Source organism: Ornithorhynchus anatinus, chromosome 8, assembly GCF_004115215.2.
Source record: "Ornithorhynchus anatinus isolate Pmale09 chromosome 8, mOrnAna1.pri.v4, whole genome shotgun sequence".
In the NCBI taxonomy this organism is placed as follows: domain Eukaryota; kingdom Metazoa; phylum Chordata; class Mammalia; order Monotremata; family Ornithorhynchidae; genus Ornithorhynchus; species Ornithorhynchus anatinus.
The window spans coordinates 52,793,235-53,037,027 of record NC_041735.1 but is presented as its reverse complement, the minus strand read 5'-3'; the positions used below and the strand labels follow the sequence as shown (position 1 = coordinate 53,037,027).

Genomic DNA, 243,793 nt, shown 5'->3' with positions numbered 1-243,793 from the left:
GTCTAAAGTTTCAGCCCCAAGATGATCTCCACTTTACAATATGCCAATTAGCCTCCTATTGTCTTTTTTTGTTTTGTTTTATGGTATTTGTTAACCACTTACTATGTGTCTAACTGTGTTCTAAGCCCTGGGTAGGTATAGTTAATTGTCAGGCACAGTCCTTGTCCCACATGGGGCTCACAGTCTTAAGTAGGAGGGAAAACAGGTATTTAATCCCCATTTCACAGTTGAGGAAACTGAAGCACAGAGAAGTTGTGATTTGCCCAAGGTCGAAGAATAAATAGGAAATACAAGGATTCTTGCTACAACACTCTTCATTTAGTACACTTTTGAGATACTGGCATTAAAATTATTAAATGTGCTCACTTTGGATAGCACTATGGTTTTGCAGTACAGGAAAAGTTTACCCTGTCTCAAATACCTCCTTCCTCTCACATTCCTATCGCTCCTCCACCTCTCAATCTTTGAAGAACTTTTAACTGACTTGAATAGAGATTAAAAGTCCTTTCAAATAGTATTTGTGCACGGTCATTAGACTAATGATAGATCTTTAAGATGTTAAAACAAGATAGAAACTACATAAACGAGGGATGAAGAGAAAGAGAGTGAGCAAGCAAGAGCACACTTCCACTAGACTGTAAGCTTGATGTGGGCAGGGAACATGTCTACCAACTCTATTGTGCTGTATTAAGAGAAGCAGCATGGTGCAGTGGATAGAGCAGGAACCTGGGAGTTAGAAGGCCATGGGTTCTAATCCCGGATCTGCCACTTGTCTGCTCTGTGACCTTGGGCAAGTCATTTCACTTTTCTGGGCCTTAGTTATCTGTAAAATGGGGATTGAGACTGTGAGCCCCCTGTGAAACAGGGACTGTGTCCAACCCGATCTGCTTGTATCCACCCCAGCGCTTAATACAGTGCCTTGAACATAGTTAAGCACTTAACAAATGCCATAACTATTATTATTATTACTCTTCCAAGTCCTTAGTACAGTGCTCTGCATATAGTAAGCCCTCAATAAATATGACTGATTTGGGCAAAGAAGACTTTAGACTTCAGAGGACAATAAAGACAGGGCTGTGAGCTAAGAACCTGGAACTCCCCCCAGACTCTGGTTACACCTGAGGAAATTGAGATGGGAAGCCTGAGAGTCTTGGGAAGAGTGCCTGGAACTATAAGAAGCACGATCCAGCCCTTGGGGCTATCAGGAAATCAATGCCCAGCTATTTTCTGAAGGTGTTATAAAACCCTAGGGTTCCTCCCATTTGGATGCGGCAGCCTTCAGATGCAGCAGTCATCTAAGACTGGACTGCATCTGTCAACTATGTTGTATTGTACTCACCCAAGCATTTAGTTCAGTGCTCTGCACACAGTAAACCCTCAATAAATGCCATTGATTGATTCAGGAAAGAAAGGCCCTGGACCATCTCCCTGGTCGAATAAATAGGAGTGGAATTCTGAGATGCTTGTGGGGTGCTGGGAGGCTCTCTTTGACAGGAGCCCCAGATGGGTCACTTAACCTGGTAAGGGGCAGACTGGGTTGTGAGAGCCCCATATTTTGTCATGTTGCCATTTTGGTGAGGGGCGGGAGGGGCGGCGGGGTGCGGGCTCACCGTCTCTGAGGCCTACAATTTCTGGGAACACGAGATCCTGCTGAGTAACAAACCTTGCTGAACCCTATCTATTAGAAGTTAAAGCTCCAAACTTATAGAATAGGATGATACTTAGCTTTTTGGGGGGTTTCTGTTTTAAAGCATTCATAATATCAAATTACCCCACTGCTCTAATCAAACAATAACCTGTATTTTATTGAGTAGACGCTGGTGGACGGAGCAAAGGTCTAGACACTTTCACCCTGGGGAAAGGGTGACCAACAGAGTCCATACATACGTATGTATGTAAAGGGACGACTACCTGCCCCTCTGGTTTTAGCTGCTGATGTTCAACTGGTGACTGTCGGGTGCAAGTACCTTTCCCCTTTGAGCATGGGAACTAAAGGGCAAAGGGGGAGAGTTGTGCTGCAGGGACAAAAATGTCCAAGCCCAGCTTGCCCTCCACCATGTCAACCAATTGGGATTCTTGATTGTTTTGCTGTTAACCCATCGCTTCTGACTCTAGCCCTGATATTTGGAAATTTATTGCATTTATTTTTGTAATCCTTTTCTTTCCTCCCTGCATGCATGGGGACTGCTGCAATTTAGGTGCTATGATTTACTGAAGGCAGGAAACCTCTTCATAATAAAGTCTTGTGAAAACCAAGAATACTCCCCAGTTTTTGATTAGACATATGGGTCCTTGGCTTTTTGTTCAGAGTTGAGAACTCTTTGGGTTTGATTTCTATTTTTTCCCATATTTGGTAGCCAAAGATTTGAGGGACACAGTGTGATACCATCACAGTATGAAAGGGTTATGAACACATGGGGAGCTTTATTTCCTGATTCACTTTAAAATCTGTTTTCAGGAGACTGACAAAATGGAGTTCACTTAATGATACCATAATAATCCAATTCAGATAAATTTGCAAAGAACATTGTTTTTTTGTGTGTGTGGCTTTTTTAAGCCCCTCTAATCTGATGAATGCCTGTACTTTCAGGCCAGAGCAATTAGCACCACAAAATTGCTAGTGGGATTTATCTATCTAAAATATTTTTAAGGTGAAATTCAGGCAAAATAAAATATCCTTTTATTGCAAAACTGGTCATGTTTACTACTGTGCTTTTCAGAGCCTCACCAAAAAGTATGGCGTGGGCCAGAGAGAAGGGCCCTTCTCCTTCACTGAATGGAGCAGGGGTAGCCGTAAACTTGAGGTGGGGAAGAGATTGTTCCAGAAGGAGCTGGAATGCAAGGGCCTGCGTTCCCCATCAGCAGGGACTATGCCACTGCCCATCTGGGCACCAGCTGGTGCTCTAACAGACCTCTGGAAGGGAGCATGTGCAGAGCCAGGCGGTGCTCCGATGCTGGGAAGAGAGAGGCACTTGCGGGGCAGTCAGCACCCATTATGAAGTGTTTTTTTGCCACAGTTAATCAGTCATTTGTATTTGAGAGCTTACTATGTGTAGAGCACTGCACTAAGCTCTAGGGAGAGTTACACTATAACAGTGTTGGTAAATATGTTCCCTGCCCGCAACTAGCTTACAGTCTAGTTAATGGGTGGCATATCTCTCCACCCCACTTAGAGAACCTAGTGGTGGCTAGTTTTCATTCAATAGTATTTATTGAGCGCTTACTATGTGCAGAGCACTGTACTAAGCACTTGGGATGAACAAGTCGGCAACAGATAGAGACAGTCCCTGCCGTTTGACGGGCTTACAGTCTAATCGGGGGAGACGGACAGACAAGAACACTGGCAATAAATAGAGTCAAGGGGAAGAACATCTCGTAAAAACAATGGCAACTAAATAGAATCGAGGCGATGTACAATTCATTAACAAAATAAATAGGGTAACGAAAATATATACAGTTGAGCGGATGAGTACAGTGCTGTGGGGATGGGAAGGGAGAGGTGGAGGAGCAGAGGGAAAAGGGGAAAAAGAGGGTTAAGCTGCGGAGAGGTAAAGGGGGGATGGCAGAGGGAGTAGAGGGAGAAGAGGAGCTCAGTCTGGGAATGCCTCTTGGAGGAGGTGATTTTTAAGTAGGGTTTTGAAGAGGGAAAGAGAATCAGTTTGGCGGAGGTGAGGAGGGAGGGCGTTCCAGGACCGCGGGAGGACGTGACCCAGGGGTCGACGGCGGGATGGGCGAGACCGAGGGACGGTGAGGAGGTGGGCGGCAGAGGAGCGGAGCGTGCGGGGTGGGCGGTAGAAAGAGAGAAGGGAGGAGAGGTAGGAAGGGGCAAGGTGATGGAGAGCCTTGAAGCCTAGAGTGAGGAGTTTTTGTTTGGAGCGGAGGTTGATAGGCAACCACTGGAGTTGTTTAAGAAGGGGAGTGACATGCCCAGATCGTTTCTGCAGGAAGATGAGCCGGGCAGCGGAGTGAAGAATAGACTGGAGCAGGGAGAGAGAGGAGGAAGGGAGGTCAGAGAGAAGGCTGACACAGTAGTCTAGCCGGGATATAACGAGAGCCTGTAACAGTAAGGTAGCCGTCTGGGTGGAGAGGAAAGGGCGGATCTTGGCGATATTGTAGAGGTGAAACCGGCAGGTCTTGGTAACGGATAGGATGTGTGGGGTGAACGAGAGAGACGAGTCAAGGATGACACCGAGATTGTGGGCCCGAGAGACGGGAAGGATGGTCGTGCCATCCACGGTGATAGAGAAGTCTGGGAGAGGACCGGGTTTGGGAGGGAAGATGAGGAGCTCAGTCTTGCTCATGTTGAGTTTTAGGTGGAAGGCCGACATCCAGGTGGAGACGTCCCGGAGGCAGGAGGAGATGCGAGCCTGAAGGGAGGGGGAGAGGACAGGGGCGGAGATGTAGATCTGCGTGTCATCTGTGTAGAGATGGTAGTCAAAGCCGTGAGAGCGAATTAGTTCACCGAGGGAGTGAGTGTAAATGGAGAACAGAAGAGGGCCAAGAACTGACCCTTGAGGAACTCCAACAGTTAAAGGATGGGAGGGGGTGGAGGCTCCAGCGAAGGAGACCGAGAATGACCGGCCAGAGAGGTAAGAGGAGAACCAGGAGAGGACAGAGTCCGTGAAGCCAAGGTGAGATAAGGTATGGAGGAGGAGGGGATGGTCGACAATGTCAAAGGCAGCAGAGAGGTCAAGGAGGATCAGAATGGAGTAGGAGCCATTGGATTTGGCAAGAAGGAGGTCATGGGTGACCTTAGAGAGAGCAGTCTCGGTAGAGTGGAGGGGACGGAAGCCAGATTGGAGGGGGTCTAGGAGAGAATGGGAGTTAAGGAATTCTAAGCATCGATCGTAGACGACTCGTTCTAGGATTTTGGAAAGGAAGGGTAGTAGGGAGATAGGGCGATAACTGGAGGGGGAAGTGGGGTCAAGAGCGGGTTTTTTTAGGATGGGGGAGACGTGGGCATGTTTGAAGGCAGAGGGGAAGGAGCCCTTGGAGATTGAGTGGTTAAAAATAGAAGTTAAGGAAGGTAGGAGGGCAGGGGCAATGGTTTTAATAAGGTGAGAGGGAATGGGGTCCGAGGCGCAGGTGGAGGGGGTGGCACTTGCGAGGAGGGAGGAGATCTCCTCTGAGGATACTGCAGGGATTGCCTGAGGAAGGCAATCTCTAGTGTTGTAAAGTAGTATCAGCCTTGGAGAAGATGGGGAGGGGCTCTTCAGAGCTGTAAGGGTTATTGTCTGGAAGGCCACCCTCATTCATCCTTCCCCCGTCATCACCCACAATTAGTCATCTATTTCCTGCCTGGGGTTGTTGGAGACCTAGCTGCTGGAGAAATAAGTAGCCAAAGGACAAGGAGAGAGCAGCTTCTCTGGTGTCCTGACTGAGGTCTGCTCCTTACAACCACTGCCAATCAATCAGTATTTATGGTACTACTAATAATAATAGTGGTATTTAAGAGCCTACTATGTGCCAGACACTGTACTAAGTGCTGGCATGGATACAAGCAAATTGGGATGGTCACAGTTCCTGTCCCATATGGGGCTCACAGTCTTAAACCCCATTTTACAGATGAGTTAACTGAGGCACATTCATTCATTCATGAAGTTAATGAGAAGTCATGAAGCACAGAGAAGTTAAGTGACTTGCCCACGGTCACATAGCTGACAAGTGGCAAAGCTGGATCCCAAGCCCACGCTCTATCCACTTCGCCGTGCTGCTTCTCTGCACTCTGTCTAGAGCATTATGCTACATGCTTGGGAGAGTACAATAGTTAACAGACCCGATCCCTGCCTTCAGGGAGTTTGTAATCTAGCAGAGAAAGCAGGCATTATGAAATATTACAGGTATGGGGAAGTAACAGAGTTTCAAGATTGTAAATTCCTCCACTAAATTTTAAGTTTCTTGAGGACAAGGAAGCAGCAAGGCTCAGTGGAAAGAGCCTGGGCTTGGGAGTCAGAGGTCATGGGTTTGAATCCCAACTCTGCCACTTGTCAGCTGTGTGACTGTGGACAAGTCACTTAACTTCTCTGTGCCTCTGTTACCTCATCTGTAAAATGGGGATGAAGACTGAGCCTCACGTGGGACAATCTGATTACCCTGTATCTCCCCCACCGCTTCGAACAGTGCTCTACACATAGTAAGCGCTTAATAAATGCCAACATCATCATTATTATTATTATTATCTACCACCTCCTCCCAAGCACCTGTTAAGTATTCTGCACCCAGTAAGCACTCAGTAAATGTCATTGATTAAAGATATATACATAAGTGCTCTGGTGGGGAGAGAGTAGGGTGAGTACCAAAGTGCTTATGGGGTCAGGACTCAAGTGCATAGATGATGCTGAAGTAGCAGTTGGGGCAATATAGGGTGTGGAGTTGAGAAATTAGTCAGGGAAGACCTCCTGGAAGAGCTTTGATTTTGAAAGGGCTTGAAGGTGGGCTGTGCTGGATATGATGGGGAAGGGGGCTTCAGGTTGGAGGAACCAGGTGAGCGAGGGGACAATGAAAAAGAGAGAGGTGAGCACAAGGCACAGTGAATAGCCTGGCATTAGAGGAGTCAAGTGGGTGGGCTGCATTTCCATCCTCTCTGCCATCATTATCCAATGTTTAAGACTTTGGGAGCTAATTCTGGTCATTCATTGAGTCTTCCCTGCAAGTCCTGGAAATCTGAGCCCCCTGCCCCATTTTTCAATCTATCAATCTTATTTATTGAGCACTTCTTGTATGTGCAGCACTGTACTAAGCCCTTGGGAGAGTACAATATAACAAGAGTTGGTAGACCCGATCTCTGCCCACAAGAAGCTTAGAGTCTAGAGAGGGAGACAGACAATATAAATAAATTACAGACCTATATATAAGTACTGAGGGAGGGGTGAATAAAGGTGCAGATCCAAGTTTAATTGAGATGGGAAAATAGTAGGACCCACTCTAAATATTGGGCTTGTTTGTTAGACTCCACCATGGAAGGGAACATCCATAGTGTTGCATAGATGGAAATAACAAATGGGAGCAAAGGAGATAGGGAAGTGAAAGAAAAATATGGTTATTAACTATATTAGTGGGACTATTTTTCTCTCAAAATGCTTGACTATTTGGGGTAGGTATGGCTATTTTTTTATTTTATTTAATTTAGAGGAAATTTTCACGGTGGAAGGAGACAGACAATTTGAAGGGGTTTTGAAAATCTTCTATATCTTTGTATCATGACAGTCTTCTTGATAACGCTTCTGAGCACAATCACGTTTTAGAACTGTGGGGGAGAAGCATTACAGAGCTAATGGGTACAGCCTGTGTCTATCTGGAACGCTGCATTCTTCTCTGACAAATGTGAACAAATGCTTCTCCAGATAATTGCCTAATCACTACTTGTCAAAAAATCAGTATTCACATCCATCAGACATATAAAAAGATTCTTTATTCCTGAAGTATGAAAAATAGTTCTACATGATTTCATCTAGGCAAAATTCCTGAAGCAATATCAAGAAAAGAGAAGGAAGGAGGAAGGGGAGAGCAATGACACTTGTTAGGTGTCAAAGTTTTGTCACGTTAATTGTCTCCTATAACTAGGGGAGCCAGGATGGCCCCTGCCAATTCAGACCAGTGCTCTTCACTCAGTAGTAAATACGATTCAATGAATGACATCATCTGCATTACATTGGCACTCAGCTTGACATAATGACGCTTGTACTGGTTTTCAAAAGGTTGGTGTTGCTGCATTATGGTCAGTCTTTGGGCATCCAAAAGATCTCGTTGAAGATTGACAAGGAAATTGTAGGGAAAGAAAAGGAAAAACTACACTTCCCAGGAGGCAAAGAGGCTTGACTCGTGATGACATTCGTGGGGAGGTCCTGGCCAAGCCACACCCCTGAGCAGCCTCCATAAAGGTGGAAGGATTTTTGCTCTCCTTTTATTTTCCTCCTGACTCTGGGTGAGAGGGGATCCTCTTCAGAGCTGGCTGCACATAGGTAAGCCCTGTCCCATTAATTAAGCAGATGGGAAGATAGGCCAGGGGAGAGGGTGTTGATGATCCTTTTAGGAGTTTGTGTGGTGTAAATCTTAGTTTGTGCTTCAAAATCTTTATTTGAATTTACTTGCTTCCTTTTCAAGTGTATCGCAGATTAAAATATCATGTATTAGCTGACATGCTTAATTAGGGTCTTACTGTTCTTCAGAATACTCAGGCAGTGTCCTCTTTTGGATTCTGGCCAGATTCATCTCATGTATCCCATTTGAATGTCTCACCTAGAGAAAGGCTATTATTATTTTCAATTATTCATATTAATAATGCATCTCATTCTGGGTATTTTAAGCAAGATTCCTCTTATCTAACACAGAAGTCTGAGTTCACCCAGATCTAGAATGTTTCTCCAGGGAAGTCGAAGGGGGAACACCTGTTTCTCAACTTCTACCAATGTACTTGTGTCCTCCTCTCAGCTAGCTGTGAGAACGGGCACATCTTCAGAGCCACAGAACTCATCAGTAGGAGCTGAAATCCAGGAGCTGAAAATCAAACACCAGGCACAAAAGCATCCAGTGCTTTATCAACCGGGGCCAGATCAGCTGAAAAACCGCCTGCCTGGTATGAGATTGGGTGAATGGCCCCTACCTGTGATGGAGGGGTTTTGTTCTTGACAAACCCCACATTCAGAACAACTTACGTATTATTGCATGTGCTTTCAGCAGGTGCACGGCCTTTTCTTCCAGCATCACACTGTGTTTTGACCAAATAGGCTTGCATTGTTGGAAAAAAATTACCTACTACCATAATGGCATTCTATCCAAAACATGTAGGGAAAACATGTGTTGTAGAGTACCGAGTGAGTTAGGTTGCTTCTTTATAAAACTGAGTAGCAGTGTCACATAACTTGTCCAAAGTCTCACCAGATTAGTAGGACAACAGGCAATGAACCTTGAACTCAAAAAATGCCAAACTCTATTGCTATAAAACCCTCCTCCTCTTCCTCCTCCTTCTCCTCCTCCTCCTTCTCCTCCTCCTTCTTCTCCTCCTTATATTTGTGTATGTGTATACATAATTGTTTATATGTATATATGTATATACACACACATTGTCAGCCTTTGAGTTCCTGTTACAATTTAAGCAAATTTCCTTTAGAAGATTATGATCTGTTCTGATATTTTATTTTTGCGAAAAAAAGTTCTAAATTTCAGTGTAAGGTAACTCTTGTTCAATAGTCAAGACATTTTCTCCCTTTAATATCCACTATAGTTATTTTTCAACTCCATTTGATTCCCCCTGCAGAATTCTGCAGTTAATTGCATTTACTGAGTACCTATTATGAACAGAGCACTGTCCAAAGTGGTTGAGATTAGTCAATAAATGGTATTTATTGAGTACATACTGTGTGCAGTGCACTATGCGAGAGTACAAAACAACAGAATTGATAGACATGTTTCTTACCCACAAGAAGTGTACAGTATAAAGGAAGAGACATACTTTACAATAAATGAATTACATATATGGACTTAACTGTGAATAACAATGCTTAAAATGTATAGATTAAAGTGCATAGGTAGTGCAGAAGAGAGAGGGAAAAGGGGCTTAATCAGGGATGGCCTCTTGCAGGAGAGGAGATTTTAGTAAGGCTTTGAAGGTGGGGAGAATGGTGATCTGTGGTATATGAAAGGGGAGGGTGTTCCAGGCAGAGGGAGGACATGGGAAAGAGGTCAGCGGCAAAGTAGACAAGATTCATTGTCATATTTATTGAGTGCCTACTTTGTGTGCAGAGCACTGTACTTAGCATTTGGGAAAGTACAATATAGCAATAGTGACATTTTCTGCCCACAATGAGCTCATGGTATAGAGTGGGAGAAACAGATATCAATACAAATAAATAAATTTACAGATATGTACATAAGTGCTTTGGGGCTGGGAGCGGGGAAAAGCAAAGGGATAATCAGGTTGCAGTGAACAAGCTGGTGCTAGAGAAGCAAAATGTGTGGGCAGGACAGTAGTAGCAGATCAGTGAGATAAAGTAGGAGGGGGCAAATTGATTGAGGGACTTTGAATCTGATGTTAAGGATGATAACTTCAGCACTTAGCCATGCATCAATTTAAATACTATTTAAGTACTTACTCTCCACACATTCATCTTTCTATTCTCTTTTCCTTTGAGTGTAGGAATCAGGTGTCCTACATGTATTATACCTCTTTACTACACTTCCTCCTGCCCCGGCTAGACTTGCAGGGTGCTGCTGGTGGAAATCTGGGCACCTGGCTGATGGTCTTTGATTTCAAATTTACCTTCATCTGCTTTAATTCAACCCTCTACTCCACTCAGCAACAGTACTTCTCCATTCATACTGACTCCCATGCCCATTGCCCCCAGTTGTTTCAGATGTTTAACTTCTTCCTCAAACTTCCTATCTCCCCAACCCCCCATCTCTTTCTCCTAATGACCTGGCCACATACTTTATGAATGAAATTGAAACCATCAGGTGTGATCTCCTTAAAATCTCTCCTGCTTCTCCTCCAGTTCCTCCCTCCTTCATGTCCTCACTTTGACCCTCCCATTCTTCCCAGCAGTATGTCAAGGATTTATCCTGCTTCCTCTCAAAATCTACCCTCTCCACCTGTGCCCCAAACCCATCCCTTGGCACTTTATTAAAATTCTTGCCCACTTCCTTCTTTCCTCTCTGTCATCTTCAACCATTCAGTTTTCAGTGGCTTCTTCCTCACTGCTTTCAGACATGCTCATGTAATTCCTATTCTAAAAAAAGCATCCCTTGGCTCCATGGCTCTCTCCAGTTATCACCCCATCTCCCTTCTACCATTCCTCTCCAGATTCCTTGAGAGAGTTGTCTATACCTGTTGCCTCCACTCCCGCTCCTCCAATTCTCTCCTCAAACCATTCCAATCTGGTTTCAGCCCCCTTTACTCCATGAAACTGCCTTCTCTAAGGTCACCACTGACCTTCTTACCAAATCCAATGGCCTCTACTTCATCCTAATCCTCCTCAACTTTTGACAAAGCTTTCTTGTTGAAACAGCCCCTTCTTGTTGAAACATTATCCAACTTGGTCTCCACTGACACTCTCCTCTTCTGGTTCACCTCCTATGCCTCTGGTCACTCATTCTTAGTCTCGTCCACAGGTCTTCGTCTGCCTCCTATGTTCTAACAGTAAGAGTCCCTCAAGGGTCAGTTCTGGGTGCCCTACTATTCTTCATCTACACCCACTCCATTGGAGAACTCATTCACTCCTGTGGCTTCAATTATCATCTCTATGCGGATGATTCCCAAATCTACCTTTCCAGCCTTTACCTCTCTCCTTTTCTGGAGTCTCACATTACCTCCTGCCTTCAGGACAAGTCTCCTTGGGTCACATCTTCCTCAAGAGGCCTCTCCAGTCTGCCATCTTTTCCCTAACTCCCTTTCACTTTTGAATTGGCGATGCACTTAATTCTGTACACTTTGGATATTTGATATTCACCCCGCACTCAGACCTACAGCATGTATGTACATATCTGTAAGTTATTTATATTAATGTCTACCTCCTCCTCTAGACTATATGCTCATCTACCAGCTCTGTTAGTTATATTGTACTCTCCCAAGTGCTTAGTACAGTGCCCTGCATACAGTGAGTGTTCAATAAATGTTTTTGATTGGCTGAAGGCAGGGAACTTGTCTACCAACTCTGTTATGTCATACTCTCCCAAGCACTTAGTACAGTGCTCTGCACACACAGTAAATGCTCAATATGATTGAGTGAATGAATGAATACCAGTGATCAATTAGTTGGCACAAAAGTGCTGGGGTGTATTTGAGTGGGCATGATTTGGTGGAAAATAAAAGTTAACTGGGGAAGGCTTCCTGAATTAAGTAGGATTTTAGAAGGTCCTTGATAGTGGGGAGACACGTGGTCTGGCAGATTTGAAGGACAAGGGAATTCCAGGCAGAAGAAAGGAGGGGAGCAAGAGATTAGGGAGAGGAGAGAGTAGAGCCCTTGTGAAGCATTATAAAGGGTTTAGCTGAATTGATTTTGTCCCAGAGAGCTGAGGCTGGCCTTAGGGATGTGTTCAGTCCTCTCTATTAAGCATCTCTATGAAAATGGAAGGGTAGATAAATGGAAAGATAAATATTTGCAATGTCCTCTAAGATACTGCTTTGAATCTTCTAACATATAGGCTAGAATGCTGAGAGAGCTGAGAGTGTTATCTTGATCAATACTGGATTTCTGTCTTGGATTGGTGTAGCCAGGTTTAATGATCAAAGCAGAGCCAAGAACTGTAAGGATACTGTGCATTCGGTTCCAGCCAGGCAAGGTGTTGGTAAGGGGGGGCTCTCTCCTTGTTTTCTATAGGCTTACTCAGGGACCTCCATCAAGACATTCAAACTGTTTGGGTCTCGTCTCTTTCAGCTCTGAGAAAGGAATCCTGATAAAGTAGTTACCTGCTTCACAGGACTATTGTGAAGGTTTGCATCGATGCAGCAGTTCTCCGAAGTCCCTCCCAGCATCCTTTGTTGCCTCTTTGGAGGAAAAAACACCGAGATGTGTGATCCATTGGTCTGACCTTGTAGGGTATTGCTTATGTTCTTGTGTAAAAGTCTTCCGGAGAATTATATATTAGCTGTCCTTTGAGGCTCTGCAGTGGACAGATCCTACATCATTGACAGTCCTTGTTTAAATAATGCTCTTGTTCTGATTGCTTTAAAACTTTTCACATATACGATGCTCTAGCTCGCAGAACGGAAGCAGGGAATCCTTTGTCCCAGTCACATAATGTAGCCTAGGTGAAGGGACATGGAACGAGGAGTCATGAGGCCTGGGTTTGTTCTAACTCCATCATAATAGTAATAATGATAATAATAGTAGTCATACTTGTTAAACACTTACTATGCATCAAGCACTGGGGTAGATGCACGTTAATCAGATCGGACACAGGTCCTGTTCCTCATGGGACTGCTAATCTTAAATGGGAGAACAGTTATTTAATTCCCATTTTACAGATGACCTGACACAGAGAAGTTATGATTTGTCTGTGGTCACACAGCAGGCAAGTGAACTGTACCCTAGAGGCCCAGGATTAGAACCTAGTTCCTCTGACTCCCAGGACTATGCTCTTTCCACTCGATCATGCTGCTTCACTTTCCTGATGTTTGTGAGCAGATCACTTAACCTCTCTGAGCCTCAGTTTCTTCACCATGAAATGGGGATAAGATAGATTGCTAGCCCCACATGCAACAGAAATTTTGGCTGATGCCATTACCTTGTGTCTACCCCACTACTTAGCATGTAGTCACAGGATAGTCTAATGGATAGAGAACAGGCTTGGGAATCAGGTGACCTGGGTTCTAATCCCTGTTGTGTGACCATGGGCAAGTCAGTTAATTTTGTTGTGCTTTACTTTCTTCATCTGTAAAATGGGAACTAAATAAATACCAGTTCTCCCTCCCCCTTAGACTGAGCAGCGACTGTATCCGACATGATTATTTGACTGGACTCCAGCATTTAGTACAGTTCCCAGCATGTAGTAAGCCGATAAGTAAATTAGAGAAGCAGCATGGCCTAGTAGAAAGAACACAGGCCTGGGAGTCAGAGGTCCACGGTTCTAATCCTGGCTCTGCCTCTTGTCCATTGTGACCTTGGCCAAGTCACTTGTACCTTAGTTCCCTCATCTGCAAAATGGGGATTCTCTCACCTACTTAGCTTGTGAGTTCCATGTGGAACCTGATTATCTTGTATCTACCCCATCTACCCCAGTGTGTGCTACCGTGTTTGGTACACAGTAAGTGCTTAACAATACCACAATTATTATTATTATAGTAAGTGCTTAGCAAGTACAATTATTATTGCTATTATCATTAGATGTCATTATCATATCATATATTATTAATACAGTATCCTTCAACTGCCCTTCCCCAACCCAATCCTCTGTTGTCATTTCTCACTGCAGTTTTACCGAAAGGCAGCTTTGTGGTCTGCTACCTTTGCCATCACTTATCATGGACTCTTTCCTAGAGATGTTTAAATTTCACAGGTTTTTCTCATTTCTTTCAGAGGGGAACTCCTTCCCCTAGAGCATTCAAAACCAAGTGAAATTAGAACCGTGACATATGCCAGTGCCGCCGCCCCCCCCCTCCTCCTCCGCTGCCACCGCCGCCACCACCCACTGGAGCTCCGCCTCCTCCTCCTCCTCTCAGCGTTCCTCCGGTAAGACCTCACAGACCATGCTTTGCCACTATTCATGATCGAGAACGAGCCTCTGGGGCAGTTTGTATGTTTAGGTCTATGTTTCTCCCAACCTGAAAGAAAGTCCCAGCAGTTAGACAGCTGGCCCTGTTTTGGCTTCTAATGCTACATGATCTTGTTTGAGCCCATTTGAATCAGCAGCAGCATCTCTTCTGCCCCACTTGTAGCAGACATTACCTCCTCCAACTCCTGCTGGCTAAAAAAATATTTTCTGAAGGGATGCCTAACTGGGTCTCCATCTTGAAACACCTTAAATAAGGTGTTACTTGATCAAACCAATCATCTCTAGCCAAGACACAGGAGAAACTCTTTGGTGGTTGGCCTTCTTGTCATCTAGCCAAATTGCTAGGGTGTTCCAACTAACATCCTTAACATTTTATCTGAATCTAATATATAGCACGTGTACTTAAATTTATCCAAATCTCTCGAAATCATTGCTATTTTGAGCCTGCCCAATTCCTCTATATATTACCAACTTCATCAGCAACATCTGAGTGACTTCTGAGCATGATTCACTCTTCTGGTAATAGTAATGATAGTGATAATTTTGGAATTTGGAAAGCGCTTACCCTGTACCAAGCACTATACTAATTGTTGGAGTTAGGTACAAGACTATCAGATCTAGCACACTCTCTGTCCCATATGGGACTCACCGTGTAAGTAGAAGGGGGAACAGTTATTGAATCCCGATTTTACAGATGAGAAGACTGAGGCCCAAAGAAGCCAAGTGACTTCTTGTCACTTGGGCCATGTGTGGGCCATGGTCCCACAGCAGACAAGAGGCAGATCTGGGATTAGAACCCAGGTCTCCTGAGTGCTAACCTGTGCCCTTTCCTTTAGGCTATCCTGTTTCTTTAGGAGTTTTATGTTCTAATTCTAGAGAACCCAGATGACACAAAGATATGACCTGAACAAATACCAGGCATTTGTTTTAAAAGATGTGGGTTTTTGAGAAACCTGGCTTATGTTTCCGGGGAAGGCTAAAAAAGAAAAGTGAGGATTGAGCTAGGAGTAAGGAGGTACTGGCAGGCGTGACTAGCCAGGAAACAAAGAGGAAAGAGAGAGAAAATTTCAGGGGTATAGACGTAAATCTACATTGTAATTAGAGAGCATAAAAGATGCTGTACCAAGTAAAGTTGGTTTTCCTTGAGGGTGGCGTCTCAATTCCTCAAGCTAAAGGTTATTCCAGGCTTGGGCTTTTGTCTCATACTGTGGAGTTACAATAAGAGAACTGACTTAATTACTCTAAAGTCCCAAGGTACATCATATTCAGATTCAGAATCATTCTGTGAGAAGCAGTGTGGCCTAGCAAATAGAGCCTGGGCCTGGAAGTCAGAAAAACCCAGGTTCCAATCCTGGCTCCACCACTTGTCTGCTGTGTGACTTTGGGCAAGTCTTTTCACTTCCCTGGGTTTCACCTACTTCATCTGTAAAATAGGAATTAAGACTGAGAGCCCCATGTGGGATAGGGGCTGTGTCCAACTTGATTAGTTTGTATCTACCTCAGTGCTAAGTACAGTACCTGGCACATAGTAAGTACTTAACAAAAACCATAAAGAAAATCACTCCAAGTTGGTATCTGTCAGTTGTGAGTTTTTGTTTGAGAATAGCAATACTGAGTCCTGGGTGGATGGGAGAAGAGGGTGCAAAACTCTAGACTGGATCCTCTAAGGAGTTACACAAACATTAGCTCCTTGAGGGCAGGGATTATATCTTCTCACCTATTGTACTCTTCCAAGTGTTTGTTGCCATGCTCTGCCCAGAATATGCACAAATTGGGTGATTGGGAAAACAGGTACTCCTCTGGGCCCTCTTTCTCCCCATCTCCATCCCCAGGCATGTCCAAAATCTCTAAGAACTAACTGCTCTTGCTTGGGGCCCACTGTCATTTGCCCCCTCAATGGGCAGTTCTCTTTTAGAATAAAGAAGTTTCCAGAACAGTCAGAAGTCCTGCCAGAATGAAGTTTGACACCCCTTTTGGGATATGGCTTTCAGAAGTGCATTGGAAAAGGAACCTAGGATCTGGAATTCCTGAGCCCCAGGGCAGCTTGGACTCTCTGGGCCTGCCTGAGATCAGAGTTTTCCTAACCAGAGAACCAGCTTGTGCCAGTCTGGATCCTTCCCAGGACGCTGTAGGGCCCGGAAGCTGTTCTGACTTGTGGCCAAGCCTATCTAACAGTCTGTAAACTGTAAACTCATTATAGGCAGGGAATGTGTCTACTAATTTTGTTGTATTGTACTCTCCTGAACTCTTAGTACAGTGTTCTGATTGATATGTTTGATATGTGCCCAGAACCACCTGACCTGCCACAGAGCTGTTTAACTATTGGGAGGAAGGTGGCAGCTCAAACACCCATTAGAGAGGCCACTGCAAGCAACCTTCCATCTGGTATCTGTTCTGTTCTCCTTTCTTCCCCCACAGCTACCACTGGGTTAAAGAGGAGGAGGGCATATTTTGGATTAGGAGCTAGCAGGTGCCCCAGGAAGGAGAAGGAGACAGCCTTTGGCTTGGGTGGACATTCTTCCAGCTTCCAGGTCCCCAGGTGTAGCAGAGATCCACAGACATCATCTAATGCCATCTGGTACTGTGTATCTGCTTTGGGATAGAGATCCAAGGTGAATGGTTATTTCCTTTAGATAACTGGATGAAGGAAAAGTTAAAAGGTTGTCTATGGTTCAAAACCTAGGATGGCCACTAATAATATCAGTGACATCTTGACTCTATTTATTGCCATTGTTCTTGTCTGTCCGTCTCCCCCAATTAGACTGTAAGCCCGTCAAACGGCAGGGACTGTCTCTATCTGTTGCCGACTTGTTCATTCCAAGTGCTTAGTACAGTGCTCTGCACATAGTAAGCGCTCAATAAATACTATTGAATGAATGAATGAATCACGTGTGTTGTGCCAGGCACATTGGGTAATGTAATGATGTCTTAGCACCATTTTGTGGAAGTAGGCTGAATTCTCCCGAACCTTGAGCATTTCTCTAGATGACCCGTGGCTTCCTCCCCTCACTTGTTCGAAGTCTTTGAATTCCCCTCCCAGGCCCGTGGGAGCAGACACTACTTCCAAATCATGGAACTTGGCAGCAGGAGTCAAGGTGGAAGGAGGCTGGACTTTTAAAATAAAAATAATGATACCAGACAAAAGGTGTTCTGGTACTGTGTCACCAACAGGGTATCTGGTTCAAAATTAGGTGACTGTCCTCACCCTTTACTTTTCCCTTGGCTTTTCTGTAGCATTTGTTTGGTAACTTTTACTTTTGCCTTGCCTCATTGCTATCTCCCATTACGTCTTTGTGGTGAGAGGCAGTGGTAGTGGCTAATAGGTGTTAACTATAGATCTGGTGGGAGTTGTCGACCGTCAGGGATCTGCCAACTCTGGGTCGTCTTAAAAATGTTTTTCATGGTATCGTCCAGCCCGAGAGAGAGAGAGCAGCAACAGACTGGGTGGCAAAGTTAAGTTTTGCAGCAGAGTCCAAATCTATCTCACTGGTTCTTGTTTGCCTCATTTTAAATCCCTACCTGGGAAGCATGTGGTAAATGCGGAAAGGAGAGGGAAGGAGCCAAAATGGCAGGCCTGCTATTGCTCTTGGCATTCCCAGGCTGGAGGCTGAAAAGTCTCCCAGTGAAGGGACAACCTTTTGGGAAAGACCCATGTTGCTCCACTGATCCTCCTTAGGCCCACCAGCAATTACCTGCAATATGGGTGAGGCCCAGGGACTAGCTTTCTGCTCTCTAGAGGAAAGAAAAACTTTCTGTAGTGTACAGGAGCAGTGGACACAGATAAAATGGCCAATTCCTTCAGGAAGTGGGGTGAAAGGAAGGCTAAAAGACACATGCCTCTTCAAGACCCTGTGCCTACAGTTGTTAGTTGGGGAAGGGAGGTGGAGTGGGAGGAAGGGAGAAGAGGGGGAGTGATGAGAAGCAGCATGGCTTAGTGAAAAGACCATGAGCTTGGGAGTCAAAGGACATGTGTTCTAATTCCTGCTCCACCACTTGTCTGCTGTGTTACTTGGGTGTTACTTAACCACCTCATCTGTAAAATGCAAGCGTGGCTCAGTGGAAAGAGCATGGGCTTTGGAGTCAGGGCTCATGAGTTCGAATCCCAGCTCTGCCACTTGTCAGCTGTGTGACTGTGGGCAAGTCACTTAACTTCTCTGTGCCTCAGTTCCCTCGTCTGTAAAATGGGGATTAAGACTGTGAGCCCCACGTGGGACAACCTGATTCCCCTGTGTCTACCCTAGCGCTTAGAACAGTGCTCGGCACATAGTAAGCGCTTAACAAATACCAACATTATTATTATTATTATTATTAAAATGGGATTTAAGACTGTGAGCCCCCCGTGGGACAGCCTGATTACCTTGAATCTACACCAGGGCTTAGAACAGTGCTTGGCACACAGTAAGCTCTCAACAAATACCATAATAATGAAAGGGTGCTAGCTGCGAGCCTTTTCAGGACTGCCTGGACCTAATTTGAAAGGGCCTCAGGGAGCAGGGTTTGGCCAACAGGGACAACTGGCTATTCATTTCTGTCACCTGGCATGTGAATGGCACTGTTCTCCAGGAGTGAAGTTCAGTGGGGTCTGGTTGAGTTGACCCACACTCTCAAAGGTTGGGGTGGGCTAGGGTTTGAACAGAGCCCTAGGCACAACCTGGTCTCCGGAAGGTAAAATTGGCATGGCTGAGAGCTAGATTCTGAGCCTGTGCGAGGTGTCCCTTTGGGGCAAAAGAGGGAGGGGATTATTTTGAAAAACACATATGGACATATAGTATTAGGTTTTTTTTCTTTTTCTGGAGAGGAGGGGCCTTTTTAAGCAGAGTTTTGGCTTTCAAAGCTACAGCTTGTGATTGTAGACGTGGATTCCAGATAGTTTGTCGTTTGCAACAGCTCTGATACAGATCATTTCCTAGCAGTTGTCCGGCACACTCAAGGCTTGATGACAGTCTATTAGTCACAGCAGATATGTATTCAACAGATAGATTTGCCAGCCTCTGCACTTCGGTGGAAACCTTGATTTGCCTGGTGATGCTTTAAGGTAGTGGCACATACTGAAGATTCTAGGATGGAATGAACATCAAAATAGCAGCAGCTATAATGCCAAGGGATTCATCACGCTATTAAATGCTAATTGTGGCATTTGTTATGCACTTATTATGTGTTATGCGCAGGGGAGATACAAGTTAGTTCAGAGTTGGGACACAATTTAAGAGGCAAGGAGAGTAGGAACCTTTTCTCCATTTCACTTGAAGAAACTGAAGCCCAGAGAGGTTAAGTGACTTGCCCCCAGTCACACAGCAGATGCTGGGTAGATTTGGGACTAGAACCAGGTCTCTTGATTCCCAGACCTGTGGTCTCTTCCACTAGGCCATTGAAGCCAAAGGAAAGAAGGAGCTCTCGCCAAAAAGCATTATGTTACAGTGAAATATAAACCACTCGAAGTTCACAGAAGGTGCTCTAAGTGTTCTTGAAGTGATATTAAATGTACCAACACTGAGGAGACATTGCATTGAGGGGTGTACCCTGTTTTGTTTAGCATTACTGTATGCCCAAATCTTTGTTGTATTCAAAAACTCAGTGGCATTTGATAAATGAATAATTGATGGTGGGGACATTTTTCCATTGCAGGGAAATAGCAGTTGAAGTTTTTAACTGGGAGTTTTCCCACAATCTCTCACATGCAGGGCTACATTTGATAAATAAAAACTTGACAATCTGAGAAAGGAAATCTGGAAAATGGAGTGATATCTGAAGTCATGTGGGGACTTTGTTTAGGTCTTCTGACATGGCATCTCTGCAGTTTTAGAAGGGGAAAGACACATGTGAACTGGTTCGGTCGAATTGTATGTGTTCACCTTATGTCTTGGAAAAGCTTATTTGCACGTCTGCCTGTGCATTGACCATGTCTAGAAGCTTTAAAATCTAAAACACTCTCACTCACCTAAGTCCTTCTGACACTCTAAGTGCTCTGATTAGTGTTGCTAATGAGCAGTTTGCAAGGTGGAGATTGTGAAGTGGACACCAGCCACCAGAACTCAGATGCAAGTTTCTGGGTCAAGCCATCTTGTTTTGTATGGAATTAAGCCCACAGTGGTGTCTCAGGTCACCAGCTGTGTATCCTTGGTGCTTGGTAAATAAAAATAAAATTGCTTTCATTCTTTCCACCTTCCATCCCTTTCCCTCCTTTCTTCGCCAGTTTACAGATTAAAGTGCAGTGAGAATGATTTTTGAGGAACCTTTAGGGAAAAAAAACCCCTAAAACACTCTTGCCACTATCTTTCCCTTCTAATGGAAAGAGGTGTGGTCAGAGCTGTCAGTCATACTTAAAAAGGGACATTCAAAACAGTATTTAAATGTGCTGCTTTTATTACATGCTGAGGTGGGGGGGGGAATCCAGGACAATGGGGAGTATATTCCAAGTAGTTTGCAATGTGATTACCCTAGATTATGGGCTGGAGGCTTGGCAAGACAGTGTGGCAGTTACTTGCTAAAAGTGATTATGAAATTACAAGGATGGATTTAGGGCTCTTAGAGCAGGATTTTTTCCCCGGAGGAATGGGAAAGGAAGAGCACCTAACAATGTGCCTCTAGAAATACAATAGAATGCTAAAAGTAATAACAATAACTGTAGTACTTGTTAAGCACTTCCTAGGTGCCAAGCACTGAACTAAGCACTAGGGTAAATACAAGATAATCAGGGCATACACCATCCCTGTCCCACATGGGGGTCCCAGTGTTATGAGGAGGGAGAATGGATATTGAATCCCCACTTTACAGATGAAGAAAGGGGGTTGCAGAGAACTTGTGACTTCTCAGTGCCACATGCCATGCCAATGCACTAGATCACACTGCCTCTCTAGCGAAGGTTAGGAATCTCTGTTTTATGTCCAAGTTTTCAGGCATCATTTTCTTTCGGAAGCACTTAAATGATTTTTAGAAAGTCCTCAAAGAGCTTGCATTGACAATGCCATTTTTTTCATCATTTATAGCTGAGTTTTCAGAGACATTTAATAGTGATGGGCGCCTCCCCCCAAGCATTCTCTGCCCCCTTCCCCCATCTTTATGATGTTAAATCCAGATCAGTCACTGGAAGTATGTAAACCATTTAAAGAGGGTGCTTGTTTTCTTAGCTGTTCTTTAATCTTATCACTCTGAAAGCTGCAAAAGAAACAGCAGAGCAGCTGGCTGGTTGGGAGAACTGAGCTCCTCCAGTACTTTCAAGGGTAAGGCAGGCTCCCAGATTGTAAATCAAGTAGGAGAAGAAGGGGGTGTTAAGCTGACCTTGTGGCAACACTGTGCAATTCCAAGCAAGAGACTAAAGTTCAAATGCCAAGTTTGGTTTTCGACACCCTGAGCCAACCTTCATAGAAGACTGCCCTGGCAAGTTCCCACTTAAAGTGAAATTGGGAAAGAAATTAAATCAGTCTGTGGCCCATTAATGGGATTTATCGAGCGCTTCCTCTTTGCAGAGCACTGTACTAAGCACTTGAAAAAGTACCATATAACTCAATTTGTAGTCACATTCCCTGCCCAAAAGAAGCTTACGGTCTAGAGGAATGTTCTGTGACTGTCTCTTTGGATTCTCTTGTATTGTCCCCAGTGCTTGGCCTATAACAAGTTCTTAATAAAGTACTGTTATTATTATTACATCCAGATAGGTCATTAGAATAAAGTGATCACTGCATGCCGTTCACCGTTGAGTTTAAAATTAGAGTGCATCCTGAATGAAGTGTGTCCAGGGTAAGTGTCATTTTTGAAAGGATTTTAAACCCAAATCTGCTCTTGCAGGAGAGTTGTATGCAGGCAGAGAGATGTTTGAGGAGTCTGTACCAGTAATCCCACCTCCGAGACTGCTCAGAGTGCTCCGAGGTCATCAGCTGCATTTGATTGACTGATAGAACTTTGGGCTTTTTGAATTTAGAGTCCTGAGGAGTCCTGAATCTTGACCCACTGCTACTCTGGAAAACCTCATGACAGCCTGTAGCAGATAAGTGGCAGTTAGCCAGAATTAGAACGAAGGTCCTTCTAACTCCCAGGTCCTGGCTCTATCCACTACTACACACTGCTTGCTCTGTTTTTCCGGGGATTAGTGATGTAACAGTGCTGCAGTGTATAGCTCAAGTAATAATAATGATGGTATTTGTTAAGCACTTACTATGCATCAAGCACTGTTCTAAACTCTGGGGTAGATACAAGCTTATCAGTTGGATACAGTCTCTGTCCCATATGGGGTTTATAGTCTCAATCCCCATTTTTTACAGATGAAGTAACTGAAGCATAGAGAAATAATAATGTTGGTATTTGTTAAGTGCTTACTATGTGCAGAGCACTGTTCTAAGCGCTGGGATGGATACAGGGTCATCAGGTTGTCCCATGTGAGGCTCACAGTCTTAATCCCCATTTTACAGATGAGGTAACTGAGGCACAGAGAAGTTAAGTGACTTGCCCACAGTCACACAGCTGATAAGTGGTAGATCTGGGTTTCAAACCCATGACCTCTGACTCCCAAGCCCATGCTCTTCCCACTGAGCCATGCTGCTTCTCTAAAGTCCTTTTCCAAGGTCACACAGCAGACAAGTGGTGGAGCTGGGATTAGAACCAAGGTCATTCTGACTCCCAGGCCCGGGCTCTATCCACTAAGCCATACTGCTTCTCTAGTACCTTCTCTCGTGACATGTATCGGGAATCATTTTTCTGTAGCAGAAGCTGCCGACTCCCCATAATGGAAGCGTGTATTGCAGCCTCACTAAACAGTGGCAGCAGCAGAAAGTCATAATTTTCATGTGCCGGTTTTTGTTTAATGCTGCCAGGAGACCATAGGGTGTGCCAAGATAAAGCCCATGGGCATGGTAGTAGTGCCTCCATGATGGCCAGCCGTGTTATTGGACAAGGGCATCATGTGCTTGCAAAGGCAGGATGGGAATTCTCGACCACTATTGACTGCTGTTTCCTCCCCTAGCCAGAGTCACTCAGCTAGGGGAGAATTTTCATCCCGTCCTTTTCTCATCCCTCTAAATCCTTCTTCAAAGGGAAAGGAAGCAGTGTGGCCTAGCAGGGAAGCAGCATTGCCTAGTGGATAGAGCATGGGCCTGAGAGTCAGATGGACCTGCGTTTTAATCCTAGGTCCACCCCTTGTCTACTGTGGAACCTTGGGCAAATCACTTTACTTCATTGTGCCTCAATTACCTCATCTTTAAAATGGGGATTAAGACTCTGAGTCCACGTGGGACAGGGTCTATGTTTATTCATTCAATTTTATGTATTGAGTGCTTACTGTGTGCAGAGTACTGTACTAAGTACTTGGAAGAGTACAGAACAACAATAAACAGACACATTCCCTGCCCATATACAGCTTACAGTCTAGAGGCAGGGAGACAGATATTAATATAATGTGTCCAACCTGATTAGCTTGAAACAGTGCCTGACATAGTTAAGAGCTTAGTAAAAATCATTAAAAAAATATATATATATATACCAAAACATCCAGAGAAGAGTCCAAGTATTGTACTTCTCCAGCTGCAGGTTGCAGACAGGCTGTTTTGTTTCGTTTTAATGGTATTAAGTGCTTATTATGGGCCAGGCACTGTACTAAGTGCCAGGGGAGATACAAGATAATGGGATTGACGCAGTCCCTGTCTTACATTCTTAATTGTCATTTTACAGATGAGCTAACTGAGGCACAGAGAAATTAAGTGACGTGCCCAAGGTCACATACACAAGTGTTTTTTGTGTTTCCCACAGTTTATCCACTGTCGTTGGGTGGATAAGGTGGTTTATAGGCAATGTCTCCCTCCTCTCATTGTCTGCTGGAGCTGGGAGTGGTGGAAGTGATCATCGTCCCCACAGGGTGTGTCTGTACAGATAGGTTCTGGGGCTTTCTAGATCATTAAACTGGAGGCAACGGTTAGTGTTGATCTCACGTGATTCAGGGGAATCCTTCAGTTAGTCTTCTGGTTTTACTGTCCGTGTCTCCAGCAAAAGAAGATTGAATGGAGAATTGGATTTCACAGGTGGACATGGAGTTATTTGGCTTTCCTTCCCAACCTCGCTTTCCCTAAAGTTGTGCCATTGGTTCTGATTCTTTGGCTGGTGGTGGGGTGAGGCTTAGCCCTTCATCTCTTGGGGAGTAGGGTCTTCATTTTAAATCGGTGGTTGATTAGCATAATTGCCTGGTTGGTGGGCTGGGTTTTGTTGTGGTTTTTTTTTTTGTGACTTTCCATCCTTTTCTAAAGGGGAAAAAAAAAGACATGAAAAGGAAATCTCTCTAAGAGGGAAAGTATTACCTGGTTCTGAAATTACAAAATTACACAATTAAGGAGACGCCAGCCAGCAGTATGGCGGAAGGGTTGGGGGTGGGGAGGGGCAGAAGAAATTGAGGAATAAAATGGAAAGCGGCTGTACAAAATGTACTCCGGTGTACTGAATTTAAGGCCAATTGTGAGGAAAGGGCCGAAGGGTAGTGTACCAGAATTCAGAGGAGTTTCGGCCTAGAGGCGGGGTGGCTCCAGAAACGGCCATGTTACACTGGACGTGGATGGTACTGTATAGATGTCATGATGTTGGGTTGCATGCTACTGCAATGTAATTGGATAGGAAGTCTGTTAGATCCCCTCTGCACCTAGGAAATTTTCCCCGGGGGGACCCAGATACCCCCCCCCACTTGCTCCACAGTTACCACATTCCCCTCCCAGGTCTCTGTTCATTCATTCACTAGTATTTACTGAATGCTTACTGTGTGCAAAGCACTGTACTAATCACTTGGGAGAGTACAATATTACAATAAACAAACACATTCCCTGCCCACAAAGTCTAGAGAGGGGACAGACATTAATATAAATAACACCAGGCAGCGCTTCCAAATGAGTCAAGCTAGATGCTTTTAACTTTTAACCACAGCTGCTCCCAGCAGGGCCTCCTGAGATGGTGGTTCAGATGGCCGTTTTCCTCGTGTGCTATCTGATGCTGCCTTGCCTAATAATAATTATAATAATTGTGGTATTTGTTAAACACTGCCAGGCACTCTACTAAGTTCTGGGGTAGATACAAGCAAATTGGGTTGGACACTGGCCCTGTCCCAAGTAGGGCTCACAGTATCAATTGTCATTTTACAGATGAGGTAACTGAGGCACAGAGAACTGAAGTGACTCACCCAGCAAATAAGTGGTGGAACCAGGAATAGAATCCATGCCCTTCTGAGTCTCAGGCCTGTGCTCTATCCACTATGCCACGACCTCCTGCAGTCAGGCTTTTGAGTGTCAATCCGAATTTCATTGGCACCGGGACAGACCCCAGGCATACAGCTAGCTCTTCTATCCTGTGGAACTCTCACTTCTTAATCACAAGTGACTGAACAGTGCTCTATGGGACCAGAAAAGCAGTGTGGCTTAGTAGAAACAATGTGGACTTGGGAGTCAGAGATCATGGGTTCTAATACCAGCTCTGCCACTTGTCAGCTGTGTGATTTTGGGCAAGTTACTGAACTTCTCTGTGCCTCAGTTACCTCATCTGTAAAAAACAGGGATCAAGACTGAGCCCCTTGTGAGACAATGTGATTACCTTATTTCTACCCTAGCTCATAGAACAGTGCTTGGCACATAGTAAGCGCTTATCAAATGCCATCATTATTAGAAAGGGTGCACTGCTGTTCCTTTGTGTTCACAGCGGGCATCGGTGGGCACGAGATCCTCTCTTTGGCACTCACACTCATGGATAGTTGTACCATCAGCCATGTTGTCATACTTTAGAACAACTCCTCCCAAGCATGGCCTGATGTAAAGACCATGGGCCTGGGAGTCAGAAAGGCCTGGGTTCTAATCCAAGCTCCGCCACTTGCCTGCTCTGTGACCTTGAGCAAATTGCTTAATTTCTCTGTGCCTCAGTTATCTCATCTGTAAAATGGGGATTAAGACTGTGAGCCCCATGTGGGACAGGGACAATGTCCAACTGATTAGCTTGTATCTACCCCAGCGCTTAGAACAGTGCTTGACATATAGTAAGAGCTTAACAAATGCCATCATTACTGTTATTGTTACTATTATATGAGAATAGGTTTAGTTATGCATACTACTGCTATTCTCCAATAGTGTCAACTGCTTAAGGACAAAGAACTGCATTGTGTGGACGCTCAATATATGCTGCTGCTACTGCTATTATTTTTCAGGTCCTATGTTTCCAGTATTCATTCATTCAGTAATTTATTGAGCACTTACTGTGTGCAGAGTGCATTGTCAATTCTGTCATTAATTCTTCCCAGCCCTCTAACCATCCAGGACAATGACATTGGGGAAAATGTCAACTTCTACCCTCACCATTTTCTCCTAGATACGTTTGAAACAGGTGAAAATTAATATTTGTCTAGTGTCCATTTTTGAGGCATATTCTTGGGTCAAGGCTATTGTAATTACTGGGAAGAGAATCCTTAGAAGGGGCTAAGTTCAACTAGGTTCTGTTAAGAAAAGCCCAGTAAAGTAATAAAACAATTGTGTGGCTTGCAGAGCCATAAACATGGTATGCTTCTTCCTTCTGAACTTTGGTGTTTAGTGGGAGGTGGGAGGAAAAGGATCCTCCTCTACCAACGACTTGTAGTGTGGAACCTGAAAAATTCTGTTGCTGTTGAATCAGTCAGTAGTATATACTGAGTGCTATCTGTGTGCTGAACACTGTACCTAGTCCTTGGGAGAGTTCTGGTGGGGAAAGGTCCACTACTAACCAGGGGGGATTTGACACCTCCTATCCTGGAGTTCCTTATGGTAACCCTGGTGGTGATAGCCATAAGAATTCGGGAGGCTGACATGGCAGGAGGAACAGCAGCTCAGCCTCAACAGGGAAGCTGGGATTTTTAACATCTCCAGTTCCCTCTTCCAGGCTGGCCTGGTGGGCAGGGAGAGGCCTGACAATAGGGGAATTAGATGCAGATATAGGGGGCACTCTCTGGACTTTGATATCTTGCTGTTGATGGAGTTAACAGCTTGATTACAAACCTGAACTTGAGGACACTGCTGTGTGGTTTTGGTTTTTTGGGGTTTTTTTGGCGGGGGGAGCAGGTATTTGTTAAGTGCTTATTATATGCCAGGTACTGTACTAAGTGCTGGGGTAGATGCATCATTGTCAGGTTAGACACAGTCATGTACAACTTGGGGCTCACAATCTTAATCCCCATTTTACAGATGAGGTAACTGAGGTACAGAGAAGTTAAATGACTTGCTTAAGATTAAAGTTAAATGACTTGCCTAAGGTTACACAGTTGACAAGTGGCAGAGCTGGGATTAGAACCCAGTCCTTCTGATTTCCAGGCCCGGGCTCTATCTGCTAGGCCATACTGCTGCTTATTTTTTGTTTTTTGATTTATGATTTTATTTTTAATGGTATTTGTTAAGCACTTGCAATGTATCAAACATGGTTCTAAGCACTGGAGTAGATAGTTTATCAGAGTGGACATAACCCCTCTCCCACTTGGGGCTCTCAGTCTAGGAGGAAGTAGGATTTAATCACCAATGTACAGTTGAGAAAACTGAAGCATAGAGAAGTTAAGTGGCTTGTCCAAGGTCACAGAGTAAGCAGTTGGCAGATCTGGCATTAGAACCCAGATCTTCTGACTCCCAAGCCTGTGCTTCTTCCACTAGGCCAAGCTACTTCTCTGTTGTTGGCTTCTGCTTGCATCTTTTAGGTTCCCCTGCTTATCTTGGGTCGTGGGCATGTGGGTGTATGCCAATTTGGGTGACTGAGTCATTGCCTCTGAAACTCTCATCCAGATTATTCATGCCCTGAGGCTCCCAAAACCTGGCAGCTCTGTATGCAGTTGGTATTGTGAAAATCCATAGCGCAGCCACACGGTGGTGGGAATAGTGAGTCCGTGGCGGGGTTGGGGAGTATGATGGGCATTACCCCCACTCTCTTGATGGTCCTAACATACTTTATGAGATTAAGAAATCTCTTTGTTTATTTTTTGTTTTGTTTTTCCTGCTTTTCCATATATTTATGTTGATGAAGCCTTTAGAGTTATGATTATTTACTTGAGTCCTTAAACTAGAGGATTTGTGAAATTTAGAGTAATTGTTCACTTTAATCATTTTTCATTGTCAGAAGAACTAGCTCTACATTGAGCCCAGAGTGTATAGAAGAATCCCCAGGTCCTTCAGATGAATAGTTGAAACACCAAGGCAACAGTTGGTGCTCCTCTAGTAGTATTCTTTCTGAGGTGGGTGCACTCTGTTTAACTGGGTTCTGATCCCAGCTCTGCCACCTGTCTGCTATGTGACCTTGGGCAAGTCACTTAACTTCTTTGTGCCTCAGTTACTTCATCTGTAAAATGGGGATTAAGACTGTGAGCCCCATCTGGGACATGACTATGTTCAACCAGATTGGCTTCTATCTAATAATAATAATAGTAATAATTGTGGTATTTGTTAAACGCTATGTGCTAAGCGCTCGAATGGATACAAGAAAATCGGGTTGGTCACAGTCTCTGTCACACACAGGAGACATAGTCTCAATCCCCATTTTACAGATGAAGTAGCTGAGGCCCAGAGGCATAAAGTAACTTGTCCAAAGTCACACAGCAGACAAGTGGCAGAGCTGGTATTAGAACCTATGACCTTCTGACTCCCAGGCTTGAGCTCTATCCACTGTGCATGCTGCTTCCCAATGTGTCTTGTATCTACTAGTACGTACTCCAGCAGAGAAGCAGCGTGGCTCAGTGGAAAGAGCCTGGGCTTGTGAGTCAGAGGTCATGGGTTCGAATCCCGGCTCTGCCACTTATCAGCTGTGTGACTGTGGGCAAGTCACTTCACCTCTCTGTGCCTTAGTGACCTCATTTGTAAAATGGGGATTAATTGTGAGCCTCACGTGGGACAACCTGATGACCCTGTATCTCCCCCAATGCTTAGAACAGTGCTCTGCACATAGTAAGCGCTTAACAAATACCAACATTATTATTATTACTCTAGTGCTTAGTACAGTGTCTGATCCATAATAAGAGCTCAACAAATACCAATTAAAGGATGTATGATGTAAGTCGGGGCAAATTTAGCAATCCCATACTTCAGGTAGAACTGAAGAACAGAGAAGTTGAGTTCTTCCCGGGTTCCACAGCTGGCAGAAATGTTTTCAGAAATGCTGCCTCAAAGCACATTGCTCAAATGAAGAGCCTTGTATGCTTTGTTGATAGATTTAAATTAGCACTGACATTCAGAAATCCATTTTGGGAAGTGAATTATCCATTTGGGTTGTCTACACCTACCAAATGAAGCAGATGATTGTTCAATTTTGCTCATCTCTTAAGATTGAGATGCAGTGTGGTCTAGTGGATAGAGCACAGGTCTGGGAGTCAGAAGGATCTGGGTTTTAATTCCAACTCTTCCACTTGTCTACTTTGTGACCTGGGGCAAGTCAGTTAACTTCTCTGTGCATCAGGTACCTCATCTATAAAATGGGGAATAAGACTGTGTCCAACCTGATTAGCTTGTATCTATTCCAGTGCTTATTACAGTTCCTGGCACATAATACAGTGCTTAACAAATTAATTCATTCACTCAGTCATATTTATTGAGTGCTGTGTGCAAAGCAATGTACTAAGCGCTTGGAAGAGTATTACAACAAACAGACACAGTCCCTGCCCATAACAAGCTCTCCGTCCAGACAAATACCACTTTATATAGAGAGAGATATGCATATATGTCTCTCTCTATATATATATAAAATGATATTTAATATAAGTATATAATGGTATGTATGTATGTCTTCAGTAGATGTCCACTAAGAATTCTTGCATAGATGCATGCATGTGGCAGATATGGCCAAAAATAGTGGCCAAAGGGTAAGATTTCATAAGAAGGTGAGTCAGATCCAGGTAATTTGGCCTTGTACTGTAGATGTGTTGGACCTTTGCTGCTAGACACAAAGTCACCCTGGTTCTGGGAGTGTCCCTGACTGCAGGTAGGGGTACCTCTTAATAGAAATATAGATGTCCATATGGGAAAGGGATTCAGGTCTTCCTTGGGCACTATGACCATACAGAAGGAAGGTCTGGGTGGGAAAGTGTTTCTGGGTGCAAAAGTTTGTTTGCCACCAAAAATAGTTCTGCTACCTCATCAGGTGCCTTGTAAATTATTTCTTCTCCACTGCTCTACAGGATTTTGCCGTAATGCAGCTCCTTGACCTTTCCCTCCAAGAGGGTTTTGGGTTTTTTTGTTTGTTTTCTTTTTTTGCTTATGAGAATTGGATCCGTGATGATCTGGGGGCTCTGTTGCCAAGAGTACAAGGAGATATATTCCTTGATCAGAACTTTGCTCACGGAGAAAAGGATCGTAGATGCTGAGTGAGCTGCTGGAGTAATGCCTTTTTGAATCGATATGACATGATGCATGCTTTCTATTGCTGGCAGTGACCCCCGGGAGTTTATAGATTTGTCCTTTAGTTAGCTACATTTAACCCACTGTAAAACAGATTGCCTGTAATAGTCAAAAAGAAATTGGCCCAGGATCCTTCCTCAGCTAGATCTGATGGGCTTCTTTGTAGGCCTCATATAATAATAATAATGATCGTGGTATTTATTAAGCACTTACTGTATGTCCAGCACTGTTGTAAGCATAGGGGAAGATACAAAATAGTCATATCAAACACAGTCCCTATCCCACACAGGGCTTTCAGTATAAGTAGGAGGGAGAATGGGTATTGAATATTGAATCCCCATTTTATAGGTGAGGTAGCTGAAGCATAGAGATGTGAAGTGACATGTCCAAGATCACACAGCAGGCATGTGGTGGAGCTGGGATTAGACTCCCAGGCCCATGCTTTCTCTACTAAGCCACGTTGCTCTTCCACTGTCCTGTAAAAGTTCCTCCATTTTTAAATTTGGTGTGTTTTTTAAGGGGGCTGGGAAGGGAGAACAATGAGGACTTTCCATGTCAAAGAGTGCATGAAAGGGAGTGTTAAGGTGGCCATTTGTCCAGTTTTCTGCCAGACTGTCTGGTTTCAGTGGGTCTGTCCTCTTCTCCAATGCAGATGTGGTGCCAATAAAATGGTGTAGGTTCTGATGGCCTCAGGTAGACCTCCACAAAATAGTGCATCTGACATCATCGCGTGATGCTGCAGGGCCAGGGCAGCTCACGCAACCCTACGTCAATCTATGTCTGTTAGGCACGAGGCTCATCAGGACTGTTCTTTGGATTAGAAGATGAGGCTTCTAATGGTTCAGTGGAAAGCAGTGTGACCTAGTGGAAAGTCCACTGGCCTGGGAGTCAGAGGACCTGGGTTCTAATGCTGCCTCTGTCACTTGCCTGTTGTGGGACCATGGCAAGTCACTTAACTTCTCAATGCCTCAGTTTCTCACCTGTAAAATGGGGATTAAATACCTGTTTTCCCCTTTTAGTCTGTGAGCTCACTGAGGTCCAGGAACTCTGTCTAACCTGATTAACTTGTATCTACCCCAGTGATTACTTTCATTCAATAGTATTTATTGAGCGCTTACTATGTGCAGAGCACTGTACTAACTGGCACAGAGTAAGTGCTTAATCAATTTTTAAAAAAATCAGTGTGTATGAGTATGTCTTAGAAGCCTTTCCATGTCATCATTGCTATCATTGTCATAATGATGGTATTAAGTTCTTACTACAAGCCTAGCTCTGGGGTAATAAAAGATAAACAGCTTGGACACAGTCTCTGTTCTATACAGGGCACACAATCTTGAGCTACTTGTCCACTGGGTGACCTCGAGCAAGTCACAACTTCTCTGTGCCTCAGTTGCTTCATCTGCAAAATGGGTTTTAAAACTGTGAGTTGTGTGGGACAAAGATTGTGTCCAATCCAGTTATCTTGTATTTGCCTCAGTGCTTTGTATAGTTCCTGGCACATAGTAAGCACTTAACGAATACCGTAAAAATCAATAAAAAAGGGAGAACAGGTTTATGCCCATTTTCAGATGAGGGAACTGAGGCACAGTCCATGCCATTCCACTAAGTCTCATGTACATTGCATTTTCCTCTTTCAACACAGCTGCACTTATTACCACTGCTGCACGGACACAATCTGTGCCCCAATGGGACTCAGTCTAAGGTGAAGGGAGAAAAGGTATTTAATTCCCATTTTTCAGTTGAGGAAACTGAGGTACAGAGTAGCTAAGTGACCTGGCACTGATTATGCCTCTCCCTTGGTGTCATGACCTTAACAAGTCACACTGTTTCTGATTGCTGCACACCAGACCAATCTGTCTTCTGCATCTGCCTCCCACTCCATTGTCATATTTGATGTTTAGCTTAATAATAATTAGTAATGGGGTATTTGTTAAGCACTTTATGCCAACACTGTACTAAGCGCTGGCATAGATACAAGATAAGCAGATTCCAGATGGAGCTCATGGTCTAAGTAGGAGAGGAAAGAGGTATTGACTCTCCATTTTATAGATAAGGGAACTGAGGTTCAGAGAATTTAAGTGACTTGCCCATGGTCATGCAGCAGATAAGTGGCTTCGCTGGGATTAGAACCCAGGTTCTTTGATACCAGTTCCTTGCTGTTTCCACTAAGCCAAGCTACTTTTCAATGACTTCATTGTTTGGCTTCATTAACTCTTTAAAATATTTCTTCCTACCATCTTGCTTAGTCCCCCATATCTCTTCACATGCTCCACCCACCTAGCTGATGTGTTGTGTGAGGAGCTTGGCTCACAGTCCAGGCTGGGTGTAACATTGTTGGGAGCAGGGAATATGTCTGTTTATTGTTATATTATACTCTCCCAAGTGCTTAGTACAGTGCTTTGCACACAGTAAGCACTCAGTTAAAACAATTGAATGAATGGGTCTGCCTTCATTCTCAGACTTCATTGTTCATTATTCTGGCTTGCCCCTTGATATTAATATTGGCTCAGGTGGCACTTCTAGAATTTCTCTAGAAGTCGGATGTGATGTTTCTGGAAGACCCAGGTCTCACAGCTATAAGGCAGTTTGGACACTAAATACTTTCGGCTTGGTCAAAGGAAGGCAGCCAAGTTTCTGATGGAACTATGGATCTTGAGGAACTAAAGATTTTCTGGCACCCATATATTTTTATTTTCTAGAAATGTGCAAAGGAAGGAAGGACGCGGCCTGATTCAGAGGGTACTTGTACCAGAGGCTGATTTTGTATGAAACCAAGAGATGGTCTTAGCTCAAAGAGATCCAGAGATTACAGAGTCCTAATTAACCTTGCCTGAGTGGGAGCATGGGGGAGGGGGCAAACAAGATGAAGTAGGACTTTGCCAAACTCCCTCTTCCGTGAAGGTCAATAAGCAAGATGCCCTTCAGAGAAGGAGGTGAAGGAATTACAAGTATGGTATTTAAGTGCTTGCTGTGTGCCAAGCACTGTGCTCAGCTCCGGGGTAGATGCAAAGATGATCAGATCAGACACAATCTGTGCCCCAGTGGGGCTCAGAGTCTGAGGGGAAGGAAGAACAGGTATTTAATTCCCATTTTTCAGATGAGGAAACTGAGTTACAGAGTAGTTAAGTGACCTGCAGTGGGTCACACAGAAGGCAAATGGTGGAGCCAGGATTAGAACCCAGGTTAATAATGAATAGTAATAATTGTGGCAGCTGGTTGGGCAGGGGAGCCTCAGGCTAATAATAACAATGTGGTATTTAAGCACTTACTATATGCTAAGCACTGTATTAAGGGCAGAGAGAGATACAAAATAAGTTGGTTAGAACCCCTGTTTGGCATGAGGCTCACAGTCCAAGTGGGAGGGAGAACAAGTGAATCCCCATTATCCAGATAAGGAGACTGAGGCCCAGAGAAGCAAGTGACTTGCCCAAGGTCAGATTGCTGACTCCCAGACCCAGGCACTTTCCAGCGGGGCATGCTGTTTCTCTATCTTGGGTCCCCTTTGCCACTTTCTCCCTTCTTCCCACAGCAACTGATTTGAAAGATTCAAGAGAAGGAATCCCCAAAGTGTTTAGCTACCCTCATTGAACTGCTAAGAGCCAGCCACGAAGTATCTCAGGCTTGATTGAAGGGAATTTTTTTTTCCTTTCGGTGGAAGTATTGGAATGCAGATTAGAAAGTTTTCACCATCATCAGTATTTAATGAATCCTATAACATACAGAACACTGTACTAAACATTTGGGAATGTACAATAAATGTAGAACACAGGGTCCTTCAAATTGCTTGAAATTGGCTGGTGGCTAGAAATCCTCGGATCTTTTGAAGCTTTTCAGCATTGTCAACCATTCCCCGGGATCTCTTGAAGCTTTTCAGCATTGTCAACCATTCCCCCCCGGAGTAATTAACTTCAAAGATACTAAGATGATCACCTTTCAAGTTGACCATTGTATTCCCCCTGTGGGAGGAGAGTCATCCAGAGCATCATCATCAAGCTCATCTGTAAAATGGGGATTAAAACTGCAAGCCCATGTGGGACAAGGATTGCATCCAACCTCATATGCTTGTATCTACCCCAGTGCTTAGTACAATGCCTGGTATATAGTAAGCTCTTAAGAAATACTATTTGGGGAAAAAAAAAGTATTTCATTCTGCCACAGTAGTGTGTCTGGAAGTGAGTGGGGGTTATTAGACTTGAGATATTCCCAGAAGAGTCTGGTTACTGGATGAGAGGGTAGGAAGACTTTGTGTAGAGTTTGCCTATCCAAAGTAGGTTATAAGAAAGGTAGCTTTTTTTTTTTCTTTTATGGTATCTGTTAAGCACTTACTATGTGCTAGACACTGTATTAATTGCTGGGGTAAATACAGGTTAATCAGGTTGGACACAGTTCACGTCCCACATAGGGCTCACAGTTTTAAAATCCATTTTACCAATGAGATAAATGAAGCACAGAGAAGTGAAGTGACTTACCCAATGTCACACAGCAGACAAATGGCCAAGTCAGGATTAGAAACAAGGGCCTTCTGACTCCCAGGCCTGTGCTCTATTCCCTAGGCCACTCTGCTTTGTACCAAGAACAATTAAAACACATTCTGTAAAATCTCATGCTCAGAAACCCTTTTTCATCTTTCCTCCTGTCCCACATGCACTCAAAATAATGATCATTTTAAAAACATGTAAAGTTCAAGTCAATTTTTGTAGCAGGACCCACCTGTCCAGCTTGTTTTAATACTCACTCTTGTGAGTTTAACAAGAAGCAAAGGGCTGAATGTTTTTTATGGCTATGATTGAGTGCCATACTTATCATGGCTTCGAAGCAAGTGAGTTCACATTGTCTATTATTGCGACCACTGACCCACTTGCTCACATTATTGCGACCACTGACCCACTTGCTCACACTTGTCTGGAACTCCCATCCCCTTCAAATCCACCAGAACACAGTACTCCCCGTCTTCAAAGTCCTCTTAAGATCCCTCCAGTCAATCAATCTATGGTATTTATTGAACCTGTACTTTGTACAAAGCACTGTAGTAAGCACTTGGAAGAGAACAATACAGTAGGGTTAGTAGGTGTTATGTCCTTCTTTCATTCCAAAGAATTTCCCATACCCCAACTGGGGTCAACCCAATAGAGCAGCGTGGCTCAGTGGAAAGAGCCCGGGCTTTGGAGTCAGAGGTCATGAGTTCGAATCCCAGCTCTGCCACTTGTCATCTGTGTGACTGTGGGCAAGTCACTTAACTTCTCTGTGCCTCAGTTACCTCATCTGTAAAATGGGGATTAAGAGTGTGAGCCCCACGTGGGACATCCTGATTCCCCTGTGTCTACCCCAGTGCTTAGAACAGTGCTCGGCACATAGTAAGCACTTAACAAATACCAACATTATTATTATTAGTCACCCTTAGCACTTGGGTGAATTTCCACACGGCTTCAGCACGTTTGTGCATCTTTGTAGTCAACAGATATTTATTATTCAGTTAGTTATTCAGCAGTTCATCCTGACATTCTGGTGCTATCACTTGTTCTATCCTTATCCTTTCTCCAGTTCCTGAAAAAAACAAAACTGTGTCTCCCTGTCTTTTCCCATCAGATTGTAAGCCCCTGTAGGCAAGGACTTTTTCTTTGGTACTCATCCAAATGCTCTGTATTCTGTAGGACTAATTAATTACTGATGATGGGGGGATATTTCTAATCAGTATTCCAATGCTTCCACCGAAAAAAAAAATTCCTTCAGTCAGGCATGAAGTACTTTTATGGACTGTTCTTAGCAGTTCAAAGAGGGTGGCTAAGCACTTTGGAGAGCCTTATACTCCTTCCCTTGAATCCTTACTGTATGGTAGGTGCTCAAATGTGGTGAGAAATAGATAGCTCAGGGAAGCCTATCTCCACAACTAAAAAAACAGCTGTGGCCTGCTGTAAGGATCCCCCTGACCCTCTCTCCTTTTCTCTATTTCCCTCTCATCTTCTGCAACCCCCACACCAAAGTCTTCTGTAAGCACTCAGCTTTATTTGCCTCTCAAGCTTTAGCTGCCTCATTGGCAACCTGGTCAGCAATCAATGGTACTTATTGAGCGTTTTCTGTTTGCAGAGCACTGTACTGTGGTTTCTGAGTAAACCTATTTGGTAAGGCATTGCTCACCCCAACAGGGCCAGAGGCTAGAAAAGTGGGTTCCATGCAAAAGGTTTGTCTCTTTTCAGCCTACTCATACAGAGAGGAAGCTCCCTCTTTCCCTCTACCCTCCTTCCTCCTTCTGCCCGCTACCGCCTCTTTTCTATCTGAGGCTGAGCTACTGTTTCCCTTCGGCTGTGCAGAAAAATGATTACATCAAGCTAATCCACTCTAATGAAGTGCAGCATTAATCAGCCTGATTTTAGGAAGTTCAAGACAAAAATATAGTAAAGCAGAGAAAGGTGGAGGCATAATCCTTTGTTTCTGTGGCAAATTCAGGCCATCAGACAAGCAATGCTCCATTTCACTAAGACTGTTACATCAGATTAACAATCAACAGTACTGTATATCTTTTTTTATTAAGGACAATGAAAGCAAACATTTCATTTTGATTTAGTAAATCAGTTATGACATTTACATGTATTCTTCAGTCTCCCAGAAATGGAGGCTTTCAGTCAAACAAATGGTCTTTTGTTACTGTCTGTTCCCAGCAGCAACTTGAGGTCGTCTCCTTTTTATTTATAAATATAAGTGCCACTTTGGTGAAAGGAAGTGCTTTGTAAGAATGACACTTTTTGTGCTTCAGTTGGGCCCCTCCTGTTATTTCCATACCAAATGCACTTGGCTTTGTGCCCCAGACAAGTTGCATTTTTCACACTGTAGTGATAAAACAATTGTCATGGCATTTATCTTCGGGCTCCAACCTATAGTCATTTACGAACTGAACTATGTCTATACCTTATGCGTCAGCATGGTCTAAGAGTGCATTCTACTTTTTGTTTTCCTCCTGTTATCTGATTCTGAGGCATTCATCGAGAACTCAATCACCAGTTTGCCAGCTTACCAGCCACCTTGGAAGGTTACACATAGGTTGCCCAGCCCCCTGGGAGTCCATAACCTTCATTATTGTCATGTTCAATGGTATTTCTTGAGTGATTGCTATGTGCAGAGCACTGTACTAAGTGCTTGGGAGAGTACACTATAACAGAGTTGGTAGACGCTTGGGAGTCAGAGGTCATGGGTTCGAATCCCGATCTGCCACTTGTTAGCTGTGTGACTGTGGGCAAGTCACTTAACTTCTCTGTGCCTGTTACCTCATCTATAAAATGGGGACTAACTGTGAGCCTCACGTGGGACAACCCGATTACCCTGTTTCTACTCCAGCGCTTAGAACAGTGCTCTGCACATAGTAAGCACTTAACAAATACCAACATTATTATTGTTATTAGACATGTTCCCTGCCCACAACAAGCTTACGGTGTAGTTTGTTTCCTTCAAGCTGGGCTCTTTTGGGGACACAGTGCACATATTTTAGGAGAGTTGGGTGTATTGAAGTAACCCATGTATTCTTCAAACCTTAAAGAACAAGTAATTCATTTCAGTGATTGTTCCCCTTGCTAGATTGTTAGCTCCTTAAAGGCAGGGTTTGGTCTGCTCATTTTATTGGGCTCTCCCATGTGAGTAGTGCAATTCACTGGCCAGAATAAGCACTCAAATATTATTGGTTGATTCACTAACAAGTTGTGGTTTCCAAATCTATAAAGCAGCTATATCAGGGAAGATTATACCTCCTACTAAATGAGGGAGACAGGGTACTGAGGATCTAGTAAAAAATAGTCCCAGTTCTCTGTTGCTCTGTGTTGGGAGAGAGGTAAGACTTCAGAGTGGAAATGGGATGGGTAAATCAGGCTCTAGTTTCTCACTCTTAATGAAATTGTCCTTAACTTGAGTTGTAACTTTTGTGTTTCATAAATCAGCTCAAACACATCTACTCTGTCTACCCCAAAATGAACCATTCTTGAGCAGCTTGGTCTATTCACTTTTAGAACAAAGAAAACAATGACAATTCAGATGGAGACCAAAGTTAGCTTTTTCTGAACATGTTTGGTACCCACTTTTCAGACCTGGAACCCTCTGAATTCCATGAAATAAAGATTGTAGCAGAAGAAAAAAATCCAAGTAGGTCAGCTTATTTTTTTTTCTTGGTGGCTGCAGATGTTATGTTTTGCAGTGGAACTGTACTCTGGCCTTTTGCTTCTTGAAAAGGAGAGGGGCTTACAGGATAAATAATTTGAACAGTAAGAATCTGCACCAAAATTTGGAAACCTGGGAAATGTATTTTGGACAAGTGCACCTTGAGAGTTTAATTTTTGGCCTGTTGGCCACCTCGATCAAGTTCTTTCTGAAGCATCTGCAAAGCAACAGTTTTGTAAAAATGCCAGGTTCAGCTTAAACAAACTTTTACCTGCCCACCAAACTGTTAATCTTGCAATGAATCAGTGGTGTATGTTGAGCACTTACTGTGTGCAGAGCACCATATCTGGGTGCTTGGGAGAGTACAGTACAATGGTATTGATTGGACACATCCCCTGCCCACATAGAGCTCCTAGCCTAGAGAGGGAGAAAGACATTCAAATGCAGTACTAATAAGGAGAATGGGTGAGAATAACAATATGCACACAAGGAGTTGGAGTGGAATGGCTCACAAGTGCTTAAGAAGTATAGATACAGGTGAATAGGTAATATAGAAGGGAGGGTGAGTAGGAAAAATGAGCGTCTAGGTCAGGGAAGGCCTCTTTGAGGAGGTGAGATTTTACTAGGGCTTTGAAGGAGGGGAGACTGTTGATCTGTGTATATGAAGGGGGAGGAAGTTCCAGGCCAGAGGGAGGATATGGCAAGGGGTCAACAGCTGTGGCTGTTGATAGATAGACTGATAGATGAGACTGAATTACAGTGACTAGTTGGTGAAAGAGGAGCAAAGTGTGGGGGCTGGGCTGTAGTTGGGGACCAGGCAATAAAGTAAGAGGGGCCAGTTCCATTATTATCAAACTCAGGTATTAATGTTATGAGTTTGTTTGATTCAACAGGCAACCATTAGAGGTTCTTGAGGAGTGGGAAGATGTGGACTGAACTGTTTCTAGAAAAATGATCCAGGCAGCAGAGTGAAGTGTGGACTGGAATGGGGAGATATAGGAGGTAGGTAAGTCAGTGAGGAAGCTGATACACTAGTCAAGACAGAATGAAACAAGAGCTTGGATAAGCGTGGCAGCAGTTTGGATTGAGAGGAAGGTGCAGATTCTAGAAATGTTGTAAAGGTAGAACTGACAGGATTCAGTGACATTGTATATGTGGGTTGAACCAGAGAAGAAGTTGAATGGAGTGCTTTATTTGCATCCTGAATACAGACTAATGTGTGCATCCAAAGTTCCATTTTTATTTCCTGTAAACTGCCTTTAATATCTTTGGATTCTGAGCCCTTGGGCTGGTATTAATTTGCTTTAGCCACAATACATTTTTAATGATCCCAGGCCGTAGACTGTTGGCCTGCAGGAGAAAGGCTGAGTTTAAATATGTTCTGTATTGATCCTAGTTCATAGTTGGTGCTGAGAAAATAATGGTATTATAATGATAAAGGAGAATAGTCCTAAATTCTCAAGAAAGTACTATTTTATGCTTTCTCATTTACCAGTTTCAGTAAAGGAAAAAAGTTGCAAATGTAGTTTGGCTTATAAGGGGCTATTTCTGTAAAGTTATCAAACATCCAGAATTAACCTGGAATTTAGGAATCCAAGAATATTGAGAATTTTTGTTTAATATTGGCTAGGCACCTTGAAATCAGAATTGAAATTTAGTAGATTGGCCTTTAACTCAGTCACTTGTAGAGAGTTAGGAAAAGAAAACTGGAGTTGTGTTCTCTGTAAACTTTGTAGAAAAACATATGCTGGCCATTATCATTGCATAATATGATATAGAGAATGTGAATGTGAGTTTAGATCCTTAGGTGGCCTTTTGAGGTAGAAAAATTGATCTACATTATCAGTCACTAGGCTATTATTAAGTTTTTATTTCATGTATAGAGAGTGTGTAGTACTGTAGTCATACTATGTAAGGGAGCCATCTAGTGGGAAATGCTGATCAAGCGTTAATAGCTAAAAATAGAATAGTAATAACAATAGGTTTTTTTGTTTTTAATGATACTTTTTTAACAACTTACAATGTGCCAGGCGCTGTACCAAACGCTAGGGTTTGATTTAAGCTAATTAGGTTGGGCACAGTATATGTCTCTCATGGGGCTCACAGTAGTAATCCCCATTTTACAGATGAGGTAACTGAGGCAGAAAAGTGAAATGACTTACCCGAGGTCACACAGCAGACAAGTGATGGTGCCAGATTAGAACTCAGGTCCTTCTGACTCTCAGACCTGTGCCCTATCCATTAGGCCCATACTACTCCTGATTTCATGCACCAGTCTCCAGACTTCTCTCCCTTCCCAAACCCAAAGAGGTCTAGAGCACAAATGTGGGGCCTGGGCTAATACTAAATAAATAATGATGCTATTTGTTAAGCACTTACTGTGTACCAATCACTGGGGTAAAATAAGATAATCACGTAAGCAGTGTGGCCTAGTAGATAGAGCATGGGTCTGGAAGTCAGAAGGACCTGAGTTCTAATTCCAGTCCAAGGTGATGGAGTGTTGGAGAGCCAATGTTGAGGAGTTTTTGTTTGATACGGAGGTGAATGGACAACCACTGGAGATTTTTGAGGAGGGGGTTGACATGTCCTGAACATTTTTATAGAAGGGTGATCTGGGCAGCAGAGTGACGTATGGACTAGAGATAGGAGACACAGGAAGTTGGGAGGTCAGCAAGGAGGCAGGTGGAGTAACCTAGGCAGGATAGGATGAGTGATTGTATTAATGTGATAGCAGTTTGGATGGAGAGGAAAGGGTGGGTTTTAGCAATATTGTGAAGGTGGGACCAACAGGATTTGGTGACAGATTGAATATGTGGATTGAATTAGAGAGAGGAGTTAAGGATTAAACCAAGGTAGCAGGTTTTTGTGATGGGAGAGGTGGTGGTGCCAGCTACAGTGATGGGAAAGTGAGGGAAAGGACAGGATTTGGGTGGGAAGATAAGGAGCTCTGTTTTGGACATGTTTGAGTTGACGGGAGGACATCCAAGTAGAGATGTCTTGAAGGAAGGAGGAGATGCAAGCACTTAGAACAGTGCTCAGTACACAGTATGTGTTCAATAAATAACACTGATGATGATGATGCTTGAGGGTCAGACATAAGGAAGGGTTACCTATACACAAACTATAGTGCTATCCTTCTGGTTATTCTCTCCAACAGCTAAATGCCGAGCCTCCCAGACTGAGGCCGGAAGATCAGAAAGGTCGAAGTGCATTGTTGGCCCACATCCAACAAGGAACCCGCCTGAGGAAAGTAACCCAGATCAATGACCGGAGCGCCCCACAGATTGAAAGTAAGTGCGCCGTTACAGCCGGCAGGTGGGTGGTCTGCGAGGCAGCAGTGGAGCTGACTAGTCTGGGGCTTTCTCGGAGCCCCAGCCAGGACAGCCGGTAGGTCGCCCAGCAGTATGGTCCGTGTAATGGAAGAGCAGCTCTTGAAACTCACGTGGGTTCTCACTGACCAGTTAGGGATTTCCAACCTCTTTTAGCAGCTGTCCACTGTCAAAGTTCGCCAAAAATGTGTCTCCGCATACCTCTCCTTGTCATCATATTTATTGAGCGCTTACTCTGTGCAGAGCATTGTACTAAGCAGTTGGGAGAGTAATCAATCAATCATATTTATTGAGCGCTTACTGGTTACAGAGCACTGTACTTGGGGGAGAGTACAATACAACCGAGTCGTTAGACACATTCATTGCCCACAATGAGCGTACAGTCTAGAAGGCGAGACAGGCATAAATATGATTATGGATATGTGCCGTGTGTCTGAGGGAGGAGTGAATAACGGGTGCAAATCCAAGTGCAAGGGCAAGGCAGAAGGGAGTGGGAGACGAGAAAATGAGGGCCTGTAGGAGAAGGCCTCTTGGAGGAGATGTGGATTTAATTAAGGCTTTGAAGGTAGGGAGAGTGATCCTCAGTCAGATAAAAAGAGGGAGAGCATTCCAGGCAGGAGGCGGGATGTGAGTGAGAGGTCAGCAGCAAGATAGAGATCAAGTGATAGTGAATTGGTTGGCATTAGGGGAGTGAAATGTGCCAAGCACTGTGGCCGGTATAATGGAAGAGTGGGTCCTCACTGATCAGTTAGGGGTTTTTAAACTCTTTTAGCAGCTGCCCCCTGTCAGAGTTTCATCTGAAATGTACCTACAGCACATACCTCTCCTTATCTGGCAATCAGTAGTATTTATTGAGCACTTATTCAGTGCAGAGCTTGGGAGAGTACAGTGCAAAGAGAGTTGGTAGACTTGGCATAATGGACCTGGGAGTCAGAAGGACATGGGTTCTATTCCCAGCTCTACCACTTGTGTGCTGTGTGATCTTAGGCAAGTCACTTAACTTCTCTGTGCTTCAGTTACCTCATCTGTAAAATGGGGATTGAGACTGTGAACCCCACATGGGACAGGGATTATGTCTGACTTGATTTGCATGTGTCCACCCCAGTGCTTAGTACAGTGCCTAGCACATAGTAAGCACTTAACAAATACCACAGTTATTATTATTATTATTGGATAAGATCCCTGCTCTTAGGGATCTTACAGTCTAGTAGGGGTACTTGACCCTAAAATAAATTACAAATTCCTGTCACCTGCTCTTCTGTTTGCCATAATATTGGTACCTCCTCCTCTAGGCTGTAAGCTCCTTGAGGGTAGGGTTCATATCTACTGGGAAAAAGTGTGGCCTAGGTTCTAATCCCAGTTCCACCACCTGTCTGCTGGGTGACCAAAGGAAAATTACTTCTCTGTGCCTCAGTGTCCTCAACTGTAAAATGGGACTTCAATGCTTATTCTCCTTCCTACTAAGACAGTGAACCCAATCTGGGACAGGGACTGTGTCCAACATTATTGGATAAGATCCCTGCTCTTAGGGATCTTACAGTCTAGTAGGGGTACTTGACCCTAAAATAAATTACAAATTCCTGTCACCTGCTCTTCTGTTTGCCATAATATTGGTACCTCCTCCTCTAGGCTGTAAGCTCCTTGAGGGTAGGGTTCATATCTACTGGGAAAAAGTGTGGCCTAGGTTCTAATCCCAGTTCCACCACCTGTCTGCTGGGTGACCAAAGGAAAATTACTTCTCTGTGCCTCAGTGTCCTCAACTGTAAAATGGGACTTCAATGCTTATTCTCCTTCCTACTAAGACAGTGAACCCAATCTGGGACAGGGACTGTGTCCAACCTGATTGATTTGTCTCCACCTTAGTGCTTAGAGTACTTGACACATAGTAAATGCTTAACAAATACCATTAAAAAAGGGGAAAAAAACCCTAAAACTCTATTGTACTCTCCCAAGGACTTAGTATAGACTAAATGCTTACTAAATATCTTTGATAGATTTACTATGGCACTTTGAAGAACCCAGGACTTTAAGTAACGATGATGATGGTATTTGTTAAGCGCTTACTATTTGTCAAGCACTCTTCTAAGCGCTGGGGCAGATACAAGCTAGTCAGGTTGGACATGGTCTCTGTTCCCTAAGAGGCTCACAATCTTAATCTCCATTTTGCGGATGAGGTAATTGAAGCACAGAGAAGTTAAGTGACTAGCCCGGTGTCACAGCAGACAAGTCGCAGAGCTGGGATTCATCTGACTCCCAAACCCATGCTCTGTCTACTGGGCCATGCTGCTTCACTCCAAGTAACTTTCCAACTGAGGGAGCGAGATGTGAATCAGGATAATACTACTTCAAAAGGAGGCTGGAGACTTTTTGTCATGGTTCTGTGTTCATCATCATCATCAATGGTATTTATTGTGTAATTACTGTGTACAGAGCACTGTTTTAAGCCCTTGGGAGACTACAATACCACAGAGTTGGTGGAAACATTCCCTGCTCATTATCAAAAGATTCAATACTCAAAACTGGATTGGGTTTTTTGGAAGCTCAGGTGCTTCATTCTGTAAAGTTGTCCTTGGACTTAAAACACAGCTTTCAGGAGTCAGTTCTGTTCTAAGTCCCAAGCAATTCTCAGAAGGAAACATTTTGTTTTTGGAGACTTATTTCATGAACTGAAGTTGGATGCCCTTTTTTTAAATCAAAGTCACCCTCCTCTGCATCCAGCAGAAATTCCGTACCATTGGCTTGACAACAACAATCAGCTTGCTCCATCATCCTTCTCCTCACTACTCTACAGCCCAGCCGGCACACTCCACTCCCCTAGCTCCAGCTTACTCACTGTGCCCCATTCTCGTCAGTCTCACCGCAGACCACTTTCCCACATCCTCCCCCTAACCTGGAACTCCCTCCCACTCCATATGCCCTAGACCACCACTCTCTCCACCTTCAAAACATTGTTAAGGTCACATCTCATCCAAGAGGCCTTCTGTGATTAAGCCCTCTTTCCCCTGGCTTGGTCTCCCTTCTGTGTCATCTGTGTACTTGGATCTGTGACCTTTGAACATTTGATATTTGCCCCACCTCCAATCCCACAACATTTATGTACATATTTTTCAATTATATACTCTAAATTATTTCTTTGTATTAATGTCTCTCTCCTCCTCTAGACTGTAAACTCATTATGGGCAGGGAATGTGTCTGCTAATTCTGTTATATTGTACTCTCTCAAGCGCTTAGTACAGTGCTCTGCACTTAATAAGCACATAATAGTTGCTTAGTTGGTTGGTTGATTTTACTTCAATGGAAGTATGAATGTGTTGTCCTGCCCTGGTGACTCTCCCTGGAGGGTGGTGGAGTGGGAGAGGCCAGAGCAGGAAGGGAATAGGGTTATGTTATTGTTAGGTGGATTAAATTGTATCCTCCCAAGCACTTGGTGCACTCAGTAAGTGCTCAACAAATACTGTTGATTAATTAATTGGCCAGCAAGGCAATGTCAAGGTATTAATCTTATCTCCATTGAAGTATTGTATCATCGACAGTAAATATAGCAAGAGCCGTAGAGAACACTAATCTTAAACTGAAGCTGATGGGTTGTGATGCTTAAATAGGGTGAAAACTTAGAAAGCCATAAGAACCCATTTGTCATAACTCGAAGCTCATTGTGGGTAGGGAACGTGCCTAACCTGCTCTGTTATATTGTACTCCCCCCAAGTGCTTAGGACAGTGCTGTGCACACAGTAAATGCTCAATAAATGCAACTGATTGAAATGTCAAGGACTATATAAACCAGAAATTTAAATGCATTCTTTTTAATGATTACCTTTTTCATCCACCAGTAGGCACTGTGCCCTAATGTCTGGTGAATACCAAATTAGTAACTTGCTGTATACAACCAAAGTGTTTATGTTCAAACTAAATGTTCCACTTTTTACATAGGTTCCAAGTTCTGGATTACAGCTATATCCCAATTGTTCAGGGTTATATGGATTTTCTATGCCCTCCATATTGCTTTCTATCTGTCAATCTTTGGATTCTTTTAGTGCTGATTAACATTTTCACCAGGCTTTAGGCTGGGGATGTCAGGAAATGACACTTCAGGTCGTTCTTGCTCCTTGGGTGGGGCAAGAAGTGGTTGAAGCTGTTGTCTTAAGTGAGATTTGAAGATTATTGTGGATTTTATTTATCTGTGTAATCCCTATTTCCCAGACAATGGCTATTTAAGTGAATGAATGAATGAATGAATGAATATTTAAGTGTTGTCTAAGGAAAAGAAAGATATCCAATCCCCCCATCCTACCCCTTTCATCCCACCTCTCCCATTTTTTTTCCCACAGAATCTAAAGGAGCCAACAGGGAAGGAGGTGACGCTGGAAATACCAAAGTCAATTCCCCACAAGGTCTCGGGGGATTGTTTGCTGGGGGTTTTCCTCAGCTGAGACCAGCAGGCCAAAGGGATGTATCAGGTGAGAAGGCTAGGTGTTCTGAAGGCTTAAGAAAATTAGAATAGTTTGGTGGGGGTGGAGGCTGGAGGGGAAGGAGAGGTGTTCTGGTCAATGCAGAGTGTCCTGGGCTGGAGGTTAAGAGATCTGGGTTCTGGTCCCAGTTTTGCCCCAACCTGCAATGTGACTCTGGCCTCAGACTCCTCACCTTTAAAATGGGATATGTGACTCTCCTTGCCTCACAGAGATATATTGAAGATAACATAATAAAAGAAATAATAATGGTGGTATTTATTAAGCACTTACTGTGTTCCAATCACTGAACTAAACATTAGGTACAGTTAAGGTAATGAGATTGGTTACAGTTAAGGTAATGAGATTGGACACAGTTCCTGTCCCGCACAGGTCTCATGCTAAGAATTAGGGAGAGCAGGCGTCTTCCCCCCATTTTACATATGAGTAAATGGGATAATAATAATAGTAATAATTATGGTATTTGTTATGTGTAGGCACTGTACTAAGTGCTGGGGTTGGATACAAGCAAATCAGGATGGACACAGTCCCTGTCCCACATGGCACTCACAGTATTGATCCCCATTTTACAGTTAAGTCAACTGAGGTCCAGAGAAGTAAAGTGACTTGCCCAAGGTCACACAGCAGACAGGTGGCAGAGCTGGGATTAGAACCCATGACCTTCTGACTCCTAGGTCCGAGTTCCGTCCAATATGCCATGCTGCTTCTCCATGGAAGCCCAGAGAAGTTAACTAATTTGTCCAAAGCCATGTAGCCGGCTAATGGCAAAGCTGGGACTAAAACTGGGGTCTCCTGGCTCGCAGTCCCACGTGAAAAATTGATATGAAAGTAATGCAGTTTGGGTAACCTATGACTGAAGTCTTCCTCCTATAACCAACAACCTAAGAAAACTCAGCCTAAAAAAAGATAGAAGCCAACCTGCTTAGAGTCAAATGAGACTAAATTACTTGTTTAAATTCAGAGCTAAACTGATCAAGTTCTTTCCTTCCAAAAAAGCCAGTCTGTGGCTCTTTAGCTTCACAGAGAAATGTTTGATGTTGTCTGCTCAGGAAAGAGATGGGCTGTGAGCTTTGTGGGAGCTCCACCTTTGTTCTCTACACAGATCCTATCATCTTCTATTTCTTGGACTAGACCATTTGGCAGAAAGGGGAGCTGTGGGGTCAGCTGTGCCAAAGGAAGCTGATGCCTTTAAACTCCACTTCTTCATAATCTGTGTGCTTCGTCAAACTCAGGCCTAGCCTATAGTTTTCCACCGACTGTGATGAGGCACAGTTTTTCTCAGTTACATGTGAAAGTGCAGTTTGGACAGGGGGGTGGGTGGGGGCTAGGAGAGGTTAGAGCTAAAAGACATGAATCCCCAGAAAATCTCCAGAACTGAGACAGTTCACTGCAGAGTGACTGATAATGTTTCCATCCTGGGATTTCACCTGAGAAGCCAATGACCTCTCCGGGAAACCTGATGTCCAGAATTGAATGTGTGCAGGAAGATAAGGCAGGAGGAATACTGAGTAACAGCAAACCCAGGATGGTCTACAGTCCACTCAGATGGCATGTAAAATGCTTATACGTTGGATCCTCCTTTTGTGAGGCCAACACCATAATCCCATCAGCATACCCACTATTTCCAGCTTGATCAAAGATGGACACTGACCTTGCATCGGGGACAAGAAAAGTCATTACTGGGAATTTTAGATGAGATGGATGCAATTTGGAGTGTTTTGCTGAGGAACCTGAGCTCCTCATCACAATTGGGAACTTTGAATTTAAATTGAGTCGTGTGTGTGTAAGAGAGAGACAAAGACAGAGACAGACATATGTCCCGGTTGCTTTCTGCAAGCTCTGTGGATACCTTTATCACAGGGTGACATTGGGCAAGTCACTTCACTTCTCTGTGCCTCAGTTTCCTCAACTGTAAAATGGGGATATAGTGGCTAGTCTCCCTCCTACTTAGCCCTTATCCCACATGCAGCAAACAGTCTATGTCCAGAGTGATTATCTTATATCTACCCCAATGTTCAGAGTGATGCTTGACATATAGTAAGCACGTAGCAAATGCCATAATTGTTATTATTTAACAAATCTTTTTAAATGGCCTGTTCGCTATCTGGCGGGAACCTGGGTGAGCAGTGGGATTAGCAGTGCAGATTCAACCTCCAAATCACAATGATTTCTTCTGAAACCTTCCAGTTTAGATTTTGACAGCAAAGACGACCAGGGGCACAGTGAATAGTCCTGGTGTTCAGCAGCAGTGATAAAGGGCAGGAACCCGTCTATGGGAGGTTAAAATCCTAGAGCGTGATTCGTTCTGAAAGGCCCTGGTTCTCTCAACCTGAAGGAATAACACTCTTGCTGAATCAGCACCAGCTTTTCTTAAAACTGGGACGGGGTGGGAGTAGGAGGGAATGAGAATATAGATCTGGGAGTATGAGGAGGGCCTTAGTAAATTTGGGCAGTGCGGGGTCTCAGTTTCTCTGCCTGAGGGGGTTGGAGAAGCTGGATCCATGCTTGAAGGGCAAAACTTTGGATAAATTATGGGCTAGGGAGTCAGAAAGCCTGGGTTCTAATCCAGGCTCTCCCACTTGTCTGCTTTGTGACCTTGGAAAAGTCATTTCACTTTTGTGCCTTAGTTACCTCAACTGTAAAATGAGGATTAAGACTGGGAGCCCATGTGGGAGAAGGACTGTGTCCAACCTGATTAGTTTATACCTACCCCAGTGCTTAGTACAATGCCTGGAACATAGTAAACTCTTAACAAATACCATTAAAAAAAATTTAAAAAGCCAACTTTTCTTTGCTAGTAAGACTAGAAGTGTGTGACCACTCAGGAAAGCCTGGACCAGAAGTCACGTCTGCAGGGCCTCTTGTCTTCCCCTTGAGCCATCTAACCTGAGCTGCTTTGGCTTCCAGGTGGGAGGGCGGGGCCACCGCCTGTCGGAGCTCCGCGTGCAGCATCTCCCAGGCTTCCAACCAGAGCCATCGGCGGCCCGCTCAATGCACCTGCGTCGCCGAAGCCCGGAAATGCATCAGAATTGCTCAGTGCTTCTAGAGCAGCCCCTCCCCGCCCGAGCATGCCTGCCCCGCCGCCTCCCCCTCCCCTCCCGCCACCTCTTCCCCCGTCCGCCTCTATCAAGCCACCGCTCATATTTCCACCACCACCACCACCACCTCCTCCTCCTCCTCCTCCTCCTCCTCTGCCTTCCATGGAAAGGCCTTCCAGGATGATACCCCAGGTGGCCATCCCACCTCTGCCTTCTGTGCCACCCCCACCCCCACCCACACACAGTGATGAACCGGTTAAGCCTCAGATGGCCCCATTGCATCTGCCACCCCCTCCCCCTCCTCTCCCCATCACATCACATGGTGGGATTCCTGCTCCTGTCCCCCAGCAGGCAGGATGTAGGGATCATCCTCATCCTGGCCCTCCTCCTCCTCCTCCCCAGCCACCTCCCCCTCCTCCTCCACCCTCGCTTTATGCCTCTCCTGTTCCCAAATCCTCCTTGCCATCCACACCGGCTACAGCCTCATACAATGGTAATGATCCCCCACCTCCACTTCTCCCCAAATCCCCTAGCTTCCCACCCCAGCCTCAGAAACCCAGCATTCAGTCCATACCCCTTCCTCACACCCCTACAGTCTCCCAGTCAACTATCATAGTGCAAAAGAAGAGGCATGGAAGAGGTCCAGGTGAGAAGAATTTTTTAGCTTTTATATTCTGCCTGAAAATTTCAGTACCTAAGGAGAATTCTCTAATTTTTCCATTTGCTTGAAAACTCCCTGAAGGCAGGGATTACGTTTTATCTTCCTTCTGTGTGTCTCTGAAGTACCTGCCAAAGTGCTTTGCAAAAGTAATCTTTTTGTGATAATGATGATGATTCCTTTGTCAGGTCTTTACCTACAAATCATATGGGAAGTAGATCACCATTTTAGGAAGAATTTCCAGGGTAGAGTTAGGTTGTGGATTACTCTGGTGGACTGGAGCTTTATCCCTGGGGAATGGCTTTTTAGTATGATTTTGTACTTAGGGATCTTCATTTTCCCTGTATAAAGTAGCAATAACAAGAGTGAAATTTAACCACTTTTCTGCCATTTTGAATTCATTGGTTGGAAGGTGCTATATTAATACATTAATCGCTGTGGGCAGGGAATGTGTCTACCAACTCTGTTATACTGTACTCTCTCAAGCACTTAGCATAGTGCTTTGCACCCAATAAATGCTCAATAAATATGTTTGAGGCAGGAATCACAATATTCCTACTTCATTGTAGAGTAAATTGATTGGCAAAGAAGGAATGACTATCTGAGCTGGGATATCAGTCCATGGACCCTTCCCTACCCCCCAGGCCTATGCTCACATTACTAGACCCTCACCCTCTCTCCAGAGCTATACACACACAGCCAGTGGTATTAATTGAGCTTTATTTGCAGACCACTATACTAAGCAGTTGGGAGAATACAGCAGAGTCCGTAGACAGGTTTCCTGCCAGTAAGGAGCTTACCATCTAGAGGACCCCATTTTAGCTCTTTACCCATCCTTATTCATTCAATTGTATTTATTGAGTGCTTACTGTGTGCAAAGCATGTAATAAGCCCTTGGAAGAACATCCCTTAACTATGAGCCAGGAGACCTGGCCTCCTCTTCTAGCCCCACCACTGAACATTAGATGATTCCAGGCTAGCTCTCTGCCTGTTTGAAATTCCTGGGCCCATGTCGGTCTGAAGCCCTGGCTAGGCATAGTGAAGATAGGCCCCATTTCTCATTTGGGTGAAGTTGTCCCTGGGGACCTCTGAGACCTGGAGTTCCAGGGAGCCCTTAGGATTTTCCACAAAGACTCAGTGCTGTCATGCATGTGTGGAAGTACTCAGCCTGCACAGGTTGGGAGCCTTTTAGCCAGGAGCTGCCCAAAGTGAAGGTGTTTGGACTTGCTCAAGCCCAGCCTCCCATTGATCCCTGCAAGAGCCCTACCTGGAGCAGTCTCTAGACTGTAAACTCATTGTGAGCAGGGAATGGTTCTGTTATATTGTTATATTGTACTCTCCCAAGCAATCAGTACAGTGTTCTGCACACAGTAAGCGCCCAATAAATACAATTGACTGACTGGGGCAAGATGCTTAGCCTGCTGTGTGGCGGTTTCTCCGTTTGGTTACTGGAGATGAGATTACCAGTTTCCACCAACTCTCAGAGGTACCACAAATGTAAATGAGATACTAGGTATGTAAATCGTTTACAGAAGAGAGTTCTTGCCAAAATCAGTCAGTCAGTAGCATTTATTGTGCCCTACTGCATGCAGTTTACTGCATTAAGCACTTGGGAGGTGGCATTAGAGTTGGTAGACCTAATCCCTGCCTTCAGGAAGTTTACAGTTCAGTAGGGGAGACAGACACTAAAATAAATTACATGAAGTGTGGCCATTACTCAGATGGCCAGGCAGTAGGAGCCATTTGATTGGCTAAAACCTGAAGTTTAGCATTAGTTTATTTCACATTTTGGCCACTTATGTAGGTTATTAAGTGTTGACCATATTTTGGGTTTTGAGTCTAGCATATATGTGTGTCTATATCTGAATATATGGGATTGGATTCTATTTCACTCATTACAGAGAACCAGTGTACCCTTGCCCAAATAATTTCTTCCATGAAGCAAAGCGGACCCTTTAGGGTCTTGTTCTCCTCATATTAGTGGTCACTATGCTCCCAAAAGGTTGCTTTACTCTCTCTCACCCAAGGGCCAGGGCCAAAATGAAGTGCACTCCCTCTGGCTATGGAAACAAACAGTTATCCGTTCTGAAAAATAACAAAATTTAACAATCTCAAATTCTCTTTCTGTTCTCATCGCTAGCATTTCCCCTCTTGGAATTCCCCGCTATTGCTCTAACATTGAATTAGTCACGTGTGTGTCCCACCCTTAGAAACAAGCACTTAGTCCCCATTTTGGCATCTAATGCCCTTCTCTTCTTCTTCTTAAGGCACCAGTGGAGGGAAGCTAAATCCACCTCCGGTTCCCCCAGCGAGATCACCCACAACTGAACTCTCAAGCAAGAGTCAGCAAGCCTCAGCCTGGGTGACCCCCCAGCCACCGACCCCCCAGCTAAGAAATGGAAACCTCCCCATCAATGGTAAGTACCCCTTCCCTCCCTCCCTCCCCCTGGCCAAAATAGCATAGCAGTACCCCGCTGGCTACCCAAGGCCTCAGAGCACACAACATCCCCCAAGACAATTTTGGTGCACTTGTTCCCTGAGAGGGAAGAGACCTGTGTAGGCAAGATGACCCAATCTCTCTCAGAAAGAGATGATTCTGAATATGAATTGTCAAGGAGTTGTCACTGAAACTATTCAGTGCCCTCTCTTGAGTCTTCTCCATTGGTTGACCATATACTCAGCCTGTTGAGCAGAACCAGTTGCATTTAAACTGCAGAAAGAGCATTGTTTTAATTTGAAGAGCATAAGACTGGGGCAAGGATGGGAGAAAATGATTTAAACTGTGAAGGAATTTGCTTGAAGAGATGGACTTGAGGCTAAGGGCCATCACAGCTACAATGGTGGTGGTCCCTGGAAACTTGAGTGCTGACACACAGCTCCAGTCCCAGAGTGAGGAGGTGGCTGAGAGTTACTCTGTCCAGCCCCAGCAGCCCTGGTCTCCCTGCTCGCCTTCCACCCAGGGCCCCACCCCTGCCGCCTTATTCTTCTTCTTATCCTGGTTTTTTTAGTGGTATTTCTTAAGCGCATACCATGTGCCAGGCACTAGGGTAGGTACAAGCTAATCCCCAAGGCTCCGCCTCTGCTGCCTTATTCCTCTGCCTATCCTTTTCCGTCCTCTTCTTCACCTTTTCTTCCTGCTGCTTCTTTTTTCTTTTCTTCCTCTTGTTTTTTTCTTTTTTGTAAGGGTATTTGTTAAGTGAGTATTATGTGCCAGGAACTAGGGTAGATACAAGCTAATCAGGTTAGTCATAGGTCATGTTCCTCATGGGGCTCACAGTCTTAAACCCCATTTTACAGGTGAGGTAAGTGAGGCACAGAGAAGCTAAGTGACTTGCCCATGGTTAGACAGGAGACCAGTGGTGAAGCTGGGATTAGAACCCAGGTCCTTCTGACTCCCAGGCTATCCAATAGTCTACTCTGTTTCTTTGCCTCTCTGTTTTTTCTGCTCTCATGAACTCTTCCTCACTTAAAATCACACTCTGACTGAATTCCTTTTGACCGTTTCACTGCTCAACAGGATCTGCTTTTTGTATCCTGTCCTCCCCTTGCTCTTCCCTTCTCGGTGAGTCACAAGGCAGTGTGTGCAGGCTGGGAAAGCAAAGCTGAGCCCTTTCACACAGGGGCCACCACCCCTTCCCTACTTAGCTGTACAATCCTTGAGAAACAGGAGTCCCCATCCACTTCTCCATTTCTTCATTCTCCAGTCCATGAATTACCAATACAGAATGTGCTGATCCTTAGAGAACCCAAAGGCACATCCTCCTCCCAAGGTAGGAACAGAGAAAACAGCAAAGATTAAAGTTCCAGCTCATCAACTCTGGTGAAGAGGAGGGTGAAGCAACTGGCCTAAATGAAGTTTTCTCATGCTTTGAGCATTTCAGTTTCTACGCTTTCATTGTCAGTCCCCTGTTACGTGTGTCATCGAGGGTTAACTGCATAAGAGGAACACGATAGGCAGAAAAACCTAACTGACATTGCCAAATCCACTGCCTCATTTGGCTTAGAATTTACAATCACTGGGTTCATGAGGATCTTGATTAACTCTCATTTTTCCCTCCACTTTTTCAGATGACTTTGAGTCCAAGTTTACTTTCCATTCAGTTGAAGACTTCCCCCCTCCCGATGAGTACAAGCCATCTCAGAAAACATACCCCAGTAAAGCCCCCCGGAGTAAGTATGGCATAGCTTGATAAAAACTGCTGGGATTTGCCTTCAAACACTGCTTTGTACAAATGTCGGGATGATTGGCCATCTGTTGTGTGGGCATAATGTTGGGGCAGTGGGCCCCCTAGTCCCACGGGCCCATGGAGATGCCACCAGCCAGAATGGGAGGAGGACAGAACATTTATGTTTGGCCGTTAAGAAAACTGGATTCTCAGGGGAGCCTGGAGCAGGTCTCTTCTCAAACTCTGTCTACTTTCCTTGTAAACCTGCTTCTGGCCACACCTTGGAAGGACTGGGCCCAAACTGCCAGCCCACAGAGCTCCAGGGGAAATAAGGCCTGTTGTAGAGGCTTTTCCAATTTAAAAAAAGAAAGAAAACTGGGGGACAGAGCCAAAGGAAACTGAAGCCACCTGGAACTTGGCTAGGTCACAGGCTAAAAATACCAGGCCTCAGCATGGGTTGAGCAGGCTAAAAAAACAACAACAAAATAGATTGGGCTGGGGTAAGGTGCACCCCCAACACGCTCCTTATCCTGCTCAGTGTGGGTTGAGCAGGCTAAAAAACAACAACAAAAAACTAGATTTGGGCTGGGGTAAGGTGCACCCCCAATAAACTCCTTATCCTGCTCCCCAACAAAAGACTAGATGAATTTTGGGCCACCCCTGGATGGCTCCTCTGAGCATACAAAGGAAATTAAACTTGGGGTGACTGTGCTTTTTTGGCATGTATCATTCTGACAGTGAATGGAACAGGGAACTTTTGGCCCCAGATATGTTGCAGGGCACTACCACACTGTGAAGAAATCTCGCTTGCCCAGCTGAATAGATCGGATTCTTTTCACAGATGTGTTGGGAGGTGGTTATATTGGGGATACAGCACGGCTGTTAATCTCCTCTCCCTCTCGGCATGAGTACTTTTAAGGGGTGGGAGGTCACCTAGAACAGTAATAATATTAATAATAATGGTATTTATTAAATGCTTTCTATGTGCCAGGCACTCTACTAAGCACTGGGGTAGATCCAAGGAAATTGGGTTGGACATAATCCCTGTCCCACATGGAGCTCACAGTCTTCATCACCATTTTTCAGATAAGGTAACAGAGGCACAGAGAATTGAAGTGACTTACCCTAAGTCACACAGCAGACAAATGGCAGAGCTGCATTAGAACCCAGATCCTTCTGACTCCCAGGCCCATACTCTATCCACTAGGCCAAAGCCTGGGCTACCTCAGGTTTGGGGCCTGTGAAACTCTTTACAAAGGTTAAGGTCTGGGCAAATGGGACCTGGATTTCCCATGTGCTCCTAGTCAATCAATCAATGGTATTTACTGAGCATTTACTATGTGCAGAGCACTGTACTAAGCACTTAAACCCCTTGTGGGGTTTGGAGCAGTCCAGGCTCAGGGAGGTGAGGCCAGGCCCTGATGTCCAGGCCGTACAGGACTCTGACTCACACTGTTCTGTCACTTGGCCTCACGCTATGAGCTCCACTTCTCAATGGCTCTTAAAGGAAGGGCTTGAGGATGGTATCATTCCTGGGATTCTGAGTGAGGCTGTAGGAAAGGTGCCTTCTCGTGCTGCCACTGAAATGAAAGTAGAAGTGGGCCAAACAGGTTTCTGTCCTCTCATGTTGACCCGTCTCTCACCTGCCTTGCAGCTTCAGGCAGTGTAAATACCTGACCTCCCTTAAAAATATGAAATAGGGCAGGAAGAAGCCATCCCCCACCTTCCAGACAGGCCTGCAACAGCTCACTCAGCCCAGGAAACAATCATCTGCCCTTATTTTAGAAGTCCCAAGTCCCACAGACCTCTCTGCCTCCCCTAATTACAGGGCAGGGAGCAGCAAACCCCACATCAAGAATTTTGAGCCTAAGGGGTTGTTGCCTATTGTTATTTCCCAGGAAAATGGAGCACAGCTGCCCAATCCCTCCACCCCAAGTTTACCCCTTCCTGTCCCTGAGGGAGAAGAGGCACAGTTAAAACAGATGCTGCTGCTGCATTAGGGCTGCAGTGCCTCCGACCCTGTAGAGGCCAGTGCCGCTGTGGTATGAGCAGCAGGAGGATTCAAGGTAGGGCACCGACTTCCAGATTTGCACCATTCCAGGAAGTTAAGGGAAACAGTGTGGCCTGGTGAAAGGAGCACAGAGCTGGTGGGTGTCATGAGTCTGACTCTTGCCTACTGTGTGACTATGGGCAAGTCACTTAACAACTCTGTGCCTCTGTGTCCTCATCTGTAGAAGGAGATTATACCTGTGCTCCCTCTCTTTTGGAATGTGAGCCCTGGGTGGAACAAGGACTGTGTCTAACCTGATTATCTTCTATCACCCACAACTCTTAGAGTTTTTGGCACATAGTAAGCACTTAACAAATTCCACAATTTATTATAATAAGGTAAGATGAATGCTTTTCCCCACAGTCTTTTCTAGCTGCTGCCTTCACCTCTCCACCTCCCAGCCCAACCCTGTCCTAGGCAACCCCAGTGAATCAGAAAACCCTAAATTAGGTTCACAATCCCCTCTCCCCTCCACCATCTTTGGGAGAAGCATCCCAGCCTCCCCTGAATCTTGTCACTGTCATCAAGTGACCCTGTTGCTCCTGAGCTTATAATAATAATGATGGCATGTGCGCTTACTATACGCCGGGCGCTAGGGTAGGTACAAGAAAACTGAGTTGGACATAGTCCCTATCCTCATTTTACAGATGAGGTAACTGAGGCACAGAGAAGTGAAGTGACTTGCTCAAGGTCACACAGCAGACAAGAGGCAGAGCTGGGATTAAAACCCATGACCTTCTAACTTCCAGGCCCGTGCTCTATCCACTAGGCCATGCTGCTTCTCTAACATGGTAGCTCATGTTACCCAGTTGTCCTAGATTCAGGCTTCTTTCTTTTTTGTTAGAGGTATTTGTTAAAAGCTTGCTATGTGTCAAGCACTTAGAAAAGTTCCCCTGTTCCACAGGGGCTTACAGTATAAGTAGGAGAGAAAACAAGTATTGAATCCCCATTTTACAGTTGAGGGAACTGAGGCACAGAGAAGTGAAGTGACTTCTCCAAGGTTACAAAGGAAACAAGTGGCAGAGCTGGGATTAGAACCCAGGTTCTCTGACCCTTTCTACTAGGCCACACTGCTTCAGGATACTTTATTCTAACGTACAAATGGCAAGTCAATCAGTGCCTGCACCAAAAACATCTCTCTACTTACAGAAAACTGGGAGGACATAGAAATGAAGGAAGTGAAACGACACACCTTTTCATCTATAAACAGAATTTACCGTCTCAAAAATAAGGTCACCCCTGTGAGTGAGTTGAGACGGGGGAGATGAATTATTTTCACAACTACCCTCCAGCCCTACAAAATTAAATGAATATATATGTACCTGTCCTGGAGAACCTTACTGTTACAATCTTATTATTTGGATTAATAATTAGTCCAGTTGGTTATTCTGGTCTGTTTCCACGTTTATTCCCCATTGTCCCTCTTGCCACAGGCCAACAGTTGTCCTGACTCTTTCTGATAAAATTGTCATGGTCTAGGGAACAGTGTCTCATTGCTTTTCACTTGTGACTGAAGTAGTTTGGAAGGAGGTTTTCCAGTTTGATTTTCAGCCCCCCAGGCTCCTGACCCTCTGCAACTGGTTGGTATTTTCTATGTTCTTTGTCAAAATGGGTTTAACATGTTTAAAAAAAAGGCCTGCTCATACAAGAACCAGCATGGCCTAGTGGATAGAGCATGGGCCTGGGTTCTAATCCCAGCTTGCCAGTTGTCTGCTATGTGATCTTGGGCAAGTCACTTCATTTCTCTGCACCTCAGTTACTTCCTTTGTAAAATGGGAATTAAGACTGTGACCCCCATATGGGACATGGATTGGGTCCAATTTGACTAGCTTGTTTCTACTCCAGTGCTTAGTACAGTGCCTGACACATAATATGCACTTAACAGATACCATAAAAAAAGGTTTTGACCCAATCTTCCTCCTCCTTGGAGGTTAAATTAGGAGCAAAAAGAAAGAAATTAATCATTCTACTCTGTTGAGTAGGCATAATGTTACTCTCCAGAGTCCACATGCCTCCTGATTTCAGGATATTTTCTTTCAGATACTTTTCCATCTGCAGAAAAGTGGAATGAAATTGAAGGTTGATTGGCATTCTGGGGCAAAATGGAGTAGGATGGGATAGGGCTAACTGGCGTTAGACTATCGAGGGGCCTAGGAAGCCCGGATTGCCAAACATAGGAGATCAACAAACCTGTAGAAAGAGGTGGCAAATCACAATGGATCTGTACTTTGGTGGCTTTGTAGGCTATTCATTTTTCAGTAGTAGAGTGGCAGAGGTAAGCATGCAAATCATGACTATTAATTCTGTTGTACTCTCTCGAGCACTTAGTACAGTAATTTTATGCAGGTGATCAATAAATCCGATTGATCAATTGTGAAGTGATGAAACTAGCATTATGGCATAGCAGATAGAACACGGGCCTGGGGGTCAAAAAGGGCCTAGGTTTTAATACTGGCTTCACCACTTGTCTGCTTGGGTGACCTTGGGCAAGTCACTCCACTTATCTGTGTCTCAGTTCCTCATCTGTAAAATGAGGATTTAGATTGAGTCCCATGTGTGACATGGACTATAGCCAACCTCATTAGCTTGTATCTACTCCAGCACTTAGTATGTACTTGAGACGGAGTAAGTGCTTAACAAATTCTGGAAAAAAAATCAGGCCTTAGGACAGGAAGAGCAAAATGATGGTCACAGTGGGTTAAATAAAATACTTTGACACCTCCATGCGCATGACCAAGGGGGAGTGGAAAACTGGATTAAATCTGAATGCTGCTCATTTTGAAATTGGTGTGCTTCTTTCAGGCTCTCCCTCAGGTTCCTGGATTCAGGTAGAGGTTTCTGGGCGCAGTGCCGACGACCTCAAGAGCAGAAACTCTCAGGTAATGAATTCCTACAAAGCCAAGTTGTCCTACTGTGAGTAAAAAGGCAAACCTGTGTTTGGGGAAAATGTGTTCACCTGTTGGAGAAAATGCAGATTTGTCCTCTTCAGCACAAATCCTTCCAGAATTTTAAAGGTTCTGAGAGTGTGAAATGGTGCTCCCAAAACTTCCTAGCAGAGTAGGTTACTGGGCAATCTGCAGTGTGGCCTCTCTTTAAAGATTGGAACATTATGGATCAAGAAGATATGAATATCATATGAATATGGTTTGGATTGTCTTTTTTTGTGGCTGTTCACATACAAATCAGGAAAATACACTTCTCAGTCACTAGGGAAAATTAGCAAGTCTTTCAGAGAAATTAGATGGGTGCCTGGAAAATGATGTAATTGAGAGGTTCATTTATAGTCAACTGAGAAAACATGAAACAAATCGTCTCTCAACTAAACTGGTTCTGTTACCTCACTAAAGATGTTGTTTTCTTATTTTGTTTGATCTTTTCAAACCTTTATCTTGGCACCAATATTCCTCTTTTCCCATTTGAATTTTAGTGTGGTAGACCTGGGTGATGAGTTGTTGCCAGTTCCTCAGCACTTTGGGGTAAGGGTCTCCATGGCACCTCCAGCCTAACTTGGATTTGTCAAGGGGAGATGATGGTGGGGACACTGGTGAGGTCAGAGAGGCATGCCCAGTTCCCTTCGGGCACATTTGGGCCAGTCCAGGAACCATAGGTCAGAGAGGCATGCCCAGTTCCCTTCGGGCACATTTGGGCCAGTCCAGGAACCATAGCTAATGGCAGAATCCAGACCTGTACAAGATCTCAAGAAGTCATATAGCCCAGCCTGTAGCCTACAACTAAACCACTCAAGGCAGTAAGAAAGTGGCCTGTCTTCTTCAAGATCTTTGGGTTGGAGATTCTGAAATGTCCCTTAGAGGTTCCAGGGTAAATTCATGTCAGTCATCAGGAGGCTCTTCCTTTCATTTAACTTAATCTCATTATAATTGGCCACTGAGAAATCCCAAAGTTGAGGCAATAACCTGATCTCTAATCAAACGATCAAAGGTTTATGGAATCTTTACTGTATACAGACCACTGTACTAAGCATTTGGGGAAAGTACAATATAACAGAGTTGGGAGATATGATTGCTGCCCACAGGGTACTTAGTGTACAGTGGGGGAATAGACAGCTGAGGCTGCAACTATCTGGTGATTCTTGAGCTCCTACACCTACCCCTGGGGAAGGGGGTTCAGCGGCCAGAGCACTTGGATAGGGAATTGGGAGACAGAGGCCCTTCCCCACGTCCTCTTTCTTGTCCCGTCCTACCGCTTGCAGTCAGGGCATCTGAATCCTGACTTGCACCCTGATCAGAAATCTGAAAACATGGTGATAAAGTGTCATATGCCATCTAACTTCATGTCATGCTGTGCGAGCTCAGCATGGCTTTTGGATCATTGTAGCCCCGTCATGGCTTCTGACATGATGGCCAAGCCATGCAATAGAAATGCAACTTTAGTTTTATTTTTTCTCATTCTCTTTATAAGTCACGTGTTAAACTAGTCGAGGGCCTGGGGCAGATAGACTACCACTCATCTCGATCCACAGCAGAGAGAAGAAAATCCTGGCTCCCACTCCCTCAAGCACTGGACTACTCTGAAAATGGAGGAATGAAGGGGCCAGTGAGATGAAGGCTGGAGTCCCTTCCCCACCCAGGCTTCTAATTACAATGTTCTTAATGCATGACTTCCTTGAAATTATTTGTCTTTCTGTGCCTCTACATCCCAGAAAACTGGAGTCTCTTCCTGGCATGTGGTGTTCACACTACAAGGGAACTGCAATTATCATTGAGGGAAGAAGCATGGCCTAATAGAAAGAAAAGCTTTGGGAGTCAGAGGACTTGGGTTCTAATATCAGCTGTGTCAGTTGTTGGTTGTGTAACCTTGGGCAAGTCACTTAATTTCTCTGTGCCTCAGAGTCCTCATCTGTAAAATAGGGGTTCACTACCTGTTCTCCTACTATCAGCCTCATACAGGATAAGGATGCTATCCAATCTGATTAACTTGAATCTACCCCAGCATTTACCATAGTGTTTGACACCATAAATATTTTTATTATCATATGGCACTAGTTGACCCCAAATCTCTCAAATGGAAATCCTTTTCCTACCTGTTCAGGATCTACTTTTGCTGTGGCAACTGTAAAAACCTTCCAACCCCCACTAAGATAGTCTCTTGTCAGTAGCATTCAGTGATGATGCCATTAATCAAATTAACTTGTCCTTTTGCAGTTACCCCTGAAAACCCTCCGCTGAGAAGGCAGATGGGCGCAAGAGCCCACCCAGCACCATGGCTCCTCAGTGCCAGTGGGAGATGCTGCCCAGAACACACCTTGGACAGACCGGCTCTGAACCAAGCTCTTATTTATTGTAGATAGGTGGTTTCCACGCTTCTGATCAGTATTGCAGTTATCTTTTATTTTAGCAAGTTTTTTTAATGATCCCTGACTCTCTTTTTAACGTTTCCTGAAATTAGGGGGTCATAACGGTAAGTCATGTCAGTGCAGAGATGAGTTTGAGGCCTTGTGTGGATAAAGCCAGGGCTGACAGAGGACACACCTAAACTGTTGCTAAGCCATTTTGCTCTGGTACTGTAAACACAACCGCAGTCTTAAACCTTCTTAGAATATGAAGCTTTTTTAAGGTGACTTTCACAGGAGTTTGTGGTCCACCCAGCCATAGTCATATTCATCATAGCTTGTCAGTGGCATGATTTTTATTCTCGTCGGACACAATGAGCACTCAAACCAAATAATGCCTTACCAAATGAGCGCAAGAGGTCCTACAGTAACTATCAGGGCTAAGGAGCGGCACTGAATGAATAAGGGGACATGTCCCATTTTACAGTATGTGGATTTTAGCTGCCTGTTGTAAGTATAACCTGTAAGGAGGGTGTGGTTAGGATTGTTTTCTCCTAAGTGCCGGGATGCTACTTTCATATCAGGTAGTTCTGCAGATAGCCAGTCTTTGTGCCGTTGACTTTTTCTTTGTGAGCAAGGATACCTGGGGTGCCATTCTTCTGGGTTCCGCTCACTCCTGACTTCTCCTCTTTGCTGGGCAGCCCAGCTGAAAAACCCAACTTCAAAGCAGCATCTTGAGGCCAGGGGGTGTCTGTCAGGCCCCCCTTGGGGCTTGTGGGACACAGGGAAATTAGATTATAGACCAGAAGGTACTGATTATGCAAGTGCAAATCAGAGGGAAAAGAAGCAGTATAAGAGCAAAGGAAAATCATGTGCACTGAAAGATCTTGTTTTATCCATTGAACGCTTGCACTTACTACATTTGGGGTGGAAGAGTGCTCAATATTTGGCATGTGAAACTTACAGCAGAGGTTTGTCCTGGAGGGGTGCCTTTGGCCTCGAGGTTCTGTCAGACACCCAAACACACATACTAAAAGAGTGGAGGTGAACAGAAATTTAGCAGCTGTCCCAAATTTAGTTTATCCATTTCATCCGGGGCAGGAAATGTGTCTATTGTTGTATTGTGCACTCCCGAGTGCTTAGTTCAATGCTCTGCAGATAGTAAGCGCCTAATAAATACTATTGAATGAATCCGAGCCACCTTTTAGCACGGTGTGGATACCTTCTCATTGCTCATTCAATATTATGTGAATGCTTACTTTGTGCAGAACACTCTCCTGAGAGCTTTTAAAATTTTCCTTCCACACGGGGATGTGTTAGAAGAGAGACTGTTATGCCAGAAATGAGAAGGGAAGAGTGTTGGAGGGCTCCCCTCAGAACCTGGGGCTGAAAGATAGAACCAGCATGGTAGTAAAAATAGTATTTAGTAAGTGCTTGCTATGTGCAGAGCACTATACTAAGTGCTGGAAGACAACATACAGATGGGAATTAGGGTACAGTTTCCTAGATTGATATCAGTCTTTTGGGGCTAGTTTCTCCTGACCACTTGCAGAATCTAGCAGCCCTTTTTCTGTTGAAATGCCATGAATGGTGTGCTCAGACCTTTGACAGTGAGAAGATGGAAAACCTGAAAGGCCCCAGAAGCTGCTCAGGGAAAGTCACGAGCAGATGAGCAGAAGGGCTAGCACCTAGGCTATGGAAAAGAGGATCTTTTTTTGGTTTGTTTTTAGAAAGCTGCATTGCCCTTGCTATCACCAAATAGCTATTCAGCCCCCAGCACCCCCGCAAAGATGTGGACTCTGGACCCGATAATATTATCATATTCCCCATCTGCCTCTGGCATTTCACTTCCTCCCCTCTTCCAGCTCACAGCCATTCTGAAACCTTTTTATGTAGAGGGGAAGAAGAACCTTTGTCTTAATGCTATAACCACTGCCAAATAATAAACAGTAAAATCTCATTCAGTCAGAATAGACAGAGAAGAGTTGGAGGGAAAATCCTGTCAAAATTAGTGAAAAGTCCAAACTGTGGGGAAAGGGGACTGACTAGTATTTACTCACCTGTCAGTAAGAAAAACTATATTTTATGGTATCGGGCTGTTCTCTCACTTCAGAGACACATAAACTGAGACAAGATGCACAGAGTTACTGACACACATATTCACCCACATATTTTAAAAGATTGTTCTACAGGGGATGTGTGGTAGGTCTGTGCCAGAATAGTAACAGGAACAGTAGCACCCCTTGGGAATGAGCCCAGATTCACTCTTGTTCTAGCTGGGCCTCTCTTCTGGTTTGTTTCAGTGTACAGGCAACAAAGACCAGTGGTGAAAGTGGATTAGTTTGGGCCCTGATTTCCATCCTGTGCCAAGATGGAGGTCCCAGCCCAACTAGGAAAGGAAGCAGTAGAGGACAGTCCACCAAATGAATGTGAAAGTTTATTCTTGCTAGCTAGCCCAGAACTTTCCTTTGTTTGAGAATTAGAACCTTTCATTGACTTTAATCCCTCAGTTAGCTCAAGGGTGGGCTATAGTACCACTCATACCTCCCTCTTTGAGTAAAGCTATAACCAGATTATAATTGGGGTGTGGAATTTTAGGGTTTTCTCTAAGAAACTTTTAAGGTTTTCCCTAGAATCCCAATTTTTGCCACTGAATCATTTTCTAATTTTTTATAAACTTTCATTTTGAGGGTTTGTTTTTAACACTTTCACTAGCACAGTGGCTTTAAGATAATTTATGAATCCTAATTCTGCCATGGTTGATGTAAGCCAATTTAGAGCATATTCATGACAAATTATCACTATTGCCATGGTAGAAAGTCCAGAATCTGCATAGTTTGGAATGTGACAGGTGAAATGTGGTGACTTTTAAACTCAATGCTCACTTTTAAATTCAATGCTTTTTCTTAGTTTTCCCTTTTTATTTTAAATCTCTGGAATTTCCTCAGGAAGCTGATATCTGCAGTCAGTTTTGTCTTTCTTCCTTTGGAGTGCTTCTCCTTCCAACTCTGAGCCCTTAAATCAAAATTTGGACATTACCAAATTTTGAATTGTAGCTTGAGTTCCATTGAGTTCCAGTTCTAAATGAAGCAACGTTGCCTTAACATTGCAGTGTGTTGTTAGGTAGCAGTGGTATCCAGGGAATCTATTAAACATTTGCAAATGCCACAGAGGAGTGATATGATAGAAAATAATAGCTGCCATAAAGGTGTTGTTGAATGTTTGTCATAAAAGTGAAAGCTAAATAAATTCCCAAATGTAAACCCAATTTTAAACAAATGAAAAAACCTAATTATCCCCAAATTATGTAATTAACCAAAAAACCCAATTCCCTTGTTAGTGTATATTGTATGAGTTATGCTAAATTCTGAATTAATGGGCCCTGAATCAATGAGGTTTCACTTAATATTTTTATTGGTGTTACATGTGTGTATGAAGAGATGTATGTGCCTGTGCAGTACATTTAGAGGAGTAAGATGTCTCCTTTTTCATGTTTTGACCCTCATCTCTAGCCAGATATTATCAGAGCTAGTGAGGTCAACATTCCCCTCTGGTGACAAGGCTGTGTAGCTAAGCCCCTTAACTGCTGTTGAGATTCCTGTTCATATGGCCCAACACCTCTACATGTCACTGTGACTTATTTTAAATATGCTCACAGGAATCCCAAAATGGCAAACTGTGTTATAGCCTATTTTTCCAGTCTTGACAGGGTAATCACCATAAAGCTTTCTCCATTGTGATAAAAGGACCCTTGACAAAGGAAACCACACTTTCACAGCAGACTAATTTCATTAGTACAGGTTAGTCACACCGTGCTGCTCTAACATACTATTGATGGTGATTTTTAAAAGCTGAAAGGGTCTGTTCAAGGTTAAAGTGAAGGAAAGAGCAAAAACCCTAATGGAGTAGAAATTTTTGGAAATTGTCTCTTCAAATGGACTGAAATGTGAGTTTTCTGAGCTAGTTATAAGTGCAAAGCATTTACTTAGCTTTGGCCATTAAACGTTAAAGAGGCATATACAGAGGAGTCTCAGCAGCAGCAGCATCGATGAAGATTTTCCCTATGAATAGTCAAATAGCTTGAGCCTTGTACAGCTGTATTTAATATGGATTTTGTATTTATTGGTGTTTATCGGCGCACATCAATTTCCTTTGTACTTAAACTGTAAGCAATAAATGGAAATACCCCTCCTGTTTCTTTGTTAAAAGATAAGTGGATTTCACCTTTGAGCTAGCCCAAGGCTTTTAAAGGAGTAAATGACCCATTCATCTTATGGAATAGTCAGAGCAAAGCAGCAAAAAAGCACTTTAGGAGAACAAAAAGGCCTGCTGTAATTGCCTAACCAAGAAACAGTTTTCTTTAATAATCCATAAATCATCATCAATGGTATTTATTGAACACTTACTGCATATGGCGCACTGTACCAAGCACTTGGTAGAGTACAATACAGCAGCGTTGGTAGACACAATCCCTGCCCAAAAATAATATCCCTCCCCCAACCCCACAACATGCACACATCTTTAAATTATGTATTTTTAAATATATTAATGTCTGTCTATAATGCCTTTACACTATGTTTGTTATGGTCAGGGAATGTGTCCACTAATTCTGTTGTACTGTGCTTTCCCAAGTGCTTAGTACAGTCCTTGACTGTAAGCCCATTGTGGGCAGGGATTGTCTCTATTGCTGTACTGTACTTTCCAAGCACTTAGTACGATGCTCTGCACACAGTAAATATGAATGAATGAATGGTCTGCACATAGGAAGCACTCCATAAATACCACTGATTGATTCAATAGTTCCTGCTATCAAACAGTGATATTTACTGAATGCTTATAGTGTGCAGGGCACTATGAGGGAGAGTACAGTATAGTGGAGGGGGCAGATACAATCCCTGCCCCCAAAGAGCCTAACCATCTAGAGTGGGGAGAAGGGAAGGGAACAACTTTTTTACTCCCAGTTACCACCCTGTGATGTTTGCTAATCTCTCTGGCATCTCCTCTGTTTTTTACTCCTCTCTTCTGATCTCGTTCCCCTGAAACTGACTTCTGCCCCAGCTTCACAGTGCAGGGGTGTCCTTCCATAGCTACAACCACCACCCTCTTCTGTTTTTGATTCCCCCTTGTGTAGCACTGGACCTTAGGGCCACTTAGCTGTGCCACTGTTTATTTCCTTACAGGTGTGAAGGGGCAGAGGTGGGTAAACAATCTCTGGGTGCTTACCCAGAGCCTTAGAGATGGGTACACTGGCTTGGCACAGGGCATTCGGGCCTGCCACAAGGACGAGGCTGCCTTACTGGGGGAAGGGCACCCGGGATCATTCATACTACTGTTATTTTTACCCAGAACGGACAATTAGTTTCAGTCTGTCTTTACAGTTCAACTTCAGTAACCAAAGAGAACACACTTTCTTCATAGCTTTGTTTTTGAATAGAATCCACTGTGCAGAGGACAGCTTTCAGCCCTGGGTTGTCAGATTCCCTAATGACCTATTTGCATTTTTAAAAGAGATGATTTGCTTTCCTACCAACTTTTTCAAAATCTGTGCCCATCACTCCGTTATTTGGAATTGTAGACAATGCGCACTACGATTTAAATCCACACCATTTAAGACTAGTTTTTGCCAATACTTTCTGCCACCCTCAAAGCCTTTTGCTAACAACGATGATTAAAATTTGACCTGCAAACTTGGGTCAATTAACATTGTCCTTATAAACGGAAGCCCAGATGATCCAGGCCAATATAGGCCTTTTGGAATCAGAATCATCCATTTACAAATGGATGTTCACTGATCAAATTACTTAGGAAACTAACACCTTTCTTCTGGGCTCTGTGCTTGTGCAGATACACTAAGAGAAGGAAAATGGACTGATTTGAATTATATCTCCTTTTCTCTTCACTGCCTTCCTGGAGCAGTGAAATGTTAATGAGCAGTGAAATGATTAACAGACCAGCCTGAAAGAGGGAGAGCAGAGAAAGCTGCCCTGCCTTCCTCCTTCCCCCAGTCCCTAGCACCTCGGGAGGGTAGCAGAAATGCAGTCTCACCCGCACATCCCCTGCTGCCATGCTGAACTGCAGTAAGTAGATCCTGCTGGCTTGATGCTCACCTTAGTCATGGGAAATGCTTCTGTCCAAACACCTGGGTCCCACTTCGGTTTATAAGCAGACACACTACAGAACATATGATCGGTTATCCAGCATCTCTTTATTGTTTGCATGATGGATCTCGAGACAATTCCATGGGTAAGAGCATGTGAAAGGACGTATTCTCATTATAATGGGAACTAGTACAAAAGATTGTTAGAACATGATGATCTACTCCCCAAAATGGAATGTTTCCCTTTTTTTTCTTGGCAAACAGCATTTTCCTCATCAACAAAATTACATTTGAATCCTTTAACAAGATGATTACAAGCAAATACCTAGTAGCTCCCCCAATAAATTTCTAAACCAGATTCTCCTGAGGCATGGATTTGGTTAGAAAAAAGTATGTCCCTCCAACCCTCCCTGGGCTAGAAGCAGAGCTGGGAAAATTTGCCTGACATTCAGGGCAACAGCGGCTGCAGGGAACGGCTTGTAAAACTGACAATTGGTTCTCCCTCTGCTTCTCTGGCTGTGAAGCCAGATGTACATTACCACACCTCTGGGCCTTTGCAGAACTGACATATCAATTAGAAAACAAAACAAAGAACACCCTGCCTAGTAAGTCAGGGTTCTGTGTTTTAACATAGTTTTTAGTAAAGGAAATTATTTCATCATTAGGATATAGAATTAGTAATGGCAATCTGCTATAAGCTCATTAGTAAGTACCTCATAATGGCACTGCATCTTACCTATGAGTTAAAGAACCCACACCTTTTGGATTGGTTTCAATACGGCTGGACCAGGTCTAGATAACCTGCATGAATGAAAAATAACCATCTGAATTCCAACTCGTCTAGACAAGAGCAGATTCCTCTTAAAATAAAGCAGATCCTGTCTGGAACACAGCCTTCTCTATCACAGTAATTGCTGGGGATAGCTTGTGTCTTTTCCTTCACTGCCTTACCCCTTAAAGACCACTTCTTCCAAACACAGACTACTCTGGGAGTCCTGAAATCTAACCGGAATAAACAGTCATTAAGGCAATTACATGGCCCTTACTTCTCTGCCTTTAGCTTTGGATATGCAAATATAATCAATGAGAAATGCTTTAAGAAACCTGTAATATTTTGCAACAGGGTGAAATCCTATTTGACTCCCCCCGCCCCCGCCACCATTCAACCATCCCTATCCACTTCAGACAGCAAGGTAAGAAGTGAGACAGAGCTTGAGTTCAGAAGCATCCACCAGGTGCCTTCTTTCCCTGATTCTTCCCACCCTGGCAGAGTCATTCCATTGCTGGTGGAGCCAAATAGATGGTTGTTGTCTGCATGGTGATCACTCTTCAATCTCAAAGCTCTTTTTTATGCTTTTGTATTATTAAACCGGGACATTACAGCTAAATAGGAATATGTCAAATTCTGATTTACCAGTCATTTGGTATGTTAGAACATAGGAAGATGATTCTAAAATAACTAGCCATGTTAGGTTTGCTCTCTCCTTCACACACCACACAGTGAAGAGTTGACAGAGCAGGGTTTCTTCTACTTTTTGTCCTCAGTATCAGTTTAGTACGACCAAACTGCTTTGCCTTTTTCCTCTGCTATTTAACCATCCAAGGAAGTTTGGTAAAACTGAGGAAGTTCTAGATGGCTACTTTTTCTCAGGCTATTCTGAACGATAAAGAGCCCTCTGCAGGTTGCTGGAACCTCCTGTTACCAAGAGCGAGGGTGGTGGGGGAGGGACTCCGCCTTTTAGAATTGAAGCAAGAAGAACTGCTAGAGGTCTCATGTCAAGAGGCAAAGGAGAATTTTTTGGGCCTCATTCTATTGTCTTTGAGATTTAAAGGGCTCTAAAACTATACTAATTTTAAAAGAACATATTTGAATACAGCAACCTACTAAACCGATCAACACCACCAGCGAAGGAGCAGACAGCGTATTTATGCTACAGCAGCCTCTATGGCCAGTTATCTCGAAAAGAAAGGTGCCAGGGAAGAAAGGTGAACACGCCTGATGCATTATTAAAAGACACCTGAATACTCTTAAGTCACCCAAAGGTTGTAGTCCCCTTTGGAGAGTTTCAGAAGCTGAAAAGTGATCAGATCTGCATAGTCCTAGGTGAGGCTCCCTCTAAAGGCCTGCATTCGTCATCTCTTCAACCAAAATTACCTGGCCTTCTCCCCATGTCTACTTGTTTCCTAATGCATACTGAAACAAAAAGCTAGCCCCTCTGGTCTAACCCTAATAAAAACAACTTGGAAAACAGCATCTGGGATGGTAGTTATGTGAATGGGAGAACACTCACAGATCCACCTATAAGAAGGGTGGAATATGAAGTGGGGAACACATTTTAGAGTGCAGTATATAGACTGGCCCTTCCCAAATCAAACCCTATTGTCCTCCCCCTGAGAATCTCTCTATTTTCCATAAAATGCAAGGAAGCTGCATTTCTCCAGAACAGTGGATTACTCTGCCAGAAAAAACTGATTTCACTTACAATATGCCTTTGTCTGCCTTCCTCCAAGAAGGGATCTATGAAGTGCAGAGACTCTTGAGTTTAATAACTTGTGACCTTCACACGCAGCTGGTGAGGAAAAAAAACACCCAAAAACCCAACCACCACCCAAACAGGGCAGTAGCTTCTCCTCTTTCCTTTCCAGTCCTGTGAGTTGCCCAAGTTATTCTTTCTGCAAGTTTAGGATGATACTGTCAAGGCATGTAGTCCATTCTGGAGTGGTCTGAGCACTGTGAACCAGACTCTGAATCATTCCATGCCTGGGGTATCTTTTGTCTTGGAGAAGCAGCTGTTGTTCATGCCAAACTGCAGCTGGGTGTCCAAGAGCCACTACCCATTGTCCTGCACCTGCCCTGGCCCTCTCTATTTGAACAGTCAGAACTGCCCTTAGTCTGAACTCTCTATAGTATCTCCACTGTAGCTAAGGCCTCCTGGAACTTTTAAAACCTTTCAGGAGCCTTACCTCCAGCTGGGTGTCTTGAAGGAAAACATTCAGGTGATTCCCTAAGTTCAGAATCTTGTCACTAGACCAGATCAAAGAGGTTTTCCCCTTTATTCTTTATCATTTTGTTGCCAAGAACAGATTGAAACATTCCACACTACAGCAGGCATGCACATGAGGAACAACTGACCAGTCGGTGACTCTCTCCTTGAACTACGCACATAACAGCACATGACTGGACAAAGAAAAGCCATTTTGTTAACTTGAAACCGCTACCGAAGGAAAGAGAAGACTTTTAAAGTCTGCTTTTTTCCTGCAAATTCAGCAGCATGGAGAAGAATTCTAGTCCTCTGGTGAAAGGCTAACACGCTGTCCATCATCACTGAAAGAAGATAATAACATCTTAAAATTGAAATCAGATTTACAGCCAAAGAACAGGCAAATCCAAAAAACTAATCTGATTAAGTATTACCTGACAAAGTCCCCCAGGAAAGGGATGAAAGCTAACTTTAAGGACATCTTATTTTTTTTTTTATTTAATCAAACTAGTAAAAGTAGTTTTCATTTGGTCAGGTTGGTAGTTTTGGATTAAGAGGAAAAAAGAATATGCTTACTTCACTTAAAGAACTTAATCTCTGTGTCAACACAGTCATAGAAAAGGTCCACTACTTCAGCAGGGTCCAAGGGTTCGAAGCTGGTCAGAATATCTTCCATGGCTTCCAGTCCTTGCTTCTCAAGGTCCAGCATGGTGGCCATTAGCTTGTGGCCCTGGTCCTATGAAATCAAAGCCTCAATGTCTCATTTTGAAGAATTAGACCTCGGTAAATCCAAGAACCTCAATAAGGTGTTATGTCACTCTGGAATCATTTCCTCCATTTTCCTTAGGAAAAGGCCATTCACCAAGAAGGGAAAGCAGTTTAATCTCTCAAACCAAGACTAGGATTGAGGCAGGCACAAGACCATATCTCCTTCGGCTTCTAAGGCCTCCCTTGGTCTGGGTTGTTCTAACTCCACACCCTCCCGGGTGTAAAAAGCATGAGACTAAGCATTAGAGGAGCTGGGTTCTGCCCCTTGCCTGCTGTAAATTGCTAAACTTTGCTGTCTTGGTTTCCTCATCTGTAAAATGGAGATTAAATACCTATTCTACCTCCTGCTTAGACTATGACTCCCATGTGAGACAATCCATAACAAATACCATAGTTATGTTATTATTGTCCAACACACAGAAATACAGAATCCTTCTCTACAACCTACTCCTCCCAGTGATGCTTTCTGAATCCAACCAGAGAGACTTTTTGGACAAGCACCCCAATCACTTAACTTCTCTGTGCCTCAGTTCCCACAACAGCAAAATGGGGATTCAATAGCTGTTCTCCCTCCTACGTGGACTCCGAGCCCCATGTGGGACCTGATTGTCTTGTGCATAACAAATACCCCAATTATCATTATTTCAATGTCTCCTTGGGCAAATAAAACTTTCACATTTTATTTAAAATGGACAATAGGTAGCAGAACAGAAATGCAACCTAGAAAGGAGTCTTACTTTTAACATAATGATCTAAATGCTTTTGGTTTTTGTGTTAATGACAAATAACTGCAATATCAATTAACAGGAGCAGGTTTTTGCCTGGTTGCTTCAAGAGCACTTCTGTGGGGTGAAAGTTGTGCTCGAGATGTCCTTTCGGTAAGGCTACTGGGACAAATGAATTGGGGCCAATGCCTATGGGATACCTCCCACCCCACCCTCCAGAAGTCAGAACTCACACCCACTTCCATATCAAGTGGCAGGAATGAATAAGGAGCAGATGTGTCTGAGCCCAAGTCCCAGACACCCAAGTGCCCCATTTCCTTGCCCCGCCTCATGGAGCCTGCTCCCCAGGAGCCCACATCCTGAAAGGAATAGGGCACCTGAGGTCTCACTACTCTCTGCCTCTAGTGGTGTCAGTCAGACAGGCCTGGACCTGCACCGTAAGGAGTGCCACCCGTCCCAGGGAGCCACAGCCATGCTGGATAGCCAGGATCAGGGCAGAGAAGGGAGCAGAGGCAGCAGCAGCATCTGAGAAGAGTCCCCTGGATTCCCATTGTCATAGTGGGTCTGGGAGTCAGTGGATTCTAATCCCCGCTCTGCCACTTGCCTGCTGTATGACCTTGGACAAGTCACTTAGCTTCTCTGTGCCTCAGTTACCTCATCTGTAAAATGGGGATTAAGACCGAGTGCCATGTGGACATGGACTATGTCCAACTTGATTAGCTTGTATCTATCCCAGCGCTTAGTGCAGTGCCTAGCAAGTAGTAAGCACTTAAATAAATAAAATGATGGGTGGGGGAAGCAACCCCTAGGCAGAATGTCTGCCTAGTAACTGGTCCTGCACCTCTCAGCGGCCCCTCCTAGGGACGCCCTGGTGTTGTATTTTTTAAATCCTACTGGAACGGTAAACAATTCTCTTAGAAAGAAGATATCAAGTGCTTAGTATAGTGCTTTGTATACAGTAAGCGCTCAATTAATAGATTGAATTAATGAATCCATAGCCACTAGAAGGCCCCATCAACCACCCGGAGACATTTTGCTTTTATTCCATTTCAGATGTCAGGACAGTTTTTTGGGTTGTTTTTTTTTGAACATTACAAAGAACACTGGATACTAGCTACAGAAGAGATGGCCTGCTAGACAGCGTCTTTGGGAAAACAAGCTTCCTCGAATGGAAAAGAGGCCCGTCTCTTCCCCAATGCTCCCTGCTGAGTCCCAGCCCCCTGAAGCTGGTCGGGACCCCTGGACCAGCTGCTTTACCTGGTCACTCTCGATGATGGCTCGAGCCCACTCGTGAGCCTTATATAGCTCATGCCTGCGGTCAGGTTTCTCCAGGAAGCGAGGCTCCTTTCTCACGGGGTCATCCTCCCCAAAGGACGGTGACTGGGTTTTGGGGACAAGCTTCACGTCGTCAACAAAAATGAAAGGCTTGAATATAGACCTGGAAAGAGACAGATTCTTTATGTGAACCCTCTTGGCTGCTTCCTGGCTGGGGTCTGGTAGGGCCCATCTACAGAAGACAAGGTCCTAGTATGCATCTCACAAAATAGCCCAGCTGACATCATAATAGTGGCAAAAAATGTTCATTCCCACCCTTGGAGCCTATTTTCTTCCCCTACTCCTCACAAACACCCCCTCCACCCCTCACCCCACCCCCATTTGCTCATTGCTAACATTGTGTTCCTCCAGAATGAAGCTCACTGTGAGCAGGGACTATGTCTTACCAACCCTGTTTTATAGTGGTCTTCCAAGCTCCACAGGTTAAGTGCTCAATAAATACGATCAACTGATTCTTTCTGCCCAAGTAGCCCCAAATCCAGTTGAAATATGGAGGAATCCATTGTTCAGAATGTTAATACATGAATATCTGCTTAGAAGGTGACTAAAACACTTCTTGAAATGGGGTCTACGAAGGAGGGTGACCCACACAGAGGCTTCAAGAGGATCCATGCCCAGATCCTGGAGGATACGAGGTTCGGGGGGAGGGGTGTGACCTGTCTCGGGGTCTTGGGGGCTATGTTTGGGACAAGGACCTGGGTTCTAATCCTGACTCTGCCACATGTTTGCTGTATGACCTTGGGCAAGTTATTTAACTTCTTGGTGCCTTAATTACCTCATCTGTAAAATGGGGATTGTAACTGGATCCTGATGATCTTGTATCTCCCCCACTACTTAATACAATGCCTGGAACATAATAAGTGCTTACCAAATACTAGATGAGGAAAAAAAAAAGATGCTACACCAAATCCCTCTTCTCAGCTATTCCCCAAGCATCCATTTTGAGACCTGGGACCATGCAATTCCTTTTTCTAATAATAATTAATAATTACAGTATTTGTTAGCCACTTACTTTATGCCAAGCACTGTTCTAAGCATTGACCACCGAAGTGACTCTCAAATTTAAAGTCAGATTATCTCTGTCCAAAAACTGGGACTGCAGTGGTCTAAGATTCACAGGCAAGAGAGGGTGAGAGAATAAGAGGCAGGCAGAAATATAGTACAGGCCTGGATAAATACCGCTGAATCAACAATGCTCAACAGAGTAGCTGCACTGCAACACAATTCCACCTCACAGAGGTACCAGTCATTCATTCATATTTATTGAGTGCCTACTGTGTGCAAAGCACTGTACTAAGCACTTGGGAGAATACACTATAACGATACACAGACACATTCCCTGCCCACAATGAGCTTACAGTCTAGAGAGGGAGACAGACGTTTATATAAATCAATTACGGATTTGTACTGTAGGAGTGAGGGAGGGGTGAATAAAGGGTACAAATCCAAGTGCTAGGGTGACAGAGAAGAGAGTGGGTAAAGAGGAAATGAGGGCTTAAGGAATGCTTTTTAGAGAAGTGCTTTTAATAAATGATCCTTTTTGAGGGTGCACTCGTTTAACCAACGTTTCAAATATATTTAATGAAGGCTAAGTTGCGATTATGGGGTCATAAATTAATTATGGACAAAAATATGGGACCTATTCTGCATCAGGGGATGAAATGAAACAAGTAACAGGAAACCATTAAAAACATTTCTTGTGGAGCTAACATCCACGCACGAATCACGATCTGGGTAAAATGACTAAACAGAATTTTGATTTTTTTTTTCTGTCTGGGACAAAATGTACCATAATCAATCTTATCCATCCCACTCTTGCTTTTAAACATTACAAAAAGAACTTTCAGAACTATGTAATGGACTGATTCAATTCTGAAAACTGCAAAGCCATTGTTCCATTGACATTTTCTGAAGCACTCAGTAGTGAAGTCGACATTCCTAACTGCTACAATTGCAGTAGAGTGCATGTTTATCAGAATGTTTTTGAGGAAAAGTGGTTTGTCTTGATGAAATAAAATCCCTGAGGACTTCAAATCACAATCACACTAATGACGCTTTTTTAAAAAATCTCACAGGCAGAGGGATTGGGGTTTTATAATGCTTCACCTAAAGAAAGGCAAACCACCTACTAAAATTAAGTCGCTTTTCCCTGGCTGAAAGCCATTTTATAGAGTTCAGAAGAGATTTAAACCTTGAAAGTTTGCTGGTCCTGAATGCATAAGGAGGTTTACCATAAACAGTATGCAGGCCTGAGGAAAAATGGGTGGCAGGAGATGGCAGTGGTGAGCTACCATAGTTTGGCAGGGTGGATGGGGGAGCAGCAGAGTGACAGCGGGAGGAGAGAGGAAGAGCAGTCATCTCCAAGAGCGAGCAACCTGCACTCATTACCCACAAGCCTCAAGTTGGAGACCTGCATTCTAAGTGGACACATTGATGGATGCAGGAATGTCTTTAGTCTTAACCATTTAGCTGAGCATCGAATACAAGAAGGGAGAGAAGGGTGAGACTGGGCTGAGTGGGGGAATGACAGACAGCAAGAGAGAAAAATGAGAAAATGGGTCCCATTTGGAAGAGAGTGAAATGAATACATCCAGGAATTGTTTCAGATTTCCTAAACGCTGGAATGGGAATTGGGGAAAATTGAGGTATTGCTCCTCCCTCCAGTACTGACTTACTGAGGGATTCTGGGATGAATCAATCAAAGGTATTTGAGCATTTATTATAAGCAAAGCACTGCACTAAGCGCTTCAGAAAGTACATCAGAGTTGGCAGACAGGTTCCCTGCCCAAAACAAGCTTGCAGTCTTGAGGACAAGCTGCCAGTCTAGAGGACTGCGTATGAATCACTGGAGATGAATAAAGCTTTCATTTTCCTCTCCAATTCAATATGACTGAATGACTGCTACCTCTTTGAGGTGGAATTATGTTGCAGGGCAGCTACTGTGTTGAGCATTGTTGATAAGGAGAGGAAAAGGTATTCCTGCTTTCAAAGGAGTAAGAAGCAAGGAATTGAGCACTCCAGAGCTCACTTGAAAAAACGTTCAAGGAAGACAAGATGTTCTCAGGAAACTGGCAATATACTGGCAGGCTGTCTACCTCTGAAGAGATGCTACAAGAGAAATCAAAATGTTTAAGAAGCACTCAGAGCAACTGATAAGGGCTCTCTATGACTTCATGTTAGAGTCATTGAGGGGTATTGCAGTACTGAAGGCTGCTATGTTATTTTTCAGTATCTTGGTCTACCCAGTTCTAGTTTGTGTCTATTTAGCCCTGCGTCTGAAACTCAAACACCTCTCTACCCTGCTTGTTTTCCAACAAGGTTTTTAATCTGTAATCCAGGACTGATTTGCCTAAACCTTTCATTACATGACTGAAATCATCTTGAAGGCCCAATATCTAATTAAATTTGGTCCTTAGCCAAGATAAATAGTGCACCCAACCCACTCTCTGGCTACCCTTTTCAGAAACTTGTAACATCCTTGTAATTCCCAGCACTGAAACCAAAGCAGAAGATCCATTTTTTCCATGGTGCAACATCAATCAGTAGTATTCAGTGAGTGCCTGCTCTGTGCAGAGCACTGTACTAATCACTTGGGAGAGTACCACAGAGTTAGTAGACATGATTTCCATCCTCAAGGACCTTAATATCTAACAGGGGAAACTGACACTAAACTAAATTATAAGTGGGGGGAAACAATAGAGCATAAAGATATACATGTAAGTGCTGGGGAGTGATACGGAAGTGCTGATGCGATACTGGGTTGGGAAGACAGGTTGCAAAATTGGGATGCTAACCGGGGAAGTATTTGTGGCTAATGTTTTCCCAGTCTAATCCTTTTTATTTATGAAGATGACCCAAAGTCCTTGCCTCCAACCATCAATTCATTTCCAGTGATCAAAATCAGAGCACTAAACTAATGAAAAATGCCTTGAAAGATGGTTGAGTGTACACTGATAACATAGGCTATTAGTCAAACTATTGCTCTATTCAATAACATTAATAAAGTGCTTTACAAAATTAGGCTATAAATGGAGACATGTTCAATAGAAAAGTTTTGATAAGATTTAGACCACTTCCCAGAGCTTCTCCAGAGACCAAAGCAATGTAGTGCATTCAGTTGGTACACAGATAAAAGCTATAATGGTCATCTACAGCTTATTTCTAATAATCTACGTACAAGCAGAAGCATCCTCTTGTAATTGAAATCTTTTCTCTTGAGTTGAATCCTCAACATTGCCTAGCATGCTATCAGAGTTCAAATGTATTATTTTGATGCTATCATAAGCTCTAACTGTTCTAGGAGCCTAAAATGTACAACCAGATGCAAATAGCTTCCCACAGCGCTTATGTACATATTCATAATTTATTTTAACTGTCTTCCCCTTGAGACTATGAGCAAGGAACGGTGCTACCAAATCTGTTATAGTGTACTCTCCCAAGAGCTTAGTACAGTACTCTGCACACAGTAAGCACTCAATAAATGACTGATTGATAGTGACCCATAATACAGAAACATTTCTGCACAAACTACTGAACAAAACAGTGCTTCAACTTTAAGATGAAATATGACTCATATAGTTCAGATCAATGTTCTCATCGAGGCTCATATTTTACCAAGCTTTTTAAGAGCATTCATAAATTTAAAACGATTTTTGAAAATATAGAGCTCTTTTTACCATAATAAATTAAGCAAAGGCATTTCCATCTGATTTTTATAATTTTACTAGGGCTTCCTCTTCCACCCCAGTACAGTTAGGTGGCTAAACATTTTCTATCTGATTTCTCTCCTAAGTACCCTTAGGGAGAGCCTACACTGACATTTTGCCTTTATTATATTTGATGGACTTTTGAAATAGGGAATCTGCCACACTTAATTGGTGTGGCTCCTTGGAAGTGGTGAGTTCATACCTAGCAGAAAGAGCACAAGACTGGTGTCTCAGCTCTGCCACCAACCTGCTGTGTGACCTTGGTTAAGTCATTTAACCTCAACTTAATCCTCAGCAAATTCACATTGGTGACTGCAATGAATCCATCACTCATTTTTTTACAAAATGCTTGGGAGAGAGAGTAGAGGAGCTGGCGGTGGGGTTAGGGGGAGGGTGATGAATGCAAATTACCACAGGCATTTCATTTCGTTCAGAGAAGCAGATTGTTTCCAATTCTGCCAAGGAGATAGTGCTATATGATACTCTCAGAAAAATCCCACATGACCCTTCCTAGAGAATCAGCATGGCCTAGTGGATAGAGCTCAGGCCTGGAGTCAGAAGGATCTGGTCTGCTGTGTGACCTTGAGCAAGTCAATTCACCTCTCTGGGCTTCAGTTCCCTCATCTGAAAAATGGGGATTAAAACTGAGTCGAGTCCCATGTGGGATAGGGACTATGTCCAAACCAATTATCTTGAAGCTACCCCAGTGCTTAGAATAGTGCCTGGCACACAGTAAGCACTAAAATACCCCACAGTTGTTACTATTATTTGTACAGTTCAACTTGTTTCAGCCATAGAGAGCACTCTTCACCAAGCACCACATGGTTGTCAGAGGCTCCTTGGAAGTGGTGAGTTCATACCTAGCAGAAAGAGCACAAGACTGGTGTCTCAGATCTGCCATCAACCTGCTTTGTGACCTTGGGTAAGTCATTTAACCTCAACTTACTCCTCGGCAAAGTGGGGATAAGACAGACTGTAAGACGGACTATATCTGACCTCACAATCTTACATCTAACCCAGCATTTAGCACATAGAACTTAGTGATTGTCGTTATTACTATTATTATTATTACCTGGAGGGATCTGGTGTCCCAGTGAAGTAGTGAATACATGGAGAGGTACCATTCTGGGGCAACACTGACACAATACTGGCTGTAGTGAGGAAGGATTCAGAATCTACGCAGACCCCACTGGCTTTGTCCCTTAAGACATTGATCATTGTTTGCACAGTGATGGTCCCTGCAAAGACAAAGCACAACATGCAGTTACAGTGACACCTGCCAGGGCAAAAATCACAAAGATTGAGTTGACCCAAAAGACAAAAATCCTGTATGAGAATAGGAATACACACACTCACATCTGTTTGTGTGATCTCATGTGCATAGAGCCAGACACCACAAAAGACTGGCAAATCACTTCTTTCATCATCAATGGTATTTATTGAGTGCTTATTATGTGCACAGCACTGTACTAAGCACTTGGGAGAGTACAATACAGCACAGTTGGTAGACAGGCTCCCTACCCTAATGATCTTACAATCTAGAGGGACTAAAAAAACATCTATCTAATGCTTGGACCAAATCAGATTATTCTAAGGCACTATTATAAGCTAAAAGACCTTTTCAAGGTTGTACTTTATTATTAATAATAATAATAATGTCAGTATTTGTTAAGCACTTACTATGTGCAGAGCACTGTTATAAGTGCTAGGGTAGATCCAGGGTACTTTGGGTTGGGACCCTGAGTACTATCATTTAGCACTTAGAACACTGCCCAGCGCTTAGAACAGTGCTTGGCACATAGTAAGTGCTTAACAAATACCATCATTATTATTATTATAAACTTTTACTGCATCACAGACACCTAAAAAAAGGATCCATGGTGAAAAGGGCAGCTAAAGTCTCTGAGCTCTTTGCTTCTGCCACCTCTTAAAAACACACTTTAATGCTTGAAAATTTTCAGCCCCACACTCAGAACCAGGCCTTATTTTCTCTTCAACCAAAAGTAAACCACTGTAAAATTTTAAATGTATATGTGTCTGTCTCCAAAAAGAACCATTACTGTGAATGTGTTTGTGGTGTTGCTCAATTTGTTACCACTTTTCTCCTCTATGGAAGACCACAAACTGCATCCATCTTAAGCGATGAGTACATTTTGGGACGGGTGAATTACTTTGGCAAAAATATTTACATGGCTGGGTTCACTAGGTTGAAACACTCAACAGAGGCCCGACACCCCCTCACTGCTTGTTTTCTCAGCAATTTCCAGACAGACATTGGGATAAGGCAAGGAGTCTGGGTGGGAGGAAACTTCATCAAGCAATCATCATTTAGGTTGGTGCGTGGATTCAGGGTTCCCTTGGCAAAGTGGGAATAGGGTCATCAGCCTCCTAAAACATTCCCTTTTTATGGTATTTGTTAAACACTTATTATGTGTCAAACACTGTTCTAGGCACTGGGGTAGATACACTTTGATTAGATTGGACTCAGTCTATATCCCACAAGGGACTCAGTCTAAGTAGGAGGGAGAACAGAAGAACTGAGGCACAGAGAAGTGAAGTGACTTGCCCAAGGTCACACTTTAAGCAACAGGCAGAACTGGAATTAGAATCCAGGTCCTCTGACTTCCAGGCCTGGGCTCCTTCCACTAGACCACACTGCTTCTCCTTCTGCAACACAGACAATTCCCCACACATTGTGGGGCCCAGAGGTTTATTTTTCTCCATATGATTTGGGAACAAAAATGTCTCCTTCCTCTAAAAATAATTTATTTTTAAAAATAAGCCTTTTCCCTAGTCAGATTTGGCCTTGATTGATCTGTCCAGCCTCACTCCCAGAAGCCACCTGGAAAGAAAACCTGAATACTCTCTGAATGTGTTTTTCCTTCCACCTTGGGGGTTTAGGTGGGGTGCTAATTCTGTCTGTGGGTAATGCCCTGCCCATCATTCCTGGACTGTGTGGGCAATATCATTCACTTTGTCTCTGCAGCATTTTGAGCCATGGGTGCAGCCATAGTTAGGCTACCTTGCCCCTGCTGCTGGTTAGAAGGTGGGCTGCAAACTGAAGCACTTCAAAATGTCAACTCATGTCCCAGTGGGCCCCAATGTCCCCAGGGCCAGGGCATGCCCAGCTCAGCTTCTCTCTTCACCCCTCCTAGACTTGCCCTTTTTTCACCTGCCACGAGATCCAAGCATCTCTGCCCCTTTTCTTGTACCCCTCTGCCTGCCTGAGTTTATCTTTCTCTTCATCTCCCTCTCTTCCCCTTGTGTCAGTCTCTGGCTATGATCTCAGGGTATCCGGTTGCATTCTTGGCAGAGCTGAAGCATTCTAGCAGTGGTTTGAGGCTCTGGTGGCATCTCTAGGCTCCTGAGTCTCTCCTTCCTTTTAAAACAAACCTCTACCCAAACCCACCCCATCCTAACCTGGATCCTACCCCCTGTTCATTTCTGGGTTCAAAATAAAAATAATAGATCAATTTGACATAGTACTTTTATTCCCAAAGTGCTTTCACATCATCTAATTTTTCTCATAACGTCCTCACTGTGCTCATAATGTCCTCCTGAGGCAGGGTAAGTCAGGTATTACTGCCTCCAATTTACAGAAGAGGAAACAGAGGCACAGAAAAGTAAAATATTTGTCCAAGGTCATAAAGCAGATCAGTGGCAGAGCCAGAAACAGACCCCAGATCCTCCAAATCCCACACCCGAGTTCTTTCTACTCAACCACGCTGCCTCCCAAACCCATGGTTAGCACCTATGGCTTTAAGCAACGATAAAATAGCAAGGAAAAGTCAAAGGGAAATGTTTCACTTACCTTCCTGTTTTTCTAAGCTGTCTTTACCTGAACAGCATCCTATATGGTCGTCTTCTTGGGAGAACACTTCAGAAAAATTGAATTCTTTGTCTCCAGTCCACCAGCCTTGACTTTCTGCATAACTTCTAAGCTCAGGATGCTCTGCATCAATTTTTGTGGTTACAGAAAGCTGATTGCAAACGCATTTGATTCCCTCTATAGGAAGAACAAATCTTTGTTAGCTTATTCACATTAATAGCAGCATTTGTTAAGCACTTACTCGGAGCCAAGCACTGTACTAAACCCTCGCATATGCACCTACCATTCCTCTCCAAGCCTTGAGCAAGTTGTCTACTCTTGCTGCCACCACTCTCTCTCCTCAACCCCCTGCAAACTGGCTTCTGCCCCCTTCACTCTACAGAAAGTCACCAATGACCTCCTTCTTGCTATATCCAAAGACCTCTAATCATGATCCTCAACCTCTGAGCTGCCTTCGACACTGTGAACCACTCCCTTCTCCTGGAAACATTATGAAATCTTGTCTTCACTGGCACTGTCCTCTCCTGGATTTCCTCCTATCTCTCTGGCTGCTCCTCAACTTCCTACCTACACCCTGCCCTCCCTGTCTTTCCCATCACTGTAGAAAACACCACTAATCTCCCTGTCTCACAAGCCTGAAACCCTGAAATTAACCTCAACTAATCTCTATCATTAAACTCACATATTCCATTTTCTACCAAATCCTGTCAGTTCTACCTTCACAACAGCACTAAAATCCACTCTTTTCTCTCCATCCAAACAGGTACTATGCTGATCCAAGCATGTTTCCCTCTCTAATAATTATAATAATGATGGTATTTGTAAAGCACTCACTATGTGTCAAGCACCATTCTAAGCACTGGGGCAGATACAAGCTCATCAGGTTAGATAGAGTCCCTGTCCCACTTGGGGCTCACAGTCTTAATCTCCATTTTACAGATGTGGTAACTGAGGTCCAGAGAAGTAAAGTGACTTGCTCAAGGTCATACAGCAGGCAAATGGCAGAGCCAGGATTAGAACCCAGGTCCTTCTGACTCCCAAGCCCGTGCTCTATCCACTAAACTATGCTGTTTCCCTCTAGAAGGCAAGCTAGTGGTGGGCAGGGAATATGTCTACCAATTCTGTTACACTATACTCTCACAAGCACTTAGTGCAATGCTCTGCATACAGTAAGTGCTCAATAAACATGATTATCATATCCCCGCTTTGACTTCTGCATTAGCCTCCTCACTAACCTCCCTGAGCCCTGTCTCTCTCTACTCTAGTCCTTATTTCAGTCTGCTGCCCACCTCATTTTTCTAAAAGACCTTTTAGGCCACATCTTCCCACTCCTCAGGAACCTCCAGTGGTTGCCCTCCACATCAAACAGAAACTCCTAACCATCAGCTTGAAAGCACTTAGTCAGTTCACACCTTTTCTTTCCTCACTGATTTCTTACAACAACCTAGACTTTATGAGAAGCAGCATGGCTTAGTGGACAAAGCACGTGACTGGGAGTCAGAAGGATGAGGGTTCTAATTCCCGCTCCGCCATCTGCCTGCTGTGTGACCTTGGGCAAGTCACTTTACTTCTCTGGGCCTCAGTTACTTCATCCATAAAATGGGGATTAAGAATGCAAGCACCACGTGGGACAGGGACTGTATACAACTTGATTAACTTGAATCTATCCCAGCACTTAGAACAGTGCCTGTCCCATAGTAAGCACTTAACAAGTGCTATAATTATTATTATTATTAGGCTTCACTCCTCTAGCACCAATCTACTCACTGTACCTCTATCTCATCTCTCACCAGTGCCCTCCCTCTGGCCATCCTTATATCTGGCAGGCGATCACACTCCCTACCTTCAGAGCCTTATAACAATCACATCTCCTCCAAAAGGCCTCTGCAACTAAGCCCTCATTTCCCCTAGTCTCTCTCCCTTCTTCATCGCCTAAGCTCTTGGATCTGTACTCTTTAAGCACTTGATATTCACTCCACCCACAGCGCTATGAACATATCCATAATTTATTTTAATGTCTGTCTCCCTCTCTACACTGTAAACTCCTTATGGACAGGGAATGTGTCTACCAACTCTGTTCTATTCTCCCAGGCACTTAGTACAGTACTCTGCACACAGTAAATGCTCAGTAAATACCATTGTACAGTACAGTACATTCAGGTCGACACCCTTTTCCATAAAGGACTAAATACTGCAGAAACTGAAGTGAATCTCAGGGCTTTTCTTTCTAAAACATGGCCTCTGGCATCAAAACACACACACACAAAATGGATTTTGTGATAAATATTTAGATAATGACTTTAGCAAATACAGTCGTACCTGCTGTCCCACTCCAAACAGGCTGACCTTTCAAATTTACGGAGAATAAAATGGGGAGAGGCAAAACAAAAGCTATAAGGTGCCACAAAGCTAAACTGCCAGAGAAACAATTACTAGATTCATGGGTCAACCCTGGGTTGAATTCTTCCATTATGTTCTGCTTCACTGATTTGCTTGCCCAAATGCAGATTCCTGCCAAAGGGCATGTGACTTGATGTCTTTCATGCTTCTAAAGGACAACATAAAAGCGCCTTGAAAAAAAAACATTTGATCTGGGTAAGTGATTTTAGTCCTATTCATGCTAAGTAAGCTATTAAGTCAAAATCCATTAGTCGCTTTTCAAATATTATAAATGAGTTGATTCATATAAGTTTCTTTCACATTTTAAGCAGCCTAGTGACAGAGATACTTAAAGGCTGATGCAATCAGATGGTTTAAAGTTTACACTTAGTAACTGTTGTCGTGAATTTTTAAAATGTCTTGATAAAATAAAAATATTCCTTATTTGATCATTGAATTTTCAATTTTATCTTATGGGAAAACTCAGCTTTTTACATGCGACTATATAGGCCAAGCAGGTGTTCATATATTTAACTAGGACTCAATACTGAAGCACCAATGGTGGAATGGTACAACTGTCCAGAAACCATCCAGGATCAGACTTAGTATTTTATTCTTTCATGGAAGTTTTAGGAAGCATAGTCTACAGTCTGGGAAGTCTGTATACAGTTTTTTTAGGTAAGGTTCAGGAGACGTAGTCCGAAAGTCGTTCAATAAATTATCTTTGCTCTTACTTGATCAAAAATGAACAAGCCAATAAGGGTCTAAATTGTAACCCCCTTGAGGACAGGAATCAAGTCTACTAATTCTTTCGTACTCTCTCAAGCATGTAGGACGGTGCTCCACGCAAGGAAGGAACTCAGTAAATATTACTGCTTGATCATCTTGGAGAAGTGTTCCTATTGAAGTCAATTGGTTAAGTCATTTAGATTGACTACTGGAGAATGTCTTAATAATAATAATAATGGTATTTGTTAGGGACTTACAATGTGCCAGGCACTGTACTAAGCGCTGGGATGGATACAGGCAGAGCATAGTCCTCTGACTCCCACACCCATGCTTTGCCACTAACAACCTTGTTCGCCGACTCAACCAACCTGTCATTTTTTCTGCTGCCCAGTATTTCCCTATCGTCTCTAACACCCAGGCTTCTTCTCGGTCTACAATCAAATATGCACTTTGGAAAGTATGGCAGAAGTTCCCATCTTCATAATAATTTCCACCTTGTCCGTGCTCTTCCAACAAGGAGACTATAACATCTAAGGCCTCCTTAGCGGTTGCCCCTCTTTCTAGACCAAGCCTAGGGGAAGGAAACAAGAAACACAAATGTTTGATCAAGCCTTATTATTACTGCTGAAATGTTCACACCAACTCAGCAAAGCCATTAAACAAATCAACACGTAGAAGCCCCTGAACCCACAAGGCAGTATGCAAACAAATCAATCAATCGTATTTATTGAGTGCTTACTATGTGCAGAGCATTGTACTATGTACTTGGGAGAGGACTACAGAATTAACAATCATGTTTCCTGCCTATAACGAGCAAATAGCAGCTTACTGCAATGGGATATAAAAATTTTCAATCTAATTATCACTTTTCAAAACTTTTGTGGGATTCTTGACCTCCTGCCATGCATTCTACTTATCAATCACTCAATGGAATTTATAGAGTTTACTGGGTACAGAGCACTGTACTAAGGGCTAGGGAGGGTACAATATAACAGAGTGGGTAGATACATTCCCTTGTCCACAATGTGCTTACAGTCTAGATGGGGGCAGACATTAATATAAATTAGGGGTATTTACATAAGGGCTGTGGGGCTAAGGGTGGGGTGAATACCAAGTGCCCAAAAGGTACAGATCCAAGTGCATAAATGACACAGAAGGGAGAGGAAAGCAGGAAAGGAGGGTTTGATTGGGCAAGACCAATAGTTCATCCCTCAAGAGGAAGATCAATCTGTCCCCTCGGCCTCCCTTTTTACCCATAAACTGCAAAAGGTCCCTGTGAGAGGCAAAACTGAAATTCTGGCAATGGGACCTGCTGGTCACTGAGTCTGCAATGTGGGGAGGGTTGGGAGAGGGCAGCCTTGACTACAGCACGATGAACACTAGCCCCAAAAGGAAGACTTCAAACCTTTGACTCTAGCTACTAACATCCCCAACATTTTTGGAACCTGGGTTATTAAAGTAATGGAATATTTACGGTTGTTCAACCAGAGCAATCTGGTGTGTCAACTCAGAGAAAGATAAGGAGGATAAACTTGCATGGTGACACACTTCTCTGGACTTACATGAGGGGTGTCAGGAGAAGAAGATCACTCTTTTCCATCCATCCACACCATGCCCAGCACAGGGATGTTAAGTGTGCCCTTGGGTGCTACACCCCTCTGCCCCACTGAGGGAGGGCAGTATAATCGAAAAGTGCACCCAAGGATGAGTCAGGACGGGGTAGGCAAAAAACATGCCTTCAACCCAGCAGTTGTGGCTTGAGGCCTCTCAGCTTCTCCTCATTGTTGATAAAGGTAGAGGGGCATGGGGTAGAGTGGCATGGGCACTGCCACCCTGTGGGCAATCAGAAGCAAGGGAAGACCTAGTAGGTAGCGCACGGGCCTAGGAGTCAGCAGGTCACAGGTTCTAATCCTTGCTCTGTCACTTGTCTGCTGTGTGACCTTGGACAAGTCACTTCCCTTCCTCTGTGCCTCAGTTCCCGCATCTATAAATAATAATAATGTTGGTATTTGTTAAGCGCTTACTATGTGCCGAGCACTGTTCTAAGCGCTGGGGTAGACACAGGGGAATCAGGTTGTCCCACATGGGGCTTACAGTCTTAATCCCCATTTTACAGATGAGGTAACTGAGGCACCGAGAAGTTAAGTGACATGCCCAAAGTCACACATCTGACGAGTGGCCGAGCCGGGATTTGAACCCTTGACCTCTGATTCCAAAGCCCGTGCTCTTTCCACTGAGCCACGCTGCTTCTCTGAAATGTCTATAAAATGGGGATTAGACTGTGAGCCCTATATGGGAACAGGGACAGTGTCCAACTGATTACCTTGTATCTAACCCAGCACTTAGTAATAATAATTATATGTGCCAGGCACTGTTCTGTGTGCCAGGCACTGTTCTGTGTGCCAGGCTCTGTTCTAAGCGCTGGGGTAGATACAAGGTAATCAGGTTGTCCCACATGGGGCTCACAGTCTTAATCACCATTTTACAGATGAGGTTACTGAGGCACAGAGAAGTTAAGTGATTTGCCCAAGGTCATTCAGCAGCAAGTGGCAGAGCCAGGATTAGAACCCACGTCCTCTGACTTTCAAGCCCATGCTCTCACCACTAGTCAAAGCTGCTTCTCTAAGTACTTAAGCAGTAAGCGCTTAACAAATACCATAATTATAATTATTCAAGGGGGAACAAGGAAAGAATGGTGCACTCCACTGGAGTCTCCAAAGCTGCACATCTTTTCATAAGCAGGAAAACTGGTCTCAAAAGTATCATTGATGGGCAGGGTGGCATTGCACTGACTCCTCCTCCTCAGTGGGAGAGAGCAGAACAGTCAGGAGTGCAAACTGCAGCTTCCTTTCTATATGCCTCCTCAAAGAGAGTAAAGGGTTGGTGGGAGGTTGCTTTTCCTTCCACAACTCCCAAGAGGGTGTGTTGTCCCTCCAGGACCCCCAAGTGTTAGAATGGGTGGGGCTCAACACTGATCATGATATCCTGAATCCCACTAGATTGTAAGGTTCTTGAGGGCAGGGATCACACTGCACTGTTCTAAGTGCTTAGTACAATGATGCCCTATAAATATGGCAGACAGATTGAATTTACAGGACTTATATTTAAAGTTCATTTGCCCCGATGACCTCTTTTATCCTTATAATATCCCCGGGATCCATTACCCATCTAAAGCCTTGCCAATCATCCCAACCCTAATTATTCAGAAATATTCAAAATTATGTTTTGGATTCCATGGAGATTAGAAAAATGTTCTCACAAATTATTCAAAAAGTGGAATTTCCCACACCTGTAAAACCTACTAGGAAGTCTCACATCAGCAGCAAAATTAAAGGGTGGAAGAAAAAGGGCACAATTCTAATTCCGCAATTTCCTCAAGAGATTTTTCACAGAGAATCGCTGCTGGGGACTGAATGGACAGGTCCAGAGCTGCTGCTAGCATGCGAGTATATCAGTTTTCCTTTCTTTGACTGGAGGACATTGCCCAAAATACTAAATAATGGCTATTCAACCCTTTCCATGGCAAGAAAAATCGTTCTATCTGCTGCAAGCACATTCCCTCCATATGGCATGAAGATGATCAATGTTTTTAGCAAAGTGTCCAGCTGAAAGGGAAGGCAAGAGGAAGGGACGGAAGAAACAGAATGCCATTGTTGAGCTCTCACAAGTGATAGCATACACTGTAAAGAAACATCCCTTTAGAAGTAGGTTCTATCCTACAATGCCAATGGCACAGCCCTTGTTAGTAACGGGTTAGCCAAACTGTCCTTTCATCAAGCCAAACTTACTTTCAACAAGCCAATTCCTAGTGTGGCACTCTTGGAAGTAAATTTAAACCATCCTATTTAAACAAAAGCAGAGTCTTCCAGGAACTGCCTGGATCAGCTCCCAACATTTCTCAGTAACTACTGTGACAACTAAGAAAATCACACTGGCTGAAACTAGCAGTTAAACATCTCCTATCTTTTTGCTCTTGCTTTTAAAATAGCTTTTAGCGCTCTTAGCACACCACTTCAGAATGGAAAGCCAAGAGGTTGCTTCTAACGAAGGTTATAAAATGACATATTTGTTTTCCAAGAATCAAAAGGGCAGAGATTCCTGCTGGTGCAGCACTTCTAAAACTAGGGAAGAACAGGGGCACTTGCATGAGTCTATTAGGACGAAGAGCAGACAAGCTAGAATTAGCTGTCCACGGCCAGATTTTCCATTCTGCACTCATGCTTGCTGTGGGCAGGGAACATGTCTACCAACTGTGGCACTGAACTCTCCCGAGTGCTTAGTACAGTGCTCTACAAATAGTAAACACTCAACCAATATGACTGATAGGTCCCAGGTCAATCTGGGCTAAGGATTCCATATCATGTGGCTGATAAAACTATGAGCAAATGTTAACTAAAAGGAGGAATCTATAGGTGCCCAAGATGAGTTTCTTAGATTAAAAAAAGGTTCTCACAAAAACACACACACAAACACATTACTTACACAAATGTATTCCCCCACACATACATATGCTATTATAGATGGCAGGGGGGAGAGGGAGTTATTTTACTCACAGATAAGATCCATTTTCTATTAAACTTCCACATCAATCACAGGCCAATTCACCCTTGGTTGCATAGTCTACAACTCCTCACGTACCTGACCAGATCCATCCCCAGCAAGGCCTCCCTCTCAGCAGCTGGCTCTCTGGTAACGATGGCCTCGTTAGCAATGCAGACCCCATGTTCATTAGCTCCCATTTCTGCACCCCAAAGCCAGGCAGGTTTGCTTAACACAATGGCGTGTGTCTTCTGAACTTGGTCAATTGCAATGTATGTGCACTAGCGAGGGAAGGAGGAAACACAATGTTTAGTGAACCATCCACGTTTGTATTTGTTCAGAAAAATCAAGGTTGCTATAAGGTTATAGCAATTACACACCAACACAGTCACATAGCGGATCTGAACCATTCTCATTTTAATACTGCTTGGATAATAACAAAAGAAGCAAGGGTTTAATCATTTTTTGACTTTTTGGATACTGCATCACATGTAATATCACATCTGTGCTCCTAGTTAGACTGTGAGACTCAGGTGGTAGGACAGGGAATGTGTTCAACTGATTATTTTGTATCTCTCCCAGAATTTGGCATAGGATTTTGCACAAAGTAAGCACTTTATAAATACCATCATTATTACTGAGTGATTTCCTCGTGGTATTCCTGCCTTATTTCAACCTCTATCATCAAAACCTATTTACTGAATATCTTTTCTATTCAGGACAGCATTATTCTAGGATGGGTGTGAAGAACAGAAACTGTCTTTGTCAATCAACTGCATTTATTAAGCACTTACTTTATGCAGAGCACTGTACTAAGTGCTTACATCCTTACTCTCAAGGATGACTTGATTTCTCCATATTCTTCAGCTCTTAACAATAAACATACCATTATATTTCCCACACCATGAGCCAATAAGAACATGTGCCAATGTGAAGCTAAAAGAGTTATGAACATTTATTTTAGAACAGACCATTTCTAGAGCATTTAATCAGGACCTCTTGCTGTCACAAAACTTCAGCTATCCTGTGTTTGCTCTACTTTACACATTCATCACCATAAATTCCAACATTAGCAAAAAAAATCCTGAGACCTACACAGACAGGAAAAATCATGCTCTTCTTCAAGACAGTCATATTGGGGGAGTTTAAATGTGAATTAAGAGAATGGGTCAAGCAGTTATACGAGGCAGAGAAAAGCTTGATGTGCTCCCTGCTAACTAGATGGTTTGGGCATTATCAAAGTTCCTGGACAGGAATGCTGATTAATGAGAAGCAGCATGGCCTTGTGGATATAGCATGGGCCTGGGAGTCAGAAGGGTTCTAATCCTGACTCTGCTACCTGTCTGCTGTGTGACCTTGGGCAAGGCACTTAACTTCTCTGTGCTCTCCCAAGGGTGTAGTACAGCACTTTGCACACAGTAAGTGCTCAATTAATATAACTGAATGAATATACTCTAAACTCCAAAATGTGCTTCAAAATTTAAAACACCCAGAAGCCTAGAGGCCGGGGCCACATATCTATTAGTCATTAATAACTACCTAAGTACAGTTATTGCTTTCACCTGTCCAGAAAGGATGTTACAATATTCAAAAGGATTATTTATCCATCTCAAACTGGTCACCTCTAGGCTACTACGGCATTTGCTTCATGAGAAGCAGTGTTGCCTAGTGGATAGAGCGCATGAGTCTGGGAGTCAGAAGGACCTAGGTTCTAATCTCAGTTCCGCCACTTCTCTGATGTGACCTTGGGCAAGTCACTTCACTTCTCTGTGCTTCAGTTACCTCATCTGTAAAATGCGAATTAAGACTGTGAGCCCCATGTGGGAGACTGTAAGCTCTCGCAGGTAGGAAATGTATCTGTTGTTATATTGTATATTGCACTCTCCCAAGCGCTTAGTACAGTGCTCTGCACACAGTGTTCAATAAATACGACTGAATGAGTGACATGGACTGTGTCCAATGTGATTAGCTCCAGTGCCCAGAACACTGCCTGGCACACAATAAGTGCTTAACATTTCCATTTTTTTAAATTGTGGAAAAGAGGGGTTTCAAAATGTAGAAAATACATTATCTTGAAATTCTTTATACATTAAGATCTACCCCTAGCACCCGGTCAGCCTTTTCTAAATAGAACTTTTAAAATATTCTCATGATTTTACTATTACTTCCACAATGAATCACCTTTCGTACTTTTCATATTGGATGGTAAGTTCATCTTCGTAGACTTTAGCTCAACTGTGAAAAAAACAATTTACAAGTCTAATACCGATGTAGTGTATAATTTTATGGTTTGCTCTTATTACAGTTTTTTTGCTCGATTTTTTTTTTACCTCATTCAAATCTATCTTTAGTTTTCAAGCACTAGTACTGTACTCTGCACACAGTAAGTGCTCAATAAATACTATTGAATGAATAAACCCCTTGGTGTATTTTACTTATAAATGAAAATATTTGGGCATAATATAATTGTGCCATTTGTTAAGCTCTTGCTGTGTGCCACGGACTGTACTAAGCAACCTTAAACCTAAAACACAACCTTAATTACTCTTTGGTACTTCTGGGTTGAATAGTCAGCGAAGAAGGACTGCTTCTCCAGGCATTGCTAGGGTCTGGGTAAGGCTAGTCCCAGCACACTTTGGATCCCTTTCTTTCCTACCATAAAGTACTCTAAGCCCCCATTTTTTCTGGAGTCACCTTCTTTGGATAGGTCCTCACCTTCAGAGTCCCTAAAGTCCCCCCCCCCCGCCCAAATGGTAAGCTCACTGTGGGCTGGGAACACACCTGCCAATTCTGCTGTATTTTACCCTCATAAGTGCTTAGTACAGTGCTCTGCACCTAGTAAGTGCTCAATAAAAGCCATAGATAGATTGAGGTTAATAATAATAATAATGTTGGTATTTGTTAAGCGCTTACTATGTGCCGAGCACTGTTCTAAGCGCTGGGGTAGACATAGGGGAATCAGGTTGTCCCACATGGGGCTCACAGTCTTAATCCCCATTTTACAGATGAGGGAACTGAGGCACAGAGAAGTTAAGTGACTTGCCCACAGTCACACAGCCGACAAGTGGCAGAGCTGGGATTCGAACTCATGAGCCCTGACTCCAAAGCCCGTGCTCTTTCCACTTAGCCACGCTGGTTAAGTAACATGTCTACCAATTCTGTTGAACTGTACTCTACCAAGAGTTTAGTACAGTGATCTGCATAGAGAAAGCACTCAGGAAATACAACTGATATCCCAAAACTGACATGCAAATAAGTGAGCAGGTTTCCTAGTCCAACAAGTAATCCCAGTGAAGACTGAGGTTAGCCACTAGGTGGCAGCAAAACTCACCTGGTGCTTACCCACCTGGTCCATAATAATGGTATTTAATAATGTTGGTATTTGTTAAGCACTTACTATGTGCCGAGCACTGTTCTAAGCGCTGGGGTAGACATAGGGGAATCAGGTTGTCCCACGTGGGGCTCACAGTCTTAATCCCCATTTTACAGATGAGGGAACTGAGGCACAGAGAAGTTAAGTGACTTGCCCACAGTCACACAGCCGACAAGTGGCAGAGCTGGGATTCGAACTCATGAGCCCTGACTCCAAAGCCCGTGCTCTTTCCACTGAGCCACGCTGCTTCTCCATTTGTTAAGCGCTTACTATGTGCTAAGCACTGAGGTAGATACAAGGTAATCAGGTTGTCCCACCTGGGGCTCAGAGTCTTCATCCCCATTTTACAGATGAGGTAACTGGCACAGAGAAGTTGAGTGACTTGCCTAAAGTCACACAGCTGATAAGTGATGGAGCTGCGATTAGAATCCACAGCTTCTGACTCCCAAGCCCACGCTCTTTCCACTAAGCCATGCTGCTTCACAAGCCTACAGGCATAGGGGTCTGTAGCCTCAAGGGATTTCCTCTTCAAAATAATAACTCATCTGGCATGGGTAACTTGACCTGTTTCTACTACTGCTAATAATGCTTTAACAAAATGTTCTATTGTAAAACCTGCTACACTCATATTCATTCATATCCTGTGCCTTGGACACAGGACTGGTGTGATTTTGTTTGTATTTTTCAGGCCTTGGGTAAACCCATATCAACATCATCCTACCCATGATTGTGCAGTTTTTTTGGTTTTAAGTGATTTCTTTGTGCCACACACTTTGCTAAACCCTGAGGAAGATTCAGGATAAACACATCACACATGGATTTTGATCTACATGGGGCTCAAAGTCTAAGGCGAAGAGGGAACAGATATTTAATATCCTTTTTTAATACAGGAAGAAACAGAGGCTCGGGGAAAAAAGTAACTTGCCCAAGTTCATACAGCAGAAAAATGGCAGAGCCAGGATTAAAACCCAGGTCACCTGACTCCCAATCCTGTGCCCTTTCCACTAGACCATACTGCTTCTTGCTATTTTTTCTCCTTCTACCTGAACTCATTTAACACCATCTATTTCAATAAGGTGGACTATTTTCTGGGCTACAGCATTTGGTACTTGCAAAATGATTTTATTTTTTTGACTCTCCTATGCAATTCATTTCCAAGAATCCAAGTTTCATTTGACTTCTTATACGATTCTCGAGCTAAATTTTAAACCATCCCAGACAAATTAATATCTAACAGCCTTGAAAATCCTTAGGAAGGAGATTAAACAGCTTCCTTTTTAAATCCATTCTAAACGTGGCAGTAATAGTATGTGCCTAGTGTGTGCAAAGCACTGTACTAAAAATGCTAGCAAAAAATACCTGCATGAGAATTAGATATAAAGTTTCAATGGGCTCACAATCTAATAATGAGGAGTCTCAAAGTCCATCACAGAGGAGAGAGGCTGCACCACTCTCAGACCACTAGGACTTCCTTTAGTCCCTGCTCCAGCAGAGGAGAATTTAAACATGGGTAGCCCTTGGGACCACTTTTAAACCAATGAAAAAGCCACCACCTGCAGCTGTAGTCTGTGACTATAGATCTGAGCCATGAGGACTCTGAAATCCTACGGCTCTTGTATTTATCTCCATTCTTGTCTTTTACATTCTTGACCCCCGCTAGGCCATTAGCTTGTTGTAGGCAGGAAACATGTCTACCAACTCAGTTATACTGTACTCTCCCAAGCGCTAAGTACAATGCTCTGCACATGGTAAGCACTCAACAAATTCCACTGATGACATTTCATTTTTCCTTAAGTATTTGTCACCAAGCCGCTCCCCACCTCATTCTGATACTGTGAGCCCCTTGAGAGCCCTGTAACCAGGTCTGTAGCTCATCTGTATACTTCTTTCCCAGCATTTAGTACAGTGCTTTGCTCACAATAGGTACTTAAAAACTACTATTACTACTATGGGGAGAGGGCTGGTGACAGACATGGGAAAAAACCCCACAAAAAGATAAGGACAAGAATAAATACCAAAGAAGTTGTAGTTTCATGTCCCTCATGGCCAAGGCAGAGCTATTCAGAGCCCAACAGTCATGAAAGACACAACCTCTCCGATTGCTGTTTAAAAGTGGCTGCTTCACCCTCCTCCTGCTACGGAACAGGCTGGAGGCTGGAGCACAATGTCGGGTAATGGTGGGGCTACCTGAAGGAGAATATTTCAGGCAGGGGGGCTTTGCACAAGCATTCTTTTCTCAACATTCCAATTTCCTGCTTGAAATATCAAGCACTTAGTACAGTGCTCTGCACACAGTAAGTACAAGAAATATCACTGATTGATCAATGGGCAAAAATCCTGAGGGCCTTTTCTGCCTTCTATATTATTTCCATTTGATACATCCAAATTCTTCTAAAAGGTCTCGCTTTACTGACGCCCTTAACTACAGTAAGGCAATGTTTTTCAAAGGTCATAATTACTAGAATTTAATCTCAGCATATTATAATGACTATATTAACTTGGAATTTAGAAAAGAATATCACTGAATTCTGCTTTTTAAGTTCAAACTCTTGGTGGGGAGGGAGGGAGGGAAAAAAGACAAGAAATCATTTTCTTGATTTTCTACATCTTTCTTCATCCTATCTTTAAGCATCCCAAAAAAGTTTCTGCTAACTGTAGGTCAAACGCTGTATTACAATGCAATCAGCTTAGACACAATCCCTGTTACTTATGGTGAAAACTGCATGCAAAACTTCTGGTGTTTAAAATAGTTCCAAAATTTCATACAAACCTCTGCAAAACTGAAAGTGTGCAGCATGAATCCAAATGTCAAAGAATGGAATATGAAGATGCCATAAGATAAAAATGATTGTAGGACAGGTTATCTTTTTCCTCATGGTTTAGTCAAAAACTAAAAGCAAAGCTGCCCTTGTGCTCACGCTGCCCTGGTACACTCCAACACATGGGATCACTGGGCACCAGCCAGTGAGATGGGGAATGAAGACATCAGCACAATACACTTTTTAATTAATGAAAGACAACCATTGTGTCAATCCTACTGTACTGCCTGAATCCTGGCACTGCCAGTGAGTCCATTATGAAATACCAATTGAGTCAGTTAGACCTCTTGGTAGGAGAAATAACGGCTGGGCTAAATGGGACGTTTTAGAAAAAGGATAGCAACTCAAGAGAATGAAAAGAACATTTCTAATCACCACCGGGCTTTTACTCCCAGCCAAAGCTGACCGCGAATTACTCTGTTGCACAAACAGGTCATTAAGGTGCCATTGAGGGCACTGCACTATATACACTAGCAAAAAATGCCAGGTGCTCTAGGGAGAACAATTTGAGAGGACTAGAGGATAAGAGGAGATTGTACAGAGCTCAGAATTTTCCCCAGAAACCACTGCGCTCTAGCATTAGTGCCAATGTTTCACTGAGAGTACTGGAGCAAAAATGAGGTAGGGATTCTGGGGGGGGTTGGTTTGTGGTGTGAGAGGTGGGGGAGGGAGATTAGTGACCAGAAGACTGTAAATTCATTGTGGGCAGGGAATGTGTCTGTTTATTGTTTTATTGTACCCTCCAAAGTGCTCAGTACAGTGCTCTGCAAACAGTAAGCTCTCAATAAATATGACTGAAAGAATGAAGGGCATAGAGCATTCATTCACCCAATCATATTTATTAAGCACTTACTGTGTGCAGAGCACTGAACTAAGCACTTGGAAAGTACAATTCAGCAACAAATAGAGACAATCCCCACCCACACCAGGCTCACAGTCTAGAAGGGGGGAGGCAGACATCAAAACAAGTAAACAGGCATCAATAGCATCAATATAAACAAAATTGTAGATATACACACATCATTAATAAAGAGAATTATAATTATGCACATATATACACACAAGTGGTATGGGGCGGGGAGGGAGGTAGAGCAGAGGAAGCCAGTGGAGGCAACGGGGAGGGGAGGGGAGGGGGAGCAGAGGAAAAGGGGGGCTTAATCAATTTTGAGTCTTTTCAGCCCCCAAATGTAAGTACTCAGTTCTTGCCTCAGACCAAAAATGAGTGAGATTGGAAATTCAGCTAAAAAGCCATGGAGGCCATCACCCCAAAGGAATTGTACACTTACACTCTCTAAGAGTGCTTAAACTTCCTTTGGTAAAAATGAAACTCAAGGCAAGAATCACTTCCCCAAAAGCCATCCTCCACATCAGTCTTAACTGAAATTTAGTCATCAGCTAGCAGGAGCCTCTTCTTTTATCATCTTTACTAAAATTCCCACGAAGTGATGATGATTTGATTTTAACAAAACAGTTTTTTTAAGGAAAAACAGTTTTAAGGAAAACAATTTAACACATGCTAATTAAAGAAGTTGTGTGTCTGAAGTTTACACAAATGATGAATGCTATTAAGTACATCAAGATGTCTTAATTTGCAAGGCATTTCATGTCTGCCTGCTAGTTAATAAATTAAAACAGTGATTTTTTTTTCCCAGTCAAGAAACAAAAAATGTAAGTAATGACAAAGCTTCAGCCAATGCATAATGGAAAATTGCCCAATTAAGCTACTGAATGCTAAAACTGAGTCAACAATTAAGACTGTCTCTTGACTTTAAATTATGCTTTAATTAGCCCTCTGGGTGTAAAATACCTGCAGCTTTCCTAATACGACAAGGGTTTTCCAAATACTAAATCAATTCTATTTTTAATCTGGAATGAATGGGCAGGGAACGGTGTTTGCTAATTCTATCGTACTGTACTCTCCCAAGCACTTAGAACAGTGCTGTGCACATAGTAAGCGCTCAGTATATACTATTGATTAATCTGGATGTTCCCCACATATAAGGTAAGGATAATTTTCATTGTGGTTGAAATAAGGGGTAGCTTTGGAAACTCAACCTTTATGAAGGACTAAGTACTTCACTCATAAGTACAGAACACCCTAAAGCCTACCAAAAGACACTTTTCTTCCCTCTCACCACTCCTTTTCCCCTCTCCACTTCTCAGTGACTGTAGGTAGAACAGAGAGAATAAGCAGTTGTGCTCTGAAAGTCACATGGATTGCCACCCATCATGCTTTCATTCCCTCCTCCATCTCCCTGACAAATATAAAAATATGATTGATTGACTGACTGACAAATATACAAAAGGGCCAAGGATCTACAGGATAAAGGAAAGGGACACCCAGGGATCTCTGTTCCCCTAAAAAGCGAGAATGAGACATTGAATCCATCCAGATGAGCAGGAACATGCCAGGGAAGAATGGCAGGCAGGCAGGCACAGGGACCTTTCTTCACAAATATCAAATGCTGCCCTTGACCTCAGACAAGTGTTTGCCCAGCAGCTGCCCAGAAAACTAGAGCATCATGTCTAAAGAATTTAGAATGCCTGTGTGGAAAATACACATGCTGAGCTCTCAACATCCACTCCTGGTAAAATCGTATCTGTAATTTACGTATATATCTGTAATTTATATTAATGTCTGCCTCCTCCTCTAGGCTTTAAGCTCATTGTGGGCATGGGACATAGTGTGTTTCACTGTACTCTCCCAAGCACTTAGTACAGAGTAGGCACTCAATAAATACAACTGATTGATTGAATTTGCTTTGTAGATCTCATAACCTATATTAGCATTATACTATTTCAATTGTGCCTCATAGGCCAGACCAACTACACTGACTAAGAAGAACCATTCTTGCCCCTTCCTTCTGTACCTTGGGAAACCAATGCCAGCCTTCCCTTGAGACACTTAGAGGAATCAGAAGCCTGAATGGGGTAAACAGCCAGTATGACAAAAGGCAGAAGGCAGAGACCCAAGATTCCAAAGATTCCCATAGCACTAGACAAGCAAGGCCAGAGGGATCCCCCCCCAGCAGGGAGTCAGAATTTCCACGATCACATTCTCAGTTCTGGCAGTACTTTGCTTTCAGTTGCCTCACGATAATTCTGCTCACATTTCTTCTTTGTCCCAAGAACTTTTTTTCCAGTCTGTCTGCAGACAGAGGTTCAGGAAGGAGTTATCTCTGGCCAAAAAGAGTGCCGGTTTTCAGAATCGTAATTTCTGAGCCTTTTAGAAATAAATGGAGGGAGAATCTGGACAGGAACCCTTCCCCATCATCACTCCACCCCAAGTCTCAGTGTCCTGGGAAGGAATTTGGACTCTGTCCAACCTGATTATTTTGTATCTATTCCAGCACTTAAAACAGAGAAAAAAAAGTTACCTTCTTTGAGGTCTGACCACTGATATGAGTCTTCGGGCAGGGGGATGGAGAAATCAATCAATCACTGGTATTTATTGAGCACATATTTTGTGCAGCACACTGTACTAAGCACTTGGGAGAGAACAATAAAACAAAGCTGGTATACATGTTTCCTTCCCACAACGAATCTAAACAGGGACACAGACATTAATATAAATAAGTTATGGCTATGTACATAAGTGCTGTGTGGCTGAAGGGGGTGTGAACACCAAATACTTAGAAGATACAGGTTGATGTGCAAAGACGACTCAGAAGGGAGAGAGAGTGGGGAAACGGGGCTTAATCGGGGAAGGCCTCTTGGAGGAGATATGACCTTAAGAAGGCTTTGAAGGTGGAGAGAGAAGTGGTCTCATATATAATGTTGGTATTTGTTAAGCGCTTACTATGTGCAGACCACTGTTCTAAGCGCTGGGGTAGATAGAGGGTAATCAGGTTGTCCCACGTGAGGCTCACAGTTAATCCCCATTTTACAGATGAGGTAACTGAGGCACAGAGCAGTTAAGTGACTTGCCCACAGTCACACAGCTGACAAGTGGCAGAGCCAGGAGTCAAACCCATGACCTTTTACTCCGAAGCCCAGGCTCTTTCCACTGAGCCATGCTGCTTCCCAAATGTATATGGAGGGGGAGGGAGTTCCAGTCCTGAAGGAGGATCTGAAAAAGGAGTCAGCAGCAAGAAAGATGAGACTGAGGCACAGTGAGCAAGTTGATGCTAGAGGAGAGCAGAGAAGTAACTCCTGTTTGGGGAGAACTAAAGTTAGTGTCAAGGCAGCCATCTACCTCTTTCATTGGTGGTCAACCAAAACACTTTATCTCTCCCATATTAACTGGTCATAACATCTAGGATTGCAAAAGGGCAAGCATTCACCTATGTGAACCTACTTGGAGTAGCATATAAATGGGTGAATATATAACATCCTTAAAATAACATTCACAAACTCTTAGGCCCAAAAGAAAAACACCAACTCTCAGACTGGGATAGAGGGAATTCCCAACACAAACATCATGTTTTGAGAAATTAGGGTAAAAAAGACAACTTTCAAATATAAAAATGGCCACTGATTTAATGAATCGCCATAGGTATGCTGAGAGACTAAATTTGTTGTTGGAAGCTAGACGCCCCTCTTCAGAGAAAGGACAGATCACTGAGACTCTTCTACTGGGTCTTTGTAATTTGTTTTCTCACAGGTGCCTTCCCCATGGCCAGGTCTGACATGTAAATAGATGATGGACCAAATAGCAAACCAAAGGAGGCAGCATGGCTTAGTAGAAGGAGTATGGGCTTGGGAGTCAGAGGTCGTGGGTTCTAATCCCAGCTCCATCACTTGCCAACTGTGTGACTTTGAGCAAATCACTTAACTTCTCTGTGCCTCAGTTACCTCATCTGTAAAATTGGGATTAAGACTGTGAGCCCCACGTGGGATAACCTGATTACACTGTATCTACCCCAGTGCTTAGAACAGTGCTTGACACATAGTAAGTGCTTAACAAATAGCATCATCTGCATCAGAAGCTCCAAGCTCTAAGCCCTTTCCTTAGGAAAGCATACACAGTCTCATATGCATGAGAAATGTAACCTAGTTAAGTGAGAACCTGCACAGGGGAAAATAACACCTACACCAAGGGACCCATTTTCTTACATCTACCATGCCAATCTCTCATATGAATCAATACTTTATGGCAGGAGAGTTTGCATAAACTGATAAAGCTTAGAGCTATGCCATATAGGGTTATCCATAATGGAAAGGTCTAAGCTGAAATATCACACAGAGTCCATTCACCTGTGCTAGGCAGCAGCAGGATGGGAAAGAGTCAAAGACTGGTGGATCAAGTGATCAAAACATTGATCAAAAACAATGACAGAGACTCAAGTTTTTACCACACGGAAGGCAATGGTAAACCACTTCCATATCTGTAATAATGTTGGTATTTGTTAAGCGCTTACTATGTGCCAAGCACTGTTCTAAGCGCTGGGGTAGATACAGGGTAATCAGGTTGTCCCACATGAGGCTCACAGTCTTAATCCCCATTTTCAGATAAGGTAACTGAGGCACCAAGAAGTTAAGTGACTTGCCCAAAGTCACACAGCTTTGAAGCGGAGCTAGGATTAGAACCCATGACCCCTGACTCCTAAGCCCATGCTCTTTCCACTGAGCCACGCTGATACCAAGAAAACTCTATAGATGCACATAACAAAACGACTCTATGACAGAAGATGGGATGTTCTGAAGAGAGTGTGTCCATGGAATCGCTACTGGTCAGAAACGACCCATTTGAAGAAGGAAGTACCAATAGGTTAGATGGCCCATTTCCCTGGACTAGGGGAGGTCAAGAAAGTGTTAATCACAGCTGGGAAGTGAGCAGGGTCTCACCTACTATCACCTCAGCAGGAAGTTAGTTCAAAATAAAATAAATAAATGAAACATCCTTACTGGACCTAAAAAAATTGTGACCATCCCCGCCAATGTGGGACATCTACTTATATTATTTTATGGCCTGTCTTTAAAAAAAAATGAACCCTTTCAAGTGAATCCTCTAAATTAGCTTTAAGTCAGCTGGTAGGGGTGAGTGAATGCAAATTCCAGTATGCTTTGTGCCACCCACTGCCATTTTGAGAGTTACACTGACTGTAAGCTCGTTTTTGGTTGGGAATGTGAATGTTGATTGGTGTATTTTATTCTTCCAAGTGTTTAGTAAGGTGCTTTGCACATAGTGAGAGTTCCATAAATATGACTGTAAGAATACCTCACCCCTTCTAGCCCAAGGGAAACCCCAATTATATTTTTCGTGGTATGTGTTAAGCGCTCACTATGTGACAGGCCATACTAAACACTGGGGTAGATATGAGCTAATCAAGTTGGACACATTCCATGTCCCACATGGAGCTCACAGACTTAATTCCCATTTTACAAATGATGTAACTTGAGCAACAGAGAAGTTAAGTGACTTGCCCAAGGTCATGCAGCAGACAAGAACCCAGGTGCTTCTGACTCCCAGACTCATACTCTATCCAATAAGCCACGCTGCTTCACATGGGGAGCGTTTGGATTGCAGTCCAAATACAGCCTGATTTTAGTGTTTTGGCTCTGATTGTAGGCCAACCAAGGTTAGTGAAGGGCTCTCACAGGTAAACCTTTCTTAAGTCAATGACCAAACTTTTGCTACTCCATTAACCAATCTTGGACTTCTCCTGAGGACGTTTCCCCCAGCTTTTATTATTATTTTTATTGTTATTATGGCATTATTATGCTGAGATGCTGTCATCATGAAAAACTGAGTAGCATTATTTTCCAGAAACAGGTTGACTTTCATGATGAAGATCTGGACGTCAGTACATAGAAGCCTGAAGGTGCTGCTAAGCCATCCATGATCAGTGCCTGCTCAAACATTAGCCCCAAGAGCTTCTGAAAAATTCCTCTCTGGTGTTATTAATAGTCTCTTTTAAACAATTTTCTTCCTCTGCCCACCATCCTCAACAGTCAGGTTAGACAGGCAAAACAGGCTAAGATTTTCTGGGAAATCAGATCAAGTCTGAAAGAAATTTAGTACCGTTATCACTTTCCTATCACATTTCAGTTTGGACTTCATTAGTTTGCATTTGGGCAGTGCAGGGAGAGGGGAGTCTAATGTATTTGCTTCGTGCAAATGTTTGTGTTCTACCAAAAAAACAAGGGTGAAATCCAGGTGAGGAACCAAAAAAGAAAATTTGGGTACAGAATTCATAGGCCCCGCCAGCCATGCATATACCTACTTCAACTTTGCTCTCAGATTCATGAACAGCAGCAGGAATATACACAACTTCCTGAACTTCATCTCTGGGCCGAGCTGAATTTTTGCCAAACACTACCAGACCATCCTTAGCACATGGTGGAAAGGCAACGAAACAGTAGCTCGGAGGAGCGGCAGCCATCCTGAAAGAGAACATAGTACACATAATGAATGCAACTGGAACTAAACACAGAGCTCCTCCAAAACGTTTCCCCCACCTACTACATCACCTAAAAATAATTTCAGTATCGAACCAGGCCGGCCAGCTCATTATGCTATCCCAAGTGGGAAATGAAGATGAAATGTTTACAGTGAAATCGCATTGCAATCGAGACTGACCATGATAACAGAGTTAGGCCTGTTGGACCTACAAATTCCAAGATTTTCAGTAAGCTTTAAAAGGCAGCCATGGAGTACAGGACTGGAGAAATAGGTGTCATTACTAAAAGTTGCACGTTCCAGAGAAAGGAAAAGAAAAATTCTTTCCAATGGTGTACTGGATACTTCCCCTGAGTCTATGCCCCCAGTTTTGCCCATGCTAAATATAAATAGTGAAACTCAGGGAAGCGCTCAGTGAAAATGGGGGTGGAATTGCTATTACAATGCTACAAACATCTTACAACCACTGACATTGAGAGCTTACTATGTGCAGAGCACTGTACTAGGTACTTTGGAGAATACAGTACAATAGAGATAGTAGACATGGTGCCTGCCCACAAGGATCTTTCCATCTAGGTCAGACCATAGACGGGGTTTGGCCCTGACCACCATTTTCAGATCATTTCAAGCCCTTCTTCTGATTGGTCACAGTGTGACAAGATTTTTCCTCAGGTACACTGTAAGTTTGCTGTTGCCATTGTCTAGTTAAGGTTACCTGAATTTCACAAGCCCAAGGGTCTGAAGAGCACAGCCATAATAACTCTAGGTTGGGGGGGCTATAGATTTTTTGGAATAAATTCAGATTAATGAATAAGAGAAGGGTAGGCTAAATTTTTTAGAAGTCAGCTATGTTAGACTCAGATGGGCTTCTCGAGACTAGGAGGGCCACCTTGATGCTTTTCCCAGAGCAATGAATAAAATTAAGAATAGTATGGACCCTACTATACTCAGTACAACCCAGAGGAAAAGTCATAGAAGCTTCCTATCATACGATCTGGTTTAGGCCTGCAAAGCACATTCACTTCCACCTTAAAACTTTTGTTTGGGGGAAAAGGGTGGAATTGGCAACCCCAAAAGCAGCCCTTATGTCACTGGCCTATTTTATGACTGATATTGATTAAGCAGAGAGAATGTAACCAACAGGGAGCAGCAAACAGACAGCTAACAGACACTAACATAGTGCTACTGCCTGGATGGGCTGCCTAGGGGGTAGACGATAATGATGATCATCATCATAATAAAAATAATAGTATTTGTTAAGCACTGGGAAAGATACAATATAATCAGGTCAAACAAAGTAGATGAGAAAACACAGATGGAAAACCCACTATCCAGATGAGGTTACTGAGGCACAAAGAAGTGAAATGACTTGCCCAAGGTCTCACAGGAGGCATGTGGTGGAACTGGGATTAGAACCCAGATCCTCTGACTCCCAGGTCCACACTCTTTCCACTAGGTCATACTGCTCAATAGTAGAGCAGCCCAGGGCTGGCACACTGGCATTATGGTCTAGCGAGTCACCCTCTAACTGTTAAAGTAATAATAATAGTACAGTGTCCTGCACACAGTAAATGCTCAATAAATATGATTGAATGAATAATAATATTTAAGTACTTACTACATGCCAGACACTGTACTAAGCGCTGGAGTGGATACAAGCAAATAGAGTTGGACACAGTCCCTATCCCGCATAGGGCTCACAGTCTCAATCCCCATTTTACAAATGAGGGAACTGAGGCTCAAAGAAGTGAAGTGACTTACCCAAGGTCATACAGCAGACAAATGACGGAGCCGGGATTAGAACCCATGACCTTCTAACTTCCAGGCCCATGCTTTATCCACTATGCCATGTTGCTGTTTTGTTTTGTTGTCTGTCTCCCCCTTCTAGACTGTGGGTCTGTTGTTGGGTACGGATTGTCTCTATCTTTCCAAATTGTACTTTCCAAGCGCTTAGTACAGTGCTCCGCACAGAGTAAATGCTCAATAAATACGATTGAACGAATGAATACACTAAGTGCTTAGTAGAGTGCTTTGCACACAGTAGAGTCTAAATAAATATGATTGAATGAATGATTGATACACCAAGGGTAATTGAGCACTGATCTAACACATTCCAGGGATGACCCACCAGAAAATCCCAAGGAGTCACCACAGGATGATTCAGGTTGCTCAAGGGCCCTTGAGGCCAAAGGTATAGAACTGGCTCACCAGGAATATTCCATGACTGCTGTGAAACTGTCCTTTTGGGCATAAGTACTTCCTTACTGCAAACATCACCTGGACTTTGGTCAGTCAATCAACTGTATTTATTGAGCACTGACTGTTTTCAGAACATTGTACTAAGCACTTGAGAGAGTACAATTCAACAGAGTAGGAGACATGTTCCGTGCCCCAGAGGAGCTTATAGTCTAGAGGGAGAGACAAACATTAAAAGAAATTACGGAAATGTACGTAAATGCTGTGGGGCTGAGGGTGGGGTGATAAAAAGGTACAAATCCAAGTGCAAGAGGGACGCAGAAGGGAGTGGAGGTAGGGGAGATGAGGGCTAAGTTGAAGACGGTCTCTTGGAGGAGATGTGATTTTAATAAGGCTTTGGAGGTGGGAAAAACAGTGGTCTGTCACATATGAAGAGGGAGGGAGTTCCAGGCTAGAGGCAGGATGTGGGTGAGGAGTTGATGGAGAGTTAGATGAGATCGAGGTAGAGTGAATAGGTTGGCGTTAGAGGAGTGAAGTGAATGTGCTGAACTGTAGCAGGAAATCAGCATGGTTAAATGTGGGCGGTGGGGTGGAGGGGGGCAAGCTGATAAAATACTTTAATATTGAGGTGGATGGGCAACCACTGGTCAGGATCAATCATGGTCTCATCACTGACTTGACAGGCTGTTTCCTAAAAAGCTGTGTGAAAGTTTTTTTACATTATGGGACTTCAGCATGTTTACAGTTAGCTCGTTGTGGACAGGGAACATGTCTACCAACCCTTTTATACTGTACTCTCCCATGAGCTTAGTACAGTGCCTAGCATACAGTAAGCAATCAATAATTATGACTGATTGCATTATGGATGGCCTAGAACTACCCTCAGACAACCACTATTTTCAAAGACAATCAATCATGATGAGGAGGATCCGGAAGTGCTGATCTCACAGGAGGGTATGAAGAGTGGAAGCAATGGCAGGGCTATATCACAGGCCTCAGTTACAGCTGAGGAGAGGAGCTGGCTTTTCTCACCCCTCTGTAAACTCTGAACTATGCAGTCAGTTTGGGGGATGAATCATTCATTTCTCTACAAAATGCCACACCACCAACTCTGCTATATTTTCTCAACATCTCAAACATCTTGCCACTGAATTCCTATTTTTGTTCTTCTTGTAAGAATCTTATTAAGAGTCATTATTATTTATTGGAATATGAAATTTAATTAGCTACTTCCTGACTAGTGAATTTATGAATGTTTTCTTCTAACATTGGCCTTCCAAACTAGTGAAAGGACACTGAAATTTTAACTGTTTTGGGATTGAAATGCTGTATTCCAGTAACTAAGAAACAGCTTCCAGAATGCTAAGGCAAGGGCTGGCGTGGGAGAGTAGAGGGAAGGGGAAAGAGAAGAAATTTGCATCAGAAGAAGGTCTTTGTCTTTAATTTAACTAGTGTTTATTGAACTGGAGGAACATTCAGCCAGTGCAGTGTTTTTAATTGCCTGCTTGACAAAATGCCCTTCATATTCACTTCAGTGACGCTCAAGAGATATTTCTCATTAGCTGTCACGTAAGTTGCTTAGGTGATTGAAAATGTCTGTCGATGTGATTGGAGAGTTATAAAGCTAGCTTTTAAGAAGCTTACATTGGAAAATATTTCTTCAAGAGAAAAGAAAACAAATGCAAAGCCTGAGATTTCTTCTCGGCCCAAAAATGTAGTTATGGATGCACTATAAAAAGAGATTGATAATTTTCATTAATCATGTTAAGTGACAAGTTATTCCCATTAACAAATAGATTTTCTATTGTATTTTCCCTGCTGGAATTCTAATAAGGAAAATAAATATTTGATAAAAAAAGAATAATTCTCTACCAGAAGAAGAGAGGGCTGAAAGCATATTTTCAGCAGCCATGAACACAAGCAAGGGCCACTGGGCTGAGTATTTAAAAATAATAATTCAAACTAGGTATAAATAGCATTATATACTCTCCTAAGTGCTGAACACAGTGCTCTGCTCACAGTAAATGTTCAATAAAAACTATGGATTGATTTATTTTGAAACTCATTTTTGTCCTCTTTTGGCCTTGTAGCAGTGGCTTGACTATGTATCATTTTACAAACTGAGTGGGCTGACTGCTTTCATAATGAATTACATGACACCAATTATCGAAGCAGGGATTAAAATTGAATACGTGGGCACAGATATGCAGAGAAAAGGTGTTTGTTTTCCCTGTCTGGAGGGTAACAATAATTTTCCATCTGTAATACCAAAAGCTGAACAAGTGCCATGTCTGGTTTTGAATGTTATTGAACTCGGTCCCATTTCTATTCTCTCTAAATCAAGCAAGTTAATGTACTGGTAAATGACTGCTTGTGTCCTGAAAATGCATCTCTAACCTTGTATGTGGTCTAGCAATTTGAGATGGGTGTTCTCTTTCCCTTTCTTCTACTGGGGCCTAGACCATGAATCAGCCTTCATCTTCCTATAAGAACACTAGTGAAAGGAAGGGACCAAAATGCTGTCCTATATAATTGATTTACTAAAGTACAAGACATAGGCTTGGTAAGAAATACTGAAGAAATTCTGATGTAAGCAAGAAGAGAAATGGAAAGCCCCACAATGAAAATGGTAATTTCTCTGCTGAGAATTCACTCTATTTCTTTTAATGATGAGTCATGAGGGCCTTCAGGAGACTGCACGTTTGTACAGCGGGAGAGCAATGTACTAGGTACAGTCCTGAGGGGAATATTAAGAAAATATGTAGTCCTGAGGGGAATATTAAGAAAATACTGTACTGTACTGGATTGGATTCAAGGTGGCCCGGCCCAGAAGGAACTCACAATAAAGAGGGGGAGATGGGCCAAAATCAAATGAAGATACATAATAACAATAATGATGGTATTTGTTAAGCGCTTACTATGTGCCAAGCACTGTTCTAAGCACTGGGGTAGATACAAGGTAATCAGGTTGTGCCACAAGGGGTTCACAGTCTTAATCCCCATTTTAGAGATGAGGTAACTGAGGCACAGAGAAGTTAAGTGACTTGCCCAAAGTCACACAGCTGACAAGTGCCAGAGCTGGGATTAGAAAACCCACGACCTCTGACTCCCAAGTCCGTGCTCTTTCCACTAAGCCATGCTGCTTTTCTAAAATAGAAGAGTATGGCCTAGCGGAAAGAGAACGGGCCTTGGAGCAGAGGACCTGGACTCTAACCCCAGATCTGCCAATTACTTCCTGTGTGATCTTGGGCAAATCCCTTAACTTCTCTGTGCCTCAGTTTCCTCAACGGTAAAATGGAGGTTAAATTCTATTCCCTCATACTTGGACTGTGAGCCCCATGCAGGACAGGGATCATGTCAGACCGTCCTGAATAATTTGTATCTACTACAGTGCTTAGAACAGTGTTTGACACATATTAAGTGCTTAACAAATGCAATATAATAATAATATGAATATATCTACCCCAGCTTTTAGTACAGTGTTTGGCACATAGCAAGCACTTAAATACCACAAATACCAAAATCATACCTACCAGAAACATGGAATAAGTTTAAAAAGATGCACAAAATTACAAATGAAAAAATTAAAAAAGACTGTACAGAGACATACGTAAATTCTAAAGAGTTATTGGAGGGCCTTTAGAGTCAATGAAAGGTTTCATGAAGCCTTCACTCTAGAAGACTTTAATGAAAGAAGGGGCACAGTTTGGTGAAAAGGATAGAGAAGGACATTCTAATAGGGAAGCATTAGCTGGTCTGATGATCCTAAATAGCCTTCACTCTCCTGGCAGAGAGTATGGCAAGCATAATGTCCCATCTTACACATTTTGGGGGACGGGGAGAACAGGGACACAATACTCCTCCCCAATAACATGCATCTAGACTTTAAAGTAATATAGTTTCTCCTATAGACATACATTAGATTCTGAGAATGGAAGACAAACTATCGTTTAGTAATCTGTTCTTGAGAACATCACATTTTACAAGATTAAAAGGGAATTATTTTGTCCTGAAGAAGATTAATGTAGTTACGTTAAAATTCACTAGAACTTCCAATAATGTGAGAAGGAGGTGAGGTAGGTACCCAAAAATAAGCTTGACATATTTGTTTTGAGTTTTCCTGGAGGGATGTTAATTCACAAGATATTTTACTGACAAAAAGGATCGCATTTTGACATTAATATTATTAATGATGGTACTGATGTGTTACTATGTGCCAAGCACTGTGCTAGAGATAAGCTAATCACAACAGACACTATCCCTGTTCCTACAGGATTCACAGTCTAAAAGAGAGGTATTTGTTCCCTATTTTACAGATAAGGAAACTGAGGACAGAGGTTAAGTGACAAGTGGCAGAGTCAGAACCAGAATTTCCTACTCCTCAGCTCTTACTATTAGGCCACACCACCTACTGGTTGTTCTATCCAGTTCTTACATAACGTATGCTTTTATGACACACTCTTTGTAGAACAATGTCAGTGAATTAACAAACCAGTGGGACATGGATGGTGTCCAACCTGATTAACTTGTATCCCCCACCCCCCGCACTTAGTACAGCACTTGGCACATAGTATATGCTTAACAAATACCTAAAAAACAAAACTTTGTTCCACCTGCCCCAGTACAACTTGTTCCCCTTACCCCCAAACATCCCCCCAAAAGGTAAGCTCTCCAGACTCCCACTGCCAAGATGGATTGAGTCTTCCAAAGCTTAGGGCACCAGGCTGGGCAGATAAAAAGAGTTTTAAGGGAACTCCAACTCTTTAAACACTACCTCTGTGACTTAGAGTGCCAAATCAGGGAACAATAGCAACAACAACAAAAAATCCTCACATTCAGATGCATGTATTGACATTACAAGGTACCTGGTATACCAGCTGCAACTTGCACCCTACACCCAGTGTGCAACACAGGCAATTTGTAGGGTGCACTGCAGCGGGATCCCTTGTTTGACCATGACAGGACAGAAGTGAGTTTGTCCCAGGGTTTTTGGTTAGGTCAGGTGCCAGTGAGATAAACACATTGCTTGAGGTCAAATGTGCTTACAAAAGGATCCTTAAAAAGAGGGTACCACATACATTTGATGTCAAGTGCCAGGTTAATTTTTGCCAGAGAGGTAGGTGACAGACTCCAAGGCAGAAAAAGGACCTAAAACAGATTTCAGTAAATCCTGGCTCATGGACTGTAAGGGGTTACATGAAATAAAGCAGCTTTTGAGTTGTTTTTTGGCTGGTCTGTCTCCTGTCCGGTTTTGGTTCATCCAATCAAGTGTATTCATTAAGCACTTACTGTGTGCACAGCACTGCACTTAGCGCTTATGAAACGTGGATTGGCAGAGGGACATCTGTGTTCTTGAGAGCTTGCTGCTCCTGCTTTCCAAAAAACTGATGACAAGCCTCTGCGGCACTAACAAGACAGAAATGCTGACGCTCCTCCATTCCGTCAGGATGTTGTACTGGAATAAAAATGACTGGAATGCCAGTTCTGATTTATGACTTTCTTGTTGACTAAGTTGTTTAGCCTCTTCGGGTCACAATTTTCCTTAGCTATAAAATGGATGAAACACCACCACTACAAGGAATTTGTAGATTACTTATTTTTTAATTTTAATTAAATGTTAATATTTTAATAGTAAATATTAAATATTTAATAATAAAAGGATATTTTAATATTCATAACTAAATCCTGTCCTTAATCCCTCCAAAATCACTGTAATGCAACATCACCAGATTTAAAGAACTTTTCAGAATCTGGAAGAGGCAAGCAACCAATTAGAAGCTACTAAAAAGAGGATGAATATTAATTTACCTTGTGCACTTATAGTTAAAATCCAGATGCCAAAATACATTGTCTTGTGATACTATAACTAGGTTTTCTGGGAACACATATACACTATCAGATAGGGGATATATCACACACAGGGTATTGCCTGATTCATATTCCCCAAAACATTCTTTCAATGTTAGCCTTAAACTAAACTTTAATTCTGTAAAATGCTAAAGATGGGGGGGGGGGTGCACTTAATATCTGCAATGCTAAATCAGATTCAAGTCAACTGACTGACCCATCCTAATTCTGCCATGGCCAATTGAAATAGAGTTTGTGCACTTGTGTGATTCCAAGCGCTTAGTACAGTGCTCTGCACATAGTAAGTGCTCAATAAATACTATTGAATGAATGAACTGTCAATCTCTCCACTGCTGGTAAATCCATCAACAGATATTTTGGATGCCTGTTTTAAAAGGTTGTTCACTTTTTAAAATGTGTCAAATATCCTTTTCCTGGAGGATTTCCTGGTCCCCACTCACTCAGCAAATACTGTGGAATTCCCCTAAGCATTCATGTTCAGTTCTTGTTTATCTCTTGGGTGAATGTCAATCAACTGAATTTACTGAGCACTTACTGAGTGCAGGGGACTGCACTAAGTACTTGGTAAAGTACACAACTGAGTGTAGACATTCCATGCTCACAAGGAGCTTACAGTCTATGGTGGTGGGGGAGAGATTGATATTAAAATTGATTAGGGATAGGGGAAATACTAGAGTATAAGACTATTTACATAAATATTATGGGACTGAGGTGAGTATCGAAGAGTTTAAGGGGTACACAGCCAAATTCATCATCTACCCCAGTCCCATGGCATATAAGTACTCAAATATTATAATTATTCTCATTTGACTATATAGCTCTTACCTCCACACAAGATTTGGATGCTGCTATGTTCTGGACTGATGCTAGAGTTTGATAGTCAATACTAAGCAATGCATGCCAATAGGAAGCTGTAACAACTAGCATTTGTGTCATTAGCAAATGCTCCCTGGCACCCCAGGAACACAAATTAATCAGTCATTGGTGCTTACTGAGTGCTGATGATGTGCAGAGCATATGAAAAACTAAGTGCTTGGGAGAGTACAATACAACAGAATTAGTAGACACATTCCCTGCCCATAACGAGCTTACATGGAGAAGCAGCATGGCCCAGTGGCAAGAGCATGGGCTTGGGAGTCAGAGGTCATGGGTTCTAATCCCCACTCTGCTGCTTGTCAGCTGTGTGACTTTGAACAAGTCACTTAACTTCTGTGGGCCTCAGTCACCTCATCTGTAAAATGGAGATTGAGACTGTGAGCCCTACGTGGGACAACCTGATCACCTTGCATCCCCCCAGCGCTTAGAACAGTGCTTTGCACATAGTAAGCGCTTAACAAGTACCACCATTATTATTATTATTACATATCAACGTAGCAGGAGATGGCTCTCTCCATCGAGCTTCTCAGGCAGACCCTGCCAAATCCAAACCTCTACTACTCCAAAGCGATTTCAATACTAAGTTGCACCTGGGGTTGGATCTGATGAAGGTCCTTCCAAAAGGTTTTTGATATTCTCCTTGTGAGACTGTGTCATTGATGATGGCTCAGGATTCTGTCTGATGGACAGCTGCTGCATTTGCTCTGATCTGTTAAGATTGGCAATTTAGATCTTAAATTGTCAGTGTCCAAGGCAGCCCCACAGGGGAAAAAGAGAAAAACTCAGAGAAGCCTTATTTTATTATTTTATTAAACAAAGCTGCACCTGTTCTAATCTTGCTTTTTCACAGCCAGGGAAAATAACAGAATCAATAGGGTCAACTTGATGGTTTGTGCCCCCGATCTCTCCCAATCTAGATAACTAAGAGGAAGGATTTTTCACTGTCCCAACTAATAACAATAATGGTATTTGTTAGGCGCTTACTATGTGCCAAGCATTGTTCTAAGCACTAGGGCAGATACAAGGTAATCAGGTTGTTCCATGTGGGGCTCACAGTCGTACTCCCCATTTTCCAGATGAGGTAACTGAAGCACAGAGAAGTTAAGTGGGTTGCCCAAGGTCACACAGCAGACAAGTGGCGGAGGCGGAATTAGAACCCACGTCCTCTGACTCCCAAGCCCGTGCTCTTTCCACTAAGCCAAGCAACTCCCACCAGTTGTCATGGGAAGGCAGCATGGTAAAAAGACAAGACAGTACAGTCAGTGCTATATGAATATTAAAAGCATGAAATACCCAACACCATCATGCCCATTTCCTTTTTGAAACTTCTAGAGTGGTATTTTGTCTAGAATACATCTGTGTCTTAGATTCTGGGAGTCAGAGGTCCTGGGTTCCAACCCCGACTCCACCATATATCTGCTATGTGCCCTTGGGCAAGTCACTTAACTTTTCTTTGTCTCAGTTCCCTTATCTGCAATATGGGGACTCAATATCTGTTCTCCCTCCTACTTAGCCTGTAAGCCTCATGTGGGACCTGATTATCTTGTATCTACCCCAGTGCTAAATACCATAATTACTAGTAATATGTACAATTATAAATTGTTCTCCATCACTGAATCCCAAATAAGTTAACACAAAAAAAAGTAGGAGGACAATCATCTTTTACCATTCCAGTGAGTAAAGTAACCAAGTGCTTTAATGAATCCTTCTTATTTCCAAACTACTGGATCAGCTAGATCTGTTCTACCATACATCAAGTTATTATGGTTATTATGGGAGGGGTTGGAAAAGACAGTTTGGTTGAAAGGGAAGAAAGTAAGGAGCTCTCATCTCTTTAAAACTCTCAGTTATACCAGATTCTTGAATTCTCGCTTTTACCTCCACGCTCTTCGTGAAGATTTTTAATATTTAAGTTTAAATTCAGAGATTTCAGCAATCAATATGATCTGAAACAGGAACTCTTTCCTAATCTGCTTCCCTCTCCTCTGCCTCCTTCCCCAAAGTCAGTCAATATTATTTATTGCATGCTTACGGTGTGCAGAGCACTGAACTAAGCACTTTGGAGGAGCACCATACACAAAACGGGATAGACACATTCCCGGCTCCATTCATATACAGACTGATCAGTGTTAGTGAGGTCACAATTTCATCACTTTAACCTTGGAGATGGCATTATGTCACCTCACTGGACTAGTAAAAGATTAGGGAAAACCAATTGGGGACACTACTTTTTTAAAGAAAAAAAGACTCTCTGGGAAGGTGAGAGATGGATAAAGTATGTATTTCCTATTTGTAAGCTTTCAATAAAAGAACTTGTTCCTTTTTGTAATGGGCATTTCCACAAAACAAAAATGTGAAATGAACATGTTTAAATGTGAATAGAACTGAAATGATCATGCTCATTTCTTCTAACAGAGGGTTGCATTCTTGAAAAAACTCCCATTGAAGAAAAATCACTTTGTAGCATTCACCCATGTCTGTAAGACTCATGCACACAGCTGTTTCTTCCAACATCACATCCTGCTGAATTCAGGCAGACACACTTATTTTCCAGTCTCCTAGGGAAACCATGCACTCAGGCAGAATTAAGTGTATGTAAAATTGTTTTCCAAAGAATGCACATAGACTCCTTACTGTGTATCTGAATACCTATTTTTTCTTTTAGTAAAATGAAGCCTGCTTACTTAATTCATTATGAATCCTAAGTGCTAAAAATATAAAAATGGCATCACCCAAGCTTGTTCCCAGGTAGTGTACAACTCAAAATTAAGCCACCAGAGCTCCAAATTTGGAATGGAAAAGAGCCTAGCAATCTCACATTTAAAAGATAAAAATATTTTCTTCTATAAAGGATAAACAAGTGCTTTTTGTGATCCTTATCTTACCCTTCCTAGAAGCGTCAAGATTTACAATTAGTTATTCCTACTTTTGTTTTTAGTATTATTGATCAATTATCTAGAATGTTTAGAACACTGTACTAAGCATTCAAGAGAGTACCAAAGATTAAAGCAAAATCCCTGTCCTAAAATGATCTCATAATCTAATGGGGGAAAGAAACACAAAATTATTTAGTTAAGGAAGACAGAAAGAATGAAAAGGTGGTCAACTGAATGAGTGTTTAAATACTGGTATATGTTGATCGATATGTCCACCACGACCACAGCAAGTGACTCTGCATATGTAAGTACTAAAGCGGTGGTTGGGAGGGTGTGATGGGAGAGAAACAAATTAAATAGGTGAATGCTCCTGGCAGAGGAGGAATTTCAGTAAGTCTTTTAATATGGAGAGACCTGTAGGCTGATGGATTTTAAGGGGGCAAGGATTCCAGGCAGGGAGAAAGGCATAATCTAGATGCCAGTGGAAAACAGGAAAGTGAGGGATAGTGAAAAGGTTATCTAAGAGCGGGGGAGGGAGCACAGGGAGTAGGTTGGGGAATAACAGGTAAAGGTGACAGATAAGGAAGGAAATGATAAGACCTGTGTACAACTTCATCAGAGAAAGGCAGAAAAAAACAAGATTTTACCAAAACTCATCATCTGTCATCACTGCTTAAAAAGAGTTTTTTATCTCTCTAGTGACTACTGAGAAATACTTCTTGATTTTTTCCTATTTACCTTGAATATTCAATCACAAGGCCAGCTTTCAAAGACACTCAGGTTTTCACTTCTCTGAACCAAGACTCCCAAAACAGACTCACTAAAGAAATCAGTATTTGGAGATTCATTATATTTTAAAGACAATAGATATGATGTAACATTGTACTCTTCCCATATTTTTTGCCCCTCTCAAGATGACCTACCCGTACCGTGCTCACAACTCTCCTGCTCCCACCCATTGCTCATGTTTTTTCCTTTTGCACAAAATTCCCCCCCCAACATAGCGCCAAACTATATTCCTACATCCTCTATCAAAGAATCCTAAAAAAGACATCTCTTCCAGGAGGCAGTTTCTGACTAATCCCCCAATCTCCTGGTCCAGTCATTCCATCAAGCCATCTTAGTAGTCAAGTGGGTTTTATTTATTTAACTGCCTACTTTCATTTAAGCTTGCATGCCTTCTTTGACCCTTTTAATAATAACAATAATAATAATAATGATACTTACTAAGCACTTTCTGTATGCCTGTACTAAGCATTGGGGTGATACAAGCAAATTGAGCTGGACACAGTCCCTGTCCCATGTGGGGCTCATGGTCTCAATCCACATTTTACAAATGAGGTAACTGAGGTACAGAGAAGTAAGGTGATTTGCTCAAGATCACACAGCAGACAGGTGGTGGAGTTAGGACCTCCAATCTCTGGATCCCATCCAATTTTCTCAACTGGCCTCCACTTAGCCTCCATACCCAAACTACCCTCCCTTGATAACCAAAGAGACATTCTCAACACCACCCTCTCTACTGAACTCAACTCACCCGCTCCTCTATCCCTCTGATCTACCACTAACCCACAGCCCTGGATCACCTGCACAGTCCACCTCCTTTGCTCCTGTGCTTGAGCCGCAGAGCACTGCTGGCAGAAATCTAAATATCAGGTTGACTTTGTCCACTTCAAGTTTATCCTTGCATGCTTTTACTCTGCCCTCTCCTCTACCCGGTACAACTATCTATTCCCCTTATTGACACCCAAGCCCATCACCCCTGCCGGTTGTTCCAGACATTTAACTCCCTCCTCAGGCCCACCTCCCCTTCCCTTGCCTTCAGTGAGCTGATCCCCTCTGTATTAAGAAAATTGACACTATCAGGAGTGAGCTCCCTAAAATCACCCCTAACCCATCTCAGTCCCTCCCCCTTCCGGCACACTCTTCAACTCTCCCATCCTTCCCAGCAGTATCTCTAGAGGATATCTTCAAGCAGTATGACTCAGTGGATACAGCACAGCCCTGGGAGTCAGAAGGTCAGGGATTCTAATCCCAGCTCTGCCACATTCCTGCTGTGTGACCTTGGGCAAGTCACTTAACTTCTTTGGCCTCAGAGATCTCATCTGTAAAATGGGGATTGAGACTGAGAGCCCCTGTAGGACAAGGAATGTGTCCAACCCAATTTGCTTGTATCCACCCCAGCACTTAGTACAGTGCCTGGCACATAGTAAGTGCTTAACAAATCTCATAATTTTCTTTTTTTCCCCTCCAAAGCCACCCCCTTTACCTGCTCATCCAACCCTTATCCTTCACACCTTATCAAAACTTTGTCCCTCTCTTCTTCTCTCTCTAACAGCCAGCTTCAAGTGTTTGCTTTTCAATGGCTTCTTCCCCGTTGCTTTCGAACATGTCCATGTATCCCCTATCCTAAAAAAAACCCTCTCTTAATCCCATGGCTCCCTCCAGTTAACACCCCATTTCCTTCCTACTAATCCTCTCCAAACTCTTTGAGGGAGTTGTCTACACCCACTGTCTCAAATTCCTCTCCTCCAATTCTCTCCTTGACCTCCTCCAATCTGGCTTTTATCCCCTTCACTTTACAGAACCGCCCTCTCAAAGGTTACCAATGATCTCCTTCTTGCCAATCCAACGGCCTCTACTCCATTTTAATCCTCCTCACCCTCTCAACTGCCTTTGAGACTGTCAACAGCTCCTTCTCCTGGAAACGTTATCCAAGCTTTGCTTGACTGACTCTGTCCTCTTCTGGTTTTCCTCTTACCTCACTGGCCATTCATTCTCAGTACACTCCTCTGCCTCCCATCCCCTAACTGTGGGGGTCCTTCAAGGTTCAGCTTTGGATCACCTTCTAATCTCCATCTACACTCATTCCCTTGGAGAACTCATTGCTCCCATGGCTTCAACTTCAATCTCCATGCGGATGATACCCAAATCTACATCTCTAGCCGTGATGTCTCTCCCTCTCTCCTGTCTGGTATCTCCTCCTGCCTTCAAAACATCTCTGTTTGGATGTCCTCCTGTTACCTCCAACTTAACATGTCCAAAACAGAGCTCCTTATCTTCCCACCCAAACCTTGTCCTCCCCATGACTTTCCCATCACTGTAGAAGGCACCACCAACTTTCCTGTCCCATGAGCCTGTAACCTTGGCATTATCCTTGACTTCTCTCTGTCATTCAAAGCAAATATTCAATCCACCATCAAATCCTGTCAGTCCCACCTTCACGACATCACTAAAATCTGCCCTTTCCTCTCCATCCAAACTGCTACCACGTTAATATAGCACTCATCCTATCCTGCCTGGATTACTGCATCACCCTCTTTGCTGATCTCCTAGCCTCCTGTCTCTCCCCACTCCAGTCCATACTTCACTCTGCTGACCGGATCATTTTTCTACAAAAACATTCAGAACATGTCAGGCCACTCCTCATAAAACTTCAATGGTTGCCTATCACCCTCTGCATCCAAAAAAACTCCTTACCATTGGCTTTAAAGCACTCCACCACCTTGTTTCCTCCTACCTCACGTCGCTTCTCTCCTTCTACAACCCAGACCGCAAACTTTGCTTCGCTAGTGCTAACCTTCTCACTGTGCCTCCATCTCACCATTAACCCCCAACCCACATCCTACCTCTGGCCTGGAATGCCCTCCCTCCTCAAAACCGACCGACAATTACTTTTCACTCCTTTAAAGCCTTACTGAAGGTACCTCTCCTCTGAGAGACCTTTCCAGACTAAGTCCCATTTTTCCTCATCTCCCACTCCTTTCTGCATCACCCTGACTTGCTCCTTTTGCTCTTCCCCCCTCCCAGCCCACAGCACTTTTGTACATATCTGTGTATTTTATTTGTATTCATGACTGTCTCGCCCCTTTAGACTGCAGGCTCACTGAGGACAGGGAATGTGATAGTGCTCTGCACACAGTAAGCGCTCAACAAATATGATTAAATGAATGAATGAATATGAATGAACCTGTGACCTTCTGACTCCCAGGTCCATGCTCTATCCACTATGCCATGCTGTTTCTCAATTGTACCAACTGTATATTTGGCTATTTTTATTCCCTTGCACATCCTGCCTCTTTCCTCACTGGACTGTAAATTCTTCCAGGGCAGACACTATATCTCTTATTTTCATCCAACCAAACTGCTGCTTTGCTGAGCCAAGTACTTACATCCTACCCTGATTTCTGCATTAGGCTCCTCACTGACCTTCTTTGCCTCCTGTCTCTCTCCACTCCACTCTTCACTCCACTGCCTAGATCATTTTTCTAAAAAAAAGTTGTGAACATCTCCTGACTTCTCAAGAAACTCCTAGTGTTTGCCCCATCTACCTCAACATCAGACTGGCTTTAAAGCACTCAAATAGGCTCACCCCCTCGTAGCTTACCTCACTGATTTCCTTCTACAACCCTGTGCACAACATTTCTTCCCCTACTGCCAACTCACTCATTATACTTCGATCTCATCTATCTTCCCAGAGATCCCTTGTTCACATCCTCCCTCCAAACTGAAACACCCCCCCCCATATACGTCAGACGGCTACTTTCCTCACCTTCAAAGCCTTACTGAAATCATATCTCCTCCAAGAGACCTTCCCTGATTAAGCCCTCTTTTTCCCTACTCCCTTTCCCTTGTGCACTGCCTATACACTTGGACTTAAGCACTTGATAGACACCCCACCCTCAGCCCTTACATACTTATCTGTAATTTATTTATAGTAATGTCTGTCTTACCATCTAAACTGTAAGCATTTTGTGAGCAGGGAATGAGTCTACCAACTCTATTGCATTGTAATCTCCCAAGTGCTTAGTATAGTGCGCTGCTCACAGTGCTCAATAAATACCACTGATTGATTTCATTTTCCAATTTCAAAACCCTAGGAGGGCTATACTCTGCACTCAGTAGCCACTTGTTAAATACTGAAGACAATAACACAAAGATGATTTTCTTCTACTTACAGTCAACGAAGACAGGTTTTCTGAAGTCAGTACTGAATGGGCTAGGAGTTAGAATAATTTTAAAATTGTAACTGAATTAACCTATTAACATATAGGTTAACTATTCCTGCATTCATTATCTCTGGAGGCTATTTGGTGTATCACCCAAATGTATCCACCATAAAAGGAAAATGTAAATGTCTGCCAAAAAGGTTCGCTAAGACTACATACATTCAAACATTTAGCATTCTGAACTAAATCTATAAATATCAAAATAGCTCCTTCTTCTGAAGTTATTTATTCCTCTCACTTACAGCATACAACCCTCTTTCTTTTAAAGAGACCCACACAAAAATCCACATATATTTGTGAAATGGAAATCGGGGATCAACTGAATCAATTACTTTGTATGCCCGAAATCTGCCAAGTAGTCTGCTCAATGAAAAGTCATTAGGCCAGGCACCTCACAGAGTGTCAATTCCTAGGGTCCAATAATTCATCTACTTCTCCAAGACTTTCTACTCAGCACTCCATCATCCCATATAACATCCTCTAAAATCTGAACCTAGGAGCACCATAATAGGAATGCTCAGTTTATCCTGACTGCGACAAAGGTGCTGAGAAGAGTCACTTCTAAGAGGATTACTGATCTCTCCATTAAAAGCTTAATGTGATCATCAACATGATGGTGGTGAACTGGGCTTACTCCAATCGCTACTTATTAATCATGCTGCCATTTTGAATTGCTAAAATGGGCTCCTTTCTACATCTGCTGCATTAACTGGGCTAAGAATTCAGCACCGGTATCCCGAATGAATATCCTATAGCTTGCAACTAAAAGAACTGTAAAACAGCCCTCTCAGATAACCCTGTAAAATACTGGCACAAAACCTATTAAATCTGCTAACGAGCATACAACAAATCAACTAAATGAGTCAACTAACCTTTCAATACCCACAGTCATAAATTCAAACATGATTGTGGTCATTTTTTAGCCCTAGGACAGAGATGTTTCAGAATGAATCCAAATCTTAAAAGTGGAAACCAGACCTTCCCTTACATTTTGCAGTCTAGATCACCACCACCTAGAATTTGAATTGGCCAAAATAAGTTGCCCCACAAAAAGCTACCCAAATTCCACGTTCAATGGCAAACTAACCCATCAGGCTGACACATCCCTCAACAATATAAAAGATAAAACTGGGAGGAATATAAAGGGCAGGACTAAAGGGCTGCCTCTGAAAGAAGCTCACCCTCTCTGCACACGGCAGGGGAAAGCCTCTACCATGATGTGCAGTTGTGAGTGTACATGTGTGTTTGTACAACCGCCCCCCAACCCGGCCGGACAGCAGCTAGCGGGAATCTGGGCAATCCAATCCCAAACCCCTGAACGAGGAGTGTTTGGCGGCCCCTGTTTGGGTAACTGAGCAAGGACCGGAGCTGGTCTGCCCAGTTCATTGGAGCAGCCATATTACAGAAACCTCAGCATCTCCCTGTCTTCCTCTTGCTCTCTCCCCCTCCTCCCTGTCGCCCCTTCTCCTTCCCTCCCTTCTCTCTCTTGCCCTTTCCCTTCTCTTTCTCCCTCTCCCCTTCCCCCCTCTCCGTTCTCTCCCCCGTCTTCCTTCCCCCTCCTCTCCCACATTTCCTCCCTGCCCCTTCCTTTCCCTTCCTCCCTCTTGCCTCCCCTCCGCTGCTGTCTTCCTTCCCCCTCCTTCCCCACCCTTTTCCCCTCCTGTCCCCCTTTTCTCTCTTCTCCCCTCCCTCCCCCTTCGCCCCTCTCCCTTCCCTCTCTCCCCCCTTCTGTCCCTTCCCCCTCCTCCTCTCCTTCTCCCTCCTCCTTCTGTCCCTTCCCCCTCCTCTCCCCCCTTTCTCCCTTTCCCCTCCTCCTCTCTCCCTTTTCCTCTGTCCCTTCCCCCTCCTCCTCTCCCCCCTTTCTCCCTTCCCCCTCCTCCTTTCCTCCCCCTCCTCCTCTCTCCCTTCTCCTCTCCCCCTTCCTCCTCTCCCTCCTTCTCCCTTCCCCCTCCTCCACTCTCCCGCCTTTCTCCCTTCCCCTCCCTGTCCCTGTCCCCCCGGCCCCGGTGCCCCGTGCCGCCCCCGGGAAGATAACGGTCTGGTCGCTGCAATTCTTTCAGCCCGAACAAGGCCGGGGGGAGTCCAAGGAGGAGGGCCGTCGGGCAAGGCGGGGCTGCAGCGGGCGCAGTCCTGGGGGGGGCGGCGGGCCTGACGGCAGATCCCCGGCCACACACACTCTCTCGCTGCCTCTGCCCGCCGGGGAATCGGCCTGGATGTCTGCGGGGCGGGGCGCAGGCCTGGTCCGGTCCTGCTGGCTCCGCCGCTGCCCCTGCCCTGCCCCTGCTCCCGGGGCCGGGGGGTTCCACAGCTCACCTGCCAGGACGCTCTCTCTCTCTCTCCCGGGCTCCTCGGGTCTGCAGGCTCCGCTCCGCCCCTCGCTCTCTATCGTTCTCTCCCAGGCTCCGCTTTGCGGGTTGAGCTCCCCTGCAGTCCTCGCCCTATCTTTCCTGGCCTCCGCTCTGCAGTTTGCTCCCTCTCTGTCTCCCGAGTCCGCTCCGCAGCTGTTGCTCGCTCGCTCTCTCCCTGACTTCACTCCGCAGCTCTTGGTCCCTCGCTCCCGGGCTGCGCTCGGCAGCTCTTTCTCTCTCCCTCCTCTGCAGCGCTCTCTTTCTCCTGCTCTCCTCTCCCCGAGCTCCGCTCTGCAGCTCTCTCCCTTTCTCTCTCCCGGGCTGCGTTCGGCAGATCTTGCTCTCTCCCTCCTGAGGTCCGCTCTGCAGCTCTCTCTTTCTCCCGCTCTCCCCTTTCCGAGGTCCGCTTTGCAGCTCGTTCTCTCTCTCCCGCTCTCCTCTTCCCCAGCTCCGCTCTGCAGGTCTCTCTCTTTCTCTCTCCCTCCTGAGCTCCGCTCTGCAGCTCTTTCTCTTTCTCCCGCTCTCCCCTTCCCGAGCTCCGCTCTGCAGCTTTCTCTCTCTCTCTCTCCCGGGCTGCGCTCGGCAGCTCTTGCTCTCTCCCTCCCGAGCTCCGCTCTGCAGGTCTCTCTCTCTCTCTCTCCCGAGCTCCTGTCTGCAGGTCTCCCTCTCTCTCTCTCTCTGTTCTGCAGGCCGCGCTCTCTCCCCTCTGTGGCTGCTGCTGCTGCACTTATCCCTGCAGCGTCGCGGGTTGCAGTTGCAGCAAACGTGGCATCGTTGGGCGACGCGCCCACCGCCCCCCCCAGATAACAAGAGGCTCAGCCCACGTTCCCCCTTGCCCGGCCCCTTACTCCCTCCCTCCCGGCCTCTGGGGAGCTCGGGCTCCGGCTCCGCTCTCGGCCTTCCCGTGCTCGGGACCTGCCCAGCCCCACCGATGAAGCTCCGTGCGGGACCAGGATAATAATAATTGTGGTATTTGTTAAGCACTTACCGTGCGACAGGCACTGTACCAAGCGCTGAGGTGGATACAAGCAAATCGGGTTAGGCACAGTCCCTGTCGCACGTCAGTTCGGAGTCTCCATCCCCCTTTTGCAGATGAGGTCTCTAAGGCACAGAGAAGTGAAGTGACCTGCCCAAGGCCATACAGCAGACAAGTGATCAGGGATTAATCCCTAGACAAGTGACAAGGGATTAGAACCTGTTACTTTCTGACTCCCAAGTCTGTGTTCTAGCCACTAGACCATTTTGATCTCCACCGGAGAATAATAATGATGGTATTTGTTAAGCGCTGGGGTAGATACAAGGTAATCAGCTTGTCCCAAGTGGGGCTCACAGTACCTGAGGCACAGAGAAGTTAAGTGACTTGCCCAAAGTCACACAGCTGAGAAGTGGCAGAGCCAGAATTAGAACCCCGACCTCTGACTCCTAAACCCGTGCTCTTTCCACTAGAAAAACTCCTACCTAATCACCCCTAAACACACACACACACACCACCACCACATCCCCCACCATCCCCCACAGCGAGGCCCTGCCTCCCTTGAGACTTGTTTTGCCCAGTTGAAGCCTGGCCTAGGTCCGATCAGGTTCCTCCAGGCATGAGAAGGGCCTAATGGCAAGTGCACGGGCTTTGAAGTCAGAGGACCTGTGTTCTAATCCCAGCCCCATCACTTGTCTGCTGTGTGACCTTGCCACTTTACTTCTTTGTGCCTCAGTTACCTCATCTGTAAAATGGGGAATAAGACTGTGAGCCACAGGTGGCACAACCTGATTACCTTGTATCTACCCCAGTGCTTAGAACAGTGCTTGGCACACAGTAAGCACTTAAATACCATCATTATAGACTGTAAGCCCAGTGTGGCCAGGGATTGTCTCTATTGCTGAATTGTACTTTCCAAGCGCTTAGTACAGTGCTCTGCACATTGTAAGCGCTCAATAAATACGATTGAATGAATGATCATCACCAGGCCCAGCCCTCAGCCCAGACAATTGCCACAATCCTCTTTTCCCAAGCCAAAACATTGGCCTAGCCTGGAATCTGCTGTCTGGGCCCCTGGTTACCCAATCAAGCATCTTGACTGAGCTTCCAGACCCCGAGGTGCGATGCCAAGTGAGATCTGCCACCTTCAACAACATTCTTGCTTCTCTATTTTCCTTTGCATTTACTCCAATTCGAAGGGCGAAATGTTGCCAGAGAAGAATGATCCCACTTATACAGATTGGATAATATTCATTCTTTCATTCATTCGTATTTATTGACCGCTTACTGTGTGCAGAGCACTGTACTAAGCAATTGGGAAAGTACAATACAACAATAAACTGTCACATTCCCTGCCCACAATGAGCTTACAGTGTGGGGGGTGACAGGGGGAGAGACAGACATCAATGCAAATAAAAATACAGATATGTACATAAGTGCTGAGGGGCAGGGGGTAGGGGAAAAAGAGCAAAGGAAGCAAGTCAAAGCGACACAGAAAGAGCATAGCATAGTGGATAGAACATGGGTCTGGGAGGCAGAGGTCATGGGTTCTACAACCCAGCCCACATAACTTGACCCTCTGGTGCTAACTTTCTCACTGTGCCTTGACCTTGCCTGTCTCGTTGCAGAGCCCTGGCACACATCCTACCTCTGGCCTAGAATGCCCTCTCACCTCAAATCTGCCAGACACTTACTCTCCTCCCCTGGCCCCCCCTTCAAAGCCTTATTGAAGGCCCATCTCCTCCAAGAGGCCTTCCACACTAAGCCCCACTTTTCTTCATCTCCCACTCCTTTCCTCATCGCCTTGACTTGTTCCCTTTGCTCTTCCCCCCGCCCCATTCCCACAGCACTTATATATAAAAATATATCTGTAATTTTATTTATTTGTATTATCTATTTGTATTGATGTCTGTCTTCCCATGTCTGTTTATTTGTATCGATGTCTGTCTCCCCTCCCTCCAGACTGTGAGCTCATTGTGGACAGGGATTGTCACTGTTTACTATTGTATTGTACTTTTTCAAGTGCTTAGTACAGTGCTCTGCACATAGTAAGTGCTTAATAAATATGATTGAATGAATGAATCTCTAACTGTAATCTCACTGTGGGCTGGGAAGTTGTCTATCACCTCTGTTACACTGTACTCTCAAGCACTTAGTACAGGGCTCTGCACACAGTAAGCATTCAATAAATACCATTTATTGATATCTGCCTACATTCTGCCCTAAGTGACCGTTATGTAGAATTCCAAGAGAACTAATGGAAAGAGCTGCTTGAAAAGCAAGCAGTGGAAAGATGGAAAAGAAAAATTATACGATTTATCAGCTACCTGGCATACAAGAGAGTCATGGCAGGGAAGGTAGTTTTCTGAACTTGGTTGCCATAGCAACAGGTTTTTAGCGCACATTTAAACTCATGTACCTTTTAAACCACTACTACTAAGTAGTTACTATTATTACATATACTATTACCAAAGATGATACCGATCAGACTTGAGTCTAAGTTTTTACTGTATAACTCATAGCCAGCAACTGAAGCAAAGTATATTCAGCACTTGTGGTATATTATGTAGAAATTTTTTATTTCTTGTTTAATTTTAGGTAAAAATCTGACATAACATTATGAATTGTAATCACTTAGAGGTTGAAAGGAAGGATAGAAATCACTTGTTAAAGTTTAACTTGGCATGAATGTGATGCAGAAATTGTTTAATTTTAAATGAAAAAAGTTCCTATTTTTTTGATAGTTTCTGGTATTATTGATTTGATTACATACAATATTTTGGCAAAAAATAGACATCAGAACTGACCTGAACTGAACTTATGATGATGATGGTTTTGATTAAGCATTTACTATGTGATAGACACTATACTATGCACTGGGGTGGATACAAGCAAATCAAGTTCCCAGGTGGGGCTCACAGTCTCAGTCTGCATTTTACAGATGAGGTGACTGAGGCACAGAGAAGTAAACTGACTTGCCCAAGGTCACACGCAGACAAGTGGCAGAGCCAGGATGAGAACCCATGCCCTTCTGACTCCCAGGCCCGTGCTCCATCCACTATGCTGTGCCGCTTCTTGGTAATAGCCTCCTTGCTACTCTCCCTGCCGTCTGTCTCTCCCCGCTCCAGTCAATGCTTCATTGTGCTGCCTGAATCATTTTTCCTAAAACATGTTCAAGTCCATGTCTCTCCACTCCTCAAGAACCTCCAGTGGTTGCCCATCCATCTCCACATGAAATAGAAACTCCTTACCATTGGCTTTAAAGCACTAGATCAGCTTGTGCCTCCCTACAACCCAGCCTGCACACATTGCTCCTCTGTCACCAACTTGCTCAATGTACCACAATCTCATTTTATCTTACCGCTGACCACTTTCCCACATCCTCCTCTGGCCTGTACTTCCCTCCCCCTCCAGACCACCTCTCTTCCCACTTTCAAAACCTTATTGAAATCTTATCTCCTCCAAGAGGCTTTCCCTGATTAAGCCCTCTTTTCCCCTTCTCTCTCTCCCCTTCTGTGTCACCTAAGGATCTGTACCCTTTAAACACATATTCTATATTGATCCAACCCTCAGCCCAACAGCACTTACATTCATATCTGTAATTTATTTATTTGAATGTCTCTCTCACCTTCTAGACTGTAAGCTCCTTGAGAGCAGAGAACATGTCTACCAATTATGTTGTACTGTACTCTCCCAAGTACTTAATACAGTGCTCTAAACACAGTGAGTTCTTAATAATAGTGTTGGTATTTGTTAAGCGCTTACCATGTGCATTTACCATGTGCAGAGCACTGTTCTAAGCGCTGGAGTAGATTTACAGGATAATCAGGTTGTCCCAAATGAGGCTCACAGTCTTAATCCCCTTTTTACAGATGAGGTAACTGAAGCACAGAGAAGTTCAGTGACTTGCCCACAGTCACACAGCTGACAAGTGTCGGAGCTGGGATTGATAGCAGAGTTCTTAATAAATGTCATTGATATGTGTGTGTGTGTATATATATATATATTTTGTATGCATAGCAGGAGTTTTGGGAATAATGAGAGACTAAGTTTTCCTAAAGCTGGGCACCAGCTATCAGAGAGCCTTCCTTTCATTGCTGGATCCCCAGTTCAAAGTTAGTTGACTTTTCATTGTGATCACCTGACAAAGAATTACTCAAAGTGACACAATAGCTTCTATCCAGGTTCTAATCTTATCACTGATACTTTCTCCTGGAGGTGGCTAGGTAACTCTTGGATAAACACTGGTGGTAATAAAGGGCATGTATTTTTTAAAAGGTAGAGAAGCAGCATAGCCTAGTGGAAAGAGTATGGACCTGGAAGCTAGAGGACCTGGGTTTTAATACTGGCTCTGCCATTTGTCTGCTGGGTGACCTTGGGCAAGTCACTTAACTTCTCTGTCCCTCAGTTACTTCATCTGTAAAATGGAGACTAAATACTTGTTCTCCTTCCTAGACTGTGAGTCCTACATGAGACAGGGATTGTGTTTAACCTGGTTATCTTTTATCTACCCCAGTGCTTAGGACAGCATTGACAACTATAGTAAGCACTTAAATTCCATTAAAAATCCCCAACACCACCCCCTCCCCAAAAAAACAAAAGTATCCCAGGCTCCTTACTTATCAATAGATACTGTAGATCAAGTAATCAATTTAAGTACTTGCAGTACTTATAGGTAACAGAGGACTGTACTAAGAACTTGGTACGATTTATAAATACTTGGTTGGTTATCTGGAAAATAAAAAAATTAACATTATGCTATTAAATTGTATGTTGCCCCATCCAGATGACCATATTTCCTATTTTACTTAATGTAAAGAAAAATTTGCTGGGTACAGAAAAGTTAAAAAAAACCCACACAAAACCTTAGCCACCTTCTTCTTGCCTAGGGAAGGAAAAGAACAGAATATAAAGAAGAATAGTTAATAGCTACGGAACTATTAGTTGCTATGGTGGTAAAAAAAAAAGTCCAAGTGACTGAATTGATTTAAAGCTTAGGCTTAATGCCAGAGTAAAATCAATTAACCTTACTTTTCTATTTAATCTTCTTAAACAAATTATGCCACAAAATAGAAAACTGGGAGTGTTGTAATTAACAGAGTATCTATATGGCACCAATCTGAAAGATTACCTCACCCTCTGAAGTGCTTTTACATTGCCCTCGAAGTGACTAGCAACCAGAAATGACTCACTAAGGAAAACATAGAGGAGAGACATATTTTGGGGAATATTAGCAGTTGATATTCCAAACTAGAATTTCCCTATTTTGATCAACAAGTTCTTTCTTGTGGGTCTCAATATTTATTTAAATTGCCTCTTTTGTTTAGTAGATTTACATGGGGGTTTTTTTCTTTTAACTGCTATTTTAATCTCAAAGCAATAACACACAGCTTTAGTGCTTTATGTGGCAGTAAGAGTTAAAGTTGGTATTTTAAATATGTCCAAACAGTTGGAAAGCTATCCAATTCTAAACACTTAAATCATCTAGCTGATATTGATCAGTTTTGGGAGATAAATTTGAACATGATGCTGGCTGTTGCTATAGTAGCCTTGTCTCTTGACAACCCAGGTGAAGGTTGTGAAGCAGTGAGTTACATTCTCCTTAAAAGTGCTCTGACAAAGCAGAAATTTCAATAAGAACCATATTGTAAAAGTCAAATAGAGGAAAAAAAAGGATTCCACTTCCCTCACTTCATGTTATTTAGGCTCTTGTTCTAATTCTAAATGCTTTTGGTACCTGAACAATTTGACGAAATGATTGGAACTGTTTTGCTGCATCTTTTACTAAAGTAGAAATCTGTGCAGAACACTGCCCATTTAAGATTTTGGGCTAAGTGATCTGTAAATCATAAATCTCTCTAGGAGAAGCATAATCTGCAAAAAACTAAATTCCAAAGGGGCAGACCCAGTACACACTATATTTTAGAATAAAACACTTTCAGCATACATCTCATCTATCATTTCTTTTTTTTATTGTCATTTAACATAATTTAACAATCTAGCAATACATATTTACAGGAATACCAAAAAGAGATGAGCATAAAAAGGTCCACGGATAATATACCCCATTTATTGAATCAACCAGTATCTTTCAATCATTCTTATAATGAAAGTATCTAACTCCTTATTATGAGCCATTTCAAACATTTTTAGTAATCCTCAAAGCTAGAAACAGTTTCCAGCTCCATAAAGAAACTACTAGAAGACTTTGGTGACTTTGATTTAATTTCTTTTCTATTACAGAACTGGAAAAATATAGCTTGATTCTGTCATTATTAAAATAAATTCAAAAGGGAAAAGAAAAGCTTACCATTGCATTTGAGACCAAGAGGCAGGTTTCAAAGTGGGAAAGTTTTAGCTACAAATATAAATATTTGATAATTGAAATTTTACTTCTAGATTTTACCATTTTGCATAAGACAATGCAAACACCAAAGTAAAAATGAAGTCCCCAACAAATATAATCTCTAAATATAGAGAGAAGAATATAGATTAAGTTTTGTGAGTCCTTTAATAGCCAGGGACCAATTCCACCTCTGTATATTTTCCCAGCACTTAACACACTTCTCTGCATAGTACACACTTAATACTATTATTGCCACTGTTCTTTAATAAGAGGGCAAGAATATACGTCTTAATCCGCAAGTACCAAACTTTTATTTTTAAGACTGCCAAAAATGTTAGTGAGAGGAGCACTTAACACCTCGCTTGAATTTTAAGTTTCACCTCGAAGAAGAGAATTGGATAGGGAAATCTTTTTTTTTCCACAAAATAGCTAGCTGAAAAAGTAATCTTTAAAAGTTTCCTCCAGCGGTTACAAATTTAGACAGAAATCTATATAATGCTAATTTGTAACCTAAAGCAAAGTAAGTATTTTCTCTCCTGCCTATTTAACAGGTGTGCTATTTCCACCTTATTGCTCCTCTGAACAAAATCAATCCCATACCCCTCTAAATGGAAATAAACACCTCCTATCTACAGGAGACTCCCCACTATCGGAATAATCCTAGAAAAGTTCACTGATCTTTCCCAAGCTCTGTAACATTAGTTATTGAATTCTAAGCAAAATTATGAAGGAAATCTGAACCACTACTTCCCCCAACAATACACATTCTTTAATTTTATTTCCACATAAAAACTCCCATCAACAGTTAATCTGTGCTCATTTTATTATTTTACTTTTCACTTTAAGAATTCAAAGACATTTTGTACACTTAGTTTACCCACTGGATCATACCCTTATGAAAAGTTGCACCAGAAATAAACCAACTTCAAAAATAAACCGAAAAACGCACCATGAAGCAGCAACCTGGCATCAGTTGTGGGACAGTAGTCATCACTTGACAAAGCCTCACAGGAGAGGCATCTTTCCTTTTCATAATGCGTAGGCTTGAGTGCTCAATTAACATTAATTCCATCAAACCCACCATTGGTGCTTAGAGAACAGAAATTCTTCCCGGACCTTTATGTTTGAGAAAGAGATTTGGGAGAGACCCAAAGTGATTACACATAGTTTCTAGACAGTGTTACGACCTTATTTGTCTCCAAACATTTACTGTTCTTTCTTGCTGTCATTTAATTCCGGAACAGACACTTTGGAAATTTAGATGAGAAGTTGAAAACTTTGGCAGAGAATGAAAACCCTGTAAATTTTATTCCTCAAATGCTGCCAATTTTTCAAAGTTAATTTTATTTAAAATAAAAACACAATGCTAAGTATGTGGAGACAGGAGCTGTCATGCAAGACTGTGTAACCCCTATCCCATACCTCCCAGGATTCTCCTCCTCCACTGAGGAGAGAGAATCCTAACAAGTTAATTATCAACCACTGTACCACATATTATAAGTTATTTATTTATATTAATGTCTGTCTCCCCCTATAAACTCGTGGGCAGGGAACATGTCTACCAACTCTGTTGCAGTGCACTCTCCTAAGCCCTTAGTATAGTGCTCTGCACACAGTAAACGTTCAATAAATACCATTGATGATTATATAAGCAGAAAAGGGAACCTTGAAGTAAGATTATAAACTTCTGAGAGCAAGGATTGTGCCTAACTCTTCTGTCCTCTTCCAAATGCTTAGTTCAGTGCTCTGTCCCAAGTAAGCACTCAATAGATCCTGAATGACCACCAGAGGTTTGCTGCTATTGAGGACACCTTCCCCTGCTGGTCTGTGTGCAATATGTGCAAGTGGGAGAAAAATCGGGGTCAACAAGAACAAAGGTTTGTTTTTGTTTTTTTAAATGGTATTTGTTAAGCGCTTACTGTGTGCCAAAGACTATACATAGTGCTGGGGTAGATGCAAGTTAATCAGGTTGGACACAGTCCGTGTCCCACATGGGGTTCACAGTCTTAATCTCTATTTTACAGATGAGGTAACTGAGGCATAGAGAAGTGAAGTGACTTGATCAAGGTCAATCAACAGACAAGTAGCAGAACTGGGATTAGAACCCAGGTTTTTTGACTCCCAGACCTGATACAGATCCACTAGGACACGGTACTTCTAATGAAGCAACTTATAACAAAGTTGGGAGTTTCAGTGAAATGTGCCATATATCCACAATCAAACTTCAATCTTGTAAATCAGCTGAGGGAATACTGTTCACCGTATCTAGAACAGATTTAAATAAACATCTCAGATAAAAAGGATTCATAGTCAATTAATGACTTGAATCAATTGTATTTATTGAACACTTACTGTATACAGAGCATGTGCTAAGTGCTTTGACACTCAGAAATTCTAGACAAGGAGACACAAGTAATAATAATAATAACAATGGTATTTGTTAAGCACTTACTATGTGCCAGGCACTGTTCTAAGCACTGGGGTGAGTACAAGCAAATTGGAGTGGGCACAGTTCCTGTCCAATGCTGGGCTCACAGTCTCAATCCCAACTTTACAGAGGAGGTAACTGATGCACAGAGAAGTGAATGGACTTGCCCAAGGTCACACAGCAGATAAGTGGCAGAGCCGGGATTAAAACGTGACCTTCTGACTCCCAGACCCATAGTCTATCCTCTTTGCTCTAGACTGTAAACTAATTGTGGGCAGGGAACATGTCTGCCCACTCTGTATTTTAGTCTCCCAGGCACTTAGTACAGTGCTCTGCACACAAGTAAGCACTCAGTAAGATTTATTGATTGATTCATAGTCATTAATTCAATCACCTCTTTCTCTTAGGACACATTTCAGCCTGAATTTCTCTCTAATTTGAAACATGGAACTCTAGCCTCAGAGTTTACAGCTTTAGATCCACCTCCTTTGTCAATTAAGTAGAAATAGAATAATTTCCTTAGCGGTAAAACTCTGCACTCTAAGTCTTTGCCTAATTAGACAATGTGAAGTGCAGATTTGTGCAATTACCCAGGATACTGGATCAATATAGATAAACAAGCTGATTAAATGAGGTCCAAACCTCTCAATTTCTTCAAAAGCAATTTATTTTTTGTCTAACTTATCTGGGCATTTACCTCAAGTGTCCAGTTCAAATCCTTAGTTCAGTGCATTGCATTCAGGAGGTGCTCAATAAATACTCTTACTACTACTGAGATTTCACTTTGCCTGCAAAAAGATAGAGTATGAACAGTTTAAATTATTTCTCTTTAAGGGTCCAGCTGGGATTGTATTTACCAACATAAAATATATTCAGTGAGACAAGAAAACTAATTTGCTATTCTTAAATAATTGTAGAATAAAAATTATCTAATTGCTATTTGTTTTTGTCCCAATTAATAACCTTCTTGGGTAAGAAGTAACAGCCCTATTTATTGCTATAGGACTGCCAAAGCACCTTTTGAAAGCACATAGTATTCAACAATTAATACCATAGGCAAAATATTTCATATTCACAAACTTTTATCATTTATCATACATAATTAGACCATGCTAGCACTGCATGTTTTCCTTAAATAAACCAAGCATTGACAATCATTTTCCTGGGGTCCTCAGATTCACAAAGGAAACAAAAACTACATGATTTCATTATAACATGAAAATGGCATAAAAAACATTTTAAAATATACCAGAAACATAAGAACCAGAGTGCAGAAGTACTGGACTGTATCTGTAATTTAACTAGGTGCATTACTGTATCAGAGTCATACCTACATAATTTTCAAAGGGTAAGTTTATAAAATGTAAAACTTTACATGAAAAGGACAATGTGTGCCAATTATTTTTAAATCCTGAGAGTTAGATTTCTGCTCAAAGAAAGAATGAAGTCTACTGAAGTACCTCAAAAGAAAAAAATACATTTTGGAAATCCAATAAAAACAGTTTTAGAAACATTAAATTAAAAAACCCACCACAAGAGATCGGTCCTTTACTATCAGCAAATACCAATTCTAAATTCAAAATCAACAGTGTTGCAAAACTTTTATAAAAACAGTTCCCATCTCAGGACTATGTCAAATGAAGATATTTTTCTACAGCTCATCATGTTTATACGTAAACTCTCTTGCTGATATAAATCCATCCTTATCCTCATCTTCTTTATCAAAGATGTCTTCTACCAAAACATCATGATGACTCTCATTTACCACAGCTCCATGCTTTTCAAACTCCAGCTTCAAGTATACTTTCACCTACAATGTAAGTAATAACACTGATAATTCACCTTGAGGGGAGTATTGTTGTCGTTTTTTTAAAAAAAAGCATAAACTACCTCCCCAAATTTATTCACAGCTATATTAGAAATAATTATTTCAATAACCGTAAACTCTTACGGATGCTTTTTATCCAATGCCACCAATAATAAACAATTGGTTCTTCTGGGTGAATTTTAGCAAGACTAAAATATACTGAAATTTTTTAAAAAAAGACACGAGTATGTGTAAATCCTGATTTTTCTCAGGAAATATATACCCTACAGATATGCTATTTGATTTATTGTATATGTTGAACAAAAAACAACTGTGACCCATTATTTGCTTCAGTGAAAAATAGAACATTCCACATTTAAATTTTAACCCCATTTTTTCTGCAGTCAGTGGTTTAACACATTATCTAGCCCCTCTAGCCTTTTAGCTCATTGTGGTCATGGAGTGTGGGTACCAACTCTGTTGTGGTGTACTCTCCCAAGAGCTTAGTAAAGTGCTCTACACATAGTAATCACTCAATAAATGTTATTGAGCGATACTTTTCAGCTTAAATGGGGGTCAGTAGAATGAAATTCATAGAAAAAGAGAGTCTATTCTCTACTTGCATAAACAAGCTTTATCATGACTTCCCAGCCTTCTGTCTCTCCCCATTCGAGTCCATATTTCACTCTGCTGCCTGGATAATTTTTCTACCAAAACATTCAGGACATGTCACCCCACTCTTCAAAATACCCCAGTGGTTGTCCACCCACCTCTGCATCAAACAAAAACTACTGAGAAAGGTAGAGAGAAAATACAATTTTTGATTTAAATAAAAATTCATACTTCTCTTAATTGTGGGAATTTTTCTTCAACAAAAAATGCCAGGTGTTTAAAATGGGAAAGTCTTCCAAGGAGAAATCATGAGGAACTCTACCATGGCATTTTGTAATCTAGCATGTTTTTAACATGAATGTCATTTCATTTTTACATAAGTCTGCTGAAATGGAATCAATGTGTACTAAGTAAGGACCCACCCTTGCATCCAGATTTCTTCTTTTTTATAATATTTATTAAGTGCTTACTATGAGCCAAGCACTGTACCAAGCAATGGGGTAGATACAAGCTAATTTGACAGAACACAGTCCAGATGCCACATGGGTCTCAATAATAATAATAATGATAGTGGTATTAAGTGCTTACTGTGTGCCAGTTACTGTACTAAATGCTGGGGTGGATACAAACAAATCGAGTTGGACACAGTCCCTGTTCCATGAGGGCTCACAGTCTCAATCTCCATCTTACAGATGAGGTAACAGGCACAAAGAAGTTAAGTGAATTGCCCAATGTCACACAGCAGACAAGTGGCAGAGCGGGGATTAGAGCAACAGGGCCTTCTGACTTCCAGGCCTGTGGTCTACTAGATCACGCTGGTCTCTTTTGCAGCATCAACTAGGGACTCCCTAAGGTCTCCTAAACTCTGATGAAATACACATTTCTCCACTGCTATGGAGGCAACAGGAAAATTTAGATTCTAGAGAGAACCAGTGATCTACTTGTCTGCAGTTTTGACTCTGGAGAACAATTTTTGCAAGGCAACAGTGACAATGGAAAGAGTGTGGAGTAAGAATCAGTCAGTTAATCACTCAGTGGTATTTACTGAGCACTTATTGTATGAAGAGCACTGTACTAAGTGCTTGGGAAAGTACAGTATAACAAAGTTGGTAGACAAAATCCTTAACCACAAGGATCTTACAGTCTACAGGGGGAGACAGACGTTAAAAGACATTAGGGATAAAAAAATGGTGGTATTTGTTAAGTGCTTACTATGTGCAAAGCACTGTTCTAAGCACTGGGGGATACAAGTGATCAGGTTGTCCCACCTGGGGCTCACAATTTCAATCCCCATTTTACAGATGAGGTAACTGAGGCACAGAGAAGTTAAGTGACTTGCCCAAAGTCACACAGCTGGCAAGTGGCAGAGCCGGGGTTAGAACCCACGACCTCTGACTTCCAAGCCTGGGGTCTTTCCAATGAGCCACACTGCTTCTCTAAGGATAAGGGAAATAGAGTATAAGAATATTTATATAAGTGTGGTGGGGCTAGGGTGCATATCAAGGTACTTAAAGGTACTATGAACTCAGCCAAGTTCAAAGTCAATACATAGTCATAGTTGATAGGGGAAATTAAGGACAGTCTGAGAAGGCCTCTTGGAAGAAATGTGATTTTTAAGAGGGTTTTGAAGATAGGGGAAGAGTGATGGATCATATGAAGGGGGAGGGGGTTCCAGGCCAGAGGTAGATCAAGGGCAAGGGGTCAGTAGTGGGACTGATGAGACAGTGGTCGGTTTTAGAGGAGTGGATGTGTGGGTTGGGCTGTAGTAGGCAATCAGTGAGGTTAGATGGAGGGAAAGAACTGAGTGCCTTAAAACCAATGGTGAGGAGTTTTTGTTTAATACCAAGTGAATGGGCAACCATTGGAGATTTTTGAAGAGCAGGGAGATGCGGATTGATCAATTTTTCAGAGCCGTTATCTGAGCAGCTGAGAGAAATATGGACAGGAGAGTGGAGAAATAGGATACAGGGAGGTCAGTGAGGAGGCTGAGGCAGTAGTCAAGGTGAGAAATACTGAGTGCTTGGATCAGCATGGTAGCAGTTTGGATGGAGAGGAAAGGGTGGATTCTATGGATGGTGTGAAGGTAGAACTGACAGGATTTCATGACAGTTGAATGTGTGGGTTGAATGAGAGAGATGAGTTGAGGATAATGCCAAGATTACGGGCTTGTGAGACAGGAAGGTAGTGGTGCTGTCTTTGGTGACAGGAAGGTGAGGGAATGGACAAGGTTTGGATGGGAAGATGAGGTGTTCTTTTTGGGATACGTTAAGTTTGTGGTGCTGGCTCTCAACTGAAGCAAGTCAACAAGGAGCAATTCATTTGCAACCCAATGTAAATATGAAGTCTCTCTAATTATTACAGTATTTGTTAAGTGACGACTATGTGCCAGCACTGTACTAAGGCATGGCGTAGTGCATGAACCTGGGAGTCAGTAGGAACTGTGTTCTCATTCCAGCTCTGCCCCTTGTCTGTGTGACCTTGGGCAAATCACTTTACTTCTCAGTGCCTCATTTCCCTCATCTGTAAAATGGGGATTAATGTGAGCCCCATGTTGGTCAGGGACTGTGTCCAATCTGATTTGTTTGTATCCAGCGCTGAGAATCAGCTTGGCTTAGTGGAAAGAGCACGAGCGTGGGAGTCAGAGGTCATGGGTTCTAATCCTGAGTCTGCCATTTATGAGCTGTGTGACTTTGGGCAAGTCAATTAACTTCTCTGTGCCTCAGCTACCTCCTCTGTAAAATGGGGATAAAACTGTGAGCCCTTCCTGGGACAATCTGATAACCTTGTATTTCCCCCAGGACTTAGAACAGTGCTGGGCACAGAGTAAGTGCTTAACAAATACCATATTTATTATTATTATTATTATCCACCCCAGCACTTAGTACAGTGCCTGGCCCCCAGAAAGTGCTTAAAAACCACAATTATTATTATAAGTGCTTAGTAAAGTGCTCTGCACACAGTAAGCGCTCAATAAATACAACTGAATGAATTGAACAAGATACAGGATAATCAGGTTGGATACAGACCTTGTTCCACATGGGGCTCAAAATTTAAATAGGAGGGAGAAAAAGTATTGAATCTGCATTTTACAGGTAGAAAATGAGTCCCCAAGAAGTGAATTGTCCAAAGTCTCAAAGCAGGAAAGTAGAAGAGTCAGGATTAGAACTTTGGTCCTCTGATTCCCAGGCCTCGGCTCTCTCCACTAGGCTACACAGCTACTTGTGATTTTGTAATTTTATAGTATTTAATACAGTAAAAGAACAATGGTACAGTGCTCTGCACATGATAAGCACTCAAAAAATATGATGAATTAAAGGTGTAAAACATTCTACCAATAGAAGACATAGGACTTTATATCAAAAGATAACAGCCATAGTGATACATATCAACTTTGTTGAAAAGAGTACATTGCTTTGTACACAGTAAAGGCTCAATAAATATGATTGAATGAATTTATTCACTCCCATTGTTGTTGTTATGCCATCTGGCTCAGTGGAAAGGGCGTGGGCTTCGGAATCAGAGGTCATGAGTTCGACTCCCAGCTCTGCCACTTGTCAGCTGTGTGACTGTGGGCAAGTCACTTAACTTCTCTGTGCCTCAGTTACCTCATCTGTAAAATGGGGATTAACCATGAGCCTCACGTGGGACAACCTGATGACCCTGTATCTACCCCAGCGTTTAGAACAGTGCTCTGCACATAGTAAGCGCTTAACAAATACCAACATTATTATTATTATTATTTTTCCTGTCTTGGAGGTTCTTCAAAAACAACACTACTGTATTATAGTAAAAATTACTATTCTTAAAAAGAGTAAGGAAATATTCACCTCATCTTTAGAAAGTTTCCAATCATCATTGAGATCCATCTCTTGGAATGACTCATGGGATCTTGGTCCATTACGAATCTCCAGAAGATCAATGTTGAATATCAATGTGCTTTCAGGAGGAATTTTACCTGTCACAGGGAAATTTAAAAAATGCCCGGTATTTAAAAGATTTGCCTGAAACAAGAAGTTCATGTCCTTAGAGAAATACCTGTCCATCAACCCAACAGAATTTTGTCTGATTATGACTTCGGGCAAGTGCTATCTAGGTCCTGAGACCATGTTCATGCTCACTGGACACAGCCAAGGAGGAAGCAAAGGAGAAGTCTTCTGCTGCTTTGTGGTCAGGGATCACATCTTACAACTCTTCTGTCAGAAGTAGCATGATCCAGTGGAAAGAGGGGAGGCCTAAGATCAAAGGGCCTGGGTTCTAATCCTGAGTCTGCCACTTGCCTGGTATGGGACCTTAGGTAAGTTATTTAACTTCTTTGTGCCTCAATTCCTTCATCTGCAAAACAGGGATTCTATACCTGTTCTCCCTCCTACTCTATGAGCCCTGATTATCTTTTATCTGCCCCAGCACTTAGTACAATGTTTAGTACAGTAAGTGAATGAGAACCCTAGAAACAGAGGAAACAGCCTTCCTCAGCTTCTTCTATGTTCTATCCGACTCTTACCCTCCCTTACCAAGTGCCAATGCCATCCTCTGCTCTTACTGGAGATGGGGCTTGGAAGGGCAGGTGTGACAAGAAAATAAATTATTAGAAGAAGGGAGATGAGTCCGTCTAGACTACAAACTCAATGCAGGCAAGGATTGTGTCTCCCAATTCTGCTGTAATCTCCCAAGCACTTAGTATAGTGCTCTGTATATAGTAAGTGCTCAGTAAATACCACTGATTGAGTTGTGGATAGGAAATATTGAAGGAGGGAGGAGAAGGGTAATTTGCTAAGGCTCAAGGCTTCAAGGAGAACAATTAGTTTCAAATAATTCTTGGTAGTTAGGTTTAAACCATTGCTTTTGTTGAATCAAAGATTTATGTCAACATATTTTAAAAACATTTTATCTGATATGTTTCCACAAATAATACCTCTACAGCAATTAGAATATGTGTTCAAGCTTACCAGTCCTGGAAACGATGAGTATAGACAAAGGAAGTAGCATGCATTAATTCCTCCAAAAGGTTGGTGTCTTTCCAATGGATGCATGCAAACAGGGTACCAAAAGGCTATAGAATTAGTGTGAGACACATTAGAAGACTTAGTTTCATTGCACTTGGATATAAAGAAGTCTTTCATGCATAGGACATTATTTGTTAAATACTAGAAATCTTGTTAGATATGGTCAAGAGCTAGAACCAATGGCATACACTACAGAATAAAGATTTAAGAAGCACACTGAAGTGAGAAATATTCAAATTGTCTGGCAAACCATTTTGAAGTAATTGCTTTTTCTAAATATGGTTTAACTGCAAGCAGAAAATCAATTTTGTTGGGTAAATGTCAATTGCCATAATATGGAACAATAATTCCTAAAATTGATATTGCACTTTTCATCTGAGTAGAATGCTTCATTTGGTTCCCCATTTATCTCCATTCTTGTGAAATCCATCCAGTTTTCCTATAACAAGAGGTGGCATTCTTGCAAAGCCCCACATAAAGGTCAGAAGGATCTGGGTTCTAATCCCAGCTCCACCACTTGTCTGCTGCCTGACCTTGGGCAACTGACAACTTCCTTGGGAAGCAGCGTGGCTCACTGGAAAGAGCACGGGCTTTGGAGTCAGAGGTCAACCAGCTCTATCACTTGTCAGCTGTGTGACTTTGGGCAAGTCACTTAACTTCTTGGTGCCTCAGTTACCTCATCTGTAAAATGGGGATTAAGACTGTGAGCCCCACGTGGGACAACCTGATTCCCCTGTGTCTACCCCAGCGCTTAGAACAGTGCTCGGCACATAGTAAGTGCTTAACAAATACCAACATTATTATTATTAACTTCCTGTGCTTCAGTTACCTCATCTGTAAAATGGACTTGAATACCGTGAGCCCCATGTGGCACATTAACTGTGTCCAATCTGATTAGCTTGCATCTACCCCAGTGCTTAGTATACTGCCTGCACTCAATCACCTTGCCCCCTCCTGCCTCACTTGCTACTCTCCTACTACAACTCAGTCGGCACACTTTGCTACTCTAATAGAAACCTACTGACTGTACTTCAATCTCATCTATCTCATCCCTGACTTCTCACCCACATTCTACTTTTGGCTTAGAACACCCTCCCTTTTCATATCTGACAGAAAATTACTCTCCTCACCTTCAAAGCCTTTTTGAAGGCACATCTCCTCCAAGAGGCCTTCCCTGACTAAGCCCTCATTTCCTTCCTCCCCCCAACTCTCCTCTGCATTACCCTGACTTTTCCCTTTATTCACCACCCATCCACTCCCACTGCACTTATGTACATATCCATAATTTATTTATATTAATGGCTATCTGCCCCTCTAGAATGTAAGCTCGTTGTGGGCAGGGAATGTATCTCATATTATTGTGTTGTACTCTCCACTATTGAATAGCATACACAGTGAGTGTTCAATAAATGATTGAGTGGCACATAATAAGTGCTTAACAAATGCTATAAAAATCATGTGCATACACACAAATTGTTTCTTCCCACAATGTGGCATGCAGTATCTAAATGGGCTCTTAACAGACGAATGTTCGTAATTTCCTACCAGTGTTCTAACTAAAATACATAGTAAAAGGTTGCATTATTGTTGAACTGAGTGTAGTCAGGCAGCACAAGGAAACTGAAGCTCAGTGATTTGTCTGTAGACAAAGTGCTACTGTTGGACACAGGATTAGCATTTTGCATGCCTTACTCCCAGATAATACTATTACTACTAAAGTGACTAACAAATATCACTGTGTGCCAAGCAGTATACTAAGCACTGGAATAGATACAAAATAATAAGGCTAGGCAAAATCGAAGTAGGAGGGAGAAAGGGTAGTGATTCATTCCACAGATGTGGAAATTTAGACAAGAAGAAGTTAAGTGACTTGCCCAAGGTCACATAGCAGGCATATGACATAGCCAGGATTTGAACGAAGTTTCTCTGTCTCTCTAATACTCTTTCCACTAGACCATACTGCTTCAGCAATTTTTATTTTAATCCAAAAAACATGTAGTCCGATGCTTCAGTCAGATTAAATGTCTTTTGGATATTAAAAAAAATGATCCCATTCACTTTTTTCTCCTACTCGAATCTGTTCCCTAATGCCTATGGAATTGAAATAAAATTGAAAGAAAAATTCAATTTGTGTGCCTGTTACAAACCAGAATAAGTAGGATCTTCTCTTTTCCATATATTGTTGTTTATATATAACTCTTTATATATAGAGATTTTTGGGTTTGGACTGTGGAGGCATTCAAAAATCAAGCCAGGGTCCTAAACAGATTTGTATGTTTTTAACAATATCAGGACAACATATGACAAAGACCTTCACTCAGGTTTTGAGCTAGATTAGAGAGGTGTTGCAATAAAAGCAACACTGGGATTAAAAAGCTCATTCATTCATTCAATAGTATTTATTGAGCACTTACTGTGTGCAGAGCACTGTACTAAGCACTTGGAAAGTACAGTTCAGCAACAAAGAGAGACAATCCCTGCCCACAAGTGACTCACAGTCTAGAAGTGGGGATACAGACATGAAAACAAGTAAACAGGCATAATTATAAATAGAATTATAGCACTCTCTCTCCCATCACCAGGATATAATAATTATTTTTTATGGTATTTATTAAGCTATATGTGTCAGGCACTAGTCTAAGCACTGGGGAAGAAACAAAATAATCAGGTTGGACACAATTTCTGCCCCATGTGGGGCTCACAGTCTTAATCCCCACTTTAAAGATGGGGTAACTGAGGCACAGAGGACATGAAGTGACTTGCCCAAGGTCACACAACAGAAAAGTGGCAAAACCGGGATTAGAACCAAGATCCTTCTGACTCTAAGGCCTGTATTCTATCCACTAGGCCATGTTGTTTCCCTAATAATAAATATAATTATCCAGTTATCAAGAGAGCTGGAAACTGAGGCAACCAGTCTTGGAACCATAAGAGTCTTTATATAAGGAAGCTAAGCATTGGCTGCTGAAAGGTTGTGTCTTTCCATATTTCAAGTAGGAAATATTACTCTTGGCCCATGGCTCACCAAGAATAGCTTTCTTGGAGCAACGTTTTCTTATGCCAATTTTCTTAATTGTTATCTAAAGGTGCTTTGAGCTATTCAGAAGAGAGGGGTTATGCCCAAGATGTGTCTGTTATTTTCTGAAGCAGAAATGAAAAGAAGCCCAGAAAAAAACACACTTCCAAAATATATATCTGGATTTATGTTAGAGGTGCAAGAGAAAAGACTGGGAATCTACCAATAAAACTTATGTAGCTCAAACATACTAGAAATTGCACTCCATTAAACATAATTAACTACTAGATGCCACATTAAGGCACATAAGCACTGCTGCAGACATGATAATTATAGATATATACATAAATGAGTGGGCCCCTTCTAAATCTGACCCCATTTAATGCAACATGTGGACAGAATAGCCATCAGCTAAATATCTTCTTAAATGTCTACACTATTTTATATGTTTCTTATTTTGATGAAGGCAAATTCACAGTTCTAACTTTCAGGGACTGTAAAAATGACAATGCTCCTATCCGTCTTCCCCAGCTCTCTGTCTCCACAAAATGGAAAAAAAAACAACTGGTGTTTTTGAAAAGTTGTCTCTTTACATACCTACACAATTATAGATGTGTAGGTTTCTTTAAGCCATTTGCAGTGACCAACTCTATTGAGGTCAACCAAGGCACCAAGGAGAGCAATCCTTCGCAGTGTTTGTGACAGCAGTGGAATCACACTGTGGAGAACTCTTCCTGATAGTTAATCCCCTGGAGTCCTCCTGTGAGCTTGTTGTGGCCATGGAGCATGTCTACCAATTCTGTGTTCTCTCCCAAATGCTTAGTACACTGTGTACTCTGTACACAGTGAGTGCTCAATAAATACCACTGATTGAGCCATGTGCTTCACTGCTGACCCTGAATCTCAGGGGTTTCTGGAGTTGGATTTTTTAATGAAGGTTTCATTTCTTTAAAAAATACTGCAATGCATTGGGAAAAGTTGCCTTCAATGGTGTTTTAAACAGGAACTCATCGAACGCAAGTTCAAAATGCATTATTACTCCTATGGGTAACAAAATCAGTGTCAGATCATCTATTTATCTAGGGGTTGCAGATGGAAAGCAGCCTGGCCTTGTGGAAACAGCATGGCCCCAGGAGACAGAGGACCTGGGTTCTAATCCCAGCTCTACAAGTTACTTGCTGTGTGACGTTGGGCAAGTCACTTCGCTTCTCTGGGCCTCAGTTTCCCCAACTGTAAGATGGGGATTCAAAACTTGTTCTCCCTCCTACTTAGACCTTGAGGCCCATGTGTCTGACCTGATAAACTTGCACCTGCCCCAGCACTTAGAACAGAACTTGACACAAAATTAAGCACTTAACAGATATCGTTTAAAAAAAGTAGATGGGTCTGCAAATACAAGATTTCACCATTCCTATAGATTTCCAAGGGAGAAATAGACATTTCACTGCAGCCAACAGTGCTATTTGTGTGACAACCTAAAGACAGTGCCAAGTCATAGAAAATGGCATCCTCCTGCCTCACAGACGCACCATCCAGCATGGTGGTAGGAGAGCTATAGAGATGGGGAGGAAAGGGAAACTTTATGTCCCCAATGCTTACAGAAAATTTGTCCTAGAAGTCACCCTATCCATTCGCTTCACCCAGTGACTGGAACTTTTGGGGAACTAACAAGAAGCAGTGATGCACAAGATGTCATAGACGTCAAGAAGTTGACATTTCCCAAGGGGAATACCAATAGTTTGGCCTCTTTCTTCATTCCTCCCAACCCCCCTGGGGTCAACATTGCCTGAAAGTTCTAGAATGTTTCTTCCTCCCACCATGTTACCTCACCAGATGCAAGACCCCTTCCCTCTATTTAAAAAGTGTTCAGCTTATGAAAAAGAAAAAATTGAAAAGGTCAAAGATATCAAAAAAAATTATTCCTGATACAAGAAGACAGCCAAGGTGCATTATTAGCTGACCTAAGTAGACAAGCATAAGATTTACCAACCAGCCTCTCAATCTAGAGACAAAAATTCTAGTATTAAACATGCAGCAGGAGATGTAGGCAGTGTTGGCTTCAGATTTGTTCATTAGTTTTACCTTTCCCTTCTTTTCCATAACCAAGAGCTGGTGGAATTGTGAGCTTCCTCTTCTCTCCCACGCACATTCCCTTCAGGCCTCTGTCCCAACCTTTCAGAGCTTCCAGGATGCCAAGGGTAAACCAAATGGGCTGGCCATTATTGTGCTTGTGGCTAACCAGAAAGAGACAGGTGAAAAATGTTAAACCTTGGTTTAATATTTTAGATATACATTTTTGCTTCATTAAACCTATATTCTATGTGATTGGATTGAGGGAAAATATCAGCCCTTCTCCATTCTAGGCATAGAATTGGGGCATTTAAAGAAAGGTTGGAAAAAGGAACCTAAAGGAAGTGAAATCTCTCCAGAAAATGAGAGATGGAGGAATAAAGAGTAGCTCTTTTGAGTGGCTTGAAGAGATCTAACAGTAATAATAATAACTGTGGTATTTCTTAAACACTTACTTTGTGCCAGACCCTGTACTAACTGCTGGGGTGGATACAGTCTCATTCCACATGGGGCTCACAGTCTTAATCCCCATTTTATAAATGAGGTAACTGAGGCAGAGAGAAGTTAAGTGACTTGCCCAAGGTCACACAGCAGACAAGTGGCAGGGCTGGGATTAGAACCCAGGTCCTTCTGACTATCAAGCCCAGGCTCTATCCACTAGGCCACACTGCTTCCCATGGAGATATCAAAGGAGTTGCTCTCTGCAAGTGACCTCAAGAAACTTGTTAGCATCTTTATATGAACCTAGGAGTGAGAAATGAATCAGAGGTTCCACACAGTCTTTGCGAGGTAGGCGAATGTGTATGTGCTTAAGAGAAGGTGCATCTAGATGCATCAAAAAGTCGTTGAATGTCCCATCCTTTCTCTGATGTGTAGAGTTAGGGAGTGGTAACTCCCTGCTTTCCCTCAATCTCAACAAAAATGTATAGGAAGACACTGCAAGATATCTGCTCTCACTGAAGTCTTTACTGCTAGAAGTAGGTAAGAACCAGCCATTTCATACCCTGATGCTCAACAGCCATTTCAAGGTACCAGACCACAGGCTGAAAAGCACTCTTGTTCACATTAGAAGTCCACTGGTTCCTGAATCACTCTCACCCAAGATAAGATCTCCAGTAGTATACTGGGGCATTGATTCTGTGTTAGTCTTAGAGAAAATAAAACTACAATTGTTACTGCATTTTTTTCCTTCAGTTTGTGGGGTTTGGAATCAGGTCTTAAGCCTTTTTCTGTAGAATGCATCTGCTAATGAGGGGAGTGAAAAGTGCACAGTAGGTGTTCACAGAGTGTCAACAATCACCAGGAGAGCAAACATTTAAGCTTAAAAAAGATAAATGGAGGGCCGGAAACTTTTTCTTAAAAAGAGTTGTCACCTTCCTGCAACCATCAAACAGAATCTCTGGAACCCCGGCTGCAAACTCTCCAAACCTTCCTTAAACAATCCTAATTAGATCTGAATTGTAACACTTGGATCTGAAAGTCAACAGTTCTGGGACCTTGGTGGATTGAACGAAATAGGAAAACACACGGGTGTTTTCGGTGGGCAGCAGCTTAAACGTAAGTCAAAGCGAAATTCCTCTTTCCTTTTTTTGGTTAAAAAACAACAACAAAAACCACAATTTTACCCAGACCCACTTCTAATTCTAATTCAATTTGCCTAATTGAGAGGCAAAGTTCCATCATTCAGGATTAACTTGAAATAGCATACCTTTTTGAAAACAATCCATCAATCGTACTTATTGAGAGCTTAATGTGTGCAGAGCACTGTACTAAGCACTTGGGAGAGTAAACTACAACAGGAAAGAGGAATTTCAGCAAAGATAATAACTCAGTAATAAACATTTACTACATTGCCTGTCCTTCTCTTCCTTCTGAATCCTACCGCAAACACACCCTCAGTAACTGCCTTAAAAAGAGAACCTTTTAATTATCTTACCTACTAGACGTCAATACTTACGTGGAATGAAATAATGACCCATCCTTCTCTAAATATCCTTCATAATGAACCAACATCATATCTCCCCCTTTGGTCTTCCTCTGGCAGATGAAAGGTTTCTGAAGTACTTCGATTTTCACTTCTGGTTCAGGAATAAGAGCTCCATTCACAGAGGCCACTAACAGAGAGAGTAAGGAGTTCCACAGGAGGAGTTTCATCTTGCTCGAGCAGGAAAGAGCTTTCTACAAACCAAACTGAATTCAAATAGAAAGTAGTGGAATTTAAGCGCTAGGCGGAGAGCCTGCTTTAGGAGCTCTCATAAATCTCCCAACTAGCAGACGTGGCACCCTCACTCTAGGCAACTTTAAAAAAAAAAAAAAGCCTAGCAAAAACAGCTGGTATGTGTTTAAGGGTTAAATCTGGTTTGCTTTAGATTGGTCCGCAAAATGGGCCTGGGAATAGGAAGGCAGCCCCCCATTGGTCCTCGTTTCCATCCTTCTCCTCTTTCTTCCCTCTCCTCGGATTTCTAAACCAATGACTTCGGCTCCAACATGACTGGGAATCCTCAGGGCATTCAGAGAAAAAGCATCCGATTCACCATGGAAAACTTAACAGTGTCCAACTTGCAGATTATGGCCCATTGGGTCTACACAAATGTTGCAAACCTCTAGCTTTTCAGATTTTATTAGGGACAAGGAGAAATAATAATAATGTTGGTATTTGTTATGCGCTTACTATGTGCCAAGCACTGTTCTAAGCGCTGGGGTAGACAGGGGAATCAGGTTGTCCCACGTGGGGCTCACAGTCTGCATCCCCATTTTACAGATGAGGTAACTGAGAAAGGGGTCCCTGGGGGTCTGTAGTGGATAGAACACAGGCCTGGGAATCAGGTCTTAGGTTCTAATCCCAGGTCTGTCACTTGTCTGCTGTGTGACTTTGTTCACAGCAACATGACCTAGCTGAAAGTAGTAATACTAATAATGCTAATAAATAGCACTTACTATGTGCCAGGCACTAAGTGTTGGGGTAGGTACAGGATAATTGGGTTGGAGGGAGTCCCTGTACCACATAGAGTTCACAGTCTTAATCCCTATTTTACAGATGCATAGAGAAGTTGTGACTTCATCCAAGGCCACATAGCAGACAATTGGTGGAACAGGATTCGAACTCAGGCGTGTAACCTTGGGCGAGTAACCACTTCTCTGTGCCTCAGTTACCTCATCTGTAAAATGGGGATTGAGACTGTGAGTCCCATGTGAGACAGGGACTGTGTCCAACTCCATTTGCTTGTATCCACCCCAGCGCTTAATTCAGTGTCTGGCACATAGTAAGCACTTGAACACACCTTTATTATTATTACCCTGCGATTGATGCCGAAAAGGGTTCACGTAGTGCTGGGACTCCAGGAAGTCCCAAGGCAGATAAGTAGCAGGGAAGAATTAGAACCCATGACCTTCTGACGTCCAGGCCCGCGCTCTACCCACTAGATGGCGCATATAAACCTCGAGTAAGTGTTGCATGCTGTTGCAGGCCAGCCAAGTCTCTTTAGGTTAATATTCTGGTTTTCTGAATAAAAATATATCTAGAATATGTGTACTGTAAGGATTGAACTGCACTTTAAAAACTTCACAGGAAATTTACTAATCAAGCCAAAGAGGGGTGATGCTTCTGACCATACACTTGGGATTTTTTTGCTTTCAAGGCCACGGAGAGTTCATGCACATTGTGCCAAGCCTGTTACCTGCACCAATCAGGATCTCACCCACCTCAAAACTTCCTAGGTGTTTTCAAGCTTTCCACATTCCTTTGGGGAATGTTTCCCAACTGGCATAGCTCAGGCTTACTTATTTAGGTAAAGCACTCTTCATAACTTTGTTCCTCTGAACTGGGAATGGGCTCAGCCAGAGCCTGCAGTCTAGCCCTAGACTCTACGGGGTTTTTCATGTTCACTTCTGCAAGTGTGGCCCCAGTGTGGAAAATGATACCCAGAACATAATTTACACAAGCTTTCTATTTTAAATGGTGCTAACAGAATTCATTGACCACTTCGCAGGTTTGGTAAGTGCTTAGAAAACTAGAAAAGCAGCACAATACATGATCCCTGACCACAAGGAGCCTGTGCTTTGAGGAGATTAAAAATCATTTTATCAATGCGCAAGTTACATTCAAGTAATACATAAAACATAAATAGCAATCACTGCAAGGTCAAAGGAATAGAAAGTTAAATGAAACCCAGTCATAAAGCACAAATGTTTCCTTTCTTCTAGATTTTTTGAGCTAAAATCTACTTCATAGTTGTTTCTAATGACTTACTAAATAGTACTTACTACATGCCAGGCACTATTCTAAGCGTTGGGGTAGGTACAGGATAATTGGATTGGACAGAGTCCCTGTACCACATAGGGTTCACAGTCTTAATCCCCATTTTACAGATGGACAGAGAAGTTAAGTGACTTCACCCAAGGCCACATAGATAAATGGAGCAGCATTTGAACCCAGGTCATTCTCCCAAACCCCGTGCTCGATCCACTAAGCTCCACTGCTTCTCTAGTAGCAAGTAGCAGCAAATGTATTGCAATTGTATTAAGTGCTTAGCCCCAGCAGGCAGAACCAGGTTTCCTGATTCCCAGTTAGTGCAGTTTCCTCTGGACCAACTGTTTTCTTGTCCCAGTACTCCCCACCACCTCCACAAAATGGTTCCTTGCTTCAGAAGAAATCTGATATTGCTATGGAAATTTCAAGACACAGAGACCTTTCATTACCAGAGTGAAGGAGACATTTCAAAACCCTATAAAAGGAATTCTGTATTGAGGGGATTTCTTGGTCCTATTGTGCACCCAGGTCCGACTGCAGGCAAAACTGAAAGTTAGATTTAACCTTGTTTAAATAATCGTAGAAAATTGTCATCTTCCTTTGAATGGACAAAAGACTGGATCTGGCAAATCTCAAGATGTGTAGGTGACTTTGCCTCAACCTGAAAAGTCCTAAAGCCCATACAAAATGGAAACTGGTGCTTTGCTAGAGCTCTCAGCTCATTTTGAAATAGATGTTTGGCCTTGGTTCCAAACCCAATAATTGTGGCAAATTTCATAGTGAATATTAGAGGGAACTTTTGTCATACTGTTTTAGGACTGTGACTCACAAAAACAGGTTAAGTAGTTTTGACAGTTCAAATGGCACACCTTCAATCTTGGAAAAGTCATATGATGAGGAATGTATACAGGAAAGATAATCCACAAAATAGAGACAGTACTTTTCTCCTTATATTAAATAAAAACTACTTGAGGACAGGGATCTGTCTCTCTTACTGTATTTTATGTTTAACTTCTGTGCTCTAACCACAGCAAGTCCTCAATAACTGTTGCTGTTGATGCAATTGAGAGTAGCCTGATTTTAAAAAAAGATCATTTTTTGAAAGTTTCATATTTTCTTCTTCTCTCAGGATCTAGGAAATATAGCACTGATGATAGATAGTGGTGGTCCCTTTCCCTGCGCTGAGGAACGGAAGCACAGAGAGGTTAAGGATGTTTCAAGCAGAAGCTCCTGACCACTGGCTTCAATGCAGATTCAAAGATTTAAATCACCTCTTTCCCTACTTCCTATCCACTCTTCCCATTACTCTCCACCTCACACTCTTCATTCCCCTAAAGTTATTCCACTCCCTGGGCCTTGTTCTTGTCTCTACCACTACTGACTTTTTGTTCACACCCTTCCCTTGCCTATCCAAAAGACAACTGCTCTCCCCCATCTTCAAAGCCCTTCTGAAATCACATTTCCTGCAGGAGGCCACCCACAATTCAACTCTAAATCTCTTCACTTTATATCCACCAACTGCCACCTCTGTCACCTAAGCACTTACATACTTGTGGTATTTTATGTACTTTATTTCTTCCTTCTATCTGTAATTTGTGTGCCTCCCCAGCTACACTACAAACTCCTTAAGAGTAGGGATCATGTATAATAGTTATACTGCTCTGTACATAGTAGGTGCTCAATAAAGGATAGTGAATAATTGAAGACCTGAGATTTTAAGAGATCGCCAGAAAGCTCAAACTATGGAGACACCCTGGCACTTTAAAAGCAATACGGTGAAGTCTGAGCTCTTAATCTTCCCTCCTCTGCCTCCTCCTCATTTTCCCAATTCATTCATTTATTCAATTGTATTTATTAAGCGCTTACTCTGAGCAGAGCACTATACTATGCACCTGGGAAAGTACAATGACAATAAACAATGACATTCACTGCCCACAAGGAGCTCACAGTGTGGCCGGGGGGGAGCAGGACAGACTTCAATACAAATAAATAAAAGGCAGATATATACCTAAGTGCTGTGGGGCTGGAGAGGGGGAAGAGCAAAGGGAGCAAGTCAGAGCAATGCAGAAGGGAGTGGGAGAGGAGGGGGGCTAGAGAAGCAGTGTGGCTTAGTGGGAAGAACCCGGGCTTGGGAGTCAAAGGATGTGGGTTCTCTAATCCTGACTCCTCCACTTGTCTATATGACCTTGGGCAAGCCACTTAACTTCTCTGTGCCTCAGTTGCCTCATCTGTAAAATGTGGATTAAGACTTTGAAACCCATGTGGGACAACCTGATTAGCTTGTCTCTACCTCAGCGCTTAGAAGAGTGCCAAACACAGAGTAAGCACTTAACAAATATCATAATTATTATTATAATTCGATGTTTTGTGGATTCCAATAGCCAGGAACTTAGTGGAGAGGAAAGAGAACAGAGGGATCCTGAAAATATGCCGCCTTTCTCAGGCTACCTACTCTTTCTTTTTTCTCTCCAGGTTGTCCCACATGGGGCTCACAGCCTTAATCCCCATTTTACAGATGAGGTAACTGAGGCACAGAGAAATTAAGTGGCTGGCCCAAGGTCACACAGCAGACAAATGGCAGAGCAGGGAGAACCCACGACCTCTGACTCCTAAACCCAGGCTCTTTCCACTCAGCCATGTTGCTTCTCTGTGCCTCAGTTCCCTCATCTGTAAAACAGGGATTGACTGTGAGCCCCTCGTGGGACAACCTGATTACCTTGTATCTATCCCAGCGCTTAGAACAGTGCTTGGCACATAATAAGCATTTAACAAATACCATCATCCCCATCCTGGAATCGCAAACGCCCCTGCGACCTGGCCCCGGCCCCTTCCTACCTCACCCCTGTCCAAAATGAATTGGGGGAAAACCTAAATGTGCCCGCTCTCTTCCTGTCCGTGGGCCTCCTCTGCCACGGCAGCTCAGAAAAAAACCTCAAAAAGGTGCAAAAATAAGGGAGCAAAGAAGTCTTACCCTCCCCACCTCCCCCCAGAGTAGCAAAAATAAGGGAACAAAGGATCTTGCCCTCCCTGCCCTCTCAAAAAGGTGCATAAACAACTGAACCAAAAAAGGTCTTGTCTTTAAGCACTCTCAAAAAGAGGCAAAAATAAGGGAGCAAAGGGGTCTTACGCTCCCCACCTCTCCCAAAAAGTGGGAAAAATAATAATAATAATAATGTTGGTATTTGTTAAGCGCTTACTATGTGCCGAGCACTGTTCTAAGCACTGGGGTAGACATAGGGGAATCAGGTTGTCCCACGTGGGGCTCACAGTCTTGATCCCCATTTTACAGATGAGGGAACTGAGGCACAGAGAAGTTAAGTGACTTGCCCACAGTCACACAGCCGACAAGTGGCAGAGCTGGGATTCGAACTCATGAGCCCTGACTCCAAAGCCCATGCTCTTTCCACTGAGCCACGCTGAAAAATAAGGAGGCAAAAGGAACTTGCCTTCTCCACCCCCTCAAAAAGGTGCAAAAACAAGGGAACAAAAAGGTCTTGCCTTTCTGCCCCCTCAAAACGGTGCAAAATAAGGGAGCAAAAGGATCTTGCCCTCCCTGTCCCTCAAAAAGGTGCAAATACAAGTGAAACAAAAAGCTCTTGCCTTTCCGCACTCTCAAAAAGGTGCAAAAATAAGGGAGCAAAGGGGTCTTACGCTCCCCACCTCCCCCCCAAAAGTAGCAAAAATAAGGGACCAAAGGATCTTGCCTTCTCCACTCCCTCAAAGAGGTGCAAAAATAAGGGAGCAAAAGGGACTTGCCCTCTCCGTCCCCTCAAGAAGGTACAAAACCAAGGGAACAAAAAGGTCTTGCCTTTCTGCACCCTCAAGAAAGTGCAAAAATAAGGGATCAAAGGATCTTGCCTTCTTCGCCCACTCAAAAAGGTGCAAAAATAAGGGAGCAAAAGGATCTTGCCTTCTTCGCCCACTCAAAAAAGTGCAAAAATAAGGGAGCAAAGGATCTTGCCTTCTTCGCCCACTCAAAAAAGTGCAAAAATAAGGGAGCAAAAGAATCTTGCCCTCCCCACCTCCCCCCAAAAGTAGCAAAAATAAGGGAGCGAGAGGATCTTGCCTTCTTCGCCCACGCAAAAAAATGCAAAAAATAAGGGAGCAAAAGGATCTTGCCCTCAAAAAGGTGCCCGCTCCCCACCTCCCCCCAAAGTAGCAAAAATAAGGGAGCAAAAGGATCTTGCCTTCTTCGCCCACTGAAAAAAAGTGCAAAAATAAGGGGGCAAAATGATCTTGCGTTCTTCGCCCAAGCAAAAAAGTGCAAAAAATAAGGGAGCAAAAGGGTCTTGCCCTCCCCGTGGCCTCAAAAAGGTGCAAAGACAAGGGAAGAAAACGACCCGGCCCGCCCCATCTGCCCCGCAAAAGAGCAGAAATTAGAGAGCATAAAGGTTTTCGGAAAAGTCCCGGGAGCGCAGCCCGCCGCCCATCACCCGCCTCAACGCTCGTCCCCTCCTTGCAATTGCGCTCCCTCCCCTCCGCTGCCGCGAAAACCCGGCCTGGATTCCCGGGGCCCCGAGAAGCCGCGGGAGCGACGCCAGTGGGCATGTGCGAGCGTGCTCAGTCAGCCGGGCCCGGACGGGAGCCGTCTCTGGCGGCCGGGCCACGGGGGAGCGGTAGGCGCTCTCTCCTCCCTCCCCCCCCCTCCCTCGGGACCGTGGTACGCGCCCGGGCGTCCGGCTCTCCTCATTGGCCGTCCGGGGAAGGGGGCGGAGCTCCCATTGGTCCCGCCGCCGAGCCGGGTCGAGCGGTCTCCGCAGCCGCCCCAGCTTCGAGGCCGGCTCCTCCTCACGTGGGTGGCGCTGCGGTGAGGAGCGGCGGGAGCGACCATTGCGGCTGGAGGGGGGGACGTGGGTGGTGGTGGTGGGGGGGGGGCGGCCGGGGCATGGCCGCCCTGCCAGGCCCCTGCGGGCCTTTTGAGCCGGGGCGGCGGAGGGGCCTGGGAGGAGAGTGAAGTTTCTGCAGCGCCGTGAAGGTGGATGGGCCGCCGGGCACCATGGAAGGGGTGCTGTACAAGTGGACCAACTACCTGAGCGGTGAGTGCCCTGCGGGGGCAGGACCGGCCACTACTTCAGCCTTAATAAGAAGAATAATGTTGGTATTTTTTAAGCGCCTACTAGGCACCATCATTATTCAGCGTGGCTCAGTGGAAAGAGCCCGGGCTTGGGAGTCAGAGGTCATGGGTTCGAATTCCGGCTCTGCCACTTGGCAGCTGGGTGTCACTTCTCTGGGCCTCAGTGACCTCATCTGGGAAATGGGGATGAAGACTGTGTGACCCCAAGTGGGACAACCCGGTGACCCTGGGTCTCCCCCAGCGTTTAGAACAGTGCTCTGGACGTAGTAAGCGCTTAGCAAATACCAACACTGTCATTATTATGTGCAGAGCACTGTTTTAAGCGCTGGGGTAGATACAGGGTAATCAGATTGTCATTCATTCAATAGTATTTATTGAGCCCTTACTATGTGCAGAGCACTGTACTAAGCGCGTGGAATGTACAAATCAGTAACAGAGACAATTCCTGCCCTTTGACAGGCTTACAGTCTAATCAGGGGAGACAGACAAAAACAATAGCAATAAATAGAATCAAGGGGATGAACATCTCATTAAAACAATAGCAAATAAATAGAATCAAGGGGATGAACATCTCATTAAAACAACAGCAAATAAATAGAATCAAGGGGATGAACATCTCATTAAAACAATAGCAAATAAATAGAATCAAGGTGATGTGCCTCTCATTAGCAAAATAAGTAGAGTAGGCTCACAGTCTTCATCCCCATTTTACAGATGAGGTAACTGAGGCCCAGAGAAGTGAAGTGACCTGCCCACGGTCACACAGCTGACAAGTGGCAGAGCCGGGATTCGAACCTCTGACTCCCAAGCCCATGCTCTTTGCACTGAACCACGCTGAATAAGGATGGTACTTGTTAAGCGCCTACCATGGGCTAAACACTGTTCTGAAGGCTGGGGTGAGATACCGGTTAATCAGGTTGGACACGGTCCCTGTCCCACATGGGGCTCCCACTCTTAATCCCCATTTTGCAGATGAGGTGACTGAGGCGAAGGGAAGTGACTTGCCCAAGGTCACAGCAGGCATTTGGCGGAGTCGGAACCCAGGTCCTGCTCAGCCACGTTGCTTCTACCAAGTGAAATAATGGAAAGGTCCATGGATGTTGTTGGGTGCATTGGGCTTTTATCCCTCTTTTTGTGTTTTTTGTTAAGTGCTCACTATGGGCCAGGCACTGTACTAAGCTCTGGAGATACAATAATAATAATGTTGTGCTCACTATGGGCCACACACTGTACTAAGCTCTGGGTAGATACAATAATAATGTTGTGCTTGCTATGGGCCAGGCACTGTACTAAACTCTGGAGTAGATACAATAATAATAATAGTGTTGTGCTCACTACGGGCCAGGCACTGTACTAAGCGCTGGGGTAGATCTAAGCTAATCAGGTTGGACACAGTTCCTGTCCCACATGGGACTCACACTTTTAATCCCCATTTTATAGATGAGGTGACTGAGGCGAAGTGAAGTGATTTGCCCAAGGTCACACAGGGATGTGGCAGAGTCAGAATTAGAGCCCAGGTCCTTCTGACGCCCCGGCTCATGCTCTGTCCACGCAGCCACGTTGCTTCTACCAAGTGAAATGATGGAAAGGTCCACGGATGTTGTTGGACACCTTGGGCTTTTACCCCCCTTTTTGTGTTTTTTGTTATACTAAGCTCTGTGGTAGATACAAGCGCTCACTATGGGCCAGGCACTGTACTAAGCGCTGGGGTAGATCCAAGCTAATCAGTTTGGACACAGCCCCTGTCCCACATAGGACTCACAGTCTTCATCCACATTTTCCAGGTGAGGTAACTGAAGCCCAAAGAAGTGAAGTGATTTGTCCAAGGTCACACAGATAAGAGGCAGAGCCGGGACTAGACCCCAAGTCCTTCCGATTCCCAGGCCTGGGCCATATTTATTCAGTTGTATTTATTGAGCACTTACTGTGTGCAGAGAACTGTACTAAGGGCTTAGGAGAGTACAGTACAACATCCACTAAGCCACGCTGCTTCTCAAGATTGTTGTGGGTGGGGAACGTGTCTGTCAGCAGTCAATATTGAGCATTTACAGTGTGCAGAACATTGTACTAAGCGCTTGGGAAAATACAGAATAATAGAGTTAGTAGACCCATTTCCTGCCCACAACGAGGTACTCTGTTATATTGTACTCTCCAACGCTCACTTCAGTGCTCTGCAAACAGTAAACACTCAATAAATACCACTGATGGATTTCAACCAACTGGGTGAAAATCACAGTCTCCTGAAGCATCTCGATTTCGGCTGCTCTGGATTGGTATCCCGTTTTTGGCCTCCTCCGGGAACCACAGTAGTCTAAATAAATCTCAGGATGCTTCCCCACAGGAATCGTTTTTCTCCTAAACACACATCTTGCCCATATTGCAAGCCTTTGGTGAGCCTTGAAATTACCCTCATCACCATCCTATTGTTATTTCGCTTATCATTATTGGCCACTTTCCAGTAGTACTTTCACTTTACAAAGTCTTAATTGGCTCGGCCCTCCACAAAATAGGGGAAGGTTCACAGACATCTGATATTGCTAATGGCATATCAAGGCCCAAAGCTCTCTACCATAGTGAGGAAGGGATTTTGAGAAAAGGCATAGAGACTTCTCCCTAGGGCATCTCTTCGCCCCAAATGAATAGAGTTTGGTCCCACCATGTGTGTGGCCCAGATTGGCAGGCAGGCAAAGCAGAAATGAATTTTCAGAACTAGGCCTGAAGAAAGCTTAACCTTTATCCCCTGACTTTTCATCAGCAGCAGCATCATTTGAGTGCCTTTAGCATATAGAGAGGAGCTGAATTGGGCTCCTGAGACATATATTAAAGTCTGCCTCTCTAGACTGTAAACGTGTCAGTTTGTTGTTGTAATATACTCTCCCAAGTGCTTAGTGCAGTGCTCTGCACACAGTAAGCGCTCAGTAAATACGACTGACAGACAACAGGAGGATAAGACACAACCCCTGCCTCGAGGAACTTACAAAGGTAAACATATAAGATTCCAAGCCTACATAGTCAAATAAAAAACAAAGACTTGTCTGTCTTCTTTGGGTCATCTTTAAACGGAACAGTAGGTGGAGTCGAGGTTGCAGCGGTGGTGGATTTTTCTCTCAACCTGACCGCAACAAAAGACACTTGGTCTTTGGCTAGAGTCAGGACCAGTTTAAACTCTGCTGGGTCTCTTAACAGTGACGGCCAAGGAGGCATCCAAATCCCTTTTCCGTCCACCCCAGAGCAGAGGGGCCACTGATTCTTGGGTCTCCTTTCTTCTCCAGCCACTGCCAGGGCCATTTTTAAATGAGCCTGGTGGAATGGAGGAGAGAAGGAGGGACTGAAAGGTAAAATGTCCAAGATCCCCTAGCCCTTGAGTGAAGTTATCTCTGAGTAGATGGCCAGGTTTTTTCTTTGAATAGAGTGGCCTTGTTGTAATTTACTCAGTAACTATGGTAAAATTTATGTATGGAGGGAATTTTTTCTGTATCCTTCTTGGGATTACTACTGGTAAATATGAGTTATTTACTTCCTTTGGTCTCAGGCCATTGACGCTTACTTTGCAGGTTTTGTGAAGTCATAGACCGAAAATAGACTCCCAAAAATGCTCCGTTGCTTAATAAGAACTTTACTTTTTTAATGGGATTGGGTCCTGGTGACCTGTGACAATTTTTGAAGTGTAAAGGTTTCTGTTTGTTACAAGTCTGTTATTTTAAGCACCCTAGTATTGTTAATTTATCGTCAATTCTTCTCTGGTGTGGGGTGTTGTGTTCCTGAAGAACCTTGAGTTCACAAAAACTAGTGTTTTACTATACCTGCTTGACCAACGCTGATCATTTATCCAAAAACAGTACTTTGGACACTGCATCATTCATTCAGACAGATATGCACTGTGGGAAAGAATATTCCCTAATTCCTCACCAGTGTCCTATTCAGAACCCATATTGTAGAAAGAACGCCCTGTGTGTTATGGTGTCTGTTCTTCAAATGAGAAATAGGGGCACAGGAAGATTAAGTGCCTGAGATTCTATAGCATTCTGAGTTTTTTGATATTTAATTACCAAATCAAAGTATTCCTTTAGGCCCTCTTCATTGACTTAGAACATGCTGCTTTGCTTGTTGAATTGCTTGTTTAAAAAAGCATCCAATGAGAGAGAGCTTAGCAGTGAAACCACTTGCTAAAATATATGTCAGGATTACATAATGGGTAAAAGACAAACTTCTTTGTCTTATAATCCAAAGACAGTGTAATCTTTCATATGTAATTTTGAAATGTTAAACCCCTTTCTTTTCATTTTTCAAGGTAATGTAATCGTAGATTTTTATCTTGAAATATGCACGTTTGAAAATGTCTCTAGGAGGGATCTGTGTCATCATTTTTGTGTGATTCTTTTTGGAGTCTGATCTATCACTATTGTTTATTTTATTTTTCATTGAGTGAGTTTAATGCAAATGAAAAATGCCAGAATGACATCTTTAGAGACCACAATTCCCAGAACAGGTGCTGCAAGAGAAGCAGTTAACAAGGCAGCCTTTTCCACCCTTTTCACCACTTGCTCTTAAACAGCCAGCTTCTTCAAACTCTGTGTGCATGATTATCACTGAAGTCAGTCACACTGCTGTGTCCAGGGTTTGCTTGTTTCCCCAGTTATATGGAGTTGCAATTCAGCAGGTTTCCCTTTCAAGGAGAATGTTAAATTAACTTTGGAAAAGGTGATGGGCTACCAGTGCAGCATAACTGTTTCTTCTGCACATTGGGGTGGTTTCAATAAAGTTCATGCTATACGTCTCCTTTCCCTACTCATTTTAAAAAGATACACTTTCCTTTTGGTTTCTGTTATCATCTTGCCAGCAGTGTGGTCATAGTTAAACAAGGCTCTTGAATTCCATTTTGAACCAAGTTTCTAAAGCATCTGATTTTTATTAAAAAGTGGATGATTTTATAAAAAGTACATATCACTTGAGCTTTCAGATTTTTTTAAAACTCAGATTCTATATTAGTTAAACTCTCTAGGATTCAAAATATTCAGGGCTGAGCCTATTTTGAATTCCTGAATTTTTGGATTAATGAGAGGGAAGATGTACATCAGGAGTCTGGTCTCTTGCTAGCAGAGTATTTTTAGCCGAAAGTCCTGATGGAGAAAACACTGGCTGCTGGGATATAGTATTATATCCCCAAAAGGAAGGATGAATGTGTTTAATGCATGCACAACATTATTCTCAATGCTTAGAAAATGTCATTTAATAGAGCAGCGTTCAGAAGGAGAGGGAAAGACTATATGCCCTATCCAGAAACTCAAGAAATATGCTGGGATCCAACATATAAAAATCCATATGACTCACAGCTCTTCAAAAATCGGAACAAAATGAGTGTTTGATCACCTCTTGAACAATGTGATTTTTAGGTCAGCTAGATCTTAAGGGATATTGTGATTCTGTTAGGAACGCTTCTTGTTATTATTAGTTAATTTTGGCATTTAAGTGCTTACTATATGCCAAGCACTATACTAAACACTGGGGTAGATAGAAGATAATGAGATTTGACATAGTCCCTGTCCTACATGGCCTCAGTCTAAGTGGGAGGGAGGATAGGAAGCCTCATTTAGGTTTCACCAGATTAAATTAGGAGGAAATTAAGGTGACAGTCTATACAGGTGTAGTTTGCTCTAGATTCCATCCCTTTATCCTTTTTAAATCTTAATTAAAAAAAATAAGCATACAATCTTTAATTCAGAGTGTAAACTCATTGTGGACAGCAAAGGTCATGCATTCATTCAGTAGTGTTTATTGAGCGCTTACTATGTGCAGAGTACTGTACTAAGCGCTTAAAAATGACCTGCGTTGAGGATGGGATTCAAACCCACACGTGCAGGGCACACTGCATTAGCAATCCATCACCTTAACCACTCGGCCACCTCGTCCTGTGTCTGTTGTATTTTCCCAAGTGCTTAGTACAGTGTCCTGCAAATAGTAAGCACTTAATAAATATCATTGATCAATTGATTGTGACCCATTCATTCAGTCAGCAGGAAGGCAGCAATTTAAGAGTGGAAATGTGGGGATGATGAAGTATACTTATTGTGGTTTTGGGGAAGATTCATGGCATGTTTTATAAAGGGTGAAGTACAGGGCTTTTATTCTCTAAAAGTTGTCTGAATGCTAGTTTACATTTTTTAATCTCTGCAGGAGAATTATTACATTATATGCTCTAGGTATAGTTTGTGTGGTCCTATTGAAAAGTTGTCAGTATAAGACACACATTTGTGGTGTGATGAGTAGTTTTGTAGACAGTGGATGAAGCTGGCTAGCCTTCTAAGTTTATCTGTGAACCTAAGATCATGAGAAGCGGAGTAGAACTCACAGATTCCTCCTTCCCCAGGTAACAACACTTTTTCAATTTCTTCTTGGTCACTTTCTCCCCAGCCCTGACCTTCCTGCTTCCCTTTGCTATTTAATCTTCATTCAGAAATAGATTGTAGGTGGGCAATATGGCAATCAAGAATAACTCCTTTTTTTGCTTTTTTTTTTGTTTTTGTTAGATGCCACGGAACTAAAAAGTGTCATTATCATTTACAGCACCCAGAGTTGAATCACCCAGAGCAAGGGCTTAGGTATTCAGACCAGGCCTCAGGGTTTATGTGCATTTGCCTAGTCAATTATTTATCCTGATATTTCAGTCTGGCATTGTCTACTTCCTATAACTGATCCTAGTTCTTCCTACTGTTCTCATTACCCGTGAGATAGTACTATCTCTATTTTGCAAATGATGAAACTGAGGTATAGAGAGGTGAAGTGACTTATCCAAGGTCACCCCCCAGGCTAGTGGCAGAGCTGGAAATCAAACCCGACTCTGCCACGTTTCAGATCGATGCTCTTCCGCTACATCATGCTACCTCCCCTCTGTTAGACAAGCAGCTCACTGTGGGCAAGGAATGTGCTTCTATTGAAGCAGTTAGCACGGAGCATTCATTCATTTCATTCATTCAATCGTACTTATTGACAGCTTATTGCATGCAGAGCACTGTACTAAGCACTTGGGAGCATACAGTGTAACAGTAAACAGATACAATTCCCTGCCCAGAGCACAATAAATGTTGTTACCGTTGTGCTGGTTCAAAGAATCCTGTGGTGTCTGACTATTTCTCTCAAAGTAGGTAGCCAAGAGACCAAGACCTATGTCCTGGGTGTGAACTCTGCCTCACCTTTGGCCTGGGCTATTTTCTTCCTCTTTGCTGACTCCAGCCAATGGGACAGGAACTTCTTGGTCAGTTGGGGATCATCCCTAAACAACAGGAAGGATTACCATCATTCAAGGGCCTGGGCTAATTCACAGTTGTTTTGAGAGGAGAGAGATGGTTGTCTTTCCCCACGTTCCCTGTGACATATTAATAATTGTGATATTTGTTAAGGGGTAGATTCCAGATACTCAGCTTGGACATAGTGCCTGTCCCACTTAATAATGCCTGCGTACATGGGACTCATGGTCTAGTGGGAAGAAATCTATAAATAACATAAGACTGGTAATGTAATAGTACCCTTTTTGTCCCACTCCTTGCCTTCAGATAGGAACATTTTTAGAGAAGCAGCGTGGCTCAGTGGAAAGAGCCTGGGATTGGGAGTCAGAAGTCATGGGTTTGAATCCCGGCTGTGCCACTTGTCAGCTGTGTGACTGCGGGCAAGTCACTTAACTTCTCTGTGCCTCCGTTACTTCATCTGTAAAATGGGGATTAACTGTGAGCCTCACGTGGGACAACCTGATTACCCTGTATCATCCCTAGCGCTTAAAACAGTGCTCTGCACATAGTAAGCTCTTAACAAATGCCAACATCATTATTATTATTAACCCACTTTTTAATGATATTTGTTAAGTGCTTACTATGTGCCAAGCACTTTATTAAGCCCTGGGGTAGATATAAGCTTATCAGTTTTGACACAGTCCATGTCCCACGTGGGGCTCACAGTCTTAATCCCCATCTTACAGATGAGGTAGCTGAGGCACAGAAAAGTGAAGCAGTTTGCCCAAGGTCACACAGCAGACAAGTGGTGGAGCTGGGATTAGAATCCAGCTCCTTCTGACTTCCAGGACTATGCTCTAGCCACTAGACCACTCTGCTTCAACTCACTTGACCCAGATGAGTCAGAGATTCCACCTCAGGAACCCATTCCATTCGAACAACCCCAGTTGTCAAGAAATTCTACAGTGGCAAATTAAAATTCCTCTCCAGGCAGGTCATCTGGAACTTTGCAAGGGCTGGGACCAGCCCTTAGTGGGAATGGGTCAGGTCAACCCAAAGCCAAACCTAGTGAGGGATGGACAGACTGAAAGTCTCCCCCCACCAATCCTTGGCTGTACTAAGGGAGGGGAAGCAGAAGGAAGAGGACTAAATGTATGCTTAAATATATTTTTTTTTAGTTTTGGCTTCTTTTCTCCATCTGTGTTGAGCCAAATATGGGGAAGCGAAACCAAAACAGAGAAATGCAGGTTTATCTTTACCTTTGTCTCTCCTATTAGAGTGCAAGCTCCACATGCCAGGGAATGCATTACTTTGTCATTCTCTACTTCCTAGGGCCTAGTACAGTGCACCGCCTCAAGTGAGTGCTCAGTAAATACTACCTTCTGCCATTTTGAGCATCTAAACTGAGACTATGCTCCTATGAGCATGCAAACTCAGTACATAGGGACCACAAAAGAATTGGGGATTGGGTGGACTGGATCCCCAAATTTTCATTGCCTCTTGGGCCCGGGCCTGAGAGTCTAAGTTTGGATAGGGCTTTGAAAGTCAGGCTAGATCAGGGCACTGTGATCAGATACTAGGTTCAATCACACCCTTTGCTCCACTGTCCACAGTCGTGGCTAGTTGATCCTTTTGAATGTCCCAGAAGAAGTTGTCTATTAAGGCTACCAAGATGCTTCAGTCCTAGCCTGGATCAGAATGTGGTCAACAGTTAGGTTGAGGCATTTCATAGCTTGTATCTTAAAATAAAGCGGAGGAGATTTCAGTTTAGAGAAACCAGAAGTTTGGTCGACTATCAATTGCTACCTGTGTTGGGGGGGCGGGGGAGGACGCAGTGCACACAAACATGCAGGCACTTGTTTGTTTATATATTCAAGTACTTCAGTACAAAATTGATCATTGGAGATTTAATAAAAGTGGCCACCTCTTGGGTAGAAGTCCAACCAGCTAGGATTTGAAGGGCCAGTTGTCTGGACCTCCTCAGTGTCGGCAAATGCCCCACTGGCTGCTGCTTTCCTTGAGTGGTTTTTTTGGTCTGCTTGGCCCAATTACAGCCAATATTGGATATTAACGCCCCCAACAGTTTTGCTGCCACTTCCTGAGGTCTGCACCACACAACTCCTGGAGAGAAGGAGAAGTTTCTGAATGAGGATAGACTGAAATGCTGCTAGCTCTCCAGCCAGGAAAGATGAATGCTGAATAGCACTCCTGATCCCCCCTACCACCTGCTTCATGACAGGTTTAAAACAAGGAATTACTATTCATCAAAGCCCAGAACAGGATAAGAGGGTACCTAGTGAAACATGAAAATGGTAGGTTCGAAACAAACCCTTCATTGAAGCTTTTGTTATCACAGGAAATTGTGTGAGCACCTTTAACATATGCACAAACATGCAAGTGTATATTTATAAATGTATATATGCATATATTAGTTTACATGGTCAATTTTTTTCATTTTTCCATACCCTTTATAGTACCAGTAGAATATATCCTTTTCCTCTTGCTCCCAGCATTCATAAATATTGAGTGCCTGCCTGTCTCCCCCATTAGATTTTTAAAAAAGGACTGTATCTTTTACTGCTGTTGTACTCTTCACACAGTAGGTGTTCAGGAAATACTACTGACTGATGGAAAGCTCTTTCTTTTAGGCAGGGTATGGATTTTTCTGGCTATAACTCTGCTAGCTTGGATTTTGTTGTGTTTATGAACTGCTTTGTTTCAGTTACAGGCCATTGACATTGTTGACCACCAGTTGGATAAAGCCCCTTCCAAGCTTCGTTCTGTCTTTTTTTCTTCCCTTCTGACAAAAGGATCCTTTTCATGCTAAATTCTTACAGTGACACTTAAAAAGCCTCTGGACTTGATTTGTTGTATTGTCTTTCATTTTGCTCATTTTTTTTATGGTATTTAATCATTTACTGTGTGCCAGGCACTGGACTGAGCGCTGAGATATATCCAAGATAATCAGGTTGGACACAGTCAATGGCTCACATTGGGCTCACAGTCTTAATCCTCATTTTACAGATGAGGTAACTGAAGCAAAGAGAAGTTAAATGACTTGCACAAGGTCACCCAGCAGCAAGTGGTGGAGCTGGGATTAGAACCCAGGTCCATCTGACTACTAGACCCATGCTCTGTCCACTAGGCTATACAGCTTCTGGTACAAGAAAGATATGGAGAGCAGAACAGATGATAAATGCGTAGAGAAGGTTTTGGGTCCTCAGCTGATCAGAGTGAACGGACAACCCCTCCCAGACTTATGTGGGTGTTGAAGGCTGTTTCTAGGTCAGTGGAGCGGTGACTGTCAAAGGTAGTGAATGCCAAAGCATTAGATAAGGTCAGAGGGAAGGCAAACTCCTGGTGTGTGTGTTTGAAAATCTCCCACAGATAACCCCTAAGTGGACAATTGAAGTGTGAGTAAGTGAAAGTTGGCTGAATTATTTATCAGGAACCCTTTCTGAGAAATCCTAAATTATCTAGTGTGAATAGGTATTAAGGTGAAGGGGTAGGTGGAGGGATGTGTATGTGTGTGTATCTGTCTTGTGGTGATTTCTGTGGTATCTCAGCATGGAAAAGAATGCTAGAAATCCCAAAAAGTTGACTCAGACTTGCCTGACAAGTTCCAGACACTTTGATTGGAGCGGAAGGAGACAAGGAGGGAGTCTGTGGTGAGGAACTTAGAATGGCACAGAAACTGAGGCTAGAAATGCTTCCTTCTCCCTCAGTGTGAAGGAAGATAAAAGTATCTGTAAAGTCAATCATCAATCAGTGGTATTTTTTGAGCACTTACTGTGTGCAGAACAGTGTACTAAAAGCTTGGGCGAGCACAGTATAACAGAATTAGCAGACGTGTTCCCTGTCCACAATGATCTCACTGTCTAGAGGGGGAGATGGGCATGAATACATTAATAATTTACAATAATGTAAATATATGTATGTAAGTGCTGTGGGATTGGGGGTGGGGCGAATATCAAGTGTCCAAAGGTCACATATGCAAGAGCGTAGATGACACAGAAGGAAAAGCGAGCCAGGCAAAAGAGGGCTTAATTGGAAAGGTCTCTTGGAGGAGATGTGACCTTAATAAGATTTTGAAGGTGGAGAGAGTAGTGGCTGAGGTATATGGAAGGGGAAGAAGTTCCAGGCTAGGGAGAAGCATGTTGGAAAGGGCTTGGCAGTGAGAAAGATGAGATCGGGGGACAGTGAGTAAACTGGTGCTAGAGGAATGTCTCTGGTGATAGAGAAATCGGGGGTCACCTAGTAGAGTGCTCTACTTTGTCAGTTCTTACTAAGTAACTAAGGGTATGGGTAACTACCTAAATACAATGAAGGAAATCTTTTTAAAATGTGGGCAGTTGAGATTAAGAAGCAGCATGGCCTATTGGAAAAAGCACAGGCCTTTGAGTCAGAGGACCTGCATTCTAAGCCTGGTTCTGCCACTTGTCTACTATTTTGACTTTGGGCAAATCACTTCTCTGTGCCTCAGTTTCCTCATCTGTAAAATGGGGATTAAATCCTACTCCCTCTACTTAAACTGTGAGGCTCATGTAGGATAGGGACAGTGTCCAATCTGAATATTTTGTATGTACCCCAGCGCTTAGTACAGTGCTTGGCCCATAGTAAGTGCTTAACAAATATTATTATTACTACTACTACTAATAATAAGAAGAAGAATCATTGGAGACCATTTGGGAGTGACATGTGTGAGACTTTGGAACTTTGTAGTTTTGTAGTCTTCTGTAAATTTGTAGGTGGTATCAAAAATCAGACTTCACTCTTCTGCCATAGTCATAAACCTCTTTTGTGATATCCCCCACTCCCTCACCATTCTCAGGTTGAGTAAATAATAATAATGCTGCTATTTGTTAAGCGCTTACGATGTGCAAAGCACTGTTCTAAGCACTGGGGATACAAGGTGATCAGGTTGTCCTACGTGGGGCTCAAAGTCTTCATCCCCATTTTATAGATGAGGTAACTGAGGCCAGAGAAGTTAAGTGACTTGCCCAAAGTCACACAGCTAACAAGTGGCAGAGCCGGAATTAGAACCCATGACCTCTGACTCCCAAGCCCGGGCTCTTTCCATTGAGCCCTGCTGCTTGTCTTAGAAGGAGCATGAAGACTTCAAGAACAGTAAATCTTAAAATGGCCCAATGTGGCCATAATTCTCTTTTTCTGGGGTGGTTTTGACTCCTGCCAGGAGGCAGGTGGAGGATAATAATAGCAATAACGGAAAAATAATTGGAGGGTAGATGAGATGACTTCTTGAGATCTCATCCATTTCCCTAGGCAATCTGAGTGATTTTTTTCACTAGTTTCACCTTTCCAACTATACTGCCTTTTTGTTCAGGGTTGGTTAGTGCTGGGTAAGGAATGGATTGCCCTCTACACTCTGCAGTAGGCTGAGAGTAGTACAGGCAAGCTGGACTATGGACAGAATGTGGAGATAAATTCCCTTGATTGGTCAGTGGTATTTATTAAGCATTTACTGTGTGCAGAGCACTGTACAAAGTACAGATTTGTTGAAGACATATAAAAGTGATTTCCTTTATTTGATTTGAAGTCCTTAGTTGTTTAGCCTGTGTTAAAAGCCCAACTTTGCTAGTTTGGACCTCTGCTGCAGCCATTCCTTCCAGTAAATAGATGAGCAGGGACTATTACTTGTTCTCACTCGGCATTCTTCAGTTGGTCATCAGTAAGCTTTCTGATGTCTGAGGAAGCTGGGACTGAGTCTGAATGCAGAGCAGCCGACTTTTCAACCATCAGTTTTCATGTGTTGTCCCGGGTCATTGTTCCCAGTGTCCATTCAGTTCTCCCGGAACACGTGTTTTCACTGGGTGCTGTGAAAGAGTGATCTTCGGACAGTGCATGTCTATCCAAGTACAGTGTGACACGCTATTGGAAGAAACTGTTGTACAAAATACCTGTGGTGTTGAGCCGAGAGTTAGCATTCCCAGGCACTTAGGTATGGTGTCCTTCTCTGATAGACACTCAGAATACCATTATTGCAATCAGTCACTCAATAGTATTTATTGAGCACTCACTGGGTGCAGAACACTGAACTAAGTGCTTGCGGGAGTACAACACAGCAAAATTGATAGAGACATTCCCTACCCATCAGGAACTTACAGTCTAGAGGGGTAGACGGATATTAAAATGTGGGTATTTATATAAGTGCCTTGGAGAAAGCTGTCCATAATGTGGGTTCTAAAAGAATGCAACTCCCACCTCGTAGGAGATATGGGTGTACTTACCAGTACCTGTTCATTATCAGACATCACCAAAGTACAGGGTGGCCTGACATTTGATGCATCAGGACAATCCAACTCTACATTTTAAAGCATTTGGCATAATGAGAATTCTAGTCATCGTCATCAGTCATCAGGCAGTTCTAGACTAGATGATTTGTTTTCAAACTGTTCAGGATTTGAAGCACTTAGTTTTCCCAAAACATTGAGTAGATTTCTTTTATTGCAAGAAATCTATGAAAAGACATGTCTGCCACTATATGTGGTTTGGTTTCGCTTTTTCATTTAACAACAAAAAAAAGTTCTTTGACCATAAATTGAGTGCGGCCATGTGTGGCGTGTTTTCACAGAAGCATATTTTTATTTTTAGATAACCACATTGCTTTGGGTATCCGAGAAGAGAGCTCAATGCTTTTAAGGCAGTTTTTTAACTTGAGGTGGGGGGGAACAGGTTATTCTTGTTATAGCCATACCCTGGAAACTCAAAATGTGAATTAATTTCTGTATGGTTTTTTTTTTTCCTCCTGCTATGTGAGAACAGAGATTATTGTTAGGTGATTTTTGAGAGCTGGCTAAAAGCATTTTTCATGGGGGATGGGGTTTAGGGAAGAATGAAGATATAAAGTTAAAGGGATTTTTCCCCTGATCTTTCCCCATCCTTGCTGTCGCACGAGCCTTTAACCTTGGTGTTACCTTTGACTCATCTCACTCATTCAAAATATTGCTAAATCCTGTCAGTTCAACCTCCACAACATCACTAAAATCCACCCTTTCCTCTCCATCCAAACTGCCACTGCATTAGTCCAAGTTTTTGGGGCTCGTATTTGTTAGTCATCATCAAAGGTATTCATTGAGTGCTTACTGTGTGTGGAACACTGTACTAAGCTCTTGGGAGAATACAACATGAGCAGAGTAGAAGGGCTCATTAATACAATTCCACCTTTGCCAGCCAGATGCTGTGAAAAGTCCAGTCCCACCTTCTTCTTCCTATACCGTCTTCATCCGTACCCCACTATCGAACAAGTAGACACAGTTTTGGCCTTTTCCCTTTCATACATGGTTTTGGCCCTTTCCCAGGTCTTTCCCTTTACATATACTCCATGATGCCATAATAATACATACAGTACAGGAATCGGTATTGTATTGATTAATTGCATGAACCATTTGTTCTTTAAGATCCTTCTCTTCAAGCGTGTTCTCAACACTGGGGACCACTAGTGAATCATCATACCTATAACACCCTCCTGAGGTACATTTTCTGATTCGTTTTATCATCTCTTGGTGCACAGTTTTAAACTCATGTCCTGGAAGGAGAAGGGTAACTATGACAGGAGCCTTAGAATGACTGTGGATCACTGCTCTGGTTCCTCTTGTGGTATAAACGTTCATAAAGAGAGGAGTCCATTGGCTCTTCCTAAGAGTCTTGTATGGTGGAAGTCCACTGAGATCCTGCTCATTTATTTCACCAACGTACATGTTTTCAGGCTGAATTCATTCTGTCTGCACTCCTGATGGTGCAATGTAGATTCCATTGCCATCCTTCAGGCTAATTCCTCTTCTAGGCCCAGCAACCCAACCCAAATGATAAAACTGCTTGCAGAGTTCTGGGATCAGATTTCTTGGATGCTCTTTATCCTGCACGAAGCCTCCGTGGGGGCAGTGGTAGCCCACCGAGCTGTGACACGCAGACGCAAAGAAGGGGCCAACATGCTGAGTGGACCTCCCCCCAGGGCTTCCCTGGGGCCAACTGAACAGCCGTCCCTCATAGAGGCTGTGGCGGGCAGGGCGTGGGGCAGCCGAGATGGCAATCAGGTGGGCGTGAAGTGTTAGGCACTTGCTATGTGCCAGGCACTGTACTAAGTGCTGGGGTAGAGATAAGATAATCAGGTTGGACACAGTCCCTGGCCCACATAGGGCTCACGGTCTTATTTGCCATTTTGCAGATGAGGAAACTGAGGCACAAAGAAGTTAAGTGATTTTCCCAAGGTTACATAGGAGACAAGTGGCAGAGCCAGGATTAGAACCCAGATCCTTCTCATTTCCAGGCCCTTGCTTGAAGCAGCATGACTTAATGGATAGCACACAGACCTGGGAGTCAGAAGGTCATGGATTCTAATCCCAGCTCCACCATTTGTCTGCTGTTTCACCTTGGGCAAGTCACTTCACTTCTCTGGGCCTCAGTTCCTTCATCTGTAAAATAGAATTAAAGACTGTGAGCCCTGTGTGGGACAGGCACTGTGTCCAGTCTGACTATCTTGTAACAGTGCCTGGCGCATATTAAGATCTTGAGAAATACCATAATTAGCATTATTATTATAATTATTATCCTATCCTGTCTTGATTACTATATTAATCTCCTTCCTGGCCTCTTGTCTCTCCCCACTCCAGTCCACACTACACTCTGCTGCCTGGAACATTTTTCTACAGAAACATTCAGTCCATGTTTCCCCACACCTCAGGAACTTCCAGTGTTGCCCATCAGTCTCCGCGTCATACAGAAATTTCTTACCATTGACTTTAAAGCACTCAGTCACCTTGCTCACTCCTTCCTCACTTTGCTGCTCTCCTATTACGCCCCTGCCTACACACTTCACTCCTCTAATGCCAACCTATTCACCTTGATCTTGTACCTTGATCTTGTCTATCTCGCCAGTGAGCTATCGCCCATAACCTTGCCCCCTCCCTCTTCATATCCGACAGACCCAGACTCGCCCAGACAGACTCGCCCCACCTTCAAAGCCTTATTGAAGGCACATCTCCTCCAGAGGCCTTTCCTGACCAAGCCGTCACTTCCTCTTCTCCCACTCCCTTCTGCGTCACCCTGATTTGCTCCCTTTATTCAACCGTCCCTCAGCCCCACAGTACTTATGCACATATCCATAATTTATAGTAATGTCTGTCTCCTTCTCTAGGCTATAAGCTCAGTGGAAAGAGCACGGGCTTGGGAGTCAAAGGTCATGGGTTCGAATGCCGGCTCTGCCACTTAGCTGTGTGACTGTGGGCAAGTCACTTAACTTCTCAGTGCCTCAGTTCCCTCATCTGTAAAATGGGAATTAATACCGTGAGCCTCACGTGAGACAACCTGATTATCCTGTATCTAACCCAGCGCTTAGAACAGTGCTCTGCACATAGTAAGCGCTTAACAAATACCAACATTATTATTACGGGCAGGGAACATGTCTACCAACTCTGTTATGTTGTATTCTCCTAAGTTCTTTGTACAGTGCTCTGCACATAGTAAGCTCTCAGAAAATACGATGTGATTGGTAGGATTTTCGACACAAAAATGTGAATGGGGGAACTAACCCTAAATTTTCAAGGCTTTCATCGACAGTGGCATACAATTGTAATCTTCACTGCATTTTGTTACTCCTTTGGAACTTTATCTTGTGAACTTTGTGGGAGGGAGGGAGGTGGCTGTAGCCGTAATTATTATTTTATTTCAACACAGCACTCTTTCTTTTGGCCAGAATGGTATGTAGTACCTACTGATGAATGGCTAAAATTAGCCCACCTGCTCTTCGTGTAGGGAGTGAGGTGGGGTGCCCCCTCGGGTGTGGGTGGAAATGGGAAGTTCCCACTTTAATGTACTCAATACAGGTCACATTTGGTCCTGGCCTGTGTTCGGCAGTCAAGGCAGGTGACTAATTTAGACCTCGGCATTTGTAATAATAATAATAAGTAAGGTACTTGTTAAGCACTTTGTGCCAGGCACTGTACTAAGCTCTGGGGTGGATACAATCAAATTGGGTTGGACACAGGCTCTGTCCCACGAGGGGATCACAATCTCGATCCCCATTTTACAGATGAGATACCTGAGGCACAGAGAAATGAAGTGAGTTGCTCAAGGTTACACAGCAGACAACTAATGGAGCTGGGATAATGATTGTGGTATTTGTTAAACATTTGCTTTGTGCCAGGCACTGTACTAATCGCTGGGGTAGATACAAGGTCAATGAGTTGGACACAGTCCCTTGTCCCACAATTGCCTCACAGTCTTAATCCCCATTTTGCAGATGAGGTAACTGAGGCCCAGAGAAGTGAAGTGACTTGCCCAAGATCACACAGCAGACGGGTGGCGGAGCTGGGCTTAGAACCCAGGACTCTCTGGCTCCCAGGCCTGTGCTCTAACCACTATACCATGCTGCTTCCCTTAGCAACATTAGGACAGGTGGATACAGTGATACGGCACTATCAGGCACCGGCTTCAGGAACCATACGGTATCCAAAATCCTAAATTCCCAAAAAGGTCTAACAGGTTGGCATGTACACACCGGGCAGGCAAGTAGTGGGCAGTGGCCCACGGTCAATCATGCAGCTCATCTTAGTGGATACTACCTGTCTCATTCATCAAGACAAACTGCCAGTCTTCTCCCTGCCATGACTCAGTATCCTTAGGTGGGAGAGAAAGGCTAGCAATTTCTGTCGAGACTCCAACGTTCAGTTGTGTGGTAAAAAGCTCAGGAGGATTTGGTGTCTATGCATGATAAGAGGCCCTGAAATCAGGGTCAGTTTGTTGCTTCATGGGGGAGGGCTGGGAGACAGGAGACCTGAGTTCTAATCCCACCTCGGTCCTTGGCCTGCTGTGTCAATGGACAAGCCATTTCACCACTCGAGGCTGTTTCCTCATGTACAGAATGAGCATGTGTGCTCTCCTTACCATTTTGATTGTGCTGTAACTCACCAAGTCGAGTTACACGCTGAGAAGCAGCGTGGCCTACTGGAGAGAGCGTGATCCTGGGAGTTGGAAGGGCCTGAATTCTAATCCTGGCCCTGCCACTTGGTTGCTCTGTGACCTCCAGAAAGTTACTTAGCTTCTCTGTGCCTCAGTTTCTCAACAGAAAAGTGGGAATACCTGTTCTCCCTCCTACTTAAACTGTGAACCTCATGTGGGACAGAGACTGTGTCTGACCTAATTAACCTGTGCCTGTTCCAGAGTTTAAACAGTGTTTGACATATAGTAAGTGCTTAACAAATGTCATAAAAAAGAGGAAGGCCCTGGGAATATTCTAGTCGTACTTGAGTCTAGGCAAACTAGTTATTAAGTAGCATTATTATAACCCACACAGGCCAGTACTACTTTAGCTTTACTGGGGATCCCTTCATTTCAGCCCAGCTATGCACATCTACTACTGTGAAATCTTGTTTTTTCACGAACTGAAATTTTATCCTGAAAAAAAATTTCCCCTCCAAAGAGTTCCATCTTCCAGGGTGACTGCCTTACCCACTGTACTTTTTCTCTCTCTCTGATTACAGTTGTTAAACGTTCATCCCTCCCTGATAATTGCTTCAATCTAGAAGCAAGTTATACATCATTGGTTTTTCTGTCACAGTCTCAACAACAGTTCAAAGAAAGAAATTCAGAAGTAGATTTAAAAAAAATTCTTTTTGAGTCTCAGTGACCCATTTTATTCGGTTATTTTACTCACTGTTTTGTGCACACCCAAACTTCTTTCTCCCTCCCCTTTCCCCTCCCATGCTTCTCTCTTCAATCCCAAGAGATTTTTGTTAATCCTGGGTGTGCGATTTCTTGGTGTTGGTATTTGGAGAGCATGCCCTTCTGGAGGGAATGGAAGATGATTCACTAGGCAGTATGGTGTAGTGAATAGAGCACAGGCCTGGGAGTCAGGACGTGGGTTCTAATCCTGGCTCCCCCACTTGTATGCAGTGTGACCTTGCGCAAGTCATTTCACTTTTCCGGGCCTCAGTTACCTCATCTGTAAAATGGGGATTAAGACTGTGAGCCCAATGTGGGACATAATTGTGTCCAACCGTATTTGCTTGTATCCCCCCAGAATTTAGTACAATCCCTCGCACATAGTAAGTGCTTAAATACCACAATTATTATTATGATTGGCTGAGCTTTTCTTCCACCGTTTTTGCTGGTGACCCAGAGGAGAATTGTAGTGCCCAGAGTGGCATTGCCCAACCCAGATGAAGGAAATGCAATCTGTCATTGTGTGGCAGTGAAAAGAGTCTGGGAAATAGCACAGGACAGCTGCAGCTTTGTTTTTTTTTTAATCGCAGACGAGGTTTTTCATAAGAATTTCATCATTGTGCCTTTTTTCAGGATACTTTCCTCTAGCAAGCTCATTTTTTAAATGGCATTTGTTTAGTGCTTACTATGTTCCGAACACTGAGCACTGGGGTAGATACAAGATAGTGAGGTTCAATACAGTCCATGTCCTACATGGGGCTCACAGTGTGGCCTAATGGTGGATGGATCAGGGGTGTGGGAGTCAGAAAATCCTGAGTTCTAGTCCCAGCTCTGCCACTTGTCTGCTGTGTGACCTGTGTGACCTTGGGCAAATCATTTAACTTCTCTGTGCCTCCATTACCTCATCTTTAAAATGAGGATTAAGACTGTGAGCCCCAAGTGGGACAAGCACACTGTCCAAAGTGACTAGCTTGTACCTACCTCAACGCTTAGACTAGTGCCTGGCACATAGTAAATAATTATTATTATTACTATTAATAGTACTCCACATTTTACAGAGAAGTGAAGTGACTTTCCCAAGTTTACACAGCAGACTAGTGGCAGAGTCGGGATTAAGATCCAGGTACTTCTGACTCCCAGGCCTGTGTTCCATTTACTTAGGCCAAGGCTGCTGCTTCATATGGGCAGGGATTGTGTCTTCCAACTCTATTGTATTGGATTCTCCCAAGTGCCTAGTAGAGGGTTGTCACACAATAAGCATTCAGTAAATGTCACTTGTTTCATCTTCAGCCCAAATAAAGATCCCCCTGCTACTAGCACCTCTGGCTATGTGGCCGTCAATCTGATTTTCAAATCGGCCTCATGAAATTTTTGCGTACACTCCAGAATCCACCACTGCATTTCCTCCTAGAATTTTTCAGTGCCCTCTTTACCCACCAGGTTAGTGAGCAAGTTAAAGAAGTCAAACAAATGCCAGAGTGGTTAGATAAAAGGAATCGCTGATTGGCTTAGAAGCGCCACTGATCGTTCCAGGGTCAGTACATTCTAGGCTACTCGTTTTAATTGTGGTAGCAAGTTATGCTTCTGTTAGAACAGATTTACTATTTCCCTCCCACATGCTGGCGTGACAGATTAGATCGAAATGTGATGTCTTCAGTTTAAGGCACGGATGTGAAACAAATGAGAGCTTGGAATTCTACCCATGATAAAGTTCTCAGAACTAAATAGCTCTGAACTTCCAAATGATGACTTTATATCTGAAGGCCAGCATATGAAAATTGGCATCCTATTTAGACTGTGAGCCTCATGTGGGACCTATTTTTCTCGTGTCTACCCCAGTGCTTAGAACAGTGCTTGGCACATAGTAAGTACTTAACAAATACCACAGTTACTATTATACTAACTATCAAGCTCTGGTCACAAAAAGCTAGATACTCTAACTCTGTCCTTAGTCCTGTCTCCTTCTTGGAATAGATTGGTCTTGGGAATGCAGTACTTTCACTTCAGTTTCTGGGGCCATCAGATCTTTTCTGACAGTTTATTCTCTATCCTCTGCCTAATCTTTTTTTTCCCCTTTTCTTGTTTAATGGTACTTGTTAAGTGCTTACCCTGTTCCAGAAATTGTACTAAACACTGGGTTAGGTATCAGATAATCAGGGTGGACCCAGTCCCTGTTTCACTTGGGGCTCACAGTCCTAAGTCTATTGTTTATTGGTCTGCAATAAATCTCCAATGTTTTCTTAGCTCACTTGTTTCCTAAGCTAGCAGACCTTTAGAAACTATAGTTCAACTTCCTAAAATTAAATTTTAATTAGAATTTGGGAAAAGATCCTTGATCTTGTTCTGTTGCTGTGAAGACAGGATGTCAGAATCCTTTTAAGCTAAGGATTTTTGTCTGTCTCTTTCAGTGAATCAATCAATCAGTGGTATTTACTGAGCACTTACTGTGTACTGAGCACTGAAAGAGGCATGCGGAGGTCTTTTGTTGGGGTTTCAATTGTAAGGTCTCAGAATAAATCCAATAAGCCCCGTGATGTTGAAAGTCATGGTCATTGCCAGATGGAGGAAATAGCTTCCTGGTTCTCTTTTCAGGTTGGCAGCCTCGATGGTTTCTTCTCTGTGGGGGCATATTGTCCTATTATGACTCTCCTGAAGATGCCTGGAAAGGCTGCAAAGGAAGCATCCAGATGGCTGTGTGTGAAATTCAAGGTGAGGAATTTGGGATTTTCCTGCATAAACTTGCCCAACTATCTGGTTGATAAAAATAAGTATGCATTCTTTTCCTTGTCATTATCTTCAGTTTCCATGGTATGAGTGGAAGTGTGTTTTTAAATTTGCAAATACGTTTTTGAAAGTTACTTTTCCACAACAAATTTTTACCAGTGAACTCTCTCTTTAGGAGCTGCAAGTAAGAAAACAAACAAAATAATCAGTTGTCTTTTGAGCATAAAATTTTTTCACTTGGGGTATGCAGCTATTTTTAGGGTTGATATACTACTTTTTAAAGCCAGGCTCTATTTTTAAACTAAGTACATGAATTATACATGTTTTAAACTTTCCCTCCAAAATCCTTTCCTTAGGTCATTTGGCCCCAGAAATCTGGGACATGCAAAAAATCTTTTAGATTGTTGAAGGACATACAAAAGTGTTGGGTAATTTTTAATTCACCCTGTTTGCCAGGGATTCACACTTTCTTCTATTTGATGTGTCATATCTATCTGTGGTATTTATTGAGCACTTACTATGTGCAGAGCACAGTAGTAAGTGCTTGGGAGAATACAATAAGAATCTTAAGTAGAAATGGAAAATACATTTCCTCTGAGGATGTGTTTAGGGTTTTGTTTTTTGAGGTACAAAGAATTAAAAGGTTCTCAATCTGTTCAGCAGTTTCTGCTTCCTGGGTAATTGGCCTTGTACCACTCACCTGTTTATATGGGCATAGAAAAGACCTTGCTTACAGCTTTATCAGAGGAAGTTGTATCTTCCCGAGGCCGAGGTGCCTTTTCAGAGCTGTCTTGGAGCCTAGACAATGTTCACAGTCTGACAGGGCACCAGAAAGACAGTTCTCTTAGTCTGCAAGCTCACTGTGGACAGGAAATGGGTCTACCAACTCTATTGTATTGTACTTTTCCAAGTTCTTTTTACAGTGCTCTGCACACAAGCACTTAATAACTATAAGTGATTTATTCCTCATCTTGGTCCTGGCAAATCCACCCAGGAAGAGAGACAATCATAAAACAGGGCATGGAATAGTAATCTACCAAAACAGCGTGGCCTAGTGGATAGAGCATGAGAGTCAGAAGGTCCTGGATTCTAATCCCAGCCCTGCCACTTGTCTGCTGTGTGACCTTGGGCAAGTCACTTAACTTCTCTGAGCCTCAGTTACCTTATCTGTAAAATGGGGATTAATACTGGGAGCCCCTTGTGGGTCAGGGACTATGTCCAACACGATTTGCTTGTATCTATCCCAGCACTTAGTAAAGTACCTGGCACATAATAAGTGCTTAAAAAAATACCACAGTTATTATCATTACAGTGGAAATCTTGTCTAATGAATAGGGGCAGATGGTGATAAAATGGCTTCTAAGGCAACAAACCCCAGGGCAAGATTTTGCTGGTGGTGGCTGAGGTGGGAGCTGATTTAAAGAAAACTGCCTCTTTAACACTGTAACCTCAGTCTCTGTGGCTTCCCAGTTCACCCTGCAGATAACACTCGGATGGATCTGATTATCCCTGGAGAGCAGTACTTCTATTTGAAAGCCAGAAACGTAGCTGAGAGGCAGAGATGGCTCGTTGCCCTGGGATCTGCCAAGGCCTGTCTAACTGACAGTAGGGCCCAGAAGGAGAAAGGTAAGTTTGGTCTGGAGGAGTGGGAATTAGAACCCATGACCTTCTGATTCCTGAGCCCATGCCACTATGCCTTGCTACTTCTATTCCCAAGACAAGGTCTATAAATGAAGCTCTCTTTTTTTAAATATCCTATTCCTTTTAGCTTTTGGTTGTAATGGAGGATAGGTCTTGCCCATCCTAGGATCATGGCAGTTATACCAGTTCTGCTGCCTGAGGGAGAGAGGCAGTGCTGGTGAGCTGGATGCTGCTGCTGAGAGTGTTGTACAGTGTATGTTAGGAAATTCCTGTGTCCCTCACTGCAATCTCTGCAGCTTTACTCTCTGCATAAGGTGGTGGCACTATTGGTAGAGGATGGGGCCACTGCAGTAGCAGAAGAGGAGATGGCCAGGCCTCTCCCAGCCTTATTTTTCCTATTTTAATATGGGGAAAATGGGAACTGACACAAGAAAACACCCTTGCTAGCCCCTGATGTAGAAGAAAAGGAAAAAGGGCCCCAGTCATGGTTACCTCACTGTATATTAAAACTCAGTTGGTGCATTGGTAATATGTCTCATGGAGCTGAATGAGGGGATAAGGATCAATGAAGAACGACACCTAATCCACAGTTCTTCAATCCTGTAAGAGGGGAAAATAGTTTATTAAAGACACAGTAGTGAAAACAGAAATGGTGTTTAAATATTTGTACGCTAGATTTAGCTCAGACCTCTTGATTCTCAGTTCTCATGAGACCATACTCCCACATGAGGGTCATTACACACCATGTTGGCCTAAATTATGAGCGAATTAAAATGAGAATAATGTACACATTTTATGGATGCTCTGGGTGGGAAGCTGTTCCCTGCCAGGTCCAACTGCCCATATCTTTATGTGTTCCTTAAATAAACAAGAGCGATTTTTCTCTTGAACTGTTCCGTAGTGACATGATGTCACTGAACCATTAAGGTATATGCGGTTCTTCATAGTCAAGGAGATATTCAGAAAATTCCTGAGCAACTTTTGACTAACCAATTCTTCCTTCTTTTGATGATGTTTTCTTAAAAGAATTTACTGAAAACACAGAGACTTTGAAAACCAAGATGTCTGAACTGAGGCTTTACTGTGACCTTCTTGTTCAGCAAGTGGATAAGACAAGAGAAGCCACTGCAGCTGGTGTATCGGGTTCTGAGGTAAAATTCTCTTCAGAGTTCAGTTTCTCCATGCCGACCTAAACCTTTGTTGTTGACTGCAAATGCAAGTAATTTCAGACATGTATAGTGTTTGTTTTACCTTATTATACAAGGCTGTGTATTAGGGTCAGTCTTGTTTAATCTATTTTATGCTGCCACACTTGAAGATACTTCAAGGAATCTGGTATCAAAATAGGATTGCAAACATCTCAGAAACTCTTTGTTCTCAGCCGGAAGCATCATTGAAGAAGGTCTTGAATTACTTGTACAAAAAGCTCTGGTTTGCTTGTGACTGTTCTCTGGATGCAAGGACCCAAGAACACGTGCAGATGAATATAAATCGCTTCTCCAAATTCACAAAGCAATATGGATTGACAGTCTGAAGAGGCTGAGGGTATGGGCCAGCTTGCACCTGGCAAACCCTCATTAAAACTAAAGAACTCCATGGCAGCATAGAGCTGAATGTTGTCTCTGAATTCCGCTTCCTTGAATACACTTTGTTCAATGGTGCAAGGCTAGATCACGCTCTCCCTATCTTCAGAGCCCTCCTGATATCACATATCCTTCAGGAAGCCTTCCCTGACTGATTTCTATTTTCCCCAGAATCTATCCCTAGCAGTTCTGTAAACACTCACTATTGCTTGATTAATTCGAGCATGGGTCTGGCTGTAGTTGAATTTTCAAAAGGTACCCGATTCTCATAATAGTGACGGTGGTATTTGTTAAGTGCTTACTATGTGCCAAGCCCTGTACTAATATCTGGTGTAGATACAGGATAATCAGGTCCCATATAGGGCTCACAGTCTAAGAAGGAGGGAGAACAGGTATTGAATTCAGGTATTGACTTGCCCAAGGTCATACAGCAGACCAGTGATGGAGCTGGGATTAGAACCCAGATCCTTCTGACTCCCAGGCCTGTGCTCTGTCCATTAGGCCACACTGCTTCTCATTCTCCTCTTCTCAGAATGCTTAGGCAGTCTGGCAGAACTGAGTGTGATGGGAGAAACTCGACGGGGTTCAACAAACAACAAATAGGATTAAACAGAGAATAGTCTTTTTAGAAATTAGAATCATTTAGTCTGGAGAAGAGATGGCCAAGGGTTGAAACTAAGGAATGTTTTTAGGCGAAGAAAAGCTTGCCTGCTGTTCTCCAGGTCCACCGAGGACTGAATAGGAGGAAATTGTCTTAAATTAAGCAAGAGAGCTAGTTTATATGTAAGAAAGCTTCTTGGTTTTGAGAGAGGAGTTCTCGGCGGTACTGGGGGGTCTGCATCCCTGGGGATTTTGAAAAAGTACACAACCGTCTATTCTGAGGATCTTGTCACTTATCTGCCTGACCCAGATCTCTAGAGCTCAGAGAAGTCTGTCCCTGCTCTGGTGAGTTGGAGGGCATCCATTTTGTTTCATTCAGCTGGAACTCTTCAAATGTAGGCTAGAGACGAAGTGAACCCAGAGAACATCTGTAGATTCTACCTATACTATATATATATGTATAAAACCAGCACAAAGCTGCATGTTATGGACTGCAGAGCTGTGTCCTTCTAGACCTTAAGCTTGTTGGGGGGAGGGAATGTGTCTGTTTACTATGTTGTACTCTCCCAAGTGCTTAGTATAATGCTCTGTATACAGTAAGTGTTCAATATGATTGAATGAATGACTGAATGAGTATAATTGATTATAAGCCCCTAATATGATACTGTGCAATTAAAACCATGGTTTTCTGCAGTTCTATCCTGCATGGGGCAGAAACTAATATGTAGATTCTTGCTCATGTCTATTAAGCTGTCAGATAGGGTTTTAGCTGTAGTTTTTAACTTTATTTATTGAGTTTTTGCAGTCTTTCCATTTAATTTGATGGATGTGGAAACGTTTCTTGTTTTACTGAAGAATTTCTAGAGCTGTTCTCACATTAACTGAATCTGGATTTGTGCTGAAAATTCCTGATTCACTTGAAGCGTGGATAACCAGATTTCATGCAGCCATAACTTGATTAGGGCAATGTGGGCCTGGTTTGAATTCTGAAAGCAGGAATCAAGTTGCTTGTGTTCCATCCACACCCACTGTCTTCATTGTTGCCAGGTGAAGAATAACTTTCAGACTTGTGAGAAATGCTCCACCTAATCAAATCAACTTCTCTGTAGTTCCTGGGTATGCATGACACCAAGCTTCAGGCTCATAGTTTGTGGTCCACGTTTGGATTGAGAGAGAGAGAGAAAATAGTTTTATTGACACAACCATGTTTGATTAAGAAAAGAACTTAAAGCAGTTTGATGCAACATAAGATGGTTCCATTGACTGACAGCATGGATTTAATTTGGTGATGGGTCAAATGCTACTATTACATGGACAGGCGTACTAATTTCTCTGACTCCAGGAGTTTAGATAAGTGTGGGAGACTGGGTTCAAACAAAAGAATTTGGCTCAGTGTCTTCTGAGAGAGATTATTTCGGGGGTGGTTGTCAGTATTGGTGGGTTACATAACCCTTTCCTGTGAATCAAACCTCAAAAACCTTTCCAAATGGGGCTTTTTCTAATTTGGCAGCGTAAAGCAGTCTTCCATTTTGGTTGCTTCTTAGGAGGGAATTGATGTGGGAGCTCTGCTGAGATCCACATGCAACACTTTCTTGAAGACGTTGGAAGAGTGCATGCAGATTGCCAACACGACCTTCACCTCTGAACTATTGTACCCCACTCCTCCGGGATCTCCCCGACTGGCAGTCCTCAAGCCTAGCAAGGTAATGGAAGTCGCTCAAGGTCAAGTAGTGGTAGCTCAGCAAATGAAGATGAGGGGAGTTTGTGAACAATAATAATAATAATAATTGGAGTGTTAAGCGCTTACTATTTGCCGAGCACTGTACCGAGTGCTGGGGTAATAGTAGTAATAGTAAATATTAAGCACTTACTGTGGACAGGACACTGTACTAAATGCCAAGAGTGGATATTTAGGTGGATATTAGACATGGTCCCTGTCCCTCAGGGGGCTCACAATCTAAATAGGAGGGAAAACAGGTATTGAACCTCCACTTTACAAATGAGGAAACTGAGGCATGGAGGACTTGAGTGGCTTGCCTGAGGTCACACAGAAGGCAAGTGGAAGAGCTGGGTTTAGAATCCAGGTTTCCAGACCCCGGGCCCGTGTTCTTTCCTCTGGGCCATGCTGCTTCTCATTTAGATGCTTAGTTATGGTCCAGCATAACTATAAGCCACCTGGCATCCATGCACAGATTGCAGGTGACTTTCCTTTGAGTTTTTCTCTTTGCAAGCCAGCCAAATGAAATATAGAATACACCATTTTGTTTTGTTTCATTTGTGTTGGTCCAGTGCTCTTTGTGACCACCTCCCATTGACATGGCAGCACCCAGATGGTCATGGTCCTTAGACCTACTGGTCTTATTTGCAGTGAATGTTAAGACTCTGTCATTTGACTCAAGTGATGCAAATACTGAATGGGCTCACTGGCTCTTTTTTATCTTGGGATGTCATCATATGATTGTGTGAGATCTTCCAGTAGTCAAGCAAAGTGTCTATTGAGCGCCTATTGTGTGCACTGTACTAGGCATTTGGGAGGCATTGTGGCAAGATTGGGAGGTTTGGAAGTCAGGAGACTTGGATTCTAGTCTCACCTCTGCTGCTAGCCTGCTGAGTAACCTTGGGCAAGTCACTCTGGGCCTCGGTTTCCTCATTTGTGAAATGAGGATGAGATAAATGGTGAGTTCCAAGTGTGAAAGAGTCTGGGTGTGATCTATTAACCTTATGCCTAGGACTTAGCACCTAACAAGTACTTAATAAATGCCATTATTATTATGATTATTATTGTTAGAAGCACAAGACATGGTTCATAACTGCCTGGAATAGTTTATGCTCTGAGGGAAAAGATAGATCTAAATTATGTATAATTAATATGAACAGGAGGGAGAACATAGGTACAGCTGGTAAATAGGAAGATTATGGATGGGAAATGGACAGGAGAAATGCAAATTGATATATATGCATATGTACTAAGGTTGGCTCTAAATATATGAGTGCTAGGTGTGGCTCTTGGAATGACAGTGACCTGGAGTGGTGGAAATGAATCTGGGAATGCTTCCTGGAAGAGGTGGCATTCCTGGAGGGCAATGAAGATGGGGAAGGGCTCTAGTATGGCAGACTGGAGAGGAGAGGGAGTTCTAGACAGGGATGGGGGGAAGCAAGATGGCAGAGGTAGAAGAGAAGAGCACTAACCACAGTGAATTGATGGGAGAGTTGAGGACAAGACATAGTAAGTCGGTTAGCTTGGGAGAGAGCAAATACATAAGAAGATGATAAACTGGTAAATACATTTGAAGTTAGAAACTTCTGCTTCATGTGGAGAGTGATAGGTAGCCATAGGAGGTTTTCAAGAAGTGGAGAAATGCTTGCCAAATAACATTTTATGAAAACAGTCGGGGAAGTAGTATAATTGTTAGCACAAATAACTAAATTGAAGTGTGACATTTAAACTCATTTCTTTCCTTGTTTTAAAGATGAAACATCCCATTATACCAATTCACAACCCAGTAGAAAGGTAAGACTTTTTTTGTATGTTTGTTTTTGGGATTTTTGTTTGTTTCCAGACAGTATTTGTGCTGTTATTGTTTGATCTTTATTTCTGATCTAATCTCATTTCTCACACATGTATGTATTCCATCATGCAATGCATACCCAGGCTGGGCATGGCATCTGGTATGAGAAACAGCATGACTTAATGGAAAGAGCACAGGTCTGCAGAGGACCTGGGTTCCAATCCTGGTTCTGCTGCTTCCCTGCTGTGTGACCTTGGGCAACTCACTTAACTTCTCTATACCTCTGTTTCCTCATCTGTAAAATAAGGATTAATTACCTGTCCTTCTTCCTACTTAGACTGTGAGCCTCTTGCAGGACAAGGGACCATGTCCAACCTGACTCCCTTATACATACCCTAGCACTTAGTTCAGTGTTTGCCACATTGTAAGCGCTTCACAAATATGGAAGATTTCATATTACTTTGCTTTATGTTTTTTCTCTTCTACCCTTCTCTTACTCTAGACCCTGAGGTGCTTTTTCAGCCATGAAAATCGCATGTTTATTGGCCTAAAGCACTCAGATTTTTCAGAAGAAAGTTTCTCTGGTCTTTCTGTGCCTCCAAGTGGAGGAATTTTGCAGGGATAGGGAAACTAGGGGAGAAATCCGCTACTAGGCCCTTGCAGGGTGTTACCAGGGAGGCAAGGCTCTGATGGTGAGCTGCCCCCTCCCCCCCAAAAAAAGTGCCCCAACACACATTCAGACTTTGAAAGAAATAAAACCCTGCCTTCATCTTATGATCAAATGCCATCCTAAAGTCTGGCTAGTTGAAATGCCCATTCTGTGCCTGAGTGACCCTACTGTCACTCCTCTACTCCCTACTCTCACTCACCTACTCTTGCTCCTCACCACAGCTACACATTCTCCCTAAAGCTGGCTCTTCCACTTTTCCCTATTCCAGCTGTTCTGCTGACTCCAGTCTCTCCTGCCTCCTGGGCTCTTTCTTTCCCTTCCTGTTGCTCCTCCTCCTTCTCCTCCTCCTCCTCTTTTGCCCTTTTTCTTTGCTCCTCTCTCTCTGCTGTCCCTCTTGTGGTCGTCTGAGAACTGTCTCTGAACTGTTCAGTGGGCCCAGTAGTAACCAGCAGAGACCAGACCTGCAGTAAAAACAAACACATACTCTTCATATTGACACATACCCTTCTCTCTCCCCTCCCCCCACCCCCCAGTTAATTAGCTTCCACATCCAGGGAAAGCATTGAGATCAGGAAATGGTGGACCATAAAATGAAATAGAATGCAATGTACAATTCTCCCTTTTCCATTTTTGCTGGTCTTCATGGGAATATGTAATAGCATTTTTCTTTTTGAGCATCTGCTTGATGTGGTGCATTAAACTAGGTGCTTGGGAAGTAGAGAATAAAACTTTGACACATTCCCTGCCCACAAGTTGCTTACATCTATAAATTGAGTGTTTGAAGGAAACAGGTGCTTTTATCTTTAGAGAAGCAGCATGGCTCAATGGAAAGAGTCTGGGCTTTGGAGTCAGAGGTCATGGGTTCGAATCCTGGCTCGGCCACTTGTCAGCTGTGTGACTTTGGGCAAGTCACTTAACTTCTCTGTGCCTCAGTTACCTCATCTGTAAAATGGGGATTAAGACTGTGAGCCCCACGTGGGACAACCTGATTCCCCTTTGTCTACCCCAGCGCTTAGAACAGTGCTCGGCACATAGCGCTTAACAAATACCAACATTATTATTATTATTATTATCATCTTTTAGCCTAATATGTGGAAATGATAGCTACCAATAATGAAAAATCCAGAAACCTGCTTGGTGGGAATCTATAGGGAAAAGGCAAAGGTAATCATTTGCTATGGATTCTGTTTGCTGTGGAGATTTGGGAGTGGCAAATTATTTTTCCTTTTTCCATGGTGGCTGATCATTTTACCTCCAAGACAAGACCCGTCTTCACATCCTGTTCCTGACTTGGTAATGTGGCTTATTCCCCCCAGGCAGATGGAACTGAACAGCTGTGAAAACGGATCTTTAAATGTGGAAGTGACTGATTCTGAGCCAACTCCAGTTACAAACGAAACCCCCTCAGACTTGAAACTGGCAGAGAACGATGGTACCATGTCAGCTGAAGAAAGCTCAGGTGATGGTATAGCATGTAAAACTCGAAATACATGAAATAGTATACAGCATCAAACAATGGCTCTGTTCTATGCACTTAGTAGAATACAGTGACATTAGTCAACATGATTCTTGCCCTCAAGGGGCTTGCAGTCTAGTAGGGAGTTAAGTATTCAGTCTCTTCCTGAAAATCAGGTTTCTTTCTGAGAAAACATACTTGGAAAGCAGAAAGGCAGTTATCATTTTGTGACTGCAGTCACTAGTTGGTCAGAGGAAGCAGATGTGAACCAAGATTCCCAAATCTTCTTGTTTGCTTTTTACCTAAACCCTTTTTGGCTTTTCAAACAGTGTGCATTGTCAAATTGAGTTTTTTTCTGTTCCCTGTTCCTTCACACTGGAATTCTGATGGGGTTACCTTGGTCAGATGGAAACCTATAAAATTGGGAACAGGAGCCCTGCATCAGCAAGAAGAAAAATCTTTTCTTACCCTGTTCCTTTGGTGAGTGTTGGAGAAGTCTCTAATATCCAAAGAAGTCAAATGGAGCTAGGAATCATTTTTATTTGCTTACCTCCCTTCTTCCCCTGATGTGATTTTCCTAATCTAAAAGACACAAGGTCTCCAGGTTTTTAGCCAGGGAGTCAGGAAACTATCAAGTCTTCTAAATAGAGAAAAATCCAATCCAGTATGTTTTCCCAAACTTGTTAGATCTATAGTCATCCATCCCAGATCTCTTGCTTCAAAAAAGGGCAAAAATCAAAAGAATTCCTTCCTTTCAGTCATCGGGTAGGGTTTGGTAAAGTCTCTTTGTATTTTTCTTTAAATCTCAGGTCAGGAAACAAAGCAAGCTGGAGAAAGGGGAATATCGCCTGCCTCCGGAAGATGTGATAATGACTTGATGCCACCTGGGGGGGATTTCTTAAGTGAATCTACTAAATCACAGAGGGAAGAAGAAAAAGAAGAGGTTCGGACTTTCTTCAGTGCCATGAACACTAGGTATTCCGGATCCCAAGCATCAGTAGCAAGTATATACAGGGATTTCCCGCTATTGCGCTCTTCATATAGCAGTCCACTGTGATCGGGCTGTTGAATTTTAAATCCAGTATTCCTCAGAGCACACTCTCATTTCTTGGCAGCACTCTAGTTTTGCAACCTGTACATAGTTTACGTTGGCTCAAACAACTCTTTCTTTCACCTTTGCCTCCTTCTCCACCTCTTCTTCAACTGTTAACCTCAAGAAGTACTTTAGCTGTTTTGATGAGAGATTAAGAGCTCATTTCAGCCATGATGTGTTTTCTCTTTGGCATTAGATCAATGATATATCTTTAGTCTGTTAGCAGAAAGTGTCTTTGCCGAAAATGGGATGTGAAAGAGAAAGACAAACATTTGCATATGTATATGAAATCTAATTCAAAATCTTCTCTTAGTATATATCTACAGTGCTGTTAATCATGCAGCTTGAATTTTAATCACTGTTTTTAAATATAGTGATATTGTTTTGTTCAACTTTTTGGATTTGGGGAACACTCGGATTCATATCACAGTGTTTAGTATGGGGTACTATATTTCTTGTAGTGCATTTTTACTCAACACTCTGTATTAAGCAGCAAGTAAGAAGTGTGTAATAAGTATAAGCATGTGTTAAGAAGCAGCATGGCCCAGTGAAAAGAGCACAGGCCCGGGAGTGAGAGGACCAGGATTCCAAGCCCAGCTCTGGCACTTGCCTGCTCTGTGACCGTGGTTAAACCTCTTAATTTTTCTGTGCCTCAGTTTCCTCATCTGTAGAATGGGGATTCAATATCTATTCTTCCTCCTGCTTAGATTGTGAGCCCCACGTGGGACAGAGACTGTCTAATCTGGGTATGTTTTATCTACCCCAGCACTTTGTATATTGCTCACCACATAGTAAGTGCTTAACAAATATCACAATAATTATAATTGCTATTTTTATTATCTTTCTGGGGCCCTTTAAAATTGCTAATTGGGACTGTTCTAATAGCATCCCTTTTTAAAGGAGAAACTTGGTATTGGTTCACTTGGTGGGCTCTTCCCAGAATTCACCAGGTTCAGATAATCTCCCAATTGTCCTTAGATATTCCTCTTGCCTGTCCTGCTTCCCTCATTTTGTGGCTGGGGGGGAAACTATAGTACAATGGCTAGAACACTTCTGTGCCTATGTTGGCTTTTCTGTGTGCCCAACTGGACTCCTTCCTTCTTCCTATGGATTGCTGGGGTGACAGTCGATGAGGAGGGATTACCGCCAATGCAGGAGTGTGTTACATGTTCCCAGCAACAAGCGTCTCAGGAGAAGGACAGCCTATATTCTCTTCTCGCCTTGAACAAACCTGGGCCGGTCCCAGATTCTAGAGTAGTAGGATTCTCCTTAGGCTAGAACCAGAACAGATTGGGGAAATTTGAGCTGATAAAGGGTCCTACTGTGGTGAATTCATACAGTATGTTGAGATGGGTTTCCCTGAGGTTAATAGTTGATAGGAGCATTGTGGCTTGGTTATGGGGGTTTTCATAAACTGGATATTGTGACAGAATCTTTTCATGCTCATATATCAGGCCTTGGTGATTACCTTTGTTTTGGAAATTCATGTTTTCCTTTCATTACGATTAAGAACCTTCAAACAACCCCATTTAAAAATTGTGTGCATATTTTTGCATTAAGTAAGTGTTTTGTGTAATTTGAAATTGAAGATTTTTCTGGCCTACCAAAAAAAAGATTGCTTCAACTGCTCTTTGGTGTGTTCTAGAAAGTATTTTGATTGGTTTGGTTTGATTGGTTTTCCCCTCTTTTTGCCACAAAACTGTTCAGCTTTAGTGATATCGAACTTCTGGAAGACAGTGGTATACCCACAGAAGCATTCCTGGAGTCGTGTTATGCAGTAGTTCCAGTTTTAGGTGAGATTGTCAACACTAGCTTTTATTCACTGGACCAGATTTTCCTTGAGGTCAGTGCAGGAGAACTTCTCATGTGCAGTAAGACTCTGTTCCAGCAAAGTGACAATTACCCCTTATCTCCAAGGCTAAAAGACTTGCATTCTCTGAGTGTGTAGCTATTTCCAGAGAGAAATGGAAATAACCCAGTTGTCTGTGCCTCTAAAATATGCCATTTAGTAGGATTACAAAACTGAGAGGATGTGCTGTATTCAGAGGGATGCCAAATAAAGAACCCCATGGGGTTAATGAGGAGGAGGAGAAAAGGTGGTGGTGCTTTGTAAATGTAAATTGTGCCTTTCAGTGCAAACTGAAGCAAAAATGGGGATAGAGACTAAAGGCAAATGGTAGTATTAGCACAAGAAATGTAGACTTCAAAAAGGGAGATAATTTTAAAATGGGCTGTATTACTGTGTAATACTGTGAGAATTATTTTCCCTGGTAAATCAGTTTCATTAGTTTATAATTTTTCCTTCATCTTTTGGTAGAACATAGTGTGGAGACTCATTTGATTCATAACTTTAAGAGTGTTCTCTACACACCTAAAATTGTGGTAGAATCTTTGAATCCTTTATTGTGACTTTCTAGTTAGTCTTTCCTTGAGCCAAAATCAAATTCAAGAAAAGAAGTGAATCTGGTCAGGAAAGTACTTTATAACCAAATGATACCTTGCAATTTGGAAACATTTTCCAAGATCATTTTTTACTCTCTCCTTCTAGACAAACTTGGACCAACAGTTTTCGCACCTGTTAAAATGGATCTTGTTGGAAATATTAAGGTGGGTGTCCTAACCTTTTCTGTACTGATTTTAGATACGCAAATTATTGCTTGTGATATTTGATATAAGATCAAATAAGTTAGAGCATGAGTTGAAGATTGAGATGTGGGCATCTACTGGGGGGGAAAAAGCCCAAGGCTGCTTCCTCTAGACTTCAAAGGATTTTCAGTGGTGAAGGAGGGCACTAAACTTTGTAATGTGATTGTTTCATTGTATTATTATTAATTGTGGTATTTGTTAAGCACTTAGTATGTGCCAGGCACTGTACTAAGTGCTGGGGTGGTTCCAGCAAATCGGGTTGGGCATGGTCCCTGTCTCATGTGGGGCTCACAGTCTTAATCCCCATTTTGCAGATGAGGTAACTGAGGCACAGATACGTCAAGTAACTTGCCCAAGGTCACACAGTGGATGAGGGGCAGAGTCGGGATTAGAACCCAGATTCTTGCGACTCCCAGGCCCGTGCTCTGTCCATTAGGCCACACTGCTCTCTGTTCACTGGAATAATTTGCAGTGGTGTTTCCCAGCCATTAATATGAATGAATGAGTCCGCAGTAAGCAACACTGATGCTGTATTATTCAGCTGTGAACAGTGAAAAGGTGTATTATTGCTCAAGATGGCATACTGTGCCTTTCTCCTTCAGCTCCTCTTGTGTTCTGCCTTCCTTGTAAATGCAGTTCTAGTGCTCCCAGGATTAAAATGGGGTGGATTAGAGAGTGATCAATGAACAGTGTCTTCTGATTCCACTGGTTGTTTCTCGGTGGAAGGGATTTAAGATGCTGGAATGTGAGTCTGAGCAGCTCTTCAGGCCCCGCTTTGTTTAGACTATATTGGTTTGGAAGAAACATTTGTGCCTCCTCTCACACAGATGCAAACATCTACCCCGAGTCTTTCATTTCCTTTCATCTCCAGAGTTGAAGATATTGAATTCATTTTCTCAGAAAGAAAGAGACCATGAGAGTTGTGTTGAGAGAATTATTAAAAATCAGTCTGTAAAATCTCAAAAGAGAAGAGTCATTGTAATGTTTGGTTTAAATTCCCTCAGAGATGAATGCTAGAAAAGTTGCCTTTGCATATTCCCCATTTTTACTGGGTTGGGTCATTTTCATGGTGAAGACAGATCTGGAGGGAGGGAAGAGAAAGTAAATGCTAGGCATCAGGGCACCTCTCCTGCGGCCTCCGGGGTCGTAGGTGCCATGAGAGTTCTGAGCCAAATGGCTGCCCCCCACTCTGCTCTTGTGGATGTTCTAAAAATCATCTGAAGACCTAAGTGCATCCCCCTTTTTTTTTTTCATTTGAGTCTTTCCATGCCCGTTGCTAAAAATCATAGATTTTTTCCTTATAAATTTTTCTTGGAAATTAAAACCCAGTCACCCTTGCCATATCCAAAAGAAGTTTGGATCCACGCCCCACCTCGTCCCTCTCATCCCTCTCCCCAGAACATTTTTCTACGTGCAACTGTAGGTTCTCCTTGCCTGTTATTTATTGTGGTGTCTATCTCCCCAGTCAGACTGTCAGCAGCCTGAGGGCAGGGATCTTGTCTAACTATTATATTACATTCTCCCAAGTGCTTAATAGTGTCCTCTGTGCAGAGAAAGTGCTCAGTAAATACTATTGAGTGAGTTTGTATGCGTCCTGGCAAATTTATAGACCTCTCAGTATGGAGAACACTTCATGATGAAGACTCAGTGATAGGTATTGAGCACTTACTGTGTATACTGAGCACTGTACTAAGTGCTTGGGGAAGTACAATACAGGAGTTGGTAGATGCAATTATTATTGTGGTATTTAAGCACTCTGTGTCAAGCACAGTTTTACGCACTGAGGTTGGTAAAAGTTAATCAGGTCAAATACAGGCGCTGTCTAACTGGGGCTCCCAGTCTAGGGAGAAGAGAACAGGCTTTGAATTCCCATTTTACAGATGAGGAAGCTGAGGCCCAGAGAAGTTAAGTGACTTGCCTAAGGTCAAACAGGCAATTGGCAGAGTAAGATTTGAACCCAGGTCTTCTGACTCCCAGGCAGTGCTCTTTCCACTAAGCCACACTGCTCCTCTTGTGGAGTGATCCCTGCCCACAAGGAGCTTAAAGTCATTAAAATGGTCGGGCGTTAAAATAGTTTAGGGATTGGGGAAATAGACTATAAGAATATTTATGTTATAATTGTTGGGGCAGTGCTTAAGGGGGCGTACACAGCCAAGTTTGTAGGCCATGCGGAGGGGTGGGCAGATAGGGGAAATAAAGGGCTTAGTATGGGAAGACCTTTTAGAGGATATGTTATTTTAGGTGGGGAGAGTGGTGGATTGTCTGATATAAAGGGGGAAAGCTAGTTACAGGCCCTGGGAATTATGGGGGCAAAGGATTGGTGACAGGATCGATGAAGTCAAGGTACAGGGAGTAGGTTGGTATTTGAGGAATGGAGTGTGCAAGCCGGGTTATAGTAGGAACTCATTGAGGTTAGAGATTTGAGAGAGAGAGAGAGCTAAGTGCCTAAAAGTTAGTGGTAAGGAGAAGTTTCTGTTTGTTGTGGAGATGGATAGGAAACCATTAGAGGTTTTTGATGTGTTTACCAACTGTTTTATTGTACTCTCCCAAGTGCTTAACACAGTGCTCTGCACACAGTAAGTACTCAATAGGATTGGTTGAATGGGGAGATATGGACTGGATTTTTTTTTTCCAGAAAAATGATCTGGGCAGCAGTGTGATGTATGGACTGTGGCGAGACCGGAGGCAGGGAGGTCTGTGAGGAGTCAGATGTAGTAGTCACGGCAGGAAATGATGAGTGCTTGGATCAGTGTGGTAGTGTGGATAAAGGGGAAATGGCAGATTTTAGAGATGTTGGGAAGGTAGAACCGACGAGATTTTGTGACAAACTGAATGTGTGGGTTGAATGAAAAACATGAATCAATGCCAAGGTTATGGGTATATGAGGCATGGAGGTTGGTGGGGCTGTGTTCAGTGATTGGAAGGACATGGGGAGGACAGGTTTTAGGTGGGAGGATGAGGAGCTCTGTTTTGGACATGTTAATTTCGAGGTGTAGGTGGGACATCTAAGTAGAGGTGTCTGGAAGGCAGAAGGAAATGCAAGTCTGAAGAGAAGGATAGGACAGCGCTGGAGAAATAGGTTTAGAAATCATCCACAAAGAGTTGGTAGTTGAAGCCTTGGGAGTGAATGGGTTCTCTGAGGGAGTGGATGTTGATTTAGAATAGAAGGGAAGCTAGAACTGACCCGTGAGGTACCCCTACAGTTTGAGGGTGGCAAGCAGAGGAGCCTGCAAAAGAAGTGGAGAAAGGGCAGTCAGTGAGATGGTAGGAAAATCAGGAGAGGACAATTTCAGGGAAGCCAAGGTTGGATAATGTTTCCAAATGAGGGGGTGGTCCACAGCGTCAAAACCTGCAGAAAGGTCAAGAAGGATTAGAATGAAGTAGTGACTTGCCCAAGACATTTGGAAAGAAATGGTAGGAGGGAGATGGGGTGATAACTGGTGGGTGCTGTGAGGTCAGGGGAGGGTTTTTTTTTTAGGGTAGGGGATACATGGATCATGCTTGAAACCAGTGATGAAGGAACCATTGGAAAGAGCAGTTGAAGGTTGACATCAGAGAGGGGAAAAAAGAGAAGGGACAGTTGTTTTGATAAGGTGAGAAGGGAGTGATGTGAAGCATAGGTGAGGGTGTAGAATTTGAGAGGAGGCAGGCAATCTCTTGAGATAGGTCTGGGGAGGATGAGAGTTAGAGGGGGGACAGGAAGAGGAAGGGACTATAGGGAAGCAGGGGCAATCTTAGGGAGACCACACCTAACAGTTTGCTTTATCAATATAGTTTGTGGCTGTGTTATTAGAGGCAAGAGATTGGAGTGGGGAGAAGGAAGGGGTTGAGGGGGCTCTGAAAACCTGTGCCGTTAAAATCTCCTTCGCTATTTAAGAATAGATTAGAGAGCAAAATCACCACAGCACTGAAGTTTTGTTCTCAGAAAATGTCATAAACTTACATAATCTCCATCTGACTCATCGCACTAGGAAGTTGGGGCTTAGGGTCTCGGCCTCAGGTTTTTAATAAATGAAAGGAAATGGAAGCACATTTTAGAACGACACCTACATCCTGAATTGGGAGAGGAAAGGTTTCTCCAGGAGCTGGCGGCCTGGGTTCTTTGGCTTCCCCCATCACACAGTCCACCAAGTTCTCCCTGTCTCCATCCCTGCAGCAAATCAAACAGGCTCCAGCCAAAAAGCCTCAAGGGGTTAAAGAATATCTTAAATGCTTCTCTTCATTTATCTATAGCCAAAGAACAGATTGAATTATTCCTCACATTGGAACTCTGAAGCACTTACTGCTAAGGGGGCTGACACTTGTTCTCAAATTAACTTTATGTGGAATTTAGTTTGAATTTGCCTCCAAAAACTGTCTTAGGAGGGTAAATACAGGTTTCCCAGAAGCAGTGCAATTTAGTGGAAAGAGTTCGGTCCTGGGCATCAGAGGACCCAAATTGTAAATCTGGCTCTACCACTTGCCTGCTAGATGACTCAGGCAAGTCGTTTAACTTCTCTCTACTTCACTTTGCTCATTTGTAAAACGGGGATTCATTACCTGTTCTCCCTCCTACTTAGACCATGACTCCCGTGTGGGACAGGGACTGTCTGACCTGATCATCTTGTTTCTGCCCCAGCTCTTAGGAGAGTGCTTGGCACAAATACAATGATTAACCACTTCAACAACAACAGCCATTATTGTTGATATTATTATTGTTAATGATCAAATCTTGAGAAATAGGGGTCATTTCATCTGAACTTGTCATGTGAGGTTTTACTCGAGATTAATTCAGGTTGAATCTTGACAAGGGGGTGGGCCCTTCTAGTTCTCCTGTGATTGACATTTTATGCACTCAGGTCTATGTCCTTGAAGTACTTGATATTCACCCCACTCCAACCCCACAGCACTTATGTACGTATTTTTTCTATCTTTATGGAATATGTTAAGCGCTTCCTATTTGTAAAACATTGTTCTAAGTGCCTGGGTGGATACAAGTTAATAAGGTCATACAGAGTCCCTGTCCAGCATGGGGCTTACAGTCTAAATAGGAGGGAATAAAGGTACTGAATCCACATTTTACAGTTGAGGAAACGTTTTAGTGTTTCATTGCTCCCAATGTCCCTGTCTCCAGACCCCCTCGCCCCACTTATATTTGTAGTTTGTGAGCCCCTCAAGGAACAGAGTTTGTCTAATTCCTCTATGTATACTCTTTTCCAATCATTCATTCAATCATACTTGAGTGCTTACTGTATGCAGAGCACTGTTCTAAGCGTTTGGAAAGTACAATTCGGCAATGGAGCCAATCCCTACCCAACACGGGCTCACATTGTAGAAGACGGGCTCCAGTCTAGAAGGTACTAAGTGCTTGGAAGAGTACAGTGTAACAGAGTTGGTAGATATATCCCTTCCCACAATAATTTCCATCATTTAGTGCAGTACTCTGCACTCAGCAAGTGCTTAATACTATTACTATATCTACTACTATTGTACTTTCCCATGCACTTATTTACTGTCCTCTCTGCACACAGTAAGTGCCACAAATACCACTGAGTGATTGACTGATTAGCCTCTGTCCTTTGAAAAAACCCTAGAGATACCTCAATAAGCTTCCCCTAAGTTTGTTGGGCACTTGGGGATGTAGTAACCCTGTCACACTACTAGGGCACCTTTTGGGTCCCCAGAGTGATGAACTGAAATAGGGATTTCCTGATTGTCCATAAAAGCCAATGCTCTTTCAGAAGTGTCCAACTCCACTGGCTTCCTCCCCTAACCTGCTCTCTTGCACAGAATGGAACATAATATTGCAGATTGGAAAATGGGTTCCCCCGCCCAGCCCGCACACTCCGCTCCTCTGCTGCTGACCCCCTTACTGTGCCTCATTCTCGTATGTCCCGCCGTCGACCCCTGGCCCATATCCTCCCTCTGGCCTGGAATGCCCTCCTTCCTCATATCTGCCAAACTAGCCTACTTCCCCCCTTCAAAGCCCTATTGAAAGTTCACCTCCTCCAGATGGCCTTCCCAGACTGAGCCCCCCCTTTCCTCTGCTCCTTCTCCCCTCCTCGGTGTCCCTACTCCCTCCCTCTGCTCTACCCCACTCCTTGCCCCACAGCAGTTGTATGTATTTGTACATGTTTATTATTCTATTTATTTTATTATTGATGTGTATATATCTATAATTCTATTTATTTTGATGCTATTGATGCCTGTCTACTTGTTTCATTGTCTGTCTCTTCACTTCTAGACTGTGAGCCCATTATTGGGTAGGAATTGTCTCTCTCTCTTGCCGAATTGTACTTTCCAAGTGCTTAGTACAGTGCTCTGCACACAGTAAGCACTCAATAAATATGAATGAATGAAGGAATGCCCCTGCTCTCCCCCTCCCAAAAAAAAATTCCCAGGGATGGTGAAAATTCCCTCCTCCAACTCCAGATTGTCACTGCTTCTGCCCACATTTTCCCATGCCTTAGGCTTTTAGTCAGGCCTTCCCTCTTTACCAATCCCCACAACCAAGGCTTACGACAATATAAACATCTGACCACAGCATGTACTCGAGTAAACCCATTTATTCTGAAAACCAGGAAGGAACAGCAGGGACAGAGTTTATTCAGCGTCTTTTTAGATTTGCACCTTGATTTGTTTTTTAAGACCCTGAATATGTGGACATTGGCTTACTGCTTAAGAATGCATCAAACCCTTATGATTGATGTTTTTGCTCTTCCACTAGAAAGTAAATCAGAAATATATAACAAACAAGGAAGAGTTCACCACACTACAGAAGATTGTGCTCCATGAAGTAAATGCAAATGTGGCTCAAATTAGAAACTCTGCCACAGAAGCCCTCTTGTGGCTAAAGAGGTATGGAATACTTTGCTGAATAATCTTGCAGTCGGTGCTGGCATGTAATCTAAATTTATGGTGCTATTTTGCTACTCTAAAAAAAAACCCTGTTCTGAATATGAAAGGGGGATGGATGGGAGAGGAAGCATAGAAATTCCCTAGTTTTGCTTCCAGCAACTGGAGCTGGGTGTCTCCAAACAGCTATTTAGAAGTGGTAGAGGCTGGACTGGTTATAAAGTAATTTCCTCTCTCACTTTTCCTCATTTAGGGGTTCTCTCTCTGGGTTTTGACTGTTGACCCCCTCCAATGAGAAGTGACTTCCCCATATGTTCCTGAGCATATTGAAATTTTCAGCCCCTGTTTCTGAACCCCTACTCTCATTAGTCATGACTTTTCTTGCTGATTATCTTCCGAGTCATTAGGGGTTGTTTGCAGTATGACTCCAAGTCAGTTTAGCCTATTTTGGAGGGGAAGAGGAAGAAAAGGAGAATAAAATCAACAAAGAGGATGTGGGTGTGGGGAGGGAAAAGTTAAAAGTTACAAAATATCTATTGAAAGCCAAAATCTGTGACCTTAGGGCATTTGATATTCTCCCAGCTGTCAGCTTCCATCACTTTATGTACATATCTATAAATTATATTATAAATTTATTTCTGTTAATGTACAGTCTCCCCCTTTAGACTGTGAGCTCACTGTGGGCAGGGAACACCTCTACCAACTCTGTTGTAGTGTGCTTTCCCAAGTGCTTAGTACGGTGCTGTGCACACAGTAAGCACTCGCTCAGTAAATACCATTAAAAAATAATGTGATGGAGACTGGCTGATGACATCACTTGAGGTAAATCAAATGGGCCAGTGAGAGTGATTAGCACAACTTCAGGGAAGGAGCAGTAAAGAAACTTTAAAAAGCTTAACCTGCTATTGGAGAGCTCATCTATGTCCTCTGTAGTGCCGTGCTTAAGTTGTTCTTACAATAGGAGTTTCTGACTCTCAAAGTTTTTTTATTACCCTAACACTCGAGACTTCCAGAAAAAAAAAAGGATTGTCCCCTTTTTTTCTTCTCAACAGAGGATTGAAGTTTTTGAAAGGATTTTTGACTGAAGTGAAGAATGGAGAAAAGGATATCCAAACTGCCCTGAGTAAGTGCATTTCATGTATTATTATTAGATCTTGGGGTTATTCTTTGAGGAGGGTGCAATTTCCTAGTTTGGGATCTCAGTATTGCTTATCACATGTATTGTCTTGAAAAATGGGTTTGTAAGAGTCTTTTCTTGGCAAGAAGTCACCCTGAACTCACCTTTTTTATTTTATGGTACTTGCTAAGCACTTACTTTGTGCCAAGCACTGTACTAAGCACTGACCTTAAAATGATTGACATTGGAGGCATTTTTCCCACCCCAGTCTTTTGGTTTAATTTTCCCCTTAAATCCTAAAATGTGCTCGAGGGTGAGGAGATCTCAAAATGTACAGTCAGTAGCAAAGTGACTCTTAGTTGCTGTAAATGCATCCGCAAATCCCATGCCTATTTTCCACTCCAGCAGTGAAGCTGGGAATAAAACCTAGATCTCCTGATTCTCACTTCAGTGGTTTAAGCAGTCAATAATACTTAAGTTCTTACTCTGTGCAGAACGCTGTACTACTGCTTGGGAGAGAACCATAGAGCTAGTAGACATAATTCCTGCCCTCAAGGAATTTATAATCTAGTGGATTCATTCAACCAGACATGGGCACAGTGGACTGTTGGACACCTTATTGGACACTAGAGTGTAAAGTCCTTGAGGGAAGGGATCAATTCTGCCAACTCTGAGTGACAATTGCTCAGTTTGCCAACACTTGTGGGGGACTGTTTTTACAGTACACGTTTGTCACATGCAAAGCTTCACCCAGAAGCACTGTCGAAATGTTTGTGGAATTGGTTTTTATCCTTTTCATCACTGTTCATCAGTGAAGAGAGGTGGCAAGTATTTTAACAGATTAGAAAACTTCCAATTTCTAGTATTTGGGGATGAAATACCACCACTGGAAAAATCTATCATTTAAGTGTCACTGAATCCAGAAATACTTTCAGATTACAGGATGTTTTCTGGTGAATGGATATTACTGTAAGGATTAATGATATATTTCATTATCTAATCCATATGAAACCAAAATAGGTCAGGCTAAGACTTCATACTATTACACTCTTACATGCCATGGTGAATGTGCCTCTGGGCAGGGCTGCAGATGGTATTTTTTTATTTGAGTTTTAATTTTGTTTGTAAATTATAGTGGAGGGTCTCCCTGAGCATTCAGGAATTGAGCACACAATTCCTTGACACCCCCTTCTACCCTTTAGGTTGCCTGGTTGTCCTGTTACAAGGTGGGCATGCATCAGTGCTGACTTAAAGGTGCATGCAACTGCCAAATGCACTGGCATGTATGGTTGCATGAATTGCACTACTGGGGGTACCAGTGTTTCCTCTGTGGAACGGCTTCTGAGGGGCTTCTTGGTCATCACATGCTCCCTGGCTGAGAGCAGAAAGAAAGGAGCGGGGAAGAGCCCACTCTGTCCTTGTTGTCATTAACTTGCCTAGGGACACCTTCTCTTCACCTTAAAACCCTATAGATTTCTTGTGATTCCTGAAAATGGCTTGAAAAATCTAAACACTCCTGCCCTTCATCTCCTGTCATTAACCTCTAGGCCTTTTATAGCTCGCAATCCTACAAGGCTTTCAGTTCACATTTTTCAAGGCCAGGAAATGAGGCCTTTTATTGATACTGAAGGCTTACTGGGTGCAGAGGACTGTACTTAGTGCTTGAGAGAGTACACGCAGTTGGTGTACACTATCCCTGCCCAAAGAGTTCAGTCCAGAGGGGCAAGAGAGATTTTAAAATAAAATGCAGCTAGAGGATGTGGCAGAATATAAAAGTATTTAAGAGCTGTGGGGCTGGGAGGTGAGATGAAAAGCAAGTGTTTATGGGTTCAGACCCAAGTGCATAGATAATGCAGAAGGGCAGGCTAATAGGTTGGGGAACTGAAAGGCTAGTCAGGGAAAGCCTCTTGGAGATGTGATTTTAGGATAGCTTTGAAGATGGGGAGAGAGGTGATCTGTCTGATATAAGGAGGAGGGTGTTCCAGGCAGAAGGAGAACATGGGCATGGGCTGGCACTAACCTTCTTTAGATGATGCTCGCAAGCTGGGAGAAAAAGCTGGTTCCAGTTGGGTAGCCCTCAGTAATTAGAGCAGAATGTCACATGGCCCAGCACTCCTCCAGTGACCCAGACAGCTGAAGGAAGGTACGTGTGGGCCTGACTATGCACTTTGCCCCCTCTTCTGTTGGCCCAGGAACCCTCTTCTACTCCCAAGGCTTCCCTTGGAAGTTGGGCATTGAATACAGTGCCAGCACAGCATGCCAGCAGAAGAGGAGAAACCCAACAGAAAATTAGCACAAGGAATTCAGCACTCATTCAAGGGCAAGGGGGACAGCGGCAGGCCAGTCAAAGAAGAGGAGAGCTGGGTAGTATCATTGCATCTCTCTCCTACATTTCCCTTGCTGACACAAAGGAATTTGGCAGCAGCAGGAGAAAAACTAAACAGGAAATTAGCACAACACACACAAAGATTAACACACACAGGCTGAAACTCTCAGATGATAACTACAGGGTCAGGTATCTGATATTACAATTATCTGAAGGACCTTGAGGTCCCAGTTAATTCAGATAAATAATAAACTAGTACATCCCTTTATGGCTTATTACTGAAGAACAATTTAGGTCAGCTGTATGTCATGGCAAAGCCCAGTAAGAGGGGGGAAATATTCTATCATTAATGATCTTAATTAAATGCATTTTGCATTCCTTTCTTAAAGTTCATTTTGGTTCCACCTCTATAAAACATTGGTGAATCATTTGTAGTCCATTTATTCTGGATTTCCATGATCTTAAGTTTTTGAAATTTGTTTTTTAAATTCCCAAGTGTCCTTCTGTTGAGGAAAGAATATCTCTGAAATTCTCCAATTCCTCTCTGCAAACAGTTAAGTCAAATCTAAAAGGTTCCTCTGCCAGAATAAAATTAATCAACCAGTGGCATTTATTGAGTACTTATATGGGCAGGGCACTTTACTAAGTACTTGGGAGAGTATGGTGCAGTAGAGTTGATAGTCATGATCCCTGCCCTCAAGGAGTTTAACCGACTAGTTGGGGAGACAGAGGTTAAAATAAATTAGAGATAGGGGAAGGAGAAGAGTGTAAAAATAAATATGTCCTTAGGGAGTGGGTGAGTATTAAAGTGCTTAATAATCATCATCATCACCATCATAATAATAAGTTTTCAGCTCTGAATTTAGCTTGGTGTCTTACCATCCACCCCAGCTCCCTTTCAGGTATTGCTCTCTCAGAAATTAAGATTCTTTAAATTTCATTTTAACTAAATGCATAAGTGAACCAAAGGCTTACCTCATAGGGAAGGGAGAATTGTCCTGGCCAGGGCCAATAATATTGGCCAGTTGCACTTGAGAGATTTCTCACCCAATATTAAGGAGCATGATTTTAAAATTTTGCGGTCTAACCATGTTTGTGTATCTGTTTAAATAGTTAATTTTTTTTTCGCTTTATTCTTTAACTTGAAGTTTTTCTTCCTACTCAGTTTGGAATTGCTTCTGTAAAAGTTTAATAAAAGTAGAAAGGGTTGGTATTTCCATTTTTTGTCTTTCCGTGATTTTTTTTCTCTCTGATATAGTGGCATAAGTATTTCAGTGTAGATTTGTACTGAAAGTATTCTTACAATTGTACCAAATGTGTTTGACTTTGGGTTTTTTAAAAGCATGTGCTCTGCCTCAAAGATGAACTGTATGCTCCCAGTGTCTCAGTAGATTTTTATATCTTTTCTTATGTGTTTTTCTTTTCTTTTTTTTTTAAAGACAATGCATATGGTAAGACTTTACGGCAACATCACGGCTGGGTGGTGCGAGGGGTTTTTGCGGTAAGTAACCCCTGGACTTCCTGCTGTTCGGTCACCAGAATCTGAATAGAAGCCACACATCATTTGATTTTATTGGGTAAATGCTGACTTGTCTTGTGTCATATAGCCATGACTGAAAAGGGTTGAGTGAAGATGCAGATTGGATTTTTAGCAAGAGTGCTGAATTGTGGATCAGCTCATAGCATATTCCTTCTCCTGGAATTATTAACATCTGACTCTCCGGTCTAGTCCAGAAATCCCAAAGGTGATTTTCTTTGTGGGGAGTTAGTGAAAAGTTCAAGTAGGAATAGGGATGGGAGAAGGAATAAGTTCAAGTAGGAACAGGGATGGGGAAAAGAATGCTATGTTGTACTCTCCCAAGTTCTTAAGACAGTGCTGTGCACACAGCAAGCGCTCACTAAATATGATTGACAGATTTTCTGCCATTCCTGATATGTGCAGAAAGTAAAGGAAGTCAGTGATGTTATGGTAAAGCCAGCAGCTCCCCCTGTTGACTAGTTCTAACACTTAGAGGGTGTTCGCCAGCTTGGGCAGTGTAAGGTTGCGAAAATGTTCAGTGCTGTGCGGGAGTGGGGGTTTCTTCTGAGAGCAGTGGGTTGGCAGGTCTAATACATTTTTAAAATCTTCTGAGAATCCACTAGCAGGAAGTGTACTTTAGGATGCAATTTTGGGGGAAAATAGGGTAGGCCTTCAGTGTACTTTAGGACATGAGAACCTGAAAGCATCCAAGTTAAATATCCTTGGGAAAAAAAGGAGAGGTGAAAGAATTAATAATGCAAATGCAGCAGTTTGTGGAATGCTGCTTAGGTTTCTCAGGGCCCAAAGCTGTTACCATGGTGGTGATGGTATCTAATAGGTGCTTCCTGTGTGCCAAACACTGTGCGAAAGCACAGGGTTAGATACAAGATAATCAGATGGGACAGAGTGGAACTCACAGTTTTAAGGAGGAAAGGAAAATGATTGTCAAATCCCCACTTTACAGATGAGGAGATTAGGCACAGAGAAGTAAAATGTTTATCCATGGTCATACGGTAGGCAAGTGGTGGAGCTGGAATTAAAACCTAGGTCTCCTGACTCCTAGGCCTATGCTCTATTCACTAGTCCATTCAGGTGACCACCCAGTGAATGGAAAGTTTCTTTGTGAACTGAAGTGGGGGTTGGTCGTGTCCTCAAGGTCATTTTTAGGAATGGGCAAGTGCCTCTGTAATTACCACTCTTGCATAAGGGGGTGATTGATTGCTTCACGGCCTGAAGTGTTCCAGAAGCAGCCATTGCAAGCTGAGTGTGTGATTTCCATTTCTCCCTTTGTGAATCCAGTACTGCCATTATAGAGCTCCAGTACCTTTATGGGAAAGGTAATCCTAAAGTATTGAACATTACAGAAATATTGCCAATTACTGTCAAGTTATGGCAGGGGTGCTTTTGTGGTTGTTTTTTCAAAGTTTTCAAATTGACACACACTCCCCACAAAATGCTCTGCTAAAATGAAATTACCCAAGTGCTTTGGGTCACCCAAAATATATTTCAGTGTTCTTTGTGAGGGGGAAAAGGAACTTTGTAAGGCCAATCCTGATGCGCACCCTAATGGGCAGTACTTTGGTCCCTTTTAAAAACAAGTAGCACTTAGGATTCTGTGGTTTGAGAAATGTGCCTAACATTTCCTAAAATATGGTATTGAATGGCAATATGATTTGTAGTCATAATGAGACTTAACATTGTTACCGAATAGACTGCCCCTTTGTGGGCGGGGATTGTCTCTATTTGCTATATGGTACTTTTCAAGTGCTTAGTACAGTGCTGAGGACTCAGTAAGCACTCAATAAATACGATTGAATGAATGAATTAATGAATGAATAGGTTGGGAAAGACACTTGGTTCAAAAGGACAAAAATAGTTGAATTTATGGGGAGAGAAAATAAGGGGTGGGAGAGGGCAGTGTTTAGCATCGTTATTAGAATTGGGAATTTAAAGGCTTTCTGTGGTTTTTGGCTAGTTAGGCCCTTTCATTTATTCTCCAGATACTCCACAAATTACTTGTGCTCTGCAGAATTTTGTAACTTGTGTGCAGACTTGCAGAGCTGAATACAATGTGAGTTGTCTGAATTCTCAAATAAACACGTCCTACATCCAGAGAATCTTGTTCATTTGACCACGAGATGTTGAATTCTTATGGTGAACTCTCCCCTGCTAACAGCTGCAGTTCTTTCTAACACTAGCTCTGTTTTCTACACCAAACTGCTTCCTGACCCTGAGAGCACTCCTCATATATGCCAGTGCTGTTATCCTTTCTTTCTTTCCCCCCTTTTTTGTTCCATGCTCCCTTTCCCCCCTTCTCCTTCTTTTCCCTCCCTCCCACTTTCTCTCCTAGGTCTCTGCTTTCTTTTAAGAACCTCCATTTTGTTTTCTGTTGATTGGTTTCTTTTCCCAAATCACTCTGAGTACATGATTTTGAGACTAAATTTCCCTTAGAATTTTCAGCTTGACTTCACTTCCAAAGCCTTTATCTGGCTCTACCACATCTATTGTTTCTTTCCATTCATGCATTTCACTTTCCTAGAAAGTAAGAGCTCCAAACCATTTGATAAAAAATTCACTGAGGAAACTGCCGGATTCTCACAGACATACACCCCTTGCAACAATAATCCTGGGAAGTAGAACTTTATGTACTTCTGTTACATTATGGGGATTAAATCTCTACAGTAGCTCCATTGTTGCTATCTCTTTTATTATTCCATTGAAAAATGAAATGTCATGCTCTCTGACATGTAGGCTGCTGGTTGCTACTTGTGGCAGAGAGAAAGGAGTTAGTTGAATATCTAAACATGGCCTAGTGGATAGAGCAAGAACCTGGGAGTCAGAAGGGCCTGGGTTCTAATCCCTGCGCTGCCACTTGTCAGCTATGTGACTTTGGTCAAGTCACTTAACTTCTCTTTGCCTCAGTTCCCTCATCTTTAAAATGGGAGCTAAGACTGTGAGCCCCATGTGGGACATGGACTCTGTTCAACCTGCTCCGCTCCTCTGCCGCCCACCTCCTCACCGTCCCTCGGTCTCGCCTATCCCGCCGTCGACCCCTGGGCCACGTCCTCCCGCGGTCCTGGAACGCCCTCCCTCCTCACCTCCGCCAAACTGATTCTCTTTCCCTCTTCAAAACCCTACTTAAAACTCACCTCCTCCAAGAGGCCTTCCCAGACTGAGCTCCTCTTCTCCCTCTACTCCCTCTACCACCCCCCTTCACCTCTCCGCAGCTTAACCCTCTTTTCCCCCCATTTCCCTCTGCTCTTCCCCCTCTCCCTTCCCATCCCCTCAGCACTGTACTCGTCCGCTCAACTGTATATATGTTCATTACCCTATTTATTTTGTTAATGAAATGTACATCGCCTTGATTCTATTTAGTTGCCATTGTTTTTACGAGCTGTTCTTCCCCTTGACTCTATTTATTGCCATTGTTCTTGTCTGTCCGTCTCCCCCGATTAGACTGTAAGCCCGTCAAACGGCAGGGACTGTCTCTATCTGTTGCCGACTTGTTCATTCCAAGTGCTTAGTACAGTGCTCTGCACATAGTTAGCGCTCAATAAATACTATTGAATGAATGAATTAGCTTGTATCTACCCCAGCACTTAGTTCAGTGCCTGGCACATGGTAATTGCTTAACAAACACCATTTAAATAAAAAAAGTAGATGACAACAAATTTAAGGAAGGAGACTGAAACCTGACAGTTTGGGATTCCAAGGAGGAGGTAAATCCCAAAGCAAACATGATACATTTTTAATGAGTAGATCATTCTCCAGACTTAAGAAACTAATCAGCAAGATCTCACTAGTAGAAAACTTACGGTATGGAGAATGGAAGTCAGAACAACTTGGGCTTCCTTAAGGGAAATTTATTAATAAACACAAAATGGAAAGCTCATCGGCTAAGTACTGTACTAGGAGCTGAAATCCAGTGGTAAAGCCTCAGAAATAGGACTGTGGGCCAGATGTAACCAAGGAAGAGTAAGCACAAGGAGTGAAGGCAAGAAAGGTTATAGTAATCTTTAATAATAATAATAATGTTGGCATTTAAGTGCTTACTAGGTGCCGAGCACAGTTCTAAGCGCTGGGGGAGATACAGGGTAATCAGGTTGTCCCATGTGGGACTCACACACTTTTAATCCCCATTTTACAGATGAGGGAACTGAGGCACAGAGAAGTTAAGTGACTTGCCCACAGTCACACAGCTGACAAGTGGCAGAGCTGGGAGTCGAACTCATGACCTCTGACTCCAAAGCCCAGGCTCTTTCCACTGAGCCACACTGCTTCTCCAGCGTGCTTCTCCAGCTTCTCCACGCTGCTTCTCTTTAGGGGTGGTAATATGGGTGAGGCTTACCGTCTCCCCTGAGAGGACAAGAGAAGATGGGCTGAAGCTGCAGTAAGGGAAGATGATCTAAGCAAGAATTTTCTCACCTAGTGGGACTTTGTGAAAGTTCCTAACGAGAGCTCTAAAAATAAAATACTCTGCTGCCTGTGTTGGTTCACAGAGGTCAGGACCCCCACTCTTTTATTCTCCGTGTATGGGAAGTCTAGCACCAGTGGAGCCAGAATCCTCTGAGTCTCCATGACAGTCCCGAATCTCCATCTTTCCCCAGCTCCCCCACTTCCCACTGCTGCTGTCTTGGGCCCTCCCAAAATCCACCTGTTCCTTCTTTAATAATAATGTTGGTATTAGAGTGGCCAGACACCTCAGCAGCAGTCCCAGAGGCAGGAGAGCGACACAAACCGTGGACTCCAGAGCTAGGGGAGACATAACCGCTTCTGAGTAGCAGAGGCAGCGGCCTTGCTTCCTCCGCCCATGGGCTTGCCTGGGAACTGTGAAGAAATGAAATTTTTGGCAGTGTCAGTACCAGTTGACTTCTTGATGCTTCTGAGTCAGATTACCATTTTGTCTGCAGGAGGATAGAACAAGAGGCAATAAGCTTATATTGCAGCAGAAGGGATTTGGGGTAGACCAGTTGTGCTCCAAGCAATCAAAAATGATGCCTGGACACGGAGATGAAGCCAAATTGACAGGGCCATCTTCATGGTGTCATGGTTAAGCATCCTGGATCAGACTGTGAGTTTCTGAGGTGGCATTGAGGTCATTTTTATACCTGCTGCCCCTCCCACTGCCTCATTTAGCTTAGGAAACTGTCGGACAGGGTAGATTTAAATGAACATGGATTTGAAGTCCTCCTGGGGAACCTTCCAAGCCTGTTGATTCTTTGTTCAATTGCTCCAGCTTAACTTTCAGAACACCTAGAAATTGGGAAGATTAGATCGACCTCTAATCATTCTCATCTGAACAGTGAGGAGGAGGAGGAGGAGGAGTGGGAGGGTGGCAGGGAAGGGATACATCTATGTGAAGGTTTGATGGTTCACACGTTTCTAACACCCATTGCTCTTCCAGCTAGCTTTAAGGGCGGCTCCCTCATATGAAGATTTTGTGGCGGCATTAACAGTACGAGAAGGTGATGATCAGAAAGAAGCTTTCAGTATTGGGATGGAGCGGGACTTGAATGTTTACCTTCCAGCCATGGAAAAGCAGCTGGAGATACTGGACACCCTATATGAAGTCCATGGTTTGGAGTCAGACGAAGTGGTATGACCCTTGGCGAGTGAGGCCTCACAACTTCAGGGACAACGTTTGCTAAACCTTCTTTTCTGAACTGTAATTTCCATTCAGTCTGTTTCCCCTCCCATCCATCTTGGGAAGGAAAGGTGGTCAGGGGAAACCCAGTGCTTTTATATTTGATTTTTAAAAATGCTTATGTATCTATTTCAAAACCAAGGTGCTATATTTCTGTTCAAAGGGCCTATTTGAAACCAAACTAATATGATTGAGTTTTGGAGGGTCTTGGCAGTGGTGGATGCAAGTAACCAGTTGTAAAAGCAGATTTGGCAAACCGCACAAAGATGAGCACTGTACTTTGGATCTCGATGGTTTCTCTTTTGAAAGATATTCCGTGCAAGAAAGTAAATCCGAAAGAGATAAAGAAAAAGCTGTTTTAGAATTGTTTAATCCATAAAACCTAGAGTTGGTTGAAAATGAAGGCTACAGTTGGTCTTTTTTTGTTGTTGTTTTTAAACCCTTTCGCTCATGTTGCTAGGTAGATTGGTTCACCCCAGAATACAGTGCCTGGAAGTTCATCATGACCAGTACCTTGCTGAGACCTTTTTTTCACTGGCCAGTAAACACTCACCAATCAGTCAATCAATCACTGGTATTTATTGAGTGCTTACTCTGTGCAGAGCACCATGCTAAACTCTTGGGAGAGTACAATACAGAGTTGGTAGAAACGTTCTCTGCCCACAGCAAGCTTACAGTCTAGAGGGGGAGACAGACATTAATATAAATAAATTATAGATATGTACATAAGCACTGAGGGAGAGTGAATAAAGGGAGAAAATCCCAGTGCAAAGGTGACTCAGAAGGGAGTGGGAGAAGAGGAAATGAGGGTTTAGTCAGGGAAGGCCTCTTGGAGGAGATATGCCTTCAGTAAGGTTTTGAAAAGGAAGGGCATTCCAGGACAGAGGCAAGACATGCTCACATGATTTATTTATCACATTCATCTGCACAATATCCCTGGGAAGTAGGTAGGCTCAACCCTGTGTAGCTGGAAAAACTGAAGCCCAGAGGCCAGGTGATGACTGAGGCTGTCCACTGGAACCTAGAGGCAGACCTGGGACTAGAACGCCACTCTCCAGACATTTGGGCCGATGGATGCTTGTATCACAGCACTTGCTGCCTTGTTAAGAACTGGAGGAAGCAGTGCGGCCTAGTGGAAAAAGCACGGGCTTGGGAGTTAGAGAACCTGGTTTGTAGTGTCGACTCTGCCACTTGCTTGCTGTGAACCCTGGGCAAGTCACTTAATTTCTCTGGGCCTCAGTTTCCTCAACTCTAAAATGAAGATTTGGTTCTTGTTTTCCCTCTTACTTTGATTTTGAGGTCCAAATGGAACTGGAACAGTGCTTGATATTTAGTAAGCACCCGGCTCTGCGACTTGTCTGCTGTGTGACCTTGGGCAAATCACTTCACTTCTCCGTGACTCACTTCCCTAATCTGTAAAATGGGGATTAAGACTGTTAGCCCCACGTGGGACAACCTGATTACCTTGTATCTCCCCCAGTGCTTAGAACAGTGCCTGGCACATAGCACTTAACAAATGCCATCATCATCATCATCATCATCAACAAATACCATCATTATCATTATCAAATACCATAACAAACAAGCATAGCATTGACACTTTTGCATGTTCAAATTAAACTATCCAGTCCAAAGAATTCCCCATCTTCTTGGCCTCCACTACACTGACTCCAATTCTCTCCTGAAACTTAGTGTGCCCCGCAGTTGACTTTTGTCACTGTTCTTCAGTATGCGGGAAATTAGGTGCTTCTGCATCTAGAGAGCGATAAGAGGGTCAGTATTTCAAGACTAGGTACCCAAATTTTCGGTAAATCAGTTTGGCCCAGCATCATTCCATTTACTTTGATGAATATGGCCCTCATCTCCTGTTGTCTCAGGAAGGCAAAAGAAAGAGTGAGAGCTTTTGCAGGGTTTCACCCCCAAACTCCCTCGCTTCCTCCCCGTATCATGCCCGCCATCGTCGGGACAGGTTGTCCTTCAGTGACATAGGTGAGTTTCAGTGATGATAATAATAATAATGGTATTTGTTAAGGGCTTACTATGTGCAGAGCACTGTTCTAAGCGCTGGAGTAGATATAGGGAAATCAGGTTGTCCCACATGAGGCTCACAGTCTTAAACCCCATTTTACAGACTGAGGTACCTGCAGGGGGGGACATTTAGTTTGGAGTTATATTTGTGGTTTCCTTGGAGGGGGAAATCTTAAATCTCTTCCTCTGCAGTACTCTGCCTTTCTCCCAAGCTCCACTGGGAAGGAAGTTGTGCTGTGTTAAAAAAGATTGCATTCAGTTAAAGGAATTGACAATGCACATTTTCTCCGAACCAAGAAGAGAGCTTTAGAGCCCTCAGGCACAGGATAAAGAGTGGAGGGGTGTGTTTAAAAATTATGCTATTTATTTTCAGTTTTAGCCATCAAACTCGCAACTGAAATGCAGTTTTCTTTCTTTTTCTTTCTTTTTGTGGCTTTTTGTCTTTTCAGAAGGTCTGTACCCACGCAGGGGAAACAAGAAAGGAAGGGCTCATTTTGGTTTCTTGTCCTTGCTCTTGTCATAGAGGGAATTTCAGTTTTGGAGTGAGGTGAAGCATTAGGTTTGTATAGTGGGGAGGAGATCAGGGAAAGGAAGTTAAGGACACTCAGAATTGTGAAGCCCTCCAGCAGCCATTAGCTCTTTTTGCTGCCTCAAACTAATGCACCTGTTCAATATAAAAACTCCAGGGCATGCATCTACATGATCTGCAATTTTTGACCCAAAATCAGGAAACACAAAAGGGAAAAATGCTAAACATGGCATTTTTGTATTGCGTAGGCATGCCCTTTTTTGTTGTCTAAGGGGATAATAGGATTTAATGTTAGAGCAGTTGATTGGAGCCCAGAGCTATTAGAGTTTTACTTTGGGACAGTCACATGACTTCTCCAAGCCTCAGTTTCCTTCACAGAGTGGGCGTAGTATTTTTCAAAACCCATTTACTTCATCACAGGCTGTGAGGGTTGATTTCAGCTTGCAAAGCACTTGCAGATGGCTTTTTTCACTTCAGATAACATTTCCAAACAAAACAACCTAAATGTGTAATATAAGGAATGTTTCCTCATAGATAGCTCTCTTGTTTCATTTGTATTTTCCTCTGTTTTGCCTTTTCAAGTATATAAAATACTATTACTGTAAGATTTATTCTTTAATTTTGGCTAGACTGCAGAAGGAGAGGATTGTTGCCAAAAAAAAGCTCCTTCACTACTCTGTGGTTAGTTTTTCATTTCTTTAAGGTCTGCTTATGTCTTCAGGCCTTGGGATTTTCCTCTGCTCCTCTCTTCTCCACTCTGGGAGAAAAAGATCCCATCCCAATTTCTTTCCCTACAAAATGTCCCCTGCAGCCCACCTCTTCTACACCCTCTTTATATGTGTGTGTGTCTCTGTGTCTGTGTGTGTGCACACACACACACACCCAATCTTATCCTTGTGTTCAGCACTGTCTTCCAGCCCCGCTAAAGCTTACATGAGCCACTTCAGAAGAGAATATTTAATAGGTTCGTTCATAGGCTAGCTCTGTCAACTCTGAGAATTTCATACAGCATAAGCGGCTCAAGAAGTGTGGAAATTGATAAATTTGGACCTGTGTTATAAAGATATCTCTAGAAAGATTTGCATTTCCTCCCCTTTAAATATTAGCTGCACCCTGACACAAGTTCATACTGGTAACTCCATATACTCTGAATGATAGAGTTTGCACGTGGAAAATCTAATGTCATTGTGAAAAAAAATTTTGCAGAATCCATGTTTCTTAATGGCCCAAATGCAATCTGCCATGTAGCCACCTAGTGATAAAATTTTTTTACATCAATAAAACTTTCTGTCTTAATTTGGCAGTGAAAGACAAGAAAACACTAGGTTTTGTAAATGATTATTTTTCTCCCCTCTGAGCCTCTATTCTTGTGAAGGAGAAGTGACAGTGAAGAGTGGGGTGAATAGGCTAGGTTTAGCCCCTGGGCAAAAAGAGCAGCCATTGATTCAATTGTATTTATTGAGCACTTACTGTGTGCAGAGCACTGTACTGAGCAATTGGGAGAGTACCTTGAACACATTTCCTGCCCACAACGAGCATATAATCTAGAGTTGGGGAGACAGGCATTAAATAAATTACAGATGTGTATTAAAGTGATATGGGGCTGGGAGAGGGGAAGAACAAAGGGAGCAAGTCGGTGATGCAGAAAGGAATGGGAAAAGAGGAAAAGGGGGCTTTTGCCCATGCCCCAAAACAGGTCCTCTGTGGGCAACAATCCTTGCTCTTTCCTCCATCACAGCAGAGTCATAGGGGCAGAGGGTGAAGCATCAGGGGCATTCATTCCATAGGTAGGGGAGGCGAGAGATGGGGAGGGGAGGCCCTGGGCCAGAGAAGGTTGGGTTGACCCTGTGCCCTGTGCAGATCTCTGTGTTTTATAACAAGTGTAGAATTGCTTTTCTGAGAAATCTTTAGCTTTTTTGTGGCATTTATAAAATGAATCCCTTCTGATTTTAATCTTTAATTTTAAAACATTCTGGGCAATTTGTCATACTTCACCTTTTATTTCAAGATGCCCTACTGACCTAACCTGCTTTTTTAAATTCAAATATTTATTTCAGAGAAATTTAGCATTCCTAAGGGTACAAACTGTTTTGGTTAATGAATGTCAGCTGAAGGAGTTATGTTTGTTACAAGTATTGACATAAATGTTCTGTGATCTTATCACAGTCAACTTGCAACACCATGAAGTGTAGGTAGCATGCTTTATTTAGACATGTTTGCAGCTATCTTATGTTCTTTTGTAGTCTGCCAGTTGCATACTCAGGGTTTTTATATAGCTGTCAAATAAAAGCATATTAGTCTAGGCATATGATGGTGCAGTTAGGCTGCTTCAGTTTTAAGATTGTTTTTAGAGGTCATCTCATCAACTCTATCAAAATTTGTCAGTTCACAGACCTTGCCTTACATTATAAATTCCCACAGTTCTCAGATATTCTGTGGCCTACATATAATGGCCATTAGCACATTTAATGGTAGCATTTTCTCATGCATTAAGGCACTCCGGACACATTTAAGTGATCACTTAATAGACCTCTTTGCTATATTTGAAGCATGAATTGATTTTTTTTTCATGTTCTTATGTGGCTCTTAATTATGAGGAAAAACACCTTTGCAGTTGAAAGTTAACTTTAAATATGTTTTGGTTGTTTTTAGAGATAACAAAAGAGAAAAGCTTACAATAAATCAATCAGGGGTATTTATTGAATGCTTACTGTGTGCAGAACTGTACTAAGCACTTGTACCAAGCAGAGAGGCAGCATGGCGTAGTGGAAAGAGCCAAGGGTCTGGAGTTGGAAGGTCGTGGGTTCTAATCCCAGCTCTGCCACTTGTCTGCTGTGGGACCTTGGGCAAGTCACTTCACTTCTCTGGGCCTCAGTTACCTCATTTATAAAATGGGGATTGAGGCTGTGAGCCTCATGTGGGATAGGGACAGTGTCCAACCCAATTTGCTTGTATCCACCCCAGCGCTTAGTACAGTGCCTGGCACACTGTAGGTGCTTAACAAGTACCAGAATAATAATAATAATTATTATTATGGGGAAAGTACACTGCAACAGAGTTTGTAGACATGTTCCTTAACCACAATGAGCTTACAGTCTAGAGGACAAGCTAATAATACAGAGGATAAAATGATGAGTGAGTGTTAGGTAAGCGGTCAGACTTTTTTACAAAGTGTTCTTTGTATCTGCAGGTTTGTGCTTTGTTGACTCCATTTCTCTTACAGAAAGAAATGTACTCTCCTGGAATAATCCATACATTACAGTTGGTCAAGCCAATGCCTCCCTTGAAAAAGCTTTAGAGAATCATCTGAGTGTGTTGTCTAAGCAGCCTCTAAAACCACCCCAATTTATCACTCTCTTCTCCCTCACTGTTTGTTGTATGTGCAGAAGTAAGGAGAGGATGGTGAAATGGAGTTCACCTATTGCTCCTTAGAAAACTAATTTGAAATGATACTCGTGTGACAGAGAGGATGTGGTTAGGTACATCATCAAACAGCCCATCTACCTCATTTGCAATTGGCCGTGGGTAGTCTGTGTGTTTAGAGAAGCATGCTGTGAAAACAAGCTTAACTCTGTGTTAATAGGCTGAGCCAATTGCTGACTACAGAAAGGAACCTGTTGGAAAGTATGACAAAGGCTAAAGTATACGGATTTAGATTTATTTTCCTGAATTGATTTTTGAAATCAATATTAAATTGTACATGCCATCATCTTGTGTCAAACTAATGTGATTTCATAGATGCACTTTTTAGGGTCATTCTCTGGCCAAGTTTGTGCCAGGTCATTAAACATTTTTGCCTGAAATTCTCAGATTATTGACCGAAAACCCCTTATTTTGGGCCTAAACTTGAAGGGTTACTTTGCGTTTTGGGGAGAACTGGCCCTAGCTTCATATTCCTATGTTCTTTCTGAGTCTTTCAAAGTATTGAATTGAGAGTCTAAAATCCACGATATACCCATTAAATTGTAAAGTTGGTGTCGAGTAATTGGTTAATTTCTTTCCTTTTTAATTGACCTTTTTCCTAAAGCATGTTGTTTTGGGGACCTTATGGGTTCATTCAAATGAAAGTAACCTTTCTTTTCAGTTTACATTATGTTTCTGAACAAGTTTATATACTGTAAGTCTAGCAATTGAGGAAGAGGGGCAGTAAGCCCTTTTCCTTTCCTTTTTTTTTTTCAGGAATGTTTGAAAACATCTGCCAGATTTTTATATTGTTTAGTTATAATAAACTTATTTTTAAAGCATTTGTTTAGAAAGTCTTTTTGCAGTTTATTCAAAGGTTTTTGTATGTTTCCACTTAAAACTGCATGTATGAGTGAGTCCTTCTGGAAAAAAAATCTTTCATGTGAAATGTACTCTGTTTTTGTTGCAAGAACAAAGATGATTGATTCCAAAGAGCCTTGGTCCTTGGAAAATTGTGTCTGAGACTGCAGAATGCCCTGGGTACCCAGACAGCTCTCCACAAGTTCCCCCCTTTCAGAGCCTGAGGCTCATGACCTGGAGAGATTCAGGGCTGATCTAAAGGCTGGTCTGCTTCCGGATAAAGTAGTTGTGACATAAATGGCTGTGTAGTCGAAGGGCAGTTTATAGCCCTGTTACTGTCCCTCTGGGAAAGTAAGCGTTGGGGCTGAGAACCAAGCCAAGACCAAGTTCTTGTCTATTCGTTTCAAGATTTGTCAATGTTATATTCTTCCCCCCCCCCCCCTTCTTAATTAAATGAGATTGAGAATTTAATTTTTTCCACTATGGAGTCACATCTTAATAACTGCCAGTATATTTCCTTTAAAACGTAAATCATACACCTGAACATGAGAAGCAGCACGGCCTAGTGGAAAGAACATGGTCACGGGAGTCAGAGGACCTGCGTTCTAATCCTGGATCCGCCACTAGTCTGCTGCGTGATGTTGGGCAAAAGACTTAACATCTCTGGGCCTCAGTTACCTCATCTGAAAAATGGAGATCAAAGCGGTGAGCCCCCTGTGGGACATAGATTGTGTCCAACCTGATTATTTTATATGTACCCCAATGCTTACTAACAATAAGAATGATAATATTTGTGGTATTTAAGCACCTACTATGTGCCAGGCAATATTCTAAGGCTGCAAACTAAGGACACAGTCCCTGTCCCACATGGAGCTCACCATTTTAATCCCCATTTTACAGATGAGGTAACTGAAACCCAGAGAAGTGACTGGCTTGAAGTCACCCAGCAGACACATGGCAGAGCCGGAATTAGAACCCAGATCCTTCTGACTCCCAAGTCTGTGCTCTATCCACTAGGGCCAGGCTGCTCCTCCATACAGTATCTGGCACATAGTAAGTGCTTAACATGCCATTAAAAAAAATGTGGGCTTCCTAGAAGGCAGACCTCCTAAAGGCAGGGGTGGTAATTGTAGGAATCCCATGTACAGAATATATTCTGTACAGATATATTATTTACATATCAGTAGTCAGTTGAGGATTTACTGAACATTCACAAGGGCCCCAGCACTGGGTAAGAAGCATCATTGAACCTGTCCTATTTCACTGGGGAACAGAGACCCAAGACAAGGGATGGTATTGAAACCTGCCAAAGAAATTAACCTTGCTGTATATATTTCAGTCAGTTAGCTGTGTTTATTGCACACCCTCCATGTGCAAGGTATTAAACAGGATTCCTGCTTTCAGTGCATGATATCACATGTAAGCTTGTAGTGGGCAGGGAATGTGTCTACTTATTGTTATAGTGTACTCTCCCAAGGTCTTAGTACAGTGCTCCGCACACAGTAAGTGCTCAGTAAATATGAATGAATGAAATGCCAATTTAAAGGATGAAGATTAAAACCCTAAGAGGGGTCCCCCACCTTAGAGATAGGGAAAAATATAACGGCAGGTACTATGTGTAAATCATGGTATTTATTAAGCACTGGGGTAGATTCAGATAATCGGATCAGACACATGCTGTCTCACATGGGGTTCGCTCTAGAAGAGGTGGAGAGGTCTCTTATCCCCATTTTATAGATGAGGAAATAGGCTCGGAGAGTTTGTAATTCATTCAAGGTCACACAGCAGGTTAATGGCAGACCTGGAAATGAAATCCAGGCCTCCTGACTCCCCATCCTTGCCTGTATCCACTAAGCCATGCTGCCTCCTGAAGAAGAGTCTTTTTCCTGATTTCCTTCCTTTTTTCTTTCTCTTCCCAACCCCCAAATGCAGAGCTACTATTTGCCAGAAATCCCAGAGAATCCTTATGGAATTTGTCCACCAGTCATCTTGTAAAGCATTTTTTCTTGGTGGCTTTTACTACTCAAAGATAATGTGATTATTCTATTAAAAAGGGTCATCAAAACAGCTCCCAGAAGCCAAGTGGGAGATGTGCATCTTGTTTTGGCCAGGATTTGGGGATTGCTCACTGCACAGTGACAGCTGCTGCTACAGCATTTTCTTCCTAGCTAAACCCAGGAGCACCAGTGGTTCCAAACAAGCCAGCTGCTCAAAAATGCAATTCAGGGATCCTGCTGGGAGTGAGAGGGTAACTGAGCACCTGCAGAGCAACCAAAGCAGTATGTGGTAGATGAATTTATGATTTTAAAACATTTACTGAGTGGTGTTAATGCCCTCAATCAGTGGTATTTATTGAGTGCTTGCTTTGTGCAGAGCACTGTACTAAGCACTTGGGAAAGTATAATACAACAGAGTTGGCAAGCACATTGCCTGTCCACAATGAGCTTAAAGCCTAGAGGGCTTTACTTAGCACATTAAGTGCTTACTTGTAATGATAATAATGATAGTGCTTACTATGTGTCAAGCACTATTATAAGCGCTGGGGCAGATACAAGCTAATCAAGCACTTGGGAAAATACAATACAATAGTTAGATACACCCCCTGTTCACTAGGAGCTTGCCTTCTACTAGGGTAAGCAGATTTTAAGGGAAACAGAGTATAAAGGGTATGTCCTTAAGTGTTGTACTCCTGCTCTCTCACTGAAGGTGAGTGGCCTCTGCCTGGTCAGGCTGTGTGGTGTCTGACTGCTGGGGGTGGGGAGGAGCAGTTATGTGGGAGTGGGGTCCCTGGGCACCCTACTAGTATCATACAAAAGGAGGGAGAGAGGAAGGAGGGAATGGTAAGAACCGATGAGCTGTTTTATGTCTGTTAATATAGAGGGGGACGGATTAAGAGTGGACAGTCCAAATCCTCAATCATAATCAGAGGGCTTTATGAACTGCCGTCTATCACAGGATGCTGTTATAATTGTGGTACTTGTTGAGCTTTTACTATGTGCCAAGTGCTGTACCAAGCTCTGGGAGTCCCTAGCCCACCTGGGATTTTCTGTCTAAGTAGAAGGGTGATCCCCACTTTACATATGAGGAAACTGAGTTACAAAGAATCAATCAATGGAATTTGAGTACCTTTTGTGTGCACAGCACTGTACTTTGCTTTAGGAAGTATAGTGCAGTGGAGTTGATAGACACCATCCCTGTCTAGGAGCTTACAGTCTAGAGGGGAGTTAAGTGACTTGCCCAAAGTCAAAAAGTAAGCAAGTAATGGAGGTAGAACTAGAATCCAGGTCCTTTGACTCCCAGGCCCCTGCTCTTTCTACTAGGCTATGCTGCTCATGCTGTTTTGGGTAGCAATCAATCAGAGATATTTACTAAGTACTTTACTGTGTGCAGAGCACTCTACTAAGTGCTTGAGAGAGTACAGTATATCGGATTTGGTAGACGTGTTCCTTGCCCTAGAGGAGTTTATGGTCTAGAAATCAGCCAGCAGACACATTTCCAAGAGATAAATGGAGAATTTCAGAAATCTGCATTTTGTCAATTATAATTTTTTATTATAATTTATTAACCATTTAATAAGCATTCTGGGCAGAGCATTGAACATAATATCTGGGAGAGTACAATAGAGTAAGAAGAAACAATACCTGCTCCCAAAATAAGAATAATCAGTATGGCATTTTAGCTCTTACTATTGCCAAGCATTGTGCTAAATGCTGGGGCAGGTTCAAAATAATCAGATCAAACCCAGCACCTGTCCCACAGGAAGCTTGTAGTCCAAAGGGAAGGAAGAATAGGTACTTTATTCCCATTTAATAGATAGGTAAACCAAGGCATAAAAATTACAGGTCTCAACCCACATCACACAGGAGTTAGTGGAGGAGCCAGAATTAGACCCCAAGATAAAACTTTTTTGTTATTTTTAGAAGGGAACTAACTCCAAATTTTTTCAAGTTAAAGTATTTAATCTGGAGGCCTAGAAGCTCTGCTACTTGGGCTGTAGATATCTCTCTTGTTCTTAAACTTAGCACAGAACAGGGGGAAGTGTTGAACACAATAAGTGCTCCAAAAATACCATTGATTGGCAAGAATAGTAGTTTAGTGAAGTGGGGCATTTGCAAAAAACTGATTCCCAGTGAGAGAAGTCACTTTGCTCGAAACAGGCAAATCTCACAGGTGTGGTGACGCTGCAGTGAATTGAATGAAAAGCACAGACCTGAACTGGTTCTCTTTTTATTGAGCTTCTACCAGTGCAAGCTAATTTTAACCAGGGCAGCAGCCATTAAGTGAACTAGAATGCCCCGCTCCTGAATAAGTGGAGAGTACTGTTGCCCCCATTTCCCAGCCAGAGCAGCTGAGCGGCACTCCACAGGCCTATCCCCTCCCTCAGTGGAATCCTCAGTGGGGCCGATGAGGTGAGGTGACAGGGCAGGGCCCCTCTCCTCCATTCTCTGTCACCGACTCTAGCTTCCCCTGGGCTCTTCAGCCACTTCCCACCCACCCCCAGTCCAAGGAGCCATTGTTTGCCGACTGGAGTCATCCTCTGATGGCTTAAGAAAGACCCGCGTTGAAACAGGAACTTGTTGCTTAGCCTCCCTGTAGACTGTAAGCTCACTGTGGGCAGGGAGTGTGTCTTCCAACTCTGTTATACTGTACCCTCCCAAACACTTAGTACAGTGTTCTGTGCACAGTAAGCTCTCAGTAAATACAATTGTCCGGGGCTCAGGGCAACTCAATCAATGGCTACCGTGTGCTTACCATGTACAGAGCATCGTACTGAGTGTCCAGGAGAGTGTTACAATGGATTTAGTAGACACAATCCCTCGCGTTCAAGGAGCTTCCAATCTAGTGGAAGTGCTTAGATTCTAGTGGACAGAGCATACTGTCAACATTTGGTTTAGTCTCATAAATATGGGAGCTCTCCTTTGGGTTCCATTTCCTGGATTGCACGTTTACTGATGTGCCTCGCTATAGCTGAAACTGTTCATGCAGGCAACGAAGCCCAGCTCAGCCCCGGGACTGGAGTCCTGAACGCAGGTCAACAGTCACAGCTGGCTCTGAGATCAGTGCTCCTCTAGCTGCAGGGCGGGAGGGGCTACGGAGCTCCTGGCAACTGGGGTTACACACTGTAGGTGCAGGGATGGAGCAAGCTAGTCACCTTCATCTCCTGGTCCAGAACCAAGCCCTCTTCCTCCTAGCCTTTAAGATTTGGGCTGAAAGGCTGAGAGGGAGTCTGGAGGTGTGGTGATTGTGAGACAGACTGCAGCTTTTTTGTGTGTGATTGAGTAATGTGAGACTTGAAGGCTATGGGAATCTCAAAGGGGGACGTGGATGTAGAGTCATTGTCTGGGGGTGAAGCCCTTGTTGTTCTACCAATCAATATGGTGATATTTACTGAGCACTTGTTTATGGTAATAAGCATATTAGGTGCCAGACACTCTACTAAGCACTGAGGTAGATACAAGCTAATTAGGTTGGGTGCAGTCCATGTCCCATGTGGGGCTCACAGTCTTAATCTTAATCTCCACTCCCTTCTGTGCACCCTCTTATTTGCTCCTTCATTCATCCTCCCTCCCATCCCCACACCACATATGTATATACCTGTAATTTATTTATTTATATTAATTATTATTATTTATATTACTGTCTGTCTCCCCCACTAGATTGTGAGCTCGTTGTGGGCAGGAATGTGTTATTGTACTCTCCCAAGCTCTTGATATAGTGCTTTGTATGCAGTAAGTGCTCATTAAATGTGATTTAATTAATTTCCATTTTACAGATGAGCTAACTGAGGTACAGAGAAGTTATATGGCTTTTCAAGGTCATACAAGTGGTGGAGCCGGGATTAGTACCCAGTCCCGACTCCCAGGCCTGTACTTTTTCCACTAGGCCATACTGCTTCCCACTTACTGTGTGCAGAGCATTGCACTTAAGCACTTGGGAGAATCGATGCACTTGAGTTGGCCAGACTAACCCTGCCCACCAGCCCTGCTTGGGGGATGTCTAGTGGGGGGAAGGAGCAGTGATCGAGGGTCTCAGGGATGAAAGAACAAAGGCTACCGCCCGGCAGAACTAATAAGAAGTAAGCAAGGCAAGGCCCAGTCCTGGAAGAGACTAGAATTCTACCCAACTTACTCTTTTTATTTGCACAGTTGACTGAGCATCACTGCTCTGCTGGCCCTTCTAGAATATTTTTAGCCAAGCCACAGCCCCACTGGGGAGGGTGTGCTGGAGCTGGGGGGTATATTCAGGCCTGCCCTCAAAAATCAGCTAGCGTTAGGCCTCCCTTCAACCCTGCTGAGGACCACACTGTGTGGGAGCAAAGTTCATACTAAAATTCATCCTATGGGCAAATATTTCTAGTTGCACTTCTGGATGGAAAGGAGTAAGAATTGTGGCAATGTCTGCATTTTTATATTAAAGGAGCAACATACAAATTATATTCAAAATAATCTGAAAATTGTATGTTGCTTTTGAGCTCAGATCCTGTTTTTGTAGTAAGACCTGCCAGCCCTCCCCCAAAGGTCTCTTGCTGACCACCGACTTCAGCCAAAATACAATGATGGTTCTTTTCCCCCAAACTTCTCCCTACCCCTGACCCCCAACAAACCCATTCCATGTTCTTCCCCTATCATCCCTCTAGCTAATTCTGATGGGCTCAAATACTATGAATGTTTTTTTATCTTGGAAAATTGGTTTCTCTTACCCCATTTCCCTGTCTTGGGGGACTCTATAGCCAATCAAGCTTAAAACCTGGAATTTGAGAGGCTCAAAGTGAAACTCAAGAGAACAGCAGATTTAGAGCATAGCAATGATGATCAAAACAGAGCCAACTAAGTAGCAGTGGTGGAGAAGGGAAAATAACCCAAGGCCTGTGGGATTCTGCTGACAAGAGCAACAGAATGTCCACCGGCTGGCAGTGATTTTTCCACTGTAACATCACAGGTTCACCAAAGTGAGAAGACACCTAATCAGACCATGGGCTAAGTTCTGCTTCAGCCATAGCCTCCAGGAGATTTTTTTACTCTGTCCCAGGATACTTGGGAAATAGATCAAAATTGAAAACTCAAACAACAAGAGGATGATTTAGTCTGGAGATGGTGTTGGGAGGGGGAGGGCAAGGGAAAGGCAGGGGAAAGGAAGCAATTGAAAAAGGAAACAGTGAGGGGAAGGGGCAGGGTTCCCAGCCTGAGAATCCAGCAAGCTCCCCAGAGTCCACCAGGCACTGGGCATCATAGAGAACAAGATAAAAAGGTGGGGGGAAGAGAGGGGCAGCTCTGCATCAGATCTAGGCTGTATCCAGTCTTCGTTGAGAAATGTGGGACACGGGAGAGAGAGGGCTGGATTTCTGGAAACCAAGAAAAATCCCACTAAATGGTAAACTCTTTGAGGGTAGGGAACGTGTCCACCAATTCTATTCCATTGTCCTCTCCCAAGTTCTTAAAACAGTGTTCTGCACACACAAATACCACTCATGGCTTTCCCTTCTTTCCCACAAGGCCACCGACTGAAGCTCCTGCTCCTTGGGCACTGATTCTTACTTAGTCCTGCAGCCTAACCCACATCACCAGGAGTGTGAGGGGTTGCCTAAGTAAAATTCAAACCCCCCTCCCATCTATTTCATCCTTTGTTTCTCTCGCTCTCTCGCTCCCCACCCCCCACCCCATCCCCCAGCTCTATCACCCCACTGTATGGCATAAATGGGAAAAGGGCTTAAAAATTCATCTTTTCCATCCCTCTGTCTCAAGGAAGTCTGCCCCGTCCTCCTTCAGGTTAACTTTTCTAAATAACGTGCTCATTTCCCATCAAACATGTGCCTTTTCCCCCAACACAAGCAGAAAAAGGAGTTAGCTTTAGCCTTCCCTTGGCTGAATAGGCCTCAGATTGGATCAATTCCACTCTATTCTCTTTAAGAGGAGTCCCTGCTGATGCCACAGAAAATATCCCCTCCACTCCTGCCTTCTAAGAGGACTGCTTTTACACTACTTCCCAGCCCTTCTAGCAGGCCAAAGAACAACTAACCTCCAGCAGATCCCAGGACTTCCATTCCCCTCCAGAAAGGAAGCTGGGCTGCCTGCCTATTAAGATGTTTATCCTGTGCTGAAAGTGGTGAGTGGGTATTTGGCAAGAGAGTTTGTTGGCATATTCTATATGGGTCTTTCCTAAGTGTTTATGGGAGGGTCTCTGGCTGCAGGTCAAAATTATACCAGGGAACTAATCAACTCCTCTTACAAGAAAACACATTTCTGCAGGGTCACCCGCAGACCTGGGGTGGGGTTTTCTGTCTGATTTTGCTCTAAATAGGGGCGGAGGTGCTGTCCTCTTCCAAGAGCCTTGGGTAGGTTCTTTCATTAAGGCCCCAAAGTTGGGCATTGAAGCTAGATCGTGCTAGTGCTGTTGCTGAATTGTACATTCCAAGCGCTTAGTACAATGCTCTGCACACAGTAAGCACTCAATGAATACGATTGAATGAATGAATGGTGCAATGTGAGATGTTTTTGTGCGGTTTTACTGGGGAAAAAAATCAGATTAAAAGACAGAGAAAAAGTTAAAACTGAGACTTATTAGGGTTTGGGTGGGCAATTAGACCCTTTGACCTGGAACTCCCTGCCCTCCACTCGTCTCCCTCCCCCCGCCCCCACACCCATACAACAAACCACCAGTCATCCCACTTTCAGAGCCTTATTAAAAATCACATTTCTTCCAAGAGGTCTTCCCCGATTAAGCCCTCTTCTCTGCTACTCCCCCTCCCTTTTGCATTGCCTATTCACTTGGCACTTGATATTCACCCCATCCTCAGCCTCAGAGCACTTATGAACAAATCCCAAATGTATTTATATTAATGTCTATCTCCTCCTCTAGTCTGTGAGCTCCATGTGGGCAGGGAATGTTTCTACCAACTCCGTTTTTTATTGTACTTTCCCAAGTGCTTAGAACAGGGCTCTGCACCCATTAAATGCTCAAATACCATTGTTAGTATTTTGAGCACTTACTGGGTGCAAAGCCCTGTTATAAGTGCTGAGTAAATAAGAAAATCAAATCAGACACCATCCCTTTCCCATGTGAGGCTCACAGTCTGCAGGAAAGACATTATTAATAATAATAATAATAATGTTGGTATTTGTTAAGTCCTTACTATGTGCCAAGCACTCTTCTAAGCGCTTGGGTAGATACAAGGTAATCAGATTGTTCCATGTAGGGCTCACAGTCTTCATCCTCATTTTACAGATGAGGTAACTGAGGCACAGAGAAGTTAAGTGATTTACCCAAGGTCACACAGCTGACAAACGGTGGAGCTGGGATTAGAACCCCTGAACTCTCACTCCCAAGCCTGTGCTCTTTCCACTAAGCCATGCTGCTTCTCATGATACATTAGGTATTGTATAGATGAGGACACTGAGGTTAAGTGACTTGCCCACAGTCACACAACAGGGAGATGGTGTGTCTCCTGATTCCAAATCCTGTGCTCTTTCCAGTGGGCCAGGCTATCTCTTTTCTTTTGAGCCTGACAGAGCCATTCTTAGGTAGAACTGAACACCCCCTCCCTGAGAAGTGTCTTGCCCCCACCCCTAGTTCTGTGTAGAATACCCGTCTGCTGGGTACCTCTCCAAAACTGTCAGCGAATCCAAAGACTTCTTGAGCCTGTTGCTATAGTAGCATATTCAAACAGATAGGTATTTGAGACAGCTAGCCATCTGTTCCATGTGCTAATCTCTCCCTCCAGGAATGCCTGTGTGCAAAAGAAATGATTCAATAGCTGAAATCTCTTTCATTATAAAGGCTATCTCGAATCAATCAATCACATTTATTGAGCACTTACTATGTGCAGAGCACTGTACTAAGCACTTGGGAGAGTACAATATATATGTATCAGTTATCTGAATTTCACTGGTAATGTGATTTGTCTAGAACACATGTAGGAAATTCAGGAACTTTCTGATAACAGAGCTTGTTTGGGCTTGAGGTGTAATCAATCAATCATATTTATTGAGGATCCTCTGTGTGCAGAGCACTGTACTAAGCCCTTGGGAGAGTACAATATAACATAATTGGTAGATGCATTCCCTGTCTATGATTCTAGAGGGGGAGACAGACATTAATATAAAAAAATAACTTGTGGATAAGTATATAAGTGCTGTGGGGTGAGGGAGGGGGTGAATAAAGGATGAAAATCAAGTACAAGGGCAATGCAGAAGGGAATAGGAGAAGAGGAAATGGCCTAGTCAGGGAAGGCCTCTTGGGGCGAGTAATTGTCAAATATAAAGAGGGAGGACAGTTCAGGCCAGAGGCAGAACATGGTTGAGAGGTCAGTGGCGAGATAGATGAAAGTGAGGTACAGTGAAAAGATTGACATTAGAAGAATAAAGTGTGCGGGCTGAGTTTGTTAGGAAATCAGGGAGGTAAGGTAGGAGGGGGCAAGGTGATTGAGTGCTTTAAAATTGTTGGTGAGGAGTTTCTGTTTGATGCTGGTTTGGATGGGCAACCACTGGAGGTTTTTCTGAGAAGTGGGAAAATGTGGACTGAACATGTCTGTAGAAAAATGATCCAGGCAGCAGAATGAAGTGTGGACTGGAGTGGCAAGAGGGAGGGATGACATTAAGAAGGCTGATGGAGACTATGTCCAACTTAATTAGCTTTTATCTACCACAGTGCTTAGTACAGTGCCTGGCAAATAGGAGCTTAACATATGCCATGAAAGAAAAGATGGGATAGGAAAAGTGTTTGGATTAACAGCGTAGCAGTTTGAATAGAGAGGAAAGGGTGGATTTTAACCATGTTGTGTTATGTTACTGAAACACCCTGGCCTAGTGGAAAGAGTACCCTGATCTAGTGGGAGCTAGAGATCCTGGTTCTGGTCCTGGTTCCTTCTTGCCTGCTGTGTAACCTTGGACAAGTCATCTCACTTGCCTCAGTTTCCTCACCTGTAAGCTCATCCCTTGAGGCTGTAAGCTTCTTGTAAGGATTGTGTCTACCAACTTGAATTGTACTTATCCAAGTGCTTAATACAGTGCTGTGTACACAGTAAACAGTCAGTAAATACCACGGATTAATTTTGATTGATCTGTAAAATAGAGATAAAATATTCACTCTCCCTTCCTCTTAGATTTTGAGCCTCATGTGGAACAGGAACTGTCTAATCTTATTGTCCCATAACTGCATAGTAAGTGCTTAGCAAATTCCATCATCATTATCATTATTACAGAAACTGCTTGTGCACAAGTGCATGGCATTGGAATGGGTGAGTACCACAGTGTGAGTTTTTCCTTAATAGGAGGTTTCTCAACTCTTGAGTTACAGGAGAACTTGGTGTGTATGCATGTAGGTATATTTATTAGACCTAAACAAGATATAAATTTCAAACTCCATCATTGTTATAGCAAATTAATCTTGTGCAAAGGTCTCCATTTGCCTCAGAATATGTTAATCTAAATCATCTCCCTAGACTGTAAGCTTCTTTGTAGGCAAGAAACGGGACTACCAACTCTGTTACATTGTACTCTCCCAAGCACTTAGTACAGTGCTTTGCGTACAGTAAGTACTCAATAAATACAATTATCTGATTGATTTTCAAATCACAATTCAGAAAATCATAAAGTAGCAACATTCATTCATCAAAGAGGTGTTTCTCACACTCAAAACATGTTTCCCTAGAGCCCTCCATAAAGAAATTAGGCATAAAAGTAGTATTTTATAAGTGAACCTATCTCTCTGGCTTTGTGAGATTGAATGCAGGAATTAATCAGTAGCATCTATTAAACCCCTGCTTAGTGCTAGAGACTGCATGAAGTGCTTGGGACAATACAATAGTAGCAAGACACATATTCTATACCCTCAGTGAGTTTATGATCTATTGGAGAAGTCAGTACAAAATTCTTAGCAGAAAGTGAAAGCCAGAGGAAGAACAAGTGTAAAGCAGGAAGCAGCTCAGATCTCACTAGGAATAAACAGCTGGACAAATAATAGAAGGCCCAGATATACACACAAATAAAATAGACAAATGTGTGTGAGTACCGAGAATAGGATTAAGGTATGTAAATGTGTGTGTGTGTGTGTGTGTGTGTGTGTGTGTGTGTGTGTGTGTGATTGGGCATTAGGAAAAGAGCCCAAACAGCCTACTTGTATTTGACACCTGATTAAAAAGGTCTAAAAAACCCAAAAAGCTTTCTTTTCCAGACTCATTTATAAGTGTGTTATGTAAAGTTCTCCAGTTTTAAGTGGGTTTTAAAGAATTAATCAGGGAACTATTGGAACAGGCACATGGGCTGACCTCATTTTTCTCAAGGAATCCAAATTCCAAGGGAGGGGCAGACTCAGGAAACATCTGTACCTTAAAAATAGGGCCCAAACCAAAGCGGACTTCTATACTAAAAGCAATCTCTTGGATTTTCAAGCCAGATTATCTGAAATTTTTGGTTTAGGTTGAAGGGTGGCTTTGTGGAAGGAAGAGGAAATAAAGATTGGAAAGGACTGTGGTGGCAAAGGAAAGAGGACAGAGAATCAGATGCCTGGGCGGAGAACATGTCTACCAACTCTGTTGTACTCTCCCAAGTGCTTAGTACTGTGCTCTGCAAACAGTAAGCATTCAATAAATATCACTGATGGATGGATTGATTGATGGATTGGGGTTGGGAGTTAACAGCCAGAGCTATATAGAGATGTATGGTTGGAGTGTAGACTGTAAGCTGGTTGTGGGCAGGGAACATGTCTACCAACTCTGCTGTACTCTCCCAAGTGCTTAGTACAGTGTTCTGTCCACAGTAAGCACTGAATAAAAAAGCTTGATTGGTTAATTGATGGAGTTGGACTATGCAACTCCTGTCCATAAGCTATCTACTCTGCCTTTCCCCAATCACTGAGACTGCTTCCTCAGGCCCCTGGTCTCCTCCCCATTGACTTTTAGGTCCCTCCACTGAGGTGCTTAAAATAATAATAATTATTATGGTACTTGTTAAGCACATACTAGGTGCCAAGCACTGTTCTAAGTGCTAGGGTAGATACAAATCAATCAGGTTGGATACAGTCCCTGTTCCACATGAGGCTCACATTCTTAATCCCCATTCTATAGATGAGGTAACTGAGGCCCAGGGAAGTTAAATGACTTGCCCAAGATCACCCAGCAGGCGTATGGCGGAGCTGGAATTAGAACCCAGGTCCTTCCAACTCCCAGACCCATGTTCTATCTATTAAGCCGCGCTGCTTCTCATGCTGCTGCCTATATCTGTGGACATATGATAGGTCTTACGGTTGGGACAGCCAGAACTGAAGGATACAGAAATACACCAATATCAAGTTTGAGAATCCAATGAATGTAAACAAAGAATGTGTCCATCTCAATCAGAAAAGCAGCATAGGATTGGTTCACTTTGGGTCCCAAGAGGAAGAAGAGTGCCTGGCTTTGGGAAGGCTGTTTCTGCAGCACACACCTGGAAGCTGCTGGCCTGGCTCATTGTTTCTAAAGTCCACAATGGCATTACTGCTTTTTGCTGCCAGGAGATGCTGGAGGTGATGGAGGCAACCCTGGGCGTGTGTTGTCATCTTACTGCTTGGATCATCAATAACACCCCTCCCTTGCCCCAGTAACTTTGCTGGCTCCTACTTCCCAAATTCTAGGCACATTCAGGTCGATTTCTTTTTGAAAGCGTGCCAGGGGTAATAAAGAATGAGCAACATAACCTATGTCCTGCTCCACTGTGACTCCTCTGATGTATTACTGTGGCTCCAACCACCTCCAGCCACTCCACAGTTCAGCTGCTTTTGGAAGAGTGTTCTTCTCTCATTGCTGGCTGAGCAGGTCTTCTAAAGAAGGACCTTAACCAGAGTGGCTAGGTAAGAGCCATGGGAAACCATAACGGGTTCTTTCCAACAGCACAGTTTGGTTGGCAGTCACTAGGTAGAGCTTGGGGTCTGACAAGCCATGGGACACTGGTGTTGCTTATCTCTTCTTCCCAAACACAGAGGCAGATTTAAAAAAAAATCTGTAGCATAGGACTAAAGGTCCAGAGGGCTGGGTTCTAATTCCGGTTCTGCCATGGAACTGCTGTATGACTTTGGGCAAAACATTTAATCTCTGTGCCTTTTTTAATGGTATTTGTAAAGTGCTTACTAAATGCTAGGCACTGTACTATGCACTGGAGTAAATTTAAGCTCATCTGGTTAGACATAGTTCATGTCCAATGTGGGGCTCACAGTTAAAAACCAATTTCAGATAAGGTTACAGGCACAGAGAAGTGAAGTGGCAGAGCAGAATTAGAACCCAGGTCCTTCTGACTCCCAGGCTCCTCTTCTGTCCGTTAGGCCACACCGCTTCTCATCTGTGCCTTAGGTTCCTCATCTGTAAAATGGTGATAAGACATTTGCTTCTTTCCTCTTAAATTGTGAGCCTTCCCTGGGACAGAATCTGCTTTGAATTTGATAATCGTGTATCATACGTGGCACTTAGCAACACAGTGCTTGACACAGAGTAAGCACTTTATTAATACCATAATAATGATGATAACTTTCCTTGAATTATACCATGTTTGCTAAAGCCTTCCATTTGATACTTTGAGGGTTCCTGATTAGAGAGTTATTCTTCTCATTCCTTGTAATGTCTTTAGAAGTGCTTTGCTAGAACAGACATCCACTACTCATGGTGCCTTGTTTTTGTCTCTCTCGATACTGAGCTTTTGCTCCCATCCTTCTTTCTGTCTGAACTCCCTCACACTTCACATCCAGCAGACCAGAGCTCTCCCATGTTCAAGGTCCTTCGGAAATCACATCTCTTCCAGGAGCCCTCCCCTAATTAATCTAACATCTCCCCACCTTATTCCACTTCATTGCCCATTGCCACTTCAATACTACTCTGCCACCTAAGCACTTGGTACTTTCACCCCACTCTGTAACGTCTGCACACAGTAAGCGCTCAATAAATAAAATCGAACAAATCTTTACACTCTATTACTTCCCCCTGTAATTAATTTCAGGGTTCATCTCCCCAACTACAGGAAAGGGATCAAGTCTCCTAATTCCCTTGTACTCTCCTGAGTGCTTGGCACTGTGGTTTTGGTCATCAAGCTAATCCAAAGAAGGGGTGTCATATGAAGGGGGGGGGGTATGAGGCTGGGTCCAGCTCTTGCTAGGTTGGAGAGCCTGTAGTCCCATCGTTCCATGCTCCTCACCTTGTCGTTCCGACTTGAGCGACAAGGGGGGCTAAGAGAGGCCAGAGAAGTGGCCCCAGAAGTGCAGCACCCAGACATGGTTCTGAGCCAAGGGCCTACGTGGTGTGTCATCCAGGAGGGCTGGGCATGCCATGCTCTGGCACAGGCACTGTGAACCCCAACACCTCAGCTAGAGCTTTTTGGCCCCCCCTGAGTCAATGGGACATCCCCCGGTGCCCCTAGAATCACTGACATGGCTGCCAGCTGTAAAGTCAGTGGGAAGGTCAAATCAGAGAAAGCTTTCACCCATGTTAGTTCTTTCAGTTGGGCAATGAATTAAAACCCCTCCAACAACCTGAAAGTTTTCACTAATGAAACACTAAATTTAATTTGTAGAGACATCAGGACCAAACAGGGAATACTTGATCTTCTATAGGCTCACCTGCCTAAAGGAGTGGTTGACGGGCTGTCAGAAATTAGAATGAAATCTCCCTAGTATGCCTTCTTCCCCCACGCCCCACCCACCCTGCTGGCTTGGAAATGACCCCTTGTTGGGAGGTCATGGGGCTCATCACTTCCTGACTGAACATGGACAGATTATGGGGTTGGCTTTCAAGCCCCGCATCTGTCAATGTGATCAGTCAACCACTTGGGGTGAGTCTAGAGCTATTGAGGAAGTGACCCCCTGTAGGGAATTCCCCCATTCTGGAAGCATTTACTTTGTTTACTTTCAGGTCACAGAGCAAAATATTTTCATTTGGTTTGGCCTCCTCTGATGTGTGATTTCTGGCTATCTGCCTTTTCCCTACTGCTGCCAACTCTCTATTTTCCAGTTGCCAATAATACAACTTGAGAACAATCTGTGGCAACTGGAAAAAAAAAATGAAACAAAGACACCAGGGCACAGCAAAAGGGTTCAGGCCTAGGGGCCAGGAGGCATTTGGGTAGAGAGCTCATAGCAAATATCTTTTTCAGTCCATCACCAGGTTTGCATTTTCTCAGGTCCCTGTTGATGTGTAGCTACTAAGGGCCAACTGGGAAAAGAGCAGCAGTCCTATGAGGATAATGTGGTCTCTGCAGAGGGATTCAGTCCAGTCATCCATGGTTTGCAGGAATCCCTGTTAATCCTCCTTCACATCACACCAATAATCCATAAGTTGCTTTCGAATGTACCTCTTAGCCTTCGATCCTGTGCCCAGAGACATATTGTGAAGTGAGGACTGTTGGAAAATCCAAATCAATAATCCAGTAACTCAGCTTTGCAAACTAGCCAGTTTTCCTTTCCAGGGAAAGGTGCTGGCCATATTATGGGACTTTCTTCTTGCTAAGTCTCCAGCTCCTTGAACTTCTGTTCTGCGAATGAGAAGAATGCCTTGAGTCACTCTGTGGAGATTCCATCCAAGCTGCGGTCAGTTTTATTAAAAAAAAAAAAATCCTAAATGAGGAGGAACAGAATTGAGAGTAAAACCACTTGGACTGTAATGAGCTGCTGTTTGGGTGCTTTCTGTGCTTTACTCCTCCAGATAATGGTAGTACTTCCAGGCTCTAGCAGCTTAAGTCATGGCATATGGTCAGCTCTGAAGAGTGTGATGGTTTTGATGTCATGTCTCTAGGGCTGCTAATCAATCAGGATTCTCTTAGACTACTGCATTAGCCTTCTCACTGACCTCCCTACACTGTTGTTGTGTTTTGGTTTCTTTGCGGGAGAGGTTGGTTATATTTTTTTTGGTATTTAAGTGCTTACTAGATAATAATAATAATAATGTTGGTATTTGTTAAGCGCTTACTGCATTGTACTAAATGCTGGAGTAGGCACAAGCTAATCAAGTTGGGCACAGTTCTTGTCCCACATGAGACTCACAGTCATAATCCCCATTTTATAGATGAGGTAACTGAAGCCCAGTGAAGTGTCTTCCCCAAGGTCACCCAGTAGACAAGTGACAGAGATGAGATTAGAATCCAGGTCCTTCTGACTCCCAGACCCATGCTGTTTCTCTGTTGCCCAGACCCATTTTCTAAAAAAAAAGTTCAGCTCACTCCTCAAAACCCTCCAATCAATCAGTGGTATTATTGAGCACTTTGTGTGCAGAACATCCTACTAAGCAGTTGGGAGAGTTCAGTGGAACAACATTGATAGATATGTTCCCTGCCCTCAGGGAGCTTATGGTCTAGAGGGTTGCCCGTCCATCTCCACATCAAATAAGAACTCCATACCATCATCTTTAAGGCACTCAATCAGCTCTCCCCTAACTACCTACCCTCGCTATTCTCTCACTACAATGCAGCCTGCCCACCTCACTCTTCCAACACCAACTCACTCACCATACCTCAGTCTTGCCTGCCTCACCGATGAACCCCTGTTCATGTCCTCTGCACACAGTAATCGCTCAATAAATGTGTTTGAATGAATGTCTTCATCTCACAGTCTTATTAAAATCATACCTCTTACAAGAGGTCTTCCCTGACTAACCTTTCATTTCCCCTGTTATTCTCCCTCCCTTCTGTGTCCCCTTTGCACTTGGGTCTGTACCCCTAAAGTACTTTGATTCTCTCCCCACCCTAGGCCCACATCACCCTTCAGCCCTTTGATATCCCAACCCCACAATGCCTTCTGAACATATCCTGTATTTGTTTTGCTATGTCTTCCTGACTAGGCTGTAAGTTCCTTGAGGGCAGGAATCATGTCTATGTCACTGTATTGTACTCTCCCAAGTGCTTAGTATGATGTTCTGCACATAGTAACACCCAATAAATACCATTGATCAATTGAGGAGGCAATGAAAGAGATGGAGGAGGAGAACAAGGAGCAGGAGGAGGTATAGATCAATCAGAGGTGGATCTCAGCAAGTCCTCCGGAGTGAAAATGCCCAAAGGCTTTCTTAGACTTTCACAGACAATCTCCAGAACTTTGATGAAAGGGATGGAAGGAATAGAAATTTGTTCACACAAAAGTTGGCCGTAGTCCCCAGCAGATGTCCTTCCTGGCAGAAACGGACACCCACTGGGTCAGAGGTGCCCAGGCCCCTCAGCTGGAGCTTCTGTGTGACATAGAGAGTTAGTGTAGGGGCACGGGCAGGTGTGTGTCTGTGCAGGTAAAAGAACACTGCTGTGATACCTAGCGGAATAATAAAGCCAGAGAGACTTCTTTAGAAGTGATCTCATCCACTCTAATTTCTGCCAGAACTTTACCTAAACACTTCCAGATGTATAGGTGTCTGTTACTGTTAAATGCTTCAATGCTGGGGATTTCTTAGCCTATCTTTCATTAATTGTTCTAAAGATTAACCACCTATACTCAGATCATTTATTCCGATCTCCAAACTGTGTCTTTGCAGCCCAAATATTAAACCAATTCTTCTTGTCTGGCTACCTTCCTCTATTAAGTTGTGTTTTGTTTGTTTGTTTTTTTGGTATTATAGGTTACCAAAGTATCCCTTAGACTCTCTTGGAAAGCAGCAAAGCCAAGTGGAAAGATCACAGGCCTGGGAGTCATAGGACCTAGGTTCTAATCCTGGCTCTACCATTTGCCTGCTGTGTGACCTTGGGCAAGTCACTAAATTTGTTTGTGCCTCAGTTTCCTAATCTATAAAATGAGCCACATGAGGAATAGGGACTGTAACTGACCAGTTTATGTTGTAACCATTCAATCGTATTTGTTCATTCACCCATATTTATTTTGAGCACTTACTGTGTGCAGACCATTGTACTAAGCACTTAGGAGAGTACAATACAACAATAAATCAACACATTTCCTGCCCACAATGAGCTTATAGTCCACAATTGCACATAGCATTAACAAATGCCATATTTTTATTCATTCTTATTCTTCTCCCAGCAAAATATCAACTCCTTTGGGGTTGTTTTAGCTGCTATCTTTTTTTATCATTTTTTTTTTTTGCTTTCCTCCAGTCTTGCTTCAGTTTCTATACACCTCTTTTACATTATGGAGCCCAAGACAGGCCCTATACCTTAGTTATTATTATCATTATTAGTAATCGTCATAGAAGTAGCAGCAGCATTTATTGAGTGCCCACCTTGTCTGGTACTCTATACTAGACACTTGGGAAGTACAAAATAAAGTGACACATTCTTTGACCACAAGGAATTTACATTCTAACAGGAAAGACAAACATGAAATCAAGGGTCACAGGCATGTCAAAAAAAAAATGGAAATCACTTCCTGCATCTTGCCTGATTTTTTTATTGGTAATCCAGTCAGTGCTATCTTAAATAAGGATATTACAATGAGAAACAGTATTGAAAAGAAAGAGCCTGCGAGCCTTCCTAAATTTGAGATGTGACATTCAGTTCAGTTCTTTGCAGCATTTTGTATCATTTTGGGGATGCTTAAAGGATCCATTGATTGATTGATTAATTGACAGGGAAAGCAGTCCCTAAGAAGCAAGCTTCTCCAGCAATCACTCTGACTGATTTTCATGATTGAGGAAATAATTAGGGAGATTACTTAAGGTAACAATTTCTTTCTGATTTTAGCTAGTATGTGATAGTGAATGTGTGTGATGATGGGAATGATGTTGATGGCAGTACTGAAGAGGAAAAGGAAACTTGAAGAGGAGGAAAAAGAGGAAACAGAAAGATAAAGGGACCATGAAAGAAATAATTTCACCAAGTTGACCTGGTAGAAAGAGCACCCAACTGGAAGTCAAAAGAACTGGATTCTAATCCTTGTTCTACCACTTGCCTGCTGTGTGACCTTAGGAAAGTCACTTCTCTGTACCTCGATTTCCTCATCTGTCAAATGGGGATTAAATTCTTACCCCTCAGAATGTGAGCCCTATTTTGAGACAAAGACTAATTATCTTGTTCCTATCCCAGCATTTACCATAGTCTGTAAGCTCGTTGTGAGCAGGAAATATATCTGTTGTATTGTTGTACTCTCCCAAACGCTTAGTAGAGTACACTGCACACAGTAAGCACTGAATAAATATGATTGACTGGCACATAGTGAGCATTTACTAAGTGATAGGTGGAGCTGCATGAGATGTCTGATGAGCCAATCCCTGGTTATTTCTTAGGGGTTAATGATTCATTCATTTGATTGTATTTATTGAGTGCTGACTATGTGTAGATCACTGTACTAAGTGCTTGGGAGATGCAATACAACAATACAATACAATACAACAATAAACTGACACATTCCCTGCCCACAATGAGCTTACAGTCTGGGGCTGGGGGGATCAGACATTAATATTAAAAAGAAATAACAGACATGTACATCCGTGCTGTGGGGCTGGGAAAGGGGAAGAACAAAGGGAGCAAGTCAGCGCAACGCAGAAGGGAGTGGGAGAAGAGGAAAGAGGGGTTAAGTCAGGGAAGGCCTCTTGGAGGAGATGTGCCTTCAATAAGGCTTTGAAGTGGGGGAGAGTAATTGTTGGATTTGAGGAGGGAGGGCATTCCAGGTCAGAGGCAGGAAGTAGGCGAGGGGTCAGCGGCGAGATAGACGAGATCGAGGTACAAGTGAGAAGGTAATCATTAGAGGAGCGAAGTATGCCGGCTAGATTTTAGTAGGAGAGTAGCAAGGAGAGATAGGAGGAGGAATAGTGATTGAGTGCTTTGAAGCCAATGTTGTGTTTGATGTGAGGTGCATGGGCCACCACTGGAGCTTTTTGAAGATGGGACCTGAGAGGGGAACCTGGGCCCAGAGGATCTCTGGGACTCCTTTTTGAGAGCCAGACTCAGACCCAGGCAGAGGGAGAGCAGCAAGAGAGGGCTTACCATAATTATTTTTCCGGCCTGTCTCTCTGGCTCAGGAAGTGTGACAGACCTCCAGGACAAAGGAGGTGCTAAGTGATTAATGGAGCTGATGAAGATGTTTAGTGATTTGGCTCTCAGTGGACCTAGTGGCAAGTGAAAGGCTGGAAATTTGTAATTAGGAAAAATAATTTTTTTCTGCTTAGAATCTTTCTTGGTGCACTGTAACTTTCCTTTTTCTCCTCTCCAAAATTCTGGTGACCTTAAGTCTTGCCTGTGGCCTGGCCAATCAATCAGTTGTATTTATTGAATACTGACTGTGTGCAGAGCACTTGGAAAAGTACAATACAACAGAATTAGTAAACACATTCCCTGCCCACAACTAGTTTACAGTCTAGAGAAATATGATTGAATGATTGCATAGGTGACAAGTTCCAACTGGAGTCATCTAGGTCTCAAATTGAAGGGAGGGTGGGTAGAGGAAATCAGGGCTTAGGCAGAAGCACAAAATGAATTGGAGGCTGTGGAGACTAGCTGAGGGTTCTTCTCACACACAACAGGTAGGACTGGAGGGTTTCTGAACCCTGGAAACCACACACCTTCTTAGCCCATACCTCCCACCCGACCACAGATCTGTCTCCAAGATCAAAATGGGAGACTTGGCCCCTATTGTTCTCGAGGGAGGCCTAGCTTCTGATTAAGGCACCAAAATGAAACCATCTGGAACATGAGATAGAAAATATCTCTTAGTTACAGTTGTCTACCCAGGTTTTCCTGCCTAAGAAGTGCTCTCCTTTGGATCAGCAGCTAACTGAATATTTGGAAAGGGAGTTTTCTAATCAGTTACAACAGCCACAGGGAGGCTTTCATTTGGAGTCTTCATTCATTAATTCAATCATATTTACTGAGCACTGACTGTGCAAAGCACTGTACTAAGTGCTTGGGAGAGTACAATATAACAACAAACAGACACATTCCTGCCCACAATGAACTCACAATATAGAGGTGAAGAACAAGAATTCTTCCCAACAAGAATGAGATCAAGAGGCCTGGGCAGAGCCTGGGAGAAGCCAAATGGCTCAGGTTAGAGAGGTTCCTAGAGGGGTAATGGGATTTGAGGGACCGTAGGTCTGGATTCTAGTTTGGTACTATGAAATGGAAGTCTGAGACAGTCACCTTGATCATTCAATCCCTCAAATCTGCTCTTCTCTGTTACTAGCAATTTGAGACCTGGATGACTCAAGTTGGAACTTGTCCATTGGTCAAATCCGGGAGGGTAGGGCCATGAGGGCTACAACTCTGGAGCTGATTCTGACTCCTCTTAGAACTAAATATGGCTCTCAAGTCAGGGGTGAGGGATGGGGCAAGCCATTTAAATCATCACTCAGTGTCTTAGGATAGAGGGGGTGACCTCCAAATACCACTCCCACAACCGTAGTGCCACAATTATGCATGGCTTCGCCACCACAACTAGCACAACAAAACTGTGGCAGATGGTGCTGGGCCTCTGGGATCTGTCCCTAGCACGGATGGACCAGGAAAGGAAAACACAAGGAGTCATCAACAGGCAGCTTGCCAGGGGTCTGCCCCAAGATGGGCACTGAACCCCAGAAGGCTACAGATCCAGTCTCCTACCCCTGGGTCCCTCAGAGGGTGGGGGAGGGTGGTGGCTGGGGTCCATTTGCTGTTTTTTGCCCCATTATGCCCTGGGAGAGAGTCCCTGCCCTTTTGCAGAAGGAAATCCCCACCCACCAGATCCTGTCAAGAGCCGGTACCAGAGCGGACCCAGAGCAGGAGCAGATATTAGACACCTGTTGTGCAGTCCTGGGTCACCTTCCCCCAGCCCCCAAGCCTGAACAGCTTAGTAAAAGCCTGTTGCTGACTATGGGGTAGGGAGGGATGCTGCCCTGTTCTGAGCTGGAGGGAGGAGGACCACTTGCTTCTGAGACCCTGTTGCAGGGGGAGGGGCTCCTGACCCTTGCTGGGGGCCCAACTGGTGATGGAGGGTCCGTGCTCCTGCTGACCAGGCTTAGTCACCACATGGGCGCCACCCTCACCCATCCCTGAGGTGAAAAGGGGAGAGGTGGGCACAGAAGGGGGAAAAGACTAACCTCTGCCAGTGACATTGCATCACCTCTCCCTTCCTCCTTCCTCTCTGTTCAGCCTTTCCCCTCCTTTCCCCTCGCTTTCCTTTCCCCAGGGGAAAGGAACACCTTTACAACACCTGGTGCTATGAAGCAGCCATGTTGGGCAGTGGAATGGTAATACTGTGTCACGTGCAGCATGATGTACTGATGTCACGTCACAGGCTCTCTAAAAACTGTAAAGCCCTGAGCTCTCCGTTGCAGACATTGTGTGGGATGAAGGATGAGGCACCTAAAATAGTTAGAAAGTGTAATGGTTATTAAATGCTTACTCCTTGCCAAGCACTGTGTTAAGTTCTAGGGCAGATAAAATAATCAGCTGAGATACAGTTCCCCCGAGACTGGACTTATAATCTAAAGGTTAAGAGAGCAGGTATTTTATCCTAATTTTAGAGATGAGGAAACAGAGACACAGAGAATTTAAGTGGCTTGCCCAAGGTCACACAGAAGGCCAGTGGTAGATCTGTGATCATTCATTCATTCAATAGTATTTATTGAGCGCTTACTATGTGCAGAGCACTGTACTAAGCACTTGGAATGTACAAATCGGCAACAGATAGAGACAGTCCCTGCCCTTTGACGGGCTTACAGTCTAATCGGGGGAGACAGGCAGACAAGAACAATGGCAATAAATAGAGTCAAGGGGAAGAACATCTCATAAAAACAATGGCAAATAAATAGAATCAGGGTGATGTATATGTCTCCTTGTTCCTAGACCCGTTCTCTTTCCAAAAGGTCACACTGCCTCCCATCAAACCAATGAGTGGCAGCAAGCAAAAAGGCCAACTCAGTGCAGAGCATCCTCAGGAACGAGAGAGGAGAAAAAAAGGCATAAAATTGCTGCTCTAGGAAACCGTGGCACACTCACACCTGGAATACCACATGCACTTCTGGCCACCACACTTTAGGAAGGAACAATCAGAGTGAGGCATAGAAAACTGTTAGATTAACAATGAAATGTGTATGTCATACTGTACTTTCCCAAGCACTCAGTACTTTGATCTGCACACAGTAAGCACTCAATAAATTATGACTGAATGAATGAAATTGTAGGATTGGCTCTTTGAGCATCAGCTGGTCTAAAGTTTCATTTTAATGTGGCCTCACTAGAGAATCCTCATTTTCGCATATCATTTCCCCTCTGAATATCCAGTCACAGTATTTATCTCCTCTGGGCCTCAGTCCTCTTGGCAGCAACGAACCAGAAAAACCCAGTGACCCTTTCATGAATTGATGACTAGCCAGTCCAAGCTCTTTCAAAAGTTGAGGCCAGTGTTATTCTAGTGCCCAGCCTGTCCTAATGAAGTCTACTGCTTCAATATTGGTTGGAGAAATAAAATCTTCATCCTGGATCTTAATGCCACCTGTCTGATTTGGTTGTGCAGAATAACTATTCCTATACCTGGGTTAATATCCCTTGTAGTTACTATCCCAACCTATCTGGACAATGACCCTGGCATCACAGGGGCCAGGACAATGGTTCTGTCTTCCCACTGAACAGGATCAATCAAGAAAGCAAAACTGGAATCATTACAGATAAGGGAAAAAACATAATACAAACATGCCTAAACAACATGATTTCCCATTAAATGCTGGGCTAGAAAGGAAGAAGAAAATGGCCAGAGTGTATACAATGAGGAACCATAGACATAGCCTTGAAACAGGATGAGAGCACCTGCTTGAGGAAAACAAAATGCTGAAGAATTTAACTAAAACCTGGTGGAAATGCCTGCTTCTTGAATATAATATGAGAAGAAAGGGAATCTTGGATTAAAAGCCGAAAAAGGTAGTATCTTTCATGATGGAAACTAAGCCGTGGAACTCGCTGTTTCCCAAAGTTATTGGGGCAAAGAGTTTAGGGGGAACAAAAAGGATTAACTAAATTTATAATCAATCAATGACATTTTTTGAGTGAAATGAATCTATCTAGCTATAAGTCCCAAAGAAAAACCATTTCAAATGGGGACAAGCTTAATGTCATAGGGTAAAGAATTCATGTTACAGCCAGGTGGAATGCTTAAGAAGATCTCTTCCTGTTTGTCTCATTCTGAATAGACTAGGAAGAAGTTATTTTCTGAATCAATCAATGGTATTTATTGAGTACTTACTATGTGCAGATTGCTGTAATAAGCATTTGGAAAACTCCAATACAAAATAGTTGGTAGACATAATCCCTGCTCTCAAGGAGCCAAGTTAACATCACATCATCTTCAGTGGTACTTACTGAGCACTTACTGTCATGAGAGCATTCATTCTTTCAATTCATTCAGTCATAGTTACTGAGTGCTTACTGGGTGCAGAGCACTGTACTAAGCATTTGAGAGAGTACAATACAACAATAAACAGACACATTCCCTAGCCACCATGAGCTAGTTTGGGAAAGTACAATGCAGTACAATTCCTGCCCATGATGAGCTTACAGTCTAAAAGGGGAGATAGACATTAACATAAATCAATAATTTATAATATATAATTTGTACATATGAACAATTTAAAATATATTACTTTTAGATATGGTACAATTTATCCGAGGCCTTCCCAGACTAGGCCCTCATTTCCCCTACTCACTCTCCTTTCTGTGCTGCCTATCTACCCCTAAAGCACTTCATATTTACTCCAACAGCAGAACTTATGAACATATCCTTATACTCTCCCATTTCACTCATCCTATCCTGTCTGGATTACTGCATCAGCCTCCTTGCTGACCTCCCAGCCTCCAGTCTCTCCCCATTCCGGTCCATACTTCACTCTACTGCCCAGATCATTTTTCTACAAAAACATTCAGGACATGTTGCTCTACTCCTCAAAAAACTCGAGTAGTTGCTCTTCCACCTCAGCATCAAACAAAAATTCCTCACCACTGGCTTTAAAGCACTCCATCACCTTGTCCTCTTTTACCTCACCACAACACTCTCCTACTATAACCCAGCTGGCATACTCTGCTCCTCTATTGCTAACCTTCTCACTATGCCTCGATCTCATCTATCTCGCTGCCAACCACTCACCCACGTCCTGCCTCTGGCCTGGACTGCCCTCCCTCCTCAAATCCAACAAACAATTACTCTCTTGTCAAAACCTTATTGACGGCACATCTCCTCCAAGAGGCCTTCCCTGACTAAGCTCCCCCTTTCCTCTCCTCCCACTCCCTTCTACATTGCCCTGACTTGCTCATTTTGTTCATCCCTCCTCCCAGCCCCAGAGTACTTTTGTCCATATCTGTAATTTATTCTTTTACATTAATGTCGGTCTCCCCCCCTCTAGATTGTAAGCTCACTGTGGGCAAGGAATATGTCTGTTGTGTTGTATTGTACTCTCCCAAGCACTTAGTACAGTTCTCTGCACACAGTAAGCACTCAACAAATATGATTGAATTAATGAATGAATCTGTAATTTAATGTCCATCTCCCCCTCTAGACTATGAGCTTCTTGTGGACAGAGATTGTGCCTACCAATTTTTTGGTATTGTACTCTCCCAAACACTTAGTACAGAGCACACAGTATGCGCTCAATATATATCCTTGATTGATTGATACTGACAGTAGCTGATGACACGTAGGGTTACTTGGGATGAAGCACAGAGGTGATAAGGCTGTGGACTGCCAGGTTTTGAGTTGCCAATTCTAGTGGTGGCAGGGCTGAGCTGAACCCTGGCAGGCTTGGGTACAGAAACCCAAGCACAAGCATTGGGAGGAGCAGGGAGAAGGTAACTTCTGAGAAAAAGTCCTGAGAGTGCTATTATAGTTTTGGGCTGGGTTTATGGGTTAGACTTTAATATTCTTGTTGTTTTTTCAATCTAGACCACCACCCTGCCTTTAAAAACACACACACACAAACCCCCACCCCCAACACACACACCCCAACCCCCAAAGAGACAGAGAAACAACCTAGAGAATTGGATCTAAAATCATGTGTCTCTAGATTGCAAGCTCATTGTGGGCAGGGAACATCTGTCTATCAACTCCGTTGTATTGCACTTTCCAAGTATTTACGGCTCCGCCCCTTGCCTGCTGTGTGATGTTGGGCAAATCGCTTCCTAATCATAATAATCATAATGATGGTATTTGTTAAGCGCTTACTATGTGCCAAGCACCGTTCTAAGTGCTGGGGTAGATACAAGGTGATCAGGTTGTTCCAAGTGGGGCTCACAGTCTTAATCCCCATTTTACAGATGAGGGAACTGAGGCACACAGAAGTTAAGTGACTTGTCCAGGGTCACACAGCTGACAAGGGGCAGAGCTGTAAGCCCTCAACTAATGTAACTTAAGTAACTTGTGGCAGAGTTGGAATTAGAACCCATGACCTCTGACTCCCAAGCCCTTGCTCTTTCCTCTAAGCCACTCTGCTTCTCTTCTCTGTGCCTCATTATCTCATCTGTCAAATGGGGATTTCAACCATGAGCCTCATGTGGGACATGGCCCGTGTCCAACCCGATTACCTTAATATCTACCCTGGAGCTTAGAACAGTACCTGGCACATAGTAAGCGCTTAACAAATACCACACCCCACCAAAAATAGAAAGCGCTCACTGAATACCACTAATAATAATAATAATAATAATGGTATTTGTTAAGCACTATGTGCCAAGTGGATACAAGGTAATCGTAAACGCTGGGGTAGATACAGGGTAACAGGTTGTCCCATGTGGGGCTCACAGTCTTCATCCCCATTTTATAGATGAGGGAACTGAGGCACAGAGAAGTGAAGTGACTTGCCCAAAGTCACACAGACAAGTGACAGAGTTGGGATTAGAACCCACAACCTCTGCCTCCCAAGCCCATGCTCTTTCCACCAAGTCACGCTGCTTCATTCACTGATCGATGTGGAGCTCAAACTGAAAAATCTGTTCAGGGTAATAATAATAGTAATGGTGATGGCATTTGTTAAGCGCTTACTATGTGCCAAGCACTGTTCTAAGCGCTGGGGAGGATACAAGGCGATCAAGTTGTCCCATGTGGGGCTCACAGTCTCATGCCCGTTTTACAGGTGAGGCACGGTGAAGTGACTTGCCCAAAGTCACGCAACTGACAAGGGGTGGAGTGGAGATTTGAACCCATGATCTCTGACTCCCCAGGCCCTGGTAATAATAATAATAGTAATGTTGGTGCAGCGTGGTTCAGTGGAAAGAGCCCGGGCTTGGGAGTCCGAGGTCATGGGTTCGAATCCCTGCTCTGTCACTTGTCAGCTGTGTGACTGTGGGCAAGTCACTTCACTTCTCTGCGCCTCAGTTATCTCATCTGTAAAATGGGAATTAACTGTGAGCCTCACGTGGGACAACCTGATTACCCTGTATCTACCCCGGTGCTTAGAAGTGCTCTGCACGTAGTAAGCGTTTAACAAATACCAACATTATTATTAAGCGCTTCACCGTTCTAAGCGCTGGGGTAGATACAGGGTGATCAGGTTGTCCCACGTGAGGCTCACAGTCTTCATCCCCATTTTACAGATGAGGAAACTGAGGCCCAGAGAAGTGAAGTGACTTGCCCAAAGTCACGCAACTGACAAGGGGCAGAGTGGAGATTTGAACCCATGATCTCTGACTCCCCAGGCCCTGGTAATAATAATAATATTGGTATTTGTAAAGCAGTGTGGCTCAGCGTAAAGAGCTCGGGCTTGGGAGTCAGAGGTCATGAGTTCGAATCCCAGCTCTGCCACTTGTCAGCTGTGTGACTTTGGGCAAGTCACTTAACTTCTCTGTGCTTCAGTTACCTCATCTGTCAAATGGGGTTGAACTGTGAGCCTCACATGGGACAACCCGATTACCCTGTATCTCCCCCAGCGCTTAGAACAGTGCTCTGCACATAGTAAACGCTTAACAAATACCAACATTATTAAAGGCTGGGGGAGATGCAGGGTAATCAGGCTGTCCCAGGTGGGGCTCACAGTCTTCATCCCCATTTGACAGATGAGGGAACCGAGGCCCAGAGAAGTGACTGGCCCACAGTCACCCAGCCGACGAAGGGCAAGGGCGGGATTCGAACCCATGACTTTTGACTCCCAAGTCGGTGGTCTAAGCCAAGTCAGCAAAGAACGGCGGGCCTTGCAAATCTCCACCCCTCTCCCCGGCCCCCAGCCAGGCGTAGGCCGGGCGGCGGGGGAACGGGCCACAACGCCGACAAAGAACGTTTTCCCGAACGTTTTCAAGAACGTTTCCCCGAACGTTTCTCCGAACGTTCCGAGGGGACGCCAACTTTGGCCATTGGCTGGCGGGGCGGTGACGTCACGGGCCGAGGCCGTTCGGCGGCGCGGGGCCGTTTTTTGTGTGTTCCATTCCAGGGGCGGCTTGGCCGAGGACCGTTTCTCCTCCCTCCCTGGAACCGGTCCTGCGGCTCGGCCCCGCCGTCGCCCGGGGAGGGACGGAGGAGAAGAGGGGCAGAGCAGCCGCACACTCCCCACACTTAGTTTCCCGGAGATTCCCAGGGGGAGATTCCCAGCGGGAGTCTGGGACGGGGGTGCAGGGGTCCAGCCCAAGTCCGGTCCCGGCCCTGCCCGGGCCCTGGAAGCGAGAGGCTCAATCGGTTGGGGAGGAGGAGCAGAGGAGGGGAGGAGGAGGAGGAGGAGGAGGAGGAAGGACGGAGCCAGTCCTGCCCTGCCCTGCCCTGCCCAGCCCAGCCAGGAGGGCAGAGAGCAAGGGAGCCGGCGAGAGGATGGATTTCCAGCAGCTGGCTGACGTTGCGGACAAATGGTGCTCCAACACCCCCTTCGACCTCATCGCCACCGAGGACACGGAGAGGAGGATGGATTTCTACGCGGACCCCGGCGTCTCCTTCTACGTGCTCTGTCCCGACAACGGCTGCGGGGACAATTTTGTAAGTGGGGCGGGGAGGCGGCTTCTCCCGTCCCTCCGATGGCTGCGCGCCCCGGGGATATTGGGCTGGGGGGGAGGAGACCCGCTGAGGCTTCCTTGCCTTGGCCCGTCCACGCCATTTCCCCGCCCCGGGCTGGGCGTAGGGGATGCCCGGGGCCGCGGGCAGTTTGGGGGCTGGGGGAGCCCCCCACGAGCCCCCTCCCTTTAAGGGAGTCGGACGGGTCTCCTGTCCCTTTCTCCTGCAGCGGGAGCTGACCCCGATTTGCAAATCCCAGCCCCCAAACCACACACACCCCCCCGCCCAACTAAGACACGCGCGCTGCCAGTCCCTTCTTGGATCAGCAAGGCTCCTATTAGGCGACACTGGCCCGCGGAGTGTGTCCCCCTGGGTGTTGTGTGTCTGTCCACCGTGCCATCAATCACGCCTCTGCGGGGCCCTCCGGCCGCTAGCCCGGGTGGGGTCTGCAGTTTGCCCCGCTCTTGGCGGCCCGCGGAGTCCTCGGCAAGTCTAGGACGCCCCCCACCCCCTTCTTCCATCCGAGGTGGGGTCCGGCTTCCCGGGAACTGGAATGGACTCGGGGCCTGCGGCTGTCGGAGAGAAAACGGGAAAAAAAAAAAATCCTTCCTCCCCCAGGCCTCCAACTCCGGCGCCCAGAGAGGCCAGCAGGAATGGAGGTGGGGGGAGATGGAGAGACAGAAGAAAGGGAAGGGGAGGCGACTCCCCCTCGCTCCAGGGAGGGCCGAGATTACTTCGACCCCGCTGTCTCCACGGGTAAAATAATAGCCCCAAGATGCAAAATGGAGTCCGTTCCTGTTGCTTTATGGTCATTGGCAGCCCGGGCTGCAGGATGCAG

The 243,793-nt window shown here is 43.4% G+C and overlaps 5 protein-coding genes and 1 pseudogene across 5 annotated transcripts in view; 3 read left to right on the top strand and 3 right to left on the bottom strand.

The window, feature by feature from the left end:
• The first annotated feature begins 7,671 nt into the window (after positions 1-7,671).
• Positions 7,672-65,884, top strand: WIPF3 (WAS/WASL interacting protein family member 3). The gene is made up of 11 exons (XM_029071405.1): positions 7,672-7,767; positions 8,431-8,575; positions 12,212-12,282; positions 14,058-14,165; positions 41,851-41,983; positions 46,351-46,479; positions 49,396-50,172; positions 52,452-52,601; positions 54,253-54,354; positions 59,203-59,279; positions 61,563-65,884. Exons 1-11 carry the CDS (start codon positions 7,672-7,674, stop codon positions 61,584-61,586), a joined length of 1,812 nt encoding a protein of 603 aa, XP_028927238.1. The 3' UTR covers positions 61,587-65,884.
• A 1,989-nt stretch (positions 65,885-67,873) lies between these two features.
• Positions 67,874-122,787, bottom strand: SCRN1 (secernin 1). Its single transcript, XM_001510362.4, has 9 exons — positions 122,451-122,787; positions 103,137-103,296; positions 89,878-90,059; positions 85,608-85,810; positions 82,114-82,308; positions 79,375-79,540; positions 73,519-73,699; positions 71,345-71,504; positions 67,874-71,112 (listed from the first exon to the last, which is right to left on the bottom strand). The coding sequence occupies exons 2-8, from the start codon at positions 103,293-103,295 to the stop codon at positions 71,346-71,348; spliced, it is 1,245 nt and encodes a 414-aa protein (XP_001510412.2). The 5' UTR covers position 103,296; positions 122,451-122,787; the 3' UTR covers positions 67,874-71,112; position 71,345.
• Positions 122,788-133,296: 10,509 nt separating this feature from the next.
• FKBP14 (FKBP prolyl isomerase 14) lies at positions 133,297-147,437 on the bottom strand. Its single transcript, XM_001511916.6, has 4 exons — positions 146,698-147,437; positions 144,753-144,904; positions 138,479-138,606; positions 133,297-134,042 (listed from the first exon to the last, which is right to left on the bottom strand). The coding sequence occupies exons 1-4, from the start codon at positions 146,892-146,894 to the stop codon at positions 133,884-133,886; spliced, it is 636 nt and encodes a 211-aa protein (XP_001511966.2). The 5' UTR covers positions 146,895-147,437; the 3' UTR covers positions 133,297-133,883.
• A 6,444-nt stretch (positions 147,438-153,881) lies between these two features.
• PLEKHA8 (pleckstrin homology domain containing A8) lies at positions 153,882-206,730 on the top strand. Its single transcript, XM_029071042.2, has 14 exons — positions 153,882-154,025; positions 175,558-175,674; positions 177,160-177,315; positions 178,357-178,481; positions 181,058-181,216; positions 182,984-183,024; positions 185,009-185,151; positions 185,958-186,123; positions 187,949-188,034; positions 188,790-188,848; positions 195,594-195,724; positions 196,774-196,844; positions 200,604-200,665; positions 206,088-206,730. Exons 1-14 carry the CDS (start codon positions 153,986-153,988, stop codon positions 206,283-206,285), a joined length of 1,554 nt encoding a protein of 517 aa, XP_028926875.1. The 5' UTR covers positions 153,882-153,985; the 3' UTR covers positions 206,286-206,730.
• Positions 168,527-171,191, bottom strand: LOC100081184 (annotated as a pseudogene).
• A 35,671-nt stretch (positions 206,731-242,401) lies between the features above and the next one.
• Positions 242,402-243,793, top strand: part of MTURN (maturin, neural progenitor differentiation regulator homolog) — a 25,509-nt gene continuing 24,117 nt past the window's right edge. Inside the window, exon 1 of the mRNA XM_001510705.5 lies at positions 242,402-242,940. Within this exon, the coding sequence (XP_001510755.1) occupies positions 242,779-242,940 (162 nt within the window). The 5' untranslated portion in view covers positions 242,402-242,778. The remainder of the gene's footprint in view (positions 242,941-243,793) is intronic.

What these genes read in the sequence shown, in the direction of transcription:
- WIPF3 (XM_029071405.1), top strand. Translation starts at nt 7,672, where the DNA reads ATGACGCTTGTACTGGTTTTCAAAAGGTTGGTGTTGCTGCATTATGGT. An exon ending in TCCAGCCAGGCAAGGTGTTG is followed by an intron (nt 12,283 to 14,057) that starts GTAAGGGGGGGC and finishes AAGTGAAATTAG; the next exon opens with AACCGTGACATATGCCAGTG. An exon ending in GAGGCATGGAAGAGGTCCAG is followed by an intron (nt 50,173 to 52,451) that starts GTGAGAAGAATT and finishes CTTCTTCTTAAG; the next exon opens with GCACCAGTGGAGGGAAGCTA.
- SCRN1 (XM_001510362.4), bottom strand. Translation starts at nt 103,295, where the DNA reads ATGGCTGCCGCTCCTCCGAGCTACTGTTTCGTTGCCTTTCCACCATGT. An exon ending in AATCTGAGAGCAAAGTTGAA is followed by an intron (nt 90,060 to 103,136) that starts GTAGGTATATGC and finishes TTCCCTCGCTAG; the next exon opens with TGCACATACATTGCAATTGA. An exon ending in GGCAGCAGAAAAAATGACAG is followed by an intron (nt 82,309 to 85,607) that starts GTTGGTTGAGTC and finishes TTCTTCCTATAG; the next exon opens with AGGGAATCAAATGCGTTTGC.
- FKBP14 (XM_001511916.6), bottom strand. Translation starts at nt 146,894, where the DNA reads ATGAAACTCCTCCTGTGGAACTCCTTACTCTCTCTGTTAGTGGCCTCT. An exon ending in TTATGGAAAAGAAGGGAAAG is followed by an intron (nt 138,607 to 144,752) that starts GTAAAACTAATG and finishes TCCCTGTGACAG; the next exon opens with GTAAAATTCCTCCTGAAAGC. An exon ending in GGAAACTTTCTAAAGATGAG is followed by an intron (nt 134,043 to 138,478) that starts GTGAATATTTCC and finishes CTTACATTGTAG; the next exon opens with GTGAAAGTATACTTGAAGCT.
- PLEKHA8 (XM_029071042.2), top strand. Translation starts at nt 153,986, where the DNA reads ATGGAAGGGGTGCTGTACAAGTGGACCAACTACCTGAGCG. An exon ending in TAGGGCCCAGAAGGAGAAAG is followed by an intron (nt 177,316 to 178,356) that starts GTAAGTTTGGTC and finishes TTTTCTTAAAAG; the next exon opens with AATTTACTGAAAACACAGAG. An exon ending in TGCAGTAGTTCCAGTTTTAG is followed by an intron (nt 188,035 to 188,789) that starts GTGAGATTGTCA and finishes CTCTCCTTCTAG; the next exon opens with ACAAACTTGGACCAACAGTT.